At 37.4% G+C, this 209,865-nt stretch overlaps 5 protein-coding genes across 12 annotated transcripts; 2 read left to right on the top strand and 3 right to left on the bottom strand.

Moving 5' to 3' along the window:
- Window positions 1-3,082: 3,082 nt before the first annotated feature.
- On the bottom strand, window positions 3,083-26,191 carry ankrd33aa (ankyrin repeat domain 33Aa). Of its 2 annotated transcripts, XM_067371522.1 has the most exons (6): window positions 26,105-26,191; window positions 18,810-19,070; window positions 11,731-12,089; window positions 11,496-11,625; window positions 10,546-10,686; window positions 3,083-5,214 (listed from the first exon to the last, which is right to left on the bottom strand). In XM_067371522.1, exons 3-6 carry the CDS (start codon window positions 12,007-12,009, stop codon window positions 4,406-4,408), a joined length of 1,359 nt encoding a protein of 452 aa, XP_067227623.1. In that variant the 5' UTR covers window positions 12,010-12,089; window positions 18,810-19,070; window positions 26,105-26,191; the 3' UTR covers window positions 3,083-4,405. The 2 variants fall into 2 exon arrangements, with proteins under 2 accessions (XP_067227623.1, XP_067227622.1); XM_067371521.1 differs by lacking the exon at window positions 26,105-26,191 and having other exon boundaries at window positions 18,810-20,367.
- A 2,938-nt stretch (window positions 26,192-29,129) lies between these two features.
- On the top strand, window positions 29,130-136,308 carry arhgef25a (Rho guanine nucleotide exchange factor (GEF) 25a). Of its 3 annotated transcripts, none has more exons than XM_067370375.1 (17): window positions 29,130-29,660; window positions 39,566-39,704; window positions 93,962-94,272; window positions 94,977-95,087; window positions 105,636-105,760; window positions 109,108-109,174; window positions 109,555-109,658; window positions 109,821-109,890; window positions 113,374-113,463; window positions 115,769-115,861; window positions 116,987-117,037; window positions 117,312-117,389; window positions 119,582-119,773; window positions 120,927-121,107; window positions 121,530-121,747; window positions 123,619-123,786; window positions 133,952-136,308. In XM_067370375.1, the coding sequence occupies exons 1-17, from the start codon at window positions 29,565-29,567 to the stop codon at window positions 134,069-134,071; spliced, it is 2,214 nt and encodes a 737-aa protein (XP_067226476.1). In that variant the 5' UTR covers window positions 29,130-29,564; the 3' UTR covers window positions 134,072-136,308. The 3 variants fall into 3 exon arrangements, with proteins under 3 accessions (XP_067226476.1, XP_067226478.1, XP_067226477.1); XM_067370377.1 differs by having other exon boundaries at window positions 29,132-29,656; window positions 133,952-136,307; XM_067370376.1 differs by lacking the exons at window positions 29,130-29,660; window positions 39,566-39,704 and adding an exon at window positions 59,492-59,889 and having other exon boundaries at window positions 133,952-136,306.
- A 1,633-nt stretch (window positions 136,309-137,941) lies between these two features.
- Window positions 137,942-139,627, bottom strand: sp5l (Sp5 transcription factor-like). Its single transcript, XM_067371875.1, has 2 exons — window positions 139,399-139,627; window positions 137,942-138,976 (listed from the first exon to the last, which is right to left on the bottom strand). Exons 1-2 carry the CDS (start codon window positions 139,450-139,452, stop codon window positions 137,942-137,944), a joined length of 1,089 nt encoding a protein of 362 aa, XP_067227976.1. The 5' UTR covers window positions 139,453-139,627.
- A 26,411-nt stretch (window positions 139,628-166,038) lies between these two features.
- Window positions 166,039-178,853, top strand: slc26a10 (solute carrier family 26 member 10). Of its 3 annotated transcripts, XM_067372193.1 has the most exons (19): window positions 166,039-166,646; window positions 167,625-167,735; window positions 167,862-168,019; window positions 168,106-168,270; window positions 168,413-168,565; window positions 168,745-168,827; window positions 169,388-169,535; window positions 169,647-169,760; window positions 170,007-170,084; window positions 172,131-172,226; window positions 172,314-172,420; window positions 174,727-174,796; window positions 174,993-175,172; window positions 177,082-177,136; window positions 177,225-177,313; window positions 177,399-177,453; window positions 177,528-177,634; window positions 177,739-177,765; window positions 177,834-178,853. In XM_067372193.1, exons 1-19 carry the CDS (start codon window positions 166,382-166,384, stop codon window positions 177,852-177,854), a joined length of 2,082 nt encoding a protein of 693 aa, XP_067228294.1. In that variant the 5' UTR covers window positions 166,039-166,381; the 3' UTR covers window positions 177,855-178,853. The 3 variants fall into 3 exon arrangements, with proteins under 3 accessions (XP_067228294.1, XP_067228295.1, XP_067228293.1); XM_067372194.1 differs by having other exon boundaries at window positions 166,039-166,516; window positions 177,528-178,853; XM_067372192.1 differs by having other exon boundaries at window positions 177,528-178,853.
- A 194-nt stretch (window positions 178,854-179,047) lies between these two features.
- Window positions 179,048-205,789, bottom strand: b4galnt1a (beta-1,4-N-acetyl-galactosaminyl transferase 1a). 3 transcript variants are annotated; one of them, XM_067372195.1, is made up of 11 exons: window positions 204,832-205,783; window positions 201,972-202,189; window positions 201,172-201,348; window positions 200,617-200,723; window positions 198,617-198,657; window positions 197,608-197,788; window positions 196,520-196,612; window positions 196,238-196,425; window positions 196,017-196,157; window positions 182,967-183,204; window positions 179,048-182,887 (listed from the first exon to the last, which is right to left on the bottom strand). In XM_067372195.1, the coding sequence occupies exons 2-11, from the start codon at window positions 202,181-202,183 to the stop codon at window positions 182,670-182,672; spliced, it is 1,596 nt and encodes a 531-aa protein (XP_067228296.1). In that variant the 5' UTR covers window positions 202,184-202,189; window positions 204,832-205,783; the 3' UTR covers window positions 179,048-182,669. The 3 variants fall into 3 exon arrangements, with proteins under 3 accessions (XP_067228296.1, XP_067228298.1, XP_067228297.1); XM_067372196.1 differs by lacking the exons at window positions 179,048-182,887; window positions 182,967-183,204 and adding an exon at window positions 189,035-190,113 and having other exon boundaries at window positions 204,832-205,789; XM_067372197.1 differs by lacking the exons at window positions 198,617-198,657; window positions 200,617-200,723; window positions 201,172-201,348; window positions 201,972-202,189; window positions 204,832-205,783 and having other exon boundaries at window positions 179,050-182,887; window positions 197,612-197,739.
- Window positions 205,790-209,865: the final 4,076 nt, after the last annotated feature.

The following is a 209,865-nucleotide window of genomic DNA, read 5'->3' as shown; positions in this document are numbered from 1 at the left end:
TTTTCTGCATGTTGTGATTCTATATTTCTTAAAATAACAAAATTACCAGTTCTGCCCCTTCACCAAGCATTTTAAATGCCAAACATGACCCTTTAATTCAAAACGTTATTAACATTACTCTCTAAATAGTGTTGAAATTCATTAAATAGCCTATATATTCATGTAGTACGACACATTCGCCTTAAGAGCAAGTTCAGAGAGATTAAAAAACATAATGGGTGATTTACCTGATTTTCGTCTTGCGCTCACTCACGAATCAAGCTTATCAAACTTCATCTGTTTGTGAAACTCGTCTCTCATTTCTTTAAAACATAAAACTATTGTCTCATAACGGCGAATATGGTGAAATCAGCGGCGCAAGTCATATCCAGATGTGCTGGATCCTTAACTTTTGCCACATCCTGACATTCTCGGAGTAAACTCTAAAATTAAACCCTCCAGAGTTCAGTTTTCATTCACTCACAGTCCTCAGTCCTGTTTCCTCAAGCGAAATTTTGCATAAACCGCCGTAACGCAGAACATATCGAGCTGTGACATATATCTCCAGTCAAATCTCGAGCTGATAAACCGAAAACAAGAAACTGCTTCTCGGAGAAGAAACAGTCTTCTTCCGCTTGGAAATAAACATTCCCAGATCGACTCCTGACGACTCCATCTCGATAAGTGTAAAGCAAACTTTGAGCAATGTTCCTGATTTAGGGGTTAGATTACAGATTTTAAAATATACAGTTTTGTCCCACCCCTCATTGTCTGAGCCGGGGTTCACTAGGAATGTGCTCTCATAGCTGTTTTCCTGTTGCTGCAAGACCTTTCATTTTTTCCACGTCTGTTTTTCCCCCCCTCATAGCCGGTTGGTTATGAATAAAACTTCATAGAGGATTCATGTGCATTCTGAACAAGTCGCATCTCCCAAAAATTGTGCTTTTCACTTGAAAATTAACAGTGTATTGTATTATATTTTAAAATAAGTCGATTAATTTAAAATAAAATGCTTGTTTGTCATATAGTCATGCAGGGTTTTGTTTTTTTTGGGGTGGTGCAGGCCTGGTAACCAAAAGGTTGTGGGTTCGAAACCTGGCAAGGACAATGAACTGTCCTTTCTTGTCTGGAAAAGCTTGATCTTTCTTGCCATTTATTATGCTGCACTTTGCAATATTTGACTGTAACTCAGTTCACACTTAGAAATCAATTAATTTACTCTACCATTCAATTTTGTTTTTGAAAGAAGTCTCTTATTCTGACCAAGGAGAAGTTATTATTATCAATGTTAAAAATCTGTACAAACTATAGTGTACATTCAGTGAATGACTAAGTTCTTGTCAAAATGACTAAATTGCAGCATAACATTTGACAAAAGCAAGTTCCAAAACAGAATATGCATGTCTTAGTTTATTTAAAACATCTTAACATGAAAAAGGACTAGAATAGACCATAATCTGAAAATGATGTGCATATAAAAGTTTCAGCGATGAGCAAAACTAGGGCCATGAATTGCTTTTAAGGAGATTGGACACAGATGGACAGCTTGTTTATTTGATGGGACACTGCGGAAGGCAGGGCGGCCTGAAGTTACGGTGACATATAAAGCTTGAAGCCTCCCATATGGTCCAATGAGACTGAGAAGAATCTCAATCAGCGGTAGATGACAGCTTTTACAGATATGATGGAAACAAAAATCCCATCTTTCATTCATTACAACATAATCAAGAAAAAAGTTCCAAGAATAATATTAATTTAGACTGCATCAGCTGTATAAGACAAGACAAAATGTTCATGCAGGTTTTTTCTTTGGAGACTTTTCCAATCTGATTTCTTTTGGCTGGTGTTTTTAGACACAGCTGGCACTCCTCAGATCTGACTAGAGGAGAAGGAGAACTGTTATTTGAAGAGTATTCATGTATTTATTTTTCCTCTTCCCATGGTGCGATTTTTGAGGTCTGTCTTTTCTCAGACTTGTATTAACGACAGCAGACACTAGCTGTTTCCCCATGATTGATGAGCAATTATTTAGATCAGAGGACTTTTTTTTTACTGTTAGTTAAAGGTGCTAAAGAGGATGTTTTGTTTTATACATTTTTGCAATATTACTTGAAACTGTCTTTACTAACTGATAAAAGACTATTTATTAGGTGCACTGAAAGGAATAATATTAATATACATCATCTGTGCACGAGGTAGGGCCTTAAATACATCAGCCAATCGTTTTATGCGATCATCGTGTAAACGATTGGCCCTCTGGCTTGTCAATCACTGCCGTGACGTTCCTTGTGAGAGACGAGCGCGGCTGAGCGCTCCAGTAACTTTCCACACTCCACAGGCGCCGCATGCAATGTTTTTGTCAGGAGACAGGAGTAACAACTGCAGATTATGAGTTACCTGCGGTAACATAATGAATCCACTAACAGGACACAGCGAATGCCGGTGGTAAATACTCGTGTTCCAATACGAGTGTTTACGAGTTTTGGGAGGCGTTCCTTCGAAGGAGGGGGGTTGTTCTTATGCATGCGCTCATTTCAAAAACTCAGTAACAGTCTTTGGTTTCTCAGTCAATGAAAAGATCCTTTTTAGTGCCTTTAAATAAACCAAAACAATTGATTCTCTATTAAATGTTTGTTAAAAATATCTCAACAACTAGTGCCGCCCAGGGAGTTATTGGGAGTGATTGGGATAGAGTATATACCCTTAATAAGGTTCATTATGGCCATCATGTCACTGATATATTTTCACTTTGAACACATTGAAGAACAAATCGGCTTCAGCGATTCAGAAATGGAACCGCAGTGCATGATAATGAGTAAAAAAAGTAAATGTCTCAAAACATGTTCTAAAAATAATTCGCCCAGCCTGTTATTTTGGTTTACATGCCTTTACCTCACTTCACGCCAAGGCAAAGATCTCATCAGTTACGTAAGGATGGCACAATGAGTGGATTAATTTCCAAGTCCACTTGTCCTCCTTAGTGTTTTGACCTTACTGCTCCAATTATAGCCTTGCCGTAAGCTCAGTGATTGGTTTAAAACCTCCAGTGATACCAAGGAACTAAATTAGTGTACAATAAGATGTGTCACAAATAGGTGTTTAAACTTTATTGAATTAGACTTCTTTGTTTCATAAAATATTGTGTTTTCAATTTATATGCAACTAGATTATCACAACATATAGTCAAAAACAAACAGAAACAAATGTTGGCTGGTGCAATGTACAGTACAAATTCCATCTTGCAGTCTGGAGGATCATCATGCACAGACCAATAATAACAATAATAAATAAATGCAGGCTGTTGCATAGATTTAGCTTTTCATGGGGTCACTTTAGTGCCTGGTTTTATAAAGTACAGAATAAGTGCTTTCCCTGAGACACAAGAAGATATAATAATGAACAAATCCATAAATATTAATTTCAAACAATTGCATAGAGGCAAATAGGAATGATAAATATTGTGTCCTTTTGCCGGTATGATAAAATATTTAAACTATTAAAGTGCTGTCAAAGTGAACAGTCAAACTGCTATGCTGAGATATTTAAATATTGGAGTGCAATACAGACAAATGAAAATAACAGTAAACAGACAAATACTCTACCATTCAAAAGTTTGTGGTAAGATTTTTTTTTTTTTTGAAGGAAATTAATACTTTTATTAAGCAAGGAGGATTTTAAAAAGTGACATTAAAGACATTTATAATATTTCTATTTCAAATAAATGCTGTTCTTTTGAACTTTCTAGTTATAAAATAATCCCAAAAAATGGTTTCCACAAAAATATTACTCTTTTTAACATTGATAATATAAAGAAATGTTACCTGAGCAGCAAATCATCATATTAGAATGATTTCTGAAGGATCATGTGACACTGAAGACTGCAGTAATGATGCTGAAAGTTCAGCTTTGCCATCACAGGAATAAATTACATTTTAAAATATATTAACACAGAAAACAGTTATTTTGAAACTGTAATATTATTTCAGAATATTTTAGCTTTTTACTGTATATTGGTCTTGGCGAACAAAAGAGATGTCTTTTAAAAACATTAAAAGACTAAATCTTACCGATCCCAAACTTATGAACAGTAGTGTAGCTTTAGAAGTCTTTTAAAATCATCCATTAATAAATAAATAAAGATGCCACTGTAAACTCATCGAGTAGAATGGGCTTAGACAAGAAGACCTGAATACATAAGAAAATGTTAAAAATGGATGTAAATATAGGCCTACTGGTTGTTGGAGAGGTATTAATCATATTGAGGTTATATGGATTATACTGCATTTCATTTAAAACAACTTTGAGAATAATATCCATCCGTAGAAGCATGATCCATTTCCCTTGTACCTCTTAGGAGCAGATATGAACGATCTAGAATGATGGCAGACAAACCTGAGAGCATCATGGCAACCTGTTGGCAGTTTATTCATTTTTTTACTTTTTTCTTGGATTCTTTATCCGCTTTCTCTTGTTCTGCTTTTTTCTTCTCTTTTTTCTTCTCCTCTTTAGCTTCCTTGTACTTCCATATTGGTGGCTCTAAGTAACCTTTGGTTCGCTTTTTCTTCTTCTCCTTTTTGGGTGTTGGGTCTCCAGACTTGGTCACTTTGATTTGGGGGACGCAGCCGGCAGGGAACACGCTATTGCGACGGGCCATGCTGCGCGGGACGAACTTACGGACGCCGTTGGAGGCCATCGAGAGCACGCTGCCTCTCCGCTCCGAGTTGGAGCAGCACGAGGCCAGCGAGGCAGAAGAGGCAGAGGTAGATGCGACAGAGAGGGAGCTGCTGCTGTGCCGTATCACGTGTTCCTCAAGCTTTTTCCCAGGGTGCATCTGTATAAGCTCAGGCACGGCCAGGCGTCTCTTGCCGATCTCCGGCGGGCTCGAGGGACACAGTGGACGGCATCCGGTGACCACCAAGGGACTGTGGATGCTTGTGGTCATGCGCACCATATGGTCCATTATGCCATTGTCCTGCGGGTCATGTGGAAAACTAAAGGTGAACGTGGACTTCAGGCGATGGGCGACTTTCTGTCCTGTGCTTTTTGTGGCTGTGGCCTTGGCCACCAGCAGCTTCAGGTCAGGCCACTCTGGGACATATTTTTCACAGAATTGTTCAGCCTGAGGTCTATTGTTCAGCCGTCTAAGTCTGTTTAATGTGTCAAAGCGACCCGTCTTCAAAGCCCATTCTCGTATGTCCTTCCCCCTTGTGGCGTCCACAACATTTATGTCGGCCCCTAGCAAAAGAGAGACATACAGGAGATGTAAACTATGATGATATTAAAAATGTTCCTAATTGCTTAGAAACTGGTGGATCCAAAATGGTCAGTATTCATATTCATGCATTTTATTCATATTTCATGTTAATCATTTATGGCTTGATTTAGCAATATTACTTTTGATTTCATATATTCATGTACTCCTAATCCATATATTAAAGGTGCTAAAGAGGATGTTTTGTTTTATACATTTTTGCAATATTACTTGAAACTGTCTTTACTAACTGATAAAAGACTATTTATTAGGTGCACTGAAAGGAATAATATTAATATACATCATCTGTGCACGAGGTAGGGCCTTAAAAACATCAGCCAATCCTGACAAAAACATTGTATGCGGCGCCTGTGGAGTGTGGAAAGTTACTGGAGCGCGCACGTCTCTCACAAGGAACGTCACGGCAGTGATTGACAAGCCAGAGGGCCAATCGTTTACGTGATCATCGCGTAAACGATTGGCCCTCTGGCTTGTCAATCACTGCCGTGACGTTCCTTGTGAGAGACGTGCGCGCTCCAGTAACTTTTCACACTCCACAGGCGCCGCATACAATGTTTTTGTCAGGAAACAGGAGTAACAACTGCAGATTATGAGTTACCTGCGGTGAGTCCGACATAATGAATCCAAAAAACACAACACAGCGAATGCCAGTGGTAAACACTCGTGTTTCAATACTCGTGCGCGAGTTTTGGGAGGCGTTCCTTTGAAATGTGAAGGAGGGGGGTTGTTCTTACGCATGCGCTCATTTCAAAAACTCAGTAACAGTCTTTGGATTCTCAGTCGATGAAAAAATCCTCTCTATCACCTTTAATCCTCATCATATTTTCAAGTATTTACTTTTTATTGTACCCTTATGGTTATTCTTATTTTATATTTAAGAGTATGTATGCTTGCTATATTCTATTGTTATTCAAGTGCTCCAATGTGACAGGTCATGTTGACAGGTTTGTGGTTAGATATTGGACGTTTGCCAAGTACTGCAGAAGTGATGTTTTCGGAATTAGCTGCTCATTTGAACTCGATGTACTTTTTATATCAAAATATGTCTGTTTCTTTTTCTGCTGACATGTGATAATGTAAGATTTGCAAAATTCCCTTAAGGGGGTCAAAACAACCCCTATATCTATTTTCATCTATTTTTGACATCTGACCAGTCTATGACAATGGATAAATCCATTTGACCTTTTCTTATTAGAACAAAACATAAGTTTGAGTGGGATGTAAATTTACCTATGCTTAGGCTATGGTATAAAATCGTTGATAGTTTTGCTTTTTCCTTTGCTTTGCTTTTCTGCTTCTTTTTTTCTCTCATTTCATTCTGCAAATGTCTTAATTTTGTTCCTTCTTTCTGTATATTCTGATCTTCATCTATTAGATACAATACTCTGGATTTTACAGTACTCTACATTTTATTATTAACTATTGATTACTCAATTTGTTTGTATCTATATTTTTAATTTAATAAATTTGATATTCCTTATTCAAATTTAATCTCTGACATAATCATTGTTGGACTGCCTGGATCTCATTTTCTCAAGTTTTTGCATCAGAAACTGAAATGCATTCTTTTAGCCAAATATGCAGAAGTATAACAAAATAAGTTTTTTTCAAAACCTTTCTCATGCACATTCTCATGTACAATCCACATAATTATATTTAGATTTTTTGTGATTAGGTATTAATAAGAACATAGGATTTGTTTACAATTTCATAGCATTTTTTATCTGCAGACTTGCTGTACATTTTGTAGATTACAGTATTATTATGTTGCAAGTTTTGAAAAAGTTACTCTGAAAGACATCTTAATAAGGTTGTTTCCCCCCATAAATAATAAGTTAAGTGTAAGTGAAGTTATGAGTGTTTTAATGTTGGGAGTACAAATTGAGCTGAGTTTAATCTGTGGCTGTTGCTGCTCTGGTAAGAAATGCATAAATGTTTAAACATTGTATCTCAGCAGTTTTGCATTTAAAAGTCATCTAATAGCCGTCCAAACACAGCCCTGACGTCTAGGCTATAACAAGGCAAAATTTGGCCTGTCAAATGAAACCAAACACCTTGTAATCACTGTTGACTTTGCTTCCATGATGGAATATCATACACCTCGCAAGTTATTTTGTCAAAAAAAGATGTATAACCAAATTCAAGGTTATTTTTTTCTAGGAGTGGGTTACTCGTAGCCCAAATATATATGGTCTATAGTTAACCGAGGCGGTGAAATGAAGACTATTGCTTGCTGGGATTGTTTGTTGACTAGAAAAATATAAGCAGTTGATGTTACCCCACCGAGTGGCCACTTTGGGTATAGCATCAATATCTGGTCTTGATTAACTGTGTATTTCCAGTTTTATTAATGATTTTAATTATCTGAACCAAACAGATGAATCATCCTGAGTTTGAAAGAAAAGACGTTGTTAATGTTCACATATCTCTGATCAAGCAGAGCAAAACATTTACAAGTTTTTTGAGTAAGAGACATTTTTATTATCTTTTATTATCTTACATGATTACATGATGTATAATAATCTAATTTATTGTTATTATTATTAGCCTTTTCATTTTGGATTAAATAACCTGTATTTACCTTTTACAGTCTATGGTATTTACCTATCAATTGTCCTTTTCATAACAAATGCAAGAAATTGCAAGACTAACACACAGGCAATAACATTTCTTATTATGAAGATGGTTAAATTCATTGTATTTAGATAAGTGAAAGATATTTTGAAAATTGACTTTGTGCGCTGTAGGTGCGCTGTAGGTGCAATAAGTGTACTGAATTGTAACTTGTCTATATAATCACTGTTAAGTGCACACATGGCTAATCCACTACTCGCCATCAGGGCTAATAATCCAAGGGATCAGAAAAGAAAATGTCCTCAGGTTTGTCTTTTAAACCTGCTAAGCTTACATCATGTGTCACCAAATCACTGTGCGTCCAAAACTGTTTTATCTACTTCACCTTCACCAATAGACCTTACTACTCCGTGCACATTATTTTCTGTGAGCACAGGACATGTCTAACTATACATATATATATATATATATATATATATATATATATATATATATATATATATATATATATATATATATATATATATATATAATCTTTATCTCTCTCTCTCTCTCTCTCTCTCTCTCTCTCTCTATATATATATATATATAAATGCCTATGTTTTGTGGCATTTTGGCTACATATTCCAAGAATCTTGATTAGTGTATACAGCTGGGTCCAAAAGTCACATTAAAAGTCCAGATTAAAAGTCTGGGATACTAAAAAAATGTCACTTTTATTTTATTATTTCATTTATTTTTAAATGTTCACTTATCCTTTAATGATGATAATATTTTTTTTTAAAGTCCCCCTGTAGTCAATTATTTTATCCCTTAAAACTCATCACCAAAATGACATATTGTAAAAAAAAAATCAAGTGAAAAAAAAATGTCTTCATGCCTTAAAATAGCTTGAATGTAACTCTACTACACCCTTGCCTCATTTCATATACACGGATCAATGAATATGCAAATTAGCCCCGCCTCCACTCGCTCACGCCAGCTCGGAGAGTATACTGTTGCTATAGTGACGAGCAATTTGTTGTTTGTGTTGAGTATATTTAAGAAAAAAAGCTTATTTCGCTTCTTATATTCAGTTTAAGTTGTGTTTTAAATTATGAATTGGTAAAATGCCTTTGCAAAACGGTCTGAATCCACTTGCATTAATTTGGACTGCTCTCTCACTGAATCACCTGAAGCGATTTCTCAGTAAAACAGACAGTATCGAGAGAACAAGCAGCCGTTTTCCTCTGTGAACATGCGCCAAATGGATGTTTGACAATTCTGTTGCTTTTTGGAGTTTTCAGATTTAAAAAACAGATGAAATCCTGCAGGCGCCCGTGCCTTCTCCGTACATGAAATAAATGCACATCCTTGAATGAGCACAGATTTCCAGCGTATTTACTTGAAGTTATCAGGTAGGCTAATATCTATGGTTTGATCCATTCCAGAGGCGGCCAAAATCAGCATTTATAATGGACTGAATAGCTTTCTCACAACTTGACCTGCCACACTGACTGAATATGCACACGAATCACAGTCACACGCTCACACTCAGAGCAATATTGTTTTAGCTGTTTTATAGTATTAAAACATTTCAAGAAAAAAGCATGAACTTTATTGCTTTACTTCAAGTCAGCTATCACTTTACTTTGGCGCGAGCCCCTATGCGCTCACACACTTGGCACAGCCCTTGCGTCGGTCCTGTCATTAATTATTATGAATTAATATAATAAGCGTTTTGCTTGACTACGTTATCAAACAGCTAATAATGTGTTGCTAATGTTACACACACCATTCCCGTTCTTCATCTCAGAGTCAGACAGCTGCCTTCTAACAATCAGTATCCTTACAAACGCTTTGAACAACTCAGAATGTCAGTGGAGAAAGGCATATAGTTCATCATAACATCGTAACAGAATCGCTATATTGATAAATCTACACAGTTTTTCATATCAATGATAACCTGGCTTCTCTTGAGACTTTCCTGCTTCAGAGCAGTCACAGTTAATGATATGCTAAAGCCTGCCGGCACGTTTTTGTGATTGGTTACAAGGTAGTCTGTGACGTCACAAACACCAACGATTTCAAACCGCGGGTTTTTGGTTTACTGCAGTTTCAAACATAAAACACTCAGCAATGGTGATGACTTATGAATTTGTACATGGTTTGTCTTAAAGCATATTAAAAACACTAAATAGGCATATAAACAATATTAAAAACTTGATTTGTGTGTCTTTAATGCAAAAAAGAAGAAGAAGAAGAAGAAGAAGAAGAAGAAGAAGAAGAAGAAGAAGAAGAAGAAGAAAGAAAATTGCAAGACAGCAGCATTTGGTTTCAGACTTTTGTAACTTACATCCGTTATGCAATATTTTTACGTGCAAATTTGTCATTCTCTTATGAAATATAGTTTATCCAACAGTAGCCTACATAAAGTATAGCATATACAACGGAGTGTAAAAATCAGTCACTTGTTTAAAAAATGTCACTTTGTTATGTATGTGTTGCACTGTGTTTTAACCATTACATATATGACAAGAGTATATGCAATTAGCCTTGTGCTCATGCTATTCTACACCCATTTTTATAGATTTTGCTCTACTTTGTGGATGTTTTGGGATGACACAGAAACAGCATCCCAACATACTTCATCCAAACTGCCTAAAGGAAGCTGATAGGAACTCAACCTACCTGACTTGGTCTGTCTGTAAACGAATTATTACAGTCCTGAAATAACTTACCAGCCATGAGCAGCGAGGCCACACAGTCATCGCTGCCCTGCATGACTGCCTTGATGAGTGCGGTGAAGCCTCGGTTGTCCCGGAGCTCCATGTCCACCCCAGAGAAGAAATTTAGGATGTAGGTGAGGATGGTTACGAAACCTGCAATGTTTATAGATTCAATGAAATACATTTAGTGTAGAAACAATTTACATTTAGAAATTGCTAGTAAATTTCACAAATAATTAAAAAGGATCAGCAAGTAACACATTGAATAGAACGACTGAAATAGTATTTTCTTGTAAAATATACTCCAATAATCTTTGTTTTATTTACTACTTCGAAATCATTTTTTTACAGTGTAGAATTGTGAATCTTTCCCCAGCTAACAAAAATATGTTCCGAGATGTTTTGCTAACGTTCTTTGTTAAGTTATAAAAACTTTTAAAACATCCAGGTTTTTTTTTTGTTAAATGTTTTTTTCTTGTTATGCGAACGTTAAGAGAACATCCCATTTTATCATTTTGCAAACATTATGGGAATGTTTCAGAATGTTCAGAGAACATTCAAAAGTAAAAATATAACACTTAAAAAACATTAGATGAACGTTCAACTGAACGTTTTAGGAAGAACATTCCATGAAAGCTGTATAAATAATGTTTTTGTGCTGATATTTTGAGAAGATTATGTAAAGAACATTCTGTTAAAGGGATAGTTCACCCAAAAAGTTGTCCAAACCTCTATGAATTTCTTTGTTCTGCTGAATACAAAGGAAGATATTTTGAAGAAAGTAAATGATGAGTAAATGATCACAGAATTTTCATTTTTGGGTGAGCTATCCCTTTAACGTTACTTTTTGTTCATGACTTTGAGAGAACCTTACCAGAACGTTAGCCAGTTTTGAGAACGTTTCTCATTAGCTGGGTTGTGCCTAATATTTTTGCTGTTTAATGTGTTATTAAAGATCCTACCAGCCTGTGCAGCGATCATGAGTGCAGTGTTGCCATCATTATCCTGATGATTGATATCCAGAAGTGGGCACTGGTTGAGTCCATACACAATATCCACAAAGCCTTTTGAGACGGCCAACATCAGACCGTTCTATCAGAGAACAAGAAGAGGATTCGTCAGAATATAAAATTATGTAACCAAATTTCTGTTATGTGGATGATGCTTTATGGGCAATAAGGTTATGTCACTCCCTACCCTGCCGTTTATGTCTAGTTCCATGACTTCGTCTCTTGAAACACCCCTCTCCAGAACTCTGCGGAGGGCTGCTGCATTGTTCTTGGCACAGGCTTGGTACAAGGTGTTGGCAGGGCCTCCACTGGCATCTTCCCGCTCATATTTAGGGAGCACGGAGTCATCTGACAGCACACTCCCAGAATCTGAATCATTCTCAGAAACTGACAACTCAGAGGCATCCTCATCTGGACCGGAGCCCAGATTTGGATCCTCCAGCACCGTGACTTTAACCTCAGCCATCTGGCCAGCACGAGCCAGGACTCACACACTCAGCAGGCAATTCATCATCATCTGTGTCCTCGTTGCTCCCTCCCTGGAATCTATAATGCAAAGATATAGATAAAGGTGAAGCTGAAACCTTACTTTGATTGTACAACAAAACATATTGATGTACATGTTTTTTTTTTTTTTTCATTTATGACAACACTTACTTTACACAGCCATATGCCATAGAATGAAATAAAAAGCAAAGTAAAAAACTGTCCTGTTTGTTATCCTGCTATCTTAAAAATTCTTTTTTACCTAAACATTTAAATATCTATATTACCTAAAAATTAAACATTTCTTATTTAGTTGTGGGAGCAAAAATAATTATCAAAATGAGTATTTTTGTCACATTGCTCAGTAAAAATATCCAAACATCCTTAGAACAACTTAAATTTACTTGAGAACTAAGCAAAAAGATATTAATCCTTCTATTAGAGGATCTTGAATTAAGTTTATTCTTGTCGATTTTTTTCTAGTTTTACGCTTTTAAATGTACACTATGCAGCTATTTTTGTTCAAAATTAACAATTAAACAATGAGTATACATAATCAATCATTCTTCTAAAACGTGTTTTTGTCTTATCCTGATTCACTATTAAGCCTATTTTAAGTGTTTAGGCCTATATGATGGGATGGGACCTGATGGGATTTTGCAAGGCGTTTTAGCATATATAACTAAGGTTTGACTATCCATATATGTTTTAGGATAGGTACAATTGTATTTCGACGAGTCATAATTATAATTTTACTAGTCAGAAAGATAATTAGAGATATCTGCAATTATAATTGCACTAGTAAGAAATTCCTATCTCTAACTACAGTAAAAACTAAGGGGCCGTTTACACGACACCGTTTTCAAATAAAAACGGAAACAATGTTATGTGTTTTGGCTGTTCATTAACATGACAACGGCGTTTTGGTGGCCTGAAAACACAAATTTTTGAAAACGGGATTAATAGTGCAAGTTTTTGAAAATGGTCTCCGTGTAAACAACAAAAACGCGAATCTGTGAAAATTATGACGTCATGCACATGCGTAGTCTATAGTGTTTTATTGCCATCTAATGGTCTGCCAGCAGAATACAGCATTTTTAGTAATTTTCACAGATTCGTATGAACGTGGATCATTTTGACAATAGAGTACCCCAGGGATGGCGCGTTTTTGTAGGCCAACCCGGAAGTTAGCGGCGCACGGGTTCCCTCGATTGAAAGCCTATGCATTTTTCCCATAGACTTTTGGAAAATCGCAGAAAATAAGCTCTGTGTTTAACAAAGGGTTATGACACTTACACGTTTTGTCTATCAAGATAATCTTCACAAGTTAACACAACATTTATAGATTTTGAAGCCTAAATAAAGTCGTCATATAAAAAGCTAACAGTAGGCTATAAACGGACTACAGCACACCATGGTTGCGGATCAACGTTGTCACCACCAAGCTTCCTCAAACTGTATTTAAAAAACAACTTTATTTAAAAACATGCTCACTGATTATGATATGTAAGAATACTTATCCACTTTTCCATGAGAAATGCTGTCCAAATGTCCCGTTTTTAATGATGACGTCTAAAGTCCCCGCCAAAGGAAGTAGCCCCTTTTTAGCAATTTGTTAGCAACCACCGATTTTAAGACACAGTAAAAGTTTAAAAAATGACAAGTGGGTTATAACTGGTGTGTTTTATGTCATAGATCAAAACGTGAAAGTATTTAGAGGCTTTGTTAACCACAGACCTTAGTTCAGGCGATTTAGCAAAAACCCATTCAAAAAACCCATAGACTTTACGGAGTTGGAACCGGAAGCCCTAAAATGCTAACTGGCTTCCGGGTTTTGCCTTCAAAAATGCGTCATCCCTGGGGCACTCTATGGTCTGTATGCGGAAAACTCAAATGAAAAAGTTTTCCGTTTTAACCATATCGTTGTCGTGTAAACATGCTTAACTATGACTTACACAGCCAGGGGTATTTAATGCTAAAACGGCTTGCCATAGGTGGGATTTTTTTTTAGCAGTAAATTGTGTAGGCTACATAGGTCACTCGCTTGTGCGTGTCTCCTCATATCCGTAAATAGTGAAAAGTTTCTCCTGCTACTCTGAAGTGTGTATGGTGTGGGAGTGACATTAGTTGTCACATCAAGTGAGAAAGGTTGACATGGAGCACGCTAAATCTCCTCTGGCGAATCATAAATTTAAAAAACGGCTGGCAAGGAACACGACAGAGCTCGTGATAAAACTATTATCAACATTGGCTTGGCTTGAGAAATAAGGGATTTGAAATGTTGTAAGAGCATCGCTGAGATGGCGTTTTATTACTCAACAGGTGAGTAAGATATTTTATGGAACAGTTAAATAACACTTTAATGAAGTTCAATGTAAAGCATAATCTATCTATTGAGAAGGGTCATATTCATCTGCACAGTAATGCAGAAGCACAACCAAAACAATGTTGTTCAACAAAATGCATGCTCTTTTGTTTTTTTAACTGCTAGAGGGCCAAAGTTACACAGTGTAGACTACATTTAGCAAAAAATTAATGAGGTTTATGCTTAAAGTAAGGAGAAAAAACTGTTTTCCAATCTTAGGTATATCTTCCATTACAAAGCCCCTTAATGAAGTTTGCAGAAAAAAAATAATCCGGAAATGGTAATGTGTACACAAACGTTTTCTCCTGCACACTTTTTCTGTTCTCACAAGTTTTTCATGCATCATGCTTACTTTTTTGTTGTGGATATACTTGGAGCTATTTGTGGTCTTTAGGATTTAAATTAGAATGAAGAGCCTTGTGAACATTGTTGTGATTGGCAGACAGTAATCTGGACAACTTCACTCAACTGTGCTGTAACAGGCTCAATGTCTGTGAAGAGCTTCACTATAGCTATATCTGGGATGAGGCTATTTATTACAGGAGAACATAGTCACTGTTGTTTATTTTGACTGAAGGCGGAACTTATGAAGCACGGTTTAAGCAACATGATGAATGTGAATGAGAAGGAACCTATGAACTTTTGTTCAGGCTTTCTGAAAATATTCAAAGGAATGTTGAAAACAAGGTCAGTAAGTGTACGCCCAACTAAACTGCAAAAGAAGGAACCATTTCACAAGTCAAGCATAACATATTGATATTCTGTGTCTGTGTCTATTGTTGCCATTCTGTAAATAGTTTGGAAAGAGCATATTGTGATAATAGCTCAGGAGAATAGAATCAGTTAGTCAGACTATGAGTATGTGTCTGCTTATGTCTCATACTTTTGACTAATCGAAATCATAATAGTTAAGACCATTTCCACTTCCCACTTTCAAACCTCCAGGAGTGAGCCATTTAGCACTTAACCTCAGGTTACTCATGTAAGTCTCTGATCTTCATCTTCTATGGCTACTTTTCTCACCCTTTTCTATAGAAGTGAAGCTACATGCAGCATTGCTAATTTAAAAGAAAATAATGATGCTTAAAGGAACACTCCACTTTTTTTTGAAAATAGGCTCATTTTCCAACTCCCCTAGAGTTAAACAGTTGATTTTTACCGTTTTCGAATCCATTCAGCCGATCTCCGGTTCTGGCGGTACCACTTTTAGCATAGCTTAGCATAGTTCATTGAATCTGATTAGACCGTTAGCATCGCGCTTAAAAATGACCAAAGAGTTTTGATATTTTTCCTATTTAAAACTTGACTCTTCTGTAGTTAAATCGTGTACTAAGACCGACGGAAAATGAAAAGTTGCGATTTTCTAGGCTGATATGGCTAGGAACTATACTCTCATTCAGGCGTAATAATCAAGGAACTTTGCTGCCGTATCATGGCTGCAGCAGTGCAGTGATATTACGCAGCGTCTCTCACAAACGTCTCCATGGTTGCAAGGCACGTTCCCTGTGCAAGCAGGGGCTCACGGGCGCTGCGTAATATCATTGCACTGCTGCAGCCATGATACGGCAGCAAAGTTCCTTGATTATTACGCCTGAATGAGAGTATAGTTCCTAGCCATATCAGCCTAGAAAATCGCAACTTTTCATTTTCTGTCGGTCTTAGTACACTATTTAACTACAGAAGAGTCAAGTTTTAAATAGGAAAAATATCAAAACTCTTTGGTCATTTTTAAGCACGATGCTAACGGTCTAATCAGATTCAATGAACTATGCTAAGCTATGCTAAAAGTGGTACCGCCAGAACCGGAGATCGGCTGAATGGATTCGAAAACGGTAAAACTCAACTGTTTAACTCTAGGGGAGTTGGAAAATGAGCCTATTTTCAAAAAAAGTGGAGTGTTCCTTTAAGTTTGCCCATGCATGAAAAGCCCAATAGTTTGAATCTTTTTTTTTTTTTTTTAAAAAAACATATTTGCTCTCACAGTGCTTTCCCAGCTATATTTAGCCATTGTTACTTGTAGCACAGCGGCCAGTGCAGACTGACATAGCACTGCACGTGTGTGTGTGTGTGTGACAGAGAGAGAGAGAGAGCGACAGAAGGGGGTAGTGAGGATGGGAAAACATTCTCCGTTAGTGCCACATAAACAGTCTGTCCTATGAGAACCACAACACTATCCACATTCTGGTTTAACTCTCACTGTCCCACAGTTAGCCCAATACCAGTCAAGCTTTATATACAAATATATTAGTTTAATGGAAACTGTTTTTATGTTGTTTTATTTCTGTAAATTGTTTTGTTTCAATAATACTGTTGATATATTTATATATTTCTGTCATGACAATTGTGTTTGGCATGGTAATGGATAATGGATATGACATGGTAATGGTTGATATGTTTGGCCTTGGCAGAATAAATATGCTAGTCTGCAGAGTAGGGCTGCACGATCGAATCAAAATTAAACCACACACGATTTAGCAAAGGCTGCAATTTTTTTTTAATGCGCAGCTTCTCAGTGAAGCATGGCTCTGTGATCAGTAGTAAATGGTGCTCCATCTGAAAGCCAGAGGGCGCTCTTGCGCAGAAACTCCAAATATTCCCCGCACAAGTACGATATAACGTACTTCATTGCAGGAAATCCCTATGGACATCATACTATCGCTGTAGCTGAATAAACAGAAGATTGAAAGCTTTGATTGATTAAACATGACTAATAAACACATGACTACGACAATATATGGTTTATCTGAGTTCTTCAAGTCTTCTCGGGTATTTTCATGATATAGTATATTTATACTTCAATGCTAATCGACATAGCCTTTATCACTGTATAGAATACTATGAAATAATTTGTTGTGTGCCCTGTTCTGTGTAAGAAGCCACATCATCTGACACTCAGCGAGTTATTAAATGTTGTCTTTTGTTGGACAAGAGGTTCAAAAATGCTTCTCATGTTTGGAAAGGTGTTTGACGCATGTTGCTTTTTCAAATGTGTGTTATAAGCGACTCAAACTCACAGTGCTTTCAGATGGCGCAGCAATTACTACTGATCACAAAGCCGTGCTTCATTGACAAGCTGCACATAAAAAATAATCGCAGCCTTTGTGCAGGACTTGCTACTGCCGATATATATGCGACACGCTGCTCTGAGCAAGTAAGACATGCTGCTGCTGTACAATATAGTGTACATGAATTACCCATAGCAGATCTATACAGGTGGAGCTGGGGATGGTGGAGGGTTTCTGAAATTGCACAAAAAATGCTGGTCAATTATTTGAAGGTTGAGCAGCGAGAGCATTGGCTACTGATACAGCAGGAACCAATCAGCTGTGCCCTATTGAGAACGATGTGATTGCAAGCAGATTGAGTTGAACACAAGAGAAGATATTTTGAAGAATGTTGGTAATCAAACAGTGGAACGTAGCCACTGATTTCTATAGTAGGAAAAAAATACTATTGAAGTCAGTGGCTATTGTCAACTGTCTGGTTACCAACATTCTTTAAAATATCTTCTTTTGTGTTCAACAGAAGAAAGAAACTCATACAAAGGTTTGGAACAACTTGAGGGTAAGAGATGACAAATTTTTGGGTGAACTATCCCTTTAAGGTCCTTTAAGGACCTATCAGTCTGCTCAATCTTCAGTTTCATGACAGAACTTTAATTAGTAATTTTACAGAACTTTTAGTTAGTAATTTTAACTTATTTTATTCTTATTAAGCATTATATTATCCATCCCACAGCAGGACAAAATAAATGAACTTTGGGAAGTAGTTCCACATAAACAATGAAGTTTAAAAATGTTTATTTACTTCCTTTTAGGGTCCTAGCAAACTTTTTAAGGATCCCCAAGAGATTACCCAATTACAAATCGATTGTGTGAATGATTTCACAGGACTCAATCATTTGTTACAAAATCGTATATAGACTTTCCTATATTTTTTTTGGGCAATATGTAAATTTTTTTAAAGCGGATCTCCAAATATGTAATTCCAGTATTATTTTAAAATATTTTTTAAATTATATTTCTATTTCACATTGTTCATATTGACACATTTTTGTGTTCATGATGGGTACACACATCACAATTTAAATTTTACTTTTTGAAATCTAAACTTTTTATGTTTTATAGACAAATGTTCAAATAATAAAACATAATAGAACAATAATTGGACAATAAAATAAAATGTAATGTTAACTGCTTATATATATTATATAGTCATGCAGTGTATGTTTTAGCATCATTTGGAGCAAAAGCACAAAAACAAATAATATGCTAGAATCTTGTTTCTATACACATTTGTCAATTGTTCTTTTTTGTTGTACCACTGTTTGTGCCCTTTTAGCAATTCTACTTGTTTCCCCAACCTTTCCAAAATCTATATGCACCATATCAATAAACACATCCATTGTATCTCACCATTAAAAGTGCTCAGAAGAATGTTTAATGTTGTCCACGTCTCTATGGGGGATCAGATCATTCCTCCTGCTGTGTCTGTGTAGTCCTCCCACTATGGATTCTTACAGTAGACTGTGTGATCCCACCGGACAGAGCCGTGTCCCTGTCTGTCCCCTCCTCCGAGCCCTCTGAGTCTGCTTGGACACTTAGGTCTCCGATCACTGAGGAATCCTTCTAAATCTTGACACAGGTGCTTTGTTAAGACAGGAATGTCCACTCATCCTGATTACAAGAGATTTATGGATTAACATTCAGAAATGGCAGCTGCCAGAGAGATTGTCGCTGCTTCATTTCTGTGGTTAAAGCTGGCATATTTTCGTGCTGACTGACTGACTCAAAAAAACAAATTAGCAAATGATTTTTCAATTAACTTTGAATTATATTGCAAATTTAATTCAGACAATACAACCACTAAAGAATATTACACTTATAAAACCATATAACATTAAACCTTACAGATCATGTGTGTGTTGGGAATTGCACATGAAGTGTATTATGAACTTTGCTGCAGTTATTAAAATAACACTGCCAATAACTGATTGTCTAGCTAGTTCTATTGGATTGTTCCTTGCTTGTGCCTGCCATGTCTTCAAAACACCCATGCCTTACATGCCCTGAAATAGCTGTGGATCAGAATATAGTAGAGTTTAGCCAATTAAAACATGCTTAAGCATATTAGACAAGCCCAGATAACACCTCGTGCCACACATCTTACAGCCAGGCGCCGCTCATCTGGCAGCAGTCACGTGAAAAATCAGAGGGACTGAAACTGAAATCCTTACCAACTGTGATTAATCTGTTTCAATAATATAATTGTTTCTTGGCCGACCAGTGCAGACACCTGTTATTTAGGCCTCATGAATCTGTAACTAATGAAATGAAAATCTAAGCTAATCATTTTTATGAATGTCATGAAATCTGTTATTAATAGTGCATTCAAGTCCTCCGAAGAAGTTCGTAATTACGAATTGGGAAGCCGTATGTAACGAAGCGGGAGTCATGGTAAGATCCAAATGCAAGCTTTATTAAGAATGTCGTACAGGCAGGGTCAATCAGGAGCAGACGAGAACAGCAAGGGACAGGCAGGATCGTAATCAGGATGCAGGCAATGGTCAGGACAGGCGGATATCATTCGCAGAAAAGTATACAAGGCAAGGGTCAGGACAGGCAGCAACGGGTCAAAAAACAGGAACAGGCAAGATCAATCACAGGCAGACAGAAAACAAGGAAACGCTCAGAATTGTCACAAGGAATCAAGACTTTGCAAACTTGTGGTGTGAGTCCTTTATAGTCCTGTTAACGTACTGCAGCTGGGTGTGGTGATTAGTGATAGTGATTGATGGAGTGAGTGCAGGTGATTGGCAGAGAGGATTATGGGTGATGTAGTCCGGGAACTGACAGGAACAGACGGTGATCATAACATAACGCCCCCCTCCCGGAAGGTGCGTCCTCGCGGCGTAAAAGGAACAGCTAGGGAGGGTGGGTGGGTGCATTGGGGACCTGCATGCAGATAGGAACAGGGTCCCCAATGCAGGTCCAGGAACTCAGGTAACCACGGTGGGTCAGGTGGCTCGGGCGGCCACGGCAGGTCAGGTGGCTTGGGCGGCCACGGCAGGTCAGGCGGCTTGGGCAACCACGGCAGGTCAGGCGGCTTGGGCAACCACGGCAGGTCAGGCGGCTTGGGCAACCACGGCAGGTCAGGTGGCTTGGGCAACCACGGCAGGTCAGGCGGCTTGGGCAACCACGGCAGGTCAGGCGGCTTGGGCAACCACGGCAGGTCAGGTGGCTTGGGCAGCCGCAGCAATGAGTCCATAAATGGCCCTGACAGCAGTGGCTGGGCAGGGTCCCCACCCACCAGCTCCCCACCCCTAGGTATACTGCCCCCCCCCCAAAAGTTCTTGGGGATTTCAGCAGGGCCCGTCGCAGGTTCGTGGGCAAGGAGTTCGGGTGGTGCTGGCAGGGCCAGGCGTGTGGGTGAAGCCGGCAGGGCAAGACGCCTGAATGGCGCCGGCAGGGCTGGAAGCTTGGGTGGCGCCGGCAGGGCTGGAAGCTTGGGTGGCGCCGGCAGGGCTGGAAGCTTGGGTGGCGCCGGCAGGGCTGGAAGCTTGGGTGGCGCCGGCAGGGCTGGAAGCTGGGGTGGCGCCGGCAGGGCTGGAAGCTGGGGTGGCGCCGGCAGGGCTGGAAGCTGGGGTGGCGCCGGCAGGGCTGGAAGCTGGGGTGGCGCCGGCAGGGCGTGGAGCTCAGGTGGCGCCGGCAGGGCAAGACGCTTAGGCGGTGTTGGTAGAGCATGACGCTTGGGCAGAGCAGGAGAGACCTCTGGAGTGGTCTCCAGGCCCACAGCGACTTCTTGAATGGCGTCAGCGTCTTGAGGAGAGGAGGACGCCTTCTTCCTCCTCCTCCTCTTCCTCCGAGAGTGAGGCGATGGTTCACCGACTGGAGCGGTCTCTGGAGCAAACTCACTGGCTGAAGCGGGTTCTGGAGCGGACTCAATGGCTGGAACGCCCCCTACCTCCGTGAGCACCGAAGGGGTGGCCATCTTGCCCGTAGGCACTGGCAAAGCAGCCATCTTGTCCATCGCGTCCAGGGCGCTTGAGAGCGTTGCAACAGGCGAGCTTGAGAGCGTTGCAACAGGCGAGCTTGAGAGCGTTGCAACAGGCGAGCTTGAGAGCGTTGCAACAGGCGAGCTTGAGAGCGTTGCAACAGGCGAGCTTGAGAGCGAAGCGTCCGGCGGGCTTGAGAGCGAAGCGGCCGGCGGGCTTGAGAGCGAAGCGGCCGGCGGGCTTGAGAGCGAAGCGGCCGGCGGGCTTGAGAGCGAAGCGGCCGGCGGGCTTGAGAGCGAAGCGGCCGGCGGGCTTGAGAGCGAAGCGACCGGCTGACTTGAGAGCGAAGCGACCGGCTGACTTGATAGCGAAGCGACCGGCTGACTTGAGAGCGAAGCGACCGGCTGACTTGACTTGGTGTTGTTATTGTGGTGACCACCATTTTGTGAGTGTTCTTTGATGTGGCGGCCATTACGTGATTAAGCATGGTGTCGCATTCTTCTGCGACACCCACAGTAAAGGGAGATCCGCGCAGTAGTAAAGCCTGTTCAATATACTGTTCCAACGTCCCGTTTGGATCGTGTAGCGGCATGACAGCACTGAGCGGGTCAGATAGTCCACCGCGAAAAAAATATCATTAGGCACTCCTCATTAAAACAGGTTAACGGTGCCAGTTCAATAAAGTCCATGACATAGTTCTCAATGGATCTGTCCCCTTGACGGAGACCTATTAACTTGGCAGATGGGTTCATAATTGTTGAGACAGGAACACTCATGGTAGCTGCTGGATCTTGGTAGTGGCGAAGTATTCTGTTGTGAATGGAGACTCAGGCAGGGGATCCAAGTGCAGCGTTTTATTAAGAATGAGAATGGCAGGGTCAATCAGGAGCAGACGAGAACAGCAAGGGACAGGCAGGATCGTAATCAGGATGCAGGCAATGGTCAGGACAGGCGGATATCATTTGCAGAACTGTATACAAGGCAAGGGTCAGGACAGGCAGCAACGGGTCAAAAAACAGGAACAGGCAAGATCAATCACAGGCAGACAGAAAACAAGGAAACGCTCAGAATTGTCACAAGGAATCAAGACTTCGCAAACTGGTGGTGTGAGTGTGAGTCCTTTATAGTCCTGTTAATGTACTGCAGCTGGGTGTGGTGATTAGTGATAGTGATTGATGGAGTGAGTGCAGGTGATTGGCAGAGAGGATTATGGGTGATGTAGTCCGGGAACTGACAGGAACAGACGGTGATCATAACACCGTAATTATGACGTAAGGTGCGTTAGAGTCACTTTAGTCCAAGCAAGAAGGTGATATTACTACAAAAAAATGTCCAAGGTTTTGTAAATTAAATTGTTATAGGCCTATTGTAATTGTACAATACTATGGTATTTTGTACATGTAACTTAGTTTTATTGTAAATGAAAAAATTTCATTTATTTTAACAAAATGACCTTAAACTCTGAGATTAAAGAAATTTCAGAGTTAACGGGTTAGTCCACCCAAAAATGAATGTAAATAAATGACATTTATTACTCACCCTCATGTCATTCCACACCCGTAAGACCTTCGTTCATCTTTGGAACACAAATTAAGATATTTTTGATGAAATCCGATGGCTCAATGAGGCCTCCATTGCCAGCAAGTTAAATTGCACAGAAAGGTACTAAAGACATATTTAAAACAGTTCATGTGACTACAGTCGTTCAACCTTAATGTCATGAAGTACTTTTTGTGCGCCAAAAAACAAAATAACGACTTTTCAACAATATCTAGTGATGGGCGATTTCAAAACACTGCTTTGAATGTTATGTTTTGAATCAGTAATTCGGATTGCATTTCAAACTGCCAAACTGCTGAAATCATGTGACCCGAACCACTGATCCGAAACAAAACATTCGAAGCAGTGTTTTGAAATCACCCATCACTAGATATTGTTGAAAAGTCGTTATTTAGTTTTTTTTTTGGCACATAAAAAGTATTCTCCTCACTTTATAATATTAAGGTAGAACCACTGAACTCAAATGAACTGTTTTAAATATGTCTTTAGTACCTTTCTAGGTACTTAAAGTGTAAATTAACTTGCTGGCAGTAGAGGCCTCACTGAGCCATCGTATTTCATCAAAAATATCTTAATTTGTATTCCGAAGATGAACGAAGGTCTTACGGGTGTGGAGCGACATGAGGATGACTAATAAATGACATAATTTTCATTTTTGGGTGAATTAACCCTTTAACTCTTGTAATTACAACTTTGTGGTGGTGTTCTTGTGCATTCAGACCATAAGTACAATTTTCCTGACATGACCTGAATGCACAATTGTAATTAATTTTCTATTAGTGCACATTTTGAGGAACTTCCAAAGTCCCCCTAAATTATGATTCACTCAGAACAATGTGTCTCATTCACACACATTTTTGTGCATAAAATCTGCATACAAATATTTTGCACAGAAAAAGTGTACTTATTACGATCATACTAGAATGTATTCTAAATTTTAGATACATTTAGAACCAACTGAAAAATAACAATAGGTGCAAACACAAAAATAATCTCACATCCCACACTCTTAAAAGTAAAGTTTCCACAGTGATGCCATAGAAGAACCATTTTTGGTTCCCAAAGAAGCTTTAAGAAGAACCATTATTAGTATGAAGAACATTTTAAATATTTAAAGGTGCCGTAGAACGTCTTTTTAAAAGACGTAATATAAGTCTAAGGTGTCCCCTGAATGTGTCTGTGAAGTTTCAGCTCAAAATACCACATAGATTTCTTTTTATAAATTTTTTTAACTGCCTATTTTGGGGCATCATTAACTATGAGTGATTTAGGCTGCGGCCCCTTTAAATGCTCACGCTCCCCGCCCACGGAGCTCGCGCTTGCCTTAAACAGTGCATAAACAAAGTTCACACAGCTAATATAACCCTCAAAATGGATCTTTACAAACTGTTCGTCATGCAACATGTCTAATCGCGTAAGTATGGTATTTATTTGGATGTTTACATTTGATTCTGAATTAGTTTGATAGTGCTCCGTGGCTAAAGCTAACATTACACACTGTTGGAGAGATTTATAAAGAATGAAGTTGTGTTTATGAATTATACAGACTGCAAGTGTTTAAAAAAATGAAAATAGCGACCGCTCTCTTGTCTCCGTGAATACAGTAAGAAATGATGGTAACTTTAACCACATTTAACAGTACATTAGCAACATGCTAACAAAACATTTATAAAGACAATTTACAAATATCACTAAAAATATCATGATATCATGGATCATTTCAGTTATTATCACTCCATCTATTGCTTTTTCGCTGTTGTCCTTGCTTGCTTACCTAGTCTGATGATTCAGCTGTGCACAGATCCAGACGTTAATACTGGCTGCCCTTGTCTAATGCTTGAACATGGGCTGGCATATGCAAATATTGGGGGCGTACACTGTTATGTAACAGTCTGTGTTATGTTGAGATTCGCCTGTTCTTCGGAGGTCTTTTAAACAAATGAGATTTACAAAAGAAGGAGGAAACAATGGAGTTTGAGACTCACTGTATGTCATTTCCATGTTCTGAACTCTTGTTATTTAACTATGCAAAGATAAATTCAATTTTTAATTCTAGGGCACCTTTAAAGAACTGCTTTCCATTTTAAAAAACCTTTCACGTGTTTGCCTGTCTATTCAGTCTGAATGGTTAATGGTAAAACAAACTTGGCTTGCTGTCCTCGAAGGAGGCTAAAACCCAAGGCTCGGCTTGAGCTCTGAGTTAAACCCCCCCATAACAGTACGGTTCTCGCAGAGGGAGAATAAGAGAAATATGGGGAGGAGGAAGGATGCTGGAAGAATTGTCGCTGGGATGACAAAATGACTGCTGCTTATATACGCTCATAATGATGATTGACAGGACTGAATGTTTAGGCTCCTCTCAAACCTACGTTTGGAACTACATTTTGTGGAATGGAAAGGTTCTGTGGATGTTAAATATTCTTAATGGAATCATAGTTTGCCAATAAAGAGCCTTTATTTTTAAGAGTGCAGTGGCCTTTTAAATTCACCCTGAATCCAACAGAGGTTTTGTCTTAGAACCTTTTGTGTATGTAAAATGCAAAATGTATGAAATAATTAGTGAATGAGGCCCAAAGAGCTTTGTGTTTACGTCCCTGAAAGTTCATCATATTGAAAAAGCAGAAACTCCTAAAACAAAGCTAGGCACTATGACATCATGGCATTGTGAAAAACCACAGCAGACTCAGTACAAGTATTTTTCAAATTCAATTAAGTTTATCCAGCAAAATGAGCTGACACATTTGTTGGTTAGCCACAAAATACATTTTGGCTCATTTCATCAGGGCCTTGGAATGAAATATCTGAACAAAACAAACATGAGTGACTGGTGTATTTCAGAAGGAAAAAAATAAATTTTTGTGAAATCCATGGTTTCTCTATTTATAGTAGCCTGGTTACAACTGATCATCGAACAATAATTTCAAATATCTCTAGTCAGAACATGTACCTAATTCAGTCTGATAAAGATGGGTGTCCAAAATCAGACAGACACACACAAAAAACCCTCAGCATATGCAAAATCTCATTCTAAAAAGAATGTTAGCCTTTATAATTGTCTTTAAATTCATACAACACTGACTTTGTCGGTATCACAGTAACCGTTTATAAAATCTAAGTGTTAAGTGTTTGTTCAGTGCAAAGCAAAGCCAGCCAAACCTTGCAGTAGTTTAGAGCTGGATCAGGTCAGGCTGGCTGATGAGTTGGATTCGGAGAGCAGGAGGAGAGGTGATGTGCGGCCACAGTTATTTTCTCAGACTGTTGACCTGAAGCACAAGCGTTATTACAGTGCAAAGACTCAGGAAATGAGACAGAGAAAGAGGAAGCTCAGCTGGCCTTTGAGAGCATTCAGTTGGGGGGACTTAAATCTCTGTCTCCACAAGAGGAGAGAGAGATTTAATGGAAAAGAAAACTGATATGCGTTGGTTAAAATGTGTCTGTTAATATAAATACCACGCAAATTATAAATTAGAGTGTTTACGTGAGCACTTTTGAGTGTCTTTTGCTCATTGCGCCAGCAGAGGGCAGCAAACTGCACCACTAAGTCCTGCATCCGTTACTATTAGGTGTTGTTTTGTAGTGTTTTCATGGTACTCCGTGTACCATCACACAATCTAGTACAATTCATCTGCTTAGTTTTGATACGCCTAATTAAAGAGTACTTTTTATTTATAGGTTTCCTTTATGTGTAACACACTTTAATTATAATGGAAAACCGAATCAGAATGATTTCTGAAGGATCACGTGACAATGAAGACCGTAATGGCGGTTGGAAATTCAGTTTGCCATCATGAATAAGAGCTTCCCAAGTCAACATATACATATAGACAACTATAATTAATGGGGAGGTGTGTCTCGTCGTCGTTTTTGAACATATAGGCCTACTGTTCAAGAAGTCATGTCACAGTAAAACTGTTTACATGCACACACATATACCTATTCTAATCATGTGTAATTAGCATAATTGTAGTGTACTGTCATTATGTGCAAAGTAGCCTACTGAATTTCCTTCTAATTGTATGTTATTGTAAACGTTTTTTTTTTAAAAGATCTAACAGATAGACCAGCAAAATCTAGTCAGAATTTGTCATTCAAGCTCTGTTTATTAGTACCATATGACATGTGTATGTATGAGGTATGTTTGCAGGACGATGGGCTGCTGAGCTCTAAGTTTAGTCACAAAAGCAGTGCTAAAGACAGCCATGTGCAGAGTTATTATTAGAGTCTTGGCAATGTTTCCACAGCCCATCTTTACACGGCTTGGCTTCAGTTCGGAGGGGCTCAGCCGGATCACATTCCGCTTTCTGCCGTCCTTCTCTTCTTTCACTCTTGCTGTCCACTAACATACACCATCACAGAAGAATCTGTCTAGAGGAAAATCCGACCCAAATTTGTGTGCGGTTTGGGCTGCAATGAGAGAGAGAGAAAGAGAGAATAGACTAACATTGGTAATTGTATAAACGTGTGTTTTGACTCCAGGCCAGGTGAAGAGGGAATGAGCAGCAGACTCAGGAATGCGTATGTCTACTCTGCTCTGCTCAGAAAAGCACACATATATATATATATTGTGCATGGGCCACCCAAGTATGCATATCATGACATGGTCATTCATTTAACCTGGAAAATATTGAGGCTAAAATAAGCACAGATCTTGCACAGGTTCTAGATAAGTAAACAAAAGATCCAACAAAAAAGCTTTTTGTCTAGTTTATGGAGGGTCAATTAGGTCAGTGATTAGCAAGCTTTATAGCATTATACTTGATTAAACAAGTTCGTTTTTTCAAGTTTCAGTTTATTCGATATATTTAGTATTTTAGGGTTAATTTTTCATATAAGTAGGTTAAAGGTATTAAACTTCTCTGGAGTGTTTATTACTATTCTAGTGGTGTTTATTATTTTTAATGAAGGTGGTTTTAATGTGCATCTTTAATCTGTTGTCATTTTATTTTGTTTTTTTTTTAAGTCATGAAGATGTATTTTAGTTTAGTTGTTTTTTCTATTTTTTGTTTTTTGTTGCTTATTATGTTTTAGTAATGCTATATTTTATATTAAATATCTTAATAATATTTAAATATTTTTATCAGTTAATGAAAATGTTTTCATTTTAGTTTTTGCTAAAATATTTTTTTATATTTTTTTTGCCCACAATATTGCATGTTTTTGGTTTAAAAGTTTTTTTGCATTTATTTGATCAAAAAATACAGTAAAACAGTATTGTGAAATATTATTACAATTTTATACAGTTTTCTATTGTAATATATTGTCAAATGTTATTTATTCCTGTGATGCAAAGCTGAATTTTCAGCAGCATTATTCCAGTCATCAGAGTCACATGATCCTTCAGAAATCATAATATGCTGATTTGCTGCTCATTTTCTTATTATTATCAATGTTAAAAACAGTTTTTGCTTAAATTTCAGCAAAAGTCAGCTGCTTAAAATTTTTGTGGAAACCATGACATATTTTTTTCAGGATTCTTTGATTAACAGAAAGTTAAATATAACTTTTTGGTAGCAATTTAAAAGTCTTTACGGTCAGTTTGATCAATTTAATGCATCCTTACTGAATAAAAGTATTAATTTTTCTTTAAAAATAAATAAATAAATAAATAAAAATCTTACTGATCCCAAACGTTTAAACTGTAGTGTATATATGATTATGCCAAGGGTACATATGTAGGACAAAAACAAAGTTGAGAAACACTAAATTATTAAAATGTTCAGAGGTTTCTGGAAGACTCAAGCCTCCTCAAGCCTTTGTTGTAAGTTTTAAACTGTGCAGCCATTATGAATTATATCTGACAGCTTCTGTGTCGGTGCCCTGAGCCCAGAACAGCTGCCTTATTTGGGTTATTTGCTGCTTTTTATGCTTGCACCAGGCCAAAAGCCATCTTTCATCCAGTCAGACTAGATAGGAAACAACAAGAGTGAATGACGGTTAAAATGTATAAGAAGAAAAGGAGGAGGACGAAGAAGTAGGAGATAGAGGAGGAGGACAGAAACTTGTTCTAAGAATCAGTGTGGTGTTGTGCAAGGGAGGCACAATGGAAGATGAAATTGATGTAAAGAGGGTGGAGAGGAGTTGGCCGAAGGGGTGGTAGATTCACGCAGCCAATGACAAGCCAGAAAAGGCTGACTCGTGAGTGGTTAGATGTTCTGTTCACAAAAGGTCCCAAAAGCCAAGGAGCTTGCAAAAACAAGTTACTTTGTCAAAAGAAAAGGAAAGGAGGAAGAACAGAAAGCTATCTTTACTGTTTACTGTGTTGTGGTTAACCTAATCTCAGGAACAAACTCGGTTTTAGGGGGAGGGGAAGAGAGGCCTGACTGAGACCCACAGCAAGACCTTCCCACCTGTGTGAAGGACAGGAGCCAGTGAAGACGCTTGAGTCTGGACAACGCCACGCTCTTGTCTGCTGAAGTCCACTTTAAATGAGACAAAAACAGACCATCCTCCTCCATAATTCATTATTTATGTGCAAGAGCAAACCAGAGGATCATACAAAATTGGAGCTGGGCTGCGAATCAAAGCTCTGGCACGACAAACCATAAGAAAGAGAGGGATTTTGAAGGAGGGAGGGAATATCGACAAGGATAGTCACATCGACAGAGGCTACTGGAATATGAAGGCTCTTCCAAAGAACCAGGGACGAACCGATCAGATTTTGGGCGCTATGGCGGATATGCTGACATCTCTGGCGATACCCAATCAGAAGTGGGTGAGTGACTTGTCTGGCCTTTCACTTTTGTACTAAGTTGTTGTACTAACTTTGTACACAATATTCACGCAACACGTGACTATTGCACAAATATACAAGTTGATATGTGTAACAATTGTGTATTTTGTGCTCTGAGAGATTTTAGGTTTTATAAGCAACATTTGTTTTGATTTTGCGTGTTTGTAGAACAATCCACATGTATTTTAAATTTACTGTAACTTAGCGTGGTTATAATCATAATTCAAGGAACAGAAAGAGTCGGTTGCTGTTATTTTTCAGGGATGATAAAGAATAAAAAATAAACAAACAGAAATGCTTGATAGACGTAAGGATAAGCTTATTGTAAGTCATCCAATCTAACTGGTTTCAGTTCTGAAAACTATTTGCAAACATGCTCCAGGATGTGTATTTGTTAATTCGAGAATAAGAAATGACAGATGAACAATTAAACTTAAAATGTGAAGTGTGTCCTTTCTCTGTACATGTGTAAAGCTTCAGAAAAACAATTGATATAAAGATTATATGGCCCTGTGTTTATGAACATATGTTTAAAATTATGTCATAACAATGACATCTATCAAACGATGAACTAGGAAAAGAATGGAGGGATAAACAATGAAGTCATTCAAAAAATGACAGAAAAGCATTTCAGGGGAAAACTACGCAAGAACACAGTGACCGGTTTGCAGTGACACGCGAAAGACACTCTCCTGGGTGTTTTAGAGGAATTTAGAGTACTTGCAGGCACAGGAAACTAGCACTGATTAAGACATTTCCTCATAAACAAACACACACATGCAGTCTTCTTAAAACAGCTGGCAAGCTGTAGGTCTAATTGGCTGTTTACTGTCTTTAAGGCATTCAAAAAAAGTTTTAACATTTTTTTCCCCCTCAATCATATAACCTTTTTTCAAAACCACTCTGATGAACCTGTCGCTCAAACTGTAAGACAATACACAAGGGAAGTATTTTGTCTTTTGAATATAATATTACCCTTTTATTTAAAATTAACCCTTTTATATATATATATATATATATATATATATATATATATATATATATATATATATATATATATATATATATATTAGTTAAATAAGAAGGTTTAAAATACCACTCTTTTGTGTTTTCAGTTCCACTGCTCTTGCCAAAATAAAGTCTGAGGAGGAAAACATTTGCGTGAGGAATGTTAAGACTGGTTGGTGGAAAACCATCGGCAAAGAACATGAAAGTAAATGTGATATATATATATAGAAATGTAACATTTCAATATCAGTCTATTGGATAAACAATCACTAAAATATTGTTCAATCTTGTTAAAGTCAACCTTTGAATCTCAAACATTTCTCTCTAAAATCTTAAAGGGTTAGTTCACCCTAAAAATGAAAATTCTGTCATTAATTACTCACCCTCATGTTGTTCCACACCCATAAGACATTCATTCATCTTCGGAACACAAATGAAGATCTTTTTAATGAAATGAAAGAGCTTTCTGTCCCTCCATTGACAGTCTATGCATCTGCTACTTTCAAGCCCCAGAAAGGTAGTAAAGACATCATTAAAGGGTCATGAAACCCTAAACCAAAATTTCAGAGATTTTAACAGAGGTATGTGTGTTGAACACCATTGAAGACAATGTTAGCATCTGTTAGATTTAATAGTAGGGGGTAAATGGTTAAATTTTAGTTTTTATACGCTATTTTCATCTTCCGGGTTTAAAATCCTCATCCTGTCCACGTCACAGCGCACGATAGAACTTTGATGACTCATCGGTGTTTCATAATTATTAACGAGACTGAGTTTATCCAATGAGAAGACACTCTCTTAATTATTCATGACACCACGTGGATCTTTCCAATGACGAGGACGGTTAACGGCACTAAACAGCGAGAGAGACTGACTGACTGACGGTGCGTGTCCATTGGCGCGGAGCGAGCGGGTAAGCGCGAGTGTTTTCGGTTAATTCCTATGGAAGTTGAGCCGCGTGCAAGTTAAATGTGACGCTCAACTTCCATAGGAATGAATCTAAAAATGTTCTGGTCGCTTGCTCTGCTCCAGTCGACACGCAGCCTGACTGACTGAGCGTGTTGCAGGTTCGGCGCGTAGATCTATGCTATGTACGCAAGGTTTTTTTTAAGCATTTTTTTTTTTTTTAAATATATGCATGTATAGTGTGTATATAAACAACTATATATTTTATAATGACTGTAATTACACATGTACATTAATGTTTTAAATAGAATTACGATTACTGTAGGATATATGTAGCAGGTTATTCAGTAACTCTTGAAAAGACAAAAATAAAGTGTCAGTGTATTTCATTAGATTTGAACTTTTCCAGTTTTTTAAAAAAATTTAGTATTTCCTCACGTTTTACCACTGTTTTTTAGTGACGGTCGATATGCATGGGCTACTGGCGATGAGAGTTTCCCCCATCCTCTCTCCTCTCCTCTCCCCTCCCCTCTTCTCACAGCCACCACGCCCATTTAAGTTGCATTTTTCAAAAAGATTGTGAGCTAGACTTGAGCTGAAAGAGGGGGGTTTCATGACCCTTTAAAGGTGTCATCGAACATTTTTTTACAAGATGTAATATAAGTCTAAGGTGTCCCCTGAATGTGTCTATGAAGTTTCAGCTCAAAATACCCCATAGATTTTTTTTAATTAATTTTTTTAACTGCCTATTTTGAGGCATAATTAGAAATGCGCCGATTCATGCTGCGGCCCCTTTAAATTGCGCGCTCTCCGCCCCCTCCCGAGCTCTCGACTCTATCACTGCATAAACAAAGTTCACACAGCTAATATAACCTTTAAAATGGATCTTTACAAAGTGTTCGTCATGGAGCATGTCTAATCGCGTAAGTATGGTATTTATTTGGATGTTTACATTTGATTCTGAATGAGTTTGATAGTATGCTAATGGGGCTAAAGCTAACATTACACACTGTTGGAGAGATTTATAAAGAATGAAGTTGTGTTTATGAATTATACAGACTGCAAGTGTTTAAAAATGAAAATAGCGACGGCTCTCGTCTCTGTGAATACAGTAAGAAACGATGGTAAATTTAACCACATTTAACAGTACATTAGCAACATGCTAACGAAACATTTATAAAGACAATTTACAAATATGACTAAAAATATCATGATATCATGGATCATGTCAGTTATTATTGCTCCATCTGCCATTTTTCGCTGTTGTTCTTGCTTGCTTACCTAGTCTGATGATTCAGCTGTGCAGATCCAGACGTTAATACTGGCTGCCCTTGTCTAATGCCTTGAACATGAGCTGGCATATGCAAATATTGGGGTCATACATATTTATGATCCCGACTGTTACGTAACAGTCGGTGTTATGTTGAGATTCGCCTGTTCTTCTGAGATCTTTTAAACAAATGAGACTTATATAAGAAGGAGGAAACAATGGAGTTTGAGACTCACTGTATGTCATTTCCATGTACTGAACTCTTTTTATTTAACTATGCCGACGTAAATTCAGTTTTTGAATCTAGGGCACCTTTAAAGTAATTCACGTGACTCCAGTGGTTTTAACAGAATTTTTATTTTTGGTTTTATTTTGGTTTTTATTTAAGATTTTAGAGAGATATGTTTTAGAGATTCAAAGGTTGACTGTAACATGATTTAACAATATTTTAGTGATTATCAAATAGACTATTATACTTTTAGTGATTATCCAATATACTAGTATACTTTTTGTGATAATCCAATAAACTATCCAATAACCTTTTGAAATGTTACATTTTTCAAAACAAAACTCATCTATTTCAAATAAATGTTGTTATTTTGAACCTTTTGTACATTATAAAAATATTAAGCAAAAAAAATCCCTGTAACTTTTATAGTAAAAAAAACGAGAGCTGTGGTTGCCAGAACTTTACTGTAAAAAACGGTTGCAGCGTTTTAGGTTTTACGGGACAGCACTTAGTTTACGGTCTATTTTTCAAAACTGTATAATTTAAAGGTTTATATGAGCAATATCACACTCGTCGAGGCCGCAGGCCGAGTGCCGTAGGTAATCACAGCGTGCTGATATTGTCATGATCATGAGTTGGAGTGCCCCGTTTAGCCACTAGAGGGCACTCCAACATGGATTCTTGTTTCACTGTTTTTGACTACATTACCCATAACTCACCTTCCCGGACTCATTATCACTTCATTGCACCCAGCTGTCTTGTATTATGTTATTAGTGTTCTGTCTATTTATACTGAGTTTGTTTCTGCTATGTTATGGAAGTTTCGTTGTTTGTCACTGGATTCTCTGTTTGTTTTATTTATTTTGTATGGACTGTTTCTCTGGAGTTTGACCATTGCCTGTTTGGATAACGTTTTGGATTACCCTTTAATAAACAAAGCTGCACATGGATCTTACTCTCTTGTCTCTGTGTAATCCGTGACAGATATACAGCCATATCGCTACGAGTGTGATATTGCGTTTATACAACAGTTCGACGGCACGAGTGTGTAAATAAATAAGAACAACAACGGAGTGTCTTTAAAACCCTCTTTTGTGCAGCACTACTTCCTTCCGCCACGGATTCAAATCTCAGGTTGTCAGTTGAACCAAGCCTCCGTTACTAACTCTAAACGTCACTTTAGAACTAGTTACGAAGGAACGTTGAGTCGCTTCATTGAAACACATTGAATTCTCTACTGTATTAGAGAGAGAGAGAGTAGGCTATTAACTGTTACCTGTGTTTGGTATATTGCATTACATTCATTCTTCAAGTCGATGTCCATAATATATCCTTTATACAAGTCCGTTTGAATGTCCGCTGAGGAAAGCGATCTTTTTTTACAGCTTTGGGAATTTTCCATAGCATCCTATGATTTTACTGTCTATGGATTACACCCATAGACTGTAAAAAAAGATGGACGACGCGAAGCCGCTTCCATTGTATTGAACTGAAGCCAAAATGGGCAGACGAATGGGCGCTGACCATAGACTGTAAAAAAAGATGGACGACGCGACGTCGCTTCCTTCCATTGTAATGAACTGAAGCCAAAATGGCCGACCGAATGGGCGCTGACATGTTACGCAATACGTAAGTTTGGAGCCTGGGCATGCGCAGAAGGAACCGTCAGTGGAGCCGGAGGCGGAGTCGCGATATCAAACTTCCGCCCAGACGACTGCGTCATCATTCATGTATTTTAAATAGACTATAAAAATTATATACAATTTAAAATTCTACCTATAAAATAATAGGCTATTCTATTTCTAGAGCAATAATACTTTTAAAACAGCAAATTCAGTAGATAAAATCAATATAATATGCCACTAGAAACAACTCTAAATCGTCAGAAACGGTCCTGCCATTTTAAATCAAGTTCAACTAATGTTACAGGAGATCGATTGCTGTAATTAGAGTAAGCTATCATTAGTTTTGTCCTGCTAATTATTATTTTATACCCATAAAAATAATAAGTAACTGCCAGATAACGATCACCTGCTTTTTCCCGACATTGTTAACATTAGGTGTGTTATCTTAACTAATAACATTTATTAATTAGCTTATAACACCCATATTTAATGTTACAGAAAAAGGTTCAGTGATCCGTCAGATCCTGTAGGTCGGTTAGTACAGTTTACTGCTGAACAACTCATTTTGTTGGTGTTAAATAACAAAGAAATCGAAAATTAACAGTTAGTTAATACATCTTCAATCTCCCCTCGAAGCTCCGACAGTCCTCAGACAAGCTGAGCTGTCAATCAAGTTCGAATCATGACGACACGCCCCGTTTTTATAGCATCAAATTGCTAGCTAAAATCTAAATCATCACAAAAACGAACAATTGAATATATATCAGTGTGATAACAACTACCTTAAATGACCAAAACCATTTTTCATAAAGTTTTATTTGAAGCAGAATTTATTTTTAAGTTTTCACTGAAGTCTCATTCGACTGCATTGAGAGGGCGGGGTTTATGACCTGTACTGCATCCAGCCTCCAGGGGGCGATCAAAGAGCCCGTGGCTTCACTTTTCAGAACGTATGAGACACACCCGGCGCTGACACGTTACGCAATACGTAAAAAAAAAAGGTTTGGAACCTGGGCATGCGCAGAAGGAATCGTCAGTTGAGCCGGAGGCGGAGTTGCGATATCAAACTTCCGCCCAGACGACTGCGTCATCATTCATGTATTTTAAATAGACTATAAAAAATTATACACAATTTAAAAGTCTACCTATAAAATAGCAGGCTATTCTGTTTCTAGAGCAATAATATTTTTGAAACAGCAAATTCAGTAGATAAAATCAATATAATATGCCACTAGAAACAACTCTAAATCGTCAGAAACGGCCCTGCCATTTTAAATCAAGTTCAACTAACGTTACAGGAGATCGATTGCTGTAATTAGAGTAAGCTATCATTAGTTTTGTCCTGCTAATTATTATTTTATACCCATAAAAATAATAAGTAGCCTAACTGCCAGATAACGATCACCTGCTTTTTCCCGACATGGTTAACATTAGGTGTGTTATCTTAACTAATAACATTTATTAATTATCTTATAACGGCCACATTTGATGTTACAGAAAAAAAGTTCAGTGATCCGTCAGATCCTGTAGGTCGGTTAGTACAGTTTACTGCTGAACAACTCATTTTGTTGGTGTTAAATAACAAAGAAATCGAAAATTAACAGTTAGTTAATACACCTTCAATCTCCCCTCGAAGCTCCGACAGTCCTCAGACAAGCTGTCAATCAAGTTCGAGTCATGACGACACGCCCCGTTTTTATAGAATCAAATTGCTAGCTAAAATCTAAATAATCACAAAAACGAACAATTGAATATATATCAGTGTGATAAAAACTACCTTAAATGACCAAAACCATCTTTCAGAAAGTTTTATTTGAAGCAGAATTTATTTTTAAGTTTTCACTGAAGTCTCATTCCACTGCATTGAGAGGGCGGGGTTTATGACCTATACTGCATCCAGCCTCCTGGGGGCGATCAAAGAGCCCGTGGCTTCACTTTTCAGAACGTATGAGACACCCGATTACACCACAGCGCTAAAACAACTTCCTTTTGCAAAAGTTCCTTTCAATTTAAAAGTCTCTTGTGACTCATTCTCCTGTAAAGTGTTGCCGCCATCTAATGGCGTATTAATGTAATGTTCACTCAATCCATATTACTTAATGGACATATTTATATAAAATAATATTTATTGAACAACAAATAAGCACAATTGTACAGTTCAGTCAACACACTAAAAGCACTAGTTATTTAAAAAAAAAAAGTAAGTCACCATTTATGCTTGTATGTGGGTTTTACAAATATTTAACGAATGAAAAGGATTTTAAAGAGCTTGTGACAAAACCTCCTAACTCCATTGGATCCTCAAACTGTCAATCAAACCTCATTAATCCGCCTCACCTCTGAATGAAGTGCGCACGCAGTTTGGACATCTCTGTGCCATACAAAGGTAAATAAAAAAAACAAACATATGTTTATAAAGTTTAATGTTTTACGTATTTAAAGAGCGGAGAAGAGTCTGATATGTCCCGTCTAGTTGTAGCTAATATGCTATATAAGGATGTAACGTAACGTTTATTATTATCAAATTTAATATAACGTTAGCACAATTCGACTTGCTCTGGAACAAATAATAGATTAATAAGACCAAAGATTGCCCGTTCTATGTACTCAAATTGAATTATGTCTCATGTTTAACCACTATAAGAGCCAGCGGCAAATCCCCGAGGCACTGGCCGAGATGAAGCTGTTCTCGGCGGTTACAGAAGCACTGAACGGCCGCTGACGCACTTGAGATCGCATCTCCGAAAACTTCATAACAAACTGTAAAATAGGCGCTGTTATTAAATATGAGTCACATATTTCAGGTCTAAACAACTACATTCTCGCCTAAAAAACTATTAAAACTACAGTTCGTGGTACAAGAAGTAGTATTTGTAAAATTTACGGTTGATTTGATCGGCCGCCATGACGGTCATTTCAAGCGGAGTGATACAAACGGTGAAAAAGCAGTAGGAGTGCTGCTGTTATCACTGAAATATCGCATGGCTATCAGCCAATCAGATTCGAGAACCCAGTAGCGGTTTTAGGCACGGGCGAACCGGACAGCCGCCCGGGGCGTCATTTTTTCGTGACACATTGGGGGCGGCAGCACAAGCAGATTAAAAAAAAAAAAAAAAAAATTTGCGTCGTGAGGCGGTTTTTCATCATTTATATAATTTCACTGTGTGTGGAATTGGCAAATTGGGGGGGGGGGGGGGTACAAGGCTGCGTTCCATTTCGGTTTTTAAATGCCCTTCCCTCGCTAACTTTACTCGGTCTCGTTGACTCGGATGTACATCATTGCTTACGTTGCACGAGTGCCCACTTCTGGCGGAACCTTTGTATGGGCTGAACTGGAACGTCCTAAGCCCTTGATCACTTGGAATCCGCAATGGAGCTGATTTATTATTTATTTTTTCCCCTTACAAAATTGTTTAATACAGCATTCTATATGTATATATGTGTGTTTTAAATGTTTAAAAAATAATTAATATATCATAGAGTTGTTTGTGGTGGGGTAAAATAAACGCGATATGCGGTGACGTCACAATCGTGTTGCATTGCGGGTTATGGAGCTGCCTGAAGTGTACATATGAAGTAGACTCGCTCCCTCGGTCAAAATCGAGGGAGCGAGGGTCTGTCCATATAAACTTCCCTCGTCCACTTCACGAAGTGGAACGCACTTCAAAATGGCGGCAGGGATTCCCCCGAGGGGAAGTGTGTAGGGAAGTTCGCGAGAGCGTGTCTAAACCGAACTGGAACGCAGCCCAGTAATATAATTAATAATAGGCTAAAGTCAGTCACACACCTCGACTTTCTTCCAAACAATGCACATTTCATTCATAATGTTATAATACATATTTTATTTGTATAATATTCTTAATATTTTTTGTTGATAATAATATTGTTGCTCTCTGCTTTTGTTACTTTTTATATATCTGATTGTATATATTTTTGGCATATTAATATAGTGTATATTTATTTAAGTTCTGATAACTTATACTCATATTTTGTGCAGAATGGTGTTCATTGGGGGGGCTCGAAAGGGGTCTCGCCCAGGGTGTATTTCAATGTAGAACCGCCACTGCGAGAACCAGACAGAACTGTTGTATAAATTGTAATAATTACAGTTCATAAGTGTTTATTTTACACACTGTATAAAAAATCCATTACTTTTACAGTAAAATACGTATTTCATTAACTCAAATAATGTTAATGTTAATGTTAATTTACCAACCTATTAAAGAACTAATATCTGTTTTATACTTTTCAATACACTGACAACCCCCAATAACACAGCAGTGATGAAAGTCATCACAAGCAGCTTTTCCATAAGCTAAGAAGGACAATACTAATATATAGAAGGTGCACACAGTGTCATTCACATAAACACTAAACACCATCATGGTGTTTGAAAATACATCATGTGTCACGCAGGGAATTGTGGGAATGTCAGTTTACGGTTATGATACAATGACTTTTTTTTTCACTTCCAAAAACTGTAAATTTAACGGTATTTTAATGAAAAATTACATTAAATGTACCATTAGATCTATTACAGTTATTCACCGTATATAGTATGTAAACTTTCTGTAAACCAATGAACTTTTTTTTACCGTAGCATTTTTACTGTTAAAATCAAGATAATTTTTTACAGTGAAAGTTATAATAAGAATGTTTCATGAGCACCAAATTAACATGATTTCTGAAGGATCATGTGACACTACAGACTGCACTGGCTGCTCAAAATTCATCTTTGCCATCACATGAATAGCATAAAAGACTTTTTTTTTTTTTTTAAATAAGACACTTATTCTAACAAAAATACACATTTTACATATTATTTGTGACTGTCCATGTTTGGTCTTAGAACTCAGAGGATAATGAGCACCTGAGTGTGAAACCAGACCAGAAGAAAGGACAACAACCCCCTTGGGACACAGAGGGACTGAACTGGGATGATATGTCCCGGGACAGCCTGGAAAGAGTCCGAAGAAGAGACAGAGCAAGTAAGTCACAACAACCATATTTGGTCAAATGTATTAGCAGGTTAAACATACACAACAAGAGTTGGTAGGGATCAACTCCAACGTGAGGGAAATGGAGCCAAGGCACATTTAAAAAAAGAGTCTGAAAACTGACATGGCACAGTCTTGACCTTCAGTAACAAGGGAGTACATGGCATGCCAGTGTTGATGTTGATGTAAGGACGTGTTCCTGTTTAAAGTAGCTATCATTTCTGTTTTAACTACGCCTCTCTCCTGCCACATGTGATATCAGTTGTTGTTTTGATGTGAGCAATATACTTAATGAAAGAGTGATATCCTTATTATCGTCTGAAACCATATGAAAAAAGCGTCTTTCTGCTGGACTCAACCCACAATACAAACAAACATTCTGGCTTACAGTGTTTAGTGTTTGCCAAATATTTACAAATGCAGTTAACACTATCCAGCTTGTTTTGGGTGTTTACATGGAATTATAATGGTTTCATCATGGGCTGAAAATAACTTCACCTAAGATTTAAAGCCATAGTTTGATTTCCCTGTAAAGTGTAAACACTGTGGTGCTATCAAAACATAGCTCTGTTTGTTTGACCATTCCGTCCAGCAGGACATTAATAACAGTGGGTGAACCAATGGCAGAAGTTTGGGGTTGGACTACCTGTTTGTCTTACCAACGGGTCATATATAAGCAACCTGTTTGAAAACACTAATTGGATGCTTCTCAGTATGATGTTTCCTCGCACCTCCAGTCTGAGACCTGGAAATTGTTCATTATGGAGATGCATTATTTTAAAATTATTTGTAATAATTTATAAATTGCTGCATACCAGTTTAATGTTTAAAATAAATAAACAAATAAATAAATAAATACTTAAATATTAAAAAAAAGAATAAAACAAATTTGCATATATTTTCCTCCAACTTTACATCAGCCACAACCGTTTTAAGACCTTCTTTACCTTTGTAATGTATGGTTTACCCGTAAGTAAACCATACATTGCATATTTCACACACAGTACTTTTTTCTTTATTAAGATCTATTTAAAGTGCAGTAAGTGATTTCTGAGAAACACTGTTGAAAGTGGACCGGACCCTGAGCATCAAAACACAATTGTAGCCAATCAGCAGTAAGGGGCGTGTTCACTCTTTTTTTTGGGGGGGGGTGGCTGTGTTGCATAGAGTGTTCGTGAATTTGCTATGTGATCCATTTGGGTAGGGGCGTTTTTGTGTTACTCAGAAATTGCTTACTGAACCTTTAAGAATGTTTTAACCAAACTGTAACAACATAATTCCAGGTTATGCCAGTAAGTGGTGACAAGTGGCTATGTGTAAGTGACTTACTGAATCATTAAATTGATGTAGTTGATGTAGTGAAACTAGACACATTCACTGACAAAATTATGTCTAAAATGTAAGTTACTTATTATTAATTTCTTGAAATTCTATGTAAAATGGATATCATGCTTGCGTTCTTACTTTTAGTGAACATCAATTCGGCCATATCACAACCTTCTCCAGAGTTTAATTATTTAGTGTTTGTTGAAGGCTGGATACAATTACAAAAGAAAAATGCCACTTTTGTATATGTTATTATTTTAACTGCAGTCCAACAATGAAAGTCTGAAAAGGTAAATATGGCTAAAGCTGTGTTTTGGTTGTTATAGTGACTCTGTTGGGTGCAGATAAGTGGAGGTAACAGAGCTCTTATCAGATCGGCTTTGTCACAGGTCTAAACAGGTGGTTAATGAACCACACCCTGTAACTATACTGCCTGAACTGATAATCAAACGTACCTAATCAAGTTGTAGTGGGGGAACGATCTCTGCTAATCTTCCATGACGAAAACTGGATGAAAAAAGCCCTCAACAGTTTCCAGATGGGAAACCCACTCGCCTTTCTTTGCCCAATGTCTGGAAAAAAGCAATACACGTTGCAGCTATGATTATTTGGAGTTAAATGGATTAAATAGAGACCATCAGAACAGAAAGAGCTTTGTAGTGGGATGGGTACTGATTCCTGAGGTATGTGTCATGTAGCAAATCATTAACTGTTCAGGACGTGGTGTGTAAGAAAGCAAGGAGCACTATGATATTTGTCGCAAATGAGTCTGCTTAGAAGAACTGCAGTGTCAAAGCTGTTGCTTCTAAATGTTAGTTTAAGCCATACCAAGCACAAACAGCAGTGCCCATTTAATCAAGTTTGCTTGCTTATACACCTTTACTTATTTTGTTTACTTTTATGCTGTGAATTTGTTGTACAGATTTGTTTTTCATACCTAAGCGATGAACCAAATGATTATTCCACAAAGGTATAGTTCACTCAAAAGTGAAAACTCTTTTGTGTTTCATTTACAGTACTTATCTTTATGTCATTCCAAACCTGTATGACTCTCTTTTATGGAGCACAAGAGAAGTTCTGAAGATACTGTAAAGCTTTCAAGCTTAAATAAAGGATGCAAAATCACCTTAAAGTAAATGTCATAAGCACCAAAAGTAGTCCATGATTCCATGTGTTCAATTCCAAGTCTTCTGAAGCTTTGCTATAGCTTTTTATGAGAAATAAACAATATTCACTCTCCAGTGAGCTGTTCACCACTGCAACTTGATCATCAAAATGTAATACACCGATCAGGCATAACGTTATGACCACCTTCCTAATATTGTGTTGGTCCTCTTTTGCTGCCAAAACAGCACTGCCCCGTTGAGGAATGGACTCCACTAGAAGGTGTGCTGTGGTATCTGCACCAAGATGTTAGCAGCAGATCCTTTAAGTCCTGTAAGTTGCGAGGTGGGGCCTCCATGGATTGGACTTGTTTGTTCAGCACATCCCACAGATGCTCGATTGGATTGTGATATGGGGAATTTGGAGGCCAAGTCAACACCTCAAACTCGTTGTGCTCCTCAAACCATTCCTGAACCATTTTTGTTTTGTGGCAGGGTGCATTATCCTGCTGAAAGAGGCCACGCACCCGGCCATCCACGTGATGTAAAAGAAAACGTGATTCATCAGACCAGGCCACCTTCTTCCATTGCTCCATGGTCCAGTTCTGATGCTCACTGTTGGCAATTTTTGTGGTGGACAGGGGTCAGCATGGGCACCCTACTGGTCTGCAGCTATGCAACCCCATACACAACAAACTGCGATGTACTGTGTATTCTGACACCTGTCTATCAGAACCAGCATTAACTTCTTGAGCAATTTGAGCTACAGTAGCTCATCTGTTGGCCAGCCTTCGCTCCCCATGTGCATCAATGAGCCTTGGCCACCCATGACCCTGTTGCCGGTTCACCACTGTTCCCTCCTGTGACCACTTTTGATAAATACTGACCACTGCAGACCGGGAACACCACACAAGAGCTGCAGTTTTGGAGATGCTCTGACCCAGTCGTCTAGCCATCACAATTTGGCCCTTTTCAAACTCGCTCAAATCCTTACGCTTGCCCATTTTTCCTGCTTCTAACACATCAACTTTGAGGACAAAATATTTACTTGCTGCATAATATATTCCACCAACTAACAGGTGCCGTGATGAAGAGATAATCAGTGTTATTCACTTCACCTGTCAGTGGTCATAATGTTATACCTGATCAGTGTATATTGTGGAAACTTTTGGTCTCTGTGATCTACTTATGCTTACGATGCAAATCAGTTCAGTCCAAGTCAATAAATTATTCTGACTGGTTTTGTGCTATACCAATTAACTGATAAGATTTGACTCAAAAGAATAATTTGTTCACAACCCTGTTGAAAAAACAGCATACAGTGGGTACGGAAAGTATTCAGACCCCCTTAAATTTTTTACTCTTTGTTATATTGCAGCCATTTTTTTCCCTCATTAATGTACACACAGCACACCATATTGACAGAAAAACATAGAATTGTTGACATTTTTGCAGATTTATTAAAAAAAGAAAAACTGAAATATCACATGGTCCTAAGTATTCAGACCCTTTGCTCAGTATTTAGTAGAAGCACCCTTTTGATCTAATACAGCCATGAGTCTTTTTGGGAAAGATGCAACAAGTTTTTCACACCTGGATTTGGGGATCCTCTGCCATTCCTCCTTGCAGATCCTCTCCAGTTCTGTCAGGTTGGATGGTAAACGTTGGTGGACAGCCATTTTTAGGTCTCTCCAGAGATGCTCAATTGGATTTAAGTCAGGGCTCTGGCTGGGCCATTCAAGAACAGTCACGGAGTTGTTGTGAAGCCACTCCTTCGTTATTTTAGCTGTGTGCTTAGGGTCATTGTCTTGTTGGAAGGTAAACCTTCGGCCCAGTCTGAGGTCCTGAGCACTCTGGAGAAGGTTTTCGTCCAGGATATCCCTGTACTTGGACGCATTCATCTTTCCCTCGATTGCAACCAGTCGTCCTGTCCCTGCAGCTGAAAAACACCCCCACAGCATGATGCTGCCACCAACACCATGCTTCACTGTTGGGACTGTATTGGACAGGTGATGAGCAGTGCCTGGTTTTCTCCACACATACCGCTTAGAATTAAGGACAAAAAGTTCTATCTTGGTCTCATCAGACCAGAAAATATTATTTCTCACCATCTTGGCAAACTCCAGGCCTTTCATGTGTCTTGAGGAAAGGCTTCTGTTGGGCCACTCTGCCATAAAGCCCGACTGGTGGAGGGCTGCAGTGATGGTTGACTTTCTACAACTTTCTCCCATCTGCTGACTGCATCTCTGGAGCTCAGCGACAGTGATCTTTGGGTTCTTCTTTACCTCTCTCACCAAGGCTCTTCTCCCCCGATAGCTCAGTTTGGCCGGACGGCCAGCTCTAGGAAGGGTTCTGGTCGTCCCAAACGTCTTCCATTTAAGGATTATGGAGGCCACTGTGCTCTTAGGCACCTTAAGTGCAGCAGAAATATTTTTGTAACCTTGGCCAGATCTGTGCCTTGCCACAATTCTGTCTCTGAGCTCTTCAGGCAGTTCCTTTGACCTCATGATTCTCATTTGCTCTGACATGCACTGTGAGCTGTAAGGTCTTGTATAGACAGGTGTGTGGCTTTCCTAATCAAGTCCAATCAGTATAATCAAACACAGCTGGACTCAAATGAAGGTGTAGAACCATCTCAAGGATGATCAGAAGAAATGGACAGCACCTGAGTTAAATATATGAGTGTCACAGCAAAGGGTCTGAAAACTTCGGACCATGTGATATTTCAGTTTTTCTTTTTTAATAAATCTGCAAAAATGTGAACAATTCTGTGTTTTTCTGTCAATATGGGGTGCTGTGTGTACATTAATGAGTAAAAAAATGAACTTAAATGATTTTAGTAAATGGCTGCAATATAACAAAGAGTGAAAAATTTAAGGGGGTCTGAATACTTTCTGTACCCACTGTATATGCTGGTTAGGTATGTTTTGAAGCATGAAAGCTGGTTTGAGCTGGTCCTTAGTGGGTCATAAGCTGATTTAAGCTGGCCCTGAGCTGATCCTGAGCTGGAGCTAGTTGCTTAGAACTAGCACTTGACCAGCTTAAACTAGCTAAGGACCAATTAAGGACCACCTTAAACAAGCTCAAACCAGCTGACATGCTTCAAAATATACCTTACCAGCATTTGCTGTTTTTTTCAACAGGGAAATTAGACATCACTGCTTCTCTCATGAACACACCGAGAGATTCAAGATTTTCAGTCAATAATGACTTAAAATTTGAGCAGTTTCTCACTAAGAACTTTTGAATATAGCACATAAGAAACACTTCTAAGATATTGTCTTGCATCCTATCTGAAGCTAGAAAGCTTCAGTACCCATTTATTGAAATTCCTTTGAAAATAGGATTGAGAACATTTTTCAGATGTTCACCTTTTGTTACAAAAAAACATAGATTTGGAACAACACAAAGGTGAGTTACAATGACACAGTTTTTATTTTTGGGTGAACTTTTGCTTCAGTAGCGGCCTTTTTAACCAAATAAGCTTTAGCCGTTTTGCAAAATGCATGTCTTTTCAAGTTAATACTTTTCAGTTCCCCATTAATAAGATCTGAAGGCCTCTGAGTTGAATTTCCATTCCTTGCTTTGTCTATGGCTAAAGAGGCCGCTGCATTACTAAAGGAGTTAGAGGCACAGGAAGATCACCCATCTGTTAAAGATTAGAAACAAGATGCCGTTTAGTGGCTTCAGTGGAATCACGAGACAGTGCCAACATTCACTAAATCACATGCAGATGTGTAGCTTGCACACATTCACCCTTTTTTTTTTTACTCCATTTTTTTCTTCTCTTTCATACCCAAAACTCATGTCCAGCAGTCCATTCAGGACATTTCCTTGGACAGAAGCCCTCGTGTCTTCCCCAAATCACCCAGCTCCACTGTCCACCCAAGGAGTAATTATTTTTGGCGGACAAACCTAGAAGCACGTAATGTAGCTCTTTCGTAACAGGGTTGGCTGAGGATGACTATGCAAACGTTTAAAACAACACGTATGCCCTTCATCTCCAATCTTTTGTCTGGTTGAATGCTTAGAAACAACATGAAGCAGCAAGTGCTGCAGTTTCAAAGGTGAATGGCTGATACACATACAGTTTCCTAGGAATATGACTGCAGAGAGTGAGACGTAATCAGATCCTTGTGCTGACTGAGATATATTTGCTTTAAATGTTTTATGTGGTGAAATATTTCATCTTCATTTTTCAGGGCACTGGGAAATATTTGTTGTTTATCATATTTGCATTATTCATTTTGAACATAAATATGTAGTGGTTCATGTGCATGCAAGGCTTAGTCTAGTGCCATTTTTTTTATTCATAATTCTTCATTCATTATTTAGTTACAGCAAAGCTGCTTGGCTCTGTCATGTGTTGCTCTGTAAAGTATTGTTTTCTTACAGTCGTGCAATCATCACTACAGTAGAAGATGCCTGCTGTGCAAACAATGATTTTTTGGGGGGGCGCGGATATTTGACATAAAACTTTATGTGGCAGTGTATCTCAAAAAACCTCTATATATGGTTTGTTCTGCAAGAAATGTTCATCCATTCATAAGTTGGCGCATTGTAAAGACCTCCTTTCCACATATTCCTTAGACTAAAAAACAAAAACACACAGTTGGGGGAATGTGGAGTCAGAATTCCCAAGAGTACCATAGGCTAAGCGAGTCCCGACCTTAAAAGGTCCTCTGTTACCACAGATTTGAAGCTGCACTGCCACACATAGGGAAAATTGGTGCAGGTTGCCTCAGGCTTTCCCAGTGTGTGTGTTTTTTCATGTCTGTATGTTTTATTGTATATGTTTAATGCATGTCAAGACTTAATTAGAACATAAACATTGACAGTTAATGTGTCTGTTATCCAATCTAACTTCCAGAATTGAATGCTTCATTTTCATTCATGAGGTGAAATTGGAAAAGAATTGGCCACACCCTACAAAGAGTTGAATGTAAATGACAGGATTAGAAATTTATTGAAATGCAGTTCATCAGAGGTAGTGCATTCTGGGAAATTTGTTCTTTTATAATGTATTTAAATTTTAAGATAAGTAAATGCAGGCTTGGTAAGCATGAGAGACTTACACACACACACACACACACACACACACACACACACACACACACACACACACACACACACACACACACACATATATATATATATATATATATATATATATATATATATATATATATATATATAATTTATGTGTATCTATCAATCATTCTATCTGTCATTGTCTATATTCTATGTAAGTAATAAGGTACAAGAGGCTCTGCTTCACATCGTGCCTAATATGCCCTTCAGCCGTGACTTATTCACGATACAGCACTAGCCTCGAGTACCTTATTGCTTTTATAAACCGGTTGCCACACAATACATATTAAAGCCAAAAATATGTATCAATGCAATTTTCATGAAGTAAACTTTCACTAAAAGCCTTCCTTCCGCCGGAAAAATTAGTCCCTGACCATGAACAGCAACAGAAGTTTCATTATTACGCCATTAGATGGCGGCAAAGACTGTCTTTATGAGTGTGTCAGTCAGTAGCGAAGACTTTTATAATGAAAAGACTGAATTGTTTTGAACACGGAACAAGACGCAACTGACAAATGCTTTGAGCGCTGTCAGTCACGGGAAAACCCCTTAACTATTAAAAGGACAAGATAATACATCAGACATTTAAACAGATTTGTTATTATGAACATAGGACTGACCTGAAGGAAAATGCTAAATCTGAATGCAGGTAATAAACTCGCTCGATCTCTTTCTCACAATACTCTTCTTCTTCTACATAATACAGTAAGCTTCAATGAACAATATCAATTGAGAACATACAGCTTACGTTGCTAAGAGTGGTTGCTAAGGGTGTTGTGTAGTGATACAGTCATAGCTGTGTTTTATCGTGAGTAAACGTGAATAAAATAGAATCAAGGACAGGAACTAACCGTTTTATAATACTAATTATTTCTATCATTCCGTCTATCAATTCCATTGTTCTGATCTATTGTTTTATCATTCTTCTCTGTTTTTAATACCTATGAACTTTTAAATGGTTTTTGTAAAAACTTTAATCCAGGCTTTGTCAAGCCAACATTCAGTACTTGTCTTGACAAAGCTTTTCTAGTTAAAAATGAGTTACATGTATTACAATTAATTTTAATTCTACTTCCTTACATTCACATTTGAGTTGCAGTTCTGCATACTTTTGCTAACTCAGTTCAGATTTAGGAATACACGTAATCTTACTTACATTCTCAATTGAGTGCAATGGTGAAAATATGTGGGTCTAACCTGTGCACATCATGACCACAAAATAAAAGAGAAACAAAAAAGATATCACTATAAAAAGAATAGATGTCTAAATCTAATTTAGGTCAAAGCATATGAAAATAAACCAGAGTTGTTAAGGAGCACAGACATCCTCCCGAGTTAATGCTCCAGAGTGGGTGATACATTGATAAACTGCTGGCCTCTGCGCTGGGGCTCTAGGCTGGAAGCCAAACCTTCACACCCAACAGCCATCAGACATCATCCTCTCAATCAACTCCTAGAACAGTTTGAGCCTGTGTCAGCCATGTCGTAAAGTTGTAGGACTGTTTGTATATTTCTCTGTTGTGTTTATCCACTGGATGTTGATATATGGTGACTGTTGGGTGAGATGCATCCCGTTGTTATAATATCTGTGGTTTGGGTTAGAGCTTGGGAATTGGATGGGTCATGTGATGGACGTTGGTCTGTTTTGTTTGCTCTTCGGTGCTAACTGTTGCCTTGTTGGTCATCATTAATCAGAGCAGAGGTTGCTACACTTTCCTCCAAATGCCTTAGCCAAGTCCTCATGATGAACAGCGCTCTGGGGAGGTATTCTTTGATCTGAAGATGAGAACAGGGTAGCCTGACAATGTTGAATCATTGTCTTTTTGGCTACAGTGTTCAGAGAACACATTCATGCAGACAGAGACGTCAGTCTGCATCTGGGGAGATCAGATGTAATGATCATCTTCTTTATGTATCAGGGAACAAAACTGGTCCACATATGGCATTTCCACACTGTGAAGTTTTATGCAAAAAATCCCCAAAAATCCCAGGATGAGATAAAGGACAGAGGAAATGCATGCTGCTCTACACATCAGAATAAGATGCAAAAGGAGACTTTATATGGAAATGGAAGCAGGAGAAGTCTGGTGTCTGTGTATATAATGTAAAACAGATATGCTTTACATAATCTCTGCTTTAATTTGTGGTTGAATGAACTTTAATGCATGGTAAGAAGGATTGTGTTTACTTTAGATAAACCTGTATGTTTAAATATCTCAACACTAATCTTTAATAAACCCTGAAAATCCTCTTCAGGACATCTTACCGACTGGATTTATAGGATCTAGGGAGAGTAATCAGCTGAGGTGCATCTGTTTAAATACAGTATGCAAGGAATGGGGAGTTCTGGTGAGAGGGATTGTGGGAGGCACTGCTTGAGAAGTTTCCAGCTTTTTCATGCATATGTGTTTCTACACTATCTATGTAGGTCTATGAATTACATGTATTTAAATGTGCTTTTGTGTATTGTGTGTCTAGGGCTTGACATTAACACCCGCCAAACCGCCAAATGCAGGTGGATTTCAGCAGTGGCGTGTAACACAGTCACTCTAGCCACTTTGGCGGGTTGAATTTTATATATAATATATACAAAAAGGCATCTGAAATGATAAACTAAGTGCAATGTAGTGTTGCCAAAAATATTGATTTTTTTTATACATATCAATACTAAAATATCTTAAAAATGCTTCCAGTACTCATTTTCCACAGAATGGATACACGATACAAGCTGCGCTTTCTCACTCTCTCATCTCTCTGATGGAGAGTTGACACACAAACCCGCCTCCTCTCACTCACTTATTGCATTTCCTCCGGATGAATATTGTTGGTGTTACAGGGCTTAAATTTCGGCATGGGACTGCACGCATTGCACGCAATTTTACTCATTCCTGCAGATTTTGTGCTCACACCCAAAGTGCATGCAAATAAAGCCAGCTCTCAGCACTAAATAAAGTTTTTCGCTGCTTATTGTGATTAAACAGTCAAATGCACACAAAATAATATCAAAATGCCGTTCTTGGTGAGTATTCAGTTAAGTTTTAAGTAAACATAAACAATTGAAAAAGAAAACGTGTAACAGTATAATAGATGCGTCAGATCTTAAAGTGACAGAAGCCTAATATACCTGTTACCAAATACGTTAATTAAGATAATATTAAACCTATCAGTATGCGAGTTTTCCCCCCATGGTATCAATGTCAAAAGTGGCTAGTAACTTTGGAAAACCACTAGCCACAGTCGCTGGTGAGCAAAAAAGTTAATGTCAAGCCCTGTACAATGTGTGTATATCACTCACAAAATCATGCAAAAGTTTGAGGTTGCTAAGATTTTTTTATGTTTTTGAAAGACGTTTCTTCATTTGATCAAAATAGAGTAAAACAGTAATATTATAAAATATTTTTACAATTTTAAATGTAATTGATTCCTGTGATGACAAAACTAACACAAATTTTTGTGGAAATTTAAGAAATTTTTAGAATTCTTTGATTAATAGAATTTTCAAAAGAACAGAATTTATTTTAATCAGAAATCTCATAAATGTTTTTACTGTTAGACCCAAATTTCTGTAGGTGACATATCAAGCATTTATTGTTAATAATATTGCTTTCTGAAAATACCCCATTTGGGCTAATGTTTTTTGGGTAATTAATACTGAAAAGTGGAGTGAGAAAACAATTACAGCAGCTGTTAATATAAAATTAACATGAATACATTTTTGAATGAAATATCATTACATTTTAATTAAAACTCCTTAAATTCGAATTTAAAATGTTAAATTCTATATCTTATTTGCAACCTCATTTCAAATTTAGGAACTAAATTGGAATTAAAATTCTAGATTCAGCTCTAAATGGTGTAGATCCCTTGCGTATGAATATGTGAGGGCGTGTGTACATTTTTGTATATATTTTTGTGAGAGTCCTGGCCAATCTCTTGGCCTGGGTTGGGAGACAGACCAGCAAAACAAAGTGCAGAGCATACAACACCAGCTCACTGCAGCCAGCCGGCTTTCTGCCAACTGTCTCTCTGTTCTCACACTGCTGCCTGCCTATTCATGCAGGCCTTAATTGGAGCTCCTGCTTTTAGAAAGAGAAAGAGGAAGAATGAGAATTCGAGAGGTCTAAACATCCCAATAAAAACACGGTACAGTGAAGGCATAGCTGTGCGATGATTAAGAATAGGTTGGAGAAGTGGAGAAATACATTTAGAGTAGATTAAGTAACTCATTTTCATCTACACACATCAAGGTAAATGAACTAGGTTATTGCATGATGGCATAAATGCAAGCTTGCTGACCTCGAAACCACAGCTACTAGTATTTTCACTGTTCATCTCACTGTCAAAGCTGTTAGTCCTTGAAACGCTGTTTGTGTAATTTGCATGCAGTGAGCAATGCCGGAATTCATCATCATCATCATCAGCATGTGCAAAAACAAGTCAGAGGGGAGTGGGAAAACAGCCAACATTACATTAAGCTATTTGTCCATCCACTTTTTATGTCTATGTACTTATGTGTGCAAACATGAGTCGACATTGATAATATCTTCTTCAAAATGTTTTTTGAGCATCCCAACGCAATAATGTTCGGCTCCATGGTATAAGTTTAGGGAAAAGCTATCTGTTTGGCTGAATGAATGAATGATGGGAAAACCAGTTTGAAAATTATATTTGCAGTTTTGCATGCTAGCCTATATATATATATATATATATATATATATATATATATATATATATATATATATATATATATATATATATATATATATATATATATATATATATATATATATATACTATATATATGAACTATAAATAAAAATAAAATTAGGTTCTGACAAAATGTTAATTGCTGCAGTCTATTTAAAAAATATTTAATTAATTATTATTATTATATTAGCCTATCATAATTATTATTCTTTTTAAAATCTGTTTGAATGAATGACTCACTCATAAAGACTTCACTTGTTTCATTACTGGATGAATAAGGTTCTGTTTACACCTGGTATTAAGATGCTTTGTGGTCAATCAGATCACAAGTGGACAATGCTAAATACAGGTGTAAAATTTTTGAGCCTGTCCACTTTCGACCACTTCCAGAAGTAGCATTCGATCGGATTACTTTTGTAGTGTAAACGCTCATGTTGTCGAATGCGTTCGAACACTCACAAAAGACCGCCTACTCTCCACCTGACCTAATGTGTAAACGTTAAAGCGAGCTAGCCAGATGGGATTTAAACATGTATACATTATTTAACATCTTTTGTTTAATTAACATTAATGACACAGATAGGTATTTTAGTCCCTTTAAAACCGAATGCAAGAATTTACTGACACATATCCGGTTCTTCACCGAGCTGTATACGTTCACTTAAGCCATAATCGACTGTATTTACATGATGTGTCTGTTTCTGACCATGCAGGGGCAAAGAGAACTGAATCGGGAACGAGCGCTGTCTGAGAGCGCGCTTCTGGTGTGTGCCATTCAGCTGGATACCACATTATGGTTATATTTTTCAAAACTTACTGCGCATAATAACTTGATACTCTTATTGAAGTTTCTCATTTAATGTAGCACGGACACTTCTTTGACATCCTCGCGTCTGACTTGATCTCCTCCTCGCTCTCTAATAATGCCGCGTTCCAGGCAACCCGTAAACCCGTGTTTTTCCCAACCTTCCTGTGAAAGTGCACTGGAACAGCAGTCAAAGCCGTGATTTCTCACCCGTGAACTAGATCGATGTACTCCCAGTTACGGCTTCTGATGACACATAGCCCGCGAAACAACAATGGCAGCCCCTACGGATGCTGTGTTTAATGTAAAATAAAAGGTATAATGCGCCGTTTTCCTCCTGTTTCCCTCAAATAAGCAAGGAGTAAGCACGTTTGGCGATAGAAATAATTATTAATGAGCATAAGCCCCGTACGGTCCCTTCATGTTGGTTTGTTTACACTTTTACGCAGTTTGGCGTGACTTTCCTGGAATGCTACAAAGTCGTGAGTCGTGATTTGACTTAGGGGCTCAACCTGGAACGCAGCATAGGTAAAATCCCACCTTTACGAACTGCAAGGTAACCGCTGATAACAAATTGTGATTGGATGGTAATTTTGTACTCTATAATATACTCTGACGAGATTGGATACCTTTGATTAGGCTATTCTCGCGTGACAGAAGACTGACGGTGCATTCCAAACGGGATATATCGCCCTCTGAAGGGCACTTCGGAGTGAAAACAATAATGGCCGCCATATTGAAGGGTCGTTCCAAACCGAAGTGCTCAAAACTGGCCACTTCAAAGGGCCATTCAAAATGAAAGATTTCGAACGGTACAACTTATGGCCCTCATGATCCTTTGCACAGGTGAGTTGTTTGTCGTGAATGGGTACAGGAGGTTTGAAGATCGATTTTACCTGTATAGTATTTTTCTATACTACTGTCATATTTATACGAGTTAGATTTAGTACATTATTATGGTCAAAACGACATTGTACTTAAACAAAAATACTTTACAGCTCCCTTTATCAGTCCATTCAAATGTTTAAAATACATAGACACATGGTGCGATAAACCAAAAATAAATAAATATATAAACTAACGTTAAACAAAGGGCGCAGCTTGCAAAGTCTACTCCTCCTTGATTGTCTCATTAAGATGACGCAGAAGTGCGTTCCAAATGAAGAGTTGTTTTTTGACCCCTACACCCTTCATCCCTTCAAAGCTCTCACTCCGGAGGGTAAACCCTTTGAAGGGATTAGGGCATAGGGATGAGTCCTTCCGAATGGAACACATTTTATATGATCACCTAGCAAAGACAATTTAGGAAAGATTAAATACGGGACAAAACATGATTTTTTTCATAATAAGTTGGGACACTAAATATGAAGCTGAAATACGGGACTGTCCCGGGAAAAACGGGACGTCTGGTCACCCTAATTGTGGGTGATTGATGGAAAGGTTTCACTTGATGCATCCTTCAAAATGAGCTGAATGAAGGACACAAAACAAAGGCTGCCTTCCAAAGATTCTTCAAATTGAGATATCCTTCAGAGGCGCTCGATGACATTGGCGAGATATGCAGATTCTGACCTAGTTATTTGAATTTATAATGTTTTTTTAGAAAAACGCTTCACTTCGCTTCAGAAGGCCTTTATTAACCAACTGGAGTCGTATGAATTACTTTTTTTTAATGGATGGATGCATTATTTCACAACCTTATAAACCTTGGAGGACTAAGGATATTTTTAAATATATCTCTGATTTTGTTCGTCTGAAAGAAGATTCATATACATCTAACATGGCTTGAGGGTGAGTAAATCATGGGATAATTTTCATTTTTGGGTGAACTATCCCTTTAACGATTAATCGTGCAGCTCTAGTGCATACAGAATGTATGAGGGTGAGTGTGAATGATTTTAGGCTTACGTGTGTTGAATATGTGCGTGCCTGGGTAGACTCATAAATGGAGGCAATGAAGTGGGGAGAATGAGTGAATAAACAGGAAAGGGTGAGGGAAGAACAGAGGAGGCAGAGGAAGAGGAATGGGTAAAGACAGAGAAGGGAAAATGAAAAGAGAGGTATGGGTTTAAATGCAATATTCACCTCACATTCCCTCATTGGTTCTTTTGCCCTGTTGTCAGAGAATTCTTAAATGTGACTTTCCAGATGGATTGCAATATTCAAATGCCAGATAAATTGTGTAGTAGATTGACTTGTTCAGCATAGGAAACTGCCGTTCTGAACATCTTTGTAATTTTACACTGTCAGAAAAAAAGGTATGGTGCTTGTCACTGGGGCAGTACCCTAAGGTACAAAAGTGAAAAGGTACATCTTTGTACATTACTTAGCCCTAAATGGTGCATATTAGTACCTTAAATGTACACATTAGTACTTTAAAAGTGCCTATTAGTACCTTTTTACTTTTGTACCTTAGTGTACTGCCAAAGTGACAAGCACCGTACCTTTTTTTCTGACAGTGTAACAGAAAAGGAATATAAAACTTGTCTGTTGGTAAACTGGAAATTACCTTATTCTATATTTAGTCAGAAATTATGATATTTAATGGGACAATACATGTATTTTACAATAAAAGACTAGCCACCTCACCTTAGTATTTTTCAGAAGTTACTGTGTTATTACATTTGGTTGTATTTGTATTTTTATTTTTAATATTTTTATTAGTTATTTATTAGTTATTAGTTATTAAAGTGTTTTGTCATTTTTTGTTATTTAATGAATGTTTATAGCATTATTTTAGTATACTAATATATTTTACTTTGATATTTATACCCAGCTATATTAATAAAATACTTTTTTTGCTGTAAAAATGCATATAATGTAATGTAAACATAACAGAACTGTAATTAACAGAATTAAACAGTGCATATTTTCATCAGACACTCCCAGAAAAGTGATTGAAAAGCCTGTTTTTCCTGCTTGAGCATCTTCAAATTAGAGAAGAAGATTCATGAGAGGGGTAAAGACTTGCGCAACATCCAGGCACTTTGTATACACTCCCTCTACTGATCAGAAATGTTAATGCACTCCATACAGCACACATGTAAGGCTTGATCACTTGGATGTTCATGTTACATTCTTCCTTTAACCAGTATAGACATACTGTACAGTATGTTGATTTTGAGGGAGGTATTTGCTTGCTAGTCTTTAAAGAAACAACATACTGTACCTTAACAGGAAAAGCAAACACAACAAATGCTCAGATCAACTTATCAAAATTTGCATTCCTGTCATGGTTAATTTAATCAAGTACTGCAAAGAGTGAAAAAGCAAAGTGGTTAGGGAAAGAGGATGACAAGATTAGAGAGAGGAGGACAGAAAACTTGACTTGTGATCATATACAAACATCACCATAATTGTTGTCATAGCCATGAAACTCCCTTTCTTTTGCTAAGCAGTGTACACTTGAAATACGAAGGAACAGAAACAGGACAGCACTGCTTGTTTGATGTGCAGCATTAGTCTTTGAATCTAATGGTGTGCTTTAAAATTGCTTTTCAGTTTCAATTTAATTTGTCTTCCTTTTAACCAAATCAAAATACTGTTTGTTCTCTTTGTCTGTGTAGTTGGATTATAGGTTATAAGAGAGAAAATGCAGCTCTCCTTTGTTCTTGCGAGTAAAATCCTCTGTTATTCACGTCACAGGCAGACACGGCAGCATGATGAGTAGCTGTTTACAACACTGCTACCTGGTGGAGGTGCTAAGGGGATGACAGCAATTTGCAGTAACAAAGTAACATCATTTGTTTTCACTGAGAGTTGCCAATTTGAGGTGACATGAGTGACAGTGATAGGCTCACTAGCAGTATGTTTATAATGGTTATAATGGAGCCACAGAAGGTTTTTGCATAGTCAGGCTACATTTTCCATCTCTCTGGCCAAGTATGACACAATGCGTAAACAAATATTTGAAGGATTAAAAATGTCATGTCATCTCTGTCTTTCAGTGCTCAATGCTGAGGCCTATTGTAGTCTGATTAACATGTATAATGCAATTTTAGTCTGACTGAAGTGTCTTAAAAAGATTTATGCTTTAATCTGACTGAAACCAAACTTTTAAATTGCATGAAAATGCATACTCTCTAGATTTGTATATGATACAATTCACACACATTTTTTAGACATTTAGAGGTACCTGTAAAGACAGCTTCAATTCATCATTATTGTATATACAAGATACTGTAGGTTGTTTGACTTTTATGCATTGCATATATTCAGCATGTGGCAGTCTCAGTCTTGATGTTTCTATCTTTTAAACAGGGGAATGGTTTGTTGGCTACTTCAGTGAATTCTCCATTCTCATTGGCTGTATCATACTTATATGGAGCCTCTCTGCTTTTCTGCAATAGACACTGGGTAATTGGGCTCTAGAGAGAGACTAATTCCATCAACACACACACAAACTCAGCAAAATCCCCAGCTGCTCATGCACTCGAAAAGAGGCCTGCACTCCATTTCCTGCTCCTCTTTACCATTAGCATCACATTCCGACACACACTTTTCTTGCACAAGCCTTGTTTCTTTATAGGGTTTTTCACACTTGAAACTGTTAAAGGGATAGTTTACTTTAGCCCTGGTTATCTTGTTCCATATCAGGTTTAGAAATTTTACATTGCACATCTGTAAACCCTGTGTTAAGTTTTTTTCTTTTATACATGAACATATGAGATCAGTAGTAACCAGGTTTGTTCCATTTTTGCATATTTATTAGCATTGTTGTTTTAATTTTGTGTAAAATATATTTATTCATTTTTTTCTGCAATTGCACTTTAAACATTCTGATTTGTTCTTGTTATTTGTTTTATCTATTAACATAAATTTGCAACTTGGATGGAAACTAGCTATTAATTGGACAAGTAGTACAGCATCAATTTTAAAGGAACAGTTCACACAAAAATGAAAATTATCCCATAGTTTTCTTTTTTCAGCCGAACACAATCAGAGTTCCAGTGGAAGGGTGATCTCTGACTTGATGTATAACATAGGCGTAGCGTAAGCTTAGGTGAGAATTGACGAACACGGAAACACAGAGGATAGGGCAAAACAAAAAGCCGGTCACATATTAGAAGTCTAAGAGGAGAAGTTTTATAGACAACCCACTGGAGTTGTATGGATTACTTTTATTATGGATAGGTGAGTTTTTTGGAGCTTCAAAAACTTGGGCACTATTTAATGCCTTTACAAAGCTGGGAAGAGCCAGAATATTATTTAAAGGGATACTTCACCCAAAAATGAAAATTTGATGTTTTACCCCCAGGGTATCCAAGATGTAGGTGACTTTGTTTCTTCAGTAGAACACAAATGATGATTTTTAACTCCAACCGTTGTGGTCTGTCAATATAATGCACGTCAATGGGAACTCCATCTATGAGAGTCAAAAAAACATGCACAGACAAATCCAAATTAAACCCTGCGGCTCGTGACGATACATTGATGTCCTAAGACAAGAAACAATGAAGTGATCGCTCGTACTAATAGACATATACACGTGAGAGATCACTTCCGGCATCAGAACGCATTTTCAGACCTCACCAACCAAATGATATAACTACTGTTCGGTTTCTCACACAAACTGATTGTTTCGTGTCTTAGGATATCAATGTGTCGTCACGAGTCGCAGAGTTTAATTTGGATTTGTCTGTGCATGTTTTTTTGACTCTCATAGATGGAATTCCCATTGACATGCATTATACTGACAGACCACAACGGTTGGAGTTAAAAATCATCATTTGTGTTCTACTGATGTAGGTTCTAAGTCACCTACATCTTGGATGCCCTGGGGGAAAGCAGATGATTTTTGGGTGAACTATCGCCTTAATATAACTCTGATTGTGAAGCTAGGATGATTTGAGGGTGAGTAAATTATGGGATGATTTTTTTGGGTGAACTATTCCTTTAATAACTGCTTTTCCATCTGTAGAAATGTGACTATGTACATCTTCTGTTTTTCTGAAGTCTTCTAAAATAAACCGGTTTTTACTGCTGGTTATATCTGGAGGGCAAAGCCCTTATGTCAGCTTTACCTCAGTAACAATCCCACATTGGTTGTGTTGAAATGTCATTGTAAATCACCAGCACTGCAACAGAACATCCAATCAGAGGTGGCAAGCACAAAAACACACACTCGCCATCTAGCCTCCAGCCTCTGTGAAGTATGAACACAGACACATGTGATCAAAACATATAAACATTACCAGTTGAAATGTGATATTCTGGATTCAACACAGCCGACTCTTGTGCATCTTCCCAGGCCTGTAACTTTCAGAACTAATCAAAAGGCAGCTACCTTCGTCCCTTCGCCCATGTATTCTGTAAACCCTGTGTACAGTAAACACAACACACCCGTACCTCGTCCCAGCAGGTCTGTGAACACTCCTCTGAGTGGAGTTAGTTGAAGACATTGGCTACCCTTAGCCTGGTTCTCCTGAAATAATTACCACATGCAATTAAGCTCACAAGCAGATTTTTATTTTCCATCTTGTTTATCTTGGATCTGACTCATGAGGGGCTCGAATTTGGACCAGCCATCTGAGACCTTCTAAAATTGTTATGTGCTAAAAAAGTCCAAGACAGATGGTTGAATAGACTGGAGAGCTGAGAGAAAATTATGAGAAGAGTAAACGCATGATGAAGGGGATAAAAGGGGGAGTGGGAGCTGTATCCTGGAATAGCCAGCAAGTCAAGCTGCTAACTCCACCCCCTCACCCCCCCTCCTCTCTCTCTCTTTCTCTCTCTCTCTGGCAGTCTTACAGTCTGTCATTTGAGCAGACAGTGAGAGCAGGAGGGAGGAAAAACAGGGAGACTGAGCTGTGCTTTTGCCTGCTGTTGACTTGTCTTCTTGCTTGTGCAGTGACAACCTGAGACTGGATATCCGGACGGTATATGATTCCCTAGCAGACTAGCTGGACTTTTTCCTCCTCTTGGGATTTGTTTTGAGGTTTTCCTTCACACCTCTTTGGAATTACCGCTACAGGGATATCCCCGGCGTGAACGCGTGTGATGTGCCATGCCCATGCCTGCTAATCTTGTGGTCAGTGACTGGGGTAGACCATGAAGGGGGGCCACCACCATCGGGGCTGCGCCTGCCACCACTTGTTTCGGAAAGTCCTGGCAAAGTGCGGCTGCTGTTATGCCCGGGTCAGAGGTCAGTGACTTTAACTTTGTCACAGTTGACTTGATTTCAAAGAGATGAAGGATAAGAAAACTACTACTACTACCCTTTGAGTTTGCAACTTCTTGGTCGGGTGTGCTTTGTTGAATGCTAATTTTCATGTCATTTCTGGACTTTTCCTGTTCCGATTTTCTTTTTTGGTTAATGATCTTCTTCCATTGGGTCTTGCCTTCCAAATCTGCATTGGCAGATGCTCACCCACCTTTTTCTTATCTCTACTCTCTGAGTGTGAATATATTGCATGCGTGTCGGGGGGATTCGTCTGTGCCTCTTTTTCTACTGGTGTTTGCGCTCAGCTGGAGCAACAGATGTCTGTCACTTCTCCTGGTTACGGCTTCCCCTCACACTTTTCATCTCACTCCCCCTCTCAAAGGCGTGTACACGATTATCGAGTGGCAAGAACGGCGTGTGTGCGTGTGCATGTTTATGTCATGCATTAGATGCAGTGTGTTTGCGTGTACGACAGGGTGCCATGTGTTAAGGGGGGTTTTTGGAGGAGCACGTGGGTGGATGAAACTCACTGCACAGAAACATTCCTTCCCCTATTTAAAACTGAGACTTTGACTAATACAGTCCCTGTCTCTTTTTCCTATCTTTTTTGTTTGTCTCTCAAGATTTTCAGCCAGCTACTGAGGTTTCTATTGTAATTCATCTTCATTTACTTACCTTCATGTCATTTCAAACTTTTTTTTTTTTTTTTTATCTGTACAATGTAATTCAGGTGGGTTTAATGTTGTTTTGAATCCCATTGACTTTCATTGTATGGACAAAATACGTCATACAGGTTTGGAATGACATATTTTCATTTTGGGGGAACTATTCCTTTAATGTTGCAGTAGGGAGTTCAACTTTGAGTAAAATATTGCATGTTAAATGGTAGCTCCAAAGCAAAATGTCTTGCGATTACATCTACACAATTGGTTTGTGCTATATCCCATCTGTATTGAGCCTAAAATTGTATAATTTATGTAAAATACACTGCTTTAAAGCTTTCTTCGTGTGCTCTTTTATCATCGTTTCGACTCTGCGGGGCTCTGGCATAGTTTAGATGCCTCTAGTTTAATCTCCAGTGCTTATGTAATGGATATTCTTCCTCTGAGCCAGAGTATGTGCTTTCTACCTTCACTTAGGATCATCTGAGTTAATCTACAACATCATTCTGAAATAGTGTTGTTACAGGACCAAAATTTCAGTAATTGTTACTAATACCAGTAAAATAATTTTACGCAAATTAAACATTAGCATTTAGCCTTCACATATTGCTCAATTAAGTAAACATTGCATTTAAAAAGATCAAATGAAAGTTTTAATATAATAAAATGAAAAAGAAACAAAGTGGCAGGTCTGTTGCACTTACTGTACACTGCAAGACTTAATACACAGATCTATTTTGACTTAATCGCTTTTTTTTTGTCCCATATGGTTATTACAAACATTGCAATTTCATATTCAGTCCTCCATTTTAATATGGCTGTCCCTGCCGAAACTTTGCAGTGTGTAGCAGCTTAAGAAATAAAAGTTTTCTTTGATATATATAACTTTTAAATTATGAATAGGTTATGTACAGAAAGTGAGCAAAGTTGAATATAGAAACCGAGCATAGAGCGCTCCCTTTATAATCAATGAAGCTAATATTAAGTTTACTGCCTGAAAGCTCCCGTTTATTATAAAAAATGTCTATACTGCTCAATGAATCTCTTTTTTGCATTGTGTTTATACTTCGTTGGTTACAATGAAACAAACTATTGAGTGGATTCTGACTAACTTAAACGCCTCTGATTGACCATTGTGTTCACACTTTCAACAAACATGTCTGTGATTAGCTACACTGTAAAAAATAATTGTTGGTTTAACTTAAAAAGTAAGTTTCCTGGTGGCCTTAATTTTGAGTTAATTGAAATAAAAAATTTGAGTTAATACAATGAACACGATTGGTTTAATCAACAGATACTCAAAATAGTATATGATCTGAACCACATTAATTATTGAAGTTGGGTTGACAAAAGAAAAAACTGTTAACAAATCATAAATTTATTTTTTACAGTGTACAATGCTCAACGCATGCACTATTCTGAAGTCGTGCCAAACCTTGTGAGCCTAATAAGTTTTATTTTACATAGAGTGAGTGGCATCATGTGGGCCATCATGTTTAGATCACATGACCTGATTAATACTATTAATTTGATCACAAAAAAATCCTCTATTATCGCTCACAGAATAAATTAATCATAGCTGACTGTGAATAATGCATTTCAACAATGTAGATAATTATTGCTTTTGCATGATACTAGTAAAACTGCTGTATCGGCCAAACAAAAATTGAGTACACCTTTAAACATGCATGGAGAGTAAATAAAACGCCTCTTAAGTGAAAAATGCCAGTGCACTTCCTTTCACTAGCAATGATGACCGCTTCGAAGTGACGGTACCCTGTGGTTACGTGTAGTCGATTTCAAGTGCAGCTCTAAGTGAGCAAATATAATTTAAATGTTGGGCATTAGTATTAGACTCTCCTCCTTAAATATAAATCGCTTTAGGAGAAAGCTGTAGGCAGATGGAGACGCTTAAACCCATATGTGACATCCTCCCACCATCTCCCTCTCTTTCACTTTCCAAGCCTAACTCTCCTGCCTTGAAGATTATATGCCTCTTTCTGACACCTAAGCTCTATTCTCTATGATAGAAGGGAGTATAAATGACTGGTTTATGTAAGAGTGTTTAATCACGCTCGGATGAGGGCTAAATGTTTATTCAGCCCTGGGAATAAAGTACACAACCTGAATGCTCACAGAGCAGGAGGGATGTCGACGTGCTGTTTTCTGCATGGTTAAAGGGGCAGAAGTGATCGCATGTGCGGGAAGAGCTATTGGTCTGGTGTCATGCACATCCCTTTCGTGTCTGAAACACACAGACAGTGTGATGCAAACACTTGCATACACCCTTTTTGTTTTGATGTTTATAGGAAAAACAATCTAGATTGTGCAGAGATAATCATCTTCTAAAATCAGTTGTTCTCCAAAGGTTTTTCCTGTCTGTGAAGGTGTAATGGATGGAAAAGTTCAGAACTTGCTCTTCCAGGAACTAGTGTTGTCAAAATACTGGAATTTCACATTTCGATACGATACACACACAGCACAGGGAGGCTTTATTTTATACTTTGAACAAAAAAAAAAAAGACAAATAAATAAAATAGAATAAAGAGACAAATAAAATAAACAGCTTTTAGTTTTTTCAGGTGGGTCTAACAGTAGGATTCACTAAGAAATGCTACAGAAATTAAAGTAATCAAATGTAAACTAACTCTGGATAGTCTTCATTGTAAAAGTTTAATACAGATTAATGCTAAAATTAAAGTTACAAAGGTTTTTCAGTCAAGAGCAGTGAGTGATTTTTTTTTATTTTTTTTGTATTTGTTCTTTGATTAACATGACAGGAATATTAGGCTGCTGTCACTTTAAAAGCTTATTCACTGATCCAATATGCTGTTACACAACATGCATTTTCAGCTATTTATGTTCTAAAATTGACTGTGTTTACCTGAATACTCGCCAAGATGGAAATTCCAAGATAGAAGTCAGAAATTACATCCTGGTCTTTATATATGTCTTGATTCAATGTAAATGTATGGCATTTTTCACCCATCTTATCGTCCTTCAAGCTCAAATCATACATTTTTAATTTATATGCATCAGTATTACAAAAACTCAACCACTTCCATCAGTTCCCTAGTGGTGTAGCCATCTCTTCAATGACCAGCAGAATGCAATCACATTGCTTTTTTAGCCAAACCATCATTCTGGTAATTGCACAGCAGTAAAAGCTGTTTCTTTTCCACGCTGCAGCTGTAGATGGCTATTATTTACAAGCCCAGCAGGAATCCACCATATGACATCTCTTCTCTCCTTCCTAATGAGCACCAAGTTTCGAGACGCATGACAATCATCTGCTCAGACACTATTAAGGTGACCATGACTATGTAGCTAAAACAGTTCCCCACTGGTATCTGAATGAAAATGCTGGGTTGCTAAATAGGTTGTCTGCATGTGTGTGTATGTATCATTCATAGACCCACTTAGAGAATCAATAAACTTAGAACAGAAATCTTGGACGTAATGGCACCATGCATTGATTTTTTTTTTTTATAAAATCAAGCATCAGCAGAGCTTACAGCGGAGACAGCACATTTCAAAGTGATTGCCACTAGCATCACACTGAACTTGCAGTTTGTAAGAACATAATTTTATGATTTAGAAAAAAAGAGCAAAAAGGGTAGAAAAATAGAGAGGGAGGAAGTAAAGGATGGAAGCAAACAGTCTGAAGAGGCATAACTCAAGAATTGTTTCTGAGCCGAGCTAAGAGTTTGTGTTATCTTTTCTGAAACTTGCTTGGCTCTGACAGAAACAGGAAGCTGGAAGTTTTTACCTCAGGAAAAAACATGTCTTTACCTAAAATGAGCTGGACAAAGGAGCTTGTTGTAGATTTTTGCAGCTGTGTTCATTGAGAAGAACATGACATACAGGCTGAAAGCCATTTCTGATGTCCCATGGAAAAGATATAGGAATTGTGCCCACTGATTAGCATGGTCATGTTGTTTATTAACATGCACCGGCTGGCTTGTTTTAGCATGCGAGTCACTAGAAATTGCAAGTCCTGTGTGGATATTTTCTTGTTAAAGTGGGTTAGTTAGTCAACAAGACTTTTTTTCTGACAATTTAGTAAATTCGCTTAAAGGGGTCATGACATTGATTTTTATTTTTTATTTTAAAGGGGACCTATTATGCCCCCTTTTACAAGATGTAAAATAAGTCTCTGATGTCCCCAGAGTGTGTATGTGAAGTTTTAGCTCAAAATACCCCACCAATAATTTTTATACCATGTTAAAATTAACACTTTTTGGGGGTGAGCAAAAACGCGCCATTTCAGTGTGCCCTTTAAATGCAAATGAGCTGCTGCACTCGACCTAAGAGGGTGGAGCTTCAAGAACTCATTCTCCGGTGTCAGGACGCACTATAATGCCAGAAACTGCGAATATATGCTGCATGGAGACAGAACAGGTAAAGTTTAGTTTAATTACTATTATAACTTATATTGTCTTCTTGCTTTTATCCACTATATTAAAAATATGAAGCTTCTGTTTTCACTCTAGAAAATCAATGTAAGAGCTTAAAACAGTGCAAATGTGCATTAAAATATTATCCATAAACTCTCTCTCTCTCCCTTGCATTATCATCAACATACAGAGCGAATTACACAGAAAACAGTAAACAAAATATAAAGACCTTATGCATTTTCGGGTGGTGCTTAATAAACTGGTAAACTTTATATCCGTAAATCTCAGATGAACTGTAATAAAGTGCTCTCACCTTCATTACTGCCATATCCAATAACACTTTGGAGACTGTAAGCTGGATCACAAACAGTTTGTACTGATCTATCCTTGAGTAACAACTTTTAGCACAATCTCTGTTTTATATTGTCCCTTTGCATTGACATTCTTTCACAAAGCAGTCCAGAGTGAAATGATTCACGCAGAAATAAACGAATTTCAGTAGAGTTGAGGGAGCATTTCCTTCAAAAACAAAATTAATCCACCTCATCTTCAGCGCCTCAGATTTCAGGAGTAAATGGAGAGGGCTATGTAGATTAATCCATCAAGCTACAGAACACCTTAAACGCTTGGGAGACATTCTCTTCAGTGCAGCAATGGCGGACTGTGTACAACTCGCTGTGAACTCACTCAGGGCTGTTCTACGTTAAAATGGCAGTGTCTGTCAACATTCCTGGGCGGAGCCTGTGGCTAATGTGATGTCACATTGCCAGGAACTTGCAAACGGCTTGTTCTGAGACACTGCTTATGATTTATTGGGATTAAAAAAAGGAGTGGTTGGATTTTTATCATTATAGGGTGGTTGTGTACACACACTGCCAACACACATTTACGTCAAAGACCATGCAAAAGTGAATTTTGCATAATAGGTCCCCTTTAATGTTTCTTGAGGTTAACTCATAATGTTAATAAAGTATTTTTACACAGAAAACCAGCCATATATCGCACAAAAATGATTACTTCAACCTTAAGGCTTTGTCAGTAAACTGCCACTGTTAGGAATGGCCAACATCATTGTATAGGAAAAAGTATCAGTGCCCCCTTTCAGGTGTTTTGAAAACATCATTCATATAAAAACATAATTTACAGACAAAGCATAATGAAATTGTTTACTTAAGGTTTGCGAGTTGGCAGCTCAATCTTTCACCAAAATTTTCTTTGCAAACTCCCTATTACACTGTGCCTTATTGACAAATAATCTGCAGTCAAATGCTCCGAACAAACATATAATGTTCTGACACGATCTGGGACACTATTAAAAATAAACCATCTACATTTTCCTGATGCTGGGGTCCTTCTGAAGTCTGTACAGAGACTTAAAGAGCTATATAAACATGATGCACCAAAGCAAATGCTAATGCACTTCCATTTGTCATGTTGTCAGCAGACTCAAACACGTAGTGTCAGTGTGTCATAAATTGAATGGGCATCTGTATACTGTATCCAGTGTTGACCACGTCAGTGGTTCTATTTGCTTTAAACTGTGGTGCAGATGGGTGTCAGCCATTAAGCAAATGAATGCCAGTGGGTGGGGCCAATGGTGCGTTGATGTAAAACTATTGGTCGATGTGTTGCTCTAGAGAGAGCCGTATGTAAATGTATTTGCCTGTGTAACGTCACAAATCCTCTCATATCTAAATGAGACGTTTTTGAACTTTGATTAAATAAATGTTATTTTTGTACTGAGAAGGATGCTTCAAGCTATGAAACTTGTAGGATGTTCAAAGACCCTCTTATGTTTCAAAATTTTGAAATGACCCATTTAACTTCATAAGAAATCCTGCACCTGCAAGGATTTTGAAATGTTTTTTCCTCTCTTTAATGCATTCGGCTGTTAATGGATAAATGATTACTCTATTTCCCTGCTGTCCCTGGACGTCTGTTGTGATTCAGATATTTCAAGCTCTAGCCTTATCCTCAGCATTATCCTGCAATGCAGCCTATATCATGAAAACAAAATGGCGGTCCCAAAAACAGCTTTACATTACCAAACTATGATCTTCAGAGGCTTGTAAAGCCTCTTAATCCATCTGCTTTAGATGGCTGGTAAAGAACGACGATTTAATGAAGCTTGGGTATGAGCATGTGCTTCTCGTCATGGTAGTGTTTAAGAAGGAGACAGTACCACTCTGCAGTAAGTCACAACATCTGTTGCTATATTGCATTTCTACCACTGCAAAGCCTGAACACCTCCCGTGGTAAGTTGCAAACCTACAGGTAATCTTGCTTTTAAATATACTTTTCCAGAGTACAGGCAATCATAATGTGTGTGAGTAAATCAGACGGGCTCCAGTGGCAGGAAAGAAGGGAGCAAGTCGAGTAAGAAGGACCTTAGCGTCAGTGCTTTGCCAAGAGAATGTTCTGCTTTCCAAGCCTCTGTTTTCTTTGGCCGTGGCGTATATTGAAACCAATGGTTCCACGCTTTCTGCCTCCCCATGCCTTCATTTTCACCTGCAGGTTTCCTTTTTTGTTTTCACCCCAAGCCAGTTTTGAAAGCTGAATAGGGTGATGCTTGAAAGGGAAATTAGGGGTGGAGAACCGTTTGTCTCTCACTCTCTCATGTACACATGTTTTTTTTCCCCCTGTTCTGTGCAAATCATTGTGAAAAATGGGAGCAAACCCTACCTTTGTATTGTTTGTTGACATATTGGCTTGTATCTGAAATCACCCTCTGTACTGTCATTCACTATTCCCTGTGTTACTCCACAAAGATGGTCCACTTAAAGGAGTAAATGAAAACGAAAGAGTGAATTAGGCACTAGCTATGTTTCCATCCAAAGTTGAGAATTTAACTTGCATAAAATTGGAATGTCACATTAAACATTTGCGAATAAAGCATCCAATGTACAAACAAAACCGTCACTTTCTGGGAAATTGGTGCAAAATATCTGTAATAAAAATGTAAGTTACTGCAATTGGTGAAGCCACTGTGGCAATTTTTTTCCTACATAATAAAGGACTTGTGTCTCAGACCGAACAGACAAAACACAATAATGCTGTCATGTTATCTTATGTTCGGCTGCCTGGTGTTTAGGAATGCAATCATGTGAGACACTTCTGGAAGAAAATCCAAATCATTTTGATGACAGACTTTGGTTCAGACATTTCAGAATGATAAAACCATGCTGTGCAATAAAATTGGTCTGCTGGTTAGTCCAGTCATCATCCACTGTTGAGGCAAAGAGAGGTTTTTTTTGTTGTGCATCGAAGGATTCACTCAGTAAATGTTTTTCCATCATAGTTTTTGCACATTTCTTATTGGATATAAAATGTATCTGCCTCATGTGAGTGTATAAGATTTTTAAATTTATGCACATCTTGACATTTCCATACAGTTTTTTTATGTGAACTTCCAAAATTCTCTAGCAGCTAACTGTTGAGTACATCAGTTTTACACCTGTTAATACAATGCATTATTATGCATTATTATTATTATTAGGCCTGGGTAAAAAAACAAAACAACGATTTCTTGATTTTAATTGATTCTCATTTTTACGAACCGATATCGATTCTTAAATCCCAAGAATCGATTAGTATAGTCTGTTTTCAGTTAATGAATGAATAGAACATTGTAGCACTCCTTCCATCCAATAAATGACAATAACCTTTGTGCTTTGTTAATTTGAAGTCTCAGATTTCAAATTCTGTCCATTTTCTTATGAAATTAAACAAATAACTGTTTTGACGCTATTTAATTGTGGCGTGACAGATCGCTGTAGCACCTCAGTTCAAGAAAGGTGTCAGCGCAAAACGCACGTGAATTGATTATCTCTTCCGCTTTAATACCAGTTACAGCGCAAAATAAACATGAATGAACACCCGAAGGTATGTTGAAAGATACAGTACAACTTACCGAAATCCGTATCCTGTCTCATGGAAAAGCTCAATCAGTGTTTCAACAGCGAAAGACATCAATAAAACAGCTTGTTAGCAATGTCACATAACGTCACATTTACCTCAGAAAAACCATTAGTGACCAGAACATGTTAGTCAGCTAGAAAAATGAACTCTAGAGAGGAGCTTTTTATAGTAATGTAGTACCAACTGATTTTCATGTATATTTTATAGCATTAGTTGAGAGATGTTTTTTTTTCCTTGAGAAAATTTGCCATGTACTGTTCCTGATATATATCCAAAATAATCAATATTGTATCAAATCAAATTTAATCGAATCGACTTGCAAGCTTGTGAATCGAAATCAAATTGAATGTTGAAATTTGTGTCAATACCCAGCCCTATGGGATATAAATGGTCAGCAATTAATTGCTATAAGTTTACCATGGTGAAAAAAGTACATTTCTATAATGTACTTAGAGTACTCTATTTTTGTGCACTAATTTTGTACTTAATATACTAAAAATTCTTCTTTAGTACTCCTTAAGATAATCTTAGGAATATCTAAGTGTGCTGTTTTGAGACACCATGAAATATGAACTAAAATGTGCTTTTAACATACTATCTCTGTATTAAACAAAAATGTTTAGTTACCACTTGTAGTACACTTGAACCCATAGTGTACTACAAGTGGCAACTAAATACATTTTTTTAAATACAGAGTATGTTAAAAGCACATTTTAATCCATATTTTAAAAATAGCACAGTTCAGTTCACTTCGATGTTTTTAAGATTATCTTAAGGAGTACTAAAGATGAATTTTTAGTAAGTGTACGAAAATAGAGCACTTCAAGTACATTATAGAAGTGTACTTTTTTTCACCTGAGTATGTGGGAACAAGTTTCTAGATTGGAACTATGGGAAAGAACTGATTATGTTTGATGGTTTTCATCTGCAATTAGTTGCATGAATTGTGCATCCACATGACTGAAAACCAAAAACCGTGAGTCTTTAAGGAAACACGCTTCAGTCTTGTATTGTGCACTTGATATAATACAGCCATTTTGAGATCCAGAAGCATCAGGTTCCAACTTAAGGTCCATTTCAACTTGTGCTGGTGAGCTTCATTTCAAGTTGAGCTGCCCCTACACTGTTTTGCTTTTTCTTGGTCTCAGTATTCCCAGGTTCCTGCTGGATTTGTCAAGCACACACATCCAGGCCACCATGAGCCCACCTGAGGCCAGTTTCTCTGTACAATCTTGACTCAGCCTCGTAATGAGCTGGCACTCACAGTGCTTGGCAGCTACTCAACCAAGTGAGGGAGAGAGGGCTTCACAACTAGAGCAATAATAATTATCTCATACAAAAAAGACTGATCTGCTCCCATTGCACATGAACGCTGATAAGTGGCTGTTCAAGGGGTTGTCTGATTGGACAGGTTATTAGCTGCTATTTAGCAGGCATTTTTTATGCAAGGCCACTTACCACGGCTTGTATGCTCGGAACAACCTGCCATTCTCAAGGGTGCAGTAGTATTAAAGCCCAATGGGATGAGCTCTTTAGCACTAAACCTGCAACCTTTGTGGCAGCAGCCCTGGTCTTTAGAGTCAACCTAATATTAAATCCAGTCATTTTAAATATTAAGTCCATCCATCCATCCATCCATCCATACATAAATCATATCCATCCATCCATCCATCCATCCATCCATCCATCCATCCATCATATCTAACTATCTTACTATGGATTCATAGATTGATGTATATGATTTACAGTAGATATGGATGGAAGGATGTTCAAATTCCACTAGACCAATGAGGTTTATAGATGTTCTTTTTTGACTTTGCAGACATCCTTTTTGTCATCCACTTATAAGGTCTCATTCCTCCATGCATTATGGAAAAAGCTGCAAAAATAGCAAAAACGAAAGCAAGCTGAGGTACTTGAGACTGCTTCTCGCTAAGTAGTAGGAGATATTTTTAACACAGCACCCCATCCCCCTTCTTTCTCTCTATCTGTCTTTTTTTCCTTCCTTCCCTCCTTTGCTCTCCCTCTCTATCACTGTAAATCTCCCTGATATATTTTCCTTCCATCTCTCACTCTTTCCATCTCTTACTCAGTCTCTTACACACATGCACCTCCTCCAGCAGAATGAAGAAATAGCCTCAGTCGAATATTGGGCAGAAAGTTGTATGATATGCCTGTGAGGAATGTGAACATCAAGTGGAGCGTTAAGATCATTCTAGGGGCAAATCTCACATTCTGATTCTCTCTCTTTGTCTCTCTCCCCCTAAACCAGGCTAAATTAAACTTCTGTCCACAGCTGGATACAATAACCTCCTCAACTATATTCACCTTTTCTTTTCCTCAGGATTTCCCACTCTCTCTTTCTGTCTCTGACCCCAAACTCCCCAAGGAGGTCTATAGGGAGGCTGCTGCTCAGTTGGCATCCTTGGAAGTATGTGATTTGAAATCCGCCATCTTTGCTCATGAGACCGCAGATCTTTTGAAGCTGTAAATGTCATTTGGCTAATCGGAAGGTGTAGTTACAGCACCTATCAGCCAAACCTTGACCTCTTGGAACCCCCACGGACATATCTCATCTTGTTTTCTGCACCGAGGTGCTGGAGCAGCATTGTGTTTGCTGTTTGCATCAGCGTAAGGATGGGAAGAATGAGGGGACAAGTTATTAGACGCAGAAGTGCATTCCATGCCTTGTTTAGAAAAAAAGAAAGAGGGAGGACATCGTTCTTCTGAATTCCACATTCTGCTGTTCTTTGAACATAATCGCTGCTCTAAATTGTGCTGTGATTCACAACATTACAAATGTCAGAATGAGCAAAATGCTTCTGGTGTTTATCTTGAAGGAAAGAGGAGTGTTTTCATTCACCGTTGATGTGTATTTTAGTGGTGCATTATTGAATTGTTTTTCAACACAAAGGTCTTTCTGTCACTGCTGGCAGTCTCTTGAAGTTGTTTCCCTTGAGGGTTCTCCATGGACAGTATTGGTAGACATATTTTCTTGTAGTGAACAAACAAATTGTGGTGGAGTAGAAACAGTTCTTTAACCTCTTGGACCAACAGCAGCTTGACTTCGTGTACACAGAATACAAAAAAAGGACAGATGCTCCTTGCTAAGGCTCAGAGCGAGCATGAGAATAATAGCTTGTTTATGAAATCCAGCGTGTTATCCTCTTATGCAACAAGCCAGCGACTTACTAAGAAATGCATGTCTGTATACAGTTACTTCTGACCTTGGGAGGAAATGAAATGCGTATAACGGACAGTGATTTTTAAGCGGACATTATGTGCTTTCATCTTAGAACAGAATGTGTGCTGCTTCAGCTTTATTTAATTCGCTCCTGTGGTTTTCAGCTTAAACTGCTGATCTAAGTGCCAAATGTGGCCCAATGCTGGTTTAATTAGAAAAAGAAACACGGGGAGAAAGAACGCTTACACGTAAGAGGTACCAAGTTCCAATGATTGTACTTCGATATATACCGTGGTACTGAATGATGATTGATGACTTTGACATTCAGATATCATAGCATTTACACTGTATACCTTGGTGCTTCAAATGATATCATGGTAATATCATGGTACGTTTTTAAAAAATTGGTAATTAAATGTCCAAAATCATATTGGTAATATAATATGATACCATGGCAGTTTGTGAAAAAAAAGGAAAAAAGAAAGTAACCTTGCAATGAAATATTATAGAATGTACCATGTTCCAATATGGTATGGTAAAACAATGGTACATTGAATTTTACCATGGTCCTATTGTTGATGGCTTTATGAAATTCACATGACATGGTATTTATATTGTACTACTAGGTCTCTCAAAGAATACCATGGTAATACCATGGATAGGCATATACAGTAGATATAGCCATCTGTCGTAAATCATACTGTATCCATAAATCTGTCTATGTATAAAAGATTGTAGATAGTTGAATATGATTTATGATAGATAGATAGAGAGATAGATAGAGAGATAGATCTGTACTTATTTCATTTTTCCTTTCTTTCTTTCTTTCATTCTTCTTTCCTTCCTGGCTGAAAGAAAAGAAGCAACACTTGCCATGGTTCTATTATAGTGTTTTGGGAATGTACCATGGTAATACTATGGTATTCTTGGAAGTACACTGGCTTGCCATATAGACTAAACATATACATATATTTCAGTACCATATATATTAAAGTAGCGAAGGTATTACCATTAGATTTCACTGTACTATATGGTGGATCACTGTACTTTTTTGTAAGGAGACCAGAAGGTTATCAGATGGTAATACCATGGCACATGTCTATAAAAAATGGTATTATCTCCAGCTTCATGCCAAAAAATGTGTTAAATACCATAGTATTTCTCATAAAGGTACAGAGAAAGTACTAACAAAAAGTACTGGAAAGTACCATGTTTCTGTGATCTGATAGCAGATGGTAATGGTGCGCTGATATATATTAATAATTGGTGATTTTGATACTGAGGGAAATAAAAAAAAATAAAAAAAAAGAAAGATTTTCACCTAACAAATGCAGGCTCTGCTGACACCAGCCCTTCACTCATTTGATGGTGCTCAACAGTTTCAGTCAGTCAATCTCTTAGGCTGAACATGACAGTGATTGGCTTGAGCATGACTTTAATGTGAGTGATAACAAGCTCACTGTGTAAAGTGAACTTTCAGACGTGTGTGTGCATGCATATGTCAGTCGATGCCCATAACGTGTCTCTTTGACAGCTTTTCTTTTGTGTGGTTGTCCCCAACTCTCTTCCCTTGGGGTTTAGTTGCCATGGCAATGTGACTTAGAAGAAACAGAGAGACATGGGAAGGAATGAAAATTTGCGCTGGAGGCTTAACAACCATTATTGGTCTGCACATACTGTATACAGTGTGCAATCAGTCATATTAACTACAATGCACCATATGAGTCACTGGAAGCATCATCATTTGTAAGTATATTACACAAAGCAGAGATCTTCCCATGCAGATGGTGACACCCATTAAACTACCTCAACATAACTGAGAAACAAAGCAAAATACAAAATCATTAGAATGGAAATAGTTGGCATCCCTGGTTTTTAAATTCCCAACCTGCTAAGAATCAGGCGTCCATTTAGATTATTAAATACACCAAAGACTATAGAATAACACAAGACGTGTCACTCATATTGTTTTGAATGGGAGAAAGTGTAACGCGCAATATGGCGGAATAAGTCCCGCCTTCTAAATAAGAGCCAATCGCCGACTGGTAAAGTTATCGGGTCACTTCAGCGGCCGTTAGAATCACCGGTTTCTATAGAAACAGTCAGACGCGCGCCTCTGAAGAGACGCGTATTTAGCATGCACATTAGCTTGATCCAACCTGAAAAATACTTTTTTTTTGTCATGATTCGAGCGTTTAGAAACTAAATTTATGAGCTGGTTGTTGTTAGATTTCATTGGTGATTTTAAATATGAAATTTAATCGTAAGGTTGGCGAACAGTTTTGGAGAATTTGATGTTTCCCCATTCAAAGAAATTGCATGATGCCCAGGATGCCCGTGAGGCGTTTCAAAGATGGCCGCCGAGTGAAATGAATTGTCTTAAAAAGGGACTTTGAATACACTGAGCTTTGAGCAGATCTATCTACTGTATGTATCTATGTATCTATCTCTGTATATCTATCTATCTATCTATCTATCTATCTATCTATCTATCTATCTATCTATCTATCTATCTATCTATCTATCTATCTATCTATCTATCTATCTATCTATCTATCTATCTATCTATCTATCTATCTATCTATCTATCTATCTAAAATTGTGTTACATATATATGTATAATATATGTATGTTTAGATGTTATTGTTGTTGCGTGAAGTTATTGATTGTATCGAATGGACTGTGGGAGGTCTGTGGGTATGGCGTGTGATTAGATTGTAAAAAATCTGTATTTTCTGTGGTCTCTGCAATGCATGATGCTCTGTTGTGGTCATGTGTGGGTACAGTAACAGGGAGGTGGATGAGCAGGCATCTTCAGGGAGATTTTTTTTGCTTCTAATGATCATAATTGTTGAGATCCATGCACACACAGGCTGTGCCACGTGGACACCCTCATACTGCAGGGCTTCTCTTTTGGAACAATCTCCATGAGCCATCCAATCAGTGGCATCTGGGCCCAAAAATCCTGCCACATGAACCAAAGGCTGCTGTAGGCAGATAAAAGCTTACACACCAGGAGGTCCGCCTACACACACATTGTCAAATGCATAAATGCTGTGTTTTGCAATGGAATATGAGCTACAGACACAAAGTAGTTTGAAAGAATAACTTCAGACAAATGTTTATGGACCGAAGCAATGTTTATGGAGAGTGTGCTCAACTTAATGGGATGCCAGTTCTTCTGTTATTCTCTTACTTAATTATCCCACACAGGGAACAGGTGTTGGTTTTCTCCGCCTGTGTGCCCATGTGATCAGAATGTTATTGTTGCCCAGAGCGGTGATGGAAAAAACATGCAGAATGCACACTATTACAGTGTATGGATATTTATAATGGACTCAGATAAACACAACAGAACTCTTCTTTAGAATGTATATATATTAATTCACAGTAGATTCTATTTACATACATATTCAAATACTATAGTAAAAACATGCAAAACCATAGTAGCACTAGGTTGTGTGTAAAAAAAAAATCCCGTAAAATTTACTGTAAAAAACGGCAGCTGTGGTTGCCAGAACTTTACCGTAAAAAATACGGTAGCAACATAAAGAAAAAACTACGGTAAAAAAACGTATTTCATTAACTGATATAATGTTAATTTACCAACCTAATGAAGTACTAATATCTGTTTTGTACCTTTATAATACACTGATACAGTGGTAATGAGAGGTTTTCACTGTATATTATACAATGACATGTTATTTTTCACATCCAAAAACTGTAAATTGAATGGTATTTTACTGTAAAATTACATTAAATGTACCATTAGAGCTATTACAGTTATTCACCGTATATAGTACGGAAACTTTCTGTCAACCAATTAACTGTTTTTCACCGTAGCATTTTTACAACCTTTTACAGTTAAAATCACTGTCATTTTAGCTGGTTGATTGGTGGCAGGTTTTGTTTGTGTTTGTGATGCAAGATGTTCCTGAATGGCCTCCTTGACATAATTCTTGGTAAAGCATATCATTTTTGTTGAGACTTGGTCTCTTTTCATCAGTTTCTGTCTGTCCCTGTGGATGAGTTTTGACTGGGGCAATTTGTCCATTTTTGCCATATGATGTCATTGTTTTTGAGAGTGTTCCCCTTCACTCACACTCAGCCGCAGTGCAAAAATTTAGACAGCGATTATTTGGCCTTCTGTCTGCTACATCATGAGATTCATATATCAAAATGCTAAAGCTCGGGACCAGTTGCAACAATAAAACCCTTAATTATAATATAAACTAATTATTGCTAAGTGTTTTCACAAAGAGGTTTATTGCTTGCAACCAGTTGCATTATACTGTTTTATAGCTGACACAATGTAAAACCCTGATAAGTTACGGTAACTCAAACCATTTGAGGAAACCGATTGCCATAAACCATTTAAGTTTTAAAACCAATAAGTATGAGTACTGTAAACTCATATACATTGAATTAAATTCACTTATATTTTTACATTAGAGTAAACTCAACTTAAAGATTTTAAGTTTATTTTATTCATTCAGTCTAAATTCAGGTAACAAATCTAACTAAGTCTTAACAACTAGCTAAATACGAAATTAAAGGGATGGTTAACCAAAAATGTTACATTTTGTTTTTATTTTCTCACCATTTGTTTTGTGTTTTATTTTCTTTTTTGTGGGGACATTTCAATGGTTTTTATACTGTACAAACAATATTTTCTACACTCAAAAAAATGATTCTAGCTGCTTGTTCAGTTTATTTAAATAAAATAAGCTGAACCAACACAAATCTTTAGTTTTTTACTTAATTGGCATTCACACTCAATTGTATTATGTTAAATGAAATTAAATTTGCAAAATGTTAGGTCAACCTAAACCATTTGTGTTGGGACTACATGAATCATTTATGTTGCATTGATTGAACCTGGGCAGTGGATTTCTAGTTCCCAGCATGCTTTGCATAGGGAAAGATTGGGACAGTAAATGTTGAACTTAAGTGCTGTTTAATGTGTTTTTTAGTAAAGGGAAATACCTTTTAAAGTTTGAAGTTCAGTTATATTTGACATTTAAAAGAGTTTATGTTATGTCGATTTTTTGAGGTTACCATTATGCTGAAGTGTAGACCTTGTGGTTAGGCTCTAGGTGGCTATGTAAAACAAATTTATATTGTTTTCAACGAGCATTAACTGTGCTCAAGCCAGTAATGAGAAGTTCTTTATCTGATCATTACTTGCATGCTATAAATGTTATTTAGCATATGAATAAGTGTTATTTTAGTTTTTATAGAAATATAAATAAATTACTTGGAGGGCCAGCACAAATTTTACACAGTCTACATATGGTCATCAGCTTTTCCCCTCTCAATGGTAATGAAACATGTATGTCTGTGTACAACAGCTACTCAAAACCTAAGCACAAGCGCACATCTTCACCATGATGGTAACAAAAAAAAAAAAAAAAAAAGCACTGGTTGGATCAACAAGAATGAATTATGTTCAGGAAACATACACAGAATACGTCAAATGAAACTGGTGTGATCTCATTCAATTAGGATGAATTTCACTCATTAGTACAATTAACCTAGCTTAAGTTCAAATAAATCAGTTCAACTGTGTGGAAATAGGTGTCATAATTGAATTAAGTTAGACCAACAAGTTATTTTTTTGAGTGTATATATTTTCTATCTACCCAACCCATCTACACCTAAACCAACCCATCACAGGAAACTGCACATTTTTACTTTCTCAAAAAAAAAAAAAAAAAAACTCATTCTGTATGATTTATAAGCCTTTTTAAAAATGGGGATATGGAGTAATGTCCTCATAAGTCACCCTCTCCTTGTAATACCTATGTCATACCCATGTCATTATACAAATTTGTGAAAAATACACATACACACAAAAAGATATTTTGAAGAATGTTTCAAAAAGTCCATTGTACCCCACTGACATTCATTCTATATAGATAGCTTTTTTGTGTGTTCCTCTTATTTGGATGGGTGAGAAAATTATTTTCGTTTTTGGGTGAACTATTCCTTCATCCCCCCCCCATACCCGTTAAATATTGTTTGGTTTAGTCATAGCAGATATTTTCTGTTGTCAATGCTTTCTACATGTTTGATTTGATTCGCTCACATAGTTTACATCAATGAAGGACAAATATTGTTCTCACATTTTGATTTAATCAGCGTCTTATGATACAGTTCCTAATAAAGTTACCGATCCACTGGCGAGTAACTCTGCACACGCTCTAGCTCATTCACACATCCCTCTCTTGTATTATTGACATTCACATTCAGGATTCTGTGGTGCTTTCTAAAGCTGACACTGAAACGATAAATCTGAGTCATCTGGAACCGTCAAGCTCATCATTCACTCCGTTAGTGACCCCCTCCTCTTCCACTCTAACAGCAGTCAGGGTCCGTCTGGATGAGTGCGTCAGCAGTGAGGGGTGATGTCGGGGTTGAATCAGGTTTTTAGTCTGGGGTGTAATTTACATCTCTTTTACCCCTCATTTGTACTGTCAGCAGGGCCCGAGCCAGGAAAGCAGATAGCCATGGTCTTGGTCTTGCGCAGCAGTTTAGCGTCTGTGGTGGAAAATGGCAAGAGGATGAGGGGGAGAGGCTGGGGTTGCGGTAGGAAGGCTTTTGGGAGCAGCCGGGCAGGAATGCTGTGGTTTCTTCCACTGACCAGTAGTTCATCACAACTGTGGAGTTTGTGCCATGCCTCTCAATTCCCACACCATCATACAGACAGCATTAACAGAGTGGTAAGCCTCTTACTCAAACGCCCTGGAGCGTGAGACTGCTATCGCTAGTGCATTTAGCATTTTTTATGGCCAGTTTCACTTTTTATAGTCATCAAAATGCACCAAATCCAGTCATTTCATCAGATTATGGAGTGGAATTGAGGGAAGGTCATGTGACCTCAGCATGTGCGCACACTACTGATCTATATAGAGAACTGGATTGCTCATCAGCTGATGGATGAGACACCTCAACATTTGTATTACAAATGTCACAATTATTCTTCTGAAATCTGGATACAGATTTATGCTTTCTAAAGCATAAATCTGTAACTTAATTTGTCATGTGGGCTACAGTTATTTGCTGTGGTTATGAAATTATTTTGTGTTATAGCTATAATATTGTTTTTATTCATACAGTAACTGTAAATGAGTCAACGGTGTTTTCATTAACAGCATGTATTTCGAAGCAGTAAAGATAACATCTTAAATGTTAGTTAAATTAATAATTAGCTCAACATATACAAATAACACAATTCATATGTAAACCGTCATGCTAGTAAAAAGCCATAGAATTTGAGCTGACCTGTAGCTTTTTCTTATTGATTTCTATATATTGCTTATCCTGCCTGAAAAGACCATGAACATTAAAGATAACATTCAAAGTCATCATTTAATAAACATACATATATCTTAAAAAAACTATTCATGTGCCACTGATACACTGCAAATCGTCAAAAAGTCAATGATACCCTCTGTTGGTATTGAATTGCAACATGGCCGCTTGAACGCTTCTGGTGGCTTCACCGCCTGACGGCAGTTTAGAACGCATTGAGCAATCCAGTTAGATCAGTGGCACACACTTAAAATAGTTATCTGTGTGACGGTTCAACTTTTCTCATTCAGTCTGTCTCCTGAGAAAGCGTCTGATATGCCGAAATGGTGCTGTGGCAGATGACTCTGTTGAGAGGACTGAAGTGCACGTATCAGTGTTCAGACTGGATGTTTTGTGGCTATAGGCTATACTTAGTCAGCCTGACTGTGTTTGCTATACGTGCGTACTTATACTTCCATAATATCCGGACACTTTTGTGTTTTTCTGCGTGTTATTGTGTGTTCAGCTCTTGCATTTGCAGCCTCTTAAGATCCTTTTCCGTACTCAGGAACAAAAGATCAATAAATCCAGGGATGGTGACTTCTGGAACACACAGGGTTTGTTTATTTGTATGTGGTTCTTCATTTATGGCCTGTGGCTTCACACAGTATTCATATTGGTAACTCACAGAAGATTGCTTCTTTTTGCTTGCGCCATAACCACAAATCTGTTCTTCATACTTGTGGGGGACTGATGATGGATCAGGAGGCTACAATGTTTTAAAGCCACATTAAAATGTACAAAAAATGGTAAGATATCCAAAAGTCATAAAATTACAAAATTAAAAGAGATTAGAAATATTTTGCATTACGAGAAAATAGGAATAGTGCTATACTTTCATAATTTTTACTTTATTCTTAAAATATTACTACATTAATGTCATAATGTGATTTTTAATTCTCAAAACATTTTTCCCTCAATTTAAAAAAAAAAAAAAAAAAAAATGGGAATCATACGGTGGCATAAACATACAGCTCTGATCTACTTGAATGGGAAAAATGGAAATTTCTCTGTAATTGGGCAGGGTGGGGGCAGTGCAGGGCATTGGTGGTTGAAGGTCTCTGGGGTTGAGGAGGCTGACAGTGACTGTGCTATGCTGCAGGATGGGGGGAGTGAAGGAGAGCAAAAGAGCATGTGGCTGAGAAAATGCAAAGGAGAACGACAGGGAGGGTGGAAGAGCAACGGAGGAAACAGCCAAGTGCCAGTTCTCATTAATTAAACAAACATACGAAAAAGAGCGATTAAAGGGACAGTTCACCCAAAAATAAAAATGCTGTCATCATTTACTCATTCTTATAATCTTCAAAAACCATTCGACTTTCTTCCAGAATACAAAAGTAGAAATTTTGAAAAATACAGTCCCCTTTGCAATTACAATGAATGGGGACTAGAGCTTTCAAGCTTCAAAAAGGACCCAAAAGCATCCTAAAAGTATCATAAAAATGGTCTATGTGACTCATGTGTTATATTAGGTATGTACAATATTTTTGGTGAGAAACCAACTGAAATTTAAGTCATTATTTACTGAAAATATTGCCATCCATTGCCAACAGCTGCTGCCGGATCATTGAGTCAGTGAAATTACTCAGATAAATCTTATTTGTGACCACAAACCACAAAACCAATCATAAGTTGCATGGGTATATTTGTAGCAATAGCCAACAATACATTGTATGGGTCAAAACTATCAATTTTTCTTTCATGGCAAAAATCATTAGGATATTTAGTAAAGATCGTGTTCCATGAAGAAATTTTGTACATTTCCTACCGTAAATATATTAAAAAATTATTTTTGTGAGTGGATATGCATTGACTTAATTTGGAAGTCAATGCATTTGGACTTCATTTTCTCAATATTTTGATTTTTTTGCACCCTCAGATTCCAGATTTTCAAATAGTTGTATCTCCTAACAAACCATACATTAATGGAAAGCTTATTTATTCATCTTTCAGATGATGTATAAATCTCAATTTCAAAAAATGTACTCTTATGACTGGTTTTGTGGTCCAGAGTCATATTTGTGAACTAATGGTTAGTGACTGAATCATTCATGAATCAGACTACTACTTTAATGAATGTGATCTTTTTAGTGAGTCTATTTCTCACAGAACCGTCTTGAAATATAGTCTTTGAACTATTTTTATGATACTTTCATCATGCTCTTTTTGAAGTTTGAAAGCATTAGAAACTCATATAGGTTTAGAATGATCTTTTTAACTAAAGAAGCACAAAAAGGGGAAAAAACGATTAAAACCTTGAATAAGGCTGTGACCATAAACATCAGGCTGCATTTAACAGTCTTGCTGCATTGCAAGGAAAAACTAAGCCAGGAAATGGCTGTAATCACAGCCAGCCAGGAAAACAGCACTTTGAACGAGAGCGAGAGATGGAGTGTGTGGCCACGAGCTCAGAGCAAATGATTTTAATGGTGCAGTGCAGTACAGTACGGTCCGATCCGGAACGACGTGTTACGTGTCTGCTCTGTCCGTCCTTCAGTGCCACTACACACACAGACCTGTCTGACGCTCAAACCGTTCCATTTCCTCTGCGTAGGTGAAATACAATCTATAGGACAGGCCTGGGTTGAGAACAAGTGGTCGAGAGCGAGACAAAGAGCAGGAACTACATACTTCAGGACAAAAGAGAAAAATAGACACTCCACATGATTCTGCATTTGTGGCTCCACTCGCACATCATGGTTGAATGATGCTCTAATTGTAGAGTGAGAGGACACTACAATTACACTACGCAAGCAGTCTTGACACATTTGAAGGATAGTTCACCCAAAAATTTAAATGTACTTATCCTCATGTTGTTCCAAACCCATTTGACTTTGCAGAACACACACAAAAAAAGAGATTAAAATAAGGAATATCTTTATTTTAGTTGTCTTAGTGTATTTCAAAGCTTGTTTTGTCTTATTTTAAACCATTTTAAAGGGATAGTTCACCCAAAAATAAATATTATGTCATCAATTACTCACTTTCAAGTTGTTCCAACCCTGTATGAATTTCTTTCTTCTGCTCAACACAAAAGAAGGTATTTTGAAGAATGGCATTAACCAATTAATGGGCCCCATTGACTTACACAGTATGGAAAAAAAACTTTAAAAGTCAATGGGGCCCATCAACCATTTGGTTACTGACATTCTTAAAAATATCTTCTTTTGTGTTCAGCAGAAGAAAGAAATTTGAACAGGTTTGGAACAACTTGAAGGTGAGTAAATGGTTTTCATTTTTGTGTGAACTATCCCTTTAAATCATTATAAAGAAAAAAGGGACAATTGTGAGTCCTGGTTGAGAACTAGGTGTATTTTTACTGAAGGTTAGGGAAGGACACATTGTCCATCCAGGAGCAAACTTGCTTCTTCAGTGTCGGTGCAAATGAAAAAAAAACAAAAAAAAAAAACACCTGGGTTAGGTGCAATCTCCAGAAATTGGATTATAGCTATATTAGATAGCTGCAAAGTGGAAGTTGATGGAAAACCAAATTGTTCATGACACATTTATTTAGCTAGAGCGTTTTTTCCCCTCCAAATAATGTCCTCACTACAGTACATAACATCGTTATATTTTCCAAAGCCTTTTCCAGTGAAGTTCCGCTCTAGCCTTTAAACTTTCAGATGGCATCTAGTTATCTGCATATTACAGTCAGTGTTTCTATTACAGTCCATATCCACCTGGAATTGTAAACAAAATACTTATGTATTTGGATGTCTACCTTTTCCCATCCTATATGAAGAAAGCATCAGATGCAGTAACTCCACCCCTGTCCAAATGCAGTGACTGTGGCTGTGCCAAACAAAAGCTGACTAAAGATCTGCAGGTCTCCAGAGGCCTGAGCCTCTCTGAAAATTGCCTCCCATTAGAGTCAACACACTCCCTCCTGCAGCGTGGCTGCATCAGCACTCTACCACAGCCAATCAATAAGTGGAAATGGAGCCCAAATTCCTGGAAAGATGGACTCCAAAACACTGGTCTTCACATGCACATATTATCACAAACATTTCTACATGAGTTCAAGCAGTTACATATTTTATGGCTAATGAGATTCTTTCTTTATGAGCTGTGTTACATAAGGCAAATATACTGAACAAAGTGACATTATCAGTATCACTATCAGCTATAAAGATCATTCATATTACCACTCACATTCTCATTTGTTATAAGCACAAACTTCACAAATTTAGTAAGGTTTATACTTTCAAGAATAACTCAGGATACATTATATAAAACCAAATGTCCTTCCAAATTTTCGTGCAGAATTGGGCTATACTCTTACACTGTTGCTGTGGGTTGTTTTTTTGACCAAGGACCTTGATTTTTACCCCCTCGCAACATGGTTTTTACAAGGGGATTGCACCCCGGAATATGATTTTTACCCCTGGAATACAATTTGGCCGTGATTGGGTGGGTTTTCAATAGCAGTTGGGCTGATTTCTTGTTACGCAAATTTGGCAACCCTAATCTTATTGACTGCTGATGTTTAAATATTTATTATATTAAATTATTATATTATTTATGTTATGTGCTCATATAGAGTCCACTATTGATATTACTAAATTAATACATATTTTAATTCATTCAATGAAACATCATTTTGAATTTAAAGGTTTGAATTGTTGAATTGATGATTGAATTTAATGTTTCTCTTTTGCTTTATTGAAACTAAAAACTTTATTTTGAAGTTTTGAAATCCCAGATTTTCCATATTGGTCTCAAACATTTTGCTTTGATCATCATTAAGGACTAAATGTATGCCTCCTCCTCAGATAATAGAGTCTGAGAAGTTTTTAAGAAGTGACTTAGAATCTGCATTATCCCAGAGCACGGAGATTGTGAAGCTCAGAGAAGGGAACAATCCCTTCTGTTGCACCAGACTTATTATAAAGACAGGGCTCAAAAGAGAGTGAGATAGAAGAAGGAAGAGAGATTTAGAAGAAGGAAAAGGATTGTGGAGCCAGAATTGGAAGAACAGCACAGCATTAGCTAATCACTGGGGATGAGGGGAGCTCAGGCTTAATATTTTGCTTAATTCAGATTTTAATTATCAATTTTGTTGAACGGTGCGGTGGCAGCATTATCAAAATGCCTCTTTGTAATCTCCTGGCTCTCAGACACACCATTACAGGAATGAGTTCACACACACTCTTCAGACTGACAGGAGAACGGTTTTTCATTCCAATATTACATTCCCTCCTCTCCCTGTCAGAGTGATGGAGAGAGACGCAGTTAACCCAGTCAGAAACAAATCTAGAAGGCCTTTGCAGTGCCTGAAGGGTATTATGTTAATTCCCTGGATCCCCCATTGGTGAAATGCTGGGTTATCTTGGTGTAGCACAACTCCTGAATCGCTTAGTTTACAGAATTCCTCTGTTCAGTGGCAGTCCAAGGAAGGAAGGGTGGCATGATTGATGTGACATGGAACACCAAGACATGGTTATGTTGTGTTGGTAAGGGATACAGGAAGTAAATCATGTTGTTAAACATGGCATGTTGAAATGGAATATGAATGGGAATGAAAGGAATGGTTTAGGAAAAGTTGTGTTTTGTGACAAACCAAAAATAAATAATTACATGATTCATATGAAATTATTTTATATACCGGTATGTATGTATATATATTTTACATATGAATGATGATATTGCATATAGCATTGTATAATACTGTATAAATTTCATTTCATAGCATGTATTGATTAATGTCCTTTGATTTATGAAACATGTTGAAATATTAATATCTATACACAGTTCTGTCACAAAACTCTAGATGGCACAGACTGGTGGCTCGCAGACGCAAGCTGATGATAATTGCAGCGTTAACTACTTGGCTCAAGCTGATTGGTCCATGTCACTTCTGCAGCCAATGAGCTTGTTGCTCACACATTTAAATGGCTGGTTACATTCACTATAGTAGTTTGCAGTGCGCTTCAGAGTTTCTCTAAAACCTCCACCTTCCCCAGCTCCACCTGTATAGATCTGCTATGGGTTATTGACATATGCTATTTGCACAGAAGCACAATGTCTTACTTGCAACAGTGTATCGGCGTATATTGGCAGTAGCAAGTTCCTGTACTTTCTCTGCAGCAACAGCAATAATCTACAGCAACAGCAATTCAGCAGCAGCATAGCAGATCCAAGACCAAAAACATTAACTTTGTCATATCCATTACCATGTCATTGTCATATCCATTACTAACAATCTTCTGAGAGTTGTCATGATAGAAATGAATGGATACTATTTTTGTCGCATTTCAAACATTGATTATATATATATATATATATATATATATATATATATATATATATATATATATATACCCCATACATGGAATCCTAATGGAATCATAACATTTTTATGAGTGATTCATACTGAATATTTTCATACTATATCCAACCCGATCTCATGGCAATTTGTACGTATTTTATGTGGTGGCTAATTCGTATGAATTCATATGACCTCAGTCATACGAATTCATATGTGTTTTGCTAAATTGTACATATTTTACGAGTTGACAAATTCATATGAATTCATATGAATGACCTACCCCAAACCCCGCCCCTAAACCTACCTTTCACTGGGGTTTAGACAAATCGTACGAATTAGCCACCTTGTAAAATACGTACGAATTGGTCATGAGATAGCGTTGCTATTTTTTTTTTAAATTCTGATTTGTTCAGTTCCAATGTAAATTACAATTCTGCATCCTGCCTTCTCCCTCATTCAGAAACTGAATTTAAAAGTCATTCTCTGTTCTACATGGTGTTCAACTCTAGTTTGTTGGACTGAGTATATGTTGCAGGCCTGGAGTCAGACACATGCCGCATGAAATCATTCTTTCTATAACGTACAGATCCTTGCAACAATGCACAAAGTTATATAGAATTATTTTTGCTGTCTTGTTTACAGCCTGTTTTCAAGAGATATGACATGTTGGTTTTTCTTTCTCTGTCTCTTCCTGTATCCACTGTGCCTTAAGCTTGTGTTTATTCAAGACCTTTTCCCTTCCCTCCTATTTTGAGCCCCTGCTCTCCTCTGTCCATTCATCTCTCCATCTCAGATCCCCTTACACTCACCCCCCACTCACGCTTTCATGTTGACTTTGTTGCTGAGTGCCGGCGAAGCAACCCACCAGCCGCTCTGAGCTGAAACACATGCTCTCCTGAAATGATGGTCGGGCCTGCCTGCGGGGGGCTGTGGGGAATTCTGTGTTTTTTTCTGTCCAACTGAGCCAACCTTAGATAACCATTCAGTCTGGGTTGTTTCATGCAGGGTTGTTTTCACTGCGCTCTCTCGTTTCCGTCTCGCAAAGCTAATGTGTTGTGTAGGCACTCGTTTTGCTGGAGAGGTGTCCTACGATGTAGACTGGAGTTTCTGGGGCCAGTGGCTATCTCCTGTATGCACAAAACAGCAGGGGTTTTTTTTGTACTAAAAGGCCGTTCAGTAGCCCTGAGGTCTGGGAAATCCAAAAAACCATTAGGCCTGTTTCTCTGCCCATATTAACAGGTGACAGGAGAATTCACACTGTGTTTCTATTCAGTAAATCGGATTGAATCCAGATTATTTAAGCAGTTTATTGCTATGGCTTGGGCTTTTGCTTCTGTTCTGTGTAGTTTAATTAACATTTGAATGTAAATGTGACCCCACTCCTCATGTAAACTAAATTTCAAACATCATTTGTCATTTTTCTTTCCCATGAAAAATGTACTGTATATTCTGGAAAAAAAATCTTACCAGGGTAATCCTTATGAAAGTTTTGGTAACCATGTTTTTGCCGGATTGATTACCATTTGTTTAATCACAGTTTTACTACAAATACACAGCAAGATCCCCAGAGTTAAATCAACTCTGCTCGGATTACATATGGTCCCTCTCTATTTAGTGTTAAAGTAACACTGAAGCAGAGTTAAAGTTAGTGAGATAATTAAGTGATTAATTTAGTTATGATTGAGCATTAGTGATGAACACCTGCTGTTAACAAGCAGAATCACTGAAGAGAAACACTACAAATGACTTCCAGCCACAGTCTTAGATGAAATCAACTGAAGATAAAATACATTAAATCTCTCAGGATCTGATTAAACAACTCCACAAACAGCATATTATCTCATTAACTTTAACTCTGCTTCAGTGTTATTTTAACTCTATGTAGAGAGGGACCATATGTTCTCTGAGCACAGTTGATTTAACTCTGGGGATTTTGTTGTGTACCAATGAACTATGGTTAGTGTAGCAAAACCATGATTAATTTGTGGTTACCACGGTTTAACTAATCATGTTTTTTTTGTTTTTTTTCATTTTATTTGTAGTAAAACCATGGTTAATTTTCATAATACAGATACAGGTTTAAAGGATATTGCATAAAGATATCTTATTATATATTCTCACTAGTTTCTCCTTCGCTGAAACTATCTAGCTATTAAGAGTTTAGAAAATCCTTTCTAATGTGATGAGCACTCAGTCAGTGTCATATTAAGAGGATCCCTCTCCGTACACCACCAGCACTTAAGCATAGCTTTGCAGCTATCAAATCAATTCAGCCCCTCTGTTTACCAGCAATCAAAATGGAGCATCTCTTCCTGCAATTTCTCTTCCTTGCTGCACAAGGTGTGTGTTACAGTTTTTCAAAAAACCTTGGCTCTCCATTCGTATGCTTGAGCTGTACAATTCTGGATTATTAATTTTGTTTTTTTTTTTGTTTCAAATAGATATCACGATTCTCCTGTGATTCTGAAAACAACTAAACAAAATACATTTTTAACAGTCACTTGTCAAAACAATGTAATCGATACAATCGTTAAAGGTGTAATATGTAAGATTTTTGCAGTAAAATATCCAAAAATCACTAGGACAGTTTTATATATTTTGTTCACTTAAGCACTTACAATATCCCAAATGTTTCCAACTATTTGTAAATCGTGAGAAAATTGCAATTTTAACCAAGGCTCCAGGCCGTGTGAGGAGTCGCCTGTCAATTGCGTTATACCCGCGTTACCCTCGGTTTCCGGTTTTATTTTGTAGAAACCATGGAAACACCAAAGACGTTTTAATATATTACACGTTTTTATAGGCAAGGGAACAACTGTTTTGATATATTTATAGACAAAAAACTAATTGTTGTTATATAGCTCAACACGTTTAGTCTTATTGTTAAAATACCATGAGTACCATGCTTTACCATGCCTCAGAGAAAAACAGTATTTTGTCAAATAGCTAACATAGCATCATCAGATGCAGCTTTATTTTTAGTAACAGTAATACATCATTTTCTCCATCATTCAATACGTTTTAAAATTAACTGCATGCCATTTATCAACACAAGCCATCCAGCATTTAATATGATATTCTTATTTCACTGCAGTGTGTCTCAAACAAGTGTCTCACAGCAGCCACCAAGTGAACGCACAGAATAACGTTATAACATAATTTTCAACACACTCAAATGTATCTAATATGATAAACAGAGCTGCGTCACCTCATACGCTTGACTGGAAAAGCGGAAGCAGCACCGGGGACTGTGTCATAATAAAAGTCCCGCTGCTCGTGAGGCGTGTGTTGCGCAATCGCTCCAGTGACCTCGTTCAGCTCCCACAACACTCAGTCCTGCTCTGCTTCATACTACAGTAACGTTAATAATCGCATCCATGAACATGATTTCTTCCCGAGCCCTATCCCTATTCTTTTGCACCGTCTGTTGAGGTGAAGGCCACATGTCCCAAGATTCCGCGCTCAAACTTGGCGTCATCAAGCTACGCCTTTGTTTTGAATAGGCCTCTAGCAAACAGAATTATTACATACCGCACCTTTAAATGAAGTGCTGAGTTACTTTCAAAAGGTGATTTGCTCTATTTTGATCGCTAATGTAGACATCAGTGCTTATATCCAAACTATAAACTTTTATCTGTGTATTTCTGTGATAATTTGAATACTTGTTGTAACAGAAATAACAATACTGTGACAGCTGCTCTCTCTGGGTCAGCTGCAGCCCGAACACACATTTGAATGTTCCGGTGTGATTTTGTTAAAGGTTTAATAGACAAATCGTTGTCATTTTGGAATAAGATTGCGTGGATGTTTAAATCGAGATTGCAACCTTTTAACGATCAATCGTGCAGCTCTGCTTTGTTGCATTGCATAATGTTACTTCAACAAATAGGCAGATTTTCAATCTGCATGTGGGATATAATGATGAATAACGCATTGTTTCATGTGGGTGTTACCTCTGATTTGTGGAGGATACGGTAAGCAGTCGTTGCCGGTTCCCAACAGCCTTCAGTTCCTGATAACATTCAGTTCCCTGCTCAAAAAAAAAAAACAGGGTAATGAATTAGGTTTTGCTTTTTCATAACTGCCACTCTTTCTTAATCTGTCGGATCCATACTGAGTGTGGAATGAAACCATTCCTCTCTTTTGTGCCCCGTGTGGAGGAACAGTCTGGCATGTTGTTCACACAGAGAGCTGCCCCCCTCCAAGCACACAGCAGCATAGTATCAGGAAAGCAGATTTGCCCTGCTGTTTAGCCAGCAATAAGAGTTATAATCCCTCCACTTTAGGTTCTGCTGAATTCCATTTGGGTTGAGGTCAGCGCCATTATTTCACTGATTATTCCCCGATGAAAGTGGAAAGTTTGTGGATTAGTTCTCGACAGGGGTTATTTCTTTGTGTATCAGCACAAATTCTAGGTCAGTTCTGCTACACAAAACATTAGCTTAATAAATTAGTTGGACCTCTACATTAACCCTTGTGTTTTGTTTGGAGTCTGAGAGACCCCCAGTCCATTTTAACAGTTGATGTTAAATTTAGTTATTTCGAGCATTTATTTTGCATCCAAAAAGTTTTCAAAGCAAAATCAATCATTTGTTTTGTCAAAGTTTTTTTGGTAACAGATCAATACAAAGCATGCAACATCCATCATTACCTGTTGACCCCATCCATAGCACTTAAACTTTTTAATCCTCGCAAAATAATTGGACGCACATTCTAAAACAAGGTTCTCAAACAAAACCCTTTGAAGCGCTTGCAAAAAAGTTTCACAAGTAAACTGTTTTCTTGCACAAACGAAAACGGTTTTGAGAGCAAAACTGTTTGAGACTTTTTGTTTGACTTACAATGCACAATAATGCACAATTTTTTGGATGCACAATAATGTCTCAAAATAACTTTCTAGTATTTTTTACAATGTGTTTTTGCTGAAATCAAACTGAATCCAAACAAAACCAATTTAAGTCACATTTCTGGATAAAATGAATGTCTAATCTGGATCATATTAAAGCTGCCTACTAAGTAGACAGTTCAGTACACAGTAAACCCTAATGCTCAAAATAATTAATTGGTTTCAATAGGACAAACTTAAATTAAACAAATTAGTTTGGTCAAATTATCTTTTATGAGTATTTAGCACTCTCTCTTTCTTTCAAGTTCACAGAACTGATATAATTTAAGTAAACTGAACTGTTTCATTGCTTTAAGATTTTTTGAAGTAATTTAGTTTAATTTAGACAAACTTATGTTTAACTGAAACTGGGCTGAGATTTGTTTCCCAGTATTCTCTGCCCATGGCACTCGAAAGGGAGAGTAAATGCTAAAATTAAGTGTTATATAATGTTTTTTTTTGTGCAAGATTAATGTTTAGTGGGAAATTTAGTAGCTGTTAATGTTTTGTTATGCTAATTTAGAAGAGTTTGTGTTAATATGGGTTTTTGGAGAGTTACCATAATGGTGACAAGTGCTACATGCGGCTTGGTTTAAGAACAGGTATGTTAAAGTGTTATACAATGCTATTATCAATTAGCATGTTGGCCTTTTCTGTATTATCTAGTTATAGCTAGCTAAGTTTCCACTAATAAAAATGTTTACGTTGAGATTACATGATAATTTTAAGTTCAATGTATGAATTAGTTTACTCAAATCAATTCAAGAACAATTAAAATGTTTGAGTAAAAAATAAAAATCTGCTAGTTCTGCTAACTTAAACTTTGAATTTCTTAACTTAGAAATTATGTAACCGATGGCCTCAATTTTTTGGAGTTTTGCCAACTTATTCAGGTTTACAGTATGTCATAATAACATTAAAATAATTTAAAGGGGAAATAAAGCTTAACTTCATAATTACTATTAGAAAAATAGTGGTTTAGCAATGGTTTGCCAGGTACTGACACATCCTAACATCTTGGCACAACACCGTGTCTCTCTGGGCGAAGTGTGTTTGTTTGCGTTTGTGTGTGTATGTGTTTGTGCCGTCCTGTCAGGCAGTATTTGGCTGAATCAGGGGGTCAAACGGGGACTAGATTAGAGAGACTGAATCATGTGAAGCCTGTCCTTTCTGCTGCTGATAACCTCAGACAGCCACTGTTCTGGGTCAGGAAGAGAGTAGTGGGGGGCGTGAGGCACAACGTGGAGAGAGAACAAAAAAAGTTGGTGACCTTCCTGTGGACGAGGATTAAAGTGTGCTTCCTGTGCACATCCCCCTCTGTTCTTTTCCCAGGGTCCCTCTGACACCAGCACCGCAGTCTCAGCCTGAGCCTCAACTTTGGGGTGGGGTCTATATTTAGCTCTCCAGGGTCACACGACAGCTTGGCTAACCAATGTATCATCTCAAAGTCTGCCCTAAACCAGTTTGAGTAGTCCTCATGTGATTAACACTAACTGGGAAGTGTGGCACGAGGCCTGTCAGCACCGGTCACTAACACCAACTCATTCAACAATGATAACATACTTAAAGGGTTCTCATGTTAAATTTCTGTACACCCAACAGGTGCATGTGCACATTATTTTTAGGATATTACATTGCAAAAGCATCTCCATACATTTTTTTTTTTGTAATAAACTAGCGATTCATCACTCTGTTAGCGTATCTTTGCTCTTCCTAACGATTTACTCGCTGTCATGATCACAAGTTGGAGTGCCCTATTGCTTTACCGCTTTTGGACTTTATTTCCCATAAACCACTTCCCGGACTCATTATCCCGTTATTGCATTCAGCTGTTATGTGTTTGATCATTTGTGTATGTCTATTTACACCCTGTTTGTTTCTGCTTTTGTTATTGAGGTTTCATTTACGGTCACCTTGCTTCTCTATTTGTTTTTCCCTTGTTTTTGTATGGACTGTTTTGTGGATTTTGACCCTTGCATGTTGGATTACGTTTCTGGATCACCCCATTAAAGCTGCACATGGATCTTACCTTCATGTCTCTGTGCCATACATGACACTCGCACCTAAAAATCTTTGAGTAAAGTCAAGTGTGCCTTTATCAAAACCAGTTGATGCACAATAAACTGCTTTGGCCTAGACTACATTTGATTGGTTATTTTGGGTGTATGCAACCGTATATAATGTGATGTGATGCACATCATTTTTGTTACTATGAACTATAGTGTCAATGCAATATCTAACTGAAATAATCCATTACAAAATACCAGTTTTTCATAGTTTGGGACAATTTACAAAAGTGGCATGATTAAGATTAAAGATGTAATACTGTATGTGCAGAAAGAAAACTTAAGGTAATTATTTCCTGATAACAGAATATATTTGTCATTTCTCATCAAGCTGTAATTTTGTCAAATTATGCTTAAAGTGTGTTAATATTATTTAATTGTGTGTATTTGGGATATATAAAACTAGCTATGAAATTAGCCTTAGCAAGACTAAGGGCAAGTCTGTCACCCTTCGTTGCGTGTTCTCGAGGGCAGGGTTTATGTAAATTTTAGGGTTAGTGATGTCAAGAAGTAGTCGTTGTAGTCCCTCCCAACCATTTGTTGTAGTCCTTAAACAGAGGACTCTTTAAAAGAAAATATCTCCCTTTGCATTGAACTTTGAGCGTCGTAACTTGCAGATGTTGTTTATGCTCTAACTTCAACATTAGACACTAACTAAAGTTAAAAAAGTGAAATCATAATCAACCACCCCTTTAAATAATTTGATAATATAGAATAGAATATAATTCAGGTGTCTAAGGCCCCGTCCACACGGAGATGCGTTTCTGTGTATACGCACAAATTTTGTATCGGTTAGGCGTTTCGTCCACATGGATACAGCATTTTCGGAAGGTGAAAACGCGTTTTTTTGTTTTTAGACTAAGGGCAAGTCTGTCATTTTTTTTTCTTAATTTGTTGTTTCCTAACTGTAATTTCCAACAGAATATGAAATACATTATATAATTTGATGTGGTAGAAATGAAAATGTAGTGAAAATGAAAAAATTTACATTATTTTTGATCAAATAAATGCAGCCTCAAACATTAAAGAATCTTACCGACCCCAAACATTTTAATGATTGTGTATTTGGTGAAAGTCCAAAGGGTCCAAAAGTGCCCTTAGTTGAAGAAACTGGTCACAGGCCTGAAGTCTGAGATGGGAAAAATTCCTCTCAATGTCTCAGCTATGGGCCATATTTAGTGTTATAGTGTGTTTATGTAGAGCGTGTTTATATATAAGGCAGATTTATTTTGTTTTCCCTCACTGTCGTCCTCTCAGATGGTTATTCCCGACTTAATTCCTCCTCCCTCTCTCTCTCTTCACTCCCTCTCTGTCTGTACAGACTCATACTCAGCCGCTGGCAGTGAGGGCAGTATCTCCACCTCGGTGGCCTCTCTGCCGCCCCAGGCTTCGGGTAGTTCGGCCCCAAACTCCCCTGGCTCTCGTCGCTCTGTCAGCACCCTGAAGAAGTGGCTGACCAATCCGGTGCGTAAACTGAGCTCCGGGGCGACCGGAACGGCCAAAGGGGAGCGGCAGGTCCGCAAACTGGAAGGCAAACCACCGCCTCCACCCACTAGGAGCAGCCAAGACCTGGGCAGCCCACAAACAACAGAGGAGCAGTTCACCATCCTGCCAGTCATTGACAAAGAGCTGGTGAGGAAAATGTTGTGATGTGGGATGTTTTACTCAAGCCACTCAATATTTTTCATAATTAAGCCTTCGTATTCTGTGTATAAAGTCGCCATGAAATCAGAATTGGCCATTTTTTTTAATGAAATGTTGCAGTGTTTATTATAAATGATTTATCAGTGAACATTATTATAATCTGTAATCAACATAACTTCCCCTCTGTCTTGCGACAACATCTCTTCTCTGATGCCGTGTTTACTGGCGTGAGGGTGGGGCAACCTGTCACTCACATGAGATCCACCAATAGCAAAACACAACGATCCAATCAATTCCCGATCATGCCCCGCCCTACATTTTTTTCTTGTTCATAAGCTACTGTATTTCATCCGGTTATACATCACAATATAAAATAACAGGCTGTCTCTCACTGAAAACATCAGTTTACATCACAGTACAGATGTCTCTGTTTTTCATAATGCTGTGTGAATTGCACCACACTGTGCGGCCAACTGCTCACTATAGCCTTGTGGTTCGCCTCTGTTCGAAAGAACTGTTCGATGTGACCTTTAATCACTAGGACCCTCTAACACACCCGCACATCATAGTCATAGAGAGAGAGGAATTATGGGTCAGCTCCATTTTGACCTCAGTACTGATGTTTGTGAAAGACCTTGAAGGTTGTGATTCCTGGTTGTTTTAAAGCATTGTATGTGTGTATGTTTGTGCAGGAGTGGAGAGATGGCCTGCCTGCTCTCGGCCACTGCGATCCAGGTATCCTGCAGTCCTACAACTTCCAGTCAGACTCTCCACAGGGATCCACCACACTAGGACATACACAGGTAAGTTAGATAGCCAGAATCAGACTATTTGATTCATTTTGAATACTTTTTTAAACCATAATTTATTTATAATTTATTTTAATTGAATGTTTGCTTAAAAAGGGTGCATGTGCTCTTTCTTTAAGTTTGATGCTTAAAGGGGACCTATATTACATCTTGTAAGAGGGGCATTATAAGTCTCTGTCCCCCTCAGTCCCCCTTTGTTGCGTGTTCTTGAGGGCAGGGTTTATGTAAATTTTAGGGTTAGTGATGTCAAGAAGTAGTCATTGTAGTCCCTACCAGCCATTTGTTGTAGTCCTTAAACAGAGGACTCTTTAAAAGAAAATATCTCCCTTTGCATTGAACTTTGAGCGTTGTAACTTTGCAGATGTTGTTTATGCTCTAACTTCAACATTAGACACTAACTAAAGTTAAAAAAGTGAAATCATAATCAACCACCCCTTTAAATAATTTGATAATATAAAATAGAATATAATTCAGGTGTCTAAGGCCCCGTCCACACGGAGACGCGTTTCTGTGTATACGCACAAATTTTGTATCGGATAGGCGTTTCGTCCACATGGATCCGACATTTTTGGAAGGTGAAAACGCTGTTTTTTGAAATCAGGTCCCAGAATGGATAAATCTGAAAATACCACCTCTTACGAAGTGTCTCTTCATAAGAATGAATAAAGGAAAGAGAAAACAAGAACAGAGGTTAAAAGGTTGCATTAGGGGCTTTCTGTCAGTTTGCACAGGGGTTTGATGTGTTAGTATCCATGCTGAGTGTAAGAGAGGCCAGATGGTTATTTGACTGATGGGTCATTTGTTGCCAGGCCCTCTTCAACAGGTTGAGCCTTTAAAGGTGAAAAGGCACTTTGATCCAACACACCTCTTCTTATGTTCTTATGTTGGGTTCTGTTAAAGCAATAAGCCACAAGAAGTCATGGTTTATAGTGAATTTAGAACAGCTAAGGGGCGTTGTTAGGCATGATGCAGAGCACCTAAATCCCCCTTAGCTGTTCTAAATTCACTATAAATCACAGCTTCACAGGCTTATTGCTTTTATAAAATGGTTCCACATACCTGGCGAGGTTTCATAAAATAAACACGCAGACACAAAAATGTAATGCTGTAGATAAAAAATATTATTCTTCAACCAAGCAATGTCTTTCTTTAGAAGTGGAATGATTGCAACACAGACGCTGCAACACACAGATGGAGTGGTGCAGTGATACTGATGTAATGCGATCACAGATCTGTGTTTGTAGAGTTATTTAAAACCGCTTAGAACACGGCTCAACTAATCATAATCAAGAACTGGAGCTATCTGTTTTATAATTTGTATTTTCTATTTTAAGACCTTTTTTTGAAAGAAGTCTTTTATACTCATTATCGCTGCATTTAATTGCTGTTTATAATGTAAATCTTAAAATTCCTATGATTGAAAAGCTGAATTTTCAGCATCATTACTCCAGTCTTCAGAGTCACATGATCCTTCAGAAATCATTCTAATATGCTGATTTGCTGCTCAAGAAACATTTCTTCTTATTATTAATGTTGTGCTGCTTATTTTTTTTGTGGAAACCACAATGCTTTTTCAGGATTTTTGGATGAATAGAAAGTTCAAAAGAGCATGTATTTGAAATAGAAAACTTTTGTAACATAAATGTCTTTACTGTCACTTTTGACCAAGTTAATGTGTTTTCCTGAATAAAAGTACACTCAAAAAAATGAATTGTTGGATTTACTTAAAAAAGAAGTGTCAAGTGGTTCCACGCAAATAAATTGAGTATTTTGTACAAATAACAGTTTAGTTGTATTTACAAAACAAAAGAAATTTAAGTAAAGCTGACAAAATTTCTTTAAGTAAATATAAATCATTTGATGTGCAGTTTAATTAATGATGTATGTTTATTACATAAGGTGAACACATTTATTGACTTAATTTACCTCATTAAATGAACTATTTTCTCTACAAAATGCACTCAAAAAATAACTCATTGAACAAACTAAATTGAATTGAGAGCAGGAATTTCATCCTATAAACATGTTCATATGAGAGCGCACAGCCTAAACACAGACGACACTCTTCTCCATAATGGTAACAACAAAATTCAAAAACATTACAGAAACTACTCTAAATGTCCAACATAACTGAACATTAAACACTAACATAAACTATCATTATCTTTCCCTTTACTGAAAAACACATAAAATAACACTTTAATCCCTAAATTTACTCTCCTAATGCAGTCCCTTGCAAAACATGCTGGGAACTATGGATCCACTGCCAGTTAGTTATGTCAACATTAATTTTTGCGTTTCACTCAGCAATGTTAAGCTGAAAGAACAAACACTTACTAAGTAAAGCTGACAATACTCATTTTTAGTAGAAACAACGCAGTTAAATTACGTTCATGTAGTTAAATGAGTTTTGTGAACAAGGGTGGTTTGAGTGAAAATAACAACAGTGAAAGTTCAATTTAAGTGAAAAATTAAGTTGAAACAAACAATCTATTGCTTTTATCTTCTGCTTAAATTTGAGTTATTTCATAATGTTGGTCTCAGACATATTGGACCCCACTGTATATTTTTGTATTTGCATGTACAGAGCCAAACACTGTGCAAAACACAAAAGCTGGAAGAGAGAGAATGCAAATCCAAATTAATGGCTAAATGTGGTGACATTCATCATTTCATTTGATCATTCCATCAGAAGTTGAGTGATGAAAGGAAAGGTAATTATGACCAGAGGTGCAGAACAACAAGGGGTGGAGACTGAGCTCTCCACTGTGATTATAACTGGAAATGAATTTCATATGTAGTACAGAAACAACATGAACTTCAGGTCTAGACTTGTAAGTAATACTAATCACAACCTCAGGCATTATTTAAAAGGACAATTGATGCAGTATTTACTCAAGTTCGTTTAAGTTTTCTTCAAATTACACTACAATTCGAAAGTTGGAGGTCAGCATGATTTTTTCTAATTTGAAAGAAGTCTCTTATAGTCAGCAAAGCTGCATTTATTTGATCAAAATACAGTAAAAGCAGTAATATTATGAAATATTATTAAATGTTTACATGACTTTTTTATGTTAATGTTATATGTTAAAGCTGCAGTCCGTAACTTTTTTTTTGGGTTAAAAATTATCCAAAATCAATTTTTGAGCAAGTGCAACCAGCCAGTGTTTAAAACTATCTCCTTACATTAGCCTGATTCACAACGGTAAGCTTGTAATAATGTTTTATAATAAGAGCGGTACTGGTGGGTTTCCACAGGAAATTCAAGCATGTAGCCGTTTGTCTTTGCATCATTGCGTCATGTATGTAAACATAAAGAACTAGTCCCAGCTAGTAGGCTATATAGCATGTGGAGGATGCTTCAGGCGGCAGATCATTTTTAGCCTTTTCTCACAGCAGCTGCAATAATTAAACTTATTTTGGTGGTGGATTGTAATCCAGAAAGGTCCAAATGACAATCATCAGTGACAACTGGAGATTCACCCGTAGTCAAAAGCAAAAGACTTCGGACTACGGAGTGGCTACAGAAATTGAAATCTACAGGTAACATGAATACTAATTACACATAGTCACGCACCACGGCCGCCTGCAGGATTTTACCTCAGGGTACCCACAGAACAAGCACCCCCCACTTTTTTTTTTCTTCTTTTTTTCGCTGTCCGGAAAAAGCAAATAATCAATTATTGTGTTGGTGGGAACGATGCTGTACAAATCGACTGTCTCTTTCCTTTTCACGCATTTAGAAAATCTGATGCACGTAAGCTAACTATAATCTTATGTGCTTTTGTAGATAGATGCTTTGTAATTTTTTTATGTTTTGTTTTGTTCTCTGAGCGGCTTTGTCCCGAAATGTGCGTATTGTTTTCAAAGAAACATGATTAATGAAAATCGAAGGCTCACTTTCTTTCACGTCAATGCTTCACTTTGCGTGTTGAAATGTTTGAACCAAGACCACTGCTCTATGGAAGTTCAAGTCCATTTACTAACAATTTAAATATATAAGCCTGTAGCCTATATTACATTATCATATGTTCTGTCATATAAACTGTATTAAAACTATAAAATAACAGTACAATTTACTTGCCTCAAACAAGTCAGTAGGTATAATTGGTATTATTATAATTATTGTTTTTGTTGTTACATGCCACACTTTAACATGTGAATTCTATTATCAGAAAACGAAACCCATTCAGCGTCGTCAGACTTTTATTTGTGCTTAATGGATAAAACAACGAAGCTGCACACTCAGGTTTATGGTGTTTTAAATTCTCTTCCGGAATCCTTGCCATTGAATTGGTTCCATTGAATTGATTCCATTGAATCCTTTTATCTGTCTGCGTTGAACAAGAAGGGGGCGGTAATGCACCAAAACGCTGGATGCCAACTGCCATAAAACAAGTTGAAGAAGAAGAAGCTTTGTTTACAGTCTGAGGGAGACGCACACTGTATACAAGCTATTCTACATTGTTTGTATTTTGGTATTGCTATATTTTTTGAAATGGTGCGCAAGTGTGCATGTCGCGGATGTCCTAATTGCCAAAAACAACGACGTAAAAGCGCATTACCAATGCCGACAGATGAAAGGATTCAATGGAATCAATTCAATGGAAAGGATTCGGGAAGAGAATACAATGCTGAATAAAGTCGTAGTTTTTGTTATTTTTGGACAAAAATGTATTTTCGATGCTTAAAAAAATGCGAACTTACCCACTGATGTCACATGGACTACTTTGATGATGTTTTTATTACCTTTCTGGACATGGACAGTATACCGTACATACATTTTCAATGGAGGGACAGAAAGCTCTCGGACTAAATCTAAAAAATATCTTAAACTGTGTTCCAAAGATGAACGGAGGTCTTACAGGTTTGGAATGACATGAGGGTGAGTCATTAACCCTTTGACGCGTATGATCACACCGGTGTGATTAGAACGTTCAGTGCATTACGTGACCAACTGCCAAATTCAAATGTGCGTGCGGGCTTTAACTGGCACTAAACCAGAGACGGACGCGCGCAGCGCTTTTCATATATCACATATATGCAGTGTTTTCAACCAAATAATGATTATTTTAGGTTTAGATTGTTTCAGACATTTAAATACACATGGGTACTAATAAAACAATATATTTAGAGTTTGTATAATACACAATGATGTCAGTAGAAGCAGAAATAACAATCCTTTCCATAATAATTAGACCACACGTTTTATTCATTTCAGATACACATTGTGAAAGTAACTTAAAAGTATAGTCTATTCTTCCCCAGTTCACTGGCTCACTTACTTTCATGTATTTCGGGAGAAGTGGATGAATTCACGGGTTGTAAATTCAACAGATCCGATTCTCTGCGCGGGGCAAACTAACATGGCGGCACCCATCGCTCATATGGCTCAACTAACATGATCATTATAAAGGTGTTTAAGCAGCAAGACACATCCACTTGCACATATTTGGCATATATCGGAATATCAGATATTTCATGGTATAGTTAACAAATTTGTGAAAATTTTAAATAAAAAAGGAAAAACAAAATACAAGCAGATCATCAGTCATACAGCGCTGCGGTGTGTCACGTAACAAGCAATGACGCATCACCACGGTCGCCTTAAAAAACTCACACTGGGGGGTCAGCCAGAATATTTTAAACTTACGTGCGAAAGGGTTAATGACATCATTTTCATTTTTGGGTGAACTAACCCTTTAAGAGGCTTCATTTCTCTATCCCTTCTCAATAATTTTAGGCCATTTTGCAAATGTTTCAATCGAATTTAGCTGTTTTAGAGAGCGTTTACTCATTTTGAACCTGTTTTTAAACATTATCTATCTGTAATGTCATTTTTCATGTGAGGAAAAAGCGATGAAACTAAACTAGCCAATCAGATTTCTTTTCACCCATATCCCCCATGCCCACCCATGCATGCACATACACACATTTGAGTTTACAACACACAAATGCACACCTTTATTTACTTTCCTTCTCTCTTGCCTTCTTAATATGTCATGAGTGTACACAGATAGATTTTAATAATTAATTTAAAAATTATGTAAAAAGTAATAACGCCATTAATTAGCACCCTCTCATGGTACGCACACTGCGTACAGCTGTATGGCTGCAGGCGCCACTGTCACACAGAACAAAGTATAACAGTAATAATCATTTGCACGGTTTGGTGTGATCCGAGCTAAGCAATCATTAGATTTAATCACCAATTTCAGAACAGAAGTCAGAACAAAAGTGGCAGACATGTTATGTACTTTCTTATGAAAATAATCTTATTTTGGTCATACTTCCAAGATGTAGAATCTGCGCTTCCGAAATACAGTATCCACACCGGTGTGGTGACCGACAGCAAACATCAGATTCATCCACGCTGAGGAGCTGTGTCGATACACAACTCAAGTAAAGATGATAATTCCACAAATAACTGCAATTGCAGGTTTCAAACAGAGATGGCGACAAAGAAGCACAACTTGCAGACTGCAGCTTTAAAATATAATTTAAAATAGAAAACTTTTGTAACATTAGGAATGTCTTTACTTTTGATCAATTTAATGTGTCCTTTCTGAATAAAAGTATTCATTTATATATAAAAAAAAAGAAAAAGAAAAACACACTTACTGACCCCAAACGTAGTCCATAACATAAGTTAATAGTGCTAATGGTCAACCAATATAATAAATTCCCCCCTTAATATCTTGTGCAGCTGGATTTTTTTTTTTTCTTACATAGATATTTACATATTCTTTAATGGAAAACAAGACAAACACTCTCCAGTGTTTATTGGGGTTAGTACTGGTGTTGCTATTCAGTGTTATGTGTTACTCTGAGACTTCCTGTCTCTCTCCATGGAAGTTTTAGTTTATACCATATTAATTTCTGTCTCTGATTCAGCTCAGCTGACAGCCCGCTTTGTACCTGACACAGAAAGATTTGCTGTGGGGATCCAACGTGAGTTTATTATTTGTTGGCTAATGGAAAATTCCTGAATGAATATGTAAGCGCTCCTCGGATCCAGCCTGTCTCCTGGACGGAGGAACACAGCATATGTTTATCAAACTGGATGTTTTGTTTTATTCCCCTTACAAACGGAGGTCTGACACAGCAGTTTGGGCGAGGGACCACTGATGATATAACCGTAACGTGAGTCTGTGTGTACCCTACATAAAAAGAAGGTTGGATCACCTCCCTCTGCTCAAGCTAACTCTAACAATTTCCTGTAGAAAAATAACAACCAATATGATCCCAGCTTTTTATTAAAGGTCTAAGTAAAGACTCTGGGCTTCTGGGTGAAGATAAAAAGGGGAAAGTGCAAGAGGGGGGTTCTCCTGCCGGCTATGCCAAAAACATCTGGAAATGATCTGAGTAGACCTGCGAGCCAGGCAGGAGTGATCGCACTCCTCTAAAACACACAAACACCACCCCGCACCAGAAAACAACACAACAGTGTAATATAATACTCTAACAGGCTTGACGGCACGCACGCAACAGCAAATTGTGGGCCGTAATGCTGGAATACAACACCGCTTGATGGACCAATACAACACAATATACACATGATTTTTAAGGTTTTATTTGTCAAAGAAATCATTCAGGTTGGACATATTAAATTGATTAAAAAGAGACAGTAAAGACAGAAAAGAGCAACCAGAGCATATTATTCAAAATGTCTCCTTTTGTTTTCCACGGAAGACAGAATATCACACATATTTGGAACGACGTGGAACGAGTAAATGATCAAATGATGCAAGGAACTTCCGTTCATTGTTTCTGAATAGACTGTGGCACATTTCTCTAACAAACAACACCCTCATAAACAAAGGAAGTGTTTTGTAAAGCTCTAATGAACAAACAAACTAAAAAAAAGTGATATGAGAATAGATGGATGGAGATGTGTTATCCATCACAAGGTCTGAGTAATGGAATTCTTGTTATGAGGAGAATGTGTGACGTTATAGTTGAAGGCATGTATTGTGAATTCTCACAATACACGCAGAAAGAGAGTGAGAAACCGGGGTCCTGAGAATGAAGATAAAGTGATGCTCCACCGGTGACTGTGATGTTAACCAAGCAGCTAAACAGCTTTGGTTAAAGGGTAGATCATATCTTGCCTTTAGTGCATTTAAGAGGCAGGGAAACACAATAAATAAGTGTAATTGCTTTTTCTGTTTGTTTGTAGAGGTTTTTGATTCCAACAAAAGGAGAATATGTCTATTGATGTACACTACTGCAGACACACTGCATGGAGAACAATGGCCAGTGGTTCTTTTTGTCTTTGCAGGTACATGTTTATGGCCTTTGCCCCTGGCAAATACTCATTTCTTCATTGCCTGTGTGTATATTCAAGTCTGCCATTGATTTTGTCATTCAACAGCAGTGATGCATATGTTATGCCACACAGAGCATTTAGATGACAGTTAATATTAGATGACAAACGGAAAGCCTGTTGTGGGTGTATTGCCTACATTGTGGGGACCAAATGGCTAAATTAATATGCTAATATTAATAATATGCTGGTCTTAATGGGATGGTTCACTCAAAAATGTAAAATTCTGTCCGTTGTTCCAAACCAGTGTTTTTTTTTATTTTTTTTATTAATAGTATACTATTATAGTATTTATTAAAGAGTTAGTTCACCCAAAAATGAAAATGCTATAATTAAGTACTCTCCCTCACGTCGTTCCAAACCCATAAGACCTTCGTTCATCTTCGGAACACAAATTAAGATATTTTTGATGAAATCCGAGAGCTATCTGACTCCTCCATAGACAGCAATTTAACTACCACTTTCAAGGTCCAGAAAAGTAGTAAAACATTGTTAAAATGGTTCAACCTTAATTTTATGAAGCGACGAGAATACATTTTGTGCCAAAAACAAAACAAAAATAATGACTTTATTAAACAAATTCGTCTCTTCCCTGTCATTCTCTTACACTGTTTACATTCAGCGCTTCCGGGTTCTATGTCAGAACGCCGGCTCGTTATTGGCCGGCATCACATGCATGCGTCATGCTGCTCACGTGAACAGCGTCGGCCAATACAGAGCCAGCGTTCTGACAAATTTGTTGAATAAAGTCATTATTTTTGTTTTGTTTTTGTGCACAAAAAGTATTCTCGTCGCTTCATAGAATTAAGTTTGAACCACTGCAGTCACGTGGACTATATCTTAATTCGAAGATGAACGAAGGTCTTAATATTAATATTTCAGCTTTTATTATTATATTTTCAGTTTTAGTTTCGTTCCTAATTTCCATTAAATTTTTTAATAATCCATTTAATTATTTTATTTAATATTTTTTCCATTAACCATTTTTTTTTGAATACTTTCTATTTAGTTAACAATAACAACAAACTATTTGGTTACTGACATTCTTCAAAATATCTTATTTTGTGTGCTGCAGAAGAAAGAAATTCATACAGGTTTAGAATAACATGAGGGTGAGTAAATTATGACAATGTTCATTTTTGTGTGAACTATCCCTTAAATGACAATCAGATTAGGCCTGTCAAACGATTAATCGCGATTAATCGCATACAAAATAAAAGTTTGAGTTTGTATAATATATGTGTGAGTAATGTGTGTAATTAATATGTATATATAAATACACACAAATTAATGTATATATTTAAGAGAAATATGGTATTTATGTACAAAAAATGTATGTATATATAATATAAATTATATAAAAATATAAATAAATACATATACTTGTAAATATTTCTCAAATATATACATGGCTGTGTTTGTATTTATATATACATAATAATTACACACAGTACACCCCCATATATATTAGGCAAACTCAGACTTTTATTTTGTATGCGATTAATCGTGATTAATCGTTTGACAGCCCTAAATCATATATACAAAGGTATAAAACTGCCCAGTATAAAACCGTGTGAGCATAGATAATATCGGAGTGATTTTTAGCACAAACCTATGTGGTATCATTCATGCCTGTAGAACAAATTACTTTTTAAATATTTTTGTTTAGGGAAATCCTTAAGCATGACTGTGAGGGACGTGACAAAGTGTGAGGATTTATAGCATAGTATGTCCTAGTTTGTGGTCCTCTGATGTGGTTAACAAACACATTAACAAAGGCAGGACGTCTTCAGACATCCTCTTTCCGTCTCAAATCATTGAACAAGTTGCAGGGCTGTCTGCACGTCTATCCTCCGCTTAAACAATGGTGAAAATCAACCAAAACAATTTGACATGAGTTTCTATGAGAACGTGATGACTTCATGGGGTCAATGGCATTGAGATTCAGAGTAGTGTATCTACTCTGTCTCTGTGGTGTCATGCTTATTGGTAAGCGCTGAATACCTGTTATCATTCAGTCACTGTCACCAGCAGACCCAGCATGCTCCTTTCCTGTCACCTAGGCAACCTGAGCTATTACAACAGCTCGTATGTTCCCACCCTGCTCTCTCTCCTCTGTATTATTCCTCTCTGTCCCTGCAGCCATCCCTGAAGCGAATAACATTTCAGCATTATGTCTCATCTCTTATACACAGTTATCCCCTCTGTGCCTGCAGATCACCCCGTGCACCAGCCTACAGGCTGACGACAATGGCTCTGTGTTGACGGATGACAACTCCAGCCAATCATCAACCACCATAGACAGCGAAGAGGATCGGAAGAGTGCCTTAGAAAAAAGCATGTGTGTGTGAAATCTCCTTCATTTGCAACTTGAGTTATGTAACCTAAGAAATTCTTATTTTAGGCATCTTATGTAACAGAAATGCTTAATTTAGATCTTTTTAATACTGTATTACTTTGAGATTTAAACAGTTTAACAGAGCAGACATCAGATGTTCATCAGTACACCGGTTCGTCATCCCTGATGGAAAATCCAGTTTAAACTAGTAGGTGGTTTACTGACTGCTTCAAGCTGGTAGACTGGCAGGCTGGTCATAACAGCGTAAAGGCCTGCTGGACGAATATGGCACGCGTTTATCGTCAGCGTTTTTCAAGATGTTTTTTGTGTTCACACCCAAGCGATTTTCACTGGCGATGCGCAGAGTGAACGTGCAAATTCACTCCCTGACAGTATGTGGCGCTTGTGCTTAACGGTAGTGCAAATACACATATTTATGATATTAATAAAGTTAAAGAAGATAAAAATGCAGATATTAAATGGCATATATGAGAGATGGTAGTCAGAAACAGTAGTGGAAAATAAACATTTATGAAATAGACATTCTCAACTATATTTCTTGAATGTAAAAGAAACAAACTGCAAAAATACAGAAATAATACACATCTATTGGTATGGCCAAGAACTGGCAGAGCACCCATAGCGTGCGTCTCAATCAGCTCCCTAGTTCACTAGTCAGGCACTGATCAGGGAGTCGGCCACATTAATTTAAAGGTACAATTTGTGATATTTTTTTCCGCTAGAGGTCGCTAGAAGCCTATTCAAAACAAAGGCGTAGTTTGATGACGCCAAGTTTTAGAGCGGAAACTTGGGACATGTGGTCTCCATCTCAACGGACGGTGCAAAAGAATAGGGATTGGAGTCTGGAAGAACTCATGTTCGTGGATGCGATTATTAAAGTTACCGTAGTATGAAGTAGCGCAGGACCGAGTGTTGCGGGAGCTGAACGAGGCCGCTGGAGCGATTGATCAACACACGCCTCACGAGCAGCGGGACTTTTATTATGACACAGTCGCCGGCGCCGCTTCCGCTTTTCCGGTCATGAGTTTACGGGAGCTGTCCTTGTCGACAGAACCAGCGGCAGATGGTAAACAGTAATCATGTTCCATAAATAAGTAACACAATCCAGCATAAAACGTGCAAGAAGTAAATAAGGAACTGCTTGAAGCAAGCTAGTGGTTTGCTGGACGCTAGACACTACTTCCGCATTTGTCCACGGCACTGTTGTCATGTGGTTTCTACGTCAGTAAAGGCGGTAACAAAGGGTAACTCACGTCATTGACAGGCGACTGCACTGCCCCGTGTCACTGTTTAGAATGGGAATTTTCTCATGATTTACAAGTAGTTGAAAACATTAGAGATATTGTTAGTAATCAGCTGGACAAAATATATAACACTAGCCTAGTGGTTTTTGGATATTTTACTGCAAAAATTTTACATATTGTACCTTTAAATGGTATACTGATACATGACCAAGGAAGCTAGGGAGCTGTTTGAGACGCAGGGATAGTTTGTAGGGGTCTTCCTCGTCTACTTACTTTCTCTTCGTCGTCTTGGGCTGCGTTCCAGTTCGGTTTTTAAATGCCCTTCCCTCGCTAACTTCACTTGGTCTCGTTGACTCGGATGTACGTCATTGCTTATGTTGCACGAGTGCCCACTTCTGGCGGAACTTTTGTATGGGCTGAACTGGAACGTCCTAAGCCCTTGATCATCACTTGGAATCCGCAATGGAGCTGATTTATTATTTATTTTTTCCCCTTACAAATTTGTTTAATACAGCATTCTATATGTATATATATATATATATATATATATATATATATATATATATATATATATATATGTGTGCTTTAAATGTTTAAAAAATAATGTATATATCATTGAGTTGTTTGTGGTGGGGTAAAATAAACGCAATATGCGGTGACGTCACAATCGTGTTGCATTGTGGGTTATGGAGCTGCCTGAAGTGTACATATGAAGTAGACTCGCTCCCTCGGTCAAAATCAAGGGAGCGAGGGTCTGTCCATATAAACTTCCCTCGTCCACTTCACAAAGTGGAACGCACTTCAAAATGGCGTCAGGGATTCCCCCGAGGGAAAGTGTTTAGGGAAGTTCGCGAGTGCGTGTCTAAAACCGAACTGGAACGCAGCCCAGGTGTCAATGTGTGCTCGGCAAGACTGTTTTGTGCTTGAGCGCCACCAAGTCATGTTTCAGTCCACCAAGTCAACTTCAGTAGCTCCAGGCACGTGAACAAAAGCACCAATCTTATTGGTCGGCCAGTTTTTAACGCGGCGCGTCAAACCAAAAAAACGAACCCGAGGCAATGACGTTTTTACGCCTCGTGTTTTTCGCGTCGGCGTGCACACTCACATTAGCGCCCGCTGTTTAGTCAAAAAAAATTTTGATTGCAACGGTCATTAATCGACTGTCTGTGAACATGGCAAACTAGCGATTAAAGACTACAGATTTTAGCCTAGGATTATAGGAATCTTTTAGGATTTGCAAAATTGATCTCAGACGACCAAATCTTGGCCAAAATCGCACAGTGTGAACCCGGCTTTAGATGAACTAAAGACCAGCTAAAGATAATCTTAGACCAGCTAATGACCAGCATGGACCAACTAATGACGTTCGTAACCAACTAGAAATGACCTCAAATGGGTTTTTGGAACATAGTGGTTGGTAGACCAGCTAAAGATCACCTTAAACCAGCTAAAGATAATCTTAGATCAGCTAATGACCATCTTAGATGAGCTAAAGACAACTTAGACCAGCTCATGATCATTAACCAGCTAGTGACCAGCTAAAGTTCATCCTAAACCAGGTAAAGATAATCTTAGACCAGATAATGACCAGCATAGATCGACTAATGACATTCGTAACCAGCTAGAAACCACCTCAAATTGGTTTTTGGAACATAGTGGTTGGTAGACCAGCTAAAGATCACCTTAAACCAGCTAAAGATAATCTTATATCAGTTAATGACCATCTTAGATGAGCTAAAGATAACTTAGACCAGCTCATGATCATTAAACAGATAGAGACTAGCTAAAGCTCATCCTAAACCAGGTAAAGATAATCTTAGACCAGATAATGACCAACTAGAAACCAGATACCATGTTCCAAATCAAAGCTACCAGCATAAAATGGATTTTCCAGCTGGGATATTCACCCATTTCAATAAAACAGGCCCTTCGTCTAGTCCACAAATAGCTCCTTGATTATTAATATGCTGCGCCAGCCAGAACTCTGCTAATATTACATGCTATATATATTACTCACAGCACATGTTTTCAGCTGTCAGATATTGTTAATGTTTTGAATGAAAATTGACTACTTCTATTCTGCAGGTATGTTCTGAAAGAATTAATAGAGACAGAAAAGCTGTATGTAGCTGATCTAGGACTTATTGTGGAGGTGAGCTTCTTTTTTGGGGGTGGGCGGGGGGGTTGAGTTTAAAATATCTATTAACAAATCGCATGTGGATTTGATCAACTCTGTTATGGAACACTATCAATTTTCCTGTAATCTTAGAATGATTTGAATGCATTTCAAAGCATTAAATCACCACAGAATTAGATTTGATATATCAACTGACCTGAATTCCTCTCAGCTGTAATACTGATCACAGTATAAATTAAAATAATGGTGCCTGGATATAAAATATTTGGAATATGATGATCTACATGTTTTTATGAGGATGATATTTTATCAGTTGAAATGCCTCAGATTTAATAATAAAAGTGTTTTTTATGGTTCATGAGCTGTGGAAGTTCATCATGTTCTGTCTCTCGCAGGGCTACATGGCCACTATGAGTGCTAAAGGAATTCCAGAAGACATGAAGGGAAAAGACAAAATAGTTTTTGGGAATATTCATCAGATCTACGACTGGCATAAAGAGTGGGTTTATCTGCGATTGTGTGTATCATGAATCTGATTTTCAATATATTCCTAAACTGTCCTTTTTTTGGCTGGGGGGGAATGTCTGGAATTTACTGCATGCAGACTCCATATGGTCTTGCTGATGACTTATGGTGAGCTGTATGTCTGTTCTCTCCTCAGTTATTTCCTGGGTGAGCTGGAGAAATGTGTGGCCGAGCCTGAACGACTGGCCCAACTTTTTATCAAACATGTAAGTCTCTCTATTATTCTCATTTTCCTTTCTGTCTCTGCCTAGCAAGACTGAGCAGAATCTTCTCTCACTTTGAGTAAACAGAGCTGAGAAAGCACAGAGGTTTTTAACACGCACACCCACTTTAACACCCCATTTATCCTCCCATCATCCCACTCTATTTCTGTTCCCCCCCCTCCCCATTACTGATACAGCCCATTTAAGACTGTGTATTTGTTTGTGTGTCCATTGTCTCACCACCACAAGGGAAAAAGAGGCGGGAAAAAAGGTATAACAAGCACGGCTATGTCCTTTGATAACATTGGTGCTTTACACAACAAGTCTATTTCTGGAGTTCAGTCCTACACTATGGACATACTCACATAAATAACTCACCAAGAAGAAACAACACAGCTCCCGGTGCCCACAGGCATACATGTGAAAGACTAAAATTTGCGGATTTACAGTTGTGGAAGTACTTCACAGTGGCAGTAATTTGTTTAAAGCTGCCACATGCTGTGATATAAGTTTTGGTGGTGGATCAAAGTGTTTTGCTTAGATAAAAAGCACTGAGTTACTGTACAAATTGACATCTGCCAGCGTTTGCCCCTTTCTACTGTTTAATGAGTCTGAGCCCTTTGGGTAACATAAAAGGCTTGAGGGGAATAAAGAAACTTATAACACAAATCTAAAGGTTGAGTCAAACTATGAAACAAGCGTAGTGGGAAATTGGCTGGTAATGAGAAACAGTAATGGAGGGTAAGTGAGGGCCAGGCTCACTCTTTGTCCTGTCCCTACTCTTTCTTTTTTTCTTTTCACAAACAAGACCCCCCCTCGCTCTTTCAAATTTCCTCGGCCTCCGCTCTCAGCCCCTCTTTAACTAATACAGTACATTACAAAGTTGTGAGACACTTAAGTTATGTCATGACTTCCCAACTTCCAGTCAATGATGTGTAATGTGGATAAATTAAGAATGGGTTGCAAAATTCTTCAGCTGGTCTTAGTCTTATAAGGACATGTCACTGAAGTCATCTTCTGAATCAGTAGTGTTGGCTGTTTTCCTTTAAAAATTAGCTAAACATATTACATGGATATTAATGTATTATATTAAAATACAATTATTATATTAAATTCAATTATATTAAAATTTTTTAGTTTATTCTTATATTTTTCTATTGGCAAATAGCTGTTTAAGCATAAATTAACAAATTAGTGGGGTTTATATTTAAAACAAGATGTAACATTTGTTAACATATAAAATGTTATACAGCAATATTAAAGTAGGTTTCTTTTTTATTTAAATGCCAAATTGATAAATATTTTACAAATATGCTAGTTTCCATTAAGTTGTGTTCATTCACAATACTTTATAAGGTTTAAAACTTGTATTAAAATTAAAGGTGCCCTAGATTAAAAAATTGAATTTACCTCGGCATAGTTGAATAACAATAGTTCAGTACATGGAAATGACATACAGTGAGTCTCAAACTCCATTGTTTCCTCCTTCTTATATAAATCTAATTTGTTTAAAAGACCTCCGAAGAACAGGCGAATCTCAACATAACACAGACTGTTACGTAACAGTCGGGGTGTACGCCCCCAATATTTGCATATGCCAGCCCATGTTCCCAACATTATGAAAGGCATTACAAGGGCAGAACGCTTGGATGTGCACAGTTGAATCATCAGACTAGGTAAGCAAGAAAGGACAATAGCAAAAAATGGCAGATGGAGCAATAATAACTGACATGATCCATGATTACATGATATTTTTAGTGATATTTGTAAATTGTCTTTCTAAATGTTTCGTTAGCATGTTGCTAATGTACTGTTAAATGTGGTTAAAGTTACCATCGTTTCTTACTGTATTCACGGAGACAAGAGCCGTCGCTATTTTCATTTTTAAACACTTGCAGTCTGTATAATTCATAAACACAACTTCATTCTTTATAAATCTCTCCAACAGTGTAGCATTAGCCGTTAGCCACGGAGCACCATCAAACTCATTCAGAATCAATGTAAACATCCAAATAAGCACTGTACTTACGCGATTAGACATGCTGCATGACGAACACTTTGTAAAGATCCATTTTGAGGGTTATATTAGCTGTGTGAACTTTTTTTTATGTTGTTTAAGGCAAGCGCGAGCTCTGTGGGTGGGGAGCGTCAGCATTTAAAGGGCCACACACCCTGAATTGGCTCATTTATAATGATGCCCCAAAATAGGTAGTTAAAAAATCTATGGGGTATTTTGTGCTGAAACTTCACAGACACATTCAGGGGACACCTTAGACTTATATTACATCTTTTTAAAAAAGGTTCTAGGGCACCTTTAATTAAATTTATGTTTTAAAAATATGCAAGTTTAGAAAATAACATTATTTAATGAATTCTCTAAAAATATTGTTGATTGTTATTTTTCATTGTAAAATGACAGAAATGCTGATTAAGAAATTATTTTGTGCTGTGTTAAGTCACATGGTCCATATAAAGCTATTGTCAGAACCATTTGACGTTTATCCAATCGGCCTGTCTCCAGGCAACTCAGTCTGTGTATTGAGTGTGTTTATTTGTGTGTGTGTGTGTGTGTGTGTGAGAGAGAGAGAGACGTAGAAACGTAGTTATAACATCCTACTACCTGAATGCAGTGAGAGAGAGAGAGAATGGGGCTCTGATTACATTGAGGATAATTGGACTGAATTATACATGGCCTTCTGCTCCCTCTCCTACATCAGTGTTTTGTAATCTCTCTCTTTCTATGCAGTCACAGCACGCTGCTCTTATACTGCAGACAGTCTGTTTCAAACTTATTTAAACACTTTTAGCAGCTTGAAAGTTTCCATCAAATCACCTCTGTCATGATACATGTCCACTGCTGCCTCATGTCTATCTCTAGCTGCATTTACAAATGATAAATACATATTTTTTCTTAAATGTCTTTGATATATTTCAGTAACATCATGGTTACTGTTTCATCTTATTGGCAACAATTTTCTTGACTGCATATAAGATTAAGTAGTGTGTGTATATAGTAAACATGGGACACTAAAGTCACGCTTACAAATATCTGAATGACATAACATGAGATACAAAATTTCAAACTAAGTGTTTTCTGCAAACAAATGATACTTTTCTCAGAACTAACTGCAATGGTGTTTCTGCAACCAGCTGGTGTCAAAGTGATTTTTGGTGGCCCTCAAGATGTCCTAGCAGAGTAATCGCATAAACAATGGACATAGAAAGAGACTGAATATGGTTTATTTCATTTCTACAGTAACTGTTTTTTTATATGTAATTTGAACAAACTTGCTTTTGTGAAATGTTTTGCTTGAAAAGTGTGCTATATTTCATTAAAATAAATATCACTTGGTTTAATATTTTGTTATATAATTTCAAGACATTCAAACATTTTTACTGTGGTTTAAGTGTACGTATACTTGTTTGGGTCCACTGTATAACTACTTAGCTAATTCTCTCTGTTCTCTCCGTTTGCACAAACTGCAGGAAAGACGGCTTCACATGTATGTGGTATATTGCCAGAACAAACCTAAGTCTGAGCACATTGTGTCAGAATACATCGAGACCTACTTTGAGGTAAGTGCGTGTAAAGAGCAAGCACACAAACACATGTATACACGCTCTAGTGGAGTCCTCAAAGACACAGGTTAAGCGCAAGGGTCTGTTTTGGTCGCACAGGCCCATCTGTGTAAATATCTCAAGGCAGACTGTCTCGCTCTCTTTCCATTTGCACTGTGTGTGTGTAATAATCACTCAGTGGACAGTGAAGGGCACGACTGACCTATCAATTCTTGGAACAGACAAAACAGGGGAGATGCTTGATCGAAAAATTTGACACTTAATGGATACTTCTCAGTGCTGTGCCAAAACATTTGGAGGTTTGAAAGCTGCCATTACTTTAGGGGATAATGGATCAAGGAGAGTGTTTGAGTGGAATACCAGCAAACCAATGCATAGCCTAAAGCATACTGTGCAGTATTGTATACTACCTACTATTTTCTTTTCTTTTTTTTTGTATTTAAAACCATAAATGATGCATGTTTCCTACAATAGTTAACTGATTTTTGTCGCATAACCCAGGGCTGCCAACTGTTGAGTTTAGGGGGGTGTAAAAAAAACAACCTTGCATCACAATAAGTGTATTGTGATTGCCAAAACATTTGATAACTAAACAGAATTTCATTAAGTTTAGTGACAACATGTTACAATGTTTACATTGTACAAGTAGGCTACTGTTTTTATTAGTAATTTCACGATTTAAATTTATAAGCTTGCGATTTGATTCTGATCTTGATAAAATATCAATTCAACTGGATAAATATCAGGTACAGTAGCTACATGTTAATTTTTCTCAAGGGAAAAATCTCTTAAGTAATACTGTAACATACAGGGAGCCCTGTCAGTTGGTATTAATATTATTAAATATTAAAATTAACAGCTCAAAATAATTGAATGCCTTTTTTTATAATAATGTTATATTTTGTTAATGATATGAGTAAAAATATCATAATTATGCAATATAGTACATATATTTAGCAAAATACTTCTCTCTAGCAAACATCCTATGGTCAATAAATGGCTTTCCTGAGGTATAATAACATATATGATATATTGTTCTCCAGCTGTTTTATTGACCTCTTTCCACGGTTGAAACACTACTGTTTCAAAATGCCTTCTAATGTTCAGTTATGTTTACGTAAGCAATAAGTACTCGAGGCTGTGCTGTATCTGCTTTGCATCGTGCCTAACAACGCCCTTCAGCCATGACTTATTCACGATACAGCACTAGCCTCGAGAACCTTATTGATTTTATAAAACGGTTGCCACACAATACAAATATTAAAACCAAAAATATGTATCAATGCAACTTTAACTTTCACTAAAAGCCTTCCTTCCACCGGAAAAAAATAGTCCCTGACCGTGAACAGCAACAGAAGTTACATAATTACGCCATTAGATGGTGGCAAAGACTCTCTTTATGAGTCTGTCAGTCAGTAGCGAAGACTTTCATATTGAAAAGACTGAATTGTTTTGAACACGGAACAAGACGCAACTGACAAATGCTTTGACTAGCGCTGTCAGTCACGGGAAAACCCCTTAACTATTAAAAGGACAACTTAATACATCGGACATTTAAACAGATTTTTTATTATGAACATAGGACTGACCTGAAGGAAAATGCTAAATCTGAATGCAGGTAATAAATTCTCTCACTCAATCTCTTTCTCACAATACTCTTCTACATAATACAGTAAGCTTCAATGAACAATATCAATTGAGAACATACAGCTTACGTTGCTAAGAAGGGTTTCTAAGGGTGTTGTGTAGTGATACACAGAAATGTTGGTTGAAGCGGTCATAGTCGTGTTTTATCGTGAATAAAGAATCAGAATCAAGGACTGGAACTAACAGTTTTATAATTACAATTAACCTGTAGTAAAGAGGAAGAGATGATCAGTTCACGTGCCGCTTGAACTACAGCACCAAAGCGACGTGTCACAGCATATTTAAAAGCGGCAAAATGGTATTATTTTATTTAATTTTTTTTAAATTGACAGAATTTACGCGAGAGCGTTTGGACAGCATACGACTCCTTATGTTTTTGAATCGTTTTTGTGGTACTTTGATGTCGTACGTTGATCGGTCTGTGCTGCGCCGATGCATCTTTAACAAGCCTAAACATTGCAATTTAGTGCATTGCATTGTGGGTAGCTCATTGTAGCACATTTGGGTATTCCATGAATTTTATACTGCACATGGTATGCATACTGCAAAAAATTTGTTTTAGTAGTATTATCGTGCGCTATGCAGAATATTGGTTTTCTCTCTTTGAGCATAAATACAGTCAATCAGGTGAATATTTGTGTGTGTTTGTGTGCAGGAACTGAAACAGCAGCTCGGTCACAGGCTGCAGCTGAATGACCTGCTCATCAAACCCGTGCAGAGGATCATGAAGTACCAGCTGCTACTGAAGGTGAAACTGAGTGCAATATGTAGACGCACACAAACACACATCACACACATTCTTGTGCACTCATGGCTTATTCTATTAGGAGTGTTGTGGACCATGTCAAATCAATTACACATTCATAAAGAAAAGTAGAAAGTCAAATTATTATCAAAATATTATTGGAGATGTATTTAATTTTAAGATCAAGTAGAGAAAAAGTGCACACTCTTTGTACATTTTGTACAATTTAATTTGACTTTTTACGTGACTTTTCTGTATTCGATAATCTATTTCTATATATAATCAAACAATACTTTAAGTGGTTTCAGTTTTTCTTAACTACCTTTCAAAAGTTTGGGGTCTGTTCGATTATTATTATTATTTTTTTTAATTCTTTTTGAAAGTCTCTTATGCTCACCAAGTCTGCATTTATTTGATCAAAACTACAGTAATACTGTAAAATTTTATATTATTACAATTTTAAATAACTGTCTATTTTAATATATTTTAATTTTCTTTCCTGTGATGGCAAAGCTGAATTTTCAGCAGAATTACTCCTGTCTTCAGTGTCATCATTCTAAAATACTGATTTGGTGCTTGAGAAATATTTCTTCTTAGTATTAATGTTGAAATGTTTTCATGGAAACAGTGATACATTTTATTCAGGATGTCTTTACTGTCACTTTTAATAAATTTAATGCGTCCTTGCAGAATAAAAGTATTAATTTCTCTTTTTTTTTTAAAAATCTTACTGACCCCAAAGTGGTAGTGGTAGTTTATATTCTGCCGTTGTTGGCAATCACTGCTTGGCATTTTTTGTATGCTGATACCTTTGGTGTTAAACTTGTCACAGTAACACCACAGACCTGTTACTAGTCACAACATATTAAGATATTTTTATGGAAGAGTAAAAGTAAAATGTTGCCAACTGTCGTACTGTGAAATTTAACTGAAATATCAAAGGTTCTTCTCAGCTGCATTGCAAGAGTAGAATCACCCACATACATTTCTTCTCATGTTCATGTATCCGCGATCTCACTGCACAGAATGCTCTTAATTAGTTTCCACACACAAGAAGCCATTAGTACAAATAGACCCTAAAAACAAAAATAGAACATTCTAGAGCTCACGCTGTGTGTCTCGCGACAGGATTTCCTCAAGTACTACACAAAGGCTGGGATGGACACTGAAGAGCTGGAGGTATGAGTCACTCAGACACTGTAATTATGCAAGTTTTATTTCTCAATACAAGAAGAATCACATAATCCCACTAAGGAACATTGTGTGATTCCTTGACCCTGCCAACATGTCTTTTTTTCTTCCCTTTGGTTCAGTATGAGCCAGAAATCAGCAATACTGTACTTTCTCATAGGCTTAAGTAAAGATTTGAGGTCTGTTTCCACACATTGCTCTCTCTCTCTCTCTCTCTGTCATTCTACATCTTTCTTTCTGTCTTTCTTTCACTCTGGAACAGAAAGCAGTGGAGGTGATGTGTTTTGTTCCGAAGCGCTGCAATGACATGATGAACGTGGGTCGGCTGCAAGGCTTTGAGGTATGGCGCCAGACTCAGGCTGTGGTTTAAAGCTGTCGGTCTGTGGAAATTCTGAAAGCTACTCTGATCCCCTGAAGCAGGGGTTTCCAAACTGGGGTCTGCAGAGGAAAATTTTGCAATAAACTGATAAAAAGTGAAAATGTGACAGTAAAGACTTTCATTTTGTTACAAAAAAAAATCTATTTCAAATAAACTTTCTGTACATCAAAAAAAAATCCTAATTATACAGTATGTCACAGAAGTGAGTACACCCCTCACATTTTTGTAAATATTTTATTATATCTTTTCATGTGACAACACTGAAGAAATGACACTTTGCTACAATGTAAAGTAGTGAGTGTACAGCTTGTTTAATGGTGTAAATTTGCTGTCCCCTCAAAATAACTCAACACACAGCCATTAATGACTAAACCGCTGGCCACAAAAGTGAGTACACCCCTATGTGAAATTGTCCAAATTGTTATGTGACTCGTTAGTGTTACAAGGTCTCAGGTGTGAATGGGGAGCAGGTGTGTTTAATTTGGTGTTAAACACACCTCTCATACTGGTCTCTGGAAGTTCAACATGGCACCTCATGGCAAAGAACTTTTTGAGGATCTGAAAAAAGGAATTGTTGCTCTGTATAAAGATGGCGTAGGCTATAAGAAGATTGGCAAGACCCTGAAACTGAGCTGCAGCACGGTGGCCAAGACCATACAGTGGTTTAACAGGACAGGTCCCACTCAGAGCAGGCCTCGCCATGGTCAACCAAAGAAGTTTAGTGCATATGCTTGGCGTCATATCCAGAGGTTGTGTTTGGGAAATAGACGTATGAGTGCTGCTAGCATTGTTGCAGAGGTTGAAGTGGTGGGGGGGGGGGGGGGTCTGCCTGTCAGTGCTCAGACCATACGCCGCACACTGCATCAAATTGGTCTGCATAGCTGTCGTCCCAGAAGGAAGCCTCTTCTAAAGATGCACAAGAAAGCCCACAAACAGTTTGCTGAAGACAAGTAGACTAAGGACATGGATTACTGGAACCATATCCTGTGGTCTGATGAGACCAAGATAAACTTATTTGGGTCAGATGGTGTCAAATGTGTGTGGCAGCAAACAGGTGAGGAGTACAAAGACAAGTGTGTCTTGCCTTGTCATGGTCTGGGGCTGCATGAGTGCTGCTGGCACTGGGGAGCTACAGTTCATTGAGGGAACCATGAATGAGCAGAGACTTTTGGAGACTGGGCCGCAGGGCAGTATTCCAACATGATAACGACCCCAAACACACCTCCGAGATGTCCACTGCATTGCTAAAGAAGCTAAGGGTAAAGGTGATGGACTGGCCAAGCATATCTCCAGACCTAAACCCTATTGAGCATCTGTGGGGCATCCTCAAACAGAAGGTGGAGGAGCGCAAGGTCTCTAACATCCGCCAGCTCTGTGATGTCATCATGGAGGAGTGAAAGAGGACTCCAGTGGCAACCTGTGAAGTTCTGGTGAACTCCATCCCGAAGAGGGTTAAGGCAGTGCTGGAAAATAATGGTGGCCACACAAAATATTGACACTTTGGGCCCAATTTGGACATTTTCACTTAGGGGTGTACTCACTTTTGTGGCCAGCGGTTTAGACATTAATGGCTGTGTGTTGAGTTATTTTGAGGGGACACCGTTATACAAGCTGTACACTCATTACTTTACATTGTAGCAAAGTGTAATTTCTTCAGTGTTGTCACATGAAAAGATATAATAAAGTATTTACAAAAATGTGAGGGGTGTACTCACTTCTGTGAGATACTATGTGTGTATATATATATATATATATGTAACACAGTTCGTAAATGTGGGAAGAAGGAGGCGGGAACCGGCGAACGTTCAACAAAAGTTTAATTCAAAATAAACAAAGAACAAAACGAAAGTAATGCCGGCAGACCCTCGCGGACGTCTGCCGGCCACACAAACATAATAAAACATAACGTAAAATCCAGGCCTGGTCCTCTCTCATCCTTCACTGACGTCGCTCCTCCTTTTATGCCTCCGGAGCTCCTCCGTGAGAGACTCGACTGGCCTCGCGCTGTTTCCTCACGGCTCTCGCCCGCCCTGCTCGTCACAATATATATATATAATTAGCTGTGTTTATATTTTAGATAGGGGATCATCATATTTGGGGGTCCCATAGGGTTTGAAAATCCCTGCCCTAAAACCACATTTTCTCTTTTTCAGGGGAAGATCACAGCACAAGGAAAACTTCTCCAGCAAGACACGTTCACAGTTACAGAACAGGACAGCAGCTTCCTTTCCCGCGCTAAGGAGAGGCGGGTCTTCCTATTTGAACAGCTTGTCATCTTCAGTGAGCCAATAGACAGGAAAAAAGGATTTTCTCTACCTGGATATATTTTTAAAAACAGTATTAAGGTGAGTTACCCCATTAGAGGAAGTTAGTATCATACAAAGGCCCTTTCACACTGAGCGCGACGCGATAAAGCTAAGTGAATCGCCGACGAACAGAGCCTTCACACTGAAAGCGGAATGATTGATCGCCTTCACAATAGGTGGCGCTGACCGAGAATACATTTTTCCTCATGTATGTATCTTGTAGGTTTTCCCATCTGGCTTTAACCTCTTCCGCTACACAACATACAACAGTATATTAGGATAAATAAAGTTTGGTACTACGCCAGAAACATAAACTATCTATAATGCTTACGAGACCTTATGACAATTCTTTTGACCAAATACATCATAAAATATTGCAGCTGGGTACCAGGAGTATTAGGGCTACAATTAGCATTAAGCTAAACATCACAGCTTCTTGTTTGAGATTATTACTCTTTTCGCTCAAACCCCACTTTAAACCATCATTGAATGTTTGTAATTACTTCTGACTGTGATCTAAAGTGTATTTAAAAAAAATAAATAAATAACAGATGTGCATTAATGTAGTGTTTTATAATAAACTGAATGCTACACCTGCTTAGCATTTCTCATGTAAGCATTTCTCATTCTTTATTGTTATAAAATATACCCTGAGTCACATCTGTAGAAACGCTTCTGTCTTAGTTGTTTATGTGCGGAACAGTGCGGCACTCAGAACGAGGAAAAACACAACGTCGTCATTCGGAAGGGCTGGAATTCACATAATATTATTGACAGCTCTAGAGCAATCTGACTCATAACACACACTGCATGGAACAAAAATGCTCTCAGATAACATAATGAAATGATATTCTGTATAAAGAACATCTGAGAATAAATTTGTTCTCTGTTCTGAACATTTCAGCATCCATTCTCTTCTGTTACACTGGTTTTCAAAACAGCACCACTAATCTTGCCCTTTTGTGCAACAGCAGCGAATCCGGGTATGTGTTCTAAATCTCAAATCTCATTGGATGGCCCATTTCATCGCAGTGACGGGGAAAAATAGACACGCTGGTCTGAAAAAAAATACGAATCTGTTATTTCGATTCATCACATCATACACCGCTTAATCGCACTCAGTTTGAAAGGCCCTTAAGTTTTCCACATTACGCAGTATGTTTGCATGGGTTAACATAGCTGCTTCTTTCAGATAAGTTGTTTGGGCGTGGAGGCGTGTGTAGACGGTGACCCTAATCGCTTTGCCCTGACGTCTCGGGGGGCTGATGGCAGCACAGTGCGATTTGTCTTGCACTCCCCATCGCTGGACATCTGCAAGGCTTGGGTCAGCGATGTGAGCCAAATACTGGAGTCCCAACGCAATTTCCTCAATGGTGAGACTTGCGTAGTGAACACCTTACGATTTCATCTCAGCCCCCATCCTCAGAAGCAGTTTTAGACCTGATGGTCAGACCATTCATGGATGAAAATCTTAGTGATATCTAAACTCAGTACCCATTTTACACTATTCAAAACCTCAATAGTTACTGAAAGTAATAAACTTTAGTCAAAGTACCTTCCATGTTTAAATGACATGAATATAAACAAAGCTAGAAGAACAGCCTGTTCAATATGTCAAAAAGTGTTCTTTAGTATCAAACGTTGAATGTCAAAATTTCACAAATTTCCAGTGAAAAAAAGGAAAATCTCGTTGTGAACATGAACTAGGAAGTCATTTTAACTGTATATCCTCCAAGTCTTGTTTTTGTCAAATTAAGTATGGTTACTCTATCTAGTTTTATTTGTTGTGTTTCAGCTCTGCAGTCACCCATTGAGTACCAGAGAAGGGAGAGCAAGAGCAACAGCTTGGGTCGTAGCATGAAGCCTCCTCTGTCAGCAGTGGTTGGTCTGAGGCCTCACTCCTCAGCATCTATCGACCGACACAAACTGCCCTGCCTGCGCTCCTGTAACACATCATTGCCCTCCCTCTACTTGCCCAGCCAGGTCCCCACTGATGACCACTCGCAGCCAGAGGTAAGACATTTCAGTCATCTGAGGTTTGCTTGAACCTCACGCGCCCAATTTTTGTGTGTGGTCATCTACGCTGTCAATCAGACTTACATTAAACAAATGGTAACCTGTTGGAGCTGATAGCCTTGGGGGCAACGCTCCAAAACGTAGCACAGTTGCACTTTGAGAGACCCGAGTTTGAGTCCTGGCTCGTGATCCTTTGCCAATCCTGCCCCCTTCTCTCCCACTTTCTGTCTTCTCTCCAACAGAAGATCAGAATAAAGGTGAAAACACCAAAACCTATGGTATCCTAAAATGGTAACATCTTAATTAACAAATCAAAAAATATTATTTAGCATAACTGAATCAACCTACATTAACATATACCAATAAATTAATTCTTATGTGTAAATCAGGTAAAAATTGCTCTTCAAGGTAACAATTGCAGGTTACCACTTTTAAAGATTAGGCTGAATTCCAGATTAAACCCTAAATAGTGCACAAGATCAGGATTAGTGCATCCCAAATCACAATATGCCTGAGAGTGTATTGTTTTCAGTGGATTTTTAGTATGCATGCATGCACTGTTTTTGCATGAATTCTCTTGACTTTGTCTTTCTACATACTCAAACATACTTTTCAATCCCCAACAAAATTCCAAGTATGCGAATTGGGATTTGTCACACTCATCTCAAGCAGAAAGAGAACACATGTATTCACACAGAGACAGTATTGTTATTGTTAACTAAATCTAAAGAAAACAAAAAAAAACAAACATTTTTGTTAATTGAAATAGAATTCAAATATTAATATTATATGAAAAATGAAATGTAGGCTTGGCAACTAACTTAAATAGGTTTAAATTGATGTATAAAAATTACTAATGGAAATAAAACTAAATCTAAAATACATTGAAAAATATTTTTATTTTAACTAATAAAAATAACAAAAGCACAAAACTACAAATATGAGTGTTAAGGCCTGTTCACACCAAGAACAAACTATAAAGATAACGGTAAAGATATAGTTTCTAAAAATTGTTCTTAAGAATAGCATTCTCCACACCACAGCTATAATGATAACGATAAAGAGAAACAATATTGTTGGGATCACTTTCAGATCGATTTTTTTTTCCAGCTGTTGAATGATAAAACACTGACAGCCAATCAGAATCCATCCGAATTTAAGGGCTCGCGCATTTAAAATGGCAGATTTAATAGAGAGTTAATCTTTGAGGTCTAGAAAAAGCCACCACTGTTTGACAAGTCAAACCCCCTTTTCAAGGATACTTTAAAGAAAATGGATAAATGGAGAACGATCAGTCATACCCTCTGAATAAATGAACAGAAGTATTAACAATGATATTATAGTGCCAAGCTAGCAAACAGTGTAACGTTATCCAGTGCTACATTGTCTTGCTTCCGTTGAAGTTGCAGTGAAAAGGACGAAGCGTTGTTTTTAGTCCACTAAATTCACTGTTAGATAAGATCGATTACACTAGCTATTCATTCGAAACATGGCATGCTGATGATATCTGCTGGTTAAATCTGTGTAAATGCAACAAGAACAGCAAAACATGTTCAATGATGTACACACTTTAAAAACTGCAGCGCGTGAGCTTAGAATAAACAGACCGTTATCGCTCCGTTGGTGTGGATGCAAATATAGTTATCTTTATAGTTCTCGTTCTTGGTGTGAATGGGCCTTTACTCTAGTCAGACCTCTTGTATGACCTCTTCTAAGATAATTTCTTCAACTTTCACCTCAACATATTTCTGAACTCTTAAGTTTTCTAATCCCACTGTCATCATCTGAGAGATCACAATCGTATGTGGTAAATGGATATAAATAACCTGGAAGATTTTGTAACCACTGTTTCTATCTGATGTTTACAGTCAACACAAGTCCAGCGCTGTCCAGTGGACTCCAGACTGAATTCCCAGACGGTGTCTCCAACTCATGTGCAGCTGGCCTTCTCTGAAGACCCGTCACTCTCCCAGGCACCTCTAAATTGCCAAACGGTCTCCAATGGACTGTGTTCCTCTAGCACGCAAGGCCCACAGGTACTGTGTGTACCCACTTGGATTTGGTTTGCTCAGAATGTGGTCAGAGTTTTTAAAAAAAAAGAGGCTATGCTGCTCCCTCTGCTGGTATATTGTGGAAATGCAATAACAATATTCTAACAGGGCCTAAAGCTCTGAATTGATGTAAATTAATACAACTTCTTTCATTACAAACTGAGTAAAAAATTATGATATTTCATTACTGACCAAGAAATAGTGTCGAATTTAAATACGTAATATTTTACCTTGTAATGTCTTTGGTCATAAGACCACAAACAAACCTAAGGTTATGAAGTCTACTTTACTGAGGTTTTCCCTATTATGAGATAGCGGCCCATTAACACATCCCTCTCCGTCTGCAGCGGCGTCTAGTCCAAATTGAGCTTTGATGACAGCTCAACAATAGTTGTGTGTGAAATAGCTGTTTATCTGCTTTACTCAGGCCTGCGAGCAACAGCATTTCACAAACGGGAAGGAGACAGGTTGACAGAAGGAAGTACCAGATCCCTTTCAAACGGCCTATTGTTCTTGCAGGCTGTTGGATCAGACTGCTGCTGGATCTGAGCGCTGTTTTGACTTCAGTTCTCATGTGTTTATGTGCTTAAAACTTAATACATTTCATGCTAGGTTCATTTTATACGGAAGAGGATTAGGGCCAAGCAATAATAAAAAAATAAAACCATCTCGAGATTAAAGTTGTTAAATTTCGAGAAAAAACTCGTTAAATTAAAAAAAAAAAAAGTCTAAATAAAATGTTGAGAAAAAATTTGTTAAATTTCGAGAAAAAAGTCGAGATAAAATGTTGAGAATAAATTCATTAAATTATGAGGAAAAAAGTCATTAAATTACAAGAACAAATTCGTTAAATTATGAATTTGTTCTCATAATTTAACAACTTTTTTCTCGTAATTTAATGATTTTTTTCTCGTAATTTAACGAGTTTATTCTCAACATTTTATCTTGACTTTTTTCTCGTAATTTAACAAGTTTTTTCTCGTAATTTAATGACTTTATTCTCGTAATTTAACGAGTTTATTCTCAACATTTTATCTCGACTTTTTTCTTGAAATTTAACAAGTTTTTTTCTGGTAGTTTAACGAGTTTATTCTCAACATTTTATCTCGACTTTTTTCTCGAAATGTAACAAGTTTTTTTTGTAATTTTTTTATTATTGCTTGGCCCTAATCCTCTTCCGTAATTTTATAACCATCTACCATATCTAATCAAAAATAATCACTGCCATGATTTCATTTCTTCAGGCTATATTTATTATGTCAGGGAAAAAACAAGGATTTCTTACCTGGATGGGCTTATAATAGGATTTTGATTGTTATTTCTATTCTGATATTGAAGGTGAGAAATGAGTCAAGGACGGGTAATACCAAGGGGCACCGAACATAATTAAGATCTTTGAGGTTTATAATAAGTGTGAAAAGTTTTCAGAGTTTCTGTACATAAGCAAAAAGCAAGGCATCAGACAATAACATATATGTCTCTCTCATATCTAACAAGGATTGAACAATAGGAGTGTTAAACAATATTATATAATTTCTGAAGCTCTCTTGTTAAAATATTCAGTCATGCCGATTTTATTCATGTCATTAACCCTGTAACAAACATATTACTCTTAATATCCTTGGCTGCTCCCGGTAATTAACTCTTCAGCCATTTTTAGACTAGCTCGACTCGTGACAGATCATTATTCTCTGCTTGGGGAATAGGTGAGAATTTCTTTGCTGTCACGCATCACAAACTATTCATGTTAATGAATGAAGATTTCACACGAATTGTCTGGGGACAAATTTGAATCCTATGGAAGCCTGTGAGAGTTAAAAAAGTTAAAAGTTAATTGAGATGTTATATCCCAATTGCATCTTTATTTGTTGTAATTGTGTGTGTGGCTGTATATCTCACATCATGACTTTGTATCTTGCGATTGCAACTTTCTTACAATTAGGACTTTAGATTTTGCAATTGTGACTTACACAACACTGCTTTCAGCTAAACCCTTTTATGGGTTTTGGCCGTTTATCACTAAAAAATGCTGGGTTAAAACAACCCAAGTTGGGTTGAAAATGGACAAACCCAGCAATTGGGTTGTTTTAACCCAGCGGTAGGGTTAAATGTTTGCCCAACCTGCTGGGTAGTTTTATTTAACTCAACTATTGTTTAAAAATTACTGTATTGCTTAATTAAAATTAACCCAAAGTATGTTGGAAATGAACATTTATTAATGTTCAATGAATAATTATTAAACAATAAACATTTATTAAATTGCTTATTAATAAATTTATATTAATAAACTATTAAATTTATATTAATAAAATATTAAAGCTTATTAATAAACATTCACCTTTTGTCTATTATTGTTGTCTCTAATTGCATCTGGTTTTTAATTTCCCAACAATTTTGGGTTCATTTTAAGCTAGCCATATAGCAATTTTTAAATAATAGTTGGTTTAAATAAAACTACCCAGCAGGTTGGGTAAACATTTAACCCAACCGCTGAGTTAAAACAACCCAATCGCTGGGTTTGTCCATTTTCAACCCAACTTGGGTTGTTTTTAACCCAGCATTTTTTACATGCGACAATGACATTTTGGGGGCTTGAAAACACAAACTTTTGAACTTTTTTCAAAGTGGAAGCTTTTGAAAATCATACCGTTATCGTCTCTGTGTAAACTACAAAACCGCTAATTAGCGAACGCTGTGATGTCATGCGCATGCGTATCACGTGTTCAATCTATAGGTGTGTAGTGTTTTTTTACAAAGTGACATCGCCAACTACTGGCCTGACATGCATAATACAGCATTTTTAGATGTTTTCACGGATCGTTTTGACAACATTGTCATTGGTGCACAGAATTTTTTGTCGTGTAAGTGTACCCTCAGTTTCTCATAAATATGACTTTATATCTCAGGGACTATTTCTTATAATTGGGACTATTTTTCATAATTGCACATAGGCCTAATATGTTTCACAACTGCAACTTTGTTTCTAGTAAATGCGACTTTATATCTCACAATAGCAACTTTATTCCTTCCAATTGTGACTTTATATACCAAATTCAAATTCAAATTCAAAATTGCTTTATTGGCATGACTGTAAATAATACAATATTGCCAAAGCATACATATAACAATAATAAAAACATCTGTATAATAGAAGAAAATATAAAATATTATAATGCTATCAAATATTACAACATAACTTAAACTTAAATTAACAGTGTAACACAATAGAACATGTCTGAACATTTGGTACCACAGTGGTTAAACAAATATATACACACACATGTACGGAGGGTCACTGTGGTGGACGGTAGGGAAACACACTGAGGTCAGACACACACATTACACACATTCACCTGCTGTCTCTCAGGCTGTGGCACATCCACACGTATCTCGCAGCCAGTACTGCTGTCGGTCCCTCTCCCAATATTAACTTTATTTGCTCTACTTCAGTCATGGCTGTAAAGTTCTTTATTACGTTACTAAATTTGGTGAAGTAGAGATCTCTAATTGATATGTATTTTTGACAGTGAAGGAGGAAGTGCATCTCTGTCTCGATCTCTCCTGTCCTGCAGTGAACACACACCCTTTGCTCTCTGGGTAACCAGCTCTTTCTGTGTCTGCCGGTCTCGATGGCTAGATTGTGCTCACTGAGCCTGTACTTGGCCAGGATCCGTCTCTGCTTTGTGTCTTTGACACTTTGGAGATATTCTTCTAATTCATAATTTGACTTTAGAGTTCGATAGAATTGTAATTTACTTAGTGTTTTAGTTTCCTCATCCCAATGTTCCAGATATGTATTTTTAGATTTTTAGTTTGAAGATTTGGTTTATTTTGATGTTTGAAGAAGCAGTGCTGGTCTGAGACTGGTTAGTGTTAGTAGAGTTAGTCAGGTTAGTAAGTCTCAGAACCAGCTGACTGAGGGGACTCTTTTCGGGGTTCAGTTCTTGGGTTTGTAGTGCTTTAAAATGTAGCGATTCTGTGGGACTTGATTTTAGATGCATCCAGAATTTGAGGGATCTTTTTTGCATATTAGTAATCAATGGGAATCGGCCTAATTCTGCCATACATGCATTATTGGGTGTTCTTCTTTGTAATTTTAGGATCATTTTACAGAATTCTGTGTGTAGGGCTTCTGTTGGATGTCTGTCCCATCTAGTGTAGCTCTGATCACTGAGTGGACCCCAAACCTCACTTCCATACAGCGCAATGGGCTGAATCACACTATCAAAGATTTTACGCCAGATCGGAATTGGTAAATCAATGTTTTGGAATCTTTTCTTGATGGCGTATAGAGCTCTTCGAGCTTTATCTTTGAGAGCATTCACTGCCATACTGAAACTCCCCGATGCAGTGACGATCAGACCGAGGTAAGTGTACTGCATCGTGTGTTCTAGGGCGGTGCTGCCTAGACTGAACTGGTATCTGTGTTCCTGACATCTGGGCTTTTTCTGGAAGACCATAACGTTGGTCTTCTTGAGGTTTACTGCCAGGGCCCAGTTCTGGCAGTAGTCGTCCAGCAGGTCCAGGTGCTGCTGTGGTCCCTGTGCAGTGGGTGACAGCAGCACCAGATCATCTGCATACAGCAAGAGCTTGATGTTCTTGTCTTGTAGAGTGAGTCCGGGAGCTGTAGACCGTTCCAGCTGCACCGCTAGTTCATTAATGTAAATGTTGAACAGCGCTGGACTCAGGCTACAGCCCTGCCGTACTCCTGTCTTCTGGCTGAAGAATTCTGTATGTTTGTTGCCAATTCGTATTGCACATTTGTTGTTCGAATACATTGATTTAATAATGTCGTAAGCTTTACCCCCTACACCGCTTTGTAAAAGTTTGTAATATAATCCGTCGTGCCAAATAGAATCAAATGCTTTTTTGAAATCGACAAAGCATGCAAATATATCCGTTTTTGGTCTGTTTTACGTGTTTATTGATTAGGGTGTGTGTAGGGTGTAAATGTGGTCGGTTGTTCTGTGATTTGGAAGGAAGCCAATCTGACTCGGACTCAGGACATTGTGTTCGGTAAGGAAGTTTACAATTCTATTGTTTAAAATACTGTTAAATAACTTCCCCAGATTACTGCTCACACAAATGCCTCTGAAATTATTAGGGTCCAATTTATTCCCACTCTTATGAATTGGGGTAATAAGTCCTTGGCTCCAGATGTCAGGAAAACAGCCTGAACTAAGTAAAATGTTGAATAATTTGAGCACAGCTGTCTGCAGTTCAGGTGTGCTGTGTTTCAGCATTTCACCCAGAATGCTGTCAGCACCACAAGATTTCTTACATTTTTGGCTTTTGAGTTTGTTTGTCAATTCTTCATGTGTAATTGGGAAGTCGAGTGGATTTTGATTATTTTTAATTGTGTCTTCATAAATTTGTAGATTTTGGTTGATCAGATTATAATTGTCATTGAGTTGTTTTGGTGGGATTTCTTTATATAAATTTTCAAAATGTTTTGTCCAGATTTCTCCATCTTGTATTGGTAGGTCTTGTGGTTTTGCTGTGCTTAGATTATTCCACATATCCCAGAACTGATTCTGATTTATTGAATTTTCTATTTCCTGTAAATTTTTGGTCAGGTGGTGTTGCTTTTTTACTCTAATTGTGTCTTTGTATAGTTTTAGTTTTGAACAGTATTCAGTTCTGATGTCTGGTTTTTTTGGTTCTTTGTGTTTCAAATTTGATAATTTTCTAAGTTGTTTCCTTAGTGTTTTGCAGTCTGAGTCAAACCATTTGTCATCTTTTGGGGTATTTTTAGTATATTTTTTGCCTTTCTTTTTCAATTCACTTTTATCTGCTGCTTTTTTAAATATATAATTTATTTCATTTGTAGCCAAATTAACACCATCTTTAGTTGTTTCAAATTTCTCATTAATGAATGTATTTATAAAATTTTTTAGTTCTTCCGAATTGAGGGCTTGGATAAATTTGTCTGAGCTGTCTTGAGCCCATTTGTATCTCTGCTGGACCTGATACATTTTGCAGGTTTCCAGCCTGTTTTGTTCTGGTGTGTGATGAGTTTTGATGTAGATGTTAGTTTGGTTATGGTCAGAGAGTGGAGTTTGCTGTTTGACAGTAAATGCACTGAAGGAGGAAGGGTCCATTTCAGTGATGGCATAGTCAACTACACTAGCTCCAAGACCTGAACAACACGTGAACCTCCCTAAAGAGTCCCCTCTGATCCTGCCGTTAAGAATGTACAGGCCCGACACAGGTCTCTACAGTTTTTATTTACAGTTTGGTCAAGGTTGTTTCTTGGTGGGAGATTTTTTGTGAGGCTCAGGGGTTTTTGGCCAAAGACATATTCATTGCCCTTTGGTCTATGTTATCTGGTTCAGATCCTGTTCTTGCATTAAAGTCTCCACACAGCAGCACATTTCCCTGGGCCTGGAAATGGCTGATTTCTGTGTGGAGGTTGCTCAGATATTCCTCATCATGGTAAGGGGATTCTGCTGGAGGAATGTATATGGCACAGATATAAGTGTCAGTGCCTGAAATGCCAATTTGGTTGTTTAGTTTTAACCAGCAATTAAATTTTCCAACTGTAGTAGCAGAAATGTGTTTGGCCAGATCCTCCCAGTACCACACCAGAATTCCTCCCGAGTCTCGTCCACGATGGACTGTACTTAATTTGACTGAGGGCACAATTACTTCATAGTAGCCTGAGGGACAGTAGGTAAGCACATCATTTCTACACCAGGTTTCAGTGAGAATGATAATATCAGCATCTTTGATATTTTTCAGAAATTCAGGGTCTGTGCTTTTAGAACCAAATATTGAAGAATGAAGACCCTGAATATTCCAACAACTTATATGAAATGAACACATTACTAATATTAAAGATAAACCTATTTGGTAAGACAGAGAGAAAATAACATGAAAATGGTAAACAATTTACATTAGTGTTTTTTTGTTTGTTTGTTTTTTTTTCCCAATAGAGCACTGTGTTTGTGAATGCTGTTCTTATCTGCTCAGGAGCTGGTTGCACAGTGTGTGCAGCATCTCTCTGATCTGGCTCAGTTCGCTGGCAGGTGTGGCGGTGGTGGGTGGAGCAGGAGGCCGGGCTACAGCTTCGGCGTAGCTCTGTGCTCTCGGTTGCAGGGATTTCTCTTGGTGTGGATGTGGGGGGGGCTTTGGTTTCTTCTTCCTCATGGGGGCTTGATGGCCAGCAGGTGGACGTGAAGTTGGTGATCGCAGGTTTACAGGTGTGTAGTGAGCCATAGGTGGGTGTGGTGGATGATGTGGGATGCTTGTCCAGCTGACGTCTTTCCTCACCGGGGTCGGAGGGGTGTGTCTGGGCATGTAGGGGTGGATGGGCCGGTAGTGTTCTGGAGTCAGTAATAGATGTCTTGGTGACATTGGGCTGTGGCCTAGGGCTGCATCTTTTAAGGTTTTTGCAAAAACCCGCACTGCATCTTTGTGTAGATGGAGCCCATCATACAGGTGTTGGAGGCCGATGTTGTGGTGGTGGACCAGGTGTACATTTGGGAGTGCAGAACATCTGCGGGAAATTTCAGCATTGATGCTGTAGATGATGTGTGGTGGTGTGTCATGTCGTGGGAGAAGTGTGGAGATGATGATTCGGGACTCTGGGAATTTTTTGCTGGCGATTTCTGCCATTTTCCTGACAGCATCAGCAGTGTTGTTGCGCAGCGAGTGGAGGTCATTAGTCCCGGTGTGGATTATAACATATGAGGGGTGTCCTGTGAAGTCTCTGATGATCTGCTGGGCGTGGCCTGTTGTGCTGCATCGTTTTGCAGTGACTTTCTGATGTGGGAAGAGTTTCTGTGGGTCCAAGAACTTTCCATTAGAGTCCATGAGGAGAAGAACATCTGGATCAGGTTCAGGAGGGTGGGCAGGTGATGTGTGTGATTCTGCGGGTGTCTGTGTGTTTGTGGCAGGCTCGCTGTCTGTGTAGTCTGTAGTAGGAGCTGTGCTGAGGTGAATTGTGTTGTCTTCTGTGTTTTTCTGTAACTGCTCTCTCATTTCTTGCAGCTGTCTGGAGAAGTTCTCTTCCTTTCTCTCTTTGTCCTTCTCTAGCTTGCATATCTGTGTGCGGAGAGTTTGGTTTTCGTCTTTCAGTTCTCTGAGAGCTCTTGTGAGTTCAGTGATGGAGGAGTTGGTGTCTTTCTTCAGCTGCCTGAGTTCATCTTTGAGCTCTTGGATGAACATGTTTGTGTTGTGTGTGTCTGAGAGTTTGAGCTGAGCATGTTCTCTGAATTCAGTGAAGTCCAGTTCTAGCAAAGCTAAACTGTCTCTCAGCCGACGGTCAGATGGTGAAGGTGAAAGATTGATTGGGTCTTTCTCCTCAGAGTCTGTGCAGTTTGTATGAGGCTCGTCTCTCTCCTCCTCAACTCTGGCCTTCAGCAGGGGGAAAGTCTCCTCGAATGAGTTCAGGCTGGCTTCATTGCCTTGAAGAAGGAAGGTGCCTTTAGTGTAGTAGGTTATGGTGAGGCTGGGGTTGTCTGTGTCCAGCAGTTCATCTTTGCATACAGTTAATCTTCCACCTCGACCGATTCCTTCTTTAAAAATGTACTTATATTCCTCACAGATGGCTGATTTCCATGCCGTAATCAGAGTGGTGTAGAAGATGAGGTTGTTCTTAATTCTTTTCCCATTGAGTTGAATGTAGTCAGCATACAGAAGATCAGGATTGTCTCTGAGAGTTTTCTCTTTGTGCTTTTTTCTGGCCTGCACACTTCTGCACTTCTCTGGGTAGGACACCTCCCTGCACTCTGCCTGCGCCGGGGTCGCCATGGCGATCAGACTGATCAGACTGGGCACTGAGCCAAAACTGCAGCCAGCTTAACTTAGCTTTTAGCTTATAATAATGAGAGTTTTCACTTGAATATAATCAAAATATACAGATTTTGTTAAAGTTTTTGCCAGAAAGTGCTCACCTCTCTGTTTAGCAAGTGAAGATCACCAATTGTGTGAAGTTTTTCAGCTGTAGTTCCTTTAAAAAATCCTTTAGCGTTTTGGAGGGAAAACTGCAGTTAGGTGTTAGAGTAGAGATCCAGCAGCCAGATGCTAATCCATAGCTTCCAGTCTTCTTTCTTTTATTAAAATGTATTTTCTAGAGAAAAAAAAGTCTTTACCTGAGTCCAAGATGTTCATCTGCTGTTTTTTCTTGTTTGTTGTCGTTGTTTCACTCTCTGTCTTACTTTTTGGCTTAATCTTTTATAATTTTTTTCAGGAGCTCATCTTTAGAGTGGCTGATCAGTGGCCTCCCACTATCTATCTATCTATCTATCTATCTATCTATCTATCTATCTATCTATCTATCTATCTATCTATCTATCTATCTATCTATCTATCTATCTATCTATCTATCTATCTATCTATCTATCTATCTATCTATCTATCTATCTATCTATCTATCTATATATATATATATATACACCACAGGGTGACTTTATATCTCACAATAGGGCTTTTCACTCTGTGCTTAACCCTGGGTTATCCTCGTTCTAAACACAATTTTTAACCCTGGGTAAAGGAACATTTCACACTTGTAATTTAGAAGTGGGGTTAGCACCACTTTTTACCCAGGGTTATGAAACCCTGCTCTGGAGCAATGTGAAATGTCAGCTTATGAATACCCAAGATTAATTGTTAACCCTGGGTAAATTATGAGTAGTGTGAAACGTGAAGCAAGATAACCCAGTATTCCGTTTACCCTGGGATTATAATGACCCTGGGTTAACTATTTCAAATGTGAAAAGCCCTTATGTGATTTTAAATCTCACAATTATGACTCTGCTTCTCATAATTGTGGCTTAATAACTTATAATGGCGATTTTATACCTTACAATATGACTCTTGCAATTTTATCTTTTATCCTTTAATCTCACAATTTTATTTTTTATCCGTGCAACTTTATTTTTTGTAATTGTGACTCACAATTGTGTCTTTTTATCTCACGGTGTCTTTGTATTTTGCAATGGTGTCTTTGTTTCTCATAAATGTGACTTTATATCTAACGATTGTGTCTTTATATCTTACATTATGATTTTATTTATTATAAACTAAAAAAAAAAATTATTTTCACAATAGGCTGAGACAGGCTTCCATAATGTTAATAATGTGCTGTTGAGAAAAATAAACCATCAGTAGCAAAAAAATGCCTTTTTTTCTCTCCATTGTGTCCCAGAGTTCAGGAGAGGGTGGACGCAGAACTTCACTGAGAGAGGGACGCATGGCTGTTCCTAGTCCCTCCTCCACTCTTCAGCGCTCCAGTAATTTGGCCCAACTTGATGAGGACGACCTGTGAATGGAAATGACCCTGAATCTGATGTTTGCACCAGAGCATGCCACAGTCTGGACTTTATTCACGTCTGTTATCTTGTGGTATTCTTCCCAAACCTGTGACGCGAATTACCTAGTGACTTTTTAAATTGTTTTAAATCTTTTTTTTTTTTTTTTTTTGGTCTTTTTACTTTTACTAAGTTGTGTTTTGTTCAAAGGAGAATCAACCATTCCTATATTGGGAGGTCACTGGAGCAGGAACCAGAGTAAACCTTTATACGGGGATGCGTTTGGGCAAGCGTGTATGTCTGTATGTATGTTTTTGAATGTGTGTGTTTGTGTGCTAAATTCTGATGGCTTCATCCTCGCAAACATGCTGAACATTTTCCATCAGATGTGTTTTGCAGAGAATATACTGTATTATTATGAACATAAGAGAGTCCTTATAGGGCTCACGCTGGATTTTAAAGGTTTCGCACTATCGGTGCCTCTTTACGGAAGCTGTCTTTCTATCTCCCATCTATATTGAATGCTCTCGTGGGCTGCGTAAACTCTTATGAAGGAGCTAAGGGGAAACAGACTCTAAATGCAGCTAATTTGTATATACCGTATGTAGCGGAATGATCTGTGCATGGAGACGCGGACGCTTGACTTTCTCCTCGCTGATTGGGTGTTTGAATTCTCTAAGATCAATCAACTCTGTTGGACAAGGTGTACATAAGAGATCACACACAACGAGCATCTGCCTTGTTGAGCAGGAGGACTCGCTCAAGGGAAGGATTAAAAGATGGACAGCAATTGTTATGGCCGAAGAAGATGCTGTATAAAAGTAGTTTATCTGTGGTTTAATGACCCTTTTTAGCTTCTGCCGCCCATTCCTCATTTGATGCACACTGCCTGGATTACTCTGCAGGTCTCTTGATACAAAATGAGGTTTCCAAATGATATTAGTTTATAACATTATTATTATTATTAATAACTTATGTTATATCATTATGTGCCAAAAGCAGGTGCCAGTTCCCTTTACAGAAAATTAATGACATATCAAGTCTAAAATGTAATTCAGTTCAGTTCATCTACAGCACATGCTTATTTTTTGGGAAAATGTTCTCTCATAAAAGCTAAGGAAAAAGCTAAAGATGTCCTTTTTTTTTTTTTCAAAGTTTAAAACAAATGTATTGGTCATTGTTTTTTGTTTTGTTTTGTTTTGTTATTTTCTTTTTAAAAAGTATTTGTTAATGACAAACCAAATCATTAGTTAGAAAGAGGATTGACATTGTCTGAAACATACAGTTTGTCATAAAATGATGCCTCGCCAAAGAAGGGATGGTATGTGTTTGGTATTTGATGTTTAAGCATGATCAAAAAGCACTTTCACTCCGTTTAGCTCATTGCACATTCTTTCCATGAGAGGGTGCCAGAGGACTTTAGCGCTGTATACACAACCAATCAGTATTTTTTTTTTTTCCTCAGATCAATTTCAAACTTTAAATTCAAAACTCTGCACCAAAGCTTATATGCTTTACTGTTGGCATGTTTCAGACGCATTCGCTTAAATATCCTTAAAATGATTGTAACAACCTTCTCTTGCCTTGGCGTAATATTCAAATCAGCAGAAATCAAATAATTTGATATAGCCCTGTATAAACTGAAAGCTTTCCTGTACTGCCTTTCCACAAACGTGGGTTTGAATCTTACATTGTTGCATGCTATTTTGAAGAACACCTCTAAATGATGAAGGAAATGATGTGGAGAAAGAATTGGACATGATCCATGTCTATGTGACAAAACCATTGTATTATATCAAATTAAACTGGTTCCTTTTGGAACGCAAGGGTGTTTTAGAACACACAATGTTTCCTTCTCTGCTGTTTGCTGTGTGATGTCGTTTAGGATGTGTATTTATCACCGGGGCTAGTTGTCACACTTAAAGAATTCTCAAAGTAGGATTATTTCTGAAAGTCGGTTTCTATATACACACAAATCTACAAAAAAGACCCAAGACAGTTCACTGAACACTATAGAGGGGCATGTTGTCACAGTGAAACCTGCCATTAAACAGTCTATGACTGGTCTTGGTATTCAGCTAAATTGTAATAATAAATTGTGTATTAAACATGTGACAACTTGCCCTGATATTATGAAAATATTCTTGCCCTGAAAACAGTTAAACCTTTCAGCCAAAATCTTAATTATATTATTGAATCCTTATGGTTTTACTGTGGGAATTAGTTTACCAAAGAAATATTACAAAAATACAAGGATGATATTCTATTTTGTGAGATTATTATATTTTTTTAGACTATTTTTGATCACACTATTACATAAAATCACTGGCAGAGAAAACAAACATTAGTATTTTTGGACTTTTTGACTCAAAACCTCTTCGTTGTTGTGACAACTTGCCCCATTACTAGGTTCTGATGGAGTTTAATCAGAATGCTTATGACAGACACTTTAAGATAACCTGAATAGATGAAAACCTTCACAGTCATTAATGAATTGATGTATTTTTTGTGTTAAAAAAAAAAAAAAAAAATCTTGGGGGGAAAATGTTTTAAAAAAATTAAATGATGACCAGAATCATTCTGATAAAAAACCCTCCAAATCTGTGATATGACTTGGGAATCTAGTCAACACATGCAGACATCTGGTTAATGTGTCTCTGTTTTACGTCACATTCTGGGCATTCTTGAGCAGTAAAGGGTTCATTTGCACACACAGATGGGGGAGAGAGGTTTTGAGCATTCACTATCAGAAAGGTGGCAAATCAAAGTGACTTCTCTCACGGCCAGTGGGATATAAACGGCTGGGGGTCCATTCACAGTGAGCTCCAGTGGAGCGTTAACTGTTGTGTTATTTACACTAGCAATTACGAGACAACATGACTGTGAACTTGATGGGAGAAGGTCAGACCGCAGTTCCCATGAATGGCCCGACTATTTACTGACAACTGTAAAATGTCTGAGGACTCTCCAGTCATTTGTCTTTGTTTTAAGTGCTTCCTCAACACCTTAGAAACAATGGCCACCTTAAATTAGCATCCTGAATGCTATTACATTAACATTTGAATAACATTAGCCATTAACATTTTTAACATTAGCCATTTGCTGAACTTCATACATCTGTTAAAATGCACTAAGTGTGCTTGACAAGGTACTACATTCAAATTTTGCTGTGAAAAAATGAACAAAGAACAAGATTTTGATTTGCACATGTTTATTAATATTTCACATGCTGGTCTTCATAGAACTGTGCACTGTATAAACATTATATACATTTGGTTCATGTTTTGAAACTATAAGGATTTAGATTTAGATTGATGATATTTATAGCAGTGCCATTCTCTGCAAGAAAACAAGACTTCAGGTGATCTGTTGAGTGTTGTTGGCAAATTTTGCAACCAGAATTTATGATTTCAATATAAGGCATCAATTTTCCCTAAAACAACAACAACAACAAAAAACAATAGAGAAAGCAACAACAAAGTGTAAACAAATGACAATTTCACCAAGAAACAAATGCTTATTATTGTGCTGTTCAAAGAATTTCCCTTAGCTTTTGAATTAAAATCTTTAAATAAATGTGCAAGGGCAAAGTTTGGTCATAAGAAGTCTTTGCATCCATAGCCATAAAAAATGTCACTTTTATTAGATATATCACAACGAGAGAACTTCTGCTGTGACCATGAGTCTCTTTAAAGTCTCAAAGATTGGTGCAGCATGGTGTGCATTCGCTCCAGTGTTAAAAAAAAAAAAAGTACAATGGAAACAGGCCCATGCTTCTATTGCTTTTTGGAATATCTGTTAAAAACCTTTAGATGACGCAAATCTCCTTGTAAGGTCTCCGGTCTCATTGTGGATACTATATTGAGTTCTTTTGCGTTTTGCATCCTTTACTCTCTCTTGATGTTGCTGAGCAGTGCATCAGTCCCACTGTGAGCGGGCTGACTGGACCGGCTCTTCCTGCTCTGATGGGTCTTCACATGCTTGGAGAGATGATCGCTCCGCATAAACCTTTTCCCACACTGCTGACAGCCGAAACGCTTCTCCCCGGTATGTGTGCGGAGATGCCTTTGCAGCTCATCCGAACGTGTGAAGCTCTTCCCGCAGAAGAGCCAGTTGCAGATGAAGGGCCGCTCGCCGGCATGCCAGCGCAGGTGCGCCTTCAGGTGAGAGGTTTTTTTGTAAACCTTGCCACAATCTGGAATGTGACAAATGTGTAGTCTTTTCTTCCCGAACTCCAGAGCGGCACCTCCGTTTCCCGTTGACTGGCAGTTAGGGCATTTGCATCTGCGACAGCGACGAGTTGAGCTCAACAGACCCTTTGAGGTGCCCTGCAGAAGTGCAGCAATTTGAGGCTGATGGCCCAAAACCAGCTGCCGGCCCAGAGAAAAGGGGTGACTGGAGGGTGCGCTGCTACTCTGAGGGAGACTCCACCACTGCTGGCCGTCCTCAACGTGCCCGCTGGGCAGGTGAGGTCTTCCTGAAGCGTTTTGAAGGAAGCTGGGAAAGTTCTGACCCACAGCGTTGTGCTGCGCGTAGTACGGCGCGTTCCCCTGTGCCTGGGAGGAGAGCATCTTTACTGGAGACAGCTCGAACGAGTAGGCGGACGGGGGCTCGGCCGGAGGTGTGAGGGGCAGCTCGTGGTGGTGATGGTGGTGATGATGGTGATGATGGGAGTGCGAGCCCAGGGTGGGCTGCATGTGGCCGGGGAACTGCATTTTGGGCATGGTGAAGGTCATCTGGTGGGCGCTCAAGCTGGAGTTAGGGGCCACGTCATTGCTCCAGAGCTGAAACATGCTGGAAGCGGAGCCAACGGGACCCTCGTAAGGGAGCTGTGACCCCTCTTGCCAAGCCTGACTGCATGTGGTGGCCAAAAAAGAAAGGGTGTTAGGACCGCTCTCTGGAGAGGAGCTGGGAGTACGATCCTAGAGGGGAGAAAACAAATAATTGTAACTAAATCAACCTTCATACTTGCATATACAGAATCTATTTAGAAATATACAGAATTATAAACATTGTACAGATAATAGAGTAAAATATTTTTGCCTTATTTTTTAGTTTTTATGGTTATGACATTTTAAAAACAATTCTAATAATTTTATAATAGTTATAAAATAATAAAAACTTAAAATAAGGCAGCAATTAGAAAGAAAGAAAGAAAGAAAGAAAGAAAGAAAGAAAGAAAGAAAGAAAGAAAGAAAGAAAGAAAGAAAGAAAGAAAGAAAGAAAGAAAGAAAGAAAGAAAGAATTGCATTTCAAATAAAAGTTATGCAGGAAACAAAAATTGGAGATGTGATTGTGCCAAAGTATCTCTATGTAATCGAAAAATCACATTAAAGAGCAGTACCTGTAAGAAATTGTGCAGGAAATTGTCCGCTCTGGATAAGGTTAACGCAGCCATGTGTACGCGGGATCTTCAAGATATCCACACCTGCGTAAAAGCGCGGCGCGCAGTGCGTAACCGAGCCAAAAGTCAGATTGTGCGGGTACGAGGAGGCGCGCTAAGATCCTGCTCGGATTGACCCCGTTACACAGTAAGGTTACCGGTGCATGAGTTTAGATATAGTGATCATCAATAATCCCTCGGTTCTTTCTTGCTACTCCTGTCCTTTATCGCCTGTAAGAGTCGTTGGCCACTCCGCGCTCTTGCTGCTGGTTTTCTGGGTCCCCTTTTCAAAAGCAGCGGCTTTCAAACCAAGACTCGTCCTTTTGAAGTGCGACTGAAGGGCCTGTCGCAATAAGTCCTGAGGATCATTTCAAAGGCGGTCGGATTGCATCTTCTCTTTATAGGGAAAAGATCCTCTCGACGGGGTCTCTTAAGTATGTATCAGGAGGGCCAGTGAATGGAGGAGAGATGCGGTGGGGGAATATTGGGGAGGGCAATCTTTGGGAGATTATAGAGGGGTGTGTATTATAACCTTCATTTTATTCTAATTTAATTTAATTTTGCCAAATGTTAACCTGTGAGAGCTCCGGTTGTTGGTGAGAAGAGTCAAAAATGAGAACGTTTGTTTACATGTAACTGATATTTACAAGTTTAACGACTCGCAAATTAAAAACGAAACTGCCTGTTACAATCAAGACATTATAAAAACTTTAATACTTCAAACATAATTTTCCATTTATTTACCTTCTACTTGATTTTAAGAACCTGATTTTTCCAAGAGTAATTCAAAAAAGTGCCAAGAGCTACTGTTTTTTTGTTTTTTTTTTCGTAAAATTAAGGCAGCAGTTAAACTTAAATATTCTATTTTAGTGGGTTGTAGTTTGTGTGCATTTAAAAAGGAATATGAAAATAAATTATATGAAACGTATTACGAATTTGATGGGGGTTAATTAAATAATATTTTCAGATGTTATTAAGTTTTTAGGGGTTTAAAGTGACACTAAAACTTTTGAAAGTTATGCAGATTAGTTCTACTGTATTTGATTTTCGTTCTTATGAGCTCTTCAGCTGTTGTCAACTGATCATTCTGGGAAAATGGCGTATTAAGACGCTAAATGATGTTTGAAGACTAGGCTATTATTCTTTTATCCCGTTAATAAAGGCGAATGAAGAAGCTACACCAGGTAATCAGAAACTTTCAAACAAGACAAGTGAAATAAATCTCCATGCACACTCAGTAGTTCGCACTCTGAAGTGATATTACAAATAAAGTTCCCTGCGTGACATTTTCACACTCCGGGTTCAAGTTAAGGGCGTCATCACATTTAAAGGGATTAAATGCAGAGCATCCAAAGTTCATCTAACACTTTGAGTCTTTCTCTAAGAGAATTTACATTGAAGTCGGAAAGCCATTTAACATCTTAATACATAGAAAATCCTCACTGCTTTGTGTTGCCTCTCACCTCCAGTCGCATAACAATCGACCTTTGTCCCGGCAGATGCATTGCTTTAGTCTGCTAAATATACCACAGCGATGGAGAAATGAGATGATGACACGTAGGAAACGTACTAAACTTACATGCTTCGTTTTGTAATCAATCAAAGTGAGTTGAATTTTAAAAATTTAATTTGTAATTTTTATTTTCTAAAGCGTATCTCGAAGACTGTCTTTAAAGTAGGCTAGGAAATGTTACTTAGCCTATAATGACTGTTTATATACTGAGTTATTGGTTTCATTCACACATTGAAAGAAAGAAGAAGAACATTAATGTTGTTCAATGATAAATTAATGAAAGATAGATGATAAATAGAGAGACTGATAGACTGATTGCTGACTGAGTTTATAAAAATAATAACAAATTCATATTTTCTAAATAAACAACATGTATAAACAAACCAACAACATAATTTGCTCCAAAATTAACCTGCAAAATTATTGCTCTGTGAAAAAATCATGTTAGAGAGACTGAATTTGAAACATAACATAATAAGCTGCACATCCCTGCACTGTATGGGGGGCAATTAAGGGGTGTAATACTAATAAAACAAAATAACAGTCAAAAAAAGGTGGAACAGGTAGAGGATGGAGGTATAACACATCAAATATTTGGTCGCTTTACGTAGGGGAGGCTGCTGCTGTCTCCTTTTGCTTGCTTTATTACAGAGCAGAAGTTGTTAATTACCCAGATTCTTATTTCCTGTCCCCTAAACCCCCCTTCCTTCCCCCCACCCACCCCCACTCCTCTCACTGCCTCCCAGATGAGTGTCTTTGAAGTGCAAAGTACGCTCTCCTCACTTTGAACTGTGCAAACAATGCTCCAGTGGTTGTGCTTACCTTCCCCATGTTACCTCATTTAAATAGACCTGGATACGGCTTACGCCGTTTTCAAGGGAAAACTCATTTCCAAAGCAAGCACAGATCCCAGCCTTCATTAGGCAGCTGTAGAGATGGCAGGCAATCAGGAGAACTGCCTTTAACAGAGGTTTCGGCTGCTGTTAGTGGCCGCACACTATTTCCTGAGCACAGTCGTTTACTACAGCCTGTCAGACAGTCATATTGGCTCCTACATTTATATGGTTTGAACTGAAATTAAATGATTTTAAATTATAGTTTGAATTGAATTTTAAAAAGGGACAAAATGAGGTGTGGGATTTTATATAGCTAATTTACTACTTTTATTTAAAACAAAATTAATCTTATATTACATAATGAAAAATAAAACAAATAATTGAAAAATATTATAAAAGATGTGGGGCAAAAATATTAGATAATTTTCAATTCATTTTGTTTTTTTGTATAAGATATTATAAAAATTATAAAACAATATTTCTCTCTCTCACTCTCTCTCTTTATAAAATCTAATAATGGTAGTAATTTAGCAATTAAATTTAATTTTATATATATATATATATATATATATATATATATATATATATATATATATACATATATATGTTAAATATATATATATATATATATATATATTTAAAAAAGTATATATATATAATATATATATATATATATATATATATATATATATATATATACATACTCTGTAATATATTTTAAATATTATATTTTATTAGTATTTAATAGCTATTATATTATATTATATTATATTATATTATATTATATTATATTATATTATATTATATTATATTATATTATATTATATTATTATATATTTTCTCACAACATGTATAATATATTTTTGATTTTTAGATATTAATAAATCTAATATAATGGTTGTAAATGGTATGAAATTAGCAAGATCCATTTTGTCCTTTTTAAATTTCAATTTAAAATATAATTTCACATTCTAATTCTAATCCTAATTTATATATATATATATATATATATATATATATATATATATATATATATATATATATTTCATTCAATGTAATTTTATAAATGTATTATTGATCCAGATAGCAAGAGTCTTACTTTTTTCCATCACAAATGCAAAATCCATTCATTCAAAGATCAATGTCCTCATAAAATGACCAAAACAATGGCAGGCATGTTGTCAAGCTGTTTTTTAGCATGTCTGGAGGGCAGTTTAAGAGTCTCAGATCACTAAATTGTCCCAGCTGTCTTGACCATCTGCACTCTAAACAGCCAGCCGCAAGCTTTTGTACTGTTGGCCATCTCCAAAAGCCAGTTTACAGCCCCACATGGACTAAATGACTTGAAACCCCCAACTTGACAAATGTGGCATAATGGATGAGACAGAGTGCATGTAAAAACCTGCTGCCCCCTGCATCTTTCCAGCTAAAACACTAATCAATGCAATCAGGAATGGCACTGTTCATAATTGCCACGACAGAGTCAAGGAATGTTGGATAATTCAGGATGCTGATGATGCTGAGCTTCAGGTCTGGCTCACTACATGATGTTGACGGATTTGCACACATATTTCATTCAGTTACCGTAAGCTCTCATTTAGGCATTTTTGTAATGCACTATAAAAATGTAAAGGATTCTTGAGGCATTGGAGGTTACTGGCAGAATATCTGTAGCACATTTTGAAGGTGTCTCAAATATCCTATAAGGAAAGTGTAGTCAATATGTTCTGAATATGTTAATCTGATTAACCACACAAACTGTGTCTGAATTGTGTCTTTTTTTCCGACAATGCATTACTTTGTCTTTACTTTTTACTTAAGTTTACATAAAACTACAAATGAAAGACTAAGAATTCTAAAAAGAAGTTACATAAGCCATTGCTAAACCATGAAAGAAATTTTCTGAAAATGTTTTCACGTATGAAATCTTTTTAGCAATTGTCCCTTTGCATTTATGTGAGGAATTCTGTCATTTGTGTGTGAAAATAAAAAAAGGCAAAAATCTACTTGTCAGAGAAACTTTTATCATTACTAGGGGCACTTGAAGTTTGTTTGCATTTTGTTTTTCAGTACTCTTAACAACTTCAGAAGTCAGATCACAGGAGCCTGTGATCAAAGCAGTTTTCGGTTAGTTCAGGAAACACAGGAGCTATACCCCATGCTTTGATATTCTACATCAATATTTCAATTCAACAATCGCTTGACATGCGCCTGCACTCTCTGAGACGAAAGACGAAAGGAAAGAGTGAAATGGAGGGGGTACTGGAACTGTATATAAAACGAGAGTGAAGACTTTACAGCAAGGAACAACTCCCTTCCTCAGCACCGATCTGCCTCGTCTGTCATTTAAATACACACTGACTGCTTAATCCCACAGCAACAATGGATGGGAAACCAGAGCGATTCAGGTTTTTGACCCACACAAAGTCACGTGACAAGCTCTGAAAGTTGCCATCTGAAAGAAATTTGCTCTGTGTTCAAGCTTTGAAGACTACTTCAGCACTTTGAACTCTCACATATTGAAAAGACATCCTGTTTGAAGACCAGACATTCAACCTCTAGCACTTTCATTGAAAGACAGACTATTTGATATACACTTCAATTCAAAAGTCTGGGGTCAGCAAGATTAAAAAAAAAAAAATAAAATTAATACTTTTATTCAGGAAGGATGCATTAAATAGATCAAACTTTGTCATTAAAGTCATTTACAGTGCTACAAAAGATCTGATGGTTTCCACAAAAATATTAAGCAGCACAACTGTTTTCAAAATTAATAATATTAAGAAATGTTTCTTGAGCAGCAAATCAGCATATTAGAATGATTTCTGAAGGATCATGTGACACTGAAGACTGGAGTAATGATGCTGAAAATTCAGCTTTGCCAATGAGGGAATATATTTTAAAATAGAAAATGCAATTTTTTTTTAAAGGAAAAACACCAATTTGTGTGGGAAAAAAATATACTTGCATTTCAGAATGTCTCTTTCTGTGTATTTTTTATAGCTTTAAATTTTTATTCTAAATCCATTTTTTTCAATTTGGATTTTGGATCCTAACCATACTTTTATTACTTTACTCTGACACTTATTAAAATGCGCTGAACTCAAACACAGCAGATGTTGGTGTGTGTGCATGTACTATACTGAAATTTAAAATGAATGATTACTAATTTACAGTACGAGGGGGACATTGTTTATTTATGGATCATGTTATTTAATCCCCTTAAAGACTAAAGACTAATTCCCCAACATAGCTGTCAGTCTAAGGCAACATAATATAAATAATATACAAGCCCGGCTGAAAACAAAAGGAAAGAACAGGCGGATTATCAATCAAATACGGCTCATAACATGCAAACACACACTGAAAACAAAAGAAAATAAATAGTCAGAACACCTGACAATGTCGAGTTAATGTGGGTATTGTGCAGCACATGGACCCCAGCCAATTTCCTTAGAAGCTCAGAATTACTGTGAGACATGTGAAGAGTATGCTAAAGCTTTGATGACTGTGTTATAATTACACATATGATTCCTGTACCTCCATTTGATTACATGGCAGAAAGCTTTCCTCTGTGGAAATCACTAAAATACTAACAGAATACTGGTAGAATGTTATCTAACCTAGCAATTCATAATATTCCTGCCAAATCGAAATTACTTTTAATTAGATAGAAAAATTTCAAAGGGACTGAGAAATATATTTAATTTATTAGAAGATGAAGTGAAAATCATATTAAAAACAAATCAATCTTAACTGTCCAAAACATGTTTGGTTAGAGTGGTTCTACATTCTGAGCTTGAGCTATGTCGATCAGAGCACAATTGTTCTTACAATCCAAGAAAATCTGTTGAAACGGAAGGGACAAAGGTGAGTGATGACTTCAGCATTTTAGAATGTGTTTCTTTTAAAAGAATGAAGGTGCTTCTACACCCAAAGAGTGTAGAACCCAAGTGGCGACACTCTGATACTTTTTGGGTAACAGCCACTAGATGGCGCTCTGGTAGCGCGGCCGCCATTATGGGGTGAAAATACTAACTGGACCATAGAATCCTTCACATCTTACGCACCCAAAATTTCACTGCCAAATCAGAAGCGCAATAGAACATTTTTCAAATGAAATCATCAGTAAATTTTATGGCTCATACAGTAAATGTTGTATTGTCTTATATATGTTTTATTTTACCAGTTGTGGAGTCCAACCATTCAACCATCTGAGGTAACGTAGTTAGCCTACTTTATTGAATATTTACATTTTATGCAACTTTACACATTTATTAATAGTAAATTAATAATTAATACATTTAAGATCATCATGTTTGCAGACCTAGTGGCGTAATCATAGTATCACTCCACTATCTGAATTGAAATATACATTGTACGTTTTAAAGGTGCCCTAGAACTTTTTTTAAAAAAAAGATGTAATATAAGTCTAAGGTGTCCCCTGAATGTGTCTGTGAAGTTTCAGCTCAAAATACCCCATAGATTTTTTTTTTTATTAATTTTTTTTTTAACTGCCTATTTTGGGGCATCATTAGAATTGAGTTGATTCAGGAGCCCGATCACACGAAAATGCGTATCAATAGTACGAGTTTGTTATCTCGTGGAATATATACGGCAAAATGAGTTTTGGCGTGCTTATGGTACGCAGTTTTTTGCGTGCATATGATACGCACTTTATGGCGTATTATAAGTACGAAACCCCCACTCCCCCACCCCCATCCTACCCAAGAGCGTATCATATACACGCCATAAAGTGCGTATCATATGTACGCGAAAAAAACGCGTACCATAAGAACGCCAAAACTCATTTTGGCGTATATATTCTACGAGATTACAAACTCGTACTATTGATACGCATTCTCATGTGATCGTGTTGGATTCAGGGCTACTGGCCCTTTAATTCTCGTGCTCCACGCCCACGGAGCTCGCACTTGCCTTGAACAGTGCATAAACAAAGTTTATACAGCTAATATAACCCTCAAATCTTTACAAAGTGTTTGTCATGCATGCGGCATGCATGCTTCGGATTATGTGAGTATTGTATACTGTTATATTGTTTACTTTTGATTCTGAATGAGTTTGAGGCTGTGCTCCGTGGCTAACGGCTAATGCTACACTGTTGGAGAGATTTATAAAGAATGAAGTTGTGTTTATGAATTATACAGACTGCAAGTGTTTAATAATGAAAATAGCGACGACTCTTGTCTCCGTGAATACAGTAAGAAACGATGGTAACTTTAACCACATTTAACAGTACATTAGCAACATGCTAACGAAACATTTAGAAAGAGAATTCACAAATATCACTAAAAATATCATGATATCATGATATCATGTCAGTTATTATTGCTCCATCTGCCATTTTTTGGTATTGTTCTTGCTTGCTTACCTAGTCTGATGATTCAGCTGTGCACATCCAGACGTTAATACAGGCTGCCCTTGTGTAATGCCTTTCATAATGTTGGGAACATGAGCTGGCATATGCAAATATTTGGGCGTACACCCCGACTGTTACGTAACAGTCGGTGTTATGTTGAGATTTGCCTGTTCTTCTGAGGTCTTTTAAACAAATGAGATTTATATAAGAAGGAGGAAACAACGGTGTTTGAGACTCACTGTATGTCATTTCCATGTACTGAACTCTTGTTATTTAACTATTCCAAGATATTCAAAAATTAAATTTTTATTCGACATAAGACCTTTAATAGACATAAGACAACACTGCAAAATCAAGCTGTTATAGTCATATATTGTCCAACATTCCCAATTTGTCTAATGCATCTTTAACTTAATTTCATATGTTGGTATTAATTCAGTGTTTATAATGCTAATACTAGATCTTTTAAATAATTTTAACCCAATCTGACTGGGTTTCTAGAGAGCAAAAAGGTTTTGTGAAAAAAATGGAAGACTTAAACACAAAGTGTGTAAAATAAATTGTAAAAAGGATTTGATGGTCACTAGTGATAGTATTTTATTCTGTGTTGTCCTCATTCAAGTTTGATTTCAGCTTTAATAGGCTTATTTTTAACAAAGCAGCTGATATTGCCATATAGTGGATTGCCGACTCGCTTTAACCCCAAAATGGCGGAAGCGCAGGGCTGTTGCTGGGCGCCGGTGTTGCAATGGAACGTTCTATTGAGTGTCGCTTCTTGTCAGCGTATATTCTTTGCTACACCCCACCTCCCCACACACAAACTTGTTGGGTTTCCAGCTTTTTTTCATGTTTCTTACCATGGACATAAACACAACCCTCACAAAAAACTTTCTGAATTTTTATATTTTCAGTGTCATTCAATATCATTTATAAGCTGTTTTTCTCTTGGGGACCAAAATTAAAATTTTTGGGACATTTTGTTTGCACAACATTGGGTTTACCGCGACCACACACATATGCACACACACATCCTTATTGGAGCCTGACAGTCTGTGTTTCACTATCAAAGGAATAGTTCACCAAAAAAATGAAAAATCATAATTTACTCACCCTTATGTTGTTCCAAACCTCTATGGCCCAATATAATTCGCTTTTTATCCGTAAGTGAGGGTCAGCGTACAGTGCGCGTGACGCGAATTTCGTCATCAGAAGAGTACGCGCTTACTGTATGTGTAGCGCCGGCATTGATGCATTATTATAATAATAATAATAAAACAAAAAATATATATATAAACATCAGCGCCGGATTTTTGTACTTTTTTTTCAGTAATTAGTTTATCCACAAGGTGGCAACCATGTCCTGGGCGCGTCGATTCGCAAGGTAGTCAAAGAAAAACTGCATAAACAGAACAAAACGGAACACATGCAAGCTACAGCGACAATGGAGGCCTATGTAGATGAGAGATTGTGCAAAGAAGTAAGAAATACCCTCATTTGAACAACTCTAGCATGAAAGAACACAAATATATTTACATGGGTTATAACTCGTGGCGAGAGATTGCTCAAAACTGTGCATGTGTACGTGTGTACGCGTATGAGTCAAATGAAGTATACTTTGCAAGGCTTGTGCATTCGACTGTAAAAAAAAAAAAGAAAAAAGAAGTATACTTTGGTCTTATGACTCTTTTTTTTTTGTGGAACATAAAAGAGGATATTTTGAAGAACAATGGTAACCAAATGTTTCGGTTTGGGTAAGTTTCGGTTCCCATTGACTACCAATGTATATGGACAAATAATACAATGGAAGTTAATGTGAACCGAAACTGTTTGGCAGAATTTTTTGGGTGGACTATCCCTTTAATCTAACTGTATGAACATATCTGTGTATTTTTTTTTTAATTATGAAAAAAAAAAAAAAAAAACATCAGCATATGGATTTGGAACAACATGAGGGTGAGTAAATAATGACAAAACTTTTATTTTTGTGTGAAGTCTCCTTACTCAGAGTCCTCTGTGCCCTTCCTCCACCCTGTATCCCGGGCCATATGTGGCCTACTCATCCAATGCATTAGTGATGAGCCAGTGGCAGAGCCCCTGACACAAGCAGCAGCTCTCTGCTCACAGATGTAGATTTATTTGTGTTTGCACACCTCCATCAGCAGCTGTTTGGCCCCCACGGTTAGCACAGCCCCCGTAATGCACGGAGAGATGTCATCCGGCAGCGAGCCATGCCAGGCATCGACGGCGTGCTGTTGTGTGCTGCTTAACCAGGGGCGCTTTGAAGATGCCACCTTTTGACAGAGAGCTGCTTTTATCTAATCCTCATGCCGTAATTTGCACTCCAGTAACTTTAATTTATGACTACTGATCAAATACCTGCCTTTGGAAAATGAGAAACTTAAGTGTTTTTTTTTTCTTCTTTTTTTTTACCTTCTCTTCTCGATGCAAAAAGAATTTCTAATGTTGCAGGTTGAAGGGGTGCACATTATGATGAACAGTGAAGAACAGTGGATCAACTTTTCTTTGATCTATGGCTTAATTGAGTGTGCAGACAATATAAGTCTAAACCTACTATGATGGATCAATGACAAATTCATTCCTGATACAAATTTATAATGTTTAAAGATCAGGCATTTTCATATGCAATACATGGTTCCCACACCTTTTGTCCAATGAATTTCCAATTGTTTGTGATTTTTTAAAAGCATTTTTAATAAATTGCCCTCACAAAGAATTTCTAGCGGATTAAATATTTTAGAGTTAAGCATATCAATAAAAAAAGTAAATAATATTTTTCCATTATTATTATTATTATTATTATTATTATTATTTTCATAATTTTAAAATTCCCTGACTGAATTTAATTTGTTTTAGGTAAAACGTTTTTTTATTAGTCTTTTTTCAGAGGCATTTTTTTTTTATTTGACCTTCTAACAATATAATACTGTATAATGGCATCCATCTATGTCAGATAATTCGTGTCAATAAATTAATTATGGCAGTTAATTAAATATTAAAAAAAGTAATGGACAAAATAGCAATACATTTTTTCATAAAAAAGTAAATTAATAAATCTTTCATTCAAAAAATTCACAAAATTCTAACCTTTCATTTAAGTAAAACAACTGAAAATTGGGGAAAAAGCTCATTACTCCATGTTGGTGCTTCTTCTCTTTAGTTCACTCCACTCATTTTCCATAGGGTTCAGGTCAGGGGACTGGGACGGCCATGGCAGAAGCTTCATTTTGTGCTCAGATCATTGTCCTGATGGAAGATCCAACCACGGCTCATTATAAGATTTCTAGCAGAAGCGGTCAGGTTTAGATTTTTTATCTGTTAGTATTTGATAGAATCCATGATGCCATGTATCTGAACAAGATGTCCAGGACCTCCAGCAGAAAAATAGGCCCACAACATTAAAGATCCAGCAGTATATTTAACCGTGTGCATTGGGTACTTTTTATCCCTGTGTGCACCAAACCCATCTGGTGGGTTTGCTGCCAAAATGCTCTTTTTTTAGTTTCATCTGACTATAGAAGCTGTTCCTGTTTGAAGTTCAGTCATGTCTGACAACTGAATATGCTGGAGATTGCTTTTGGATGAGCAAGGAGGATTTTTCTTGAAACCCTTTTGGTGATGTAGGTGCTGTTTGATTTTTTTTTTTAGGCTTTCTGACCCCAAGACGCAACTAATTTCTGCAATTCTCCAGCTGTGATCCTTGGAGAGTCTTTGTCCACTCAAACTCTCCTCCTCACCGTGCATTAGGATGATTTAGACACACATCCTCTTCCAGGCAGATTTGTAACATGTTTAGTTGATTGGAACTTCTTAATTATTGCCCTGATAGTGGAAATGGGGATTTTCAATGCTTTAGCTATTTTCTTACAGCCACTTTCTATTTTGAGAAGCTCAATCTTTTGCTGCACATCAGAACTATATTCTTTGTTTTTTCTCATTGTGATGAATGATTAAGGGAATTTGGCCTTTGTGTTTCCTCATGTTTATACTCCTGTGGAACAGGAAGTCATGGCTGGACAATTTCATGTTCATGATCACCCTGGTGTGCTAAAAAATGTAAATATGAATGGGAATATACTTCAGAGACATTTTCCTGATAAGAATTTCTAGGGGTGCCAATAATTGTGGCCAACATGTATTGGAGAAAAACATTTATTTCATAATGTGAGTTTCCCCCCACTTTCAACTGTTTTACTTCAATGAAAGGTTATATTTTTGTGAATTATTTAAATGAAAGATCAGAAGGATAAACAATGCAGATTTTCACAGCCACCATTGCTCACATTTACTAAGGGTGCCAATATTTGTGGAGGGCACTGTATAACAAATATATACTTCTGAGTCACCATTGGGATGTTATACTACTACGCATTTGTGAGAAAGTCCTTTCAAGACGTCTCGGTCTACTGTACATTACGTCTGTTGAGTTCACTTCACCGGCTGACGACAATCAGGCACGTCAGAGGCAGTTTTTCTCCTTGTCTTCTAAGATCTTTTCTTCCTCTTTCCCCACAACAGAACAGACGGCTCTAGTTTGCAAAACAAATGAACAAACAGATAACAGGAATGGAGTGATGAAAGAGTAAACAACATGCTCAATGCCCCACAACCATAATACACTCTAAGTAGGTTATCTGCCATAACCCACTTTGATTGTTTCATATCTGAATGACGAACTGCAACTGTCCACTAAATCCAGGTAAGTCAAAATTAAAAATAAATAAGGCACCCTCATTCATAGGCTATACCCCAAACACTTCATTATGAAGAAAGATGATATTTAGTCAATCTATTGATGTTGCCTAACTAATTGTAAAGCAGGGACTCAAAGCAGATGCTGCATTTCAAAGCACTTGTGAGCAACTAGACAGGTTATGATTTATGCTAAGATGCGTGGCTTCAAAGCGCCGAATGAGGCTTCTAAACAAATTGAACAAGTCAAGCACTATTCACCCAGGACTGAGAGAGTGCCGAGCGCATGCAGATCAGAGGAGAGCGCCTGCCGCTTGTAATATCCCTCAATGGAAGCACAGGTCCGCTGGGAAGAGCCAGCAGATAGTGGTTAACACTGGGCTGTGTGCACGGGCATGGGAATTCTGTGCCAACGCTGCTGCAACACCTGTGCTGAGGATCCGAACCTCACTCATGTCAGGAGCATGATCAGGTGGTGGGGGGGGGGCTGGCAGACCCTCCCTGGAGACTTGACACCTTTTCTGCACGGCACCGTTATTTAGGTGCGAACAGAGAGAAACACACGGTCTGTGTCAACAATCTGATGCAATATCAGTAAACATTGATAATTATTTATGAAGTGCCGGCTTACTGTACCGGGATAACTGTTAAAAGGCTTGTGGAATATGCTCAGTGCACGTGTCCTCTGAATATGTCAGCTTGCGAGTAATGAGCCTTGACAACTCAAGTTAGTTGCCAACAGGTTTTCTGATGAATTATATGTGTGTGTTGAAGTTCCTTCAAAAATGACAAAAATGTACTTTCTTTTTTCTGTGGAAGACAAATTTCTGAACATCTCTTGATCAATGATGTTTTGGACCTCATTGACATTCACTGAATAGGGGACAAATATATACAAACCAAAATGTATTCAGACACCTTGAACATTTCATTCATTAATACAGTTTGTTCACTATAGTTTAAAACAATGGTAATAAAAAATGACAAGATCTCATCTGGAATCAATATATATATATATATATATATTGCTTCAAACATTCCTCAAAATACATTAAATGAATGTGACTACATTTAATATCATATAATATCATCATATATTAACTCTTTGCTTAATTCAGTCACTTATGTGTAATTTTTTTGAGGTACAATCTACAAATCAGCCACGGTGGGGATAAAAGCACACAGCAATGTAGGGGTTAATTGAATTTAAAGAATTTTTTTTATTTTTTTTTTTTTAAATTGTGGAAACAAATGGATCATAATTATTGCATAAATATTACTTAGTACCATAAAATTCCTTAAAAATTCAAAATATTAAATAAAAAATATTATCGATCAAAAATATATTACATTGACTCTACTATAAAAAAGTTACATTTGAGCTGTTCAGCCCCTTTTGACTGAGAGGAGTATGAGTGTGACCCCCTGCAGAAGGTTAAATATATAGAAATATTACTTATACATAATCTAGATATCTGGACTAATATTTTCTATACATAATCAAATGTAACGTGACAGGTTCATGCATCTCTCTCACTCAAAAAAAAATAAATAAAAAAATCTTCTTTCTCCCATTTGATGCAACCTAAATTGGTGCCGAAGAAACAAATTGCTAAATTTTTAATTAACTTCATAACATCTGCACTTCATCTTTGAGAGAGCAGGGAGATTTCCTTTTAACCTATTCCAGCACATTTGCACACCAAGGTAAATCTTGATGCTGGCACTTTTACAGAGAGGAAGAAAAAAAAAATTAAAAATGGAAATGAACTCGTACTTGTGTGTGTAGATCAAAGACACAGAATTATTCAACTTTTTGCCATTGCTTGATCTTCAAAAATAAAAGAAACTAAAGTGGGGAAACGCAGAGATGGATAGATCAGTCTAGGTTGGATGGAGGCGTCTGCTTATTTATCATATTTAAGAATATTGTTCTTCATCCTACTCCTGAGTTTGCACTGTAAATTTACAGTATGTAATTATTTTGTTAAATTGTTGTTGTTGTTTTTTGAGTAATTTGTGCAAGCGCAAATAAATAAATAAATAAATATTCTCCTTCACACTTTTGTTGTAAATAATCTGTCCTGTTGGTTTTCATATAAAAGTAGATAACCCACTTGACCAAGATGATAACATTTTCACATCAAAACCAAATCTGCATCCCTGTTCATGTGGATGGAAATCTGTTTTTGTCATTTGTTAAATTTAGCATTTTAAAAAATGTTAATATTCAAGTGTTTATTGCTGCAATTATACTAGTTAAATGCTACTATTATGTCTGTTTCATTATTTCAAGTATTTGTAGTGTTGAATTTGGAATGGTTAATTTTTAAACTGACTGTATTTAATGTCTCAATTAACCAAGATTTTGATTCATTTAAAAATGCAGTCCTCAGAGGAACAAGTTTCAATGTTCTGTATTGTAAGTTGTTGTCCAGCAGAGAGCAGTGCTGAGTCAATCCTGAACCAGTGAGTCAACACAGTAAGTGGTTCACATAGGCCTTGTTGCAATATTCACAATCTTAGTCTCACATAATAAATCAACTGAGTTTAATGTTCATCATAAGACTGAACTCTGTAGAATGACAGATGATATATTTGCACAGGCTTATACGTTCTTGTAGCAGAATAAACATGTCTGAAATGTGAGCGGTCCTGCCACCATCCCCCTCTGCTCACCTGCACTGATGTGTATGATAGTCCAGAACAGCACAGCTTCTTCAACAACTCTCTCTTTGATGAGACACACAATGCCAGCTCTGTATGGCAGCCCATCACCTGTCTACCTGTGGGAAACAAGGGCACTATGCCTCGACTCAGACACAAACGGCAGGGCAATCCAGGGAAGCCTGCTGAACCTGTACATTGGGTTGTGATTGAAAAAAATTAATTCACACCTAATGAAGTGTGAGGATGTCCTGTATCAATTTCTCCACTAGGGGACAGTCTTTAAATAATTATATCTTAGATTATATAAGTAATTTTACATGATAGTCTTCAGGGGATAATATGTGTACACCATTCACCAAGTTTGGGGTCAGCAAGCTCTTTTTTTTTAAGAAATTAATTATTTTATTTAGCAAGGAGCAGTACAGCTACAAAAAGTACATTTATATAAATGCTGTTCTTACTATTCAATAAAGATTCCTGAAAAAAAAGTATCACTGTTTCCAAAAAAATGCAGCACAGCCGGCGCTTTCAGTTGTAATAATAATAATATATGTTAGTTAAGCACCAAATTAGCATATTAAAATAATTTCTGAAGGATCATGTGACACTGAAGACTAATGATGCTGTAAATTCACGTTTAAAAAGATTGGTGAGTATGAAACTTCTTTCAAAAACACAAACAAAAAAAAAAAAAAAAAAAAAAACAGAAAAAAAAAACAGACCAAACTTTTGAATGGTAGTGTATATTATTACAAATTTTATTATACTAAATTATTCTTATTTGAACTGATAAATCTGATATCTAAGACAGGGTTGTACTTTAGCATTAATTTTATATATATATATATATATATATATATATATATATATATATATATATATATATATATATATATATATATATATATATATATAATGTATATGAAGACTTTAGATGCAAAAGCCTCTAAGTGCCATCTGATATTTTCTTCTAAAATAAGCATTTTTTATAAAGCTCGTATGTTTATGTTCAGTTATTTCACAGTAATGGCAATGAAAAGGACCTATTAATTGCCATTAAAGTGGAATTACTGAACATAAACATACAAGCTTGATAAAAATGCTTATTTTAGAAGAAAATTTTAGATGGCTCTTAGAGGCTTTTGCATCTAAAGTCTTCATATACATTATATATATATATATATAAGTCTTCACATATATATATATATATATATATATATATATATATATATATATATATATATATATATATATATATATATATATATATATATATATATATATATATATAAACTTTAAACAACTAAAGTGTTCATTTGTTCAGATGATTTTTGTAATAAAGTTAAGGCCTAAAATTCAGCTCAATTGTCTCAAGGGTTAAAGGTTTTAAAAGATTAAACATGAAAACAAAAAAATCAGAAAACCTACAATAAAAACCCAGAACAGAATTTTAGGTGAATCAAGTAACAAGGTTTATGGACTCACTTTCACACAACAGTCACTTCCTCCACTTATCATAATTAAAATTTCCCCTATAGACCCTTGAGAATTTGTTAAATTTATCATCAGTAGTTATACGCATTTAAAACTGGTGATGTTTGTTTCATTGATGATATTTCAGTTTCATTCACCTCTTTTTAATCATCCATCGCCATGCTTTAAAAAAAGCACTGTATCCTCAGCAAAGCGGAAGGGGTGAGTCTCCAGGCACTTGGCTTTGTCTGCCTTTTGGCTCGGGCCATCAGATAACAGTCTGGACAATGGCCCTCCATTCTGCGGCACAGGTCTTAAATGACCAGGAAGTGGCCATGAGCGGTCCCGTTGGTCGGATCCCATGGGTCTGCTCAGCCCTGACGGGGCCTGGATCAGAATGAATGGCAGGAGAGCATGTGGGAGGAAATAAGAGGCCGGTGGCCACCCAGCTGGAGCCATGACTGCCCTTTGATGCTGAAAGCAGAGAGGTGAAGGTGAAGGGTGGGTGCAGGGAGTGCAGGAGGAACAGTTATTGGGTCCTGTTGAGCATCTTGCATGTTTTGGCCCCTGACACTGACAGGGAAACATTTGAATTCATATTAGAAACTTCTGTCAGGAAACATCATACAATTTACACTAAAAAGTATACATTTTTAAAATTGTATTATTGGTATACACCACTTAGTTATGATAAAAGTGACAGTGACACGTGAATTTGTCCTCTGCATTTAACCCATCCAGTTAGTGCACACACACACACACACACACACACACACACACACACACACACACACACACACACACACACACACACACACACACACACACACACACACACACACACAGAGCAGTGAGCAGCCATTTTTGCTGTGGCGCCTGGGAAGTGATTGGGAGTTAGAGACTCAAACCCACAACCTTCAGGTTACCAGTTGGACTGGCTACCAGTCTGATTAGGCCATGACTGCCCCAAAGTTGGTTTTGTCCCTGGGTGGGCTTGAACCATCAACCTTTTGGTTAACAGACGAACCCACAAACCAATTGCACCACAAAGATGGGGATAATAAAAAAATTGAACCCACATGAGTGGCGTTGTTGACCAATGCTCTACAACCTTGATTTTGAAGAATATCATAGACAGGACAGTAGTTTGGCAGACCTTTCTTAGGGTCTCTTCGTCCAACCATTCTCAATATTTTAACGCAATCACATCACATCTTCGTTCTTACTGATTGCAGAATCAGTAAGAACAGAATTAAGCCATATAAATCACATTTAATGCTGAGATCCTCAAACAAACTTTTATTAGTGATGATCCCAAGAGTACGTCTTAAATCCAAGGGAAACCACGCTTTTGCTGTCACTGGTCCAAGATTATGGAATAAGCTTCCCTTTGAGGTTAGATCGCCCCCTACATTAGGTATCTTCGAGGGCCGTTTAAAATTACATCTGCTTTCTCTGGTGTTTTAACTTTATACAGGAGTATTTATTATTGATGAAAAATATTATTGATGATCATGTGTTTTGTTGTGTTGTTTGTTTGATTTTTTGGTATTTTAATCATTGATTTTGCTTTCAATGTATAGCAATTTGGAGCTACAGAGTAGCCTGGAAAGTGCTATATAAATAAAAAAATACAAATACTAATACAAATACAGAAAGCCTTGCCATTTCAATAGATCATGATTTATATCTGCATTCAAAAAACATGTATCAAGGCTCTCCAAAAAATCTGATAAATTTGGTCATCCAAATGAAACTGTGATTCAAGTATCACAAAAATATCATTTGATTATAAATCAAATGTAAAATTAATGTAATATTATTTTAATTAATCTGATTGCTAACATAAAATTAATATTTTAAGAATTGTTCATGTATTTACAAAAATCAAGTTCAAATAAAAAATCGAATTGCTAAATCAAAATTAAATGTTAAAAAATATTATTTTTATTTTTATGTAAAATTTATATTTTTAGAATTTAGTATTTATTTATAAACATCAAATTCAAATATATTAATATTTTTATCACTTTAAAAATTATATTTTATTACATATGTAAATTTTGAACTTATATTTATAAAAAAAAAATTTAATAAAAATGACACGATCATCATAATCCAGTGATCATTAAATATAAAACGTGACTGTTCAGTAATTCAGAGTGACTGTATATATGACCCTAACTGCCTCAATGTATGAGTGTGAACAAGACAAGTACTGTAAGTGCCTCCATCACAGCCTCTCTTGCAAAACTGACCACGTCAGTGTTTCACTCCAAAAAGACACATTTAATAAAACTGCACATCTAAGCAATAGTGTAAGAACTCACTGTATCATTATCGCTAATCATTCTCTAAACCAAAACCATTACGGTTATCCATAAACATGACATTTTGACCACCTCAACGACATTTGGCAAAAACAAATGAAACCAGTCTGACAGAGTAGCCTAGAAATCACTGATGTCAGCTCTCTTTTAGAGCCAAGAGTCCTTCAGGATCTCTGGACTCTTTACTTAAGATGAGTACGTGTGTGTGCGTGTGAGAAAGAAACAGCTGACCTGGGTCCACCCAAGACCGCTCTCTGGCACCAAATATTTGTTATCAGTCTCCACTGAGATCCTCAGGGGTCGTATAAAGAGGGAATATAGAATTTGAGGGCCACATGGGTGGAGAGCACAGTGATGGAGCTGCAGACAATGCAAAGAAAATTTCACAATGTAGTTCCAAGGTTGTGTCCCAACAGGGCATTAGAGCAGCACAATGCTCAAGTAAGGGCCAGAAACAGTAATTCCCCATAGCACAAGCTACTGCTACACTAATACTTTTGAAGTCATCTGTACTTACCATAAATGTTGAGAAGATTCTGTATGTAAAGATCTATCAAATACGGTATACTGTATATAAAGACGTGTGAGATTAGAGGTCAAGGTGTGTCTGCTCAGGTTTATCCTCCTCAGAGAACAGAAGGTCACTGCATGTCTTTCCACTCCCCTTCCTCTTCTGCTGCTGTCAGACGCCGGTCACACTCCTGTTTTCCCAATGACAAGACAAGTTACCATGGTTCAAAACAATTTAAACTTTGTAAGCGTTTTACTGTGCTGCTTTTTCTGAGTCAGCACTCAATGACCCCAATCCTTCTGTTTTTGTAATCAGTTATTTTCTGGCTTATTCTGCGCGGAGCCATTATAGAACATATTAGAATAATATCTAATATATTTAGCAGATGTTGCTTATGGATGTATGCATATTTTTTCTTTTCTTTTGTTTTGAAAAACAACAACAACATAATAATGAAAAATATATATATGACACAGAGGTATACGTATATATTTATGGAATATTATTATATAAATTCAGTTTATGTACTGCCATTCAAACATTGCATACATTATACATTGTTTTTGCAGATGTTGCTTATTTGATGTACATAAAATTATTATTTTACAAGTAAAAATTAGTATAGAAAAAAAATCTAAATTATACAAGATAGAAGTCTATCTAGGCCTCTATCTATCTATTGTTAACTTTTAACAAAATAATTTAGGCTGTAATATTTATAAACTTCCATAATGCACTTAAAGTGCTCTATTTTTGCACATTACTTTTGTATTTAATGTACTAAAAATTCTTCTTTAGTACTTTTTAAGATAATCTTAAGAACATCTAAGTGTATTCAACTGTGCTATTTTGAGAATATGAACTAAAATGTGCTTTTAACATAACATCTCTGTATTTAAAAGTGTATTTAGTTGCCACTTGTAGTACACTTTGTATGAAAGATGGGTTCAAGTGGTAACTAAATACATTTTTTAATACAGAGATAGTGTTAAAAGCACATTTTAGTTCATATTCATGGTGTCTCAAAATAGCACAGATTTTTTCACCTGAGAAAACATCATAAAACACAGAAGATAATATTGATATAATAAATGTATGTTAATATTCTCTGGTTTTGATGTGCCAACACTACTGCTAAGATGGTCATGTAGAGACCAGTTGCTAATAAGGAGCAAAACAGAACTAATCATTATTCATTTTAACTTAAGCTATTAATGTGGAGACGCACTCGTGATGGAACAGGAAGGGAGAGGTGGTCGGATGGCGACAGAAAGATAGGTTCAGCACCCGTCTCGGTGTTGAGGTCAGAGCAAAGGACATACAAGTGGGGGGAAGATGAAGTAGCCCATAAAAAAGATAAGGAACAATGAGAGGAACTATAGAATTTTCACAAATTATTATGACACCCCTCCCAAAACAAGAACTTGATGAAGCAGACGACAATAGCTGAGGACCACGACACACTCTCAGCGTGAGGGGGGCATGGAGGTTAACAAGATATTGTTCTAATGCAATTATTGCATATACAACTAGGGAAATTATACCACAGAAAGATTTGGAGCCAAAGAAAACTAACTTTGTCTCCCTTATGCATGACATGCTTAATTTTATACAATACAAACTATGCGATGAGTACAAAAAGCCTCATGAACAAATTGTGTTATATGTTCAAAAAAGAATGAAAAAACACCTAATACTAAATGCTTTCTTCATTCAGATGTTTACATAGCATTACAGGACAGTCACTGGGGAAATATGCCTGCTTTATTAACTACTCACTGCTTGTCAGCTCAGAGCAGACTGACATCCAGATTAGACTGTAAACACACTCCAGTCAAAGGGAATAAGAGTGTCACTCTTGTTTATATTGTCTTTGCTCTGGTTTATCATAACCTGTATTTTCTTGGAGTGCATATGCTTCGTCTTGCTTTTGAGGGGGTTCAACACACCATATCCTCTTCCATTCAGCGCATTGTTCCTTTCACCGCCGATTAATATCTTGTTTAAACAGTCACCAGACGCAACACGCCATCAGCGTGTCCATAAATTCTCCTGAGCTGATGAACACAATAGCTGCATTCCTTAACAAAAATCCTCCACATATCTATAGAGACCTGGAGATTCTTGGAATATGGGATCAAAACAACTGTATTCTCTTATAATTAAAAATAAACCCAAAATGGATACACTTCACATCTTGGAATGTACCCAATGGTGAAGACATTGTGAAGACATCCCCTCTGGATGGCTTTTGCTTTGTCTTTAGCAATATCGCCAAAGTGAAAAAAAGTTACAAAATTAATGTCTAATGCTGATATAAAAGGTTTGTGTAATTTGGGAACAATCTCTTAAAGAATGAATGAGATAATTAGTAATAAAGTTCATGCACTTTAGCCATGTTTGCCTCAATCAGAGAAACATATTTGAAGTGATGGACTCATATTTTTGTTTTGAAAATACATCAAACAGCATTTTTTTTAATTAAATAAATATATATCTTCTAAATTCTTTCAAGTCTAAATTTCTATAATGTTTTCTCAAAGTCAAATATCAGACAGAATAGTGTTATTTTAGTATTTCATTGATATACTATTATAGTTTTGCTTAATATTTTCAATTCGAATTTTCTTTTTATATTAATTTGGTTGTGTTTTGTCATTTTTATTCGGTTTTGGTTTTTAATATGTCTATAGTTTTAGTTAGTTTATTATTCAATTTAAACTAAACGAAAATGAAAAATATTGAAAAATACGTTTTTTATATTTATTTTACTTAAACTTTCTTTTATGCTTTTTTGAATATGACCTTTCATACAGTTTGGGAATGTAAAAGGTCTGCAAAGTTTTAAAGATCAAAGTGAATAACAAATAAAGTTACTGTGTCCTATAAGAAAGAATTGATTCTGAACTGCCGAAACGAGTCGTCAGTAATTCCCAACATGTTCTCCAACCAATCCGCCTATATAGGTCGTTTTTCACTTCCCTGAAATACGATCCATAGGAGCGTTTACTAAAGTTGCGCCCCTATCGACAATAGGGCACTTTCATTTTAATTCATGAAATACGAGCCATAGGAGCGTTTGTACTCCTATCGACAACAGGACACTTTCATTTTAATGCATTGTTCCCTTTTATCTGCGTCATATTTCAAGTTTCCTGTAGCTCAATCGGCAGAGCATTGCATTATGTAACAATATGCAATCATGTGATCATGTGATTGTGAGTTCGATCCCAAGGAACGCATGTGGTCATAAAGTGTATATGCACTATAAATCACTAAGGGTAGGTTTAGGGGTAGGGTGGGGTAAGGTGGGTGTAGTCCTTAATAAAAAAAAAAGAATTTTGCTAAATGGACATAGGACAATTGGTGTAAGAAGTCCACACATTGCATTTAAATGAACACGCATTTTGATTGGTAACGACAGTCGTATGTCATTTCATGACGACAGACGTAACGCGACACTGTCATTATTTTTACGCCAGCTAGAGGGCATGGCCGTATCTACCATTGAGGACACCGAGGTCATGTCCTCTGTATTTTTTTCCCTAAATTTCAAATTAGTCAAAGCTGAAATCCAGCAGTGATGATCAATGCCAAACACAGAACCCGGTCCGTGTCCGAATCCATATGTCGTCTGTATTTTCCATGGGCGTCGGAACCATTGTATGTGGGTGGGACAAGACCCACCCACTTTTTAAGACCAATGATATTGGACCCACTCACTTTTACCGTCTCTAATCCCCCCCAGGTGTTGCTACTCCACAAACCACCAACAGAGCATAAAAAATACCAAAAATAAAAATATTTTTTAAAACATCGCCAAGTAAAACGCTGCGTTTATAAAGAAATGTCTCTTTATGACCACAACAAACGGGACAATTTCAGCGTGCATTCCGACTTCGCCTCAGTGCCAGGCGCAAGTCAAACGAGCGCGGTGAACTGTGGTCAGATGAGATGTTGTCAGGCTATGTCAGTAAAACTCCAATCAGCTGTTAGGCTATAGCCTACTGTGCTCGAAGCGTGAACTCAAGAATTGCTCGCGCAAATGCGCGGCACGTGCTGCATATTACTGCATTATAGTTTAACTAAAGCGCTAAAGAAACTACGGGCATGCACCATCATTATTCTGAGGTAAATGAAGTCATGGAATTACCAAACATGCGATTAAGCTGCCTCAAAACTGTGCATGCATGTATGTATTTGTTGACATGGTTTTAAAGCTATTGTTATCCAATTTGTTGGACTTAAAACGTCTTAAAATGCATATATGTACATCAAGGAAATCAAAATTTTCTCGGGGGAGCATGCCCCCGAACCCCCCTAGCAAAACAAATTTTGTGACCTCGGTAAATATAAAACCCTGCGTACGGCCCTGCTAGAGGGCGCATGAATTTAAAACGTAAAATACAGGTCATAATAAGGTGCTTAAAAAAAGATCTATAGGGTCATTTTTTTTTGGAGGATAGTCTGGTAATTCCAGTCTACCTTCCTGTTACATACCTATGTAACAAATTTGCGTAATGCCAGCCTATGGTCTTCACTGGCGAATAACGGATACTTTGACCCGCCCACAAAAACACTGTTGTAGCTGAGGCCTGGAAGAGTTTGGTTGTGTTTGGTCGACATTTCATGAATTCACACTTAAAATGATTAGATTAGAAAAGAGTATGCGTATTTGGCGTAATGTCCAGGGGAGGGATTCGAGCTCGGAATGTGTCCCGAACCCAGAGTACTCCCCCGTATCTTTGGATAGGATAGTCACCAGGTGAGTGTGAGGAGACAGGGTGGTGGAGAGATGCAGAAAAAACTGTCATGGAACATAGGTGAATCGGCAGGCCTCCTCTTATGCTGATTGGGTAGATCCTTTTAACATGCTCCTCCCGAACTTTGTTAATAAATCATGATGTCGAGAAGACTGCATGCACTTCAAAAGGATGAGGACTCGCGCGCTGGAATTGTTTCGGAAAAAAAATGTTCATCTCACTGCGTATTCAACCACAGAGGAAGCCTCCGGAGCTGAAATTCAGATATGGTAATGGGAATTTTGTTTCAAACACATGCTGTCAACGTAGACCAATCACAAGAGACTTAGCCATCTGACCAATCAGAGCAGAGTAGGCTCGCGGAAAGGAGCAGTTTAGAATCTTCAAAAGTTTTCAGAATCTTTTGCTGCATCCGAAAACTAATGCTGGGTACACACGAATAGATTTTTAAAATGTGAGAGACCACAAACATGAGGACAAAAAAATCCTAGATTTAACCGTTTTGCTCGGTTAAATATAGTGTGTGGTGTGCCGTGATGTGACAAAGACAGCACACCACACACAAACAGATTTTCAAACAGAGTCCCAATGGTGAACACGGGAAACCTCGCAAAATCTCTCGAGACTTCAGAATAAACATGACAGACAATAGGCAGGAAGAAATTGCGATGATAGTATTTGGAATGATCAGGATTTCTGATCGTAAATATTCAACGTTGAATATTTATAATTCGCAATCAAGGCGTCTCTGACGTTCTTCCGAGCAGATTCAGTCACTCTTAACACACCTCACACCACAGGAAAATCTGATAATCGGGACATTACCTAGGATTGTCGGAAAGGGAGAAATCGGCCCAAATCAGCCCGATTTTCTTGTGGTGTGTACCCAGCATTAGGCATCTGACTTGTTGCCTCGCTGCCTTATAGACAATGACCCTGCAGGCAGCGTTTGCACACAAAGATACCTCACGAAACTGATTTCTTACAGACTTCTGAGGCAGGGTAACAGTTTAATTATCTACCGTGAAATAGAGCTACCATTTCTCGCTAGAAATGTCATCAGAAGTGGAAAACGTTGGTCAAAAACGTACATTTACTCACAAAATTGACACCGGAACCTTCAGACGCCTTCTTTTTCTAGCTCAACTGTTACTGAATGGAACACATATAGGATTGTGAGATATTAAAGGCAGTGAAGGATACATCTATGCTGCCTTCAAAAGTCGATTTGAGGAAGGTATTTCAGGAGACAGGAAGTGAAGCATTGGATTTGGACATGCCTTGATGCCTTCCTACCTCTGAAGGCAGGATTTTTTAAGTTTTCGGATACAGCCTTTGAGAAATGAGATGATTCAATGTACATTATGAGCAAATTAAAGTGTTTTTTGACCTTTGATGCCTGTAAATCTACAACAAATATAATAGGGGCACTTTATAGTTTATTTTATTACAAGTAATGGTTTTAGTTTTAGTCAATGATAATAACCCTGGTCAGAAACCATACTGAGACAAACAAAAACTACAACAGTACCACCTCAACCAAGAGTTTACAGTGTGATAGCGGCCTGCCCAGTCTGACCCAGCGCAGGTGTGTGGCATTCTGCACGAACCAACAAACAACATGGCCAGGAAGAGGTTCATTCCTGCGTCCTAATACTGGGCTATTACCAAAACAACTGTTCCATTTATATTGTATCATGCTTTGTTTTATGGGTTGTACATTTTGTGAGATTGCAATCTCAGGCACCCGTGACATTGTCTGGAGTTACAAACGTCAATGGTTTTGTTGGCTGAGCCAGCGCTGAAGTGATCTCCACCACGTTCACACTAAAACTAGAGGCTCACCCATTTTTCATTCAATTTTATCAACGTAAGTTACTCTTCAGACAATAGAAAATACTTGACCATGGAAATGAAGAACATGCAACTGGTGTAAGAGTTTCTTGAATTAAATATTTTTGTATACGCCATACTTTGTCTCTAGGCTACTCAATGGGTGATGTTCCACTTCTATAACCAAAACATTTCATCCCAAATTGCTTCCTCTTAACTAATGTATCTGTTAATGAAATATAATGCACGCTCACCAGAATCATATTGCGGTTTGATCAGCGAAGCAAAGAAAACATATCATCATTACACTTCACAAGGCAGCTTTGGTTCCTCAAATCCCATGAAGACACCAAAGGCAGGGAGAAATCGACCCTCTCCCGGAAATGACCACCTCTAATAATCAGTAATAGTTGTGGTTTGAGGTTTCACCTTCACCCTGTAAACAATAGCACTTTGATCATCATGCAGATGTCTCACAGAGCTATACATTGTACACTTTCTATAGGCTACTCCATGACTCCTCATGTTAAAGCCATGAAGAAAGAGTCTCTTTTGAAGAGTTACGGGCCATGATGGGGAGGAGGGTCTGAGAGCTGGTCTATGTGTTAAAGATGAGAATGTTCATGTCATTGTTTGCTTTGTAAAAAGCCTTTAGCAGTAGGACCTGGAAGACTTGAAGGACATTTAACACTGAGGTTTGTCAAGTATTAAGCTCCAAAGTAGCATGTTTTTTGCCGTCTGACTTTGACTTTACTAAAAAAAAAAAGACCCTGCTGTTCAATTGGCTACTTGACAGGAAAATACAATTGTTCCTGATGTCAAATTCCAGCGACTCCTACTATAAATGACGGGCTGGGCACTTGTTTGGAGCAGTTTAACTCTGAAGATTATTTACCTTGCTCTCGGAAGAACACTTTAGGACGAGATGAGCGCATCAGTGGCTGTGTATAGAAATATATACACTGAGGATCGCTTCAGACAGACTTATGGTACGGAAGCCCAGTCTAGAGGGAGAGAGCGGCTCCGCGACAGACTGGCGCAGAGATGCAGCTGCTCTCAGGTGGAGTGTGTTCACCTGCTCAAGAAGAGACTGCCCGTGTGCAGCTGGCTGCCAAAATACAAGCTCAAAAAATGGCTTTTAGGAGATATAATAGCGGGACTGACTGTTGGAATAGTACACATTCCCCAAGGTAAAAAATAAACCTTAATTAATTAGTTGTTTGTAGTACTTGTAGGAGGCTAATGTAATAGCAAGAGAAAGAAAAGGTTAGAAAAAGAAAAAGTTATTTGAATAAGCTAAAATCATTGACAACATTTATATAGCATGCTAAATTATTGTATTTTTAAAAATATATAAATGTACAAATTTGGTTTAAAGTACGTGCCAAGTTCTTAGAAATGTAAATCTATGTATGAATGTCAGATTCATATGGTTTTGTAAGTTTAAAAAAATAAATAAATAAACACATTTTTCTTTTTTCGAAATCATTGCCATCGAATAAAAAGAGTTAAAATCATTTATTTGCAACTTGAATACACGAGTAGCCTACACAATTTCATAATTAGCCTACTTTTATTAGTTTTGAGATAATTTTGAGTAACAAATATCGAGACGTTTTATGTTTACTCCATTCGTATTCAACAAAACTTTTGCTTTATATAATTTTTTGCTTTATATATTTGCTTTAAACTAAAGTTTAAATTTTTTTTTTTTTTTTTTTTTAAACTGAATATTAGCAAGAACAAAATATAGTTTACAAACAAGAGTAGCTACATATAACCATACATGTCAGGGATAATACAAAAAACAGAAAATTATATATATATATATATATATATATATATATATATATATATATATATATATATATATATATATATATATATATAAAGTTTTTTGTCACATGACAGCAATATGGCGTTCTGCATATTCGTTACGCGTTTTACAGCGAGTTTGATTCGGCGTATTAAAAATACATACAGACTGCTGCAAATAATTCCGAAATTCATAACATGTTCATCATAGAAAATGCATAAGCCTATTTAAGATTTGTGTGAATGTAACTTTTAATGTATTTTAATTTAATAGATGAAATACGCATGTCTTTGACTCATATTCAAGACAACATAAACATTAACATTTATGTTGTTGTTGTTGTGGTTGTTAGGAATGGCCTTTGCTTTGTTGACATCGGTGGCTCCTGTCTATGGTCTTTACACATCCTTCTTTCCTGTGGTTATCTATATGCTCTTCGGCACTGGTCACCACGTTTCCACAGGTAAAAGACCTTCATTTACCAGAGTTTGGCTTTGTGAAAAAACTATTTAATCCTCAACCATGTTTAACCATTCATTGTTTAATCAAGAAAATTAAATATCATTATCCAAGGGTTTGACTTTTGCAGGTACCTTTGCTGTGTTGAGTCTGATGACTGGCTCAGTGGTGGAGCAACTGGTTCCCATCCCGCTCGCTCTGAATTCCAGTAGCCCAGAGGCTGCAGAGCTTGAGGCCCAGAGAATTGGGGTGGCATCAGCTGTAGCATTTCTCTCCGGCATAATGATGGTAAACGATATCTGCTCTATTTGAACACATAGCACTCTATTTAAACAGAATTTATGAGAGCGTGTTGCTTGTTTGTATTGTCTCAGCTATGCATGTGCGGCCTCCAGTTGGGTTTCCTTTCCACATACCTCTCAGAACCGATTGTTAAGGCATTCACAAGTGCAGCCGCCTTCCATGTGACTGTCTCACAGCTGCAAAGCATGTTGGGATTACGACTACCCCGTTATGCTGGCTCCTTCTCTCTTTTTAAGGTCAGAAAAAGCATAACATATTCCGTTTTTTTTCTATTCTGGTTATTAGTTTAATAATTCTAGTAACAACTGCAGCAGCGTCAGTGAATATATCTGAGCACAAATGAATCAGGCATGTCAGAAGGTCCCTTTAAACCCACAGACTCTGGCTTCTGTGATGGAGAATGTGCCCCAAACTAATTTGGCGGAGCTGGTGATCTCACTGCTCTGCCTGGCTGTTCTGGTGCCAGTTAAAGAGGTCAACTCACGCTTTCGGGAGCGTCTCCGCACTCCCATCCCTATAGAGATCATCACAGTGAGTTTGCACTTCACAACAGGCATTTGAGAAGATTTAGAGACATAAATAAGCAAATGAACTTTTGTACAAATATTTGACATTCACCAGCCAACTAGTTTGGTAGATTTCATCATCTTATTTTCTACTGTTGTCTGCATTGTGAAAAATAATCTTCCATTCTGTTGTGGCTCCTGCAGGTAATAATTGCAACGGGAATTACATATGCATTTTCTCTGGATTCCAAGTATGACATACAGATAGTAGGACATATTCCAGCAGGGTAATATATTCTTGTATTTAATACATTATATTCATAATATTCATCAATAGTAATGTTATATACTACTATTCAAAGGTTTAGGATCGGTAAGAGTTTTAAATGTTTTTAAAAGAAGTCTCATGCTCACCAAGGCAGCATTTATTCGATATACAATAATATCATTACTGAATACATTAATGTTGTTAAATATTATTACAGTGTAAAATAGCTGTTTTATATTTTAAGATATTTTAAAATGTAATTTACTCCTGTGATGGTAAAGCTGAAATTATTCTTATATGCTTATTTGGTGTTCAAGAAACATTTCCTTGGTAGGTTAAAGGGTGGGTTAATGTGTAAAACAGTGTAATTATATATAATTATAGTAATTAATTACAGCTGTAATTACATGCAGGTACATATATATATATATATATTTAAATATAAGTACAGTGTTAAAAACTGTATGTACACAACAAGTGCGTTCTCTCAAATGATTAATTAAAATTTTAGTACACAGTAGTTAAAGACACATAATATAAAGTGGGACCAACTATAATTTAAAGCTACATTTTTTTCAGCTTCCCTGAGCCACGTCTGCCTGCATTGGAGACAGTTCCAGAAATTGCTGGTGACACAGTTGCTATCACCCTTGTTGCCTACGCTGTGTCTGTTTCTCTGGCCATGATTTATGCTGATAAACATGGATACTCCATTGATCCAAATCAGGTAAATACTTTATAATTAAAGTTCTGAAAAGTTTTGATGGTGCTAGTGAAACCATGGTTACGGGTTTGAAATTGTGTTACTTATAAAAAGACATTGTTCTTGTTGTTGTAGGAGCTTTTAGCACATGGGATCTCCAACACTGTGTCATCTCTCTTCACCTGCTTCCCCAATTCAGCTACACTGGCCACTACCAACATACTGGAGAGTGCCGGAGCTCACACACAGGTACTGGTTTGTTTGAGATCACCTCTACTGTTCGCTGTTCAGCCACTAATACTAATTTCTAATAAATGTTAGAAAACTAAGCAATATTATGTTGCAAAGGTCATGCTGAGAAAATGAAATTAACATTTTGCTGTAGTATATTCCCTGCTAGAAGATTAAGTTAATGATTTTCTGTATAAGTTTTGTTTTGTTTGTCAAACATATTAGAGTAGCTATTGATACAATAAAATCCTTTTTCTTCAACAGCTCGCAGGACTGTTCACAAGTCTGGTCGTTCTTATTGTACTTCTACTGATAGGACCTCTATTTTACTTCTTACCCAAGGTAAGAGTCCCTTCCCAGCTAAAACGAAACATACTTAGAACTTTGGCTAATTTTCTTAAATGTTACTACTTGTTTCAAAATGTTAATTTAAAAAGTAATGTTCCTATAATGTTTAAAATCATTAAACATTAACTTAAAGGTGCCCTAGAATCAAAAATTGAATTTACGTCGGCATAGTTGAATAACAAAAGTTCAGCTCATTGAAAAGAGATACAATGAGTTTCAAACTCCATTGCTTGCTTCCTCTTTCTTATGTAAATCTCACTTGTTTAAAAGACCTCCGAAAAACAGGCGAATCTCAACATAACACAGACTGTTACGTAACAGTCGGGATCATAAATATGTATGACCCCAATATTTGCATATGCCAGCTCATGTTCAAGGCATTACACAAGGGCAGCCAGTATTAACGTCTGGATTTGTGCACAGCTGAATCATCAGACTAGGTAAGCAAGGACAATAGCGAAAAATGGCAGATGGAGCAATAATAACTGACATGATCCATGATTACATGATATTTTTAGTGATATTTGTAAATTGTCTTTTTAAATGTTTTGTTAGCATGTTGCTAATGTACTGTTAAACATGGTTAAAGTTACCATCATTTCTTACTGTATTCACGGAGACAAGAGCCGTCGCTATTTTCATTATTAAACACTTGCAGTCTGTATAATTCATAAACACAACTTCATTCTTTATAAATCTCTCCAACAGTGTAGCATTAGCCGTTAGCCACGGAGCACTATCAAACTCATTCAGAATCAAATGTAAACATCCAAATAAATACTATACTTACATGATCCAACGCATGCATGCAGCATGCATGACGGACATCTTGTAAAGATCCATTTGAGGGTTATATTAGCTGTGTGAACTTTGTAAATGCACTGTATTATAGTCGAGAGCTCGGGGGGCAGGAGCACGCGATTTAAAGGAGCCGCGCGCTGAATCGGTGCATAGTTAATGATGCCCAAAAATTTAATATACACGGATCAATGAATATGCAAATTAGCCCCACCTCCACTCGTTCACACCAACTCAGAGAGTCTACTGTTGCTGCAGTGAAGAGGCAATTTGTTGTTTGTGTTGTGGCTACATGAAATAAATGCACATCCTTGAATGAGCACAGATTTCCAGCGTATTTACTTGAAGTTATCAGGTAGGCTAATATCTATGGTTTGATCCATTCCAGAGGCGGCCAAAATCAGCATTTATAATGGACTGAATAGCTCTCTCAGAACTTGACCTGCCACACTGACTGAATATGCACACGAATCACGGACACACACACACACGCTCAGAGCAATATTGTTTTAGCTGTTTTATAGTATTAAAATATTTTGAAGGACAAAATCATGAACTTTATTGGCTTTACTTCAAGTCAGCTGGCACTTTACTTTGGCACAAGCCCGTATGCGCTCACACACTTGGCACAGCCCTTGCGACGGTTCTGTCATTAATTAATATGAATTAATATGAAAGCCTTTTGCTTGACTACTTTATCAAACAGCTAATAATGTGTTGCTAATGTTACACACACCATTCCTGTTCTTCATCTCAGAGTCAGACAGCTGCCTTCTAACAATCAGTATCCTTACAAACGCTTTGAACAACTCAGAATGTCAGTGGAGAAAGGCATATAGTTCATCATAACATCGTAACAGAATCGCTATATTGATAAATCTACACAGTTTTTCATATCAATGATAACCTGGCTTCTCTTGAGACTTTCCTGCTTCAGAGCGGTCATAGTTAATGATATGCTAAAGCCTGATTTCAAACGATTTCAAAATGTTATCAAACATTCTTAGAACTTTTTTTTTTTTTGTTAGCCGAGTTTACCAGTGACACATTTGCAATACATTTAAGTTGCATAATGTGACAAATTTTAAGAGTGAAATAGAGTATTTACTGGGATATTTCTTGAGAGTAATATTGACTTATGGTTCATAGACATGTATTAGCAAAACAAATAGGGTACGTTTTGAATTTATGTTCTCTTTAAAGGAATTATCAATATAACCAACAGCATTTCTCTCCACCCAGGCAGTGCTTGCTTGTATAAACGTGACCAGCCTGAGACAGATGTTTCTGCTGTTTCAGGATCTTCCTGAGCTTTGGAGAATCAGCAAAATCGATTTTGTACGTTTTTACCACTTCTCGTTCCCAGAAAAGTGCTAAATATCTTTAATTATCAGCTGTCAATTCTGGTTATGTATGTTTGAGCAGATGGTGTGGCTTGTGACCTGGCTGTCAGTAGTTGTGCTAAATGTTGACCTGGGCCTGGCCATTGGGGTGGTCTTCTCCATGATGACAGTTATCTGTCGCACACAGAGGTATCTACAGGACATTATATAGTAATTTTGTTACAAATTTATTGTGTAAATCTATTCATTGGATAAAATGCAGTGACACTTACCATTATGGGCATACTGTCACTTTTTGAAATATTTAGTATAAATTAGAGCAGGGTCGTGACCTCCACTAGGGGTAATTAGTGCCCTCTTAGGGTCACTAAACATACTTTATTTTAGAGGAATTAATGATTTCACTATAGACTATAAAAAAAAGTTGGACTATAAGTTTCCACTTCCTTCCACTGTAGAAAAATGAGCCAAAATATCCCAGTGTAAACCCCGTGTAAACGAAAAAAATTTGAATTTGTGAAAACAGTGATGTAATGCGCATGCTTAATACTTGTTCTGTTTTTTATTAGCAAAGCTGTCAATATGTTACACACCCTTTTTAAAGCATCAAATAACTAACTAAAACAAAACTTATTGGAAAATCAAAAACTTGAACTACCTAAAATAAAACTATTTCACACTTCAAGCTTTTACAGTTACTTCAAACTTTCAGGCTAGGCTTTCTCAAGCCAACATCAAAGTTTGTTTACAAACTTTACTCATCTTTGAGTTTGGCTCATGTCCCATTCGATTACATAGAGAGGACATGGTTTATGGGCTATACTGCAGCCAGCCACCAGGGGGGCAATCTAAATATTTTGTCTTAAAGGTTTAGTTCACTTTCAAATTAAAATTTCCAGATAATTTACTCACCCCCATGTCATCCAAGATGTTCATGTCCTTCTTTCTTCAGTTGAAAAGAAATTAAGGTTTTTGATGAAAACATTCCAGGATTTTTCTCCATATAGTGGACTTCAATGGAGCCCAAATGGTTGAAGGTCAAAATTACAGTTTCAGTGCAGCTTCAGAGGGCTTTAAACGATACCAGACGAGGAATAAGGGTCTTATCTAGCGAAACGATCTGTCATTTTCTAAAAAAATAAAATAAAATTTATATGTTTTAACCATAAATGCTCATCTTAAACTAGCTCTCTTCTTCTTTTCTATTTGAATTCCTGCTATGTAAACACTGCTAAGTGTATTACTGCCCGCCTCAGGTCAAAGTTTGAACTAACTGTTATATACTTGCACTAGCATATTGAATATGACAATTTAGTTCAAACTTTGACCTGTTGAGGGCAGTAATACACTTAGCAGCATCTACACTATTGGAATTCAAATAGAAAAGAAGAGGAAGAGAGCTAGTTCAAGATGAGCATTTATGGTTAAAACGTATACAATTTTAATTTTTTTTTAGAAAATGAGTGATGGTTTCTCTAGATAAGACCCTTATTTCTCATCTGGGATCATGTAGAACGCTTTGAAGCTGCACTGAAACTGTAATTTTGACCTTCAACCATTTGGGCTCCATTGAAGTCCACTATATGGAGAAAAATCCTGAAATGTTTTCATCAAAAACCTTAATTTCTTTTAGACTGAAGAAAGATAGACATGGACATCTTGGATGACATGGGGGTGAGTAAATTATCAGGAAATTTTCATTTGAAAGTGAACTAATCCTTTAACTTTTCATGATGTGTGCAGCACACTTGATAAAGATAGATAATAGATTATAAATTAATATATAATAAAAAATTATTAAAAAACTACTATGGCTAAACCAGTCCGAACAGCTCTATACCTGTCAAAAATTCCTAGTTTTTTTTAAAAAACAATTTCTGATCCAACAACATCATGCAACATATAATTGTGTGATAATATTTGTATGGCAAGCAATAAAAATGACACCTGAATGTACATGCTGAAGAAAAGCATGCACAGGGTTCCCGTTAAAGATGAATTTTATATGTTAATGATAACCATATTGTTTGTGGATACAGGGTACTTCTGTGTAAATCAAATTTAATTACAAATATGCTTAGATTTCAGAAGGGTTGTGAAACATATAGCATTTAAAAAGAGATCCTCTGGGAGAAAGATTGGAACCACTGAATTAGAGTATCATTCCGACTGTATAGAGATAACGATATTAGCAATCCAACTAGAGCAGCCCCAGTGAAACAAGGTATTGAGTACATAATATAATTGAGATTGAAACTACCTAATTAGATTTGTGTATTTATCTGCTTTAATAATCATGTTTACTACATCCTTTAATTATGCTTTCCAAAGCTCAGGGGCTGTATAAAAACAGCAAACCAGTATCCCGTACAGACCCCTGTGTTCCAAAACAACCTTCCTCTCCTGGCGGATATGAAATTCACATTTAAGGAAAGGGGAGATAAAGTTGAGACAAAAAGATGTCCCTGAACTCATAGTAAACTTTCTGTTTTCAGGGCCAGCTGCTCTGTGTTAGGAAGAGCCGCCAACACGGAGATTTACAGATCCATCAACAACCATAATAAAGTGAGTCAACAGAGTCAGTCATATTAAGTTTCTATTCTTATTACCACATATAATGTAATTTACTATGATTAGAATTGGGCCTGGTGCATTTGGAAGTGCAATCGATTAACCTTTGCTCTGTTGCATTTGTCTTAATCACATCTCTGTTGTGTAACTGGTAATATGGTTATACCCTCTCCATCCCTCTGTACCGTAGTGCTATGAAGTCCCTGGTGTGAAGATCCTGACCTACAATGGGCCTATCTACTATGGGAACCGTAGCTTTTTCAAGGCCGATATGGCTCAGCTTCTGGGCCTCACGCCTGAGAGGATACGCAGCCGAGAGAAAGCCTTGAAGGCCATGGAGAAGAGAGAGAGAGAGGCCATAAACTCTGTAGTAAGATGATCAATCTATCAATTTATACGGAATATGTTCAGTAGTGTGTTTACCCACCATGCAAAGCACGCAATTTCGTAGGGCCCCCGCGATTCCGCCGCCCCTTCCTAAAAACTGTTTATTAAAGGTGCCCTAGATTCAAAAATTAAATTTACCTTGGCATAGTTGAATAACAAGAGTTCAGTACATGGAAATGACATACAGTGAGTCTCAAACTCCATTGTTTCCTCCTTCTTATATAAATCTCATTTGTTTAAAAGACCTCAGAAGAACAGGTGAATCTCAACATAACACCGCCTGTTACGTAACAGTCGGGATCATTAATATGTACGCCCCCAATATTTGCATATGCCAGCCCATGTTCCCAACATTATGAAAGGCATTAGACAAGGGCAGCCAGTAACGTCTGGATCTGCACAGCTGAATCATCAGACTAGGTAAGCAAGCAAGAACAATAGCAAAAAATGGCAGATGGAGCGATAATAACTGACATGATCCATGATATCATATTTTTAGTCATATTTGTAAATTGTCTTTCTAAATGTTTCGTTAGTATGTTGCTAATGTACTGTTAAATGTGGTTAAAGTTACCATCGTTTCTTACTGTATTCACGGAGACAAGAGCTGTCGCTATTTTCATTTTTAAACACTTGCAGTCTGTATAATTCATAAACACAACTTCATTCTTTATAAATCTCTCCAACAGTGTAGCATTAGCCGTTAGCCACGGAACACAGCCTCAAACTCATTCAGAATCAATATAAACATCAAAATAAACACTGTACTTACGCGATTAGACATGCTGCATGACGAACACTTTGTAAAGATCCATTTTGAGGGTTATATTAGCTGTTTGAACTTTGTTTATGTGGAGCACCAGATTTAAAGGGCCACACACCCTGAATCGGCTCATTTCTAATTATGCCCCAAAATAGGCTGTTAAAAAAATGTATTAAAAAAAAAATCTATGGGGTATTTTGAGCTGAAACTTCACAGACACATTCAGGGGACACCTTAGACTTATATTACATCTTTTTAAAAACAGTTCTAGGGCACCTTTAAAGGTATACTATGTATATTTATTTTGTTCAAAATTAACAAGATTTAAATAATGAGTCAATATATTATCAATCCCTCTTCCAAAAAGTATTTTTGTCTAACCCTGATTCACTGTGACAAGCCTATTAAGTGTGTATATTTTAGACCTGACAGGATGGTTTTCACAGACAATATGCCACTCACCCGTCCATGCCGCGTGTATGGTGTGAGAGTGCCTAGGTTCTTTGTCACAATGAGTGAGAAAGGTTGACCTGGAGCAGCTAAATCTCAAACCTCCAGGGAATCATCCGTTTTAAAAAAACAGCTAACAGACGAGAGTCTGCTGGCAAAAAGAGAATGCGATAGAGCTCGTAATAAAATGAGAATCAACATTGAATTGGCTTTTTGGAGATGCGAGAACTGAGGGATTTGAAATGTTGTAAAAGCGGTGGGGGAGATGGCGTTTTTTCATTACTCAGAACAGATAAATTGCCATATGTACTGTAGCTCTCAAACACAGTTAAGTGTCATCTGCACAGTCACACAGAGCTGAAGTTCTTCTGTAAAAAGCATGCAGTTTTGTTTTTTAACCACTAGAGGGACAAAATTTACATAGTGTACTAAACATTATTTTATTTTTATTACATTTTGGAGTCTGATAGCTGCGGTTTTATTTTACCTGCATTTAAGTGGTTTTAAAATCACCGTAATGCCAAAAAAGAAGCAGCATTTTCATTACCTGTAACAGTAATCAGTCATGTATTATTATTTTGATACATCTTTGGCTTGATATTTTGGAGATTTTCTTCTAACAACAACAAAATAACAGATTATGAAAAGAAAACATCTGATTTTTTTATTGTTTTTCAAGGAACAAGGAGTTGCAGACAGTTCATTTTCTTCAAAGAATGATTTGTTCAGATCAGGTGCGTTCCCACTTTTTTGGTAGCATCTAAAGAGTCTTTTATTTCAGACCAATCACACCCAAGGGTTTTTCTCATTTGTTTAATGCAGAGATGGCTGAGGGTGAAGTCCAGGCCGTGTTGATAGACTGCAGCAGTGTCATTTTTGTGGATGTTGCGGGAGCTCGGTTATTCATACAGGTGAGCGTTTTGTTTTGACACTGGTCGGCATCCTCGTGAATAATGTCATATGCTCACACCACGGTACGTATATATCCTGTCACAGATGTGCATGGAGTGCCAGAAGATTGGGGTAACAGTATACCTGGCTAACTGCAATGGTGAGTTTCTTGGTATATACTTGGACAAAACTTCCAAACTATTTCCTGAGAGTAATATTTTCTCTCTTCTGTAGAGAGTGTACTGAAAATTCTCACATCCAGCGGGCTCATGAACTACATGAATCCTCAGCATATCTTTGTTACAGTCCATGATGCTGTGGTCTACATACAACAGCAGCGGGTAAGGCTTCTTCATACACATCATTTCAAAACAACATATTTTGAGAGCTAAACTGTTATGGCACAATTGCATTTCCATTAACATGACATCATTTTGTTCGACAGGAGAAACCTCCTGAGAACAACACAACGGTATGGGTATGATTTATCTGAGACTACCAAAGTAATGCAAGATTCATTCTAACTGATACTCAAAACAGGACCCGAAGACCTGTGGGTGACTACAAGTGTGTCGAGGATCGAGTCATTCCAACATTTATTTGGACTCAACATGCTGTGATGAGTTTTTCAGGGCCCTCTATGGTGTGTAAGAGTACTCTGCTGCAGTGGCTGTTGTGTTCATTACTCGCTCAAGGCCTGTTCACACCAAGACAATTGCAAAATTTGATGCTATAAATATTTTAATTTGAGTGAACGACTGGTAATGTGTTAGTTTAGACCAACACAAAGATTTTCATGCCGTCAATGTGATGGATTTTTTACAGAGAGGTGTTTTTTTCCATCTAAGAAAACTGGCCAACCAATAAGATTCATGTTACATAAAACTACAACTAAGTGGCGAACAGGCTACTTTGCTGAGCAACAGTAAACGGGCTTTCGTCTCTTTGTACTCTTATTTTATGTGCTTGTTTGATGTCTGAATCTGGACGGATGTTTGAAGACACGTATATACTTTTTGATTTCCTTATTCGTGATGAGTAGGTGTCATGACATGAACAGACAGTTAAGCAGTGCTTTGTTTACTGGGGTATTCCAGCCCTTTTTTTTTTTTTAAATAAACGCCACCTACTGTCAGAGAGCTAAATTGCATTTTCATTCAGTCCGTTTTTATGCATTGGTCTGAACAGGTCCTAAAATCGGACAGAATATTTGTGCCAAACATTTGTGTTGGTGTGAATCGGCCTTAACATGCAACATGATTTACAGCAGTGCTAACAATATTGCTAGCCCTGCAAACACCACGTGTAGGCAAAAAAAGAGAGGTAAATTATGGTTGTTTTATCGATTCTGTATGTCTGAATCTTTTCAATTTATCAGAAGTGGCTGAATTAGTATTTTAAAAATAATAATAATGTACATTCTGATTTTACATTGTTGCCATATTTGACTTTTAGAGAATACATAAATGCTGTACATGTTATTAAAATGTCCTTCAAAGAAAAAAAAATACATACACACATACATATATATATAGTATTATTTATGAAATATTCACATTCTTGTCAAATTAATTGGTAATCATTACATTGTCATGTTCAGAGATTGCCAACAGACCAAAACAAGAAAGAATTTTCTAAAATAAAACTTTTCTCCACTGGACAATTTGTTTCTTTTCAAGATGATTTTTAAAGGGGTAAACTTGATAAATGAAAAAAAAAAAAAAAAAAAAATCAATACTAATAATTTTGATTTACTCAGAATTCCGTCTTTACTCAGGTTTGAATCAAAGTTTGGTAATAGTATAAACTCTTTACATCTAATCATGAGTGTTGTTACACATTGCCACTTATCTACTACTGACAACCTCATTATAACCTGATACCTTGACTTCATAAAATATACAGTTCAAACACAGTCTAAAATGCTCAAATAATTCTTCTGTTTATTGTTTGATGTCTGCATTTTTCCTGGTGTATTTCAAAGGCCACTCTCAGGAGATCACCAGTTTTCTTTTTAAAGCTCAAGAAATACTACACTAATTGGCTTGATGGAAAGCAGCCCACATTACTGGTGCACAGGACTGCCCAGTTGCCACTGTTGGCATCTCTCAGCTACACTGGATATTGGTGTTATACAAAAGACTTAAAATAATAATTCTGTTTAATTCGATTTGATGTTGGGTTTTCTTTGCTTTATGCAGAATTTCATAGAGGCAAAACCAATGCTTTGGATGGATATCGTAATCCCTATTGTTTAATATTAAATTATAGTATGGTCATATTGTGGTTTAACAGAAAAAAATAGAAACAATAAATAAGGGAGACTGGGGAAAGTCGTCAAAAGGTTAAACCAAATTTTTTTTCCTGGCCCATATAGGTGGAAATGTTCAAAAGTTTTTTTGTATTTTTAAGATATGTTTTTAAAAAAAATAAATAAATAAAAAACCTACATGAGAAATATCAATAAGGGGTAGAAAAACTCCAAATATGCAGTGTACCTTTTCCTATTATCTTAATGGAAGTCCTGATGAGTTGCCGCCATCTTGTGGCTTGAAAAGGAAATGACCACTCTTAATAAAGTTACATCAACTTCGAAATACAGCAGAAAAAAAAAGAAACAAATATTTTTCTTTTTATTTATTTTTGTTTGTTTTTTATTTATTTATTTTGCAAAAGTTAGATACAGCCGCCAAATGTAGTTATTTAGCTGATTAATAGCTGATTAGGGAAGATGGGTGAAGATGACCCCCTTTAAGAACATTGGGTCTCATTCACTAAGCATCCGTATGAACATATTTTGTGCGTGAAATCTGAGTACGAACGTTTTCACGAACAAATCATGATTCACCAAAAATTTTCGTACTAAAATGTATTCTAAATTTAAAAATGTAGGAAAAACTGAAACCACACGTAAGCAAATAGCAACTTTCCCTTTGCGGCCTATAGTTATATTTCATCTTAACATGACTGTAATTATATTATATTATATTATACACAATCATATATTAAAATTAATAAATAATCCAATTTAATTTCATCTTAACTAATTTTTCATCATATAGCGCGAAAGAGGGTTTTTTTTTCAGATGTTTTTTTTTTATTATTAACCAGAAATATACAATAATAAACAGAAATTTACATATTAATGCACAGAAAAAAAACATGCCAGAGTGTACAAACCATTGATGTATTCATCAAAAAACTGAATATTCTTTAAAAATATGACAAGTCTTCCTTGCTTTTTTATTTATAATGTTCTCCAAACTGGTGCAGTCTTTTGTCTCCTGAAGAAAATGAATAAAATTTGGCTTGGATCCTGACCATTTCTTCTTGAAATTTTCCCAAAATAATAAACAGTTGCACAATAAAATTAAAATAATAATTATTATTATTGTTATTTTCATTGGAATAATACATAGCCTACATATATCAAAATTATTTAATTTAAATATAACATTTGTTTTCCTTCTAATTAAATTTTCCACATCCACCCAAAACATTTTTGTGTATATATATAATTACAAAACAGATGGACAATAGATTTTTTTTTCCATTGAGCAAAAATCACACGAATAATTAACATCTAACTTAAACCTCTCTAACACACTTTTAGATGTAACCTCTTTTACTTTATTATTTAAACAGTATGCTTCACAAATACACCAAGCTTTTTTCCAATTTATATTCCTAAATACACTGGTCCGCAACAAGCTTTTATGAGTAGCTGTTTCACAAGTTATAATATTCCTAATATGTTTAATAACAAATATTGCCTCAGAAGAATAACTTCCACAAGCTCTTACAAAATGTATAACTTGTTGAGGTATGGCATCAAATACAGCATACTCTTTTGGCGTTACTGGAAACCCACATTTTTCCAAGAATTCACTATAAGATAATAAATTACCATTTGAATTTAAGAGTTGTCTAACTAACACAATATTATTTTCATACCAACTATTATAGAAGAGAGATCTATTTTTATATTGAATGCACCTATTATTCCAAATAATGTATTTATTTGGGGAAAAATTGAGCTTAAACATCCAGTATATAGCCGCAAAAGAGTAGCTAAGAAAAGCTGCGTTCTGATGACGCAAGGGTTGCAACTATGGCAGCTGAGAAGGCCATTCTTTGTGTTCTTTTTGAACCCTTTCGGAGCCTGGTGAAATCGGTATAAATATACGTGTTCAATACTGCAAAATACGCTCGATGTCACAGTCACTGCCTTTGCCGTCCAGAATAAAAGAGAATCATCCCAATCGAGTGAAGGGATTTGTGGAAACTGTGGTTCCTAATTATTGTGATCCAACATTTGCCTTCATTTCAGGATGAAAAGACAAACATTGAAGGATAATCCACTTCTTACCTCCGAGACTGTGTTATGATCTATATGACCTTATTATTTTTATTGTATTAGGCTTATCATTATTGATTATCACTATTGTTGTGCTATGCTATTGTAATAGTCTATTTACCATTATATAATCAGATGAAAATAGAAAAGTTTATTAAAGTTTCACTCAAAAATACAATAGCAAAATATATAAATATGTAGTACTTTTATGTTACATTCATACCCATTGTGCGAGCTGTCTCTTTAATACCACGTGGTTTATATGTTGCTGCTGATTGGGCTGACATTTTTGACACCCACCAAACAAGAGAAAACGTATCTCAAACCACGTTGCACACCGTTTCCAGGAAACGTGTCGTTCAACCTGGAAACCGTAGCAAAATGCTGCGCACCGGTATGAGCTTGAACAAAGTCCCTTTAAGACGTTATTCTATAGTCTTTGGCTTGAACATGTCCCTGGTTTTGAGAATGGCACACTCGAGGACCGATGTAGCGAAAGAGCTGTTTGACGTGACAGGCTCTTAAGGAAAGGTTGTGCGGAAAGCCCTTATATGGAGATGGGTTGGACGTATTTTATGCAAATAACTAACCTTTTGCGTTAGAAGTTTAGGAACAAATTCATATGGAGATTTTTCTCCTGTGCGTACAAATATGAAACAATTCACGAAATGATTAGTGAACGATACCCAGTGTGTGTTTGCTTTTAAACTTTAGGCTACATCTAATCACATTATTGAATAATAACACCATGGCATGAATTATAATAAATACTAGCCTACATAAAAAAACAACAACAAAAAAAACCACACTGGTAAAAACATGCCACTCTGAGCCTTCAGTGCCAAATCTGGGTATATCTCACAAAAGAGAGATAGCCATTCATTAAAAGTGTTGAGATGTGTGTTGTGCCATCTATGTTCATGAGAACAAAATAAGGAGGCCGGCCATCTTGCTCCGGGGGCATCTGGCTCCTCGGCTCTTTAATGAGGGGGACTGCCATGAAAGTGTTCGCAGAACATTTAGTCGCTAGTGACACATTTAAAATGATTCTTGAGGTAATAAAGATCATATTCATTTATAGAGGTCTCGTTAGTGGATTCATAACGGAACTTGGAATAGGCTTTGTCAACCTCATTTTGTCCCCATGGCAACATCCCCTTGATCTTCGATGCATGACTGATAATAATATCATCACAGGAGCCCACATGAAGGGTGCCAAGCCCATCAATAAAAAATGCTGAAGGAGGAAAAAAAAAAGGTCAGGGTAATACAAAAACATTCTCACATACATGCATAATCTACTTTAGACCTCTTACCTAAATGACCAACTCGAGCCAAACGGGGGTCAAAGCCCACTTCTCTTATCTTTTCTGTGCGAGCCATGAAAAAATTAATGACGCCATCTGCAACCACACAATTGGGAAATCCCTCAATAACGTGGTGGAATCCTGTCCTTATGTGTAAACAATCTCCCTCTTCATCACCCGCATCTGTGGAGATGATGTGTCGATAGGTGGTAGTGTATCCCGTCACTTCTCTGACTGCTCCCCCCACCTTACATAGCAAACACAAACCAGGAAGCAGTTTGTCAGTCAAGATTATTTAAAGTACATTCATCATAATTGCACAAACAACATTTTTTTTTAATCTTATTTTATTACATTTAAAGGTGCCATTGAATTGAAAATTGAATTTATCTTGGCATAGTTAAATAACAAGAGTTCAGTACATGGAAATGACATACAGTGAGTCTCAAACTCCATTGCTTCCTCCTCCTTATATAAATCTCATTTGTTTAAAAGACCTCCGAAGAACAGGCGAATCTCAACATAACACCGACTGTTACGTAACAGTTGGGGTGTACGCCCCAATATTTGCATATGCCAGCCCATATTCAAGGCATTAGACAAGGGCAGGCAGTATTAATGTCTGGATCTGCACAGCTGAATCATCAGACTAGGTAAGCAAGCAAGAACAACAGCGAAAAATGGCAGATGGAGCAATAATAACTGACATGATCCATGATATCATGATATTTTTAGTGATATTTGTGAATTGTCTTTCTAAATGTTTCGTTAGCATGTTGCTAATGTACTGTTAAATGTGGTTAAAGTTACCATCGTTTCTTACTGTATTCACGGAGACAAGAGAGCCGTCGCTATTTTCATTTTTAAACACTTGCAGTCTGTATAATTCATAAACACAACTTCATTCTTTATAAATCTCTCCAACAGTGTAGCATTAGCCGTTAGCCACGGATCACTATCAAACTCATTCAGAATCAAATGTAAACATCCAAATAAACATTGTACTTACGCGATTAGACATGCTGCATGACAAACACTTTGTAAAGATCAATTTTGAGGGTTATATTAGCTGTGTAAACTTTGTTTATGCAGTGATAGAGTCGAGAGCTCGGATGGGGGCGGGGAGTGGGAGATTTAAAGGGGCCGCAGCATGAATCGGCGAATTTCTAATTATGCCTCAAAATAGGCAGTTAAACAAATTAATAACAAAAAAAAAATCTATGGGGTATTTTGAGCTGCAACTTCACAGACACAGTCAGGGGACACCTTAGACTTATATTACATCTTGTAAAAAAAACGTTTGATGGCACCTTTAAGCAAAAAATAGGCTATATGAGTTAATGCTGCTTTTACATTTCATAAGAACTATACTTATCAAAGCTATTATAATTTATAAATTAATCATATTTATTAAATGATATTATAATACACTTATTAAATGTTAATACTCTGGTTGTCATGTCTGTGCATGGGTGTTTTTACAGTGGAAACAAGTCACTGAATCACTGATTCAATGCGTTCAAAAACAACTGGGATTTGTGGAGGAGTCACTGAATCAATCTTCCAACCAGTTTGTTTGTTCAAGATGCTGATCATGGCTGTGTTTAACTCCACTTTTAAACAAACACTCATGAACTTCCTTAATCTCCGCCATTTTTTTGAAGCGTGTTCAACTTCGTCAAATGGACAAGGGAAGATTATTTGGACAGACTCTCGCACTATATTGGGCAGTTTGCATTTACATGTATTCATTTAGCAGATGCTTCATTATCCAGATGAGAAAAACATCACAGGCACTTCACTACACTAGTAAACTAGCTGGAGCAGAGATGAGATGCTTAAACATTACACTTTAAATTCTCCTTTTTTTTCTGCAAATAAACAAATAAAGAAGCAAATAATAGTTACACTATTACAACAAGTACACTATATACAACAAGTGCCTTGGTTTGTGTTTGAGGATTAGGTAAGTGTTTGTGAAAGAGGTGTGTCTTTATCTGTAATCTCTACATGGGGAAAGTTTTTATTATGGGAACCTTTATGAAATAGTCTTGTTTAAGTGCTTAGCATTCCGATCAACCAGATAGTCTGTTTGGCTGTCTATCCGTGACCTAGATAAAGTTAACTGGAGGTTTAGTAAATCTTCATGCTAGAGCTAGAGCATGCCATTTGCTAACCCTGCTGTAGATAATATGCTGCCTTTTGTTGACCCTGATTTTTTTGATCTGGTGACCCTACTTTATATCTGTAGCTGTTCACATTAGAGTATTCCCGGCTAACAGAAATATGTTCTTAGAATGTTTTACTAACATCTCCGTGGTTAGTGCTGGCCCAGGCTGGTTTATGCTGGTATAGTGCTGGTCTAGCTGGACCAGCAGATTCATGCTGTTCTCAAGCTAAATGGAGTGGTGGTTCACCAGCATGGTCTTTTGGGTAGCTGTCTGTATGCAAGCAGTGTTTTGGGGACTAGCACTGTTTTTGCTTGCATACTTCTGTATTTAACACATTAATGGTGTAAATGAAAACAATATAAGGTTAAAAATATGATTATTGAATTATATGATTATAGCTTTAATTTCTTTCGCTCCCTCTGCTTAAAGTAGAACACACTCATGTGTCAAAATCCAGCTGTCAGTTACTGATTCCAAATAGTGCAAATAGTAAAAGGTATGTCTGTGCAAAATATTGTTGACAATTGTGATAGCATGCACTTTCAACAATTGTTTAAGAGAGTTAATTCAACCAAAGTCAATGGCCAAATGCTGGGAACAAAGCCAAGAAATAAAGCCAAACTGTTATGTAATAAGTGAATATGGTAATGCTGTTTTTAGAGTGGTTTAATCGTCCTCTGGTGAGATACTGGGCCTCATTTATGCAACAAATGTATGACAGAAAACTGGGCGTACCGTCGTTTACACAAAATTTGGCATTTATCAATATTGGCGTGAACGGTGGCTACGATCAAATCTCACGTCAGGTCTCAGCAGTTGTGTTTTGGTGATTAAAGTGATTCAAATCAGCTATCACTAGATAATGTTAAAAAGTCTTTATTTAGTTTTTTTGGGACACAAAAAATATTCTTGTTGCTTTATAATATTGAGGGAGAACCACTATACTCACATGAACTGATTTAAATATGTTTTTAGTACCTTTATCTTGAGAGAGGAAGTACCATTGCTGTCTATATGTAGAGGCCTCACTACGGAAGAGGATTAGGGCCAAGCAATAATAAAAAAATAAAACCATCTCGAGATTAAAGTTGTTAAATTTCGAGAAAAAAGTCGAAATAAAATGTTGAGAATAAACTTGTTAAATTACGAGAAAAAAGTTGTTAAATTTCAAGAAAAAAGTCGAGATAAAATGTTGAGAATAAAGTCGAGAAATACGAGAAAATTAAATTAAATTACGAGAACAAATTCGTTAAATTATGAGAAAAATGTTGTTAAATTTCGAGAAAAGTCGAGATAAAATGTTGAGAATAAAGTCATTAAATTATGAGAATAAAATCATAAAATCACATGAATTTGTTCTCATAATTTAACAACTTTTTTCTCGTAATTTAATGACTTTATTCTCAACATTTTATCTCGACTTTTTTCTCGAAATTTAACAACTTTAATCTCGAGATGGTTTTATTTTTTTATTATTGCTTGGCCCTAATCCTCTTCCGTACCTCACTGAGCCATCAGATTTCATCAAAAATATCTTAAATTGTGTTCCGAAGATGAATAAATGTCTTACGGGTGTAGAAAGACATGAGGGTGAGTAATAAATTATTTTCATTTTTGGGTGAACTAACCCAAATTTCTGATTATCTGTTTCAATAATCTTGTACAACCCTAAATCAAGAAAAGTTTGGACGTTTTGTAAAATGTTATAAAATCAAAAATCTGTTAATTCTCTTTGCCTTATTTAACTGACAAATGTACAAAGAAAAAAATTATTTTATTTTGTAAATATAAACAAATTTAGATTTTGATGGCTGCAACACACTCCAAAAAAAAGTTGGGACAGAGGCAAAATAAAAGTGAAAAGATAGAATATCGGAGTTAAACTGTTTTGAAACGTCCACAATTAACTGGTAATAGGTGAGCGGATCGTGTTTGGGTATAAAAGGAGCATCCTCCAAAGACTCTGTCTTTACAAGCAAAGATGGGTCATGGGTCACCACTCTGTGCCAAATTTCATGAGAGAATCGTCAAAAATTTCAAAAAGCACATCTACCACATAATGTTGTGAAAAGATTCAGAGAATCCAGAGAAATTTCAGTCCGTGTCAAGGCAGGTGACCTCCATTGCAAGTGGCATTGGTGAATTGCATTTGAGTAAAGACACCTTTGGAAAATTTTAACATAGTAAATTGTATAAACGGTTAATTTCTAGAAGGAAATTAAACTAGACTGGGGAAACTGGATGGGTGAAAAACATGTTACACCCTCCCCTCCAGCTGTTTAAATGAAAAACATATGTGCTAGTGCTATCTGCAGCTTTTCTTTGAAAATTGTCACAACTGATTCATAGATAGACACAGCCAACAGACACAACTGCCAGATCTGAATACCATAAAAGGAGTTGCTTTATCTGAATAACAGGAAGTCCTCACCGATCCACTGAGGAGGCTGTGTGGCCTATATATATCTGAATGAGAGGATAAAGACATCCTATTTTGTTTTCTTTCACTGTAGAACACTCTGTATGTTAGAATGAACTTCTTGCAAGAATAAAAACTATAAAGACACTAGTGACTGCTGCTTATATACTCTCTCGTAATGATGATTGACAGGACTGAATGTTTAGGCTCCTCCCGAACCTACGTTTGGAACTACATTTCACAAGTTTGCCTGCCCATTCAGTCTTAATGGGTGAACAATGTCGTTCAGTGATATACAGTGCTCAGCGTAAATGAGTACACCCCCTTTGAAAAGTAACATTTTAAACAATATCTCAGTGAACACAAAAACAATTTCCAAAATGTTGACAAGACTAAGTTTAAAGTAACATCTGTTTAACTTATAACATGAAAGTAAGGTTAATAATATAACTTAGATTACACATCTAAGTTTACACGGAGTGATGGTAGCATCTTCTCTTTCAGTATAGAGCAGTACATCTGTGAATTCATGATGCCATCAATGAAATGCAGCTCCCGACACCAGCAGCACTCATGCAGCCCCACATAAGGACACTGCCACCACCATGTTTCACTGTAGGCACCATGCAATTTTCTTTGTATTCCTCACCTTTGCGACACCATACAGTTTTAAAGCCATCGATTCCAAAAACATTTATCTTGGTCTCATCACTCCAGAGTATAGAGTCCCAGTAGTCTTCTTCTTTGTTAGCATGGGCCCTGGCAAACTCTAGGCAGGCTTTTTTGTGTCTGGGCTTTAGGAGAGCTTTAGGACGGCACCCATGCAAGGCATTCCTCTGCAGTGTATGCCATATTGTGTCACAGGAAATAGTCACCCCAGTTTGGCTTTCTACTTCTTTAGATAACTGCAGTGAACTTGCATGCCGATTCAACCCTTCTCATCAGAAGACGCTTATGTCGAGGTGTTAACTTCCGTGGACGACCTGGACGTCTCTGTGAGATGGTTGCAGTCCCATCTTTTTTTAATTTTTGTACCACTTTTGTTACAGTATTCTGACTGATAAGTAAAGCTTTGCTGATCTTCTTAGTCGTCTTCACCTTTCTGGTGTAAAGGAATTATTTTCTTGCTAAGCTCTTCTATGTGGTGCCATTGCTGACAGCATGAAATAGGAAGGGGTTTTAACACACTTTTATAGTCAACTGTCTGCCGGACTCCTGTGTAATGAATAATTAGACTATCCTGTGGTTGAATTCTTGTTAAATTAGACATTTGTAGTCTAAAATTTTGCTTTGCTCTAGAGACTTTCAGTGGGGTGTACTCATTTTTGCATCACCCTAATTTGAGTAAAACGTTTCTCTAAGTTATATTATTAACCTTACTTTCATGTTATAAGTTAAACAGATGTTATATAAAACTTAGTCTTGTCAACATTTTGGAAGTTGTTTTTGTGTTCTTTGAGATATTGTTTAAAATGTTACTTTTCAAAGGGGGGTGTACTCATTTACGCTGAGCACTGTAAGTACTGAAGACTTCAAGGAATATAATATATTCTTCAAGGAGAATATATTGCCGCATTGGGGAACAAATACGGCAGTTTGTCTGGTAAATTTCCTGCAGGCACTAAAAGAGAAAACGAAAGGGCTGCTGCAGGAACAGAGAGAGAAATCACTGCTGGGGCAGTGAAGGGATACTTTCCTGCTCCTACAGATGATTAGTTGGAGAACTGCTTTTAGGACAAAGGATGAAATCACTGCTGCGTAGTGAGAAATAAGTTTTAGTCTATAAGCTGTTGCGACAGCAGTGGGAGAGATATCATTGTTGTGGTAAATAGAAATAAAGATTTAGTCTGAAAGCTGATGCGAGAGCAGTGGGAGAGATATCATTGTTGTGGTAGATAGAAATAAAGATTTAGTCTGAAAGCTGATGCGAGAGCAGTGGGAGAGATATCATTGTTGTGGTAGATAGAAATAAAGATTTAGTCTGAAAGCTGATGCGAGAGTGGTGGGCGAAATCACTGCTGTGGGCAATGAGGAATGAAGTTTTAGTTTGAAGGCTGTTGTGAAAGCGGTGGACAAAATCACTCCTGCGACAGTGGGGAATAAAGTTTAATCTGAAAGTGGTTGCAAAAGCGCAGGCCAAAATAACTGCTATGCCAGTAAAATTCAATTCACATTTATTTATATAGCATTTTTCACAATATATATTGTTTTAATGCAGCTTTACAGAAAATTCATGCATCTACATTACAATTTAGAGTGATCTGTTATCCGTTATTTAAAAATGTATTAATTTACGGCAGAAAAAGGCTCATTAAATTACTGTATAAGTTGTGAACAATGATTACGATATATGGAATTTAACATTGGTGCATGCTTATTTATTTTTTGACAAGGGGAGAAATCACTGCTGTGGCATTGTGGTAAATATTTAGTGTGGGAAATCATTGCTGCGGCAGTGAGAAATAAAAGTTTAACTGGAGAGCCTGAAGGGAAACTCATGCTAGGTGGTCTTGCAGCACTTGAATGGAGATAGGCTGATGGAGCTTTTAGGGTGGAGGGGGAAATCCTGCAAAAAAGAGGTGGGAGTATTATAGCCGTTGACTAAGAGGAGATCGGCAGGAAATATATTTTTGAAACTTCTGTGGGTCAATAAGGAAACAGATTGGTTAGTTTGGAGGGGTATGGGTAAATTAACAATGAAAATTGAATGGCTGCTGCTCATTAACTGATCAGTTTTGCTATGCTTGATATTAAATCAGATAGTGTCACTGTATAATATTTGGAGATTGGAAAAAGACAAATGGATCTAAGCTGAGGATCAAATTTAGAATTTCATGTAGATTTGGAACATCTAAAAGAACATCAAAGAACGTGAGGATAAATAGAGTGTTGGTTGTTCTGGTGATGTTTTCTAAGAGATTTCCTGCGAAGGAATAAGAATTTGCTTAAAGATGCCCTAGAACCAGTTTTTACAAGATGTAATATAAGTCTAAGGTGTCCCCTGAATGTGCCTGAATGAAGTTTCACCTCATACATTTTTTTTTACATTTTTTAACTGCCTATTTTGGGGCATCATTAACTATGCACCGATTCAGGCTGCGGCCCCTTTAAATCGCACACTCCCTGCCCCCCGAGCTCTCGACTATATTACAGCGCATTTACAAAGTTCACACAGCTAATATAACCCTCAAATGGATCTTTACAAGATGTTCGTCATGCATGCTGCATGCATGCGTTGGATCATGTGAGTATAGTATTTATTTGGATGTTTACATTTTATACTGAATGAGTTTAAAAGCCAGGCAGTGCTGCGTGGCTAAAGCTAACATTACACACTGTTGAAGAGATATATAAAGAATGGAGTTGTGTTTATGAATTATACAGACTGCAAGTGTTTAAAAATGAAAATAGCGACGGCTCTCGTCTCCATGAATACAGTAAGAAACGATGGTAACTTTAACCACATTTAACAGTACATTAGCAACATGCTAACGAAACATTTAGAGAGACAATTTACAAATATCACTAAAAATATCATGATATCATGGATCATGTCAGTTATTATCGCTCCATCTGCCATTTTTCGCTATTGTTCTTGCTTGTTTACCTAGTCTGATGATTCACCTGTGCAGATCCAGACGTCCTGCCCTTGTCTAATGCCTTGAACACGAGCTGGCATATGCAAATATTGGGGGCGTACATATTAATGATCCCGACTGTTACGTAACAGCTCGCCTGTTCTTCGGAGGTCTTTTAAACAAATGAGATTTACACAAGGAGGAGGAAACAATGGTGTTTAAGACTCACTGTATGTCAATTCCATGTACTGAACTCTTGTTATATAACTATGCCAAGGTAAATTCAATTTTTGATTCTAGGGCACCTTTAATGCTTCACAACTGACAAACAAGAATCAAAAAGGGCTGGGTTCAGATATTTGAATGTTTTTGATGAGGGGGAAATTTGCGGGCTATTAATAGCAGGGCACTGCTGACAAAAATTAGTTTGTAGAAAAATGGAGATGATTGAGAAAATTATTGCAATATAAGATCTTGCATATGGAGCCAATGTCCTAAATTTCTGAAAGGCAGAATTTGAGAGAGCGATTAGATTTTTAAATTCTGCTATATGTTCTTTACATATAAACTATTGCAAGTGGATGACCAGATTAGTCATCTGATGAATGGCATTAGTTAGGAGGAACTTGACCTGCATTTGTTGATGCAAGAAGATATGGCATTATGAAGCTTTTTAGAATCCAATCATGAGCTGAAGTTTTGTAGCATTGCAGCATGTGGCCAGCATGTGACGCAGATATGGTTTACTTAGCCCAAACTGAGCAGTCCATCTTCAGAAATAGAAAGATCTATTTCAGCGCTCTCTCTCACACATGTTGTAAATGAACAATTTTTGTAGAGATCTGCCAGAAGCAGCAGCCATGAAGATTAAGATTTGTACAGAAGCATCTGATGGCCGAACCAGTTGGAATTCACAAATGGAAAAATGTCAGGACAGCCCAGAGTGATTTGCGTTCGCAATGCATTTTAGTAGTTTTTTTGTAGTTAGTGGATAGCTAGTGAAGGGTAGAGCAGAGGCAGGCATTGTTTGTGGAGGCAGCCTCATGCTAGGTTCAGTGCTACTGAAAGGAAAGTTGTAGAAGGAAGGAGAGGTAAGGAGGAGCCAGAGCAGTTCCTTGTTGCGGAGGCAGCCACGCAATAGGGGCCAGTCTGGAAATGACTGGGAAGAAGGCAGGAGGAAAATGGAGAGGAGTGGAGATTGGTGTGTTTGGGTGAAGTAAATCAGCAGTGGGTAGGAGCAAAGACTCAGTCAAGAAAATTCTTTTCACATTTGGCAGCCATATTTGGCTACGTTGCCAGGCATTTTTCAGGAATCCAAGAAGAAGTCCTATCTATTTGAATGAGGAAATCCTGAAATCTCCAAAATTGCAAGCATAACACAATTCAATTCAGCAACAATTCTGACATGAACTATCCCAAAAATATTGTTTCTTATGCTCAAATAGCATTAAAAAAGGTGTATATTTTAAGGTTTAGAATCTTAGCTTTACAGTAAATATAGGAAATATGACCAATTTATCAATATTTAGGGCAGTTGATCTTGATTCAAACGAGCCTATGCACAATATTACGTGATGCGTGGACTTCTGGGATCTGATCGCGTTGCAAAGATGATGCAGTGTTGAAAACGTATTTTCGAAAAAAGGTCGGCTAGTCCACTGTTGAAGAGTAAATGGATGGTGAAGTGAAATTACTTAGAGTTAACGAAAGCTATCATGTGCTTTGTAATGTTTGGAGCAGATGTCATAGCAGGTCATTCATAAAAAATGTAGATCTTAATTACCTTCATGCTGTGTGTGGTAATGCTGGAAGAATTGTCATTGGGATGACGCAGTGACCGCTGCTTATATATGCTCGTAATGATGATTGACAGGACTGAATGTTTAGGCTCCTCCCGAACCTACATTTGGAACTACATTTAAATTTTATATTTGAAATCACCACTGAAATCTGACAAGAACTGTCTCATAAATGTTATTTCTGTCATGACTCTCGGAGTGTTTGGCATGGTAATGGATGTTGATATGTTTGGCCTTGGCGGAATAGATCTGCTACGATGCTGCTGCTCTTGGTTATTGCTGCTGCTGCTGCTGCTGAGTAAGTATGGGACTTGCTACTGCCTATAGATAGACGACACACTGCTGTGAGCAAGTAGCCTAAGACATGCTACTCTACAATATAGCATACATTCTGCCCGTAGCAGAGCTATACAGGTGGAGCTGGGGAAGGTGGAGGGTTTCTGAAAGTGCGTTGCACTGCTAAGCAAATGCTAACCAAGTATTTGACGGGTTAAGCATGCAAGCTCATTGGCTACTGATACAGCAGGAACCAATCAGGTTGAGTTAAGGACCTATTAGCCTGCGCCATCTAGAGTTTCATGACAGAACTTTGTATTTCTTATGCTCAAATAGCATTAAAAAAAGCTTATTTTTCAGGCTAGAACTGCCAATGTGCATATCAGCGATTGCCGCTTTTATTGAGAAGGCGGGACTATTCCGCCATATTGCGCATTGTATTTTCTCCCATTCATAGTAATATGAGCGCATGTCTTTATATCTAAAGTCTGTGATGATCATACCTTTAGCCAGTAGGGTCACACTTTATTTTTTAATGATCCTCTTTAGACATTCTGTTGACTATAAGTAATGTTGCACCTAAATGTCAACTAACACTTATTAGAGTATTAGTTGAATATTAGTAGACTGTTAGGTGTTAGGGTTGGTAAAATAAGTTGACATGTAGCTGCAAAGTGACTTATAGTCAGTAGAATGTCTGTTGGGGGATAATCAAAATAAAGTGTTTGCAGAAATTAAAGGGATAGTTCACCCAAAAATGAAAATTTGATGTTTATCTGCTTACCCCCAGTACATTCAAGATGTAGGTGACTTTTTTTCTTCAGTCGAACGCAAATTATGATTTTTAACTGCAACCGCTGCCGTCTGTCAGTCAAATAATAGCAGTAGATGGGAACTTCAACTATAACAGTAAATAAAACTTGCTTAGACAAATCAAAATTAAAACCTGCGGCTCGTGACGACACATTAATGTCCTAAGACACGAAACGATCGGTTTGTGCGAGAAAACGAACATTATTTATATAATTTTTTACCTCTAATACACCACTATGTCCAACTTCGTCCAGCTTCCTGTTAGTGAGGTCAAAAAACGCGTTGTGATGACGGAAGTGATGTCTCGCCCATATACTTCAATGAGCGCGAGACATCACTTCCGTTGTCAGAGCGCGATCAGACCTCACTAGCCGGAAGCTGAACGAAGTTGGACATAGTGGTGTTTTAGAGGTAAAAAATTATATAAATACTGTTCGGTTTCTCGCACAAACCGATCGTTTCGTGTCTTAGGACATCAACGTGTCGTCACGAGCCGCAGGGTTTAATTTGGAGTTGTCTATGGAATTTTTTTCGACTCTTATTATTCAAGTTCCCAATCACTGCTATTATTTGACTGACAGACGGCAGCGGTTGCAGTTAAAAATCATAATTTGCGTTCGACTGAAGAAAAAAAGTCATCTACATCTTGGATGCCCTGGGGGTAAGCAGATAAACATCAAATTTTCATTTCTGGGTGAACTATCCCTTTAAGCAGAAAGTCTACTAATACTCTGCTGACAGTTGCTGACAGACATCTTGCTGACATGTAGTTGCAACATGTATTATAGTCAACAGGATGTTAAAAGGGGAAGTCGAAATAAAGTGTTACCACCAGTAGAGATTCTTCATAGTGCAGGAAGTTCATGTATCAAATTGGCAAATCAAAAAGTGTCTTTGTGTAACAGGTACTGACTTTAAAAAATAAAAAAAATAGTCACACCCTGTAACTAAACTTATGAAACTATTGCTCATGCAATTTTATAAGCATTACTCACTACCAGAAGCACCATGCATGTTCAAGCAGCAGCACATCAGGATTTTGCCGAGTTAGACACGCTCCTGGGTCAACAAAATGAAGTCCTAACCATATCCATACCCCTAAACCTAATCCTAACCATAAGTTATCCCTAAAAGTAGAGGGAAATGATGTAGAAGCATCAAACCCTGATTGTAAACTTGACATAAACTGCAAACTTTTTCTTCAAAACTGGTTGAATGGAAATGTTTTAGGATCAACAAAGATGTTGATCCAGAAATATGTTGTACTTGGTGAAATAAGGTTCTGCGCCGTCCAGACGTGTTTTCTAGTTCACAATCCCCCAATAAGCCAAACACACTTGAGTATTGTTTAATGGTAGCATTGTTAGTACAATGTGAAAACGGCAGTAATGTTTCTCAACATACTACATCCAGGTGCATCCAGGTGAACCAGCCCCAGGTGCATGACACCCCTGCTTTTTTGCATTTCACAATTTTCTGTTTGTTAACTTTGAATCTCATTTGTTTGCCACAACTAACCACACAACACAAAAGCTTTGTGTTATGAGAAATATATGCATTGCAGTATGTTTTTTTCTAAATGTCACCTTTGGTTTTGCGCTATATGAAATATAAGTTAACTCCAAATGTAAGGCCTTGTTTGGACTTTGTGCACTGTAGCATGTGTTTAAGAGTGTAGTAATATGCTAATTTATATGAGAATAATATGAATAAAATTTATTATAATTTAGCTAGCCGCAAGACAAACACCTTATTTTTGAAAACCACAGTAGCATGATGGCACAAATCCACAACTATGTTTCACACAATGTTTCAGAGATTTTGTAAAGCAGTTTCTAATGACTTTCCTGTTTTGGCTTCAGGGAGAAATTTCAACTATGAGACTGCTCGTCTGCCAATTTTCACAATCAATACATCGCTTCCTGCTTTCTTACGTAATTTTCATAATGAACATTTGTCTTAGTGTGATTGAATGATTGAAGAACAGCAAAAGGTTCTCTCACCAGGTCCAAAGTCGTTCTCTCCAAAATATCCAACATTTTTTCCAATTTGGTGCTTGAGGTGAAAATAAAGTCATCATCCACCCAAAGCACGTATTTGGTTGTTACCTGAGAGACTGCCAGATTACGGCCAGCAAACCAGCCCTGTAATGAGGAGCAGACAGCACTTTAAACAATCTATTTGATCTGAGAAGAAAACATACTATGTAATATAGCATCCATACCTTGCCATAGGGCATGGTATAATGTTCAATGTAGGGTCCAGTTACAGGTTTAGGCTCCTTTGTGTCATCAGCTATCACTATAGTTATTGTGGGGTAGAACTGTCGAATGCTGTTGATCAAATCCTGAAGTTTATCATAGCGGAGAAATGTTTTTGTGGCAATGGTGACCAGCGTGTTTACATTGTATTCTGTGGGAAGGACAATATCAAAACATGAGTTTTGTGAAATTTCTAATAAATGTAGTTGAAAAGGATTTATAATTATTTAATATATCAGTTTTACCTTTTTTGGGTCCAGGAATATAGAATTTAGGCATTGGTGGATGTCTGATCTTAATGGTGAAGGTGGCCTGGTTATTACCTGCATTAAATTGTACTGCCATAGACAAAGGAATAGTGTTATATAATTAAAAAAAGATACAACAGACTACTGAATATAGAGATAAACATGCATTACAGCATAAATAAATGCTAAATGACATGTATTGTCAGTAAATTTTGTTTATAATGTAATGTATAATTGTGTAATCTCCAAAGTTTTGACAGTTGTTTTGCATTTCTGAGTCTTTCTGTTGAAATGTATCTTCTTGATGATCCTGCCTTATTCACTGAATTGTGTGCTTTGGATTTTTTAATCCATTATTTTCTATAAATCCATGTAGATGTCATTACAACATCATTACAAGAAAATTATGTCAATATTTACCCTCATTTCAAAACTGTTTGCTGTGCCTTTATTTTATTTTGTGGAACACAAAAGAAGAATTAAGGATAATTTTTAACAAATATTTACATAGCAACTCTATCCATACAACAGCACAAGCTAACAAGATCCATAAAATGTAGCCCAAACAAATTTTGTGATATATTTAACCTATCTGAATTCACACAATAGGTTTGTTTGAGAAACAGACCCAAATGTAAGTCATTATTCACTTTCAAATGATCTTTCTTAACAAACTGTCAATTAATTGTGTTTATATAAAATGGTGCTTAAACATGAGACATAGACTCGCTGTGTCATTACAAAATCATCACGGGAACCTGTTCTACAAGACGACAGGGAACACAAGCTGGCCGGATATTTGATTAGACAAACCAGTTCTCTATGCAGTACAACTGTACAGTCATAAGCAATTATGAAGCTGTTTGCTCAGTGTTGGGGTTTGTTGTAGATGCAGATGGAGCAGATAACATGATTCTGAGGGCAAACTCTTTGTTTAGTAAAGTAAATGAGATAATACACTGATGTTGTTTGCATAACAAACATCTGCATTCATTACACCTAATCGCTGATGTTCAATTTTTAATTATTGCCGCATTAAAGAACATAATCATATTAGATTAAAAGAAAGTGTTTTGGGGTCTCACCTACATCTGCTTTGTTGGGATGGAACAGTGTGTTTGTGTAGGTAACAAACTCAAGCTGCCTGTTTAGTGAAGCCAGAGATCTGCTCATAAAACTAATATGCATCTCTCCTTCCCCTTTGACTTCCACTTCATCCACCATCGCTGCCGTATTGAATGTTCCCATTGTAGCCTTCAGATCTACCTGCAAATGATATTGTATGAAAAACAGATTTCTGGACAATAATAGCTCCAAAATGACCAGTGAAGCAGAAAATTCTTGTACTATGATGAAAAATTGCAATAGTTCACTCCCTCAGTCATGTAGCTTTCTTTGAATCATCTCTCTATTAATGGGATAATTCAGCCCCAAAACGTTAATTGTGTAAATATTTACCCTCATTTCAAACCTGTATACTGTTATTTTATTGTGCGGAAAACAAAAGAAGAATTAAGAATAATGCTGCTGTATCCATCAACAGTTAAGTGGCCATGGGCTATAAGATCCATAAAAAGCAGTCCAATCAATTTTTAGTGATACATTTCAACTCATCTGAAGTCACATGATAGGTTTGTGTGAGAAACAGACCCAAATGTGAGTCATTATTCGCTCTCAAGTAATTCACGACAATTATTTTGCATCTTTCTTACCAAATATGGTGCATATGGCAGCTCTGATGCCATGATGTTTGTTCACAAGACATGTGAGAACCTTTGAAGTTATCAACATTCAAACTGAACAAAAATCTGGGGAGTTGAATTACAGGTGTGAGGTATACACATCAGTTTTCTGGTTCTTTTTTTTTTTTTTTTTTTTTTTGTTCTTCCTTTTTGCAGCTTAACAGCCCATGGTATGAAACAAATGAAACAAAGCTGTAAAGGTTCTTCTGTACCATAGGAAAAAAATGAATACAGGTTTGGAATGACATGAGGGTGAGTAAATGATGACAGAATTGTTATTATTATTATATTGCTAAACTATTAATTTAACAAATTACCATTCATGAAGCATACAGAATAATGGTGGACTTACGGAATAATGGTCCATTTTGCGTTCTTGGTACAGACTCAAACCTTGAAAACACAATAACATAGACTTAATGTGTAATCTTGCTCATGTTTTAACTCATAAAGATAAAGCTTATGCTTAGCAATAAAAAAAAAAAAAAGTGTTCAGTGTTTTACTGATAATCCTTGATGGTGCACATTTTTGCAAACTAGGCAGGTGCTATTATGTAAGTCAAAGATGTATATTAAAATTTGCAATTTTTATTTGTTTCCTGTAGAATGGAAATTAAGTTCTCAGGTAATTCAGTTCAAGACAGATACAAGTCTTCAAAATGGTGATACAAATCTGACTTAAAGGGTTAGTTCACACAAAAATGAAAGTAGTGTCATTTATTACTCACCCTCATGCTGTTCCACACCCATAAGACCTTTGATAATCTTCGAAACACAAATTAAGATATTTTAGTTGAAATCCAATGGCTCAGCGAGGCCTTCATAGGCAGCAATGACACTTCCTCTCTCAAGATCCATTAATGGACTAAAAACATATTTAAATCAGTTCATGTGAGTACAGTGGTTCAATATTAATATTATAAAGTGACAAGAATGGTGCACCAAAAAAACTAAATAATGACTTATTTAGTGATGGCCGATTTCAAAACACTACTTCAGGAAGCTTCGGAGCATAATGGATCAGCGTATTGAATCATGATTCGGATCACGTGTCAAACCGCCAAACTACTGAGATCACATGACTATGGCGCTCTGAACCGCTGATTCGACACGCTGATTCATAATGCTCTGATGCTTCCTGCTTGCCATCACTATATAAGTCGTTATTTTGTTTTTTTGGAGCACCAAAAATATTCTCCTCACTTTATAATATTAATATTGAGCCACTGTACTCACATGAACTGATTTAAACATGTTTTTAGTACATTAATGGATCTTGACAGAGGAAGTGACATTACTCCCTATGAAGGCCTCACGGAGCTATCGGATTTCAACAAAAATATCTTAATTTGCGTTCCGAAGATTAATGAAGGTCTTACGGGTGTGAAACGACGTGATGGTGAGTAATAAATGACAGAATTTTCATTTTTGGATGAACTAACCCTTTAAGTCCACATCTCTGATTGTAAATTACACTTTTTTTCTTAATGGTAACCACACGGTGAAACCTGTGAAAGCTCGTTTCCGCCATGAAATAAAAAATAAAAAAGGTAATTGCACCTTTTTATCACCATTCTGACTTTGTTTTTCTTGCAATTGCGAGTTTATATGTCACAATTATATCTCAACTCACAATTGCGTGTTATAATGTCCAGTCGTGAGAGATAAAAGACAGGAGTTTTTCTCAGAATTGCGAGTTTATATCTCACAGTTCTCGCTTTATTGCATGTTAAAAAGTCAGAAATGTGAGATATAAACTCACAATTCTGAGAAAAAAGTAATATTTCTCACAATTCTGACTTTATAAAATGCAATTGCGAGTTCATATCATGCAGTTCTGACTTTAAAACTCGCAATTTTGAGTTTATATCTCACAATTTTGAGAAAAAAAGACAGAATTGCGAGGAAAAAAGTCAGAATGCCAGGTTTCACAGACAGGGCTTAGCCTAAACCAGGATTAGGCCTTAGTTCAATTAGGGCATATAAGTAGCTTTTATAAACGTTTACTAGAAAAAAGAAAAAAAAAACATTACTATAGTGTGCATCTTGAGACAAAACAATGGCACTGACATATTTTAAGATTTTTTACTTTCAGTTAAAACAGCTCAAACATTTTAGTCCAGGACTAGCTTAAGCCTTGTCTGTGAAACCGGGGCTAAAACTTAACTCATAATTGCGAGTTTAAACCTTGGTATTCTGAGAAAAAAAGAGAGTCAGAATTGTGAGATAAAAAGACACAATTACGTTTTTAATTTTTCTATTTAGTGGCAGAAACAAGCTTTCATAGAAACCAGCTTATGAAATGCTGAGGAATTCTTCTGTCTATAATATCATAAAAACATCTTGTTTTACCAGGAATTAGAATGGTCCTTTTTGGTCTGACTTCCACACCCTGGGTAGGATATTGAAGAGGACTGTTGGCTTCTGCTAAGATAAGTGAATCTGCAGCAGTATACGTCCTGAATAGAGAAAACACTAAGGTCATTCGTGAAGTTGGCGTCCCACTATACTTCTTGGGATAGTTTACCCAAAAATGAACATTCTGTCATTATTTATTCATGTTGTTCCAAATCGTTATGACTGTCTTTCTCCAGTGGAACTATGAAGATATTTTAAAAAAATGTAGAGTTAAAGTCATTGCCATCCAATGTAGTTTGGACCCCAAATTTCTTCAAAATATCTTCTTTTGTGTTTTACAGAAGAAAGAAGGTCAAACTGGTTTTGAATGACATGAAGGTAAGTAAAGGATGACAGAATTTCCCTATTTGAGTGAACTCTCCCTTTAAGTGAGTAAAGAGAGACAAAGCCAAAGAAAACACAAAACAATTGTATCTTTTTACATTGTTACACTCAAAATGAGCAAAGGCCTTTTTTTGAAAGCTGAAATATGGTAAAATGATGCACCACCTCTTATAGAAACTGCGATACTCTTTATCTCTGTATTGCTTTGCTTTTTGCAGGTCTGAATCTTGGACGGTTGCATGTAGCTGTGTAGCTGATACTTGAGGAAACAGCAGCTGAGGGAATGGGAAATTAATGCCTGGTTTGTCACCTTCACAAACACACCCATTTACAGCAAGTACCCTGGTCAAAAGTAAAAAACATATTTGAAAATTATGGGCTAATATTCAGTCACAAAACATGTAATTCATTCCATGCACTAACAACAACAACAACAACAACAACAAAAAAGAGTATAAAGTGGAAGAGGTGCCATTAGTCAAAGTGGACATTTTCATTTCAAATAATGTGGTTGTAAATTTCCAGCCTGAAAGCAAAAGCCCTTTTCCCAGTGGCACTGAATCCCAAAATACATCTACAGTGTATCCTGTCAGGAAGTGATTTTGCTATGCAGAGCTACGCACGTCCTGAATTTGCTGAGTTAGATGCGTACATATTTTGTTGATCCTGGAACAACATTCTAGTCTGGAAATTTAGTCTTAACCCTATTCCTACCCCTAAACCTAACCCTACCCATAAGTTAGCCCAAAAATCAGAGGGAAATGATAGATGAATAACACTGATGTAGAAGCACCAATTCATGATTTTAAGCCTAAACTTGACATAATCTGTAAACTTGTCCCTCAAATCTGATTGGTTGATTTGAATGTTGCAGGTTCAACAAAAATGTTTACTCAGGAACATTGGGTTGAACTTAGCAATATCAGGTTATGCGCAAAAGCACACTGGTCTCAATTTCTACTCACTTTGACATGCTATCTTTGATACGGTAAGAGATGTGGTCATATCCACGGTTCATGTTTTGTAACCTTTTCTCCAGTAGCACTTTTAAAGAGTCTGATCCCTGTAGCACATCTACCGTCATAATGGAGTTTGAGTTCCAGTGGTAAAAGAGTATGGCTGTGAGCGGCAAGACCACCAGCAAAACCAACACTCCTTTCTTGTTTGTGAACCGCATAATTGCCTAAAGAACAAAAAGACAGGAGAGGTATTAGCTATCACATACGAGTCCTTTTGAAAGCATACACATTATCTTCAGCATACGGTTGATATAACCGTCTGGTCACTGCTTTGCATAATTTTGTTTTCTGGTCAGTACAAAATTCTGATCAAATCAGATGATTAAACCCAACCAGCCAATTGTCAGTTACAAGAATTTCCCTATATTTGTTTTTCTCTTCAGCGTTATTGGTCAGTGGAAAATGCTGTAGCACATATTTTCTAAAATAAAATTCAGCAGTTGCCAAGCTCAAATCCATCTATTCATTGTCTGTACCAAACCTCAAATCTATGACCTAAATAAAATATAACCCACAGTAAAAATATACATTTAAAGCATAAAACACAAGACGCTTGTGACTTAACATTCACAGAACTCATATATATTGTTTTTTAAACTTAAATGAGTTAACCCCAGCCTTGCTTCAGTTTGGTTTGTTTTTCTTTATTTTTTGCCAATTAAAACTCATTGTACTCTGCACCCGCGCCCTTGCCTCTGTTCCTGCACCCTCACCTAAAACACTGCTGTAGACTCTCCATAGGCGTAATGGTTTTTATACTGTACAAACTGTATATTCTGTATATTTGTGGTGAAGCATCAGTCCAGTGAGTGAGAGGTGTGTTTTCAATCTGCCTTTGCACAGTGTAAACAATGTTAGCTCACCTTCTAGCTGCCTAGAGACAACAGACCTAATTTCCTGTCAAAAGCCAAATGCCAAGTGAAACTAACCTATGACGATCGACTAGAAACTAAGAAACTTTAAAAAAAAATGGTCATGTGGGCTTTAAAAGAAAAAAGGAGAGGAAACCACCCACCCTACCACACATGCGCACACAGAGAGAGAGAGAGAGAGAGAGAGAGAGATTGAGAGAGAGGGGTGGGGGGGTTTGTTCTAGTTTTTAACCATACCTCTAAGACTAAACAGCACACAAGCTAGTTCACTTTAGCACTCAAAGTACAACCAAAACCATGCACACACATAATGAGTTTATCTGAGGGTGAGAAATTAAAATCTTTTATTTTCACACTCTTCACACTTCTCCTAACCAACTTTCAACAGCAGTTAATTTCACATTCAAAATGCACTAAAATTACCATAACTCTTCATACATACTGTATCTCAGATCAAATCAACTCATTCTTCCATAACAATAGCAAAGGTTTTCACCCAAAAACACACTTTGTCTCTTATAAAACAATTACCTAACAACACTAACAACAGGCAGCATACGTTTTCTTAGAAAGTCTTTACAAAACAAGAATAACACTGTCTACTGTTTACAATTCACTGCAGCATTTGTTACCTGATCCATGTTTACATCACAGTACAAAAAAATATATAAATTCCTGAGTTTCCCCTTTTGTATAGGTGGTAATAAAATTAAGTCTAACACCTGTCTTACATCAAATTGTCTAGATGGTAATTCATTTGCTAGATTCAGAATATTCAGAATATACAACTATGGAAAATTAAAATTAAGAGGAGTGGTCTCTTAATTTTTTTTTTTAAGAGATTTGAAAAGAAATTGGCCTGTAGGTACAATACATGTCAAAGTGAGAAAATAGCTTATGCAATCATAAAATACATTTCATTTATTCACTTATGTGCCAAATATTCTGCTAGTCTTATCTGTGTTGCAACTTATAAATCAGGCCAATATAAATGATATTTGGCTTTTACTATAAATATTATATAGCCATTTCATTCCTTTGAACATCAAATTAAAATTAAAGTGGAATCGATCATATTTTTAAACTTTAGAGTTGCATGTTACAGGGTCATGTACTGAATTCTATTGAACAACACGCACTTCCGCAAAATATGGGGGCTTTTTATACTGTAATGTAATAAAGCGCCTCTCGTTTTTATTACTACTGTGTTTAATTAGGCTATTTGAACATCTAGTATAGCTTATGGACACTAATGAAACGTTTATATAGGCTAGGCTAATCTTCATGTTGTCCAAACTGGAGAACAGTAACATCAAACAAGAACAAATAAGACAAATCAAAAGTTTTTACACTTAGAAAATATATGTTTTTTCTTTATATATATGAATTAAGTTTCTAAACATCTCTTGAAATGACTAAACAGAACCATATACATTTCCAGCTTTGAAATACCATGCATGTAACAGGCTGCGAAATATTAGGCTAAAATTTCTTTTGGGGACTTTCACTTTTGTTTCATTTTTTCCCCCCAAACACTTATAGTTTGATATATTAATTAAATAATATAATCTGTCTTACCCTTAAAAAATTTGTTAATTACAAAATCCATTTAATTGCTTCAGGTGGAAAGACGCATGTGGAGAGAGTGAATGAAGATTTGAAACTCGAATTGCAAATAGTAGAATAAAGAAACACTTAAGACATTTAGCATACAATGAAAGACATGGGTTACTCATTTAATAATTACAAAAACATTTTAAACTTACGCAAATTCAGTAGCGTAACTAAACCGGATATGTAGCAGATGGAAAAAAAAGGAAGCGTGGTCATGCAAGGTTGAAAGTTCTCCGTCTTACGCGCTCCGTTATCACGCAGTAAGGAAAAAGAAAGAAGAGACGAGACAGAGCGTGCAGCGTGGAGTTATTCAGACTTACCCAGCATTGGACCGACAGCAACGTCGTGTCCCTGGTCAAAAATATTCGCGGTAGGACGGCATAAATCGTTAAAAATATGTAACAGAGAACATTTCGAAAAGATGCATTCAGATACGTTTCATAACAGGGGCGAGGCTAGAAATGTTCATACGGGTGTGCCTTCGTAAAACAGGGTGGGCAAATCGAGTATGAAAACTGCATGAAAAATGTCACTTGTGCACATTTTGAAACTGTTTTTCAACCATGACAGGACGTGTCTTTTCAACTGTCAATAAACGTCCAAATGTTTGCTGGGAACGGGGAGAAAACACAACTCTATAAAATTGTAAATTACGAGAAAAATAAATTGCAAAAATATTCCAATGCAGATGAAAATGGGAGAGAGAGAGAGAGAGACAGAGAGAGAAATGGGAGTTAAAATAGTTAATGAATATTTTAAATAGTCAACGATAATACCTATCATATAAGATCTTCCAATAGAAAATGTTGTAACAAATTTTTAAGAAATTGTTTTGTACAACAATGTTTCCCAGGACCTGTAAAGAGAAATTATATATTCTGTCATTATGAGAAGAAAGAAGTGAGTGAAATTAGGACCAATTTCCTTTCATTTCCTGTTAACCCTAAACGTAAAGAGGTACACTTTGAAATTATATACATATATATGCCTACCCTGCAAAAATAATTTTTAAGAATAATTTAATGTTGGGGATTCAAATTGATGTCAAATATGCAAGTTAGAGATAGAAACACAAACATTCTGGAAGGATGCATTATACAGAATACCCGCAAGACTGATAATGTCAAGAGAAACTGTTAAATGTGGTTTATTTATGTGGTTTATAAAATGGTATCTGATGTAATAAATAATTTGTTGCTTTTGCTGAAATTTTACATATGTACATTTTTTAAAATTCCTCCATGATTATTGGTTTTTAATGAGGGATTAAAAAGTCCAAAGCACTATTTTTGTACTCCTTATTGGAAAATGTTGGTTTTATAATATGAAAAAAAAAAGATCAAATAAACAAAAATCTTCCTACTCCCCTACTTTTTCCCTTTTTTTCTTTCTTTCCTTTGTCTTTAACTTATTGCTGGGTATATAGTTTGATATAACAATTGATTTTAGTTTTTGTTTTTTAAATCTTTCTGTTATGACTACCTTTCTGTTAATGTTCAATATGAAAAAAACATGCTCAGCCCCTCCTCCTTCTTGGAATAAAGGAAGTAAATTAGCTTTTTAAAGAATGAGACTGGCCACAATGAAGCCTACATCTCTTCTGTGTTTTCAGTATGTCATGAGAGAGGAAATGCCCACCAGATAGGGATGTTCCTTGTGTTCTGATGTTATCAGGAAACACATTGAAGAATAAGGATCCCACGCATCCTGGAAATCCTGGAAAAATAATTAATTTTCACACATGGAAAATTAGAAAAAAAAAAAATTAAATGTCCTGGAAAACCTTTTCTTTGTTTAAAAAATGCTCCTGTTTCATTGAAAAGCTGTTCCCTTTTTAAGGGAACTCATGCTGCTTCGAAACGCTGTGGGAACGCCTCTGCATGATTGCATCGTGAAGCACATATAGAATCAGTCCAATGGTGTGACGGAACATCACAGGTGGGTGACATCATCAACCAGGAAACTATAAAGCATACCCAGACCACACGGTTTTAGCTTCTGTCTTCTGTACATATATAATGGCGAGTGAACAGCATTTCAGAAGGTGTGTTCATCCCTGCCCACGCTTCAACACGGGTGGGGATACACATCTTCTCTGTGTTTTTTGATTGGGAGAGCAACATTCTCAGTCAGCCCTTGAGGGGGCTGAATGTGAGCACTGTGAGTGGCTACGGCCATTGCTGTGCTCCCGCTGGGCGCTCTTTGAGGAGTGGCTCAGGTCATGGGGTTCGCAGATGGATCTGGCAGAGGGGTTAGAGATGGGCCTCACCACTTCAGGTCACTGCACTAGTTGCTCAAACTACACTAGAGGCCAGTCTTGAGAGACTGGTTCCCTTAGTAAATTTTTTTGACAAAATGTAAACTACTGCCAAATGTATCTCGTTGGGTCCTGCAGACAGTCAAAAAAGGCTATACCATTCAGTTCAGGTCTCGCCCACCCTGTTTCAGCGGGGTTCTGACCACAGTGGTAGGCCCCAAGCAGCCTCTGGTTAAAGCAAGAAATATAAGCCCTACTAGCCGAAGGAGCTATAGAACATGTTCCTCCCTCCATCAGGAAGTTCAGGTTCTGCAGCTGTTACTTTATTGTTCCAAAAAATGATGGGGGATTGCTTCCAATTCTAGATCTGCGCCAACTGTATCGATCTGAAGCTCAAGTTCAAAATACTTACTCTCAAGCAAATCCTGTCACAAAAGATCTGAAGGACGCATACTTCCATGTTTCCATCCTTCCACAACATAGGAAGTTCCTGATGTTCGCTTTCGGGGGCGAAGCCTGTCAATATCGAATTCTTCCTTTCGGCCTAGCTTCATCACCTCGCACTTTCACAAAGTGTATGGATGCAGCTCTGGCTCCCCTGTGACTCCAGGGCATCCACATACTAAATTACATTGATGATAGTTTGATCAGAGCAGTTGGCGGTTCGACATCGAGATGTCGTTCTCACACACATGATAAATTTGTGGTTGAGGTTGAATGCCAAGAAGAGTGTGCTTTCTCCAGCTCTGAGGACCACTTTTCTGGGTGTGGTATGGGATTCAACGTCAATGCAGGCACGCCTGTCTCCTGCTTGTATCGCTTCGATTCTCTCAGCCACGAAAGAGCTAAAGCTAGCCCAGTCACTCACTTTCAAACTGTTTCAGAGACTCTTAGGTCTGCTGGCAGCTGCATCCAATGTAATAATTTTAGCTTGCTGTACATGAGAACATTGCAGTGGTGGCTCAAGACCAAGGGGTTTTCCCTGAGGGGAAATCCAATCCGCATGATCACGGGGGTCTGCGGTCACGCGCCTTATACAAGCTGGTTTACCAGATCCTCCTGTGGGCCCAAGGGAAGCTGCTCTCTCTGAGGGCAGTTTACATCCCGGGGTATTTAAATAAGGGGCAGACATCCTGTTGAGGCAGGGGTCGAGGCACGGAGAATGGAGACTCCACCCCAAGGTTCGGCCGAGCGGAAGTAGATCTGTTTGCATCTCTAGAGACAACACACTGTCCACTGTGGTTCTCATTCACTCATCCAGCCCCTCTGGTTCAGACAAGGCCGAGGTCATGTCTGTATGCCTTTCTCCCGATTGCTCTGCTCCTGGGAGTTATGGAGAGAATTTGGGGTCAGTCTGCTTCTAATAGCTCCGTACTAGCCAGCCCGAGTATTGTTTTTGGACCTTGTGTCCCTCCTCGATGGCTCTTCACTGGAGATTCCAATCAGGAGGGACCTTCTCTCTCAGGCGAAGGGGTCGATACTTCACCCCCGTCCAGAGCTGTGGAAACTATGTTTGGTAGAGTGGGGTCGTAGAGGCCCCTTAGAGGCCAAGCCCATAAGCTCAGGTCTCTCAACTGAGATTAAGACCATTCTAAGCAGAGAATGAGCAAGTGGGTGGTCAAGGCCATCTTACTTGCTTCTGAGTCCGCTGGTCAGCCTTCACCTTTACCTGTACGGCCCCACTCTACCAGGAGTATGGCTTCTTCTAAAGCATTACTTTCAGGAGTTTATCTCCAAGATGCTGCACACGTTTGTGAGGTTTTATGATCTTGACCTCGGTCTCCACTCCAGGGGTGCAGGTGCTCTCGTCTTAGCTTGCGCATTTGGTTTCACATGGACAGGCACTTGCTTGTACGGCAGCGTGGGTATAGCGTTCCCACAGCATTTTGACACAGCGCAGGTTCCCTTAAAAGGAAACATCTCAGTTACGTATGTAACCATGGTTCCCTGAAAAAGGAACGATATGCTGTGTCACCCTGCCATACTCTCAGCATGCCTGGGATCGACTTTCTTCAGCTTATCGGAAGCTAATGCTGTTTGGTCTGGGTGTGCTTTATAGTTTCCTGGTCAGTGACATCACCCACCTATGACATTCCATCATGCCACTGGACTGATTCCATACATGCTTCACATGCAGAGGCGTTCCCACAGTGCTTAGACGCAGCATCTCGTTCCCTTTTCAGGGAACCATGGTTACATCAAAATTCCTCCCTGGTGTCCTCATATCGATTGGCTGTCCCAACCATTCCACCTATTGGGAAGTGGACAGTAGTAGGATTGAGGCAAGCGCTGGCTAATTCTCATGTGCAGCTCCAAACCAGCTCCCAAGATGGCTAGCAGGCAGAGCAAAGCCCGCAGGGCCCAGTGTTTGCCTCGCTCAACAACACAGTCTTCCTCCTGCATAAGATCTGGCAGGCTTTGAGAATCGGGCCACAGCAACAGGCCTGAAGCGAGCCTGGGCCGCGGCCCAGATTCCATCGCTGCAAGACCTCGACCGCCTTCCACTGTGGCCCAGCCTTTCTCCACGGCTTCTCCCGCCGCAGCGCCGTATGCAGCCGGGCCCAACAGACTCCCCTCAGCCTTTCAGTCTTTTTTTCCTTTTGTTTCTAACCCTCTGCCTTTGCAATGGCCTCTAGCTCCTATTGCAGACACTAACGCGAGGTTGCTAGCGGCACAAGCTCAAACCTTTCAACAGTTCCCTCTGACTGTCTCTAACTCCTCCCCTTTTAAGTGGCCTGCAGCTCCAGCAGCTCAAGCAAATGCGAGGCTGTCTCCGCCTACAGCTCAAACCTACATATCTCATCTTCATGCTCCTATCAATCTCCCCTTCCAAGCCCCAGAGGCTGATTCAAGCATGAGGCTGCCTCTGCCGACAACCACAGCCCGGCTCCTATCTCTTTCAACCCCCTCCTGGAAATCAAATCACCATACTCTCTCTTCACTGAAACTCCGATGACCAATCCACCTAACTCTGTTGCCTCGGAGCCACCCCCAGTGGCCCACAACATCCGAGTGCAGATCCTAGCAAAAATTCTGAGTGAAATTAGGACCAATTTCCTTTCAATTCCTGTTAACCCTAAACGTAAAGAGGTACACT

Source organism: Chanodichthys erythropterus, chromosome 20, assembly GCF_024489055.1.
Source record: "Chanodichthys erythropterus isolate Z2021 chromosome 20, ASM2448905v1, whole genome shotgun sequence".
NCBI classification, from domain to species: Eukaryota; Metazoa; Chordata; class Actinopteri; order Cypriniformes; family Xenocyprididae; genus Chanodichthys; species Chanodichthys erythropterus.
Note: the sequence above shows the minus strand (reverse complement) of the source record. Positions and strands in the feature narration are given on the sequence as shown.

Excerpts from the sequence above, each read along its gene's own strand:
- b4galnt1a (XM_067372195.1), bottom strand. The coding sequence starts at position 202,183 with ATGCGGTTCACAAACAAGAAAGGAGTGTTGGTTTTGCTGGTGGTCTTG. Across the intron at positions 200,724-201,171 it reads TATCGCAGTTTCTATAAGAG|GACGTATACTGCTGCAGATT; the intron begins GTGGTGCATCAT and ends TTCTCTATTCAG. Across the intron at positions 183,205-196,016 it reads AGAGAACGACTTTGGACCTG|GTGGGGGGAGCAGTCAGAGA; the intron begins GTGAGAGAACCT and ends TTGCTATGTAAG.
- sp5l (XM_067371875.1), bottom strand. The coding sequence starts at position 139,452 with ATGGCTGCGTTAACCTTATCCAGAGCGGACAATTTCCTGCACAATTTC. Across the intron at positions 138,977-139,398 it reads TCCTGCACAATTTCTTACAG|GATCGTACTCCCAGCTCCTC; the intron begins GTACTGCTCTTT and ends TCTCCCCTCTAG.
- ankrd33aa (XM_067371522.1), bottom strand. The coding sequence starts at position 12,009 with ATGGCTGAGGTTAAAGTCACGGTGCTGGAGGATCCAAATCTGGGCTCC. Across the intron at positions 11,626-11,730 it reads AACTAGACATAAACGGCAGG|AACGGTCTGATGTTGGCCGT; the intron begins GTAGGGAGTGAC and ends GTTCTCTGATAG. Across the intron at positions 5,215-10,545 it reads GGCCTCGCTGCTCATGGCTG|GGGCCGACATAAATGTTGTG; the intron begins GTAAGTTATTTC and ends CTCTTTTGCTAG.
- arhgef25a (XM_067370375.1), top strand. The coding sequence starts at position 29,565 with ATGAAGGCTCTTCCAAAGAACCAGGGACGAACCGATCAGATTTTGGGC. Across the intron at positions 95,088-105,635 it reads CCACACTAGGACATACACAG|ATCACCCCGTGCACCAGCCT; the intron begins GTAAGTTAGATA and ends CTGTGCCTGCAG. Across the intron at positions 113,464-115,768 it reads ACATCGAGACCTACTTTGAG|GAACTGAAACAGCAGCTCGG; the intron begins GTAAGTGCGTGT and ends GTTTGTGTGCAG.
- slc26a10 (XM_067372192.1), top strand. The coding sequence starts at position 166,382 with ATGAGCGCATCAGTGGCTGTGTATAGAAATATATACACTGAGGATCGC. Across the intron at positions 169,761-170,006 it reads GTGCCGGAGCTCACACACAG|CTCGCAGGACTGTTCACAAG; the intron begins GTACTGGTTTGT and ends TTTCTTCAACAG. Across the intron at positions 172,421-174,726 it reads GTTATCTGTCGCACACAGAG|GGCCAGCTGCTCTGTGTTAG; the intron begins GTATCTACAGGA and ends TTCTGTTTTCAG.